Source organism: Oncorhynchus clarkii, chromosome 28 (genome assembly GCF_045791955.1).
Source record: "Oncorhynchus clarkii lewisi isolate Uvic-CL-2024 chromosome 28, UVic_Ocla_1.0, whole genome shotgun sequence".
Lineage (NCBI taxonomy): Eukaryota > Metazoa > Chordata > Actinopteri > Salmoniformes > Salmonidae > Oncorhynchus > Oncorhynchus clarkii.
In genome coordinates this window covers 26,629,739-26,918,096 of record NC_092174.1, presented here as the reverse complement: position 1 = coordinate 26,918,096, position 288,358 = coordinate 26,629,739, and the positions used below count along the sequence as shown (strand labels likewise).

Genomic DNA, 288,358 nt, shown 5'->3' with positions numbered 1-288,358 from the left:
AACAGGATAACGATCTTAAACACACCATCAAGACACCGCAGGAGTGGCTTCGGGACAAGTCTCTAAATGTCCTTGAGTAGCCCAGCTAGAGCCCGGACTTGAAAACGATCGAACATCTTTGGAGAGATCTGAAAATAGCTGTACAGTGACACTCCCCATCCAACCTGACAGAGCTTGAGAGGATCTACAGAGAAGAATGGGAGAAACTCCCCAAATGCAGGTGTGCCAAGCTCGTAGCGTCATACCCAAGAATACTCAAGGCTGTAATCGCTGCCAAAGGTGCTTCAACAAAGTATAAAGTAAAGGTTCTGAATACTGATTCCACTTTGTTATTATTATAAGGGGGAAAAAACGTTATACATTTTAGAATAAGGCTGTAACGTAACAAAAATGTTGAAAAAGTCAAGGAGGTTGAATACTTTCCGAATGCACCGTATGCACACACAAACGCAGCACATACACGCACACACACAAACTAGCTCTGACACCCTTCAATGCACTGCTCTGCTGTTCCTGCGGTGTCCACCTAATGTAAGCCTAGTCATGGCTGAGCAGGTCTATATAATATTGGCGAAGTTGTGACCATGAGGGCAGTCAGTCGAGTCAATACATGTGCGTCCCAAATACACCATATTTCCTAAGGGGCCTGGTCAAAAGTATGGAGTAGGGTGCCATTTGGGACGCAAAAATAGTGTTGTCAAAGTGGAGTATGAGTTAGAGCGAGAGACTGGGAGTGATTAGAAGTCTTTGTTGTCTGGCCTGTAACACACTCCCCCATGCATACAGTCAGTAAATGGGTCACCACCTCCACTTTTAGCACAGTCAAGTGTAACACAACAGCAGGCCCACAATCCATCAGATACCATCCCAGTACCTTCTGTCCCTCCTTCCTACCCTGCTATGTGTTGGAGCTGTTGATCCTTGTTGTTCTGTTGGCAGGTCGGAAAAGTAATAATGAAACATTATGGGTTTTTTTCTTTCGTAATGACTGTAATATTACATTGCATCTCTGTAATGGTAAAAATGTAATCTAGGCCGACATTTGTTGCACGGTTATTGGTTGTATATGATTAGTAAAATCCTTTGATCTGCACACTGCTTTACATCTATATAACCTCTAGGGTAATGTATAATTCTAATACTATAGCTCCTGCAGAGTAGGGTAAATGGCATCCAGTAATCATAAAAAGGTATTTACATGACGCTGGGTGGCAAAGACGGCCCAAAATCAAACAGTGCATGGCATTGTGCAGCGATCCCAAAATTGAACTTTCTATTTCTGCGCCGCTACCTTTGTTCTTTCTCCGAAAGGGGACCTCCCTTCCCTCTTCATCCCCTCCTCCTCTCCTCCCTAATTAAACAACAAGTGAATGGAGGGAGGGAGAAGGGGAGCAGGGAGGAGGAAAAGTTCTATGGAACTGGGGCCACCACTTACCAATCCAGACTTGAAGAGCTCCTCCCAGAAACAGCCTTGTGCAAACATGTGAAATTGTTTGGCGGAGCTGGATTTATTATTACTGTACGTGTGACAGCCCTAATCAGTGTCTGTAACGGGCGCTTGAGCAGGTCAGAACACACAAGACAATGGCGGCGATTATGCCCTGCCCTGGTTGAGACTCATCAGTGGGGATTGGGTTTGTGTTTAGGGTCAGAAGGTAGGAGGTTCCAGAATAGTGGTGGTAGTTGAGGAATTCCCGGTCAGTATCCAGTGTATTCTGAGAAATTACAGTATTTCCTAGAATTGATTGAACCCAATATATTATGAATGAACAATATGCATGGAAATTCAACGAGAGGTCTCTCTCTCCCCAGTGTATTCTGTATTCTGTAATTATGATGTATGCTATTCTGTACAAGAGACTACTGGATGGATCTTATGAAAGGTGCACGCGTTGAACCCTGTGATGGTAACTTATGGACAATGTGCTCAATACATACAATGAGTGGGAATTTTTCTCTCTCTCTTTCTTTCTTTCTTTCTTTCTCTCTCTCTCTCTCTCTCTCTCTCTCTCTGTCTCTTTCTCTTTCTGTCTCTCTGTTAATTAAATGAAAATGAGGATGCTATTATTACTTGTCTGAAATATTGCAATCGCACAATCTGTTCTCGTAAAACATCTACCTCCTCAGAGAATTCCCTTCTATTATTTTAGTATTGTCTGCTTCTCTGGACTTTGGATTCCCCAAATTCCTTTTTCTCTGTGGCCCACTCAGACTAAATAAGACACCTACACTCCCTTCCTCCCCTCCCCGGGAATTCTTCACTTTCACCACCTGTCCAAGGACAGTAGGGGGTTTCTCTCCCTTTCCACCTTCCCCCTCTCCTCCACTCTCCTCACCCTGCAATTTGTACCTCAGTCTCACCACCGGGCCAGTCAAAGACAGACCTGTCCAGACCTGCACCGCCCAGAGAGAGCAGAGGAACACAACCTGATTTCTCCAAGTGTTAAATTACACGTTCCTCTGTTGTCTTTAGGGTTGATCAACCAATCAGTCAATAAACTGCCTTGTGACATCATCAACATTTGCACGATTTGCAGCGATAGTCTTGATGATCCAGGATCAACAGTGCAATAGACAATCCAGGACTGACACAGCACACAAGACGATCCAGGATCGACACAGCACACAAGACGATCCAGGATCGACACAGTGCAGTGAGTGCACAAGACAATCCAGGAAGGACAGAGTCATATGACAATCCAGGACAGATCCTCTTCTAATCAATAATTATTTTAACACTGCTTTTGTGCAAGTGTGTGTGTCTGTGCGTTCTATTTTTGTGATCCAATCTCTCTTACCCTTTCTCCGAAGTGTTTCCTGTGCAGGTTAGCTGACATACCCCCTAGACGCGATGTCCGTGCCCCCCGTGGAAATCTATTTAGTATAATACAAAGAATCCCCATCAGTATCCGTCTGTTTAAGAAAGAGATATCAGTTTTTTTTGCATGGGCTGCGTTTCAATCCACTGCATCAGCCAATGGCGGCCTTCCGCATCTTTGGTGGAAGGTAGCCGAGCTATAGCAGTGTTTGTCAGACCATGAGATATTCAGAAAATCGGTCTTCTCGGTACCACTGATCTGCCAACTTCTGTTTGTAGTGCCCGAACAGTTTGGGCTAAACTCTAATATGACCCCTCTATGGATGCACACACATGCCTCACAAGACTTGTACCAGTTAAAACATTGTATATATGGAAGTAGTTTAGTGCCTAAAGAAATTTGTAAAATATGTGTACATTTTTTAAATAGTTTTCTGATCTTTATTATTTCTCTCATATATAGGACAGACACTTCAAGACAGACTATCTTTAGATTTATATCTGTTTTTCCATGTATGAATCTGTTCAATGTGTTTGTTTCTATGGGCTAATAGCAGTAAGGCCAAATTCAATGTTACATCAAATCATTTTTTATATATATATTTGATAGCTAAAGGGGTCCTAAAATTCCAAATCTAATAGCTAATGGTACATGGTATGACCATCTTAAAACAATCCCATATGTTAACTTAGTAGAACTCCCCTCCCCCCAGTTTAGACGCTTAAGAATTTGTGTGTTACTAGCACCCTCTTCTGGTTTCCTGGTGGAACAACAGACATACATTTAGACATACTGCCAAACTCAACAAATCTCTCTCATTCTGTGGTACCTGAATTGAAAGTCAGATCTCTCTCTCTCTCTACTTTTTGAGAATAAATAAATGTACCAATGACATTACTTTTCCCTTTTGTTTATTTACATCTAACATTGAAAATGTAATTTCTAATATACAAATTAACTGTTCATGTCACTTGCTGCAGGATCAATATGACACTTCATTATTATTCCAAATGTGAGATAGTAAAGGTATTATGAGGTACAGACTGTAGATGATACACTACATGACCAAAAGTATGTGGACACCTGCTCGTCGAACGCCTCATTCCAAAATCACGGGCATTAATATAGAGTTGGTCCCTCCTTTGCTGCTACAACAGCCTCCACTCTTCTGGGAAGTCTTTCCACTAGAAGTTGGAACATTGCTGCGGAGACTTGCTTCCATTCAGTCACAAGAGCATTAGTGAGGTCGGGCGCTGGTGTTGGGCGATTAGGTCTGGATCGCAGTTCTTCCACAGCAATCTCGACAAACCATTTCTTTATGGACCTCGCTTTGTGCACGGGGGCATTGTCATGCTGAAACAGGAAAGGGACTTCCCCAAATTGTTGCCACAAAGGTGGAAGCACAGAGGCTTGTGTGCGAGTTCTCGGCTATGGAAACCCATTTCATGAAGCTCAGTTCTTGTGCTGACGAACAGTTCTTGTGCTGACGTTGCTTCCAGAGCCAGTTTGGAACTCGGTAGTAAGTGTTGCAACCGAGGACAAACGATTTTTACACACTACATGCCTCAGCACCTGTTCTGTGAGCTTGTGTGGCCTACCACTTCACGTCTGAGCTGTTGTTGCTCCTAGAAGTTTTCACTTCACTATAACAGCATTTACAGTTGACTGGGGTAGCTCTAGCAGGGCAGAAATTTGAGGAACTAACTTGTTGGAAAGGTGGCATCCTATGACGGTGCCACGTTGAATGTCACTGAGCTCTTCAGTAAGGCCATTCTACCGCCAATGTTTGTCTATGGAGATTGCATTACTGTGTGCTCGATTTTATACACCTGTCAGCAACGGGTGTGGCTGAAATAGCCGAATCCACTAATTTGAAGGGGTGTCCACATACTTTTGTATATAAAGTGTATAACTAGCACATCATGAGAAAAATATGAAACAATACAATGAAAATGTACATAAACAATGACTGTATAATATTTCAACGAAGCCGTATTGGATTAGATGGTCCCTGTCCAGATTATTTGACATAAAGAAATAAGTGATCAGGAAAGTCAATTTAGACAAAAATGTGTTTTAAAAGTTGCGCTTGATTGAGCTCACACGGTGCATTGAGTGGGCAATGTTAATACAATTGCACTTTTCCATTTAGCTCAATAATCACCTATTGTCCCAACACACAAAAAAATATGAATTCCAAATGAAATATATAATACAATTTTCCTCTAATGTATGTGTGTGTGTATATATATATATAAAAGGGCCTTCCCCTGTAGCGTTAAGATTTCCCTATATATATACACACACATACATTATATATATATATTAACAATGAGACATTCCAATATATAGTTAGAGGCAATAATATACCACCAAAAATACAATTGAAAACAATTATTTGAGACTAGCCAGAGGAAAAACAAACAGTGATGTATCAATGTTTAAACATTCTTCCAGACAAAGTTTTACTGAATTAAGCAATAAAGGAGTTTGAAGTACAAGTAATGAACTAATTAGATAAACTAATCATATAATATATTAGGGTTTACATATAAAAGAATGGTCTGTGGTTTAATTCATCCTAACACTCCCCATCCAGATCATAGCATTTGTGTGTATTTTAGTTTTGATAGTGGTTAAACTCACATACATTTCCATTTGTGTGTATTTTAGTTTTGATAGTGGTTAAACTCACATACATTTCCATTTGTGTGTATTTTAGTTTTGATAGTGGTTAAACTCACATACATTTCCATTTGTGTGTATTTTAGTTTTGATAGTGGTTAAACTCACATACATTTCCATTTGTGTGTATTTTAGTTTTGATAGTGGTTAAACTCACATACATTTCCATTTGTGTGTATTTTAGTTTTGATAGTGGTTAAACTCACATACATTTCCATTTGTGTGTATTTTAGTTTTGATAGTGGTTAAACTCACATACATTTCCATTTGTGTGTATTTTAGTTTTGATAGTGGTTAAACTCACATACATTTCCATTTGTGTGTATTTTAGTTTTGATAGCGGTTAAACTCACATACATTTCCATTTGTGTGTATTTTAGTTTTGATAGCGGTTAAACTCACATACATTTCCATTTGTGTGTATTTTAGTTTTGATAGCGGTTAAACTCACATACATTTCCATTTGTGTGTATTTTAGTTTTGATAGCGGTTAAACTCACATACATTTCCATTTGTGTGTATTTTAGTTTTGATAGCGGTTAAACTCACATACATTTCCATTTGTGTGTATTTTAGTTTTGATAGTGGTTAAACTCACATACATTTCCATTTGTGTGTATTTTAGTTTTGATAGTGGTTAAACTCACATACATTTCCATTTGTGTGTATTTTAGTTTTGATAGTGGTTAAACTCACATACATTTCCATTTGTGTGTATTTTAGTTTTGATAGTGGTTAAACTCACATACATTTCCATTTGTGTGTATTTTAGTTTTGATAGTGGTTAAACTCACATACATTTCCATTTGTGTGTATTTTAGTTTTGATAGCGGTTAAACTCACATACATTTCCATTTGTGTGTATTTTAGTTTTGATAGCGGTTAAACTCACATACATTTCCATTTGTGTGTATTTTAGTTTTGATAGCGGTTAAACTCACATACATTTCCAGAGCAACATCAAAGTTCAAGGGAAATTATTGGGATGGTAAAACATGAGTGTAGGGATGTTTGAAGTCAATAGATTACTTTTAAAATAGTATTTGTTGCATTTACAAAAACAAAAAAAATTCATTAAGTATTTTTCATTACCCTTTTTAATAGCTTGAGTAATGCTTTATTTATATTGTTTCTTTCATTTTGGTTAAATATTAGACATGACAAACCCTTACATGCCAGGCTTCTAGGGTCCCCTTGAGTATAGTATCACACCATACAGAGCATGTTGAGAATAGGAATATGTAACTAACTTTAGTATAGTATCACACCATACAGAGCATGTTGAGAATAGAAATATGTAACTAACTTTAGTATAGTATCACACCATACAGAGCATGTTAAGAATAGGAATATGTAACTAACTTGTAAAGAGCTGGGATACATAAAACTGTAAACCCATTCAAGAGAGAAATGCAAACACCTGTATTAGTTCTATAACAATAAATGAAATACACGTTATAATATGCCTGTTGTATTCTATGTTTCCCTGCATACACACCCCTAATGCTCATCATAACGAGAGTCTATTAGAAGATGAAGTCAAAGGAAGTTTTGAGTTTTCATTCGACTCAAGAAATATTTGATTGAGTCTCCTGTCCTGCTGATGGTCCACAGGTCCCTCTGTGCTGTGACTCAGAGTTTACTTGGATAGGAGGTGGAGTTGTAACTTACAAGTCTTTGCATGCTCGTTATCAAGAGAAATCTATCCCATGTCCAGTTATCCATTGTTCGTTGTATCCCATTCTTAGGTGGTGGAAACATAGAAATAGAGATTCACAGAACTCATTCTAGTTCTGTGGGTGGAACTCTTTTCCGCTGCCTTCCAGTCCAACGTATTAAGTCCTTGGTCATGACCCTCAGGTTGTGGGTTGTACAATACAGTTTCCAGTTTTAGAAACAGCCCCATTAGCCAATCAGCTAGCAGCGTGGCAGGTCTACTTGGTCTTCTGGGAGCCAATCATCACCTTGGAGACAAAGTTGACAATGGCGCTGGCGGGCTGCTCGGGGTCGTGCTCGGCAAACAGGTGGCACACATTGTCCTGCCCACTGCCCGTCTTCCTCGCCACAAAGCCAAAGATCTTTGCTGAAGTGCAGCCATCTTTTTTCCACCTAAGAATGGTTGGGGGAAAGAACACAAGAAGAACATACTGTCAGCAAGTTATCATACAAACAGTATAAGGTGATGATATTAGCCCCACCGTACTCTTATTTCAAATTATGTTTATTCTGGCATCTTTACTCACTTCCGATCTTGAGGGTCCAATGCACAGAAGATGACAGTGTTCACTGCATAATGCCTTCTGAAGAACAACCTGGAAAGAAGAGGGGGAGGAGGGAAAAAGAGAAATGCATATTATTACTGTATATATATATATACTGTATATACTGTATGTATGTATCATTTTATATTAGCTTTAAACGCATTCCTAATGTGACCATACATATTATATGTGTGTTTATGTCTGTCTTTCTGTCTGTGTATTCTCCATAACTCACTTCCTCTGGTTGTCGGTGAGGGTGATGCCCTGTGAGGAGACTTTGAAGTGGACCACGGTGGAGGTGGGCAGAGGGTCTGAACCCAGAGGGTCTGAGCCCAGCGTCACACTGGTGGCCTTCTGCACAGCCTGGTACCCCGTCAGAGACTCCATCTCCACCGAGCCCAGGAACCACACGTTACATGCTGCAGAGAAACACACACGTTACTCACTGATGAAACACACACTATCTACACAATCACTAAGGAACTGAGGTTGTTGTTGTTGCCCAATACTTCATTATGAGCCTTTAATATAATCCCCATTGATTCATCTAATAGTCACGCACCTGTATAAACATGTGCATAACGATGATTTGTGGTTAGTAAAGGATTTAAGCCCTACCTGCTCCTTGTTTGAGCAGCTCAGCAGCAGAGTTGGTAATAGATTGTGTAGTAGTATTCTCCACCATGTCTTCAAGAGGATCTATGGACATTGGGGGGAAACAAATATATACTATACAATGTAATGAAGAAAGTGATGAAGGAGGGATAAAGGAGGCATTGATATATCACTGAATTAATCTCTCTACTGGCCCTGCCACTGATGACGTGGGTTTATAGCTACCATGTAGAGGCAATTCATCTAAGTTGACAAGAGTTGCATGCACAGGCTAATAAATCACATCATTTACGGTACCAGTCAAAAGTTTGGACACACCTACTCATTCAAGGGTTTTTCTGTATTTTTACTGTGTTCTACATTGTAGAATAGTGAAGACATCAAAACTATGAAATAACACATATGGAATCATGTAGTAACCAAAAAAGTGTTAAACAAATCAAAATATATTTTATTTTTGAGATTCTTCAAAGTAGCCACTCTTTGCCTTGATGACAGGTTTGCACACTCTTGGCATTCTCTCACACAGCTTCATGAGGTAGTCATCTGGAATGGGGCGGCAGGTAGCCTAGTGGTTAGAGCTTTGGGCCAGTAACCGAAAGGTTGCTAGATTGAATCCCTGACCTGACAAGGTAAAAAAAAAAACTGACGTTCTGCTCCTGAACAAGGATTCGATCTAATAAGAATTTGTTCTTAACTCCTTCAAGAGTTTTGGAAAAGCATTCCAGATGAAGCTGGTTGAGAGAATGCCAAGAGTGTGCAAAGCTGTCTTCAAGGCAAACTTGAAGAATCTCAAATATAAAATTATTTTGATTTGTTTAACACTTTTTTGGTTACTACATAATTCCATTTGTGTTATTTCATAGTTTTGATGTCTTCACTATTATTCTACAATGTAGAAAATAGTAAACAATATAGAAAAACTCTTGAATGAGTAGGTGTGTCCAAACCTTTGACTGGTACTGTATATATATATATATATATATATATATATATATATATATCATTCTAAACTGCACTGCAATTTATAGCCCTGTCACATTTAGTTGCACAGAGAAAAGAGAGAGTAGTGTTCATTTAACTAGCTTTTCCACAGGACACAATATGTTTTGTCAAATACAACACTCTCTACTGTGTGAATGTAAAATCTGTTCTGATAATGATACTAAGAAGTAGCTTCCCACCTCTGTCAGGTATGATGAGTTTGCAGGGTAGGGCCAGTGGAGTGATTGAGTGCTGGCACACCAACGCTGTTAAACTTCCTGGAAAACAAAAACAATAGAAACATACTATAAACATCATAGCGATTTAGAGTTGTGATGAGCTTTCAACACAAGGTCTGAAGGGCAGTTGTGTTGATTATCCAGTAGAGGGAACTCTGAAACATTTCAAATTATTTCGCTGGTTACACAGAGTAACCAGCAGAGGTCCCCACTGTTTTACCACTGTCCTCAATCGTGTATGTAAAGTGTGCTAGAGAAGAGACACTCACCAAAGTAGGGCTCATTGGGACAGCCCTTCAACCGAACTCCTTTCTGTGTACACTCAATCAGGAAGTGACGGACCAGCTCATTGGACAGATCTCCTCCTATCAGAGAGAGAGAGAGAGAGAGAGAGAGAGAGAGAGAGAGAGAACGTTATGATACATAGTAATTTAATAAATGCTCATAACATGCGTATAACCCGTATCAATGCATTATACCTGTTGGCTGTAATCAGGGTTAGGGTTTGTGTTACCGTTGTCTAAGTTCTATTACCCCTGTTAACTCCTATTCCTGAATTCTAAGAGTTACATAACTCTTATCCAATCACTGCTGAGATAAGTGTTATTATGATTTAACAACAGTGTGTCCGAGGGGCATGAGGATCTGAGGAAAGTCCTCCAGTACAAAGGGACCTGAGAAAATCCTTCATCTGGAACCGGCACGGGATTCAATCTCTTAAGGAGTCACAAAGTAAAGCTGAAGGTGTGGAGAGGGACTGCGTCATAATGTTACTATAGGTGCTAGCCTGCTGCAAGCTTAGGGGGAGAGCGACACCAGAACAAAAGGAGAAAGGACTCAGGGCTCAGTGGGTTGTGCTCTGGGCTGGGCATAGGGGCACCAGTGTCGTTCAGTGTGCTGTGTTTTAGGGACCACCCGCTGTAGATGTCTGACTGCAAACACTTTCCCTCGATTCTACATGTAAAATTGATGCACACTCAATTTGGAAATTATGGCCGGCACTCTGTTCACAGGTGCTAAGTACTCTCGGCCAGCAAACGCTATTGGTGTGTCTGAGGCCTTACAGGATTACTACGGTTGAGTCTGTTTCAGCGGTAACATGGACTCTTTACAACGTGATTAAACGTTGTTGCTCCTTGCTGAAACAAGCAAGGTGTTGTAGCAAACAAGTCTTTGGTTGCCTAGGAAACGCCCCCCTCCCTGCAGCAGCAGGATTCCAGGAGAGGAGCTTTAAAAAAAGATATATATATAAAAATGTAACACTTTTTTTTCCTTCTATTCAAACAATTATAACGGTGACCGTGGTCATTTGGCTGACCAATATGACCAATAACAATCATCCAAAATTCCATGAACGTCACAGCCCTAGTTAGGGTAGAAGTTCGGGGTAAAAAAAAATCAAGCTTAGTGTTCTGTAGGCCTATTCCTAGAAATATGTCTGAATATGACTTGAGATTATCATAATGATTTCTCTTTTCTTTAGAAGTCCTTTTCAATTGAAATATAACCATATTCACATACCGCCCCAACAGATCCACAGATGACGCAATCTCAATCACACTCCACACCGCCCTTTACCACCCGGACAAAAGGAACACCTATGTGAGAATGCTGTTCATTGACTACAGCTCAGCGTTCAACACCATAGCACTCACAAATCTCATCACTAATCTAAGGATCCTGGGACTGAACACCTCCCTCTGCAACTTGATCCTAGACTTCCTGACGGGCTGCCCCCAGGTGGTAAGGGTAGGCAACAACACATCTGCCACGCTGATCCTCAACACAGGGGCCCCTCAGGGGTGTGTGCTTTAGTACCCTCCTGTACTCCCTGTTCACCCACGACTGCATGACCAAGCAGGACTCCAACACCATCATTAAGTTTGCTGACTACACAACAGTGGCCTGATCACCGACAGTGATGAGACAGCCTATAGGGAGGAGGTCAGAGACCTGGCAGTGTGGTGCCAGGACAACAACCTCTCCCTCAATGCTGATCGTGGACTATAGGAAAAGGAGGGCCGGACAGGCCCCCATTAACATTGAAGGGGCTGAAGTGGAGTGGGTAGAGAGTTTCAAGTTCCTTGGTGTCCACATCACCAAAGAAGTATCATGGTATGGCAACTGGGGCCAAGTTTCCTGCAATTCAGGACCTATATACATACCTTTTGCACTACTTGTGAGTGAATTGCCTTTATTTTGGTACAGATACTAATTAGTTGAATTGCAATTAATTAGTGCCTTCAGAAAGTATTCATAGCCCTCGAATTACTCCACATTTTGTTATGTTACAGCCTGAATTCAAAGTGGATGAAGTCTCTAAGAGCATTCCACACCAGAATTGTGCAACATGTGCACATTATTTTCAAAATTCTCCAAGCTCTGTCAAATTGGCTGCTGATCATTGCTAGACAACCATTTTCAAGTCTGTAACTCTGTAACTCGGCCACTCAGGAGCCTTTACTGTCTTATTGGTGTCTTATTGCTGAGCAGCTCGAGTGTAGATTTGGCCCTGCTGAAAGGTGAATTAATCTCCCGGTGTCTGTTGGAAAGCAGCTTTTCCTCAACGGTTTTGCCTGTGCTTAGCACCGTTCTGTTTATTTTTTATCTTGGAAAAACTCCCCAGTCCTTAACGATTACAAGCATACCCATAACATGATGCAGCTACCACTATGCTTTAAAATATGGAGAGTGGTACTCAGTAATGTGATGTACTGGATTTTTCGCAAACATAAAATGTTGTATTCAGCACAAAAAAAAGTATTACTTTAGTGCCTTGTTGCAAACAGGATGCACGTTTTGTAATATTTTTTATTCTGTACAGACTTCCTTGTTTTCACCACTGGTGGAAAAAGTACTCAATTGTCATACTTAAGTGAAAGTAAAGGTACCTTAATATAAAATGTGAAAGTCACCCAGTAAAATATTACTTGAGTAAGAGTCTAACAGTATTTGGTTTTAAATATACTCAAGTATCAAAAGTAAAAGTATAAACCATTTCAAATTCCTTAAATGAAGCAAACCAGATTGCACAATTTATTTTTATTTTTACCTAAGTACTTTACACCACTGGTGTAGTAACTGTGGAGTAACTACAATACTGTTGCTCCATCCTCAGTTTTCTCCTATCACAGCCATTAAACTCTGTAACTTTTTAAAAGTCACCATTGGCCTCATGGTGAAATCCCTGAGCAGTTTCCTTCCTCTCCGGCAACTGAGTTAGGAAGGATGCCTGTATCTTTGTAGTGACTGGGTGTAGTGTATTGATACACCATGCAAAGTGTAATTAATAACGTCACCATGCTCAAAGGGATATTCAATGTCTGTTACCAATAAGTGCCCTTCTTTGCGAGGCATTGGAAAACCTCCCTGGTCTTTGTGGTTAAATTTGTGTTTGAAATTCACTGCTCAACTGAGGGACCTTACAGATAATTGCATGTGTGGGGTACAGAGATGAGATAGTGTTTAACATGAGTTTTAAATGACTATCATTGCACACAGAGTCCATGCAACTTAATAATATGTGACTTGTTAAGCAAGTCTTTATCCTGAACTGATTTAGGTTTTACATAACACAGGGGTTAAATACTTATTGACTCAAGATATTTTAGCTTTCCATTTTTAATTATTTTGTAAAAAAAAAAATATATATATACATATATACATTATTCTACTTTGACATTATGGGGTATTGTGTGTAGCCCAGTGACCAAAAACAATCTCAAGGTAATCCATTTTAAATTCAGGCTGTAATGCAACAAAATGTGGAAAAAATAAAGGGGTGTGAATACTTTCTGAAGGCTCTGTATATGTACTGTTCAAGAGACTGAACAAAGGATATGAAAGTATGTGAATGTACATTTTTCTACCAAGCATTGTTATGAACCAGATAATTTACCCTTTTTTCTTTTGGAAAAAATATGTTTATTACAGTCTATTAATAAGATAACTGATCCTGAAACCAGGCAACTTTATCTTGTCTCATAATTTATCCTGTTCTACAGGAAACATATTAAATGTTTGTTTTTTTATTACTACAGGAAATTTGCTTTAAAACTGCAATATTTTCTCAGCCTCATGGTAAAATGTGTAAATAGCCTGAGATTAGCTATAAAACTGCAAATTCGTCTTTCTCCCCCATGGCAAAAAAACTAAAGGATCAACTACAAAAAAAAAACATTGTCCAAGGAGGTTGCCCCCCCAGACAACAAATTGTTTGTGCGCGGCTTGCATGCAAGGCACACGTGATCTACCGGTGCACTGAACTTTTGTGTCGATCTGGTAAACAATTGGATCCTGACTAGCCTCCCAGTCCCTGTCTCGGAAAAACATCCCCACAGCATGATGCTGCTACCCCCATGCTTCACAGATAGGGACGGTGCCAGGTTTCCTCCAGACATGATGCTTGGCATTCAGGCCGAGGAGTTCAATCTTGGTTTCACCAGACCAGAGAATCTTGTTTCTCATGGTCCAAAAGTCTTTAGGTGCTCTTTTGGCAAACTCCAAGTGGGCTGTCATGTGCCTTTTACTGAGGAGTGGCTTCCATCTGGCCACTCTACCATAAAGACCTGATTGATGGAGTGCTGCAGAGATGGTTGTCCTTCTGGAAGGTTCTCCCATCTCCATAGACAAACTCTGGAGCTCTGTCAGAGTGACCATCGGGTTCTTAGTCACCTCCCTGACCAAGGCCCTTCTCCCACGATTGTTCAGTTTGGCCGGGTGACCAGCTCTTGGAAGAGTCTTGTTGCAACCAAACTTCTCATGTATGAATGATGGAAGCCACTGTGTTCTTTTGGACCTTCAATGCTGCAGAAATTGTTTGGTATCCTTCCGCAGATCTGTGCCTCGACACAATCCTGTCTCGGCACTCTACAGACAATTCCTTTGACCTCACGGCTTGGTTTTTGCTGACATGCATTGTCAACTGTTGGACCTTATATAGACAGGTGTGTGCCTTTATATAGACAAGTTGTAGAAACATCGCAAGGATGAGCAATGGAATCAGGATGCACCTGAGCTCAATTTCGAGGCTCATAGCAAAGGGTCTGAATAAGGTATTTATGTTTTTTTATTTTAAATACATTTGCAAAAATGTCAAAAAACCTGTTTTCGTTTTATCAATATGGGGTATTGTGTGTAGATTGATGAGGGAAAAGGTAATTTAATTAATTTTAGAATAACTTTGTAACGTAACAAAATGTGGAAAAGGTGAAGGGGTCTGAGTACTTTCCGAATGCACTGTACATTGCCCATCCCCCACTGAAATGGACTCCAACATGGCTAGTTGCTGTTCAGCATGTGGACTTGTTTTAGTAGAAGACGCACACGAGCAAGAAAGGGATGGCCTTACTGCTGCTGGAAATTACTTGCAAGTAGCAACATTGGATATTTGCACTGATTACTGGTGTTATTGGTATAGCTAGAATGTGTAGTTATTTCTATAATGTTAGTAACATTTCATAAAACACTATTGTAGCCTGTGTATATTAGCCTAAAGAAAAGGATTAGGATTAGGAAGTTTGTAAACATGCATATAAACACACTTTTATTCAAATACACACATACAAGAACACGGACATATCTTATGAGTTAATTTTCTTGGTTGTTGGTGCATTGGGGGAGGGCGGTTCTTGGGGGTGGGGAATGGAATAAAAAAAAATATATTTTTTCTTGTTTTTTTCTTAGGGGGGTGACTGTGGGAGGGGTCTTGTATGGTTGAGGGACAGCTATGGGGAACTGTAGGAGGATCCTGGAGGGTTTGCGTCCCCGTTTTTTTTTTTTTTTGTCCTTGTGGGAGATCTGTCGTCGTGCCCTTGAGCAGGGCATTGACCCTAGATGCTTCTGTGTATCGCACTGAATGGGAGTCTGTTGGATGACTGGTGTGGTGTAGTTGTTGCAAGCAAATTGTTTGTTTTGGATATTCAATTAAAAAAAGACAAAAAAGAAAAGAAAAACATTTAAGAAAAGGATGAAGCGGGGACATAAGGCTCATTATGTGAACAAAACGTTCAGATTGAAGTATATTATAGAACACTATGTGTCTGACATGTCTAATATGAAATCCTCTCATTTCTTTTTGTCACAGAAAATGTACAACTTTATCACTGGAGAAACTTGAATCAGAGACGGTAATCTACCAAGAGACTCAACGAGCGATTACATTACTTCCTGTAATTTGCGTGTGCGCAATGAAGATTCTTGCAGAAGTCAATGGAAAAGTGTCATGTTCTAAGCTACAGGAAGAAGCCTAATTGCGTTTTGAGTCAAAGTTGGGTATCTTGTTTTTCTAATTGGCCAAGCTCGGGGATTCTTCTGTTGACCTCTTTCCATTCCATGTCCAGTCTCATAAGCGATATAAACAAAATAGTGAATAACTTAAGAACACGTTTTGTGTGTCTTTTATTGAAAACATGTGGTTATGGTAATGTTCGGTGTTAGGGTTGGTTAATGCTACAACACATTCATGAACATTACCCTGCACATATTGTGTAGACCTGTAGATATATTTGACTTCAGGAATGATGTTGAACCCTTGCTCGGATAAAACCTTTCTTGAATTAAACAATTGATCAGTCACTGTCACCCATACTCACCTATAGGTAAGCCTACTCTTGTCTGGCTGACTTTGAGAAAATGTAAACACAACACTATTTAGGATATCTAGTTTATTCAAATGGTATACTGACTCACTTTTTAAAGAAATCCTGAATATGCTGCAAAGCAATTGTGGTCTTACAGGGACCCTGTTTATAGCGTATGTGGCCTATCCAGGGCTTTAAAACAAATCTAGACATAACTACTAGACATTTACACAATTGTATTTATCTAAACTTTCATACTACACGAAGATAAATAGAGTACAATTTAAAAACTAATCCAATCTGTTAGTTGGACTTAATGCACCTGTTACTGAAATGGTAACCCTGGCAGTTATTTTGATTGCAGATTGTGTGAATAAAAGTTCACATTTTTGGATATCCCCAGTCAGGCTGGATTCCAATAGGAATTAGACATCACTTTGCAAGCCAGAATAATGTGATTTGATGCTGGTTTTGCGGGTGACCAGCATATGCTGGTATGCTGGTGACCAGCTTATGTGTCCAAAACACAGCAAAGGCTGGTCACCAGCAAAAAAACAGAAAATGCTAGTCACCAGCAGACACAGCAAAGTCTGGTTACCAGCAAAAACACAGTGAAGACTGGTCACCCGCCAAAACACAACAAAATCTGGTAACCATTGAAAACACAATGAAGGCTGGTCACCAGCCTAAGCTGGTTTATGCTGTCTTTTTTCAGCGGCCATATGTCAAGTAAAGTAAGGCAACAAGTATCTCTGGAGAAAGTCCTGAAATCTGTGCAAGTTTATAAAGACAATATGTATATTGTTTGTCTTGAAACACTAGCTGCCACATCTAAGACTAGTTGGCAAAGAGAAGGGCTGCTTGGCTCTATCATGATACTGCCCAGAAGAGAGACCCAGAGCTAGGAGTTGTAGAGAGAGGGGCAGAGATGTGACTATCATGTTCCTTCCATGGAAGTAAGGTCATAGGGGTGTAATAGTAGAGGGCTTTTATGGTGATTGTTATTGTTAGATTCCCAGGATGCTGCCTCTCAGTTGGCTCATTCCATGATACCCCTGTTCTACTGAAAGGTTCTGGAACTAGGGTGGAACCTGCCTGTAGGCACAGATCTAGGATCAGCTTATTCTCCAACAATTCTAATGATGACCATGGGTGAACACAAAACGGACTTAGGTCAGCATATATGTGCTTTGTCAATCATCATCCTACTCCCATTTCCTACATCAAACAGGCACCGCTTTGAGTCGAACCAAAGTTCCGCCCATTTATATATTTCAGCCAATGCCTACCTCTCTTGGTCTGCTGCAGGACTGAGGGAGGGGGTGTGGCCACCTTCATGGCCAGCCCATAGGCACCTCTGAAGGAGTGGCTGTCGCGTACAATGAAACACCCAGGCTCTTTGTCCTTCAGGACTGAGATAGCTGAGAGGAGGAGAGGAGGAGAAGAGGAGTATAGAGTAAAGGAGTAAAGGAGGAGAGGAGGAAGATATTTTAACAATGGTGTCATGGAGGAGTTTGCAAATTGGAGCCTCTGCTAAAACTGGACAAAATCACTTTCAACATGCTGAAGAGCTTCATGGAAATTCAGCAGACAAAATACAGTTGGTAGACAAGACAAGTATTTCCTCATGTTTTTACCTTGGTCCCTGGAGATATCAGGCTTGTACCAGAATTTTGATGTGTCTTGCACAAATTTTACAGTCACCTGCTTGATGGCCAGGACATCTGGAAATACAGTATCACAAACAGACCAGAGGTTAGCCAATGCACAAAGACCTCAGGAATTCAAACACTAAGTTTAAAAGACATCCATATGTGGCAAATCCAAATTGACAGAGAACACTCACAGGGCAGTACCTAAAGGATACAGTACTGATTACCTTCTTTAAAGTATTGCACCAACCCAAGCCATTGGCTAATATAAGTGATTGGCTATTGACTGTGCTAGCTAGAGGGTTACCTGGCAGAGGCGAGGTAGTGCCCGGCATCTGTGCAGAGGCTGAGAGGTCAGGCAGGACATTGGGGAAGGGGATACTGAGGGAGCTCCCGCTGTGTGGGCTGGAGAACCCGCTGGGGGCTGGGGAGGCCGTGCCCAGGGAGTGCTCCCCGTCTGACGCCCTCCTCTTCTCGGGCAGCAGCGGAGGCAAGGCCCCCTGGGCCTGGAGCTGCTGGTGCTGCTGGGTCCGGATGGTGCCCTGCTGGTCCATGGAACCAGACATCAACATGCCCTTCTCCATGCATACGTTCCCCAGAAGAGGAGAGGCAGAGACTGGGCAGTCGGCGGTGCCGTAGCTCCCCAGGCCTGAGTCGTCCTGCTCATCAAAGCTGTGTGCGGGGCTGTGGGTGAGGGCATAGCGGGCCATGTGGCTCCGTTGGCTTCCCCGGGGGGAGCTGTGGGCGTTGGGGGCTGGGTGGGGGTGCATGGGAGGGGAGTGGTGTCCGTAGTCCAGGGACATGGAGTGGGGAGGGGGGTGCCTGGGGGTGGGGCAGGTGCTGAGGGATGCGTGGCGACTCAGGAGGGCTCTGTCCTCTGGCCAGGGCTGACCCATGGAGGGGCTGGAGAAACGAGGAAGAACACCAAAATTAGAAGATAATCAAAAACACAACTATAATCAAACTGTATGACCATAACGTATTTTCAGAACATGTAGCCTATAACCATAATTATACTGAACAAAAATATAAACACAACATGCCACAATTTCAATGATTTTACTGAGTTACAGTTCATATAAGGAAATCAATCAATTTAAATAAATAAATTAGGCCCTAATTTAGTCATTTCACATGACTGGGCAGGGGAGGCCATAGGCCCACCCATTTGGTAGCCAGGCCCAGCCAATCAGAATGAGTTTTTCCCTACAAAAGGGCTTTATCACAGACAGAAGTACTCCTCAGTTTCATCAGCTGCCCTGGTGGCTGGTCTCAGAATATCCCGCAGGAGAAGAAGCCAAATGTGTAGGTCCTGGGCTGGCATGGTTACACATGGTCTGCAGTTGTGAGGCCGGTTGGATGTACTGCCAAATTCTCTAAAATGACGTTGGAGGTGGCTTATGGTAGAGAAATGAACATCAAATTATCTGGCAACAGCTCTGGTGGATGTTCCTGCGAACAGCATGCCAATTGCACACTCCCTCAAAACTTGAGACGTGGCATTGTGTTATGTGACAGAACTGCACATTTTAGAGTGGCCTTTTATTGTCCCCGGCACAAGAAGCACCTGTGTAATGATCATGCTGTTTAATCAGCTTCTTAATATGCCACACCTGTCAGATGGATCGATTATCTTGGCAAAAGGGAAATGCTGACTAACAGGGATGTAAACAAATTTGTGTCCAAAATTTTAGAGAAATATGCTTTTTGTGCATGTGGGAAATTTCTTGGATCTTTATTTCAGCTCATGAAAGATGGGACCAATGCTTTACATGTTGCATTTATATTTTTCTTTAGTATATATACAAATCTGTGATTGGGTCCATAACCATCTACTACAGTATATTGCAAGAAATTATCTTTGAATAAACATGAGCTAGGCTTCCAATAATTATGTGAAAGGCTTGTTTGTGATTGGCTATACCTGTCTGTCCGTTGGAGCGTCCCACTTGTGAAGGCAGAGCGAGAGGAGCCGAAGGACCTATGGCTGCTGGAGGAGGAGTCTGGTAGGCCCTCATCTGTGGACTGGGGAAGGTGACCAATCATCTCTAAGTAACCATGAGGCTCTGTGGGGGTGTGAGAGGGCATACATGACAAATGACACATATTGGATAAATACATTCAAGGACTAGGGCTAGAATGCACTAAACATATTTCACATACGCTGAATACAACCATGAAATTCTTACTTACAAGCCCTTAACCAACAATGCAGAAGAAAGAAGAAAATGGAAAAATAACAAATAGTCTGGGTAGCCATTTGATTAGCTCTTCTTAAGGAGTTTTATGGCTTGGGGTAGAAACTGATAAGAATCCTTTTAGGCCTAGACTTGGCGCTCCGGTACCGCTTGCCGTGCAGTAGCAGAGAGAACAGTCTATGACAAGGGTGGTTGGGGTCTTTGGAGATTTTTAGGGCCGTCCTGACACTGCCGGGTATAGAGGTCCTGGATGGCAGGAAGCTTGGCCCCAGTGATGTACTGGGCCGTACACACTACCCTCTGTAGTGCCTTGCGGTCGGAGGCCGAGTAGTTGCTATACCAGGTGGTGATGCAACCATTCAGGATGCTCTTGATTGTTCAGCTGTAGACATTTTTGAGGATCTGAGGACTGAGGACCCATAACAAATCTGTTCAGTCTCCTGAGGGGGAATAGGCATGGTAGTGCCCTCTTCACAACTGTTTTGGTGTGTTTGGATCATGGTAGTTCGTTTGTGATGTGGACACCAAGGAACTGGAAGCTCTCAACCTGCTCCACTATAGCCCTGTCGATGAGAATGGAGGCGTGCTCGGCCCTCCTTTTTCTGTAGTCCACAATCATCTCCTTTGTCTTGATCACGTTGAGGGAGAGGTTGTTATTCTGGCACCACACGGCCAGGTCTCTGATCTCCATCTTATAGGATGTCTCATCATTGTCGATGATCAGGCCTACCACTGTTGTGTCGTCTGCAAACTTAATGATAGTGCTGGAGTCGTGTTTGGCCTTGCAGTGAACAGGGAGGGTGTGTGAACAGGGAGTACATTAGGGGTGAACAGGGGAGTACAGTAGGGGACTGAGCACGCACCCCTGAGGGGCCCCCGTGTTGAGGATCAATGTGGAAGATGTGTTGTTACCTACCCTTAGCACCTGGGGGCGGCCTGTCAGGAAGTCCAGGATCCAGTTGTAGAGGGAGGTGTGTAGTCCCAGGGTCCTTAGCTTAATGATGAGCTTTAAAGGCACTATGGTGTGAACGCTGAGCTGTAGTCAATGAATAGCATTCTCATGTAGTTGTTCCTTTTGTCCAGGTGGGAAAGGGCAGTGTGGCGTGCCATAGAGATTGCGTCACCTGTGGATCTGTTGGGGCGGTATGCAAATTGCGGTGGGTCTAGGGTTTCTGTGATAATGGTGTTGATGTAAGCCATGACCAGCCTTTCAAAGCACTTCATGGTTACAGAAGTAGAAGTCATTTAGCTCATCTGGTAGGCTTGTGTCACTGGGAAGCCCGTGGCTGTGCTTCTCTTTGTAGTCTGTAATAGTTTGCCAGTCCTGCCACATCCGACAAGCTTTGGAGCCAGTGTAGTAGGATTCAATCTTAGTCCTGTATTGACGCTTTGCCTGATGGTTCGTCGGAGGGCATAGCGGGATTTCTTATAAGCATCTGGGTTAGAGTCCTTCTCCTTGAAAGTGACAGCTCTAGCCTTTAGCTCAGTGCGGATGTTGCCTGTAATCCATGGCTTCTGGTTGGTGTATGTACGTACGGTCACTGTGGGGACAACGTCATTGATGCACTTATTGATGAAGCCAGTGACTGATGTGGTGTAGTCCTCAACATATTCCAGTATGTGATAGCAAAACAGTCCTGTAGCTTAGCATCTGCTACACCTGACCACTTCCCTATTGAGCGAGTCACTGGTACTTCCTGCTTTAGTTTTTGCTTGTAAGCAGGAATCAGGAGGATAGAGTGATGGTCAGATTTGCCAAATGGAGGGCGAGGGAGAGCTTTGTACGTGTCTCTGTGTGTGGAGTAAAGGTGGCCTAGAGTTGGAGATTTTTAGGGCCGTCCTCTGACACTGCCTTATTTAACATTAGCCTTTTCTTATTTGCTTGTTTCAGACCGTCTATTGACCAACACTCCAAAAGAAATACAGATTAAATTTCTCCAAAACATCTGGATATCACATGAACAAAAACTGGGCAAAAATGCCTAAACTCTTAATCATTACCTTAATAATTTCAGTCAAATAAAAGCGCTCTCACCCCAGGTGCAGTATAATAGAATATATCCAATACCAAACAGAGCAGTCAGCAGTGGTGTTAGTTAAATAATTCTCCAATCAGTCAGTCAGTAAGTCAGTCTGCTTCTAGCTCAACAGTACAGCAGCCATTCATCGATCTGTTCAGTACGGAGCAGATTACTCTCCCTGGCAGGCCTTACTGCTGCCTGGCAGGCAGTGGCACTGAGTCAACAAATCAGACTAATTCATTCAAGCAGAAATTAAAAGTCCCCAGACATAATTGAGTAAAGCTTTTATTTAATCAATCATAGCTCTGGAAACCCTGACAGGTGTCTAGCCATAGAAATTTGACTGGTAAACTCATTGGTACACTCGCAATGGCTTCCTGGTATTGTGATGCAGTAATTAACATGGTAATGTACAATGTTCATTCAAAAGATGTTAACTGATGTGGCTAATGCAATGGAATGCATTTTTTGTAATGTCAGTTGAGTTGAATCAACAAATCACAGCACATATTGATGGCTACACTTCCTTCTTTAACTTCCTGCTTTTACTCTCTTCTTTGCTCTTATGGGTTCACCTGCAATGGCTGCCATTCCAGCCATTATGCCGTCATTGACATCAATTGGAACACCCGTTCTATTCATTCTATTTCTACCTTCAGAGTTTGTACTGTTAGGTGACATAAACTGGGACATGCTTAACACCCCGGCCGTCCTACAATCTAAACTAGATGTCCTCAATCTCACACAAATTATCAAGGTACCAGGTACAACCCTAAATCCGTAACCATGGGCACTCTCTTAGATATCATCCTGACCAACTTGCCCTCTAAATACACCTCTGCTGTCTTCAACCAGGATCTCAGCGATTTTTGCCTCATTGCCTGCGTCCGTAATGGCTACTCGGTCAAACGACCACCCCTCATCACTGTCAAACACTCCCTAAAACACTTAAACAAGCAGGCCTTTCTAATCGATTGGCCCGGGTATCCTGGAAGGATATTGACCTCATCCCATCAGTAGAGGATGCCTGGTTGCTCTTTAAAAGTGCTTTCCTCACCATGGTGCTTTCCAAGTGCTTACTCACCTTAAATAAGCATGCCCCATTCAAAAAATGTAGAACTAAGAACAGATATAGCCCTTGGTTCACCGCAGACTTGACTGCACTTGACCAGCACAAAAACATCCTGTGGCGTTCTGCATTAGCATCGAATAGCCCCCGTGATATGCAACTTTTCAGGGAAGTCAGGAACCAATATACTCAGTCAGTTAGGAAAGCTACGGCTAGCTTTTTCAAACAGACATTTGCATCCTGTAGCACTAACTCCAAAGGGTTCTGGGACACTGTAAAGTCCATGGAGAATATGAGCACCTCCTCCCAGCAGCCCACTGCACTGAGGATAAGAAACACAGTCACCACCGATACATCTACGATAATCGATCATTTCAATAAGCATTTATCTACGACTGGCCATGCTTTCCACCTGGTTACCCCTACCCCGGCCAACATCTCAGCACCCCTTGCAGCAACTTGCACCCCCCCCCCCCCCCCCCCCCCCCCCCCCCCCCGCTTCCCCTTCACCCAAATCCAGACAGCTGATGTTCTGAAAGAGCTGCAAAATCTGGATCCCAACAATTCAGCTGGGCTAGACATTCTGTTGCAACCCCTATTACTAGCCTATTCAACCTCTCTTTCATATCATCTGAGATCCCCAAAGATTGGAAAGCTGCCGCGGTCATCCCCCTACTCAAAGGGGGAGACACTCTAGACCCAAACTGTTATAGACCTAAATCCATCCTGCCCTGATTTTTTAAATCTTCGAAAGCCAAGTTAACAAACAGGTCACCGACCATCTTGAATCCCACCGTACCTTCTCCGCAATCTGGTTTCCGAGCTGGTCATTGGTGCACCTCAGCCACGCTCAAGGTCCGAAACTATATCATAACCGCCATCGATAAAAGACAGTACCGTGCAGCCGTCTTCATCCACCTGGCGAAGGCTTTCGACTCTGTCAATCATCGCATTCTTATCGGCAGACTCAATAGACTTGGCTTCTCAAATGACTGACTCACCTGGTTCACCAACTACTTCTCAGATAAAGTTCAGTGTGTGCTAGTAAAACTAAGTGCATGCTCTTCAACCGATTGCTGCCTGCACCCTCCCGCCCGACTAGCATCACTACTCAGGACGGTTCTGACGTAGAATATGTGGACAACTACAAATACCTAGGTGACTGGTTAAACTGTAAACTCTCCTTCCAGACTCACATTAAGCATCTCCAATCCAAAATTAAATCTAGAATCAGCTTCCTATATAGCAAAAAAGTGTCCTTCACTCATGCTGCCAAACATACCCTCGTAAAACTGACTATCCTACCGATCCTTGACTTTGGCAATATCATTCACAAAATAGCCTCCAACACTCTATTCAGCAAACTGGATGCAGACTATCACAGTGCCATCCGTTTTGTCACCAAAGCCCCATATACCACCCACCACTGCGACCTGTATGCTCTCGTTGGCTGGCCCTCACTACATATTTGTTGCCAACCCCACTGGCTCCAGGACATCTATAGGTCTTTGCTAGGTAAAGCCCCGCCTTATCTCAGTTCACTGGTCACCATAGCAAAACCCACCCGTAGCACGCGCTCCAGCAGGTATTTAACTGGTCATCCCCAAAGCCAACACTTCCTTTGGCCTACTTTCCTTCCAGTTCTCTGCTGCCAATGATTGGAACGAATTGCAAAAATCTCTGAAGCTGGATTCATATCTCCCTCTCTAACTTTAAGCATTAGCTGTCAGAGCATCTTACCCATCACTGAACCTGTACACAGCTAATCTGTAAATAGCACACCCAACTACTTCATCCCCCTATTGTTACTTACCTCTTGGTCTTTGCACCTCTTGCACATCTTCATCTGCACATCTATCACTCCAGTGTTAATGCTAATTTGTAATTATTTCGCCTTACCTCCCTACTCTTCTATATTTGCACACACTGTACATAGATTTTTCTAATGTGTACATTTGTTTATGTGTAACTCTGTGTTGTAGTTTTTGTCGCACTGCTTTGCTTTATCTTTGCCAGGTCGCAGTTGTAAATGAGAATTTTTTCTCAACTGGCCTACCTGGTTAAATAAAGGTGAATTAAAAATGTAATACAAATGTGCCTGCCCCCAGAACCTGAATCCACATGTTTCCAGTCCACAGATTCCATGCAGCTCAGTGATTGACTGATGTTTCCATGGGTTCCCAGTTACCTCTATGGGAATGTGGAGGACAAGGCAGACAACGAAACGAGAGAGAGGGGTACTGGTTTCTTTTTGTCCCTCGACCCTTCTTTTGACACAGAGGTACTTTCACTGGGGAAAGAAAATAGTTTTTGAGCCCCCCGATTCCTCAACCCTGCATAACCATGGTTACATGGCATGTCTGAATGCGGTGATTCTATACACGGTGCGTGCTTGGGCAAAGTGGGCACAGTGGGGCCACAGATCAGTCTGGGGGTGCTGTCACTCTCACAACCCCTCTGACACAGATCACCATGACAACAGGCTGGTGGGGGTCAAAGAGGGACAAAGAGATGAACATGAAGGTCACCTCTATGAGTCTCACTTTGTGTGTGTGAGTGTAACCTCTGATATCATCACTGTCATGCCTCACCAATGACCCACAGCCACAACAGGATGACAAAACTCTGCCAACTACTCAACTGGATTTGGAACAAAAACCCTCTTTATGACTTGTTTCGGAGGGAGGGAACCACAGAAGGGACCTATGCCATGTCTGATTATGTCTCTATACTCTAAAAGAATGGTTTAAGATGTATGCCAGTAGATGATAAACCAAGACATCCCAATCTCTGAGAACAACCACATTTATAACTGGGCGTGTTCCACCACTGAGAAAAATCTAAGACCACAACAAGGCTATGCACAAACAACATGTTTTACTGTTTTAGTCATTCAAGGCTTCGCCACTATGTGCTATAAAAAAAACGGTTTCTTTTCAGTACTGAAACCACACAGACGTTCTCCAAACCGACCATGGGAGGAAAGAGACTTGTATGGAACCCCCAGGGAAAGGAGGCAGTCCATGAGAAGGCTTTGTTTAGTGCACTGCCTCCAACCACCACAAAATCCCCAACTACAGGCAGGGATCATACATTCGTTATGGAAAAGTGACCAGCAATGGTGCAATACCACAGGAAAAACAAAGACAACCAGATATAAACACATAAACATAATGTACACCTAAAGGGCTATGGTCGATTACATTCCGAGAGAAGTTCTCATGATAGTTAAAAGCAGTGATGAACAATGAACACACGTAAACCACTTACTTGAATTCAAACCCTCATCACTGGGATCTGTCTCCTAGAGCTATTTCTCTCACTCACTCTCTTTCTCTGACACCCACTTTCTGTCTTTAATAGAGTGAGAGATGAAGTAAAGAGGGAGAGGAGGATGAGAGAGAATGAGTGGAATAGACTCCTTCACTTCTAATGTCTCCACTTCCCTACACAGACCACAAATCCATTGTTCCACTGTCCTATCGTGTGACTCCTCCAATCAAATGGCTTTGTCAAAGGTCAAGTGCCACATGATACATTCCCCTCAATGGCCTGACATTTCAATATATCCATTCACTTTATGTGGAGACTAGTGGTATTTCTACGGATTGTTCTGTAAAAAAGTATATTTTGAGTACTGCTGTAATCAAATCAAATTGTATTAGTCACATGCGCCGAATACAACAGGTGTACGTACACCTTACTGTGAAATGCTTAGTTACAGGCCCTTAACCAAAAATGCAGTTAAAGAAATAGAGTTAAGAAAATATTTACTAAATAAACTAAAGTAAATAAAAATAAAAGTAATACAATAAATACCAATAACGAGGCTATATACATGGGGTACTGGTACCAAGTCAATGTGTGGGGGTACAGGCCAGTCGAGGTAATTTGTACATGGAGGTAGGGGTAAAGTGAGAATACGTAGACAACAAACAGCGAGCAGCAGCGGAGGGGGTGGGGGGGTGGCCATTTGATGAATTGTTCAGCAGTCTTATGGCTTGGAGGTGGAAGCTGTTAAGGAGCCTTTTTGTCCTAGACTTGGAGCTCCGATATCGCTTGCCGTGCAGTAGCAGAGAGAACAGTTTATGACTGGGGTCTTTGCCAATTTTTTGGGCCCTCTGACACCGTCTAGTATATAGGTCCTGGATGGCAGGAAGAGTGGCCCCAGTGATGTACTGGGCCGTACGCATTACCCTCTGTAGCGCCTACTTATGAAAGCAGCGGTTCTAGCCTTTAGTTCGGTGAAGATGTTGCTTGTAATCCTTGGCTTCCGGTTGGCAAATGTATGTATAGTCAGTGTGGGGATGATGTCGTTGATGCACTTATTGATGAAGCCAGTGACTGAGGTGGTATACTCCCCAATGCCATTGCATGAACCCCGGAACATATTCCAGTCTGTGCTAGCAAAACAGTCCTGTAGCGTATTGAGTGAGTAACTTTCATACTTTCATACTTTAGTTTCTGCTTGTAAGCAGAAATTATGGTCAGAATAAAGGCAGAATTATGTGTGTGAAGTGAAGGTGGTCTAAAGGTGAGTTTTTTTCTCCTCTGGTTACATATGTGAACTGCTGGCAGAAATGAGGTAAAACGGATTTAAGATGGCCTGCTTTAAAGTCCCCGGGCCGCTAGGAGCGCCGCTTCTGGATGAGCATTTTCTTGTTTGTTTATGGCCTTATACACCTCATTGAGTGCGGTCTTAGTGCCAGCATCGGTTTGGGGTGGTAAAAAGACAACTACAAATAATATAGATGATAACTCTCTTGGTAGATAGCATGGTTTACAGGTTATCATTAAGTACTCTACCTCAGGCGAGCAATACCTCGAGACTTCTTTAATATTGGACATCGCGCACCAGCTGTTATTGACAAATAGACACACACCGCCGCCCCTCGTCTTACCAGACCATTGAATTATGGAATATATTTAAACATTTATCTCACTTCACTTGAATGAAGAATTAATTCATGAGAATGTTAGTGCTGCGATACACACAACAATGACCTACCTTGCTCCATCCTGTAAACTCCAAAGGATTGCATGCTGGGAGATGGAGATTGCCTCAGGTGAGGGAATTCCGGCATGTTTTTCACTGTGGAAAGATAGAAGAAGAGATTAGGTTTAGAATGCAGTCATTCAGCAATGATCACAAGCACGATCATATGCAATCACACACACACCTTTGAAAAGAGGCCCAAGACAATGAAGGAGGCTCTTACCATAAGGTGTAGGGGGAGAGATGGGGAAGGCAGGAGTAGGAGGAGTCATGTCACTACCAGCCTCCACTCCGCTGTCCATCTCTGGACCTTGAGCTCTGTAGTCCACACTGTCACTCCTAAATAGCATGCCATGCTGAAACACACACACAGCAAAAACATGCGTGAACATCACAACATTTTACATAGCAAAAATGGTACACAGCAAAACACAGCACTTAATTGTGCACATCATGACAAGCAAGGCCATTTAAAATATTACATGACATTACATTTCATAACACTTTTCACAAAGTGAAAGGGAACACATTAAGTGTGTTCCCTCAGACCACTACTCAACTATCACATATTTACAATACAACATCTATGTGTACATGTGGGTAGAGTGCGTGTCTTATCATGTGTATGTGAGTCTGTGCCTGTGTGTGTGTCTCTTCACAGTCCCCGCTGTTCCATAAGGTGTATTTTTATCAGTTTTTAAAATCGGATTCTACTGCTTGCGTTCCATATAGCCATAGCTCTATGTAGAACTATATTCTGTATGGTCTGTTCTAAACTACAAGGTAATGACAGACATTGGGAGTCAGCGAGTCAGGGTTTCAGTATGTTCAGGTACCTGTGTGTGAGGTACGCAGGGTGAGTAGGTCTGTGTGCTCCTGTAGTCTTCCTGCACACCCCAACCTGAGCCACAGAACCCTGGGTGATCTGTGACATCACTGACCTGCCGACTCAGACTCTGCATGGCGTCCACTCTGACATCACCAATGGATGATGGGACGGCTGCTCAGACACACAAAGAAACAGAACGGAGGGTGAGAACTAGCCATTGATGCTGAACTACCCAGAGAGCACTACCACCTCAAGTCTATAGGAAATACATGCTTCTGAAGAATGTCAACCCTTTAAGCGATGTTAGTGACATGCAATGTGTGAAGCAATATCATACTAAAGACTTCTGGCTCTAACTTCTTGATTACACTCTCTAGGAGTTGTTATACCTCTCCAATACCTTCAACTGGCATCATATTGAGTATAGTTTAGTACTAGTGTCTGTGTCATTGTGAGTGGACAGCTGAGGACCGAGGGGAGATGTGAGGTGGGGGGCAGACTTGTGACGGCCTGGGGTGACCCTCCACTCAGCACCGGGGTGCTAATTTAAGGCCTCCCAGAAAGCCCTGTCATCCTATAGCCATGAGGAATGTTAATGTGGAGATGTACAGTTGTGGCCAAAAGTTTTGAGAATGACACAAATATTAATTTCCACAAAGTTTGCTGCTTAAGTGTCTTTAGATATTTTTGTCAGATGTTACTATGGAATACTGAAGTATATTTACAAGCATGTCATAAGTGTCAAAGGCTTTTATTGACAATTACATGAAGTTGATGCAAAGAGTCAATATTTGCAGTGTTGACCCTTCTTTTACAAGACATCTGCAATCCGCCCAGGCATGCTGTCAATTAACTTCTGGGCCACAGCCCATTCTTGCATAATCAATGCTTGGAGTTTGTCAGAATTTGTGGGTTTTTGTTTGTCCACCCGCCTCTTGAGGATTGACCACAAGTTCTCAATGGGATTAAGTTCTGGGGAATTTCCTGGCCATGGACCCAAAATATCGATGTTTTGTTCCCCGAGCCACTTAGTTATCGCTTTTGCCTTATGGCAAGGTGCTCCATCATGCTGGAAAAGGCATTGTTCATCACCAAACTGTTCCTGAATGGTTGGGAGACGTTGCTCTTGGAGGGTGTGTTGGTACCATTCTTTATTAATGGCTGTGTTCTTAGGCAAAATTGTGAGTGAGCCCACTCCCTTGGCTGAGAAGCAACTCCACACATGAATGGTCTCAGGATGCTTCACCTTGTCATCTCCGGACACGCTTTTTTCCGGATGGCTCAAACAATCGGAAAGGGGATTAATCAGAGAAAATTACTTTCCCCAGTCCTCAACAGTCCAATCCCTGTACCCTTTGCAGAATATCAGTCTGTCCCTGATGTTTTTCCTGGAGAGAAGTGGCTTCTTTTCTGCCGTTCTTGAAACCAGGCCATCCTCCAAAAGTCGTCGCCTCACTGTGTGTGCAGATGCACTCATACCTGCCTGCTGCCATTCCTGAGCAAGCTCTGTACTGCTGGTTCCCCGATCCCGCAGCTGAATCAACTTTAGGAGACAGTCCTGACGCTTGCTGGACTTTCTTGGGTGCCCTGAAGCCTTCTTCACAACAATTGAACCGCTCTCCTTGAAGTTCTTGATGATTCGATTAATGGTTGTTTTATGTGCAATCTTACTGGCAGCAATATCCTTGCCTGTGAAGCCCTTTTTGTACAAAGCAATGATGACGGCACGTGTTTCCTTGCAGGTAACCATGGTTGACAGAGGAAGAACAACGATTCCAAGCAACCACCCTCCCTTTGAAGCTTTCAGTCTGTTATTCGAACTCAATCAGCATGACAGAGTGATCTCCAGCCTTGTCCTCGTCAACACTCACACCTGTGTTAACGAGAGAATCACTGACATGATGTCAGCTGGTCCTTTTTTGGCAGGGCTGAAATGCATTGCAAATGTTTTGGGGGGATTCAGTTCATTTGCATGGCAAAGAGAGACTTATGCAATTATTTGCAATTCATCTGATCACTCTTCATAACATTCTGGAGTATATGCAAATTGCCATCATTCAAGCTGAGGCAGCAGACTTTGTGAAAATTAATATTTGTGTCATTCTCAAAACTTTTGGCCACGACTGTACTAATGCACAGGATGATTACACACACACGCACACGCACACACACACACACACATTCTCTGAGGGCACAGCCGGAGGAGGTGTGTGTGTTGGTGTGTGCGTGTGCGTGTAGGTTGTTGTGACTGTCATTGTGTGTTATTTTGGACTTCATTTGCATATTTTTCTTAGTCAGCATTTTTGTTTTTAAATGTGTGTCTGTTTTTCTAAACCAGTATATTTCAGTCAGGCTCGGCATGCCTGTGCCTTAGTACCTTTACATTTAGCACATGTTCTTATCCAGAGCGACTTACAATTTGTGCATGCATCTCAAGATAGCTAGGTGGGACAACCACATACAGTCGTAGTAAGTAGATTTTCCATCAGCAAAGTCAGTACTAGTAGGTTATTTAAGATACTCTTTGAAGAGGTAGGGCTTCAGGCATTTTCAGAAGATGGGCAGAACCTCCACTGTCCTGACGTTAGGAGAAAGCTTGTTCCACCATTAGGGTGCCAGGACAGAGAAGATATTTGACTAGGCTGTGCAGGAGCTGAACCCCTGTAGGGGTGGGAGGGCCAAGAGTCCAGAAGTGGCAAAACGGAGTGTTCAGGTTGGGGTGCTGGGTTTGAGCATAGCCTAACGGTAGGAAGGGACAGTTTCCCTTGCAGCTCCGTAGGCAAGCACCAGGGTCTTGAAGTGGATACGAGCTTCGACTGGAAGTTTGTCTCTGTTTGTCTCTGCTGTGGGTGGGTGGGTTTGTGGGGACACACACTGGTAGCGTTTGCTGGCCGAGAGCGGTCTAAGGTACACCTCTGACCAGAGTGCCGTCTGAAATTTGCAAATTGATTCTGGCAAATATGTCGTCAAATCAACATTTGGTGCAGAGTGTATGGTCCCTAAGGAGGCATCATGGGGACTTGAGCTCATTGAGAGGGATCTGAATGAATGGCGATCTCATTACCATGTGAGAGACTAACACTGCTAATAACACTCTCACTACCACCTCTCTAACGCCCTATCTTAGGTGGGATGTCTTCATTGCCCTTTGGCTTGTAAACGCGGTCATTTTTGGGGTGTTGCTATCTTTTTCTGTTTTTGGGAGACGTCACTTTGTAGAGACATAACATACGTTCCAAGGATGATATCATGATTTGGGTTAGGGTTATGTTATCCACTCAGTAAATGTTGTTGTATTATTTCTCTATTTTCTTTCTTTCTGCATTGTTGGGAAGGGCCCGTAAGTAAAAAAGGTGATTTGCTGCTGCTACTCTTTATTTTACTCTTATTATTATTATTATCTATCCTGCTGCCTAGTCAGATTACCCTGCCTTCATGTACGTACAGTGCCTTGCAAAAGTATTCATCCCCCTTGGTCGTTTTTCCTACAACCTGTCATTTGAATGGATTTTTATTTGGATTTCGTGTAATGACAAACACAAAATAGTCCAAATTGCTGTAGTTTCCAAAAATTCTTTAAAACAGCAAACAAAAAAGTGGTGCATTTATATGTATTCATCCCCTTTGCTATGAAGCCCCTAAATAAGATCTGGTGCAACCAATTACCTTCAGAAGTCACATAATTAGTTGAATAAAGTCCACCTGTGTGCAATCTAAGTGTTACATGATCTGTCACATGATCTCAGTATATATACACCTGTTCTGAAAGGCCCCAGAGTCTGCAACACCACTAAGCAAGCGGCACCAGCAAGCAAGTCACACCATAAAGACCAAGATGCTCTCCAAACAGGTCAGATACAAAGTTGTGGAGAAGTAAAGATCAGGGATGGGTTATAAAAAATATCTGAAACTTTGAACATCCCACAAAGCACCATTAAATCCATAATTAAAAAATGGAAAGAATATGGCACCACAACAAACCTGCCAAGAGAGGGCCGCCCACCAAAACTCACAGACCAGTCAAGGAGGTTATTAATCAGAGAGGATAAAAAGAGACCAAAGATAACCCTGAAGGAGCTGTAAAGCTCCACAGTGGAGATTGGAGTATCTGTCCATAGGACCACTTTAAGTCATATACTCCGCAGAGCTGGGCTTTACGGAAAAATAAGCAAACACATTTGGTGTTTGCCAAAAGGCATGTGGGAGACTCCCCAAACATATGGAAGAAGGTGCTCTGGTTATAAGAAACTAAAAGTGAGATTTTTGGCCGTCAAGGAAAATGCTATGTCTGGCACAAACACAACACCTCTTATCACCCTGAGAACACCATCCCCAAAGTGAAGCATGGTGGTGGCAGCATTATGCTGTGGGGATGTTTTTCATCGGCAGGGACTGGGTAACTGGTCAGAATTTAAGGATGGTGCTAAATACAGGAAAATTCTTGAGGGAAACCTGTTTCAGTCTTCCAGAGATTTGAGACTGGGACGGAGGTTCACCTTCCAGCGGGACAATGACCCTAAGCATACTGCTAAAGCAACACTCGGGTGGTTTAAGGGGAAACATTTAAATGTATTGGAATGGTCTAGTCAAAGCACAGACCTCAATCCAATTGAGAATCTGTGGTATGACTTAAAGATTTCTGTGCACGAGCGGAACCCATCCATCTTGAAGGAGCTGGAGCAGTTTTGACTTGAAGAATGGGCAAAAATCCCAGTGGCTAGATGTGCCAAGCTTATTGAGTCATACCTCAAGACACTTGCAGCTGTAATTACTGCAGAAGGTGGCTCTACAAAGTATTGACTTTGGGGGGGGGGGGGGGTGAATGGTTATGCACGCTCCAGTTATCAGTTTTTTTTAAATATATTATTTCTCGTTTTTCACAATAAAAAATATTTTGCATCTTCAAAGTGGTAGGCATGTTGTGTAAATCAAATGATTCCAGGTTGTAAGGCAACAAAATAGGCAAAATGCCATGGGGGATGAAAACTTTCGCAAATAACTACCTCAAATACCTCATACCTCTGCACATTGATCTGGAATGTATTGCTACATTCTTGTGTATTTAATTCCTCTTGTGTAACTGTTGTTCTTTTCTTATTATTTTTTTACCCTGCATCGTTGGTAAGGGCTTGTCAGCAAGCATTTCACGGTTAAGTCTAATCCCATTGTATTTGGAGCATGTGACAAATCCATTTTGATTTGATTTGAAGTACGACAGTACTTAGCCTATTTCAACAAAGAAAAGGAGTCAAATCACAACTCTATTCATGTATTTATAATTGGGCTTAAGTTGTACTGTGTCGTAGCTGTGTCGTAGAGTGAGTTTGCTTGTAATGTTCAGAAAGTTTTATGTGGAGTGTTTATGAGTGTGCCAGTGTTTGTGTATGTCTTCTATACAGCTGCTCTACACATGTTATCTATAGCTACAGCAGGCATATCGGTCTGTCAAGATACAATTTGTGATTTTGCCCAAAGATGTAAAACATTAGCATAACAGAGGTACCTTTCCAAGTCGTGTGTACTCATACAGTAAAAATCTCAAATTTGGACCCATCTACTTATTCTAGGGTTTTTCTTTATTTTTGCTATTTTCTACATTGTAGAATAGTGAAGACATCAAAACTGTGAAATAACACATATGGAATAATGTAGTGACCAAAAAAGTAACAACAAATCCAAATATATTTTGTATTTAAAATTCTTCAAAGAAGTCACCCTTTGCCTTGATGACGGCTTTGCACACTATTGGCATTCTTGGTATTTGGGGCTCCCGAGTGGCGCAGAGGTCTAAGGCACTGCATCTCAGTCCTAGAGGTGTCACTAAATACCAGGCTGTATCACAACCAGCCGTGATTGGAAGTCCCATAGGGCGGCGCACAATTGGCCCAGCGTCGTCAGAGTTTGGCCACTGTAGGCCGTCATTGTAAATAAGAATTTGTTCTTAACTGACTTGCCTAGTTAAATAAAAATAAAACATTTATCTCAACAAGCTTCATGAGGTTGTTGGAATGCATTTCAATTAACAGCTGTGCCTTGTTAAAAGTTTGTGGAATTTCTTTCCTTCTTCATGTGTTTGCGCCAATCAGTTGTGTTGTGACAAGGTAGGGGTGGTATACAGAAGATAGCCCTATTTGGTAAAAGACCAAGTCCATATTATGGCAAGAACAGCTCAAATAAGCAAAGAGAAACCACAGTAAATCATTACTTTAAGACATGAAGGTCAGTCAATTTGGAAAATTTGAAGAACTTTGAACATTTCTTCAAGTGCAGTCACAAAAACGATCAAGCGTTATGATGAAACTGGCTCTCATGAGGACCGCCACAGGAAAGAAAGACCCAGAGTTAACTCTGCTGCAGAGGATAAGTTCATTAGAGTTACCAACCTCAGAAATTGCAGCCCAAATAAATGCTTCACGGAGTTCAAGTAACAGACACGTGAATCAGGCCTTCATAGTCGAATTGCTGCAAAGAAACCACTACTCAGTCCAAATTTGCGATTTTTGGTTCCAACTGCCATGTCTTTGTGAGATGCAGAGTAGATGAACGGATGATCTCCGCATGTGTGGGTCCCACCGTGAAGCATGGAGGAGTAGGTGTGATGGTGCTTTGCTGGTGACACTGTCAGTGATTTATTCACAATTCAAGGCACACTTAACCAGTATGGCTACCACAGCATTCTGCATCCCATCTGGTTTGCGCTTAGTGGGACTATCATTTGTTTTCAATAGGACAATGACCCAACACACCTCCAGGCTGTGTAAGGGCTATTTGACCAAGAAGGAGAGTGATTGAGTGCTGCATCAGATGACCTGGCCTCCACAATCATCCAACCTCAACCCAATTGAGATGGTCTGGGATGAGTTGGACCGCAGAGTGAAGGAAAAGCAGCCAACAAGTGCTCAGCATATGTGGGAATTCCTTCAAGACTATTGGAAAAGCATTCCAGGTGTAGTTGGTTGAGAGAATGCTAGGAGTGTGCAAAGCTGTCATCAAGGCAAAGCGTGGCTACTTTGAAGAATCTTAAATATAAAATATATTTGGATTTGTTTAACACTTTTTTAGTTACTACATTATTATTTATGTGTTTATGTGTCTACTCTAAACCAACTCAATATACAGATATAGGATCATAATTTCATCCAGTTTGCTACAGCAGGAAAATCCTAATTCAGCAACAGGAAATGTGAATTATTATGTGGATTATAATTAATTGACATTTCTGTAGGGGTTGATACATTTTTCATTAGGGCAAATCAAGTCTGAAATTTCAAAGCGGAAATCACAAAGTTTAGAATCCTTTTTAAAGCTCAAATACACTACGTTTGCATTTCCTGCTGTGCGGAACAATTCTCAGCAACAAGAGTGATCAAATTAAGGTGCTACATCTGTATATGGCCTTTTTGTAAATAAGCCAAACACAGCGTGTTTCTGTACTGTGCTGTGTGTCAGTCTGGATGTTCCACTGTATGTACCGGATATGCACAGACAGGTACAAGTCTCTGAAATCGGATGGAAAATGCGATGCCTCCAGGCAGGCACACTTGTTCCTCTCTTGGAAATTCCAGAGCCCTGCGCTAACCTCTTTATGTGCCCCCTGGCTGCTCCAGGTACATACCTTAATGTCATTCACACTCTACTGACAGCCAGACCGCACTCACTTACTCCAGGTAGAAACAAAATGGTGGACCACAGTTCCAGAGCCAATGAACTGCACTGCATGCTTGTACTTGAGTCATCAACATTCACAAGTTCAACAACTGAGAAAACACGGCCAAGTTTGGTGAAATGAAAACATACAAAATATTTGTGGTTTTAGTAAGTGCGTAAGATTAAATCTGTACATTTGAATAGTTCTGCAAGATACTGTAGATATCCCTAATAGAGGGAAACAAACAAAAGTGAGATAGTGAAATTAGCTGGTTTCAGATTACAGACCAAAATACCGTGAATGAAAGATTAGTGGAATCTGTGTGGGTAGCTGGACAGGTAGGATGACTGACAGTGAAGGTGAACAGGTGGTCACGTGTCAGGTGACAGAGGAATGGATGAGACTGAGGCAGGAATTCCTTTAACCATAAAGTGGCATATTTACTGAGTAGTCTGTGGTTGATTCATGGAAGCACAGAACTTCTGGATCAGATGGAGTTAAGGAAGAGAAAGCAGCGAGATCAGGCGATGGCAATTTCCTCCTTTTATGGAGTTGAGATCTGTCGGACATTTCCACCTGATCTAATTAAAGCGCCCCTGGCCCAGCTGAGTGAATGGCAATGAATTAAAGGAGTATTCCACCAACTCCATGGGCCTTTTCTACAGTGAACGTCTAAGGTCCAAAGCTGGTGGGAGACGTAGGCTACTTTTCAGTCACTGATAAGCACTGAACACTCCTAGGATTCTTTGGCACAGTGTTTCAGAATCAACGTTTATGTCCATGAACAAGGGCATAATAGACCAATATAATATCCAGACTTCCAGAGGGAAATATTTGGCATCTGAACTAAAGATAAGGCAAGGTTTTTTTTTTGTGGAAAACTATTGCAATGTTCAAAACATAGAATATTCCTCCACTTCTTTTTAAATTATTTTAGATGGATAACAAGGGGACCTGCTGACACCGACAGCTGGAATATTCCCTTTAACATGAAGACAAGAAAAATCAAGCTGGTGTTTCTACTGATAAAAGCAGCTTCAGTGAGCAAATGACAAGTAGGGCCTGAGAACGTGTGAGGAACGTATAGTGTCCCACATGCATGAATGTTCTAGAGATGTGTGAGCCTAGATCTACAGACCTGATGACAGCCCTCTCTCTCCCTCTGATTCCTGAGTGAGATAGCTGTACACAGACAAGCCTCGACAATGCCCTCTGACTCAAAAACAAGCTGAAAACATCTGAAAAGCTGTCAGGAACCCTGCTATTTACACTGGCAAACAGCCCTCCAGGTGGGAGAGAGAGCAAAAGTGTGTTTTGGTAAAGTTAACACTATGTTTTAAGAGAAGTGAGGATTTCATGTTGAAGTTCTCCCAGAACAGATGTTTTACCAAATCTGACTGTCTCATTGATTTCCTACCCCCACCATTGTTTATGAAGCTTTGCTATTTGCAGAGGTTGCGTTACATTTCCACCACCACCGCTATCATTACCACCAGTACTATTATTGAATCACCATTATCGTTTATTTCGTTGTGTCTCAAATCACACTCTATATGGCAATATTTTTCGTCAATTGGACGACGCTTTGCGGAGATTTGCAACACCAACAAACATGGAAGAGAGTGAATGTGACACAGAGCACGGAGACACGGAGCTCGTACCTAAAAGAGGGGCAACTTCGGACGCATGGACGTGGTTTGGGTATAAAATTCTGACACGAACCAGGAAACCGTTCACTGCAAAATATGCCGCAGACCAGTGCCGACAACAAGCTCAAACACCACTAACATATTTTACCACCTACACAAGAATAATGTGAAACAGTACAGAGAGAGTCTACGGATGAGACCCACAAAAAGTACAGTCAAGTGCTCAAAACAAACCCACGACTCAGACGTTGCAAGAGGCTTTTCCTGCGGCACACCATATGGCAAAGAATCAGGAAGATGGAAGGAGATAACAGCTGCCGTTACAACTTACATCTGAAAAGACAAGGCCCTAATTTACACGGTCGTGAAACAGGGTTTCACTCGACCCAAGTTACCAAATTCAAATTGATATGTGACACATATTAATGCCACAATAACATGCAAAACAGGCAAGGCCCCCAAAAATATATATATATATATTTTAGGCCTATATTTATTTTGTTTGCAACTATATTTGAAGTGTTTTCTATTTAACTTTTTAGATTTTATACATTCATATTTTATATTTTGAAACATGCTTATTTAATCAATTGAATTTACAGAAAATGTGCTATATCGTAATATGTATCGTTATCGAGATATGAAATGACCTTTATCGGGATATGAGATTTTGGCCATATCGCCCATCCCTAACCACCACCATTCATATCACCACACCACCACCACCACACCCAGAGCTTGCTGTCTGTCTTACCTGACTGCTGTGTGCTTTGCAGTGGGGCTGTACTGTTATCCATGAGTCTGTGACTGACTCCATTGGGGCAGCCTGTTGAGGTGGCGGTGGTGGTGGTGGTGGCAGAGCCATTCACGTGCATCCCTGTACCTCCGTTCCTCTTGACCGAGCTGGAGTGTGTGGGGACCGGCATGAACGTGGGGTCCAGGTCCATAATCAACTGGTTGAGCTGGTCGATGGAGTTATCAATGTCCACGGTCAAAGAGTTGAACTCCTCGTCTCGCTTGTTCTTGTTGACGACCGCAGGAGACTGCTCAGTGTGATTTTGTGGCAGGGCCATCACCGTTCTCTGGACAGCAGTGTCCATCCTCAGCACGGAGCTTTGTTGTGGCACTGTAGAGGCTGGTGGTTTGGGTGGGCTTCCCTCCTGCTGCTTGTTGTCCCCTGGGTACCTCTCCCTTTCCTCACCCTCCTCGGCCTGCAGGTAGGCATATTGATGGGCTGCTACCATCTGCTGCTGGCGCACCCAGGTGTGTGTGGAGTAGCTGCCCTGCAGGTAGACCTGCTGCTTGGGCATGGGAACAGTGCTGGCTGGGGTGGAGGCAGAGATCGAAGCACTCCTTTGGCCCAGACAGCCCCTCCGGGCCTCAGCATAGGCCCTCTCATACTCCTCCATGGCTGCAGGGGCTGGGTGGTGGTGCTGGGGCTGGTGGTGAGGCTGGTGCTGGAGCTCCTCTCCCCCGGGGCTGCCAAAGCCATCCGACAGCAGGGAATTCTGGCTGCTCTTGTGGCAGGACGATGACAGGGTTCCCAGGCTGTCCACACTGTGCAGGTCGTGACCCGACAGGAGGACCAGGTCATCCAGGATGTCCGTTTCCCTCTCCCTGGGGGGCCGCGGGTCTCCGACGACATGCACCTGGACTTGGACCAGTCTCTGGAAGGCCACCCCTCCTGGCCCTCCACCTCCGCACTCAGACATCTCCTCAAGCTCTCGGGAGGGTTCCTCCAGGCCGAACCCACTCAGCAGGCGCTTCAGCTGAGCCTTTTCCTGGCGGCTGGGACCCTGCTGGGACCTGGTGCTGGTGGTGATGGGAACTGGGGGTCGGTCGGTCCAGAGGGAGGTGCTGGACAGGCCTGAGTCACTGCTGGCTGAGAGGGCGTGGTCGCTGTGGTCGGGGCTGCTGGTGATCGATGTGGCTCGGTGGGCTCCACGGCCCAGGGTCATGCTGGTGGATCCTCCCCCATTAGCGCTCCTCTTGGACAGGGCTGCTTTGTCCTGGGCCAGGCCCTGAGAGCGAGGCACTGGAACGACAAGAGATGGAGCGTCTTCAAACGGTCAGCTGGTATGGAGACACACACAGACATGACCACACATGGACACACACACATACAGGTGGATGACCACAAAGACGCTCACATGACCAAAAAGACGATCACGTTCTCACATACACAAATAAGTTATTACATTCACAATCACATGGAATGAACAACAAGTACAGCTCGCTGATAAAAACAAACAGGGATACACAAACTCACACCCTTTGACACACAAACATTCAAATGAACACACACATTAACTCAAAAGTATGCCACATTTCCAGAGCTGGTGGACAATGATTAGGCTACAGGTTGTAAGAACAACAAAGCAAGGGAATTATCAGCACTTCAACTGCACAGGACAAGAGTGTTCTCCTAGACAACAGTGCAGCACAGAATAGTTTCCCCTCAATCTCAAACCAAAACAACACAAACTAATCACAAAATCTAACCATTCTGATTAAATAAAACCACAAAAGTATCACCAACCAACAATGATTTAGGCTAGAGTTGATCCCACTCCAAGAACTCCCAAGTTCTAACCATCAGCCACATTATTTTGCGAATGAAAAAAAACACCTATAACTCTCATTCGTACATTGTGCTGTACGGTGTTCCTCATGTTCAGGTTATATAACTAACTGGTGATGAAAGCCAAGAAGCCACCCATCTGTCTCTCTGTGTGCTGATATAGCAGAGACAAAGTGGTGTTTAGTCCCCAGTCAGTCAGTCACAGTGTTTGATCTCTGCATTCCTCACTGTGGGGTGATTTACCAACCCGTCCCCACTACCCTTTGACCCTCCAACATATGTCTAAACAGCCCAGTTAAACCCTGGGCAGAAAAATACAACCACAGTCAGAGATCAAAGCAGCACAGTCAAATCCATCGCTCTTGCTCATTCCTCGAATAGATTACTGAAGAGAAAATGAAAGAGTTCTAGCTAGCTAACAAGACAAGCAACCGGTGCTTACAGAATGCAGCTCAATGCATTAGACATATTCCATGTGCAAGCGAAGGCTGTGTTGAAGTCGTGGGTAAAAGCACCATTCCACAATCAGTGTCACTCTCCTCTAGCTCAACAAAGGAGAGTTAGCAACATGACCCTGGTGCCTCTGTCTCAATCTGGTGGGTTAAGTACTTTCCTTTCAGTCAAGCCAATAGGGCTGTTGTAGGATCTGAATACCAGACACGCATGATAAAAGAGATACCCTCCTCCTCTACCCTGCCTTATGCTGGTTTACCCCTACACACATACACATACACACACACACAGACACACACACACACACAAACACACGCACACACACACACACACACACACACACAAACACACGCACACACACACACACACACACGCACACGCACACACACAAGCACACACATAGGGTTCTCTTGAACTCACATCCGGCTCTCTACAGCAAGTCTCAGGCCTCCTCAGCAGGCTACATTCCAGGTCAGAACAGAACTCCTAGGAGAATTCCAACAGATCCCTCTACAACATTACAACGCAAAGGTAGTAACAATTCTGAAGACAGATGTCTCCCTCCTCTCTCTCGCTCTCTCCCTCTGGTGCCTCAGTATGTTACCCTCCCACTTCCCCCCCCCCCCCCCCCTCTTCCTCTTCCCTCAAGGCCCCCCTTCTTCTTCAAAATAGAATGCAGACACAGCTCTTACCTTCTCCTTCACCGGCTGCAGGTAAATAAGTGCACGCAGTAGACAACTACCATCTCCCGCATAATAAAATTGAGAAATAGAGGAAAGATATGGAGAGCAGGAGGTGATAAATAAGGACTGTGAAGTTTAGCAAACAGATAGTAGGCTCCCACACACACATACTGGTCCTGCTAGCAGCGAGAAGGAAGGTGAGAGTATTTGCACTCCACACAGGGGGGACCTTGAGGAATGTAAACAAGTGGGGAGGGGCCATGGGGTGAGGGAGGGGCCATGGGGTGGGGGCGGGTTCGGTGCTGAGCTGTAACCCGAACTCGAGCCTGGCTGCATCAGGGGACTACCCTGCCGGGAGGGAGGACGAGGGTATGAGAGAGCGAGAGAGAGACCAAATTAGAGACCCATATTTCCCTCAGATTACACAGATTCACAAAGATTTTGAAAATAAACTCAATTTTGATAAACTCCCATATCTACTGGGTGAAATACAACTGTGTGCCATCACAGCAGCAAGATTTGTAACTTGTTGCCACAAGAAAAGGGCAACCAGTGAAGAACCAACACCATTGTAAATACAACCCATATTTACGTTTATTTATTTTCCCTTTTGTACTTTACTATTTGCACATCGTTACAACATTGTATATAGACATAATATGACATTTGAAATGTCTTTATTCTTTTGGAACTTCTGTGAGTGTAATGTTTACTGTAAATTGTTATTATTTATTTCACTTTTGTTTATTATCTATTTCCTCTTGCTTTGGCAATGTTAACATATGTTTCCCAGGCCAATAAAGCCCTTGAATTGAATTGAGTTGAATTGAGAAAGAGAGAGAGAGAAGCAGAGAGGATCTGAGGATTGAAAACAACATTTCTTCTCCTCTCCTCCTTCCCGCTTTCTTTCACACTGTAGAGAGAGACTTCATTAGAGCAAGCCTGCCTTCTAGTTGGGCCCTCTGCTGGTTTTTTGAAACCTGCCCAGATAGCCAGGTTGTTTTTCTCTCGCTCTGGTGTATTATGAAATTACATGTCTGCCATCCGTGCTGCGTACAACACAGCGTGGAAACAGATGTGCCCTCGCCTCAATTATGGGGTTCAACAATTGTTTCTACTGTTTTTGTCTATCGTAAAACACACACTGTCATGGCTGAGGTTCATGGGTGGTTAATCAAGTATGGTCCCATCTGGTGGTCTTCATCTTTGACCCATTTCATCTATCCTAGACCTTCAAGTTTCAAGTTTTTATTCTCACTTGCACTAGTACAGTGAAATGCCTTTATTTCTTGCTAAAAAGAGCACCCGGCTAACTAGCTAGCGATTTCGCATTGGTTACACCTACCTACCTTTTGACCTCCTCCTTTTCCGCAGCAACCAGTGATCCAAGTCAACAGCATCGATGTAACAGTATAGCTTCCATCCCTCTCATCGCCCCTACCTGGGCTCGAACCAGGGACCCTTTGCTCACATCAACAACTGCCTCCCACGAAGCATCGTTACCCATCGCTCCACAAAAGCCGCAGCCTTTGCTGAGCAATGGGAACCACTACTTCAAGGCCTCAGGGCAAGTGAAGTCACCGTTTGAAACGCTATTAGCGCGCACCCCGCTAACTAGCTAGCCATTTCACATCGGTTACACGTGCGTGGTGCTTGTTACGTGTGTGTGAGCAAATTATGTGTGCGTGTGTGTAAACGGGTGGGGTGGGGAGGAATGGAGGCATTGATCAAACAACTTTTGGATAGAAATTGTACATTTTCTTAGGTTATTATGGTGTTATAAAACACTTCACACTCAACAAGCATTAGGGCAAATGGGAATGTAGCTGCAAAACTGTTGCTCTGAAGCCAACTATTCTTAACCCCCAGAGGGACTGTTGTTGCTACACCTTTGAAATTACCCTACTCTTACTCTGCTCCATTCACATGACTGTTATTACCATCTGCCATCCCTCCTCCACCTCTCCTACTGTATGACAGGCCTGTGAGTCATGAAGCTTAATGACCATCATCATCCTCATTTCTATCCCTCCTGGCCAGGCCCTGGCCTAGCTGTCGTTAAAGGGAAGGTTGCACAATATATTTCCACAAAATGAACAACGCAGATGGATTCAATTCCATCTAAACAGTCTTTAAGCAACAGTGTATAAGAAAAATATGTTATGCACTTCTATTTTTGAATTACATTTGAATTACATTGACAGTCAATACCAACAGTCAATTGCGGCTTTGATGTCAAGAAGGGAACGGCCTGATGGTAGCGGGAGTGCACTACAACCACTGTTTACCGGCATGCATGTTTGTCCGAAATGTGAGAAGTTTGACCGCTTTGTGAGGAGGGGAACCCCTGGTGCTTCGGTCATTTTGATGGCTACCAACAGTGGAAGAGTGGATTCACCATGAAGTTGAGGCTAAAAACCGGTTCTGAGCTCACAGTCAATGTAGGCTTCAAGTCCACTGACACCACCGGTGCTACTGCAGCATAACGGCTGGTGACTTCAATGATTGATGTGAATCAGGTAAGTACAGTTGAAGTCGGAAGTTTACATACACTTAGGTTGGAGTCATTAACCAGTTGCATCTCTAGGGGCGCTATTTCATTTTTGGATAAAAAACGTTCCCGTTTTAAGCGCGATATTTTGTCACGAAAAGATGCTCGACTATGCATACTACAGTTTTGAAAGAAAACACTCTGAAGTTTCAGAATCTGCAAAGATTTTGTCTGTAAGTGCCCCAGAACTCATTCTACAGGCGAAACCAAGATGATACGTCAAAGAGGAAATGAGCAGAATTTCTGAAGCTCTGTTTTCTAATGTCTCCTTATATGGCTGTGAATGCGACAGGAATAAGCTTAGACCTTCTGCCGTTTCCCCAAGATGTCGGCAGCATTGTGACGTATTTGTAGGCATATCATTGGAAGATTGACCATAAGAGACTACATTTTCCAAGTGTCCGCCTGGTGTCCTGCGTCGAAACTGGTGCGCAAAGCCATGTGCAAGTATTTTTCCATTTGATTGAGAGGAGAAACCATGCTTCCACGAACGATATATCATCGAAGAGATATGTGAAAAACACCTTGAGGATTGATTCTAAACAACGTTTGCCATGTTTTCAGTCGATATTATGGAGTTAATTTGGAAACAAGTTCGCGTTTTGAGGACTGAATTTTCGGGTTTTTTTGGTAGCCAAATGTGATGCACAAAACGGAGCTATTTCTAATACACAAAGAATCTTTTTGGAAAAACTGAGCATCTGCTATCTAACTGAGAGTCTCCTCATTGAAAACATCAGAAGTTCTTCAAAGGTAAATTATTTTATTTGAAGGCTTTTATGTTTTTGTTGAAATGTTGCGTGCTGGATGCTAACGCTAATGCTAACGCTAAATGCTACGCTAGCTAGCTACTTTTACACAAATGATTGTTTTCCTATGGTTGAGAAGCATATTTTGAAAATCTGAGATGACAGTGTTGTTTACAAAAGGCTAAGCTTGAGAGATGGCATATTTATTTCATTTCATTTGCGATTTTCATGAATAGTTAACGTTGCGTTATGGTAATGAGCTTGAGTCTGTATTCACGATCCCGGATCCGGGATGGGGAGATCAGAAAGGTTAAAACTCGTTTTTCAACCACTCCACAAATTTCTTGTTAACTAACTATAGTTTTGGCAAGTCGGTTAGGACATCTACTTTGTGCATGACACAAGTTATTTTTCCAACAATTGTTTACAGGCAGATTATTTCACTAATAATTCACTGTATTACAATTCCAGTGGGTCAGAAGTTTACATACACTAAGTTGACTGTGCTTTTAAACTGCTTGGAAAATTTCAGAAAATGATGTCATGTCTTTAGAAGCCTCTGAGAGGCTAATTGACATCATTTGAGTCAATTGGAGGTGTACCTGTGGATGTATTTCAAGGCCTACCTTCGAACTCAGTGCCTGTTTGCTTGACATCATGGGAAAATCAAAAGAAATCAGTCAAGACCTCATAAAAAAAATTATAAACCTCCACAAGTCTGTTTCATCCTTGGGAGCAATTTCCAAACGCCTGAAGGTACCACGTTCATCTGTACAAACAATAGTACACAAGTAGGGACCACGCAGTCATCATACCGCTCAGGAAGGAGAAGCATTCTGTCTCGTAGAGATGAATGTACTTTGGTGCGAAAAGTGCAAATCAATCCCAGAACAACAGCAAAGGACCTTACGGGTACAAAAGTATCTATATCCATAGTAAAATGAGTTCTATATCGACATAACCTGAAAGTCCGCTCAGCAAGGAAGAAGTCACTGCTCCAAAACCGCCATAAAAAAAGCCAGATTATGGTTTGCAACTGCACATGGGGACAAAGATCATACTTTTTGGAGAAAAGTAGAACTGTTTGGCCATAATGACCATTGTTATGTGGATATATTATGTTATATATTATGGATACATTATGTGGATATATTGAAGCAAAATCTCAAGACATTACTCAGGATGTTAAGGAGTGGCCATCACAAAGCCCTGACCTCAAGCCTATAGTAAATGTGTGGGCAGAACTGAAAAAGCGTGCACGAGCAAGGAGGCCTACAAACCTGACTCAGTTACACCAGCTCTGTCAGGAGGAATGGGCCAAAATCCACCCAACTTATTGTGGGAAGCTTGTGGAAGGCTACCTGAAACGTTTGACCCAAGTTAAACAATTTAAAGGCAATGCTACCAAATACTAATTGAGTGTATGTAAACTTCTGACCCACTGGGAATGTGATTAAATAGATAAAAGCTGAAATAAATAATTCTCTATACTATTATTCTGACATTTCACATTCTTAAAATAAAGTGGTTATCCTAACTGGATTTCTACTAGGATTAAATGTCAGAAATTGTGAAAAACTGAGTTCAAATATATTTGACTAAGGTGTATGTAAACTTCCGACCTCAACTATAGGTACTAAAGTGCCCAAAGAGTTTTGTCGTTATATTGCTAGTAGATTATGAAAAACCAAGACTATATACAATGCATTCGGAAAGCATTCAGACCCCTTACCTTTTTCCAGATTTCGTTACGTTACAGCATTTTGTTACATTACAGCCTTATGGACATGATTTGGAAAGGCACACACCTGTCTGTATAAGGTCTCACAGTTGACAGTGCATGTCAGAGCAAAAACCAAGCCATGAGGTTGAAGGAACTCAGAGACAGGATTGTGGGCACAGATATGGGGAAGGGTACCAAAAAAAGGGGAAGGGTACCAAGAAAACAGTGGACTCCATCATTTTTAAATGGAAGAAGTTTGGAACCACGACGACTCTTCCTAGAGCTAGCCACCCGGCCAAACTGAGCAATCGGGGGAGAAGGGCCTTGGTCAGGGTGACCAAGAACCCTGACCAAGAACCCAATGGTCACTCTGACAGAGCTCCAGAGTTCCTCTGTGGAGATGGGAGAACCTTCCAGATGGACAACCCTCTCTGCAGCACTCCACCATGATTGGTGGAGTGCTGCAGAGAGGGTTGTCCATCTGGAAGGTTCTCCCATCTCCACAGAGGAACTCTGGAGCTCTTTATGGTAGAGTGGCCAGACGGAAGCTACTCTACAGTAAAAGGCACATGACAGCCTGCTTGGAGTTTGGCAAAAGGCACCTAAAGGAATCTCAGACCATGAGAAACAAGATTCTCTGGCTGAAAGATTGAACGCTTTGGCCTGAATGCCAAGCGTCACGTCTGGAGGGCACCTGGCGCCATCTTTACGGTGAAGCATGGTGGTGGCAGCATCACGCTGTGGGGATTTTTTTCGGAGGCAGAGACTGCAAGATTAGTCAGGATCGATGGAAAGATGAACGGAGCAAAGTACAGAGATCCTTGATGAAAACCTGCTCCAGAGCATTCAGGACCTCAGACTGGGGTGAAGGTTCATCTTCCAACAGGACAATGACCCTAAACACACAGCCAATACAACGCAGGAGTGGCTTCGGGACAAGTCTCTGAATCCCCTTGAGTGGCCCAGCCAGAGCCCGGACTTGAACCCGATCAAACATCTCTGGATAGACCTGAAAACAGCTGTCCAGCAATGCTCCCCCCATCCAACCTGACAGAGCTTGAGAGGATCTGCAGAGAATAATGGGAAAACAACAATAGTAGGACTCTGCATGATGTGGGTCTTTACCGTCTTATGTGGACAGTTTCGCCCTGCTAGTGCTCCTCTTTATGTCACATTTCTGAAATATTTTCTTACATAACTTCAGTCAAATTCTGATAAAATATAAATTTCTCCCAAATTGCAAATGTAAAGTGATATGTCGTATTGGGACATTTAGTTGGAAGGATGAAGCAAATCAGAATGTTTAATGGCAAATTAATTCTGCAATCTTCCCTTTAAGGCCCAGTTTGAGGCCCAGCCAGACAGCCCTCAGCTAAAACATTCCTCATTAATCCAGCTGGCTTGTTAAATGGCTCTACTCTGACTCACTGACTCACTGACTCACTCACCGGGAGCTAGAGGCAGAAACAGAGTTGAGAGAGATGGGAGCCCTCAGTAGTGGAGAAGTCTACTGTGGTCTAGGCATTATCTGTGAATAGGCTCAAAGGCGGTTGTTGACACACCTGGTAATGATTACAGGGACATCCCCTGATTCATGTACACGGGAAGTGAGTTTCTAAAAAACAAAACAAACACTGGCTGGATTTGTTTCTGTTGATGGAGAGGACATTTACCCAGGAAAGAGTAGTTCAGTTTCCAGTAAGTTGTGTGAGGTAAAGTATTGTGTAAAAGAAAATCCTGGAAAGAAAATCCTGGTAAAGAAATCTAATTGATTGATACAATAACAACAGCTATATCAATAAGGATTTGTTTCTAAAGGACCTATTCTTATATCCCTCTTAAAGATCATTCCACCATGGTATACTAGAAGATCAACCCAAATTTCAAATAGATTAGATTTAAAAAGCCATTGAAGTAAATGATGTTGCCTTTCCACATACATAACACTGAGGTGGTAAGCAGTCTTTAAAATGGCAAGAGTACTTCCTCCTTCCCTTAACCCACTGATTGTCAGCTAGTCAGAGGGACACTGGGAGCTGCCAATGGACTGGTAAGTAGCTGCTGAATTCCTGTAGAGCTCCCAGTCTTTCCTCTCCAATCTAGAGTTTACATGAGAAAACAAGGCCGTAAATATTCCACAGGAATGCCTCAAAGCAACACTTTTATTTTTTGTTTAGGCTGTTGTTGTATGCCTTTAATTAATATTTTAATTAAAAAAATGTGCTCTTTCATTACGCGCCCAGAGACTCTTGATCTAACACTTCAAACATAAAAGTTGTGTAGTTGAGTTAAAAAAAGCAATATAACAAATTGTCTTTATCATTAAATGGCTTCTATGGGTGTTATATATAAATGCTTATTGTATAACGGGCCTGGGTGGATTCATGGTTTAATGCCACCATATCGCTCTATTCTGGGAGGTTGTTGTGAATTCCGCGGTTGAGAAGAGAGATCTGGCAGAGCAGCAACCACCACAGCAAGGAGGGGACGCCCTGACTGTGTGTGTGTGTGTGTGTGTGTGTGTGTGTGTGTGTGTGTGTGTGTGTGTGTGTGTGTGTGTGTGTGTGTGTGTGTGAGAGAGAGCACACCCGCGCCTGCGTGAGTGGGTTGGTTGAAGCATGCCTATTAATTTGATACAACAACAACAACAGAATTCTCTGGGGAACTACCCGTTCTCTCTATGACCCCTGGCTTGCTGTATGCCCTATGGTAGCAGCACTATTCTGTCGCTAGCAAATAACAACCCAAAAGACCTACTGAAACATCTCACTAGAATTTTCCTAACCCTAAACCAAGCTGAGATTGACATTGCCATTCTTAGCAGTATGAGAATCTCTGTGCCTTCGGTTCATCAAAAGGATATGCTATCCTTCATATCCTCTGTTCGCCATAGTAAATAAAGAATATTTCCATACAACTTGCCCTGGTGCAAATCTTTCTTATGAGCAATGGGTCCCACTGCCACATAAACCAGGCCAGTGACGACTGACTGTGTGTGTGTTAATGTAATCACGCTGTGGTCCCTATATGATACAGTACAGAATGAGGTGGGCCAACCAGAGCATAGGACTATGAATCTGTCAAGCTCTGCAGTACTGTTTACAGGGTTGCTGAGAGATCTGTTTCACTGGAAAAAATATTGCAGTTATCACCTCCCACTGGGCACGGACTGGTTGAATCAACATTGATGGCATGTAATTTCAAATAAATTATGTTGAACCAATGTGGAATAGATGCTGAATTGACATCTGTGCCCAGTGGGTTGGCTCTCTAAGGAATGATCCATTTGTTAATTTATAAAAAATAAGCACTGACTGAACCAGATGCGTTTTGATTGGTTTTACCTGGGTGTACCTGTGTTGGTAAAACTGGAGCTTGGTTAAGGAGTTGTTCCTGACAGGGACAGCCTACATGTGGCCCAGATATTTTACTGGTCAGAAAAAACACCCTAGTAATGGCACAGTGGACAATGTAAGCAGATAAATTCCTCATAAAACTCATAAAACTGACATGCTATACTACTGACCCAGATATGGCTTGGTAACTGGATGAACTTGTTTGTTAATTATGGTGGATCATATGATAGTAAGTTAGAGTGATTGTAAGCTTTATCTTCCACACTGTAATGAGGAGAAATAAGTCAGAGTGACTGCTGTTACCTTCCCCGTCATTGATGTTCTGGTAGGAGTCCCACCGTGTCAGAGGGTCGGCTGTGTTGTAGTCCACACTGACGTCTGCCCCGTTCTGCCAGCGCTCTGCACCTAGACCAATCAAAACCAAGGATTCACTCTGAGATGCTCTTATATGGTTCTTATATGGTCCAATCAACCGCAAGGGATCAGTGGGGCAATCTTCTAGGTTTAAACTTTTGAGGAACACTGTTGGAAATAAGCCTTTTGTGTTTCTTTCCTAGAAGTGATTTGTGGCCGGAGTGTTTTCATCTTCCAACTGAGAGGTGAAGGAATGTTACTTTTTACTAGTTGTGTAGACCACACATGCTCGGACACATGCATGAGCTCACACACGCACGCACGCACGCACGCACGCACGCACACACACACACACACACACACACACACACACACACACACACACACACACACACACACACACACACACACACACACACACACACACACACACACACACACACACACACACACACTCCCTACACACCCTCCTGTGGGGCTGGGAGGCAGGGCATGCCATGCTCTTTTACCTATCTGTCAGTACACACTTCACACTACATTTCCCCTCTACAGAATTCCACATCCTCATCTCGGCAGGGGGAAGAGGGGGAAGGAGGGGGGATCGAGGGGGAAGCTAGGTGGTGAAAGCACCATGTGTCTGGAGGTTTTCAAACCCTCCTGCTTTTCTAACTGGGTTAAGGAGTTAGAAAAATACCTGGGATCTTCTCCGGGCCCTCGGAGAACACCAGCTCTACTTTCCCGTAATCAGGAAATCTAGGTTCTGCAGAGTCAACACAAAGGAATGCCGTGAGTGTGGCTGCGTTGTAACGCAACGGAAAGATGAATGATGCTGCATATGTGTTTTTTATAAAGGAAAATGAAGTCCAGCAAAGACATTCTCTAGGCCTTTCCAGGTGTGTGTGTGTGTGTGTGTGTGTGTGTGTGTGTGTGTGTGTGTGTGTGTGTGTGTGTGTGTGTGTGTGTGTGTGTGTGTGTACCTTTATTGGCAGTCTCCATGTCCTCCTTCTCGAACATCAGGTTGTAGCCCTGCACTGCTCCCGTGTGGAACTGGAGCCGAAAGATCACCTCACGCTCCGAAGTGACATCACTCTTATGGTAACATTTCACCTGCAGAGACAGGGGGAGACAGGGTGTAACAGCAGTTTGTGTGGCTATTCATGTGACCTTTATCAAGTCAGTTGTTGGCATCTGCTATGTTTCTTACCATTTTAAATGTCTTCTGTTAATGTTATCTATCATGACTTCCCTATTTCTTTTTGTATGGTATACCCAATACATTCCAATACATATGTTATGTGATGCTATGAGAAGTTGGTCTTACCATTATGTCTCCCTTTAGCAGCTGAGCAGGTTCCAGACTGATGCATATCCTGTCTCTGTGTCCAGGCCCAATGTGACTGGGTAATAGAGACAAACAACCAATCAGAGAGAACATTCTATGACCAATCACTGACACTCACGGAAAGTGAATTAGAACAACAACCAATAATGCTTCAAAGAAAATGGTATACTTATTGTGAAACTAAATTGTAAAATGTGTGCTTACTAAACCCCTGAGGAGTAGGGGGTTTAAATGTGTGCTTACTAAACCACTGAGGAGTAGGGGGTTTAAATGTGGGCTTACTAGACCCCTGGGGAGTAAGGGGTTTAAATGTGTGCTTACTAAACCCCTGAGGAGTAGGGGATTTAAATGTGTGCTTACTAGACCCCGGAGGAGTAGGGGGTTTAAATGTGTGCTTACTAAACCCCTGAGGAGTAGGGGGTTTAAATGTGTGCTTACTAGATCCCGGAGGAGTAGGGGGTTTAAATGTGTGCTTACTAAACCCCTGAGGAGTAGGGGGTTTAAATGTGTGCTTACTAAACCCCTGAGGAGTAGGGGGTTTAAATGTGTGCTTACTAAACCCCTGAGGAGTAGGGGGTTTAAATGTGTGCTTACTAGACCCCTGGGGAGTAGGGGGTTTAAATGCGTGCTTACTAGACCCCTGAGGAGTAGGGGGTTTAAATGTGTGCTTACTAAACCCTGAGGAGTAGGGGGTTTAAATGTGTGCTTACTAGACCCCGGAGGAGTAGGGGCTTTAAATGTGTACTTACTAGACCTCTGAGGAGTAGGGGGTTTAAATGTGCTTACTAAACCCCTGAGGAGTAGGGGGTTTAAATGTGTGCTTACTAGACCCCGGAGGAGTAGGGGGTTTAAATGTGTGCTTACTAGACCCCTGAGGAGTAGGGGGTTTAAATGTGTGCTTACTAAACCCCTGAGGAGTAGGGGGTTTAAATGTGTGCTTACTAGACCCCGGAGGAGTAGGGGGTTTAAATGTGTGCTTACTAGACCCCTGAGGAGTATGGGGTTTAAATGTGTGCTTACTAAACCCCTGAGGAGTAGGGGGTTTAAATGTGTGCTTACTAAACCCCTGGGGAGTAGGGGGTTTAAATGTGTGCTTACTAAACCCCTGAGGAGTAGTGAGTTTAAATGTGTGCTTACTAAACCCCTGGGGAGTAGTGGGTTTAAATGTGTGCTTACTAGACCCCTGATGAGTAGGGGGTTTAAATGTGTGCTTACTAACCCCTGAGGAGTAGGGGGTTTAAATGTGTGCTTACTAAACCCCGGAGGAGTAGGGGGTTTAAATGTGTGCTTACTAAACCCCGGAGGAGTAGGGGGTTTAAATGTGTGCTTACTAAACCCCTGAGGAGTAGGGGGTTTAAATGTGTGCTTACTAGACCCCGGAGGAGTAGACAGCTTGCATTCCCTGGTACACTTTCAGATATGGGCGACACACTTGAAAAAAGAGAAAGAAAAGAGTGGAATTCAGCAGAAAGAACGGGGACCAAATGAACAAGTGTTATGATTAGGTTACCTTTTGAAATGGCATTGTATCAATGTACTGCATCATGAATTCATTAATGTTATGTTATACTGTATCATGTATTAATTCATGTTGGTATCAAGTGCCAGTTAGTCATAATTGCTTAGATGTATTGCTAATTAAATGGCATAAATCCTTTCCCTCAAGCTTCTTGTGGGCTGTTACAGAGAACGCACAGGAAATCTGACCTGACAATTTGCGACTTGACAAATTGTGTCAGTCTCTAAGATGCTACTAGGCATATCTCTATGTAAGCGTCACATGCGACATTGGCAGCCTCTCAAGCAACCTATAGGCATGTCACATGCAACATGTTCTGTATGTTTCCACTGTGGTCAACTGCTGTTCTAACAGAGGTTTGTACCAGTAGTTCCATCCAGTGCTTCATTTGTAAATTGAGCCGAGAGGGGGCTGACCTGGGTTGCTATTATAAATTAATATTTATGAACAAGTGAAATTAATATTTAATACATAAATTAATATTTATAATAAAGCATTGCATGCATATCATGGCTTTTGCGTGCTGGCATAGAGCAGTAGTGTAGAGGCGCTTGCAGAAAAGGGTGTGGGAGAAATATAGCCTTTTACATCATTTTACATAGTTTAAGATGACTGGAGACTTCAGCATAATCTTTTTAAATACCTCACAAATTGAGAATCTGAGATCAATAAAAACAACCTGGTCTTGAATCCATCAATAGCCCAGGCCTGTATGTGTGGAAACACACATATTGTACAATATGGGGAGAAAATTATAGTGTAAAACAGCTTTCCAGTTTCACTGACTCACCCAATGATGCGCAGCGTTACAAGCATTTCACTACACTCGCAATAACATCTGCTAACCATGTGTATGTGACCAGTAACATTTGATTTGATTTGGGCCGACCAACCAAGGCCGACCAACCAGTGCTCCCGCACATTGGCTAACCAGGCTATCTATCTTGTTGTGTCCCGCCCACCACCCACCACCCTCCAACCCCTCTTTTCCGCTGCTGCTACTCTCTGGTCATCATATATGCATAGTAAATTTAACCATATCTACATGTACATACAACCTCGGTCAGCCTGACTAACCGTGGTCTGTATGTAGCCTTGATACTTTTATAGCCTCGCTACTGTATGTAGCCTGTCTTTTTACTGTAGTTTTATTTCTTCACTTATCTATTGTTCACCTAATACCTTTTTTGCACTATTGGTTGGAGCCTGTAAGTCAGCATTTCACTGTAAGGTCTACACCTGTTGTATTCGGTGCACGTGACAAATAAACTTTGATTTGATTTGATTTTAGCTCACTCACCGCCGATGGCCGATGCGCTCATGCCAAAAGCCTATGTCTCTCTTGTTTTACTTTGTAAAACAATGCTGTTCGCTCAATAGGCCTATTTAAAAGTTGATCACATATCTGGTAGCCTACAGACAATACTCTTCTCTTTTCAGCAGAATCCATTTGCTTTCAAACCTGTGTTTTACCGCAATGTTTGGCTATTTGAAATATTGCAAAAAGCCTGTTTTGGCTGCGTGCTGTTCACTGACAGATTTGCTGCACGTTCCAGACTGTAGGCATGCCTTGTGATTGGGCTACACACAATCTGCAGCTAGGCTAAAAAAAAGCTGAAACGTTTTTGATCTGTGGCTAAATTATTGGTCTAATCCTGGTGTGGTATTCAGAATGATTTCATTTCTTTCTGAACAGACAGCAGTAATTCTATAACTTTGGCAAATGTATTTCAATTTATCAGGGGTGCTGCGTTACCTCCCGCACCCTTCCTCCAGCTACACTCAGAAAAAGGGTTCCAAAAGGGTTCTGCAGCCTTCCCCATAGGATAACCCTTTTGGTTCCAGGTAGAACTATTTTGGGTTCCATGTAGAACCCTCTGTGGAAAGGGTTCTACCTGGAACCAAAAGGATTATACTTGGAACAAAAAGGGGTTCTCCTATGGGGACAGCCGAAGAACCCTTTTTGGTACTATATAGCATATTTTTAGCTAAGAGTGTATGATTCTAAAGGAAATAAACAAAGTGCAACGCTGGAGAGATGAGAATTGCAGGCGCGTGTCTATCAGAGCAGAGAGAGGGAGAGATCACAGAAAGTGAATGTCATTCTAGTTCTGTGAGAGATACAGGTGTGCTTCTCTCTCACCACAGCAATGGTCTATACAGATTACAATGTTGCGCAAACCATAAACCCGGTTCGGCCCAACACCAATCAATTCTTAGAATATCAGGTACGTTTTCACATTACGTGTTACGTTTTTTAGGTGGCAGGAGAATTACAGAGAAGGCTAATTGAAATAACTCTGATTGATTTTATTATAATTTTTCACATTGCAAACAGTGACAATTTTTTTTCATGCCAAGAGAGGAACTGACCCTGGCAAATGGGTTTCGGAACAAAAAGGTCAAAATTTGAGAGGTGCCAGATCCTGTTCCGTCAGTATCCGGCTCAAATTAGGTCACTGGTTCCATCTCAGGGAAGTCTTTGTTGTTGATTTGAAATGTGTAAAAAAAAAAACATTTGTTTATGTAAAAAAAAAATGGGCGTGGATTCCCTTACTACAGACCATAAAGAAGTTATTCTGTGGTGCGTATTTACATATGTGCATGTGCACGTATACATGTGTGCTTCAGTCCGTGTGAAAGGAGAGGTTCATTTAGCATGCAAGATCTCTGAGAATCCCACTTCTATCTAGATAGCCTCATAGGGATTTTATTGGTAGTTATTTGTCAGACTTTTAGCTTCTGCAGATGTAGGATTTTAATTTGAGCCAGTTTGCCACAGCAGGAAAATAATCCTGCAGCAACAGGAAATGTTAATTATTATGTGGATTATAATGAATGGACATTTTTGTAGGGGTTAATACATTTTTTGAAAGGGAAAATCATGTCTATAATGTCAAAGTAAAAACAACAAACTTCAGAAGCCGTTTTAAAACTCAGATATACTACATGTTTCGAATGTCCTGGTTTTTTATTTATTTTTTTTTTATTTTTTTTTTTACCTTTATTTAACCAGGCAAGTCAGTTAAGAACAAATTCTTATTTTCAATGACGGCCTAGGAACAGTGGGTTGTTCAGGGGCAGAACGACAGATTTGTACCTTGTCGGCTCGGGGGTTTGAACTTGCAACCTTCCGGTTACTAGTCCAACGCTCTAACCACTAGGCTACCCTGCCGCCCCGAATGTCCTGCTTTGTAGGAACGTTTTCTACAACATAGTGATCAAATTAAGATCCTACATCTGTATTGACTGAGTGGAATATTTGCATTTGTATCTCCTAGTTGGCCAATAGGTGAACAAAAGAGTGTTTTCAGTTACCTCCTGCAGGGTTGAAGTTGGGTATCCCATGAAGAATGATGCAATGCAGGAACAGTGGAGAAGCATTCATTTTCATCGACCCACTCAGGAGACTGTTCAGGATCCAAACATACCTGGCATGAAAGAATAGAAGAGATATAGTAATCCACACAATAGCTAGCTAGATGATCCTCACTAACTAAACCCCTTTGCATATAGGTTACAGTGGACAACAACAGATCACTTACAACCCTGACATCAATGGATAAGTCCATCCATGACAATTGCAACCCAGTTACTGAAGTACACATGGGAAAAGGACCGCTCTGAGATGCATTGAGCCTGTGTGTTTGTGATGGGAATATTCTTTATGAGGCGCCCACAGCATGACTGAGTCACAGGGAATCAGTGTGATGCAGCAGGATTAGATTGCACCAGGTCACCACAGGATCCCATTCTGTTTCAATTACACACAATGGAGCGACTATCACAGGCCCTTTTCAATGGTAATGGACAAATAAGACAAAGACATGCAATAGGTTTTCTATTGGTCTTGGTGGGACTGGGACCTGAACTTGCCCTAACATGGGCAGAAAGGGGTGTGTATAGACCTGTGTGTGTGTGTGTGTGTGTGTGTGTGTGTGTGTGTGTGTGTGTGTGTGTGTGTGTGTGTGTGTGTGTGTGTGTGTGTGTGTGTGTGTGTGTGTGTGCGTGTGCGTGTGTGTGTGTAAAGGGATAGGGAGGAATGGAGGCATATGAAGGAGGGTGTGGGGAAACACCTTTACCTCACCATCCATATCACACAATGAGCATTTCCTCAGTACTAGAGAGTAGATGAATATTGTGCCTGAGAAGAGGCCATACCTTTTCTGAGAAGGTGTCATCAATGCTGAGACCTTGTCATCATAGTACTTCCTCATTGCAAAGCGGTCCAAGGCCTGATCAGCACTATGTGAGACAGACACAGACATGGTTTAGGCTTAAACACTGACTTACCCTCCTCCTGTTTAGGCTTAAACACTGACTTACTCTACTGTTTAGGCTTAAGCACTGACAGGGTAAACACTCCTGACAATGATGGTAAGTAAGCTTTAGTTAAGACCTTTAGTTTTAAAAAAGGGAACAGTGAACTAAACTGAACTGAGCGTAAGTCGTCAGCCTATACCAGAGACCCTCCTGGCTGACAGAGTGGAGGTACTCACACTGTAAACAAATATTGGCACTTATTCAATACATATTCTGTTTCTCTCTGACACGCACTCATGTACACGAACACACACATGTGCACACACACAAATGTGAGCATGCACACACTGACAGCGATGAAGAGAGAAAGTAACCAGACAGGAAGACAATCCAGAGTAAACAAAAAGGAGAGGAGGAGAGGAGAGGAGAAAGAGGTCAGAGTGTGTACCCAGTTACTGCTGTACCAACCGGCGCTGGAGGCTTTTCACTAGAGGTCTCTCTCTCTGTCTTTTTTTCTCTTCCTCATCTGTCTCTCCATCTCTCTCCCTCTCCCACCATATATCTCCCTCTAAATCTCCCTGCCTCTCTCTGCCTCTCTCTCCCTCTCCCACCATATATCTCCCTCTAAATCTCCCTGCCTTTCTCTGCCTCTCTCTCCCTCTCCCACCATATATCTCCCTCTAAATCTCCCTGCCTCTCTCTGCCTCTCTCTCCCTCTCCCACCATATATCTCCCTCTAAATCCCCCTGCCTTTCTCTGCCTCTCTCTCCCTCTCCCACCATATATCTCCCTCTAAATCTCCCTGCCTTTCTCTGCCTCTCTCTCCCTCTCCCACCATATATCTCCCTCTAAATCTCCCTGCCTCTCTCTGCCTCTCTCTCCCTCTCCCACCATATATCTCCCTCTAAATCTCCCTGTCTTTCTCTGCCTCTCTCTCCCTCTCCCTCACTTTCTTTCCTTCCCTCACCGTCCTCACTCTTTTTCTGTTCTGCTCTCTCTCTCCCCTTCCCTCTTTATCAGTCTCTCTCTCCCCTCTCCAGCCAGGCCTGGGCCAATGTGTACCCATTTCACAAGGGGGCTGTTTGCACAAAGGATCTCCATAAGACACACACATACACACACAAACACACACAGCACTTCCCTTCACCTTATGAACCACTTTCTCGCTAAATGTTTGCAGACGGTTCTTGACTTTAGGGATTAGCTGAGTTGCAGCTGCTCTGGATATCCTTTCAGAGTGTAAATGACTTTCATCTTTGTTTGTGTAACTTTATCCACTTAGAGGAACTGCATGTGCTTGAGGGGAAATTATTTTCTACTCAAGTGCCTTACTGAAACTCATATTTAATTGCTAAATTAATTTCCAGGTCCATTCAGAGAAAATTACATTGACCTTTGTGATAAACGTCCGTTTCTGTCATAAGCTGACTGTCATGACTGTCTAGTATTGTCCATGTTGATTTAGAGTGTGTAATTCTGTAAGCGTGACTCATGACTTGTGGCTTGCCTTTGATCCCACAACCATAAGTATTGATTGTTTGACTCACGTTCTGAATGACTGTGGAATTCAGTGAAAGGGCTGAGTGGACCAGTAGTGGTCAGACAGTGAAATATATTATCTTTGTTTCTAGGCCTATATTTATCTGAGACATTTGGTTGGAGTTGACAAGGAGTTTGGACCCAAACATTCAATCAGTGCTACTCACTCTCTCCTGAGGTCAGATATTTTGGTTAGAGTGAAGTCATATTTCACAATGCTAAACCTCAGTAAATGAAAATATTGATAAAAAGCTACATGAGATGCCATTTTTTGCAGCAGTTACCTGGCAGATATGTCAGTGAAAATCACAAACGATGAGATGACCACTCCAATTCTGCTTTTCCCACCCTGAAATACAAGACAAGAGACAAGATGTCAATTTAATTCATATTTGTGTGCCAATACTTAGGCATAATCATTTGCAACAGTAACAGGTAGTGTTATTAGATTATAAATAAACAATACATATTTTTTTTAACTCCCCAGAACCATTACCATGACCCCACTCGCCAACCGGCAGTACCTTCTGCTGAATTCTCCCTGTGTTGGAATGGTGTGGGCATACCCCAACTATAGAATGGTGTGGGCATACCCCAACTATAGAATGGTGTGGGCATACCCCAACTATAGAATGGTGTGGGCATACCCCAACTATAGAATGGTGTGGGAATACCCCAACTATAGAATGGTGTGGGCATACCCCAACTATAGAATGGTGTGGGCAAACCCCAACTATAGAATGGTGTGGGCATACCCAAACTATAGAATGGAGTGGGCATACCCCAACTATAGAATGGTGTGGGCATACCCCAACTATAGAATGGTGTGGGCATACCCCAACTATAGAATGGTGTGGGCATACCCCAACTATAGAATGGTGTGGGAATACCCCAACTATAGAATGGTGTGGGCATACCCCAACTATAGAATGGTGTGGGCATACCCCAACTATAGAATGGTGTGGGCATACCCAAACTATAGAATGGAGTGGGCATACCCCAACTATAGAATGGTGTGGGCATACCCCAACTATAGAATGGTGTGGGCATACCCCAACTATAGAATGATGTGGGCATACCCCAACTATAGAATGGAGTGGGCATACCCCAACTATAGAATGGTGTGGGCATACCCCAACTATAGAATGGTGTGGGCATACCCCAACTATAGAATGGTGTGGGCATACCCCAACTATAGAATGGTGTGGGCATACCCCAACTATAGAATGGTGTGGGCATACCCCAACTATAGAATGGAGTGGGCATACCCCAACTATAGAATGGAGTGGGCATACCCCAACTATAGAATGGTGTGGGCATACCCCAACTATAGAATGGTGTGGGCATACCCCAACTATAGAATGGTGTGGGCATACCCCAACTATAGAATGGTGTGGGCATACCCCAACTATAGAATGATGTGGGCATACCCCAACTATAGAATGGAGTGGGCATACCCCAACTATAGAATGGTGTGGGCATACCCCAACTATAGAATGGTGTGGGCATACCCCAACTATAGAATGGTGTGGGCATACCCCAACTATAGAATGGTGTGGGCATACCCCAACTATAGAATGGAGTGGGCATACCCCAACTATAGAATGGTGTGGGCATACCCCAACTATAGAATGATGTGGGCATACCCCAACTATAGAATGGTGTGGGCATACCCCAACTATAGAATGGTGTGGGCGTATACCGGTCATTAAAAATATTAATGCGAGTTCACAGCTGATTGTACATGCTTGCTATTTCCTCAGCAGCAGGAGGAAATAGCAAAACATTTGGAAATGGTCTGTTTGATCAGTGTTTTTGCTTTGACCACAAATAGTATTAGACAAGTCAACAACATTATTTGGGTATGAGTTAACAGAATTTTTAAAAAGTTAGATTTTTTACTGGACAGTGACTTTATATGATAAGGTGAGACAAGTGATCTTTGGCCAGAAGAAAATAACTGAGAGATGATGAGAGGGTGATGACAGAGTGATGAGGATGCTGCTCACCCTGCAGTGTATGACCACCACGTGCAGAGGGTCAGCATTGAGCCAGCCTTCCATGGCCTTACAAATTGTACAGATCTTATCCAGAGGAGGGGCATGCAGGTCAGGCCAGCCCGTGTCCAGAGTCTGCAAACACAAGGTAAGTCACACACACTCTGTTATAGATAGTTCTAATCAATAAAACCTCTATACAACCTAAACAATCTATTTAGCACGCACTGAGTCTCTAGAAATCCTAGAGACAGCCTTTCTAAATCCTAGGGTTATCTCGTTAGACAGTTGTTCAAACATATACGGTTGAGATCCATGTTGCCACTTATATCCATTGATTTAGCTATAGCAAATACAGCCGAGTCATTCTGCAGCTTGTTGATACCTGTATCTCTTCAGCACCTCGTGTCTTGCCCTATGTTTTGTTTATGTTGCACATTTGGAAAAAGACAGTATGGTTGCTTTACCTTAGGGTTCATTTTAGAGAGATCATGTCTCTTCTCCGACAGGTTGATAATCTAGAAAGAAAAAAGATATGTATGCATGAATACATACATTTATGTTGCAATTTTATTATATGCCTTTTATAACTATCTTATTAAAAAGTAACTGTTTCAACCGTTTTCACTTCCTCTTTCCTATATGAACTAAAGAAAGCTTCACAGCACTCCACACTAAATGGTTGAGCTGAGGTTAAAGTAGGCTCTTGTCCTGTCAACATCACTTCTCTAGAAACCACAAAATGTGCCAATGAGACAATGACATAGGGTGAATAACAGTCACACTTTAAACCAAATAAACAAAGCAAACTTTAGATAAACTTTAATGATCTCACTCTGATAGAAATCTGATGTCTGCCACAAGATGTCAGATAAGACAGAAAGGACTAGGTATCTCAATAGTCTATGCACTACAAGTGAGATGAAGAATGGTGTGAGACACATGCACGAGAGTAATGTTAACTGACCAGGTAGTTATCTGCGTGCTTGGACTTGAGCATCCGTGTGACATCCTTCAGGTTGTGGAGGTAGATCTCTTCTGAGCATGTCCGAGGGAAGGACACGGCAATGATGCGCTCAGTCACGTAGGTCAGGTCAAGTTCGTATCCCTCATCCATTCTTACATCTGGGTCTTCTTCCTGTTGGGAGGGAGGGAAGGAGAGAGAGAGAGAGAGAGAGAGAGAGAGAGAGAGATGCCTCAGGGCCTGCAACACACTTTCCTCTGCCCATTGACAGGATGCATGTTTTCACTCTAGTCAATGTTTGATGAGCAAAGTCCTTGGTGTCAGCCATTGTGCTCTGCCACCCCACTGATACCTTTACAATAGGAACACAGGCCTACTGTAGATTGTATGACAAAGGAGGACGTATGTTTACATTTAACTGTCTGTCTGCACAGGTGCCACACTGACTGCCATTATGCCTCATGATAGGTTACTGCAGATGATGATGAAACACTATTTCCACTTCTATGTTCACTTTAGTTGTATTCCTAATTTCCATTTACTCCATGGAAAAAGTAACTGCTTTTGAATATGAAAACAAGGAAATAGTCACCAACTGATCATTCTCAAGTTCGCACAGTAAAAACAAGACAGACAGCAACAATGAAACAACAAAAAAACATGAAAACTCCGTTGTCTTCCAGTTTAAACCAGTCGTGTGCTGTGTAGTCCTGAAATATGGCTTGTTCCTGTGACCTCATGGTCATGAACTTCCTGTGTAGCTGCTGGGGAGAGAGAAAGAGAGCGGGAGAGAGAGGCTTCCCCCACTCATCCACACATCTCTTATCTATCCATCTGTGATCTGTGTCAGGGCCTGTGACCCAGCCTAGTGCTCTGTCTTTCCTGTCAGCTGGGAAATAGGGAAGTGATTCTTTAAACAACAGGCAGGCAGTTAACTGGCGCCCCTACGAAGATAAGTAACAACGAGAATCAAAGTAAGGAATCAAACAGAAAGACATTTCATAAATTCACAACACACTCAGATCAGTATTGATTTCACGTTAGTTACCACAGAGGGATAGCTTTGGCATGGCTGAGTAGAGCTAGAATTACGAAACAACAAAACTCTCAATATCTACGTGTCAGTCTATTGCATGCCTGACCTCTATCTAATCTAGACCAACAGGATGACCACAAATAGTCAGCTTGGAATGTATTTCTGCTCCCACCCTAACACCACACACTCCCAACGACAAAGGGATTGAATCGAAATGTCGTGTTTCAGTCCGGTCACCTGATTGTTTGTTGTGATTAACAGTGAAAAGGTCTGAATGTGCCAGTTACAGTTTTTTACAATCACTTTGGCACTGTTATCGGAACCTTGATGTCATTTTTCAAAACTCTAGACACAAACGCACAACCAATGATCAAAATGCACATTTTTCAAAGCTTTAACACTCTTTCTAATTGCTTGGATACAATACACATAAAGCTAAGATCACTTGTTCATTGAACTTAAATCACCTGCTCAAAATGACACAACTTAACATCAAAGTATTATCATTTCAAAATGCATTTCATTATAATGATCTAACTATCAATTGATACAACTGCTCAAAATGATAAGGTACTGTTGCGTTACTCTTAATGCATAGTTTTACGGAAACTGACAAATGATATTCCATGTTTAGATCATGAAGGTTTCAGGATAACGAGATCCATTGACACCAATTACCGTGGAACATGAACCAATTGTACTACATTATCTATGGATGTAATATTTCATCATCATTCTTTATCAGACACTGTTTCTATGGTCAAGTGTACCACTTTTCCAGACCATATTTTCATATTTGACATTACTGTACACTCACCGGCCACTTTATTAGGTACACCTATCTAGTACTTTTGCCTCCACAACAGCCTGAATTATTCACGGTATTGTACGTTAAGAGATGCCCTTCTGCACACCACTGTTTTAAACAGCTGTTATTTGAGCGTTTGTGGCCTTTCTGTTAGCTTGAATGAGTCTGGACATTTTCTTCTGACCTCATTCATGAACAAGGTGGTTTTGCCCAAAGAACTGCCGCTCACTGAATGTGTTTTGTTTATCGCACCGTTCTCTCTAAACTCTAGAGACTGTAGTGCATAAAAATCCCAGGAAGGCAGCTGTTTCTGATATGCTGGAATCACCATGTGTGGCATCAACAATCATACCTCGGTCAAAGTTGCTTAGATTAAGCATCTTGCGCGTTCTAATGTTTGGTTGAACAACATCTAGAGCTCTCTACTCTATATACTCTATATATTGAGTTGCAGGCAGCCACATGATTCGCTGTTTGAATGTAACCGTCTTTGATGAGCTAAATCAGGTCTGTAGAGCTGATAGCATGACCTATGTCATTGTGTGGGATAATGTCAGGTTCCACCATGCTCAAATGGTGCAAGCATGGTTTCAGGCCCATCTACAATTTACCACCCTGTGCTTACCCCCATACTCTTCTTTCCTTAACCCGATTTAATAATTTTTCTCCACATGGAGGTGGAAGGTGCTGTATATGATAGGCGCCCTCACGAACAAGCCACCCTTCTCCAGGCCATGGATGAAGCATGCAATGACATCAAGGCAGACCAGTGTCAGGCCTGGATTCGCCCTGCCGAAGATTCTTCCCAAAATGTTTGGCTAATGAAAACATCCATTGTGATGTGGAAGAGAACCTGTGTCCAAATCCACAAGACAGGGTTGATGGAAATATAGAAGTAGTAATCAATCTTTTGTTTTGCTTTTTACAGTAAGCCAGGTGAGGAACACTGCAGTGATGTTTTACAGTAAGCCAGGTGAGGAACACTGCAGTGATGTTTTACAGTAAACCAGGTGAGGAACACTGCAGTGATGTTTTAAAGTAAGCCAGGTGAGGAACACTGCAGTGATGTTTTAAAGTAAGCCAGGTGAGGAACACTGCAGTGATGTTTTACAGTAAGCCAGGTGAGGAACACTGCAGTGATGTTTTACAGTAAGCCAGGTGAGGAACACTGCAGTGATGTTTTACAGTAAACCAGGTGAGGAACACTGCAGTGATGTTTTACAGTAAGCCAGGTGAAGAACACTGCAGTGATGTTTTACAGTAAACCAGGTGAGGAACACTGCAGTGATGTTTTACAGTAAACCAGGTGAGGAACACTGCAGTGATGTTTTACAGTAAGCCAGGTGAAGAACACTGCAGTGATGTTTTACAGTAAACCAGGTGAGGAACACTGCAGTGATGTTTTACAGTAAACCAGTTGAGGAACACTGCAGTGATGTTTTACAGTAAGCCAGGTGAAGAACACTGCAGTGATGTTTTACAGTAAACCAGGTGAGGAACACTGCAGTGATGTTTTACAGTAAGCCAGGTGAAGAACACTGCAGTGATGTTTTACAGTAAGCCAGGTGAGGAACACTGCAGTGATGTTTTACAGTAAACCAGGTGAGGAACACTGCAGTGATGTTTTACAGTAAGCCAGGTGAGGAACACTGCAGTGATGTTTTACAGTAAGCCAGGTGAAGAACACTGCAGTGATGTTTTACAGTAAACCAGGTGAGGAACACTGCAGTGATGCTTTACAGTAAGCCAGGTGAAGAACACTGCAGTGATGTTTTACAGTAAGCCAGGTGAGGAACACTGCAGTGATGTTTTACAGTAAACCAGGTGAGGAACACTGCAGTGATGTTTTACAGTAAGCCAGGTGAGGAACACTGCAGTGATGTTTTACAGTAAGCCAGGTGAAGAACACTGCAGTGATGTTTTACAGTAAACCAGGTGAGGAACACTGCAGTGATGTTTTACAGTAAACCAGGTGAAGAACACTGCAGTGATGTTTTACAGTAAGCCAGGTGAAGAACACTGCAGTGATGTTTTACAGTAAGCCAGGTAAGAACACTGCAGTGATGTTTTACAGTAAACCAGGTGAGGAACACTGCAGTGATGTTTTACAGTAAGCCAGGTGAGGAACACTGCAGTGATGTTTTACAGTAAGCCAGGTGAAGAACACTGCAGTGATGTTTTACAGTAAGCCAGGTGAGGAACACTGCAGTTGACCTTTAACTGTTTTTTTTTTTTTTTTTTTGTGATTTTATTGTATTTCATCAATAAATGTAATATTTTGTTCAATGATTCCACTGTGTCTGTAGTATTCTCTCTACTAGTTATTTTACAGTGATGTATTTACGTGTAGTAGCATAATGAAACATGTATCACATATTTTGTACTACAATATTGAATGATTGTATGAACAACTACACAGTGAAACTATTGGTATCTTGTGTGTGGGTGATCTAAATGAATGTTCCTATGGTATTTCATGATAAATTAGTTATTTTAACCAATGATTCTGCAAGTGCAAGGTTTCTTTAACGATGTGAATGCACAATGCAATGTTTTTAACATTGGACAGCCTGTGTTACAAGTGATGGCCGTTTTGAGTTTTGTGTCTAGAGTTTTGAAAAAGGACCACAAGGTTCTGAAAGTCTGAAGTGACTGCAGGCTAAAGGCAAACACTTTGAAGGACTCTGGAGAAAGGGGCCAGGACCATAAAACCAGGGGGCCGTGGACTACTGCACCCAGGGGCTTAAACCCCTCGGAGAAGAATGAAAAGGGACCGTGTGTGTGTGTGTGTGTGTGTGTGTGTGTGTGTGTGTGTGTGTGTGTGTGTGTGTGTGTGTGTGTGTGTGTGTGTGTGTGTATGTAGGGGGTGTCACAAGGGTCTGCAGTTAGTGTAATAGCAGGGTATGTCCATTTTCTCCGGTAGCTGCAGGAAACACTGTCTATCAGAAATGTATGAAGGGTTGTGCTTTCAGTGGAGGAGGGGACTAGGTGAAAGGGAGATTGGACTGGACTGTGTTTAAGAAAGTGTCAGAGCATAGTTTCAGAGAGAGGAGATGGGTAACCTCCAGTACTTTACCTTCAATCCCCAAGCCATGAGATTGCTAAATAGAGAACAAAATGGCTACATGGACTACCTGAGTTGACCCTTGTATTTTTACATTTCTTTGCACTGTCTCTATGCACACTCAAAGGACTCTACACACTCACGCACACTGACACTCCAACACACAAACACACACACGCAAATGCACCCAAACACACACTTAATTTGCTCACACAAATAACATTTATACTGACTCTACACACACGCACACACATTCACACACAAACATAATATACACTGATGCTACTCTGTACGCTATATATCTTGATGCCTAGTCAACTTACCCCTATACATACAGTACTGTATCTACCTCTATCACTCCAGTATCCCTGCACATTGTAAATATGCTATTGGAACTGACCCTGTATATGTGTTTTTGTTCTACCTTATGTTACTTTTAGAACTACATTGATATTGATGACTTTATTTGGGGTATGGAAAGACATTTCCCTGTACTTAATAAAGTTATTCAAAACTCTGAGGTTAAAGCCTATTTGAGTTGAAAGTCTGTTTGAGGTTAAAGTCTGTGTTTGATAGTCGGCCCTTGATAAGGTATTTGATAGAATCAATGTGGGCAAAGTCTTCCTCATCCCACGAAGCTCTATGGAGGGTAGGCCTACATTATATTGACGTTTAATTATTTTATAAAGACTATCCTACTTTTTTTTATTATTATATACATCAAAACATATTTCAGAGTATACCTGATGACAAATCTACATTTCGATGTGAGCACAGACATTTTAAACAAGTTAGGGAAATCCACTCATCTATTTCATGTAATCCTAAAACTCCATCATTTTATACTCAATCACATATCAATATAAATCATCCAGACATACTCTACACTGCGGTAATTCCTTTCAACTAAACCTCTCTCTCCCATAGTCCCATTCTGTCTCTCACCAGTCACGTCAGGAAAACAGCAGTGACTTGCCCCAACATGCACTACAGATCATTGCTCTTTAATTTACAAGGAGTGCTTTTGTTCCTGGTTCAGGGCATGGCGCTCGGCCACAAGGGCACCACACAACAAACATCCCAGGCAGCCGAGCTAAGGATCGGAAAGCACAGCCCACCCATGGCACAATGACTGGGAGTAGACAGTAGAGTAATGGCGGATGAGAAGGCGTAGGCCTAAGCTAAGCAGAGTGGTGTTTGAAAAGTAGGTTGCCAGCAGCAGGCTTCATAGAGAACAAGCTGAAACAGGTATACTAGTGTAGGTAAGGATTTTAGGGGATTTAGGTGTGTCTACTTTGGAACCCCTGGCTGACACAGCCCCTGGAGGTATGGGTAAATGCTGGCTGGGCTGTGGTGCGTGGGCGCTGTCAGCGAGGCTTAGATGTATATACAGTGCCTTGCGAAAGTATTCGGCCCCCTTGAACTTTGCGACCTTTTGCCACATTTCAGGCTTCAAACATAAAGATATAAAACTGTATTTTTTTGTGAAGAATCAACAACAAGTGGGACACAATCATGAAGTGGAACGACATTTATTGGATATTTCAAACTTTTTTAACAAATCAAAAACTGAAAAATTGGGCGTGCAAAATTATTTAGCCCCTTTACTTTCAGTGCAGCAAACTCTCTCCAGAAGTTCAGTGAGGATCTCTGAAAGATCCAATGTTGACCTAAATGACTAATGATGATAAATACAATCCACCTGTGTGTAATCAAGTCTCCGTATAAATGCACCTGCACTGTGATAGTCTCAGAGGTCCGTTAAAAGCGCAGAGAGCATTATGAAGAACAAGGAACACACCAGGCAGGTCCGAGATACTGTTGTGAAGAAGTTTAAAGCCGGATTTGGATACAAAAAGATTTCCCAAGCTTTAAACATCCCAAGGAGCACTGTGCAATGTGTTTCAATAATATTGAAATGGAAGGAGTATCAGACCACTGCAAATCTACCAAGACCTGGCCGTCCCTCTAAACTTTCAGCTCATACAAGGAGAAGACTGATCAGAGATGCAGCCAAGAGGCCCATGATCACTCTGGATGAACTGCAGAGATCTACAGCTGAGGTGGGAGACTCTGTCCATAGGACAACAATCAGTCGTATATTGCACAAATCTGGCCTTTATGGAAGAGTGGCAAGAAGAAAGCCATTTCTTAAAGATATCCATAAAAAGTGTCGTTTAAAGTTTGCCACAAGCCACCTGGGAGACACACCAAACATGTGGAAGAAGGTGCTCTGGTCAGATGAAACCAAAATTTAACTTTTTGGCAACAATGCAAAATGTTATGTTTGGCGTAAAAGCAACACAGCTGAACACACCATCCCCACTGTCAAACATGGTGGTGGCAGCATCATGGTTTGGGCCTGCTTTTCTTCAGCAGGGACAGGGAAGATGGTTAAAATTGATGGGAAGATGGATGGAGCCAAATACAGGACCATTCTGAAAGAAAACCTGATGGAGTCTGCAAAAGACCTGAGACTGGGACGGAGATTTGTCTTCCAACAAGACAATGATCCAAAACATAAAGCAAAATCTACAATGGAATGGTTCAAAAATAAACATATCCAGGTGTTAGAATGGCCAAGTCAAAGTCCAGACCTGAATCCAATCGAGAATCTGTGGAAAGAACTGAAAACTGCTGTTCACAAATGCTCTCCATCCAACCTCACTGAGCTCGAGCTGTTTTGCAAGGAGGAATGGGAAAAAAATTCAGTCTCTCGATGTGCAAAACTGATAGAGACATACCCCAAGCGACTTACAGCTGTAATCGCAGCAAAAGTTGGCGCTACAAAGTATTAACTTAAGGGGGCTGAATAATTTTGCACGCCCAATTTTTCAGTTTTTGATTTGTTAAAAAAGTTTGAAATATCCAATAAATGTCGTTCTACTTCATGATTGTATCCCACTTGTTGTTGATTCTTCACAAAAAAATACAGTTTTATATCTTTATGTTTGAAGCCTGAAATGTGGCAAAAGGTCGCAAAGTTCAAGGAGGCCGAATACTTTCGCAAGGCACTGTAGATCACTCGGCACTGTGAGGCCTGGGACTGCGTCTCAATAGTCTCCAATGGTTTCCTTTCTTTCAGTCATCATGAAGGAGAGGTCTGAGGCGAAGAGAGGTACCACCTCAGATTATTGAAACCCAGCCCTGATCAGTCCTGGAAACTACACCTCTCACCTGGCTGTAGTTGACACTGCATGGAATATTCCATCTTAAATTGCAGGGAAATTGAACCTTTATTTAATTAGGCAAGTCAGTTAAGAACAAATTCTTATTCACAGTGACAGCCTACGCAGAGGAAACACTGAGCGCTGTTGATATGCTGAGGATAAAATCCACCAACTAGTAATCAATGTTGGTCAGCCTCAGAGGATGGAAACGTGGCCCAATCATGTGAACAGTGAAATCATGGTTGTTTTCATTTTTTAGCACATGTCGGTGACAACGGTTGACAAAAACTCAGCATTCTGGCCTGTCACAAATAATAAAGTCATCCAATTGGGATCATAGGATTGGACGAAGGCAACAAAGTCCAATTAAGACATCCAAGTTTTGTTTGTATGTTGTTAGTCCGGTTGCTACACGTCTTCAGAATCCTCAGTTACGTTTTCCACGAAAGGCACATTCGGGTGATCATGATGGAGTGGAGACTGTGTGTATGTGTGACTGTGAGAGTGATTTGTTAAAAAACACCATATATATGGATGGATATTGAAATGAAGCATTAGATGTGGATGAAACTCAAGAGAAGTGAAACAAGCATAAACTATGGCTGTTAAAAGAATGGAAAAACCGAGAGAGGGAGTCCTTGGTGTAGAGGGAAAAGGAGCAGCACATGAAACAGCTTAAGGTGAGGGAAGCAGTGTAATCCTTTAAAGACAGTGTCTAAAGCCACACGGAGGGGATAAAACTCACTCTGCAGCCATACAGTCCACAGTGCTTACTACCACAGCTGGCCATCTTTAGAAGTCCTAATCATTGTTTTATTGGTAAATATCATTCATATGTCCTGACTTACCAAGCAGGTACTATTTCACCAGCAGTGTCTGGCCAGAAACCAGATCAATAACTACAATAATAGCCATGTCTTACTAAATTAGGCATATTTCAATGGACCAGTAGATCAGTCAATAAATACGGGAGGTATTGAACAGGGAAAGAATGTAGTGAACAAAGTCCATGATTTAAAGATCAATGGGATAGTAGTTGGCAACAAATAGGCACCGTCTACTCAATCATTTGACTGCTCAGGAGTAGCCAATATTCCTTATTGGATGTAGGTTCACCACACTATTACTTTCTTAGGATATATTGCCAACATGTGATGGCCAACAATCACCCCTTGGCTGGCTCGTGGTAAGTTCCATTCCATGACTCAAAACATCAAATTTAGAAGTGTTCCTATTGGCTGGCCTTGGTTCATGACTGACAGTTTGTGGCAGTGCAGTCCATTATTGGGTTAGTTGAGAATTCACCATGGTCACATTAAAGCAAAATATGTTCCAGTGGTGAAAAGGAGAGCAGACGGATCTCCACCAACTTAACACTCCAGAAAAGAAACCTCCCAGTTCTCTCTGAACCAAACATTGTCAATAAAGTAGAGTCAGCCTCTCCACCAGGACCTAAAGTTAATATGGTATTAACAAGTCGAATGTGCCATACTTCCATTTATGAATAGTGGAATGAAGGATGAAAGCTAAGTAAACAACATTTGATATTTCTGCATGGGAGGATATGGCTCAGTACAGCCCAGCATGGGAGGACTTGGCTGTGCTGTGGACCAATGTAAAAACCAGCCACACATAGCCTACTGTCTCTCTGGGAGTCAGTGTGCTTGGTTCGGCAGCCAGGGAAACATTCATCTTCGACCCTCAGCCACACCAAACATGTTTTTTTAACGTTTCAGGAAGTCCGGCTGCTTATGGGGAGAGTTGTAAAGGTGGAATGTTTTTTAATAGGCCCTTGTCATATGTAATTTGCAACCCGTCATTTCACCTTTTAGTACTAGTAGGATCTCCGCTGGCTTTGGGTCACAGAGGTAAGGCAAGCATATGAGTTCAATGGAGCATTGGAATTCTTATATTGTTTCCAATGTTGTCTTTGTGTCTTTCTTGTCCAACTCTATTTTCTAGGGAGTGTACACACACAATATGGAAGGTTGGAATAGCTGAGCCTGCGCTTTAGTTTTGGTTCAACTCTTCACCTCAACACTGCATGTTCTTTGCTTGTGGTGCGGTATATCGCTTCTCAGTGCTACTGCTAGTTTGCATAGACTGTGGGCTCCTGAAGGTATTTAGCATTCAAATCTGGACACCATCTAATAACCCACCCTAATTCCCATCAGTCAGTCGGACAGAGCACCATGCATGCTCTTATACCTGGCATGAATGGAAGCAGCAGCAGCAGCACACTTTAAACAGTCAGGGAGGATAACATCTCCCACAACAACATAATAGGCTGGATGGATGAAGTGGCTTTGGGGAGAAGAGGCCATAGTTTGTTCTGCCTGTTTCCTGTCTCGCTCGATGCATTTACGCTGTGGCTTTGAGGCCCATTCAACACCGAAGGGCCGAAATAAACAAAACGGTGGAATCTGTAGGGGGGAAAGCAGCAGGAGGGGGAACTGGAGAAAAGGGGATATTTTTAATGCTGTTTATTTAGCAATTCTGGAACTCAAACATATAGTTGTGTCTCATTTTCACAGGATGTTTTGAAGGGAAATGAAAGTGAGCTGCTTCCCTGCCTCTGGCTGAATCTGTGTGCAGCAGCAGCACCCACCAGCCTCCTAAAGCACCACCTAATTACCACCTTCATTCCCAAGGTCATAGAGGAATGCGTTCCAAAATGGATTACCCTCCCGTTTTCTCTCTCTCTCTCATTGCTCTCCCTCTCTTCACTCTGGCTAATGGCTTACATATGTGTGCTGTGCGGCTAGCTGCTCCTTTCTGTGACACTATACTGCCCCAGCAGCCCTCAGCCCTACAGTCAGTCCCTGCCCTGTGAAGAACCGAATGCCTTTTTCTACTTAGCTTACTGTACACACACACTAGCCTTCTTCCAAACCACATTATCAGGGTCCTATTCATCCATCTCTCAGCTAGCTCTTTGTAATCTCTCTTTTATCAAAGGAGAGAGAGAGACAGAGAAGAGAATTGAACTCCCATGTTTTCTGTGTTCTTTCTACACTTGTCTCACAGTTCCTATAGATAGTTAAACATTATCTGTATGTGTGTGTTCTTATGTGTGTGTTCATGGTGCAGTAGAGCTTTTCTTCTGTTTGTTTTAAAGATAGATAGCTACAGGAAGGAGAGAAATGGAGATATCTAGACAGGTAAGGAGGAGGGTGTAGCCAATGTGAGGTAAGAGGGACTCTTGTACATGTCATCAACAATGGCTGCCTAAAAAGTGCAGCCCTGAGGCCTGGAATACCACGCAGCAGCTGTGGCTTGAAGAATATGTATATCTCTCTTTCTCTTTCCATCTTGTCTTCCTCCCAGCAGACCAGCCATTCAACAAATGTAGTAAAAAATGAAATGAAAAAAGAAATGCTGCAGACTCATTGAGGACTATGCTGGCTCTGAAAGGTCTCCAGCACAGCAAATCCCCAACTATCATGGAGTACCAAACCAATACAAAAGAAAGCTTAACCAGTAGGACATTCACAGTGGCGCGATTCTCTCACTGTGTGAAAAGCTGCAGCCAAAGCTTGATGAAGAGATCATGGTTTTTTAATTAACAACACTCACTGTATCATTCAAAGAAATCACACCCACACTGCACGTTGAGTTTGAATGACCCCCTTCTCTCTCTTCAGAATTCCGCATGGTCCCCCCCCCCCCTCGCTGACACACACACACACACACACACACACACACACACACACACACACACACACACACTCACAAGCAGGGCACAGAGCCAAAGTAAATAAAGACTAAGCAATGCCCCCATTTTATATTTTGAATGAATTCCACTGAATGAAATGTGCTTGAACCACAGGATAAAGAGAGAAGCATTGATAACATCACCAGACTGCATGAAACTACTCAAGAACTGATTTGAAGTACTAGCACAACACAAAAACCATCTCCCCTGCAAGTAAAACACTACAAACTACATAAAACTCCAAACCTTACCGTTTCAAAACTGAAAGTAGGAACTTTTATTCTCCTTCTTCCTTTGAAATCCCTTGTCAGTCAGACACTGCTGAAAAAGAGGAGGGTGATAATGTCCAGGCAAAGAAGAGAAGAGAAGATGAGGTTTAGTTTAGGTCCCGTCACACAGGCTTAGAGGAGGCTGACTGGCTCATTCTCCTGTGCTGGAATGCGGTTGCAGGGTGATCAGAGGCACTTCTGTGAGCTCACTTTGTCCGGCTTTGCCGCCCCCACTGCTGCTCCCTCCCAGGCTGTTGCAGCTGAATCCTACTACTGGCTGTTGGCTTCTGTTGGCCTTGTTAAAATGGAAGCCCTACTCTGTTCCTGAACTGCTGCACTGCTCTGCTCCACTCAACCCCCAACACACTTCCTTCAGTCAGTGAAGGCTGCTAGGTGCTGCCGCAGACACAAGTCCTGGCATGGGATAGTCCTCCCACTGTGGCTGGGCTGGGGCTGCCTCCCTCGCTGATCCCTCCCTCTTCCACTCTCCCTCCCTCCTCCCTTTCCACCCACACCACCTCTCTCTCACTCACACACATTCTCATACTGCCTCCATGTCTGCTTCAGTTTTTGCCAGAGCTGGCCAGTGGATGGATGGACACACACACACGCACACGCACATGCACACACACACACACACACACAAACACAAAAACAAACACACAAACACACGCACACACACACACACACACACCCACACACACACACACACACACACACACACGCACACACACACACACACACACACGCACGCACACACACACACACACACACACACAGAGAGAGTTTACAGGGGGATGGGTGGGGGTGATGGAACAGGGGGGCACATTATACTGAACATTTGATCAGCTGGTTAAACAAAAATCATTGAAATCTATTCCGCTTAATTGAGCCATTTGTTGAAGTGTCTGGAGCCCTCAAGGAAATGCACAACATGACCAAAAGTGGACACCTTCTTGTCAAACATCTCATTCCAAAATCATGGGCATTAAAATGGAGTTGGTCCCCCCTTTGCTGCTACAACAGCCTCCACTCTTCTGGGATTTGCTTCCATTCAGCCACAAGAGCATTAGTTCGGTCCACTGATGCTGGGCGAATAGTGTTGAGGTCAGGGCTCTGTGCAGGCCAGTCAAGTTCTTCCACACCAATCTCAACAAACCATTTCTGTATGGACCTCGCGTCGTGGAGGCACTGTCATGCTGAAACAGGAAAGGGCCTTCCCCAAACTGTTGCCACAAAGTTGGAAGTGCAGAATCGTCTAGAATGTATGTATGCTGTAGTGTTAAGATTTCCCTTTCCTGGAACTAAGGGGACTAGGCCGAACCATGAAAAACAGTCATAGACCATTATTCCTCCTCCACCAAACTTTACAGTTGGCACCATGCATTGGGACAGGTAGTGTTCTCCTAGCATCCGCCAAACCCAGATTCGTCTGTCGGACTGCCAGATGGAGAAGCGTGATTCACCACTCCAGAGAACGTGTTTCTACTGCTTCTGCTTTGAGCTTTACACTACTCCAGCCGACGTCATTGCGCATGGTGATCTTAGGCTTGTGTGTGGCTGCTTGGCCAAGGAAATCCATTTCATGAAGTTCCCAACAAACAGTTCTTGTGCTGACGTTGCTTCCAGAGGCTGTTTATAACTCAGTAGTGAGTGTTGCAACCGAGGACAGACAATATTTACACGCGACACGCTTCAGCATCGGCGGTCCCGTTGTGTGAGCTTGTGTGGTGTACCACTTCGCGGCTGAGCCGTTGTTGCTCCTAAACATTTCCACTTCACAATAACAGCACTTACCGGGGCAGCTCTAGTAGGGTAGAAATTTGACAAACTGACTTGTTGGAAAGGTGGCATCCTATGACAAGTGCCACGTTGAAAGTCTCTGAGTTCTTCAGTAAGGCCATTCTACTGCCAATGTCAGTCTATGGAGATTGCATGGCTGTGTGCTCGATTTTATACACCTGTCAGAAACATGTGTGGCTGAAATAGCAGAATCCCCTAATTTGAAGGGTTGTCCACATACTTTTGTATATATAGTGTAGCTCTTACAAGGGTGACCTTCACGCTCATTATAATGTACAGTATATACACCATATACAGCTGGTAAAAATGAATAAAGATGGGACCACCATCAAAATATATAATTGACTATTGATTGTCATCTGTCAATAGATGTATAGTAAGTATCAGATGAGAGGTATTCCCTATGCAGCAATATTTGTTTGTGTTTGGTTTATTGTGTTTGTTTTATATGTATTTCCATCTATAGATCAGTCTAAAATACACCCATATGATCATTATAATGTTTATCCATCGGAACTGTTTATTTTTCTATGAATATTTGGCATATTATCTAGAATGAAGCAAGTCAAGACGACACATGAAGAACGGAAGTGGGTTACAGCAATACCAACCACTGGGACCACATTAAATGCAAGTAAGACAACAGACAACATTTAAGTACATAGACCTACAGTAACTATTGGCAACAAGAGCTATACCAACCCCCAGGACGTGTGACATGTTGACGTGGAAGAGAGTGCATAACCCGAAACTTACAATGAATACATTGTAATGACAGATCATCTCTATAGAGTAGGTTGCAGTCGCCACAGGGTTTCAGAAGAACACATTTTGAACACTATTGAAATTCACTTAACTGTACCTCCTGTTGTGTAGCAGTGTTACAATGACCCGTGGCATGTTGGAGATGATTCAGTTCTTTGGTAGCTGACCTGAGGACAGTGGAATCTGGCTTACATAACAGCACTTTGTGAGTGGCGAACCTTGGTTACTGAAGGAGTGACCAGCTAATGATTGACTCTGTCCAAAATAAAGCCTGCCATTGTTCTAAAAAAACAGTCCTCATATCACCAGCCTACACACACACGGACATTTCTGGGTTGTTGTCATCTAAAACAGCTTCCTGTTAGTATATCATCTTATGAAAGGATTGTGTACATTTTCATTATATGGCTTATTTGCAGTTGTCAGTTAAGATTGTGTGGTAAATTTCCACAGCAAAAAAATATTTAGAACAGTGTATGAGTGGTATGGGACTTGTTCTTCAATAACCCCATTGAGTTTGTGAGAGCGCAAGCCAACTCCCTGGGCAAACCGTCAATGATTAGCCGTTAGCACCATCTATGGGTGAACCCACTATTGGTGCATTTCCACAGAGGATTTGCCTGTGTTGGCTCCTGGGACTCACTGGGCCTGGGCCTCGGTGGACCTGCTCTGACTTGGGGCCAAGGCAAGGCCTCCTGGTGCTTTTCAGGCAGCATTTACATGACAATGGATAACAGTGTACATGGGTTTACACCTTCGACAGTGAACACCTCACAAAGCAACTGTTTTGATTATGCAAAGGTTGTTGATTCTGTTCTTCACTGTCAGTCCTACCTATGGAAACACAGGTAGGACCGGATAACATAAGAGTGTATACACTAGTGGAACACTGGTGTTACAGTTGAAAAGCAGCATTGCATTATCATCATAGTATGAGGGAATATTCTCCCTATTATTATGCTTCCTAAATCTCTATAGACTAATGACGGACCTATGAAGAACTCTACAGGACACTGACAAATGACTGTTGGGAATTCTAAACTTTTATTTTTCAATAATTTGGAATACAACATTATTTAATTCATAATGGTTTATTACTTGATTTATAATTCAGCACACTGTGTTGTAAAATATATGCCATTATCAAGAAGAGTGGGGGTTAGTTTTTGGTCAAAAAGACTAAAATCACCAGCCATTCAGCTAAAAATGTGTTTAATTTACAAAATATTTTCACAAGTATTCCCACAAATAATGTTTTTAAAAAGTGATTGTGTATCAATGTTATTTTCAAATATAATCTATTTTGGGGCTTAGTTGTGGTCAATTTGCAGTGTACAAATGATTCTTACTATTTTCCAAGGCAAGGCCATTCACTCCGACAAAAATGGTCCTGTGGCTTAATCTAGTTGCCTACCCCTGTTGTAGATGCTGTGAGCCAAGGATCTTTGAAACAGTAATTGATTCCCTCCCATTCAAATTAAACAACAACCATGTGTCTACATAAAAACAAAGCTAAGTACAATTTAAAAGCCGTTTTTTTTGTTGGTAAAATGTTATATATTTCAACATTAAATTCCTTTTTACCCAAGTTTAAACAAATCTAAACATTGACATAGATCCAGAATGAATCCTAACAAAACATTCTAACATATTTCTCAATATACCCAGCCTTTATGCCCACAACCAGATTTAGTTGACAGCACAAAACACCAACTAAACACAATTAATGAAAAATATACCACATCACAAATGCTAACCCCACCTAACCCACTTTCCATCTTCCATAACCATAATAAATGTGCCACATCACATAGGCAGTCTACTCCAATCTACTCCACACCCTCTTTTCTCTTTAAGTGTGTTTAATAATAGAACTGTCAGTTGGAGCTAAAGGTGGTGGAGGAAGAAGTTGTGAAGGAGCTGTAACTGGAGGAGTAATCCACACTGCCCCTGCGAGAGCCACTCCTAGACCCTGTACGAGAGCCAGTCCTGGAGCCCGAACGGGAGCCTGGGTTGGACACGTTGTAGGGGCTACTAATGCCCTTGGAGGATATGGAGGAGGCCTGGAGCATCTTCATGCCTTTGCCTTCCTCCACCATGCAGCTATCCATGGCCTCCTTGTAGGAGATCTTCAGCTTGGTTTTGGGGCAGGTCAGGTTCTTGGCGTGGCTCCGCGTGTCCTGGAGCTTCTGGGCTCCACGACCGTCCAGCCAGCCTCGTCGGATTGCCTCCTCGATAGAGGTCTTCTGGCCCGTACCGGGCTCCAGCAGACCTCCTGTCAGGTATTGGAACTCCAGGAATCTCTGTCCGGCCTCATAAGGCAGCCATTTCTCCTTCATGGCCTCGGCCGCAGACATCTTCCTCTTGGTCTTCATGTCCTCAAAGCCCATAAAGGCCTTCTGGGCTGGCTTCAGCTTGGTGGCCATGTCATTGTCAATGATGCTTTGGTGAACAGCATCTTGTAGGTTGAGCCTCTGACCATTTGTGGGGTTGATGATGCCTCCAGTACACGCTTGGGCCTCCAGCAACCTCTGAGCTGTAATGGCGTCCACTAAGCCTCTCCGTAGAGCCTCCGGAATGGTGATCTTTTCCATCGTCTCAGTGTCAAAGATGGCCGCAACAGGGCTCCCTTCGTCAAACTCCTCTGGCGGGGAGAAGATGATGGAGATGTTATTGAAGCGCTTGCGGACGGTGGGGGAAGAGGGGCGGGCCTGGGGGGGGCTGCTGCAGGTGGCCACATCCTCCATGTTTCTGGCGGTCATTGTCAACTCGCTGAGGTTGCTATTGCTGGTGATGAGGTCAGCGAACTGAGGGAGAGTCAGGGTTCCTGATCGGTACTGCTCCAGAGAGGTCTGGTCAATGATGCCACGGTCCAGGGAGTCCTGGATGTCATACTGGGTGCCTGTCTTCCTGTCCACCACCACCAGACGGGCTGAACCATCAGAAGCTGTGATTGTGATCTCCTCCCATTCACACTCCTGCTCTGAAAGACTTAGGAAGGTGTCATAGTCAATGAGCTCCTTATGGTAGGCTTCCCTCACGGTCATCTCTATTCCAGTGTCAGGGTCCACGATCACTACCCTCCTCTTACGGAGGATGGTATTCTGGCTGCTCTGCTGAACCGTCTGCTGGGGCTTGGTCTTGTCTCTCAGGGGTAGGAGAACCAGGCCAGTCTTGGGGTCTGTGATGCACCTCTCCTTCAGCTGCAGGTAGGTCAGGTTCTCTTGGGTGTTGGGGTCAAAGAAGCCCTTGGTGTCATCTCCTTCATAGGTCAGGATCTCATTCATCTCCTCGTCGAAGTAGCCCCTCTTGTAGGCGATGTCTACATCGATACGGTGGCTCTCCTTAGGGTCGATGATGCCACCGCTGGCTATCTGAGCCTCAAGCAGCCTGATCCCATGGCCCTTCTCAATCAGATCCTTCTCGATGGCTTGGAAGAGGGAGATGGTCTTGCCAGTGTGTGGGTCTTTGTATCCAGTGACGGCCCTCTCTGCAGACATCAGCTTGTCCTTGAACTCTTTGCCCACAAGGCCTCTCTTCCAGGCCTCATCCACAGTCAGGCAGACATTGTTGACAGGGTCGATCATGAAGCCAGAGGCAGCCTGGGCTTCCAGAAGCTCCAGGGTGGTTCCTTGTCTGAGCAGACCATCCTTCATGGCCTGGTAGAAGGTCATTGCCCGGTTGTTGGCTTCATCATAGATCCCTGCTATACAGTTAGAACCATGCAGGTAGTTCTTGAGCTTGTCCTCGATGTCCTTGCTGCTGAGCTTGCCCTGGTTCAGCTTTTGTACATCTGTCTCAGTCAGCAAGTTGGATTTGATCAGCTCTGTGACGGACACCTCTCCCCTGAGGCCCTGCACGGTCATGGGCTTTTCCGGGGCTGAGAGGAGCAGCATGCCAGAGGCGGGCTCAATCCTACACTTCAACATTAGGTCACTGTAGCTGATCTTCTTCTCAGTGACTGGATCCAGATAGCAGGCTGGCTTCTTGTTCAGAGCCCTGTAGAGGTCTTCATCAATCAGATTGCGGTCAAGGGCAAGGTCTTTGGGCAGGAACACACTCAGAACTGGGTCTAGGATTCCTCCAACAGACTCCTGGGCCTGTAGCAACCGGAGGGCTGTCTCCTTGTCCAGACGTTTCAGCTTCAGAGCCTGTCCAATGGACAGCAGCTTGCCGGTGTATGGATCTTTGAAGCCTGCACTGGCTGCTTCAGCTGTCATGAGGGTGTCTCTATCGTCTGTGTCCACCACTCCTCTGGAGGAGGCAGCATCAACAGACATCTTCTCGTTAAACTTGGGGTCCATGATGTGGCCGGTGGCAGCTTGGGCCTCCAGTAGCATTAGGGCACTCTCTTTGCTCAGAAGGTTCTTGGTCTTGGCTTCAGTGATGGACATCCTTCCCTGGGGTCCTCTGACCATGCCTGCAATGACGCCTGTTCCCTTGAGGCTAAGCTGGATGTCGACGGCCACATCCTCCACGGTCCTCTTTCCCTTCAGCAGCTGCTCCAAGGTGGCCTTGCTGATAATGCCACAGTCACACAACTGGTGGGCGGTGACCTTACGGCGAACCCCATCGAAAACCAGTTTAGACGGGTCCACGGTGACCACCTTCTCGTCTGTCTGGGTCTGGATGCTCATGGAGTCAGGTCTCTGCTGACGCCTCTGCAACTCCTTCTCCAGGGCGTCTCTCTTCAGGGCCAGGTCTGACACCTCCCTCTCTGAACTCTGCAGCCTGCCCTTATACCTCTCCTCCACGGTCCTCAGCTCCACTATCATACGCTCCAACTCGCTCTTCAGCGAGAGTCTCTCCCTCTCCATTTTGCCCTTGTCCGAGTCGCTCTGCCTCATCTGGTTCTCCTTCAGTTCGTACTGGCTCTTCCAGTAGGTGAAGTCCTTTTGCATCTTATCTCGTTCTTCTTGGAGACGCTGTTTGTTGCGCAGCTCAGTCTCCAGGGAAACCTTGATGCGATTCAGTTCCTCTTTATAGTGACCCTGGTGGGACCTGTCCTGTTCCAGCTGCTTCAACTTGATCAGAAGGGCGTCCCTATCCGACAGGATTTCAGTGTAGTTGGTCTGAGACTTCTGCACAATCATGGAGGTCTGGATGGGAAACAGAGAACAAGACATATTGGTGACCAGTGTTTAAACAATTTAAACAAAAAAAAAGATGGGCATGCCATTGGTAGTCAATCCATCAGTCCCTGATAAAAGAATAAGCACACAACACAGGATATCTAAGGAAATATACTGAGTGTACAACACATTCCTAATATTGAGTTGCACCCCCTTTTGCCCTGAGAACAGCCTCAATTAGTCGGGGCATGGACTACAAGGTGTCGAAAGCTTTCCAAAGGTGATGCTGTCTCATGTTGACTCCCACGCTTCCCACAGTTGTGTCAAGTTGGATGGATGTCCTTTGGGAGGTGGAACATTCTTGATGCACACGGGAAACTGTTGAGAGTGAAAAACCTAGCAGCGTTGCAGTGAAAAACCCAGCAGCGTTGCAGTTCTTGACACACTCAAACCGATACGCCTTGCACCTACTACCATACCCCGTTCAAAGCTCAATTGTCTCAAGGCTTAAATATCCTGCATTAACATGTCTCCTCCCCTTGATCTACACTGATTGAAGTGGATTTAACAAGTGACACCAATTAGGGATAATTGCTTTCACCTGGATTCACCCGGTCAATTTATGTCATGGAAAGACCAGGTGTGTATAAAAATGTGTGAATTTCTAGCTAACATTTACAAATGTGGGAATAATGATTAATACATTGTGAGCATAGTGTTTGTAAATGCCTTATACATAGTTTAAAAATGCCCCATAAATGGTTAGCCAAAACCTTAGTGGATCAGAATCAGAATCATAGAAAACACTGAATCATCACATTCAGTGGGGTCCAAAATTAGTCGATCCCTTGATAAAGATGAGCAAAAAAGACTATAAAACAAATAATACCAATACTGAGTCATAGTGTGCGAAATATTTTTTGGGGAAATGCTATATTTTTGAGATAAAGAGATTTGTATTTACACAAAAAAATGGTTCCCCTGTTTCCAATACTCCAGCACCCTCCCCTTGTGAGGTTAACAACACTGAGACTTTTTCTAAAATATTTTATGAGATTGAAGAATACATTGGGAGGCATCTTAGACCATTCCTCCATACAGAATATTTCCAGATCCTTAATATCCTTCATCTCTGCTTATGGACTGCCCTTTTCAAATCAAACCTCAGGTTTTCAATGGGATCATGTCCGGAAACTTAGATGTTCTGTTCAATTAACCATTTCTTTACATTAGGGATGAGATATTTTCTGCATATGCATTGTTCTTTCAAAGGTCAAACGCACCGCTGGTGTGCATGGCCAAAGATCCCTATTTTCGTGCCATATGACCATTGCTCCATGTGTAACAACTGTGTTGTTGTATGTGTCGAACTGCTTTGCTTTATCTTGGCCAGGTCGCAATTGTAAATGAGAAGTTGTTCTCAACTTGCCTAACTGGCTAAATAAAGGTGAAATAAAAATAAAATAAAAAAATAGCGCCGGTTCAAATCCAAGTGCAAATGGCGTTTAGCAAACTCCAGGTGGTGCTTGGGTCAGATAACATGAAAATAGCACTTGTTAAGGTCAACGGCATTTTAGCAAAAAACATGGTTGCCTCTGCAAGGAGGCTGAAACTAGACCACAAGTGAATCTTCCAGCAAGACAATAACCCCAATCACACATCAAAATCCACAAACAAAATGTTAATTGACAACAAAATCAACAAGTATATCAAGGATCTGAAGGTATTCTGTATTGCCGAATGGTCTAAGATCCATCCCAATGTGTTCTCCAATGCTCAGTGGGGCTATCCTCGCAAGGGTAGGGAGCTGGATTATTGAAAACATGTGATCCAATCATTTTTACCCCTATCTTTTGAGAATTTTTTATAACTTCTTGATAAATAAAATATATTTCTATGAGCAATTGTATTAGTATAAAAGATATACACTACCGCTCAGAAGATTCTACGGTGTATCTACAGTGTAGATATTGTTAATGTTGTAAATGACTATTGTAGCTGGAAATGGCATATTTTTTTATGGAATATCTACATATGTGTACAGAGGCCCATTATCAGCAACCATCACTTCTGTGTTCCAATAGCACGTTGTGTTAGCTAAACCAAGTTTATCATTTTAAAAGGCTAATTGATTATTAGAAAACACCTTTGCAATTATGTTAGCACAGCTGAAAACAGTCATACTGATTAAAGAAGCAATAAAACTGTCCTTCTTTAGACTAGTTCAGTATCTGGAGCATTAACTGTAGACTAGTTCAGTATCTGGAGCGGGTGATGTAGGAGGTAAACCCAGGCCCTGCATGTCCCCAGGCACCCTCATTTGTTGACTTCTGTGATCGAAAAAGCATTGGTTTCATGCATGTCAACATCAGAAGCCTCCTCCCTAAGTTTGTTTTACTCACTGCTTATGACACTCTGCCAACCTTGATGTCCTTGTCGTGTCTAAATCCTGGCTTAGGAAGGCCACCAAAAATTCTGAGATTTCCATACCCAACTATAACATTTCCCGTCAAGCTAGAACTGCCAAAGGGGGCGGAGTTGCAGTCTACTGCAGAGATATCCTGCAAAGTAATGTCATACTTTCCAGGTCCATACCCAAACAGTTCGAACTACTAATTTTTTAAAATGACGCTCTCCAGAAATAAGTCTCTCACTGTTGCCGCCTGCTACCGACCCCCCTCAGCTCCCAGCTGTGCCCTGGACACCATTTGTGAATTGATCGCCCCCCATCTAGCTTCAGAGATTGTTCTGTTAGGTGACCTAAACTGGGATATGCTTAACACCCAGGCAGTCCTACAATCTAAGCTAGATGCCCTCAATCTCACACAAATCATCAAGGAACCCACCAGGTAAAACCCTAAATCTGTAAACAAGGGCACCCTCATAGACGTTATCCTGACCAACTGGCCCTCCAAATACACCTCCGCTGTCTTCAATCAGGATCTCAGCGATCACTGCCTCATTGCCTGTATCCGCTACAGGTCTGCAGTCAAACGACCACCCCTCATCACTGTCAAACGCTCCCTAAAACACTTCTGTGAGCAGGCCTTTCTAATTGACCTGGCCCAGGTATCCTGGAAGGATATTGACCTCATCCCGTCAGTTGAGGATGCCTGGTCATTCTTTAAAAGTAACTTCCTCACCATCTTAGATAAACATGCTCCGTTCAAAAAATTCAGAACTAAGAACAGATATACCCTTGGTTCACTCCAGACCTGACTGCCCTCGACCAGCACAAAAACATCCTGTGGCGGACTGCAATAGCATTGAATAGTCCCTGCGATATACAACTCTTCAGGGAAGTCAGGAACCAATACACACAGTCAGTCAGGAAAGCAAAGGCCAGCTTTTTCAACTACAAAAAGTTCTGGAACACTGTAAAGTCCATGGAGAACAAGAGCACCTCCTCCCAGCTGCCCACTGCACTGAGGCTAGGTAACACGGTCACCACTGATAAATCCATGATAATCGAAAACTTCAAGAAGCATTTCTCAACGGCTGGCCATACCTTCTTCCTGGCTACTCCAACCTCGGCCAACAGCTCCCCCCCCCCGCAGCTACTCGCCCAAGCCTCCCCAGCTTCTCCTTTACCCAAATCTAGGTAGCAGATGTTCTGAAAGAGCTGCAAAACCTGGACCCGTACAAATCAGCTGGTCTTGACAATCTGGACCCTCTATTTCTGAAACTATCCGTCGCCATTTTTGCAACCCCTATTACCAGCCTGTTCAACCTCTCTTTCATATCGTCTGAGATCCCCAAGGATTGGAAAGCTGCCGCAGTCATCCCCCTCTTCAAAGGGGGAGACACCCTGGACCAAAACTGTTACAGACCTATATCCATCCTGCCCTGTCTATCTAAGGTCTTCGAAAGCCTAGTCAACAAACAGATCACTGACCATCTCGAATCCCACCTTACCTTCTCCGCTGTGCAATCTGGTTTCCGAGCCGGTCACGGGTGCACCTCAGCCACGCTCAAGGTACTAAACGATATCATAACCGCCATCGATAAAAGACAGTACTGTGCAGCCGTCTTCATCGACCTGGCCAAGGCTTTCGACTCTGTCAATCACCATATTCTTATCGGCAGACTCAGTAGCCTCGGTTTTTCTAATGACTGCCTTGCCTGGTTCACCAACTACTTTGCAGACAGAGTTCAGTGTGACAAATCGGAGGGCAGGTTGTCCGGTCCTCTGGCAGTCTCTATGGGGGTGCCACAGGGTTCAATTCTCGGGCCAACTCTTTTCTCAATATATATCAACGATGTTGCTCTTGCTGCGGGCGATTCCCTCTACGCAGACATTCTGTATACTTCTGGCCCTTCCTTGGACACTGTGCTATCTAACCTCCAAACGAGCTTCAATGCCATACAACACTCCCTCCGAGGCCTCCAACTGCTCTTTAACGCTAGTAATACCAAATGCATGCTTTTCAACCGTTCACTGCCTGCACCTGCACGCCCGACTAGCATCACCACCCTGGATGGTTCCGACCTAGAATATGTGGAGATCTAGAAGTACCTAGGTGTCTGGCTAGACTGTAAACTCTCCTTCCAGACTCATATCAAACATCTCCAATCTAAAATCAAATCTAGAGTCGGCTTTCTATTCCGCAACAAAGCCTCCTTCACTCACGCCGCCAAACTTACCCTAGTAAAATTAACTATCCTACCGATCCTCGACTTCGGCGATGTCATCTACAAAATAGCTTCCAATACTCAACTCAGCAAACTGGATGCAGTTTATCACAATGCCATCCGTTTTGTTACTAAAGCACCTTATACCACCCACCACTGCGACCTGTATGCTCTAGTCGGCTGGTCCTCGCTACATATTCGTCGCCAGACCCACTGGCTCCAGGTCATCTACAAGTCCATGCTAGGTAAAGCTCCGCCTTATCTCAGTTCACTGGTCACGATGGCAACACCCACCCGTAGCACACGCTCCAGCAGGTGTATCTCACTGATCATCCCTAAAGCCAACACCTCATTTGGCCGCCTTTCCTTCCAGTTCTCTGCTGCCTGTGACTAGAACGAATTGCAAAAATCGCTGAAGTTGGAGACTTTTATCTCCCTCACCAACTTTAAACATCTGCTATCTGAGCAGCTAACCGATCGCTGCAGCTGTACATAGTCCATTGGTAAATAGCCCACCCAATTTACCTACCTCAACCCCATACTGTTTTTATTTATTTACTTTTCTGCTCTTTTGTACACCAGTATCTCTACCTGCACATGACCATCTGATCATTTATCACTCCAGTGTTAATCTGCTAAATTGGAATTATTCGCCTACCTCCTCATGCCTTTTGCACACAATATAGACTCTTTTCTTTTTTTTCTGTTATTGACTTGTTTGTTTACTCCATGTGTAACTCTGTGTTGTTGTCTGTTCACACTGCTATGCTTTATCTTGGCCAGGTCGCAGTTGTAAATGAGAACTTGTTCTCAACTTGCCTACCTGGTTAAATAAAGGTGAAATAAAATAAAATTAACTTTTGTGGGTTTGATTAGAGGCTCAAAATGACCAGAAACAAAGACCTTTCTTCTGAAACTAGTCAGTCTATTCTTGTTCTGAGAAAAGAAGGCCAGAAATTGCCATGAAACGGAATATTTCGTACAACGCTGTGTACTACTCCCTTCACAGGACAGCACAAACTGTCTGTAACCAGAATAGAAAGAGGAGTTTTATTTATTTTATTTTATTTCACCAGGTTAACAAGGTTGAGTTGAGGACAAGTTCTCATTTACAACTGCGCCCTGGCCAAAGTGGGAGTGGGAGTGCGAGGCCCTGGTGCACAACTGAGCAAGAGGACAATTATATTAGAGTGTCTCACAAGTCCTCAACTGGCAGCTTCATTAAATAGTACCCGCAAAACACCAGTCTCAACGTCAACAGTGAAGAGGCGACACCAAGATACTGGCCTTCTAGGCAGAGTTGCAAAGAAAAAAAACATATCTCAGACTGGCCAATAAAAATAAAAAATTAAGATGGGCAGAAGAACATAGACACTGGACAGGGGGAGATTGGAGAAAAAGTGCTACGGACAGACAAATCTATGTTTGAGGATTTCGGATCACAAAGAAGAACATTCGTGAGACTGAAAAAAATGAAAAGATGCTGGAGGAGTGCTTGACGCCATCTGTCAAGCATAGTGGAGGCAATGTGATTGTCTGGGGGTGCTTTGGTGGTGGTAAAGTGGGAGATGTGTAAAGGGTAAAAGGTATCTTGAGGAAGGAAGGCTATCACTCCATTTTGCAACGCCATGCCATACACTGTGGACGGCACTTAATTGGAGCCAAATTCAGCCTACAACATGACATTGGCCCAAAGCACACCTCCAAACTATGCAAGAACTATATAGGGAAGAAGCAGTCAGTGGGTATTCTGTCTATAATGGAGTGGAAAGCACAGTCACCGGATCTCAACCCCATTGAGCTGTTGTGGGAACAGCTTGACTGTATGGTACATAAGAAGTGCTCATCAAGCCAATCCAACTTGTGAGAGGTGCCACACCCTGATCTGTTTCACATGTCCTTGTGGTTGTCTCCACCCCACTCCAGGTGTCGCCCATCTTCCCCATTACCCCCTGTGTATTTATACCTATGTTCTCTGTTTGTCTGTTGCAAGTTCGTCTTTTTTGTCAAGTCAACCAGTGTTTTTGTTCTCAGCTCCTGCTTTTCCCAGTCTCTCCTTTTTTCTCACCCTCCTAGTTTTGACCTTTGCCTGTCCTGACTCTGAGCCCGCCTGCCTGACCACTCTGCCTGCCCCTGAGCCTGCCTGCCTGCCGACCTGTACCCTTGCCCTGGCTCTGGATTGTTGACCTCAAGCTACATCCCTGCGCCTTCTTCTCCCACCACCTCAACGCCACGGAAAATAACTACAATTTGGGGAATTGTGAGCTTCTCACGGAGAAGATGGTGTTGGAGGAATGGAGGCACTGTCTGGAAGGGGTGGAACACCCATTCATCGTGTGGACCGACCATAAGAACCTGGAGTATCTCCGCACCCACCGCCAAGCACCTCAACTCCAGGCAAGCCAGATGGGCCCTGCTGTTCAAATGGTTCAACTTCTCCTTCTCGTACCAGCCTGGATCCAAGAATGTCTTGCCGGATGCACTGTCACGCCGCTATAGCCCCACGGGTACCACCCCGGAGGCCGAGGCAATCCTTCCCACCTCGTGCCTGGCGATGGCACTCAACTGGGGTATAGGGAAAAAGGTCGGGGAGGCGCATGCCGTCGACACTGCGGTCCTGGAGGGGACTCGTTGTGCCAGGCTTGCCTGCCACCCAGGCTCCCGTCAGTCCCTGGCCTCTGCGTGTTTGTCTCCGCCTGCACGGTCTGTGCTCAGAATAAGACTCCTCGGCAAGCTCCGACTGGTCTTCTGAAGCCACTGCCTGTCCCTCACTGACACTGGTCCCACATATCCCAGGATTTCGTCACAGGTCTCCACCCGTCTAAGGGCAACACTGCAATCCTGACTGTGGTTGACCGGTTTTCCAAGGCCGCTTACTTCATTCCTCTCCCCAAACTACCTTTGTCCAAGGAGATGGCCCGGCTCATGGTGCAGCACGTCTTCCAGATCCATGGACTACCCGTGGACACGGTCTCTGACCGGGGGCCTCAGTTCTCGTCCCAGTTCTGGAAGGTGTTCTGCGCCTTCATTGGGTCGTCGGCCAGCCTGTCCTCTGGGTTCCACCACTCCTCCATTGGCCAGTAGGAGTGAGCCAACCAGGATCTTGAGACTACTCTGTGCTGCCTGGTCTCCGCCAACTACACCTCCTGGAGCCAGCAGCTGGTGTGGGTCGAGTACGCCCGCAACACCCTTCCCTGCTCTGCCACGGCAGCCGTCCTTAAGACCACCTTCAGGTATCGATGACAGGCGGATTGCCATCGGACCCCGAGTCGCCGGTATTGTCTCAGACAGAAGGTATGGCTATCCACCCGGGATCTGCCCCTCCGGGTGGAATCCCGCAAATTCTCCCCCCGGTTTATCGGCCAATTTCCCATTTCCAAAATTATTAGCCCCTCTGCTGTCTTCTGTTTCCCCGTACCCTTCGTATACAATACCACCTTTCATGTGTCCAGAGTCAAACCTATGTCTCACAGCCCTGAAGGTTTGACCTCTGGGCAGGAAGTTCCAGTACCTGGTTGACTGGGAGGGTTATGGCCCGGAGGAGAGGTGCTGGTCCCCACCAGGGTCCTCATTGTGGATTTTCAACGCTGACACCCTGGTCAACCAGGTATGCGCCTAGGGAAGGATGCCAGATGTTGCCCCTAGACGGGGGTGTACTGTCACACACTGACCTGTTTCACCTGTTCTTGTGATTGTCTCCACCCCCCTCCAGGTGTCACCCATCTTCCCCATTATCCCCTGTGTATTTATACCTGTGTTCACTGTTTGTCCGTTGCTAGCTCCTGCTTTTCCCAGTCTCTCTTTTTTCTCGCCCTCCTGGTTTTAACCCTTGCCTGTCCTGACCACTCTGCCAGACCCTGACTGCCAACCTGTGCCTTTGCCCCACCTCTGGATTGTTGACCTCTGCCTACCCTGACCCTGCCTGCCGTCCGGTACTGACCCCTGCCTGCCTTGACCTGTCTATTGCCTGCCCCTGTTGGACTATTAAACCATTGTCAATTCGACGTGTCTGCATCTGGGTCTTACCTTGATTCCTGATTGGATGTGCTTCAGGAAGCATGGGGTGAAATCTCTTCAGATTCCCTCAACAAATTTACAACTAGAATGCCAAAAGTCTGCAAGGCTGCAAATTACTTGACGAAAGCAAATTTTGAAGAACACAATTATTATTTCAATTAAAAATCATTATGTATTACCATGTCAACATCTTGACTATATTTCCTATTCATTTTGCAACTAATTTCATGTATGTTTTCATTGAAAATAAGGACATTTCTAAGTGACCCCAAACTTTTGAACGGTAGTGTATAACTTTTTTTGACCATTCACTATAGCTCAGTATTTGTATGATTTTTTTTCATTCATCCTTATTAAGGGATCCAATAATTTTGGACCCCACTGTAAATTATTTGAACTTAATCCTCCCAGTGTCACTTGTTTGAATTATTTGGAATTTGCCCCTCAGATCAATCAAAATACCTCTATGGATTGCTTTTGGATTTTGTCCAAATCCGACTTTAGCTTTTCCCTCTCCTTGGTCAGGTCCTTGATGAGGGCTTGGAGTTCCAGTGTCATCTTGCTACTGCTCTGCAGCTGGACATGCAGGGATGAGATCTGGGCTTGGCTCTCTCCATCAACACTAGCTCTGTTAAGTTTTAGTTGCTCTTTCTCCTGCTTCACTCCTCTCAGTTCCTCCTCCAGCCTCAGCCTCTCCTTGGTCAGATTCTGAGTAAGGCTCTGAAGTTTCTCAATCTCTGTGGTGGCATCATTGAGCAGCCGGCTCTTCTCCTCTATGGTTTTGTAGAGGCTCTCGTTGCGGAGATTGACTTCACGGACTTTCCCCTGCTCTTGGAAGAGCTGCTGTTGGAGAGCCTTTAACTCTGCAGATGCCAGTGCCAGGTGCTCCGTGGTGGCCTTGTGCTCCCGCAGGCTCTTATCCAGAGCCTCCTGGAGAGCCCTGAGCTCCTGTTCGTACTTCCTCCCTGAGGTGGACACCTCTTCCTGCCTGGCCCTGAAGGTGTTGAGGGTGGTGGTGTGTTCTCTGCAGCTCTGGGTCATCTTCTCCAGCTCAGACTCAATCCTCTTCCTGCGGGTGAACTCATCCTGGGTTGTTTGCTTTTGCTTCTCCATCTCCGCTTCCAGACCGTCCACCATAGCCATCAGGTCCCGGATGCGGCTCTGCAGCCTGGTGGCAGTTGTCTCAGCCTTGGTCCTCTCGTTGGTCTGCTTTTCCAGCTCCACTCGGACCAGGTGGATCTCCTGCTCTGAGATCTTGAGCTTGTTGATGACCTCCCGAGAGGTGGCATTACTGGTCTGCAGCTCAGTGTACGACTGCCTGAGCTTGGTGAGCTCAATCTCCAGGGCGCTTCTCTTCTTGCCCTCCTCCTCCAGGTTGTGTGTCAGAAGAATGATCTGCCTGCTCTTCTCCTTGCTGCTCCTGGTGGCCTCGGCCAGCGCCTCCTTCTGCCTCAGCTCCTCCTCTCCTCTCTGGGTGGCCACAGTCTGGAGCTGTATCTCCAGCTCTCTCCTCCTCCTCGACTCCTCCGTCCCTGTAGACCTCTGCTGATGGGCCTCATCTTCTGCCTTCCTCCTCATCGCCTCAGTCTGAGTCACAGACAGTCTCAACCTCCTCAACTCCTCTTCAAGATCCCTTTTATCTGATTCTAGTCCCTCACACTGTAGTTTGAGCTCGGCCGTGTCCTCCTGTTTCTGCTGAGAAGCCTTGAGGATGGTGGTCTTGGTGACGTGGATCTCCGACTCAAAGGTTTGCTTAAGGTTGCTCATCTCCTGGTTGCACTGGGTTCTTACCTTAGAGATTTCCTGCTCCGCCCCACGCCTCCTCGTGGCCTCCTCCTCCAGCTGCATCCTCAGCCTCTCCAGCTCGCGCTCCTTGTCCTTCACTGCCTTCTCCAAGTCGATCTTGGACCAGTTGAGCTCGTCCAGCTCCTTCTGGCGCCGGCGCACGGCCACCTCGTACTCTTCCTGCTGGCTTGTATAGCGCTCTTCAGCCAGCCTCTTCTTCCTCTTTTCCTCGTCCAGCTGGTAGGTGAGACGGGCCAACTTGTCGTTGAGCTCAGTCAGCTGGCTGCTGGTGTTGTCCAGGTTCTCCCTGGCCACGCTGACCTGCACAGCTGTGGTCCTCTTCACCTCCTCCATGGAGATGAGTTGTTCTTTAGACTGTGAGAGCTCCAGCTTGTACCGGGACAGGGCGTCCTCTAAGGAACGGTTCTTCTGGCTGTGGCCCCCGATGTCCTCCTTTAGACGACGAAGCTCCTCCTCCAGCATCTCAATCTTGGTGTTCCTAATCTGAGGAGGGAAAAAGTGTCGCAATGAGATAGTAGTTGACCAGAAAAAACGATTTAGGATCAGATTACCCTAATCCAATCGTAACCAGGGAAAGTCATATCACTAGAAATGTATAATGTACAGTCTTATTAGGAGGGAACACATATATTACATATCGCAAACCGATTATTCTTATGATTGTGCCTTCACACCCTTACCTTCAGTTCCTCCATGTTCTTGAGCATCTCCCCCAGGAACTTGTAATAGTCACTGGAGCGGGTCAGGAGCTCAATGTAGCGAGACTGGAGGTCAGCACCCTAGTGGAGTTAGTTATAGAGTTTATAAATAAACAAGCAGCCACAAAAAACAGCCACTACAACAGAGTTAATTGGAAACCTTATTTGCCAAAATGTAGGATACTTTTTTAAATAGAGACAAATAGAAAATCTATCCAAAAAACAAGGATTACCACATTTGGAGTAACATAATGGTAATGAATGGCCTTATGCTACCTCAGGCGTCATGATCCCATTTACCCACATTAGCAGGGTAAAGACCAGTCACTGTATTGATAAAACATCTAGGATCTGCCCCCCTGTCCATATAACCGTATTCATTATGCTCTAAAAAGATAAACTGATCCTACTCTGAGACGCTTTATGAATACAGCCCTGATGTATTTTTAACACTGTCTACTGCTGTTGGACAGGCTGCTCCATTACCTCCTGTCTGACCACAGTGGCAGGGGACTGGAGCATGGTTCTCTTGATAGGGATGTTCAACAGGGTCTCCAGTCCTGCACTGTAGGAGGCCAGCTGCAGCTCATAGTCCTGGAATGAAGTAGCACCACGTGTGAACACAGGCACTTAGCATTTATATTGTACATGGTACAGTATGGAAGGGTTTAAGGTGCTGATGTGGTATTCAAACTGGTAAGATACTTTCAGTGACAACCACATTGAAGGTGTCGAATGACAGGCTGTGAAAGAATGGCATTCACCTTAATGGAGGCAGCGCAGGTGTCCGCATCCTTCTGTACATCCTCCACCTTTTCCTTCTTCCCTTTGATCTCACTGTGCAGCACCTGTCCATCACACATACTGGGCTTGTCACGAGTGCATTAGAAACTATCAATCATACCTGAAACAACCAGTCAGTGTCTGTACTGTACAGAATTGCACAACAACAATATATATTTTGGGGATGCTGTGCAGTGGCCTACCTTCTGTTGGTTGAGGTGCTCCATGACAGCCTGGATGTTGCTAAACTTGGCTGTCTGCAGGGTGTCCTGGCGCTGTCTAGCGTTGTCTATCCACTGGTCAACCACTCCGCTGCTCTGCTGGAAATGTCTCAGCTGTTTCTCCTGCTTCTCCAGGTCCCACACTCTGATGAGAGAGGATGTAATTATGCCCCCAGCTTCTGGAATAGCCTGACAGAAGACCTGAGGAGGGCCGAAACTATGGACATATTTAAGAGATCTTAAAACACACCTTTTAAGATTTTATTTTCCTTACGGTGCTTTTTAGTCATTCAATTTTTATTGTTATTCTTTTGTTTTTATCCTCTTAAGTGTGCTGTGTAGTAAATTTAAACAATTTTATTTTCATAGTTTTTTATTTGTTTTTTCCTGTGAAGCACATTGCATTGCATTCCATGTCTGAAATGTGCTGTATAAATAAAGCTGGATTTGATTTAGTGGAAATAATGAGGGAGAAGAGGAACAGTTAGTCCCATGGTCAATAGAGTTGCTGAATACTAGCAAGAAGGATCCACTACATGGGCATAGAGGCGACATCAGAACTGAATACGTATCATGGCCTGGGTACTGAAGAGTTTGTGAGAGTGTATGTGAGAAGTGGATGTTTAGAGATCTAAGGGTCCTCGCCTGCTGTCGATCTGGGTCTGGATGCGTCTCCAGCGGTCAGACATCTGGGTCACCAGCTCAGCGTACTTGGACAGGTCCACATCACACTTGTGTAAGGAAGCTGAGATTTGACTGTTCACGTGGACTGCATTGGCCAGGTCACTCTCCATGGCCGTCAGAAGGTCTCTCTTATGTTCCAGGTCAGACTTCATTTGCTGTAGTGGAAAGAAAACAGGCAATGCTCAAGACACACTATTGGACACTGATACGAATCTTGCTGAAACATACTCCCTCCCTCTCCCTCTCATACTCCCTCTCGCAGTATATACATATATTATTTGGCAATATTACACAGCTCACAATCAGAATTAATTGACAGATAGATGAACTAACTGACAGATATGAATTGACAGCAGTGGTGATTGATGGTGTGTCTGACCTTGAGTGTAGCTCTGTAGCGCTCCAACTCGTTGAGATCCAGGGAGGTGGTCTCCTTCTCAGTAAGACGGGCCTCGTGGACCTTGATGACATCCTCAGCCTGGATGAGGCTCTGGAGCAAGTTCTGCAGATATGACAGTCTACCCAGGGAACACATACACACAGAGACCACGTTACAAAACCACTTCAATAAACAAGACCTTTCAACAGTGAAAAAACAAACAACACCACAACAAACTACAACAATTTCACACAGGTGAAACATACCCTCAATAAACATTTGCTAAACAGTTTGTTTTCTCATCTACTTCTTAACATAGGAAGAAGACTAGGAGGTAGGAGCTCCTGTGAGAGCCGTACCTCTGGAGGTAGGCAGAGGACAGCCCCTGCAGATCTCCCAGTTTCTGGTTGAGGAGATCCAGCTCTTTCCTGAGGAACTTGGCCTGCTCCGAGTCTGCTGCCGTCCCCTCCAGCTGCTTCACCACCCTCTCCCTCAGTCTCAGGTACTCATCACGCACACCGTCCAGGTCATTGTGTATGCCCTGAGATACAGGAACAAGGGTTAGTCCATCATGTAGAAGAGTTTGCATTTAAGATGATTGACATTATTCAATGAGAAAGACACTGTGGCCATCTATTGGCTATCTTTGAACACTTTAAATTAATCCAATATTCAAATTGGATAGGATTGACCACACAGGTTCCCTTACATTGCGTTCACCTATCCAGTCATGCTATCTCATAAATTACATCAAAGACAGGAGGAAGAAATGCAAAGGTGTATGTTTCTCACAGGCCCATTTCATCTATTGAATGAATGATGAGATGCAGTTGCATACCTCCAGCTTCAGGAGGTGCTGTGAGCACTCCTGCACACTATTCTCCCCCAGGGAAACATGGAGGTGGTGGCTGAGGCCTGATTCAGCCAGCTCCAGCCTGCATCTGAGGGCTTGGAGGTCACTGAGCAGGGTCAGGCTCATGTTAGAGCCCTGGGTGGAGATGCTGGTCTCCTTCAATGAGGTATTGGTGATCTTGGTAGTGTTAGCTTTGATGGACGGCTCAGGCTGGACCACCACCACGTTGGATTGATCTGTGAAATGAAATGGAACCAATTTGAATTTAGTGGACTGGCATCGAATTGAGTAGCCATACATATTCCTATTATAACTGACATCCAACATAATCTAATTGATTTCTTGGCAAACATCTGTAGCAATTGGGTCACAGTATCCACTGGTTATTATTCAATTCATTCCATTAACCTTCCTGACTAATTCAGTAATGTAGATAGGGAAGGCGTTAAGCCATCTAAGAAGCTCCACTGGGTAGACTAGGCACCCTTGGACTCACTGTATGTAGGCAGCCCTATGACCAGTGTGTCGTAGTGGCTCTGGGCTCCAGAATACTGGCCCTCCATCTTCTTCTTCTCATCCTCTCCAAACATCTCAGAGCCGTGGCTGTTGCGGAGGAACTCCTGGTAGTGAGTCTCCAGACTCTTAATGATGTTACGGTACTCCTCAGGACGCATCTGGGACAGCTAGGAGAGAGAGTGATGGAGAGGAAGGAAGAGTGAGATTTACAACTACTGTGGGCTAAGAGGGCTCATTAAACATCTACTTACTTCTTGTTGTGGATGAAAAATAATGAGATGTTAGAGTTAAATAATGTCTAAATAAGACCAACACTTGAGATGTCTAATACACAAACACAACGTTAAATATCTCCAAATGGTTGTGTTGTATTGCCACCTAAAACCTTTGTTCCTTGTTCATATTGTGAGAGTAGCACTATTGATTGGTGTGACATATTGTCAGCAGTGTAAGTCATAGTCTTGTTTAAGGCCTTACCATGGTGAGGGTGAGGGAGTTGATATGGTTGATGTCTTTGACACAGTACTGCCAGGAGATGAGGCTCTTGATGTTGATGTAGAGCTGATTCCAGATGCCCATGATAGCCTCATAGTACTGTTCATTCCTGCAATACACAACATAGGATCAGTTACTAATCTGTTTGTGTCATAACAGTGTAAAGTCAGTTGATATATTCTGACACCAGCATTTATTAAATTATTTGTAAGTACTGTAATGTCATTTTTATGGCACTGTTATTTAGTCCATTTAAATGGCAATAATGTCATAGTGCCAAGCAGTGTGGTTGTCGAGGGGGTCTTACTTGTTGGCCAGGCCGATGCTTAGGGGGTTGGGCGGGGGGATGAGGAGACACACAGATGGGATCAGCATGTCCAGACCTCCAGGACCCGTCACGTGCCACTTACTGCGCTGGGAGTTGTCCTTCAGGATACCCTCGTCCCCCTTTAAGATCCCTTTCTGTAGGACACACAGAACACATGCAAAACAGTGTAAACTCACTACTGTTGCGGATCTTCTCTATGCAAATGTTGTATGTGTGTGTTAGGGGTGGTAGTATTGTAAGAATTTGTATAAGGGACATCAGTTCATGGGTTAACACTTCTTTAAAATGTGTGTGTACGTATGTGTGGGTGCTGACCTGGTCCTGTTTGAAGTCACACAGGGCCTGTACTATAACAGCTGTGCTGCTCTTCTCTTCAGGGTTACGTGGTCTCAGCCTCACGATGCTCTTGGACTTATTCACCAGGTGCTTCACCTGCCTCTTATTTTCCATGACCCTCTCCTTCTCTCTCTGCATGGGGAAGCAAACACACAGGTCATGTAACGGTCACGTCCTATACCTTTCCCTGAAGAATATGGTACCACTATTTTAAATAACTTTAAGCATCCTATATAGTTGTTATATACCCTATGACATTTGCATTATCTTGTTCACATTTCCATTTCTAAATCATGCCATGCAAACAGGTGAGAGAACGAGTTATCCTCAATAATGAGTAGCAAGGAGGTCAAAGAGGGATATCTGCAAAAATGCTTGCTACTCATATCAAATATTTGTTGAAAATATGATAGTTGTGGGAGAGATCCCATCTGGAAACATTCTTATGTGTCATTCAGTGTTAGGTACCTCGAGGTTCTTCAGGAGCTCAGTGAGGTTCTCCAGAGGTGTTCCTTTATCACAGGTAAACTTCTTACGGATGATCTCATGGTCCTTTTGCAGCTTGCTGTAGGTCTCATTGGCCTCCTTGAAGAACTGCAGTAGAGAGGGAAGGTTAATATAACATGGGATACAGATACTGTGATCTGTGATCTGTGTGTGTGTGCGTGTATCTATGCACACTTTTGTGTTTATGCAAGTATGTCTACGTGTGTATTCACCTGGCTGTAGGCAGCGTTCTCCTTCAGGTGGACATGAATACACTTGGTGATCTGGAGCAGCCAGCTCCACTGGGTTTGCAGAGTGTCCATATAGGCCTGTGAAACAAACAACCCTATTAGTTAGTAGCAACTTCATGAATATTGTAGAACAAAATCATGTTACCACTTCACTGCTTAAAGGGGAGCTAAGCATACAAATATACAAATCCAGTAACTTTCCCAAAATGTCCCAAACGTTACTGGAATTCTGAAAATCTAGCTAAAGTGACTCTCACCTCTATCTTGTCTGAAGCTGGGTGATTGTTCTTCAGGAGACCATCCACTTTCTGCTTCAGTTTGTTCAGCTCCTTCTCTTTCTCCTCCAGGGCACTCATCAGTTTCTGGGAGAGAAAGATAGACTGTCTGTGAGTAAACCTACAAAAGGACTACTACAGTATAGTTATACGTCCCAGATGGCCCCTATTCTTTATACAGTGCACTAAAAGCTAAAAGGAGTGCACTAAATAGGGTATAGGGTGCCATTTGTGTCGCAGCCTAGGAGGCATATCTCCTCATGGTTACCAGACCTTGATATTCTGCTACTTCATGTTCATTCGTAAGTAGCAGAGTGAAAACAAGACTTTGGAAGTGCGATAACACGAGACTACAGTAGTAAGTGCACTGAATAGATACATTTCATGTCAGTATTGTAAGGCCTTACGGAGTAGCTCTCCTGTTTCTTGGGGATGTAGACGTCGATGTTCTTGTCTCCCCAGTTGAACACCAGCTCCTCCTCCTCTCTCTCGTTGACCCACATGATGGCCCTGGAGATCTCCTCGATGATGTTCTGCAGCTCTCTCAGCTGGCCCGTACGAGCAAATGACATTTTCTGACAGAGGAGAAGATGAACAAAGATGAGCCCAATGAGGCAAGTGAAAACAACTATGAAGAAAGAATGATCAAATAACTTTATTTTGTTAAATAGTTTGTTGTTAATACGGACTCATACCTGCAGACTGTCCCATTCTTGCTGCAGGGAATGGAGGCCACCCTTGTCATCCTTTTGGGCCTGAGTTAAGACACACAGACGATTAGTAGGAACAGAGGTTTTTCATGGCTATATTACCTGACCATGGAGCACCTGTTATAGTCAACTCTATAGTACGCACCAGTTCATCCCTGGCGTGATCCACCTCATGGCTCCTCTGTATAGAGCTGTGTAACTTGTTCTGGCTGAGGATCTGCTGCTCGATGGTGGCTGCGTCGTCACCCCACGGAGACGTCTCGATCAGACGCTGCAGACAGACAGACAGATATACAGGCGATAGAGCTTACTCTATTTTCTCAACAACACTGAGTCAAAGCATTAGTATTACTGAATAACAACCTCTCTGCTTCAGGATTCATTAAAATAAGTACAATTTGGTGTCATGTAGTTAGCAATTCTATTGAGTATTTTCTGGTGAACACCAGTTCATACCAGCTGTCGGACAAAGTGATAAAGTGCTAGCGAAACCAATTATCTGTTTGTGTGGAAGGCTGAACAAATGTGTCCTTCCTAAGTCTATTCTCTAGATGGCAGTAAATAACCGTTAACTGATCAGTGTGTCTGTCATCAGCAGGAAACTATTCCAACTATTCCCCCTGTAGAGTTCACTCCAATCCACTCAGCTTTGATAAGAAAAAGGGTTGAGTTCTGCTCAGTAGCAACTGGCTGGGGGTGCGTGGGTGGCCAACCACCTCCACCCTGGCCAACCACCTCCACCCCAGCCACCTCCACCCCATGACTTTTTTAATTGTGGACAGCCTGAGGGAGATATGGTGGAGGGAGATATGTGTGGGGAGAGAGGCTATGTAACAACTCATTTCCAGTAGGGTCACTAGAGAGGCAGGGAGGGAGAGGGAAGGGGGGAGGGAGAGAGAGATGGGGTATGGGGAGAGAGAGTCAGGAAAGGTTTCACTCTTGCCAATACCTTTATTGACTCAATGTGATAGATAAGGAGACAAAGTTCTGTACACAACATGCAGTGACAAAGCCAGAAAGACACAGAGGGAGTTGAAAAAATCTGAGCAATGAGGAACAAAGGAAGAGCTTAGGTGAGATAATGATAGGGAAGGGGTGAGAGAGAGATGAAGGGATAGGGAGAGAGGGAGAGGCAGGGAGTGGTGTGTGTGAGTGAGTGAATTTGTTGGAAGCAAGGCGTGCAGGGTGTGTTCTCGTATGCATGTAAGTGATCAGTCATGTCCCATATTGGAATGAGTCAGTGGTGAGTGTCAGATTTTACACTCCTCTCCTTCTTTTCCCCATGTTCCTGTCTCTCTTGGTAAGTCTCTGTTCCTGTCTCTCTCTCTCTTTCTGAGCGTCCATGTTTTGGCATTGTGGTGGTTTTGTGTTTCAGCAGGTCAGACTCTGCGATATGATGGGTGTCATGCTTCAACCTCCCTTCACACACACACACACACACACACACACACACACACACACACAAACACTCTCTCACACACAATGTCCTACTGCTCTATACCGGTTTAGAGCTTGGAGATGGGGATGGTATATTGTCTAGGCGGTGAGTTCCAGAACAATGAAGCCATCTGTTACACCCTATACAATCAACCTTTATGGGGAATCGCTAAATAAATTATGCAGGTTTTATAATACCTTCTGTTGGCCTATCCAGGACATGGCATCAGCGTAGGACCTCCCTCTCTCCTCCCAGCCAATGCTTCCTCTGTTCTGCCTCTGGGTTGTCCCACTGATGGAGGAGATGATCCCACTCTGCATGCTCTGGAGCTGCTGTACGCTGTAGGGAGGGAGAGACAGGAAGTGTCAGGCATGAAAGATAAGAGGAGATTTGTCCCATCTGTTTTGAAGCACAAATGTAAATGCAAACAAACATGCAAATGCATTTATCAAACACACACAAACACACACTCTCTCTTTCTCTCACACGTACACAAACACAGATGCACTCTTTCCGTCCCTCTCTAACTCTCTCTCACACAGACAGCTGTCCTTGCCTCCTGATGATGATGTCGTTGGGTTGTCTCATTTGCTGCAGCTCTATGGCACATTCATTCAGTTGGTCTATAGTCTCAGAGGACATAGTCATCAGCTTGTCCACCTCCACCGCTGGGCCACGCTGGGGGAGGACAATCATATGGTCAGTACAATAATACACACATACACAACCCAGTACTGTCAACATACCCACACTATCCAAAAGACTGCCCAGTAAGCTGCTACAGATCTGCTACCTTATTTGACCAGTTTCTCACAGCAGGAAAATAATCCTGCAGCAACAGGAAATGTGAATAATTATGTGAATTATAATGAATTGACATTTTTGTAGGGGCTGAGTGATCAAATGAAGATAGCAGACCTGTAAAAATGTCCCCTTCATGGGCAAAAAAGGCAAAAATAGGTATTTTCTATTGAGTAATTCTAGATGAGTGAGATATTATCAGCACAGCTGAAGACCACAGCTGCTACCAATGCTGCATCAACACAGATAAACCTGTTTCTGTTTACATCCCAGACATCCATGAAAAAAAATATGGCTTCATATTTGTAAGTGAAAAGATATGTCATTATGCTGAAGCTAAAACTATTTAAATTCTGCTCTTCCACAACCAAACATGGTCTTGTGTCAGTGTAAATGCAGTCATGCATCCTTAAGTGTGATTTCATCCATAACTATGCTTTGACCTATGCAGAGTACTTACTGCCTGGAGAATCTGCTGTACTCTCTGCAGGTACTCCCGACACTGGCCTTGCAGGTTGGATGCTCTATTTTGGATGCTCTGCACACTAAACATGACAAAACAAAGAACACACCATCAAAGTTTGTATAATTGCATTATATTGCAAAACACAGCATCCATTATAATAACTTTCGTAATCTGCATCATACTAATATGAACAATATTAACAAGGTAGTTGATGATCATTCGATGACATCACTTCTTGAGCAATAGCTGGGTGAGGATCGAGTTACGGTGTGTGTGTGGTGTGTTGAACATTTCGAACACGTTTCAGCTCTTGAACACAGCCCGATGGATCTTAATATATTGGCTCTGACCCAGAATATGTGTTGAGTAATGTCTGTGATTGTATTCTGGATAATGTAACCCAGGCTATTGAAACTCTATAGAATAATGGAATTGACCACTATTGTGTGACTGTAGTTTTATCATCCAAACTTAATGTGAAACAGCACTTTATAAGGGTATAATGCTATGGATATATCATACTTTTGATTCCTCAAATCAAAGACCATTGATTTCAATGTATTAAATGTGTAATCATATTAATCATAATTAATATTTTTTTTAAATAAACAGTGGATTTTTTGGGGTATTTAATGATCTAATGATATAATGAAAATATATGCAGATAAAATAGACTGTTATTATGTATTTGACAAAACAGAGTTTCATTCATTTTCATTGTACATATGTATAATGTGAATGGTCTATTCAACACTTATCTAAAACAGTCCAGGTTGATATTTACACTAGAGTCTGGCACTATAAGGTTCTATCTGAAAAAATATGATTCTCAGATAATTGGCTTTATAGTTCCAAACCCTATTGTTTGAATGGTGTAAGTCATTTTTTTTTTAAATCTTGTATACTTTTGAATTTAACATCATGAAATGGGGGTATTTATACATTTTGACAAAAATGCAGATAAAACTTTATAATCTAAAACTCTCGTGTAGGTCTATTGGTCCAATGACATTTTTTGCCACAGTAACGGAATTCTGCTGAGACTGGGTTCAAAGTATACCAAACCATACAACTCTATGCACAATGACTACTTTTAATGATTTACACTGAACATTTTACAAAAACACATTTACACGAAGAACTGTGCAGATACAAAGTTTGGTAAGAGAATTACGGTAAAGTGTCCCTCGGTTGTATTCTGTTACCAAACTTTGTGTCTGCACAGTTCTTTCTGTAAATGTGTTTTTGTAAAATGTTCAGTGAACATTGTTAAAAGTAGTCCTTATTTATGGTGGTTGGTTATGGTTAGTTAAACTTTGAATTCAATGGTTTTTGTTTGGTATACATTTTACGTGAAAAATCTGCAAATCTCGGCATCATTTTGTTACCATGGAATTTCCCCTGTGCTTTATTTAGGCTAACTGTAATTATACATGTAAGGTACACATTACATACCTTGCTCCCCTTCCACCTCCGTAGCCCCCTCCACCTCCACCTCCGTAGCCCCCTCCACCTCCACCTCCGTAGCCCCCTCCACCTCCCCCTCCCCCTACGTAGCCCCCTCCACCATCCCCTCCGTATGACCCACCAACACCCCCTCCGTAGGCTCCTCCACCTCCCCCCAAGGAAGATTTTGAGTAAGTTTGTGAATAGGTGTATCCATCTCCATATTCCTGTTGATAGCCGTTTCCACCGACGAAGACCTGGCTGCCGTCATTCCTGGGAATGGTAAAACTGCCGCTCGTCAGGTCTGGTCGAGAATTAGTCCTCCGAATCATGGTCGGAAGTCTACTTTGAGAGCCGTACATACTAATTTCCAGTCCTGTTTATGATTTGCAATTCTGTTAAAAAAGGTAAATGGTATTGAAAGAAATGTAGTCCTAAACGTCAATGGAGCTCGTCCCTGCGCGCACAGTCGACGACGTCTCCCGTTGCGCCGATATCGTACTACTGAGAACACGGAAGAGTGTTGTTTTTGGACGGAGACCTGTCTCAAAAGAAAAAAACGCCCTTGTTACTTTTCGTCAGTGGACTACATTTCTGGGTGGAGTTAACTTTCTCCTGCTGGGAATAGGACGGAGAGCTGTGCAAAGAATGAACTAATTTGTCACGCTCTTCACAAGATTATTGGGAAGGTCGGGTAACGATAATAACGGTCCTAAACCTTCCATACCTCAAGAATCTTGCGAAGAGCGTTATTGTCTTCACTCGACCTTCCCGACCTCAACAATCTTGTGAAGTTCTTTAATTCTTTAATTGTTTTGGTCTCTCCTTTTTCAAACGGATTGCTGAAATTGATATTAAGGGATTAAAGGCTACTGTGAAATTGTTGGGACAATATTCTCCTCTGTTTGCAACATTAGAAAACAAAATACGATAATACGGGAAGTAATGTTTTTATTAGTTTAATCAATTCGATTTAGACATAGTGTGCAGCAGATGTCTGAGCAACAGGCTAATAAAGGGAAAGGAGAATAGAGAAATGGAGGAGGTACACACCCAGTCTGAGTCAGAGGTTAAACTCTGCTCCAGTATGGGAGACTTGAACACAAAGGTGTGTGCATGAGTGAGAGTGAGAGAGTGAAAGGGAGAGTGTCTGAGAAAGAGATAGTATAGTGGCCTTTGATCCTTTGAGCAGACAATAAATGAGCAATAGGCTATATCTGAACATAGTTTCAACATTAACTCAAAGACAGAAACTCCACACACGTGAATAGATTGTTCTATGCTGGAACAAGTGAAGTTGACCTGAAGTGAGTTACAATACCATCCATAGCCGTGTGATGTAGGGGTGCTGAGTAATCCAAATACAAAATAAACATTTATTGCTGCTGTATGAGCAGCCATTATACCGTCAACATTACGACAATCACATTCTCAATGCTATCGACCACTCCATCTATAACTTATAAATAGTGGCCAGACATTAACCTTATTTTGTGTGTGTGGGTGTGTGTGTGTGTTGACCAATCTCTATCTCTGTTATCTCCACACCCTTCTAGTAATTACTATAGTAAAGTTTAAGCCATTCATATCAGCATCTCATCAATAAATTACAATACTTTCAAGATGAAGAAACATCAGTCAATGCACCGACATGTTTAATTGTATTTTGTATAATATAATACATCATATCATAGAATGTGATCCTATTTTTTGCATCATGAGCTATATCTTTGATATGTAGGGAACAGCAGAATCCACTATTAGGATCTCTTATAGAACATTACAATATTTATGGTTTTCTCTCCTCAAGCACCAGTGATTAGAGGTCGACCTATTAATCGGAATGGCGGATTAATTGGGGTCGATTTCAAGTTATCATAACAATCAGTAATCGGCATTTTTGGATACCGATTGTGGCCGATTACATTACACTCCACGAGGAACCTGTGTGGCAGGCTACCTGTTACGTGAGTGCAGCAAGAAGCCAAGGTAAGTTGCTAGCTTGCATTAAACTTATCTTATAAAAATCAATCAATCTTAACATAATCACTAGTTAACTACACATGGTTGATGATATTACTAGTTTATCTAGCTTGTCCTGCGTTGCATATAATCAATGCGGTGCCTGTTAATTTCTCATCAAATCACAGCCTACTTCGCCAAACGGGTAATGATTTAACAAGCGCATTCGCGAAAAAAGCACTGTCGTTGCACCAATGTGTACCTAACCATAAACATCAATGCCTTTCTTTAAAATCAATACACAAGTATATATTTTTAAACATGCATAGTTGCATTTAGTTAATTTTACCTGCTAACATGAATTTATTTTAACTAGGGAAATTGTGCCACACTGGCAATACTAAAGTGCCTATAACAACATCCAATAGTCAAAGGTATATGAAATACAAATGGTATAGAGCGAAATAGTCCTATAATCCCTATAATATCTACAACCTCAAACTTCTTACCTGGGGATATTGAAGACTCATGTTAAAAGGAACCACCAGCATTCATATATTCTCATGTTCTGAGCAAGGAACTTAAACGTTAGCTTTTTTACATGGCACATATTGCACTTTTACTTTCCTCTCCAACACTTTGTTTTTGCATTATTTAAACCAAATTCAACATGTTTCATTATTTATTTGAGACTAAATTGATTTTATTGATGTATTACATTAAGCTAAAATAAAAGTGTTCATTCAGTATTGTTGTAATTGTCATTATTACAAATAAATAAATAAATTGGCCGATTAATCGGTATCAGGTTTTTTTGGGTCCTCCAATAATCGGTATCGGTATTGGCGTTGAAAAATCATAATCGGTCGACCTCTACCAGTGATGTGCATATAAAGTACATGTATACCTCTCATAGGTGTTACTGGAACACATGCAAAAATGCACATTCTCTGGTATGGATTTGGGGGGGGGGGGGTGTAGACACCCCTCCATACCAGGACAGTAACGTTTCTATTTGGCAATGTACAGTATTTCACCCAGCACTGTATGCACAAACAGAACCAGGCCATTGTTCTTGTCTTGAAGGGGCCAAACACACAGACACACCCAAGAGACACATCCTGTTTGCTTGGTTTTTTCAGCAGCAATGGAATGATCATGTTTGCTTTTCTCCTTTCTTTCTCTCCTTAGATGTGTAACAATCCCTACTGCACCAACAACAAACCCCAAAACGAGACTGAACATGCCGGTTACACAAACATCATGTGTATAGTGTAAATTAACTGTTCTGAACACAGGGCAGAGAACCACCTATCTATCATCACCTAACAGAGACTGCAGCTGAGGCAGGATGAGACTTGTGTCACTCTGACTAACTCCCTCCAACAGACTGGGGTTGGCGTCATCAGATAGTTAACAGAAATATGACAATGGGTTACAATTATCATGTCCATGCCTCATTTTTGTATGTGTTGTTAATGTCTAATTCTATAGTATGGAAAGTTGGAAAGTGTGAGTGTAGAGGGATTCTGTTGCATTGTCAGAGTTTATGAATCTCTTGCAGACTCTCTCAGTGGTGACTAAACAGTACAGTTGGTGTGACACAGGGTTGGGCCTTCATGTCTGCTCCCTCCCTCACCCACCTCTCTCGTTGTCATCAAGGGGGGTGTGTTTATTTGAATACCCTGTGTTAACCTCTAACCCTCTCTCAATCTCCTCTTACCTCTTGTAGTCCAGTGCATAGGTGAAATAATCATCAAACTTGGTACACTAATACTAGATAACTTAAGGAACATTCTAAAGTCTGGGAAGCCTGCCAGTCAACCGGGGTGACTACTTTAATACAAAGGCTGACATTTGAATTTCCTGTTAGAAGAAAATAGTTTAAAATCATTCCAAACAATATCAAATTACTTTGTGATGCTATCTACCCACTAAATAAACCCCACAGATAACAATTAGGGGGAGGGGTTAGGTTAAGTAGTTTAGTATGATTTTGAATGGAAATACATTTTAGGTCCTCCACAAGGATAGTAAAACATATGCTGTGTGTGTGTGTGTGTGTGTGTGTGTGTGTGTGTGTGTGCGCGCGTGTGTGTGTGAGAGAGAGAGAGTGAGAGAACATTCTACACAGCAGTAAAGTTAGAATTGACAGCACTGTGTGAGCCTGAGGCAAATCTACAGTGCTTTCCAGCCGATCATTAATCACCAACCTAGTTGGTGAGTGTTTCCAGTTTCTAACACACACACAAGTCAACTCATGCCCCTATGGGGCGGCTCCCTGCCACACCTGAAATTGTTGCCACAGTGACAAACAAGCAGGTTTGAATGAGACAGCTGGTTTTGCTATGTGAAGGCAGGTCAGGTTTCTATTGGCAGACACCCATGTGACTGGCTACATTGACAGGACCAGGTTTTGTGGGAAAAGTTTGGTAATGCAGCATATTAGGGATATTGCACAATATGAACAGTTTTGCTGAAACATTTGCTCTTTGAATAATTGTATTTTTGTGGAACAGGCTATTTTGTCATAAAAACTATGCCCAGAGTCAAGTAAGGAAATTACCTTGAAAATGCATGTGCTACATTACAGGTACATTTTTAGATCTATGTCTTTGATCTTTGTGTGAGTAGGATCCACATAATAATTCCCATCCCACGGTTGACAGTAGTGTTGTTGGTTAGGTCTGCCAGTGGAGGTCAGTCGTGTATCAGTTAACACGATACTGCAAGATACAACATTGTCTGTAGACCTTCAGTAAGTGGCTATGTCCTAGGAGCTAGGAGAGAGCTGGAGTTGTGGCAGACTGGTACTAAATGGAGCCTAGTGTTGTTTATTTCGTTTGAATCCCAAACAAAGAAATAAGTAACTGGGTTATGTGTAATTTGCAAGCCCTTAACCAACAATGCAGGTTTAAGAAAAAATGGGTGTTAAGTAAAAAAAGATTTAAAGAGCAGCAGTAAAATAACAATAGCGAGGCTATATACAGGGGGTACCTGTACAGAGTCAATGTGCGGGGGCACCGCCGGTTGGTTGAGGTAATTGAGGTAATGTGTACATGTAGGTAGAGTTAAAGTGACTAAGTGTAGCACTGTGATGTTGTTCCCCTAGATTATGCACAAAATTGCACACAAGGACCAATTAAAATAGGCCAGGTCAAGAGGGGATGTTAATAATTTGCTAATAATAATAATATTTCAGTGTTTAAAAAAAAAAACAATTATTACAGCTGCATAGATAATGTTATTTTTTTGGTGTACAACACTTTTTTCATATCAAAATTGTACATACACGTGATTGTAAAAGTTTTGTATATTTTGGTTTGGCCCATCGCCGGTTATCTGTATTTCCGTACCCCCTTATTGTTCTCTTTTGCCTGACCTTCGGCTAGCAAGTTGCGGGAGAGCTGTGACTGCGCCAAGGGCTAAAGTATTGTGTGTTGTCTCTTCGTGTGCATGGCAAATAAAAAATAATCCAACCAGCAGACCTACAGTTGTGGCAGTGTCCTAATTAAAAGTACACAACGCAGAACGAACCACGCTACAAACTGGTGCCACGACCTGCGGACTGGTCAGCTCAAGCCGACCACCGGAGCTGTGCATGGGGAGGAGGTGCGCGATTTGCGCATGCACACGTGTTGATGGTTTGCTATAAGTGAATATATATTGTAAATAGTGAAGATGAATGTAGCATATTCACTAGATACTGGTATTTGTGTTTATTTGCATGTTTTGAAGGAATTTGTTCATTGCATTTTTTTTTGTATTTGAATGCAGTAAATTACATTGTATTTTAGTGCTCTATTGAGTGGAGAAAGACTCTCAAGTCCATAAAATGAGTTATGCTGGGGATTTTAGTGTGACTAGAGGGAGGGGTGTCTTTGCATTTACACCATTTGTACAGTCAGCTCCTGGGAGTAGTGTGTTTGCTGGTCCTGAGTTTACAAGCACTGGGAGGGGTAGGCTGTTTACTCCACCTGACCAGGGTATCCCATTCCTGTCTTTTGATGTACCATCATCCCCAGTCCTCAGTAATAATGGGACACCTCCGAGTCAGTTTAGTGACCTTATTAAGCAGATTGGTTCAGAGATAGGAGAATCTATCAAAGCGGGTTTACTGCAGCCAGGTGCTTCAAGTCTTTCTCCTCACCAAGCCCATTCCCCTCACCAACCCCAGCAGTTTCCCATGCCTGAGCAATGTGGGTCAACTTTTATTGATGCGTCCAAGCTGAATCTGGTTGTGAAGTCAGATGTTAGTGCTCCACCTTTCTTTAGGGGTGATGGCTCAGATAAGTACTCTGTCCTGGAGTGGGAGGAGCTAATGGGAGTCTACCTAGAGAAGAGGGGTTACACTGGGTCTGAGAATGTTGGGGAGATGATGGGGAGGGCACGGGATCTGACCAAAGTCTGGATGTGTAACAACCGGGTTGTCACAAGGCAGTGTTCAGTGTTCTCAAGCAACACTTTGGGGATACTATCTGCTCAGGTATGCCATTAGCTGATTTCTACTCAATCAAACCATACGCTAATGAGGGTCCACTAGATTTCTGGATTAGGCTTAACAAAGCTGCAGATGCAGCTGAACAGTACCTTGTAAGCGAGGGTAGAATCTTGCCCAATCAGTGCTCAGAGTTGGCAGTCATGTTTGTATGCAACTGTCCTGATATAGAGTTGGCCCAAGTGTTCAAATGCAACCCCCTTCATGACTGGACAGCCAGTGAGGTGCAGGATTCTTTGGATGAACTGTTAAGGGAGCATAAAGCATGTAGAACACAACTTTCACAGCAGGTGGCTGCTGTCTTTGACTACACCCAGGAGGAAGTGGATCCTGTGAGCAGACCCAATGTGTCATCTTTTTCTCTATGTGGCCGTGAACCAGAACAGGCCCCATCTGTATCTGATGGTGGGACATTAGAGAAAGTTTTGACTTTGTTAGAGAAGGCTCTTATCAGCAATACTCAGTCTGTGAACAGAGGGCCCCGTAAACAGTTCCCCAAACGTCAGCGTGAGTGCGCTGTCTGTGAAAGCACTAATCACTGGACTAAAGCTCACTGTCAGATGCACCAGCTGTGTTTCTAACCAGAAACCGTGGATTGATGGCAGCATTCGCGTGAAACTGAAAGCGCGAACCACTGCTTTTAATCAGGGCAAGGTGACTGGTAACATGACCGAATACAAACAGTGCAGCTATTTCCTCCGCAAGGCTATCAAACAAGCTAAGCGTCAGTATAGAGACAAAGTAGAATCTCAATTCAACGGCTCAGACACAAGAGGTATGTGGCAGGGTCTACAGCCAATCACGGACTACAAGAAGAAAACCAGCCCAGTCACGGACCAGGATGTCTTGCTCCCAGGCAGACTAAATAACTTTTTTGCCCGCTTTGAGGACAATACAGTGCCACTGACACGGCCTGCAATGAAAACATGCGGACTCTCCTTCACTGCAGCCGAGGTGAGTAAAACATTTAAACGTGTTAACCCTCGCAAGGCTGCAGGCCCAGACGGCATCCCCAGCCGCGCCCTCAGAGCATGCGCAGACCAGCTGGCCGGTGTGTTTACGGACATATTCAATCAATCCCTATACCAGTCTGCTGTTCCCACATGCTTCAAGAGGGCCACCATTGTTCCTGTTCCCAAGAAAGCTAAGGTAACTGAGCTAAACGACTACCGCCACGTAGCACTCACTTCCGTCATCATGAAGTGCTTTGAGAGACTAGTCAAGGACCATATCACCTCCACCCTACCTGACACCCTAGACCCACTCCAATTTGCTTACAGCCCAAATAGGTCCACAGACGATGCAATCTCAACCACACTGCACACTGCCCTAACCCATCTGGACAAGAGGAATACCTATGTGAGAATGCTGTTCATCGACTACAGCTCGGCATTCAACACCATAGTACCCTCCAAGCTCGTCATCAAGCTCGAGACCCTGGGTCTCCACCCCGCCCTGTGCAACTAGGTACTGGACTTCCTGACGGGCCGCCCCCAGGTGGTGAGGGTAGGCAACAACATCTCCACCCCGCTGATCCTCAACACTGGGGCCCCACAAGGGTGCGTTCTGAGCCCTCTCCTGTACTCCCTGTTCACCCACGACTGCGTGGCCACGCACGCCTCCAACTCAATCATCAAGTTTGCGGACGACACAACAGTGGTAGGCTTGATTACCAACAACGACGAGACGGCCTACAGGGAGGAGGTGAGGGCCCTCGGAGTGTGGTGTCAGGAAAATAACCTCACACTCAACGTCAACAAAACTAAGGAGATGATTGTGGACTTCAGGAAACAGCAGAGGGAACACCCCCCTATCCACATCGATGGAACAGTAGTGGAGAGGGTAGTAAGTTTTAAGTTCCTCGGCATACACATCACAGACAAACTGAATTGGTCCACTCACAAAGACAGCATCGTGAAGAAGGCGCAGCAGCGCCTCTTCAACCTCAGGAGGCTGAAGAAATTTGGCTTGTCACCAAAAGCACTCACAAACTTCTACAGATGCACAATCGAGAGCATCCTGGCGGGCTGTATCACCGCCTGGTACGGCAACTGCTCCGCCCACAACCGTAAGGCTCTCCAGAGGGTAGTGAGGTCTGCACAACGCATCACCGGGGGCAAACTACCTGCCCTCCAGGACACCTACACCACCCAATGTTACAGGAAGGCCATAAAGATCATCAAGGACAACAACCACCCGAGCCACTGCCTGTTCACCCCGCTATCATCCAGAAGGCGAGGTCAGTCAGGTGCATCAAAGCTGGGACCGAGAGACTGAAAAACAGCTTCTATCTCAAGGCCATCAGACTGTTAAACAGCCACCACTAACATTGAGTGGCTGCTGCCAACACACTGACTCAACTCCAGCCACTTTAATAATGGGAATTGATGGGAAATGATGTAAAATATATCACTAGCCACTTTAAACAATGCTACCTAATATAATGTTTACATACCCTACATTATTCATCTCATATGTATACGTATATACTGTACTCTATATCATCTACTGCATCCTTATGTAATACATGTATCACTAGCCACTTTAACTATGCCACTTTGTTTACATACTCATCTCATATGTATATACTGTACTCAATACCATCTACTGTATCTTGCCTATGCTGCTCTGTACCATCACTCATCCATATATCTTTATGTACATATTCTTTATCCCCTTACACTGTGTATAAGACAGTAGTTTTGGAATTGTTAGTTAGATTACTTGTTGGTTATTATTGCATTGTCGGAACTAGAAGCACAAGCATTTCGCTACACTCGCATTAACATCTGCTACATGTGTATGTGACAAATAAAATTAGATTTGATTTTATTTGATTTGAAGTGCTTCTCTCCAGGCCACATGAGCTTTGACTGTAGTGAGACTGGGCAGCGACAGAGCCCTGATTGTGGACAGACTGGCAAGTCTCAGGAAAACTAGAAAGCCTCCATTCTGAGGAGGGCAATGTGAGGCAGTCTAATTGTTCCTCCACTGATGATGATACCCAATCTGTTTATTCTTATTTTTGTGAGTCAGTACCCAAGAACAACACAGTAATTTTTCAGAACACAATGAGAAATACTCAGAATGACAGTTTTACACCACAGTGCTAGTACAGGATAAAGTTGAGCTGAAGGGGATGAAGGGGATGTTCGATAGTGGGTCCATGGCTACTACTCTGCACGCAGATATTGTACTTCGATTGAGGGAGGCAGGAATGGTAGAGGGGAACTTTCTAGCTTCTTCAGACATCATCCTGGTGGGTTGTGGTGGGACGCAAACAAGCCCAGTGGGCATGTGTGACTTAAAAATACAGCTTTATGGTTTCAGTTATGTAGTCCCAGTGCTTATTGTAGATGGGCAGGTTGATGAACTCATTGTGGGCACTAACATGTTGAAGTCTCTGATTAGGCAGTTCAAATCAAATGACAGCTACTGGCAGGTTGTGGATACGCCAGGTCCTTCTGGCCAGTGTGATGACAGCTACTTGCGGGTGGTGGGTACGCCAGGTCCTTCTGGCCAGTGTGATGACAGCTACTGGCGGGTGGTGGGTACGCCAGGTCCTTCTGGCCAGTGTGATGACAGGTACTGGCGGGTGGTGGGTACGCCAGGTCCTTCTGGCCAGTGTGATGACAGCTACTGGCGGGTGGTGGGTACGCCAGGTCCTTCTGGCCAGTGTCATGACAGCTACTGGCGGGTGGTGGGTACCCCAGGTCCTTCTGGCCAGTGTGATGACAGCTACTGGTGGGTGGTGGGTACGCCAGGTCCTTCTGGCCAGTGAGATGACAGCCAGTTCCTGCGTCTCCTATCAAATCTGGGGAGATGGAGAGGAGACTCCATCCCAGATAAAGTGGGCACCATTAAGTTGAAGAGAGCAGTAACGCTCCAACCCATGAGTGAGCATCTGGTGTGGGGACGCCTACCCCCAAAGACAAAACTCTCTGTGGGTAGTACTGTTGTTGTCTAGCCCAGCACGTCTCGTTGTGTGAATTGACACATATTAGTAGGGAGAGTAGTTACGCCTCTGTGGGGGGATGGATGGCTCGCTGTGAAGATTGTAAATCCAACAACTTCGCCAGTTACCCTGAGACTAAATGCTAAAGTGGCGGAAGTGTTCCCTTGCATTGCATTGGAGGATTTTGATGTCAAACAGCAAGCAGCTTACCAGAACGTGGCAAAAGTACAATGTGACTGCCCACATGGCAGCCTGACAGCTAAGAGTTTAGTTGGTGGCAGTGTAGTTAATGGCAACAGTACACTGAGCAATCTTGGACTTCAAGGCCTGTCTGTTGAGGAGTGTCTAGTTTCACAGTTCTGGAAAGACAAACCTGTCAGTTTAATTGATAAGTATGATACAGTGTTCTCTAGACATAGCCTGGATTGTGACTAGGCAAAAGAGTTCTGCCATCGCATACGGCTGACTGATGACCGCCCATTTCGATTACCTTATAGTAGGCTTTCTCCAGCTCATTACCAAAAACTCAGGGAAACACTGGATGATATGGAGGAAAAGGAAATTGTCAGAAAATCCAGCAGTGAGTACGCCTCACCATTGGTGCTTGTATGGAAAAAGAATGGGGACTTGCATCTATGTACTGACTTTAGGTGGTTAAATGGCCGCACAGTAAAGGATGCTCATCCCCTGCCTCATCAGGCAGATGTACTTGCAGAGCTGGGAGGTAATGCCTTCTTCCGCACAATGGACTTGATATCAGGGTGCCAGCAAAGTCTCCTTTGCTATTTTCATGATCTGATGGTTTTTGCTAAGATGGAGGAAGAGAGTCTGCAGAGACTTGAGATGGTTTTTCAGCAGTAGCAGGAGCACAATCTTAAACTGTCTCCGTCTAAGTGCAAGTTTTTGAGGAGGTCTGTTTTGGGCCACATCATTTCTCAGGAGGTTTTAGCCACAGACCCTGCTAAGGTTCAAACCATTTTAAATGTGACTGAGAGTGAGATGATGGAAGCTGATGGTGTCACTCCGTCTCCTAGACAAATCTGTTCTTTCCTTGGTATGGTAGTATACTATCAACACTACATTGAGAATTGTTCCATGGTTCCTAGGCCATTGTTTCAGCTGACTACAGGTCAGAAGAAGCCTAGGAGAGGCAAGGGCAGAAAGAGGCCTGGTCCCTATCGCAGGCTCACTGCTGCGGACTGGACTGCCAAGGGCAGAAAGAGGCTTGGTCCCCCTCGCAGGCTCACTGCTGCAGACTGGACTGCCAAATGTCAACTCGCTTTTGAAGCTTTGAAAGCAGCACTAGTTGACCAGGCACTGCTGGCTCATCCAGATTTTTCTCAGCCATTTTTACTTTCTGTTGATGCATCTACTAGTGGTTTGGGAGCTGTACTATCCCAAGTGCAAGATGGGAAGGCCATAGCCAGGCCAATAGCTTTTGCTGGTAAATCTCTTAATCATGCACAATCCGAGTATCCTGCTCACCGGCTGGAATTTCTAGCCATGAAATGGGCCATTCATGATAAATTCAGCAATTGGCTGCGAGGGCATAAGTTTACTGTGTGGACCGACAACAATCCACTCAAATATATTCTTACAAAGCCGAGACTTGATGCATGCGAGCAGAGATGTGTTGCAAAGCTGGCACCCTTTGATTTTGATATCCAGTACAAATTAGGGCCCAAGAATGTCGCTGCTGATGCTTTGAGCAGAGAGCCATTTGTCCGCTCCAAAGTTCTGCACCGACTGACTAGAAATCCATATGATGTCCTGCTGGAGGAAGCCAAAGGTCTTCGAGTGGATGATGTACAAGACATGTTCCCGCCTCTCCTGTGAGCAGCCCAAGGCTGGCTGTAGAACGTCTATGGGTTGGTTTCCTGTGAAGAGGTGTCTGCTGTCCTCCATGCCCACCGCCGATGGGATGATGGTGTCACAGTGAGGGCCATTTCACATGTGCAGCATCTTGAGAAGTTGATGTCCATGGGTCAGAGCCCTTTACCTGTCCTTACACACAAGGTGCTGTATGATAACCAGTCACTGGATCCTATCATCAGCAGAGTCATGTTCTTTGTAGATAGAGGCTGGCGCCCATCTAGGAGAGAGCGAATCCTTGAAGCTAAAGAAACAGTTTATACTCTAAGACAGTGGGGAAAACTCACCACGCGGTTAGGGATTCTGTATCGTGTCTCAAAACACCCAGTGAGAAAGAAGAACATATTCCACTATGTCATACCTGTGTCTTTGAGAGGCCTTGTGCTGAAGGGAGTTCATGATGATGCTCGTCATCAGGGTCAGCAGCGCACATTGTGGCTTACGAGACAGCGGTTTTACTGGGAATCTATGGAAAAAGATGTCAAGGAATACGTGGCCCACTGTAAGAGATGTGTGTTGAGTAAAGCACCTGAGCCTGAAGCAAGAGCTCCACTGGCCTCCATTGTGACTACAGCACCTTTAGAACTTGTGTGTATTGATTTCTGGACTGCAGAAGATTAAAACAACAAGTCTTGATGTGTTAGTAGTGACTGATCACTTTACTAAGCTGGCCTGTGCGTATCCATGTCCAAGCCAGTCTGCTAAGACTGTTGCTTGTGTTCTCTGGAATAATTTCTTCTGCATTTATGGGTTCGCTGATTGTATCCATTCTGACAGGGGTGCTAACTTTGAGAGTTCCCTTATTGCAGAATTACTTCAGTTATCTGGTGTTGAAAAGTCCCACACCACATCTTATCATCCCATGGGTAATGGTCAAGCAGAACGTCTGAATCACACACTGGGTCGGATGATTAGAGCTCTGCTAGCTAGGTCCGAGGCTAAATGGCCTCAGATGTTGAACACATTGACATTCTCCTATAACTGCACTGTTCACGAGACTACTGGGTTTCCGCCCTTCTTCTTGATGTTTGGACGCACCCCTAGGTTGCCGGTAGATGTTATGTTTGAAAGTGTGCTGTTGGATGGGGACACAGTAGATGTGGATAAGTATGTCCAGTCTCTGGGTGGGGATCTGAGAGAGGCACTGGCCCAGCAGCATGCCAGTAAGCAACAAAAGAGACAAGACCATCTACAACAGACGGTCTAAGGGTCACTCGGTGCAGAAGGGAGACAGAGTTCTACTTGCTAACAAGGGGGAGAGGGGCAAGAAGAAACTGGCTGATCGCTGGGAGAGTGTGGTGTACATAGTTGTTGCAAAGAACAGCTCACTGAGCACATATCGTATCCAACAAACTACCACTGGACTCATCAAAACTGTGCATAGGAACCTGATTATGTCAGTCAACTTTCTGCCTTTGCCTTTCTGGGAGGAACCTGAGGGTCACGGATCGAGTGGTGACGTGATCTCTGAGATGTCTGCAGAGTCCAGCCAAATGGATGGGAGTGATGCCAGGACTGTCCACTGGGTAGCAGGACTTCCTGAGTCTTCTGGGAGGATACTCCAAGAGGATAGTGAAGTCCCAGCTGATGGAAGTGAGGTGGAACAACCGTATGAAGTCCGCTTTAAGTGAGGTGTACTCAGCAGAAGTGGACCAGAGAGATATCCCCGAAGCCTACAAGAGTTCTGATTGCGAAACTCCATTCCGTTTGGATGATGCTGTGACAGATAATGTTACCTTGGTTGAAGATGCTTCGTCAGTGTGGTCTGTGACAATCTACCAGAAATCTGATCAGTCGTCTGACATTACTAGTGTTGAGTCTGTAACTGAAAATGGGCTGGCTCCGGATATGCGGATCTGTAGTACTCCCCATCCTGAGGTTAGACCTCTGAGCACGGTTAGTGCTGTCTGTGATGTTCCTGCTAGGTTTTTGGGTGAGGGTGTTCGGACTAGACTAGGTAGATTTATTAAGCCAGTGAATAGGCTAATCCAAACTATGTCTACACAGGAAATGAAACAGTTCTTGGTTTCTCAGTGACAGTAGGATATTGCCTACCTTTTCTTTTTTTGTATATATGTAGTAATCTAAGCGTGTCTTAGAATGATTTGTGGGTTTGTCTAATATATTTGACAATTCATGTAACTTTGTGTGTAGTCACACTACCCTATGTAGTATCTGAGCTGTTGCCATAAAAGGCAGTGAAGCAACCAGTCGAGAGCAATGCTCTTGGTGGTGCAGCTTCATAAATGTATGTACTGAAAAATAATGTGGAATCAAAATAATCATGGAAAAGCATCACATTTTGGGGACAGTTCCACCACCAACAAAACCTCTACCGGTCAATAGTAGGCCAACGAATTACCGTTCAAACTTTTTGTGTAAACTAGAAAATGGCAATGCTGTAGTGACACACAGTAACCATCAGAGAGTGCCACTAAATCGAAAGAAAGTAGAAGGGAGGTGAAATTGGGGAAACATTTAAGGGCGACTGCACTTCATGATTTGGCCTGGTGTTAGATTTGCCCTTACCGCAGTCTTTGGAAAGTAGAGTCGAACATTAAACTCTTTGCTACAAACTAATGACTATGCAAATTAGATCAATTTTTTTGTTACTTTGTGTATTAACCCTCCTGCTGTGTTCCGGTCGAATTGGACCGTTTTACAAGTTCTCTCTGAAAAATGTACTTCATTTGATCTGATTGTCATAAGGTTCCATGACTTTCTCCTAATAGGTGTACAAGGTCAAAAATGACTGGTCATTAGAAATGAATGGGGGAGACCACAACTAGTGTATAAAATTGAGTTCAGGCACATGCCCCTTCATCAGTCGGACACACTTTCTCTCCCAGACTCCCACGTGCATGTGTGTTTGAGCACACACACACACACCTCACTCCCCTTCTTGGTTTCCATGGCAACCCCCACGGGAACCTTTCCCCCACGGGAACCACACCTGTTGGCATTCTCACAACATTGTTTCAATAATATATAGAACTTTTCTCGCAGCTCTGGTATATAAAAGCTTTTTTGAGGCCTTGCTCACAATTCATTCTGTGGCAGCACAATGACCAAACAATATACTGTATGTGAGGCTCTTGATCATATCTTTGATCATGACACTGGTGAGAAGGAGAATCTCCTTGTTAAACTTTGACACAAAGTAGTCTGTGATAAATAGAACAATATGTTACATCTGAGTATTTGTTATAGTCAAAATAATCCATACATTATGCTTTCTTTTTTTTTTACACAAAAACAGGTTGTATGAGCTCAGGTCAATGAGGCCATAAATAGCAAATAGAAGTTCAAAACTTGTAATGTTCACAAGATCTTAATTTGATTTTAAAAAATTAACACAACATTAGGTGATAATATGTGTTATTATGGATTTATAATCAGCTATAATGGGGTGGTCATTTTGGACTGGGAACACAGAATGAATTAACATGAAACGAACACAACAGGAGGGTAAACATTGGAATGTCGTATCTACATAAACCAAATCACATAACTTTAAATATACTTGCTTCTCACAGAGAAAACTTAACTAAATATACTAAATATACAAACAATGTGTATTCAATGTCTTAACAGATACAAAATATATATAATACAACTTGAAATCAGCATGCTAATGAAGAAAAGAGCAAAGACTGAATATTTCCCAAATAAATTGTTTATTTAATATCTTTTGTAGATTCAACATTTACAAGAGATAAATGTGAACGCTATGGGGATGTTTACCTTATGTTTAACTACAACTACAGAATTTAGAGCCAAGTGATAACTGGTCAATGAGCTTTGAACCAATGGATGTTTAAAAGAGAATGAACAAAATTGAAATCATTAAAACGACAAAAGCTCAGAACTATTGCCTTTTTGAGTGGACTTTGGAGATGGCAGCCGTGTGGAAGTCCTTCATCCAAAGCTTCTTAAATGCACACACTGAAACATTAAGAAAACACAAAACCAAAACATTAGGATACTGAAAACAAGTGGGTTTGGATTTGTAAAAACGGTGTCAGCTGTTGCAAAGTTACCTTGGTGTTGCTATGTTTCAAACTGAAACTGACATTCTCGACATTTACAACAAGGAAACAATGTTTCTGCCTTGTATAAATACTTTATAAACAAACAATGTAGCTTGCATAAACTGGAACCAAGGTATACTAAATCTACCTTTAAATGTGTGGTCAACTGTTTCTAGAGATCCACAGTTTACAAGATTTTTCTCCAGCCAAGCCTCAACAGATTATTAAAACAAATTAACTATGATCTTCAATTTAGATTGGGGACTTCATAATTAAGAGAAAGTTCTACTAGTTGTTTCTTCTTCCTGACTCAGGTGTATAAAGCTTGGGTGAACAAAAAGCTACATAATATTGAGTTATGCCGAATATGGAAATTCCTATTATTTCTCTAAATTAATTATTGTTAACTTACATCTCAAAGCCATTCATGCATGAAGCCTTGACCTGGTGCACATTTCTCTGTCCTCAGTTTGATTGAAGGCCTCAATCTGTCTTTATGCCTTGTAACTGATTGCTTCTAGAAAGAGAACACATTATCAAGATGAGCGAGCTACTAGTTCAAAGCAATGATATATCTAATTGTTACATGGTGAATGTATAGGCTACATTTATGAAAATAAAGCATGCATTTGCTTACCTTATCAAGCTTGAAGACAATACATTCATTTATCACTCAAAAAAGTGTTATGAGTGAGTGCACCGCAAACATCTTTCCAGGGTGTTGATGCATCCTCTTCCCAATGCAGCCTCTTCCAAATGCAGCCTCTTCCAAATGCAGCCTCTTCCAACACCACAGGGTATCCATCTGCAAAAAGTAAAGTTTTGCTTTGATGTCAAGTCAGCTCATATTGTTTTTTATTTTTTATTTGTTCCACCTTTATTTAACCAGGTAGGCCAGTTGAGAACAAGTTCTCATTTACAACTGCGACCTGGCCAAGATAAAGCAAAGCAGTGTGACACAAACACAGAGTTACACATGGGATAAACAAACGTACAGTCAATAATACAATAGAAACATCTATATACAGTGTGTGCAAATGTAGAAAGATTAGGGAGGTAAGGCAATAAATAGGCCATTGAGGTGAAATAAATATAATTTAGCATTAACACTGGAGTGATAGATGTGCAGAAGATGAATGTGCAAGTAGAGATACTGGACTGCAAAGGAGCAAAAAAATAAATAACAATATGGGGATGAGGTAGTTGGGTGGGCTAATTACAGATGGGCTGTGTACAGGTGCAATGATCGGAAAACTGCTTTGACAGCTGATGCTTAAATTTAGTGAGGGAGATATGACTCCAGCTTCAGTGAATTTTGCAATTTGTTCCATTGGCAGCAGAGAACTGGAAGGAAAGGTGGCCAAAAGATGAGTTGGCTTTGGGGATGACCAGTAAAATATACCTGCTGGAGGGTGGGTGCTGCTATGGTGACCAGTGAGCTGAGATAAGGCGGGGCTTTACCTAGCAAAGACTTATAGATAACCTGGAGCCAGTGGGCCTGGTGACGAAAATGAAGCGAGGGCCAGCCAACGAGAGCATAGGTTGCAGTGGTGGGTAGTATATGGGGCTTTGGTGACAAAACGGATGGCACTGTCATAGACTGCATCCAATTTGCTGAGTAGAGTGTTGGAGGCTATTTTGTAAATCACATCGCCGGAGTCAAGGATCGATAGGATAGTCAGTTTTACGAGGGTATGTTAGCAGCATGAGTGAAGGATGCTTTGTTGCGAAATAGGAAGCCAATTCTAGATTTAATTTTGGATTGGAGATGTTTAATGTGAGTCTGGAAGGAAAATTTACAGACTAACCAGATACCTAAGTATTTGTAGTTGTCCACATATTCTAAGTCAGGACCGTCCAGACTAGTGATGCTAAACAGGTGGGCGGGTGCAAGCAGCGATCGGTTGAAGAGCATGCGTTTAGTTTTACTTGCATTTAAGAGCAGTTGGAGGCCACGGAAGGAATGTTGTATGGCATTGAAGCTAGTCTGGAGGTTTGTTAAAACCTCTAGTGACTCCCCATCCCGCATGAGGGAGCGTAATCATTGACTGACACTAATTAGCATAACGCAACGGACATAAATATTCCTAGAAAATATTCCTATTCATGAAAATCACAAGTGAAATATATTGAGACACAGCTTAGCCTTTTGTTAATCACCCTGTCATCTCAGATTTTCAAAATATGCTTTACAGCCAAAGCTAGACAAGCATTTGTGTAAGTTTATCGATAGCCTAGCATAGCATTTTGTCCAGCTAGCAGCAGGTAACTTGGTCACGGAAATCAGAAAAGCAATCAAATTAAATCGTTTACCTTTGATGAGCTTTGGATGTTTTCACTCACGAGACTCCCAGTTAGATAGCCAATGTTCTTTTTTTCCAAAAATATTATTTTTGTAGGCGAAATAGCTCCGTTTGTTCTTCACGTTTGGCTGAGAAATCGCCCGGAAATTGCAGTCACGAAAACGCCGAAAAATATTCCAAATTAGCTCCATAATATCGACAGAAACATGGCAAACGTTGTTTATAATCAATCCTCAAGGTGTTTTCCAAATATCTATTCGATAGTATATCCACCGGGACAATTAGTTTTTCAGTAGGACCGATTGGAATAATGGCTACCTCTGTATTTTACGCGAGAATCACTCTGGGAGCATCAGGTGACCACTTGCGCAATGTAGCCACTTACGGGTATTCTTCAACATAAATGCGTAAAACTACGTCACAATGCTGTAGACACCTTGGGGAATACGGAGAAAGAGTAATCTGGTTGATAGCCCATTCACTGCTCAATAGAGACGCATTAGAACGCAGCGCTTTCAAAACATGAGGCACTTCCGGATTGGATTTTTCTCAGGCTTTCGCCTGCAACATCAGTTCTGTTATACTCACAGACAATATTTGTACAGTTTTGGAAACTTTAGAGTGTTTTCTATCCTAAGCTGTCAATTATATGCATATTCTAGCATCTTGTCCTGACAAAATATCCTGTTTACTACGGGAACGTTATTTTTCCAAAAATGAAAATACTGCCCCCTAGTCACAAAAGGTTATTAACACAGTGTCCAAAGAAGGGCCAGAAGTATACAGAATGGTGTCGTCTGCGTAGAGGTGGATCAGAGAATCACCAGCAGCAAGAGCAACATCATTGATGTATACAGAGAAAAGAGTCGGCCCGAGAATTGAACCCTGTGGCACCCCCATAGAGACTGCCAGAGGTCCGGACGACAGGCCCTCCGATTTGACACACTGAACTCTATCTGAGAAGTAATTGGTGAACCAGGCGAGGCAGTCATTTGAGAAACCAAGGCTGTTGAGTCTGACGATAAGAATGTAGTGATTGACAGAGTTGAAAGCCTTGGCCAGGTCGATGAATACGTCTGCACAGTATCGTCTTTTATCGATGGAGGTTATGATATCGTTCAGGACCTTGAGCGTAGCTGAGGTGCACCGAGGACCAGTTCAGAATCCAGATTGCATAGCAGAGAAGGTACGGCAGGATTCGAAATGGTTGGTGATCTGTTTGTTAACTTGGCTTTCGAAGACTTTAGAAAGGCAGGGTAGGATAGATATAGGTCTGTAACAGTTTGGATCTAGAGTGCCTCCCCCTTTGAAGAGCTTTCCAATCTTTAGGGATCTCAGACGATACAAAGAGAGGTTGAACAGGCTAGTAATAGGGGTTGCAACAATTGCGGCGGATAATTTTAGAAAGAGAGGGTCCAGATTCTCTAGCCCAGCTGATTTGTTGGAGTCCAGATTTTGCAGCCCTTTCAGATCATCAGCTATCTGGATTTGGGTGAAGGAGAAGTGCGGGAGGCTTGGGCAAGCTTCTGTGGGGGGTGCAGAGCTGTTGACTGGGGTAGGGGTAGCCAGGTGGAAAGCATGAACATCCGTAGAAAAATGCTTATTGAAATACTCAATTATTGTAGATTTATTGGTGGTGACAGTGGAAGTGCAGTGGGCAGCTGTGAGGAGGTGCTCTTATTCTCCATGAACTTTACAGTGTCCCATAACTTTTTGGAGTTTGTGCTACAGAATGCAAATTTATTTTTGAAAAAGCTAGCCTTAGTTTTCCTAACTGGCCGTGTATATTGGTTCCTACCTTCTCTGAAAAGTTGCATATCGCGGGGGCTATTCGATGCTAATGCAGTACACCACAGGATGTTTTTGTGCTGGTCAAGGGAGGTCAAGTTTGGAGTGAACCAAGGGCTATATCTGTTCCTAGTTCAAAATTTCTGAATGTTACCTTAGATGTTGCCCTAATTAACATGCTACTGAACAGTGACACTAGCATATTTATGTATATTATTGGTATCAAAATACAGCAATGTATTCACCTAAAAATAAGTGTTTAGGCAAATCATTAGTTCGTTAACTAGCTAGCTAAGCACTAGCCAGCTAGCTAAGCACTAGTTACTAGCTAGATAGCCAGTGGTGCTGACATTGAAACTGATAAAGTGTCACTATATCCTATTAAACATGACATTGCTAACCAGGCAGCTAACCATTTTTTTTGTTTATTAGGAAGTTAAATTAATAAGTTAGACACTCACTTGACAACTTCGGTGGGTAACTTAGCTAGCTAGATAAATTGGTTTCAATTTTCCAACTGATTTTTCTTCTCCCCCTGACTGCTCATCAATGGTTACTGGTCTTGGAACACATGTGTTCTCCAGAAACACATGAAATAGAATTTTGAGAGAGTTGTTTGGCAGAAAAAAAACTCTGGCAAACTGTTTGTCACTAGTGGCAATAAATATTATTGTTGCAAAAGGTTTGCCACAGATTCACCACTAGTGGCAAACATATGCAAACTTCTGGCAACATTTTGTGGTACACTATTTAGTTTGCAGTAAATTGCGGGAAGTCTGCCGCGACAAATTATTTTCTGTAAGGGTGGTTTATTAAGGAATGCAAGCAGCCATGACTGAATTAAAATGTGAGTTGGTTTTGGGGTGTGGTTTGATCTGGGTGTCTCGTGTGTAGGTTTGCAGGTAGGAAGAGTTAACCAAATGAATGCGCCAATTAGCTTCAGCCTGCTGGTGTGAGCGTGACCGTGGCAAGTTGGTTTTGGACAGCCTATCTCTGGGGCTAGTTAGGGACTGCCAATAAATTACACAATGTAAATGAGACAATATTTTTATGTTACACATCTTTTAAGTTCCTCATTAAATGCTTTCAATATTTGTATAAGGATTTCTACAATTTATAGTTGGTTTGATATTTTTAAGTCATTGACATTTGGAGCTATGGGAATATTTACATATTGTTCCATGTACATTGTGTATTTTACAGATGGTCCCTAACTAGCCCCATAGGGATATCCAAAGTCAACCCAAATGTACCACAGGCATTAAGATAAGGTCACATGCAGCTGCACTCCAAATGGATGATTACTTGTGTGCTGCCAGCTGTGGGCAGGACTGAAATAAACCCATCCGTCATTTACAATACCGTTCAAAAGTTTGGGGTTACTTAGAAATCTTTTTTTTTTTTTTTTGGTCCATTAAAATAACATCAAATTGATCAGAAATACAGTGTAGACATTGTTAATATTGTAAATGACTATTGTAGCTGGAAACAGTTTATTTTGTTATGGAATATCTACATAGGCGTACAGTGGCCCATTATCAGCAACCATCACTCCTGTGTTCCAATGGCATGTTGTGTTAGCTAATCTAAGTTTATAATTTTAAAAGGCTAATTGATCATTAGAAAACCCTTTTGTAATTATGTTAGCACAGCTGAAAACTATGGTGCTGATTAAAGAAGCAATAAAACTGGCCTTCTTTAGACTAGTTGAGTATCTGGAGCATCAGTATTTGTGGGTTCGATTACAGGCTCAAAATGGCCAGAAACAAAGACCTTTTTCTGAAACTCATCAAATCAAATTTATTTGTCACATACACACACATTAACATCTGCTAACCATGTGTAACGAAATGCTTGTGCTTATAGTTCCGACAATGCAGTAATAACCAACGAGTAATCTAACCTAATAATTTCAAAACTACTACCTTATACACACAAGTGTAAAGGGATAAAGAATATGTACATAAAGATATATGAATGAGTGATGGTACAGAATGGCATAGGCAAGATGCAGTAGATGGTATCGAGTACAGTATATACAAATGAGATGAGTAATGTAGGGTATGTAAACAAAGTGGAATAGTTTAAAGTGGATAGTGATACATGTATTACATAAAGATGCAGTAGATGATATAGGGTACAGTATATACATATGAGATGAGTAATGTAGGGTATGTAAACATTATATTAAGTAGCATTGTTTAAAGTGGCTAGTGATATATTTTCCATCAATTTCCATCAATTCCCATTATTAAAGTGGCTGGAGTTGAGTCAGTGTGTTGGCAGCAGCCACTCAATGTTAGTGGTGGCTGTTTAACAGTCTGATGGCCTTGAGATAGAAGCTGTTTTTCAGTCTCTCGGTCCCTGCTTTGATGCACTTGTACTGACCTCGCCTTCTGGATGATAGCGAGGTGAACAGGCAGTGGCTCGGGTGTTTGTTGTCCTTCCTGTGACATCGGGTGGTGTAGGTGTCCTGGAGGGCAGGTAGTTTGCCCCCGGTGATGCGTTGTGCAGTCCTCACTACCCTCTGGAAAGCCTTACGGTTGTGGGCGGAGCAGTTGCCGTACCAGGCGGTGATACAGCCTGACAGGATGCTCTCGATTGTGCATCTGTAGAAGTTTGTGAGTGCTTTTGGTGACAAGCCGAATTTCTTCAGCCTCCTGAGGTTGAAGAGGCGCTGTTGCGCCTTCTTCATGACGCTGTCTGTGTGGGTGGACCAGTTTAGTTTGTCCGTGACGTGTACGCCGAGGAACTTAAAATTACTACCCTCTCCACTACTGTCCCATCGATGTGGATAGGGGGCTGCTCCCTCTGCTGTTTCCTGAAGTCCACAATCATCTCCTTTGTTTTGTTGACGTTGAGTGTGAGGTTATTTTCCTGACACCACACTCCGAGGGCCCTCACCTCCTCCCTGTAAGCCGTCTCGTCGTTGTTGGTAATCAAGCCTTCCACTGTAGTGTTGTCCGTAAACTTGATGATTGAGTTGGAGGCGTGCATGGCCACGCAGTCATGGGTGAACAGGGAGTACAGGAGAGGGCTCAGAACGCACCCCTGTGGGGCCCCAGTGTTGAGGATCAGCGGGGTGGAGATGTTGTTACCTACCCTCACCACCTGGGGGCGGCCCGTCAGGAAGTCCAGTACCCAGTTGCACAGGGCGGGGTTGAGACCCAGGGTCTCGAGCTTGATGTCGAGTTTGGAGGGTACTATGGTGTTAAATGCTGAGCTGTAGTCGATGAACAGCATTCTCACATATGTATTCCTCTTGTCCAGATGGGTTAGGGCAGTGTGCAGTGTGGTTGAGATTGCATCGTCTGTGGACCTATTTGGGCGGTAAGCAAATTGGAGTGGGTCTAGGGTGTCAGGTAGGGTGGAGGTGATATGGTCCTTGACTAGTCTCTCAAAGCACTTCATGATGACGGAAGTGAGTGCTACGGGGCGGTACTCGTTTAGCTCAGTTACCTTAGCTTTCTTGGGAACAAGGACAATGGTGGCCCTCTTGAAGCATGTGGGAACAGCAGACTGGGATAAGGATTGATTGAATATGTCCATAAACACACCAAACAGCTAGTCTGCGCATGCTCTGAGGACGCGGCTGGGGATGCCGTCTGGGCTTGCAGCCTTGTGAGGGTTAACATGTTTAAATGTTTTCCTCACGTTGGCTGCAGTGAAGGAGAGTCCACAGGTTTTGGTAGCGGGCCGTGTCAGTGGCACTGTATTTTCCTCAAAGCGGGCAAAAAAAGTTATTTTGTCTGCCTGGGAGCAAGACATCCTGGTCCGTGACGGGGCTGGTTTTCTTATTGTAATCTGTGATTGACTGTAGACCCTGCCACATACCTCTTGTGTCTGAGCCGTTGAATTGTGACTCTACTTTGTCTCTATACTGACGCTTAGCTTGTTTGATTGCCTTGCGGAGGGAATAGCTACACTGTTTGTATTCGGTCATGTTTCCGGTCACCTTTCCCTGGTTAAAAGCAGTGGTTCGCGCTTTCAGTTTCACGCGAATGCTGCCATCAATCCACGGTTTCTGGTTTGGGAATGTTTTAATCGTTGCTATGGGAACGACATCATCAATGCACTTTCTCATGAACTCGCTCACCAAATCAGCGTATTCGTCAATGTTGTTGTTGGACGCAATGCAGAACATATCCCAATCCACGTGATCGAAGCAGTCTTGAAGAGTGGAATCAAATTGGTCGGACCAGCGTTGAACAGACCTGAGCGCGGGAGCTTCTTGTTTTAGTTTCTGTCTGTAGGCAGGAAGCAACAAAATGGAGTCGTGGTCAGCTTTTTCAAAAGGAGGGTGGGGGAGGGCCTTATATGCGTCGCGGAAGTTAGAATAGCAATGATCCAAGGTTTTACCAGCCCTGGTTGCGCAATCGATATGCTGATACAATTTAGGGAGTCTTGTTTTCAGATTAGCCTTGTTAAAATCCCCAGCTACAACAAATGCAGCCTCAGGATATGTGGTTTCCAGTTTGCAAAGAGTGAAATAAAGTTTGTTCAGGGCCATCGATGTGTCTGCTTGGGGGGGAATATATACGGCTGTGATTATAATCAAAGAGAATTCCCTTGGTAGATAATGCGGACGACATTTGATTGTGAGGAATTCTAAGTCAGGTGAACATAAGGACTTGAGTTCCTGTATGTTGTTGTGGTCACACCACGTCTCGTTAATCATAAGGCATACGCCCCTGCCCCTCTTCTTACCAGAAAGATGTTTGTTTCTGTCGGCGCGATGCGTGAAGAAACCAGCTGGCTGCACCGATTCCGTTAGCATCTCTCGAGTGAGCCATGTTTCTGTGAAGCAAAGAACGTTACAGTCTCTGATGTCCCTCTGGAATGCTACCCTTGTCCGGATTTCATCAACCTTGTGGTCAAGAGACTGGACATTGGCGAGTAGTATGCTAGGGAGTGGTGCGCGATTTGCCCGTCTCCGGAGCCTGACCAGAAGACCGCTACGTTTCCCTCTTTTACGACGTCTATTCTTGTTCTGTCTATTCTTGTTCTGAGAAATGAAGGCTATTCCATGCGAGAAATTGACCCAAAAAACTGAAGGTCTCGTACAACGCTGTGTACTACTCCCTTCACAAAACAGCGCAAACTGGCTTTAACCAGAATAGAAAAGGGAGTGGGAGGCCCCGGTGCACAACTGAGCAAGAGGACAAGTACCTTAGAGTGTCTAGTTTGAGAAACAGACGCCTTACCTGGCAGCTTCATTAAATAGTACCTGCAAATCACCAGTCTCAACGTCAACAGTGAAGAGGCAACTTTGGGATGATGGCCTTCTAGGCCTTCTAACTTGGATTAGCTAACACATTGTGCCATTGGAACACAGGAGTGATGGTTGCTGATAATGTGCCTCTGCACACCTATGTACATATACCATTAAAAAATATGCTGTTTCCAGCTACAATAGTCATTTACAACATTAACAATGTCTACACTGTATTTCTGATCAATTTGATGTTATTTTAAATGGACCAAAAATGAGCCTTTCTTTCAAAAACAAGGACATTTCTAAGTGACCCCAAACTTTTGAACGGTAGTGTAAGTCTCACAAAACTCTGTTTTGGAGCAGACTGACTTTATTACCAAAATTATTCTATTTACACTTTGTAGTCAATTTTGACAGTAGAATAAATGTTTCTGACTTAAATCGATGCCATATAGGGTGTTTTCTAAATGGGAAGTTGATTTTTAGAGGCAGTTGCTCTTTAAATCAAATCATGTACTTCATATTGATTTTGTTTTGTTGATTTTGAATAAGTTCTTGATTTTCCTCATGGTCTAAAGTTTTTTTATTCGACCACACAAGACATTGCAGCTTAGAGTTACAGTTAATCATTACTGAAATAACAATGTAGTAAAGCTCTAAAAATAATATGTTGACTGACTATACTGCACAGATGACATTAATATATCTCTCTCTCTGTAGATCTCTCTGTGTATAATAGTAAATTATAAACTGGGTGGTTTGAGCCCTGAATGCTGATTGGCTGACAGCCGTGGTATATTTATTTTAACTGCTATTTTATGTTTGTAACCAGTTTTTAATAGAAATAAGGCACCTCAGGGGTTTGTGATGTATGACCAATATACCTCTGCTAAGGGCTGTGTCCAGCCACTCCGCGTTGCGTTGTGCAGAAGAACAGCCCTTAGCCGTGGTATATTGGCCATATACCACACCCCCTTGGTCCTTATTGCTTAAATAACCCATTGCATGTGTGTTTGTGTGTGTGTGTGTGACAGTGGGCCCACCCCCTTATTAAAAATCTCAACTCAACTCAAGTGCATCCTCTCTTCCTTTCCCTCCACTCTGACAGACCTCCTATTGTCATAAATATAAGGTCAGGCCTATGGGCCTAGTAAACGTCTCCTAGGCTACACACATTACAATGGAGATCTTTGTCGCTATATGGAGCCAAAACCGTGTTATGCAACCTGTCGGGGTAAGCACTGCTGCGAGTGAGCCACAGACATGGGCGGAGGGTTGCTCAAAGTTCCGCCTCTAGTTTACCAGACGGTTAAATGTTTTTATCTTTCTTCCTATTCTGTAGTTACAGAATCTGTCCGTGTCACTTCACCGCTGTGAAAATTCCTCAACATGTCTGATTTACATTTAACTTTCGATATATCGGATGACGTGGTCAGGAAGAAGGAATAGGCTATGTGTTTACAGACCATCAGATGACTGTATTTCACTATTTGTACAGGTGTGTTACCTGTAGCGCCCTCGAGGAATGGGCAGTGTTTAACGTCCTCCCTCGATATTCCACTTCTTCCGGCACAATTATATGCTAATGAGGAGTAGCCTATCCAGCAGAAGGGAATATTGGTGATTAAAAACATCCCTGACAATTTCTCATGTTGTCGCGCTTGTTTATTCTAAGTTTGGAAATGTGCCAGCCTACATTTAAAGCTGCTTGCTGTCACTCAAGTAGCCTAGTGCTCTCAGTTCAGTGGCAATAGTCCATGGAGTCCACCTAAACAGGAGCACAGGGAGTCCAGATCCTAAAGAAGCGACTCTTATTTCAATTTCAGTGGTTGCTTGCGCACGGCTTTCACCACTAGAGCGGGGGCATTGACGCATTTTGGAGTCGACGGGTAACACTGCCAACCCGGCTGCGCTACAGACGCATCCATGAGCGAAACCGCGATGGCCGTGGTGCAGCTCGAGACGGAGGACCATCAACCGGAGAACGGCTTCGTGTCCCCCGAAACAGAGTCGCCGGGATTGCTCACACGCATCGACGATTGTGTCTTGCCTTTTCTTGGGGGATTTGGGAAGTATCAGAGACAGCTAATCGTGCTGACGTGGATTCCGGCGTTATTTATTGGATTCAGCCAGTACTCTGATGAATTCCTTCTTGCCCAACCGAACAATACATGTGTTCCTCCAACTGCAAATACGACTAATTTTACTATAATTCCTTCCTCTTTATTTCATGGTCCAAATAATAGTTTCCCACGAACAGCGGCGTACGTTTATTACAATGGCACCCACAATAATACAGCCAGGCATCTGCAACATTGTATGTGCAAGGAGTGGACGTTTGAGCTGCATACGGGACTAATGCAGAATGTGGTTACTAAGGTAAGTTTTGTTGCCTGACATTGAGCAATAAGGGCTGACTTTACATTGTTTATTTTATGTCATTAAGGCCTATACATGTCTTCCTCCCTCGATTCAGATGAGGTGCATTGGATCAATTGCATTATAATATCAGCATATTGTTGCGGGTTACCCACAGCCATAGTAAAGTATGTTAGCAGACGAGGGCTAACACTATCACATTGTTTCATTGTGGGAATATTGCAGTCTCTCAAAAATAATAGGCTGGCACCTCTGCTTAACCGTCACACCTTTATGAGTCTAAAAGCATGTGACTGGTTCATGCATTGCTGCCTCCAATAGCCTGCTAGCGCATGCAGCCCAGGAATGTATTTTTCCACAATTGGCTATCCCTGTATAATAACACGAGCTGCTCCACTGAGTGCTTTAATAACCAATTCATGGGGCTATGAATACTCATGGACAATAACTACGAGTATGTCGGCTGGAGAGACTGTTCTGTAGCCTATAGCTCACCTAGATGCCGACAGTTCCTAAGCCCGTGATGTTATGCCATCACTCATAGGAGCAGCTGACGAGTTGCTTGCTACCTATCATGGAGAGATGTCCCTCTCCCTATGACCACGGCAGAATGTGCCGGTGGTCAGAATGTGCCATTGGTAATAATGGCCCAGACCTAAGCGATAATCGAGTTTTGATCTAGAGCAAAGGGCATGTAGTAAGTGCTCTCCCTCGCACACCTTGCGCCACCCGAGAATAATGACTTCCCTATTTTGATTATCTCACCTGCTCTAAAATAAATCCAACGATTGTATTTCTTCCTTATCTGAACTTGTTTTATATCTGAACAGTAGCCTATAAACTCTTCTACTGTGCCCAGTTTCTACTCTGTGTCAGACATTTAGTTTTAGTTACTTGGAGAGAATACTAATATTTCCAATGCTCTTGTCCTGTTGATGTTATAGTTCAGTTCCTCAGCCTCAGGTGTTTATCGATCCACACAGGCCTCCTAGGCCCATATAGCTACACTAAGCCTAGATATACTTTCTGAACCCAAATAGTGAAAGGACATGATTTCCCCATTTACACTTTCAAAATGGACCTTGAGGCCTACTATTTCTAGCCTGACGACTCACACAAAATTCTTCCTCTGCTCTGTCTTACGCAACATACTTTATTCTAGACTGCCATCATTGAAATCGATTGTTAGTGACCAGTTGTGTTGTACAAAATAAAGTCATCAGCAATTTGATCATCTCTAACCAATTAGAGTATCAAAGCCAATGACACATTTTCTAACCGCAGCTTTACCCACGTGTTCCAATGAGCCAAGGGCTCCGGTCTAGAACCACGGTTTTGACTGCTACAGATTTGCTTTGGTACTGCAGTTTAACTGACCATTTCCGTAGACGCCACATAGAGAACTCCGATTTGAAAATCCTGAAAAAGACACTCTAGTCATCACCTTCGTGCACAAAACATCCATTGAATTATTCAAATAATTGTAGCTCAGGGAGATTTTTTCCCATCACTCACAGCCGACAGTATTAAAATGTTATATTCATCCACTGTCTGCCATGTTTTTGGATAACGTGATGACATCCACTGCGCATGGGATGTTGGTCCGTATAAACCCGATGCCACCCGCATATAGACCGTACATGAGTCGGCGTGAGTAGATTACCTTGAAAATAACGGGCGGACATCTTGGATGCGGTCTCCAGTTCTTATACCTTAGTGGTGTGTTCTGGCTCTGGCCCAACCCATCGGTTTCTGGACCAATCAGACAGCCCCGGATGTGTTTGCAGTCGGTGAAGGGTCTGGGAGGTATTCGGATCCAGACTCATTGCGGAGAAGAAACTAACGTCCGTGGGTGTGGCATAGCGTTTGGCCAGAGCAAGAGGTCTGGGAAGAAAGGCAAAACTATTTCACAATAGGGTGTCTTTTCTGTAAGAAAGATAATGAGAAATGATTTGGCATTCTTCTCATGGACCCCTAGAGGTATAAGAGTACATCCATTGCAGGGATGTCAGTCATGTCCTTAGGGGCTATTTCTGTGATGCTTGGAGGGTCACACAGCAAGAAAACGACTACCCCATAGTGGACACCCCCTGGTTGTTTGTTGGTCTTGTACGTTACACTCTGTCCTATTGATTCCTTTATAATCTGTAGTACGTTCTACAAAAACAAACTACACATCCTGATTTATATTTTTATCAAAAAGGTTAAATACTGAACTTTGAAGGGGCAGTGCAGTGATAAAAGATATAAAATATAAATATATATATATATATATATTTCCACACTATGTTGAATCTCTGAAATTGTGAAATTTATTATAATGCTCTTTTAGTGTAAGAGCTTTTTGACATAAACACCTGGAATTTCAGTCTGTTCAGGTGGGAGGGAGTTTTTGGCCCAATGTCAATGACTGGTCATCTTTTATTTGCATATGTATCCTCCTACTTTACTCTAGAATATAGTCTAGACAATCCTGTCCGCCAATCAGGTCTGTGTATGTAAATATATTTACATTTGTATTAACACGCCTACACGATCAGACTGAGCATTTCAATGGCAAACGGAGGCTCAGGGAAATGAATGCTTTAAGTATTTAGAGTTATTTTCATGGAATGAATACACAGTGATTTATTAGACATACAGTGCTTTAAAGATGAAATAAAACATACTTTATCTGGGCGTTAAGGTCACACATATTACTACATTGTAAATACTGCTCAATAGGCCTGTGGTCACCAACCGGTCGATCACCTAGGAATGATCTTCAAGGCATTCGTAGTCGATCACCAAACATTTCTGTAGATAAGCAAACTATAAAGGCTTGCGCTTCGTGTTGCGCTGTTGGCAGTAGGTGCACTTGATTCAGAAGCCCAGCGTATGCAAAGTGTTTCCATTTTGAACCATTTAATTTGTCTGAAAAGACAAACTGCACCTACCCGGCTGACTGGAAGATCTGTGGCTAAATTCAGTGTGCCTACTGAGCTGGCCAATCGGATAGCTCAATCACCGTGCCTACAGTTTCCACAACCCCACAGCAAAGTTTAATACTAACCTACGTGAGATTTAATAACTTTTGAAACCTTGACCAGAGAGAGACTGTCAAAGAATACAGCAAAGAGCTGCTGTTTTTATGAGTGAGTTCACGTCTACGTTTTTATTCAGCACAATCAACAATGTTTTTATTCAACACTATTACAAAACATAAAATGTGCTTCTCCCTACTTCCACTGGCGCTGCAATGAATGAGTAGCTAAGTATCGATAGCCCTGCGCTTTTATTATAATTTGCAGCTCATCGTGTCTATTTTAATGTCAAGGAGTATTTAACTTTCTCCGGTCATAGAAATAACATGAATTTGTGCATGAGACAGGTGTGGTGCGACTCAAGTTTTACAATCAGATGGATGACGGTGTCCCCTCTCTCTGGTCAGTCTCTCCGGAGGAAAGGAAGGAGAAATTAGGGACTGGGAGAGGCGGACCCTCTATTGCTCTCTCCCTCTCTCCCCTGAGACTAATGCTATGTTCAAAACAACTGGGTACTCGAAAATCTCAGACTTCAGTGCATTCAAGACAACTGGGAACTCGGAAAAAAACAGGGTCCAACTGGCAAAGATCGTTTTGAAAGGTCTTACAACTCAGAATTCCATGTCGGAAACGGGTATCTTTCTTGAGCTCTGGATTTCCGATCAGAAGATCACCGGCGTCATGATTTGACCTAGTTTTTCCCGAGTTCCCAGTTGTCTTGAAAGCACCCTGACCATCAGATGCAAGTACCATCAGTCCAGTAAAACAAAAAAATCTAGTCATTTGCAAATGAATTCAATTTATGCTCAGCGATGCCTTGCAAGTGGTACACCAACGGATCTATTTGGTTATCAAAGCTTGAGTTTTGAATTACAATATGGTCTGAGAAGAACAACATTGGCATGCCAGGCATATAGCCAATATGTTGTAATGATTTATTAGTCCTACTGCACAAACCACATTTTTATTAGGTTAATGTTCCGACTTTATTAAGTCTTGTTTAAAAAAATATTAAAAATATTTCATCTTGCTTCTTCTCTGCAAAAGTGATCTTGACTCAGAAAAAGTTGGTGACCACTGCTATAGGCTATGTCCTGTGACCCTGTCATTTGTGTTTCAGGTGAGTCAAAGGGGTGTGTATTTACACCTGACTAAAGTTATCTTTTTTCTTCTTCAAGGAAATCTTGATGTTTATGTTTATGTGTATCCTAACCCATCCATCTCCATGGGGGGCAGCAAGGAAGTGTTAGCTTTTTTTGTTGAATACATGTTCATTTATCAAACATTACTTAAAATACACCAGTTTACCCACAGACATGTCATCTAGTCTGCTCAAAGGCATAAGAGGACCAGCTTGATAAAGAGCCTGGTTTTGAAGCCTCTCTCAGTATTGCACAAAGGGGTTCTAAGTACCACCCCAAGGCTTTAGGCCATTGTGATACGACTAGGAGCAGCCATGCGCCCCTCCCTCTCCCCACAGCCTCGGACATCTGTTTATCACAGATAATATCCCCTGCTAAACGAGCAGCAGATAAAAATGCGGCAGCCCTGCATGCACAGTGTTCCATTCCACCACGAGTCAAGGGACACGTTAGCCACGCTTTCATTTTACTGTACTGTCTGGAGGGAGGCTAATATAGAATGTCTGTATGCTCAGAGGACAGCAGGCTGACTGCATAGCTTTATGGTACACACAGAAAGCAGGGGTGGGCAACTCCAGTCCTCGGGGGCCTGATCGATGACACTTTTTCTCCATCCCTAGCAAACACAGCTGATTAATCAAAATTCATTGTGAACTGAAGATCATGATTAGTTGATTATTGGAGTCAGGTGTGTTAGCCGGGGCTGGGGAAAAACTGTGACACCAATCTGGCCCTCGAGGACTGGAATTGCCCACCCCTGCACTAAAGCATGTAAGCGTTCATATTTATGTTTCTATGCATAACATCCATCTTGGATATTAAAATGCACATTTAGTCGCCGCCAATGGCAGCTCATACAATCACAATTTGATTGGTAGAGTTGGTATCAACTCAAGGGTTGCAGAGTAAATGATGACGTTACAAGTAACGGATTACAAAAGAAAGGTAACTCTAATCCTTTACGTTACCAGAAAAAATACTGTAATCAGATTTCAGATACTTAACTAAAAACAAGTTTACTTCTATTATTATTTTTACATTCAAAAAGGATGTTTGCGAAAACATTTCCTTGACACCTTTCTGTTTTTTCAGTGACATTCAAATCAGCATTGAAAAAAAGGCGCTCATTTACAGTAAGTTTGTTCGGCCGAGCGAGTCTTACCACAAGTCAAAGACCACTATGATGGCACACCAAGAGCAGGAATAGGCTTTTGTAGTCTACAGTCCAAGCTATGTCTTCCAATGGTGTGACATCTGTCAGCATCCAAAGATTGTCCAATTTGAATAAACGCTTGGCGGTAAGGACAACAGCAGTGGTGTAGCCTACAGGCGGGGCGATATGAATATCACTTATTACATAGCACATTGATGTGAATTACACTGCTGCTCTCTCATTTAGCACCTTATGGATTATGGTTCTTGTGGATGGCTGTTCACAAATGTATAAGTGTACTTAACTCAGTAATGGTTGAATTGAAGAAGATTAAGCTGCCTTTCAATAATTAGTTTTGTGACCAGTAGACAACCAATGAAAAATGCTCTCTTGCAACAGTTGCATAGTGCGGATCCCAGCCGGTGGAATAAAAGTTTGAGAGAGTTCTTCCCTTCCTTCGTATTGTGATCCATACGGTCAAAAACAAGTTTAATTTAAGAAGACCACGGGTGGAGATTATTACTCAATCTAATTGGTGATGATTTCCAAAGAAATTCCATAGGCCTAACAGACTCATGCTCAAACTCGCACACTTGATTACCTTAAACAGCTGCAAATTATCGAGATATCAAAGTGTCACCAACAAAAACATAAACAATAGGCCTACAGTGGCAAGAAAAAGTATGTGAACTCTTTGGAATTACCTGGATTTCTGCATAAATTGGTCATCAAATTTGATCTGATCTTCATCTAAGTCACAGCAATAGACAAGCATAGTGTGCTTAAACTAATAACATAGAAATTATTCAATTTTTCTATATTGAATACATTTTTAAACATTCACAGTGTAGGTTGGGAAAGTATGTGAACCCCTAGGCTAATGACTTCTCCAAAAGCTAATTGTAGTCAGGAGTCAGCTAACCTGGAGTCCAACCAATGCGTTGAGATTGGAGATGTTGGTTAGAGCTACCTTGCCCTATAAAAAACACTCACAAAATTTGAGTTTGCTATTTACAAGAAGCATTGCCTGATGTGAACCAATGTGAATAGATTTTCACATGCAAATAGGACTTTTTGGGTTGTGATTAAAGCATGCGAGCCCATGACAGCCCAATCAGTCCTCCAAGACAATAAAATCAAAAACAAAACTACACTCCGTGGTAGTTAGCTAATAAGTCCATAGTTTTTGGGTTATGGTCAGATAAAACAATTGAGCTAATCTATATTTCCAAGTCCTATTCTTGAAGTTCTGGTCCAATGCTCTAACCACTAGGCTACCTGCCATCCCAGTAGAAAGCAATGGGTTAGAAGAAGCCAACATAACCAACCCATGTAGTAAAATCCAACATCCATTTATGGGCAGATATGTAAACTCTGGCTTATCCTGCATTAGATGTCGTTCAATTAGTAATATACATTTTTGTCTTCTTCCAATGCTTCTTAAATGAAAGTAGGCAGATTACTTTACTGAGTTTGGGTAATCCAAAAATGATGCTACTGATTACAATTTTGGACAGGTAACTAATGGATTACTTTTAGAAATCAACCTTCCCAACCCTGTGAAACTCAAAACTATTTTATATAGCCTACCATTTTGCCTCTTCGCTATGTAATTAATTACAAAGCTATTACTAAGTTATCATCTATTACCGTATTAATTACAGCTTTACTACACAGGTAGAAGAGCAGCTGAAGGTAAAGTGTTACCACAATATTAACAATATCGAACAAAATGGCATATTACACACACACACCCAACAAGGTCGTCCCCAGAAGGAATTGATTCTCAGGTAAATGGACGAATTCAATCCCACTAAAGGACCTCGCTATAAACCCCCTCCCTTGACTCCTGGGGCCTCATTTATCCATCATTCGTAGTCACAAACCTGTGTAAACCATGCGTCGGATCATTTCCATGCAAAGTATGAGACTCATTTTGAACGTTTGAACGTTTGCTTGAGAGTGTGCGTAAGTTTACACACAGACTTGACCAAGTGTGCACACAGTGCCATGTGCTAGAACAGGGGAACTGCTTGTCAAGCGTAGAATGGGGAAATATATGTTTCAAATGTGTGAAATTGCGAGAGTAATAATACTTGTTTTGATTTAGTTGGATTTCCATTGTGAATTCATGCAACATATTGACAGGCTATATATAATTTGACCCCATCAGTGCATTTGTTACGATAATAATCCATATAAAGTACAATAATTTGTTAAATCAGAGGCACTTGTGAAAGTGAAACCATTGTTGAAATACTATTAAAGTCAGAGATTGGGTTTATAGCATGCTATTCTCATGCTTAAGTTCAAGTTCAGAATACACAGAGAGAAGTACATACAAAAGGAATCATGTTCCATTTACACATAACTAACTAACTCAGGTCGGAATCAGCCCCTAAAAGCATTGGATATATCTCCTTGAATAGTTATATCATAGACATAATACAACTTAGTGATAATACAATCAGAGCTTTGGCTCTATCTCCTTGAAATACTAGCATAGTGACACAATGGATTTCTTTGGTAGCGTCTCCTTGAATAGTCATGGCATGGTAACAGTGCAGCTCTGTCCCCCCTCAGAGCGATGTTCAGAGAAGGCTTTGATAACGCTGGGCTCAGCGGAGTAGGGGATGGGGGCTGATGAGGAATCCAGAGTGGCTGGTGTGGATGTGGATTCTAATTGATACCTGGGGCTTCTTGGGGACTGAGCTGAATAAAATAATAAAACAAGCCTGAATCATTACAGAGAGACACAGATGGGCCGGATGGGTGGAGTATCCCACTCTCCCTGCTTAATGCTTCATCCTTCTCTGCTCATATACTCTCCATTACATTCAAATGGCAGCAGCATCACACAGCCTGGAGTAGAGACAATAAACTACCATCGCACTCTAGACTACACTGACTGAAATCCCCAGTGTGTTCAAGGAAAGTTGTGATTGTGTAATTGTCCAAGTTCACTGGAGAGCTAGTGGTTAGAGAAGGATCAGCTCTTCTTAAAATATAGCTGGAGATTTCCAGTCCTGTATCTAGATGGGACTGCTATTGGTGCCAGGCAGCTCCCATTTCAAGTGACTGTGGAGAAATATTATGCTATCAACAGGATATAACAATGTAATTCCTCTTTACGTTAGAAAGGCATTTTGCTACACCTGCAATAACATCTGCTAAATATGTGTACGTGACCAATACGATTTGATTTCAAAAGTAAGAATATACTCCTCCTCAAGCTGGCACCCCTGTGTCAACAGATGTTACATTGTATTACGAAAGTCTGTACGCTTTAACTGTACAAAAAGATAACTGTGTGTCATAAGTACGGAGAGATAAGGTTTGCACCCAATTCCACTGTAGTGCTAGCAGGACTGGACAATGCCCCCCAACGCCCTGAGAGTGAATACAGGAACGCCTAGTCCTTAAACATTCACTGTCTGTTTGTCCAGCTGTCCTCTCCTGTCCTGTCTTATCTACATACCCAGCATCAGTGTGGGACAGCATGAGACAAACACAGCTGTTAGGAGGGGTTAACCCTCTGCCCAAGTCAGTTGTGTGTAGACACACACACACACACACACACACACACGTCAGCTGTGAGGAAAGAGAGGTCTGCCTGTGGGACTGAAAGACAAAGCCTCATACAGTCATTGTATGTATTTGCTGAAGGGAGTTAGTTTCTCGTAGTGGTATTTTGAGCAGAGCCGCAGTAAACCTGGAACTGAACGTGTGACCCAGAGCAACCTGTGTCCCTGGTCGCAGTTGTTTTAAGATCAAGTGATGGAATGCAAGACTGGAAGGGAAGTAGCTGATCACGCCCTTTCTCTCCTTTCCTCTCTCTGCATAATCACAAACAGTGAGATTGATCAAATTCATTTAATTATATGGTTCATCTACATTGCCATGACAGAATATGCTGGAGCACTATATGTGTGTGTGTGTGTGTGTGTGTGAGAGAGAGAGAAGTGGTGAGTTAGAAAGCGATGAGAATCATGCAGAAACCGCCTCTCGTTTGACCTACTATCCACCTAATACTATTTGTTTCGTCTATCTTTCTCTTTTCACACAAAAGAAGGTTACTCACTCTCAATCTAAGCTACTATCTTAGTGTACACACACCCAAACTGAAGAATATATTTTTTATTCTTGTTGTTTTCAAGTCTGTGTCTGTGTGGACACTTTCAGGATACAATAACAAAGTGTTGGGTATTGCCAGGCTCCCTGCAGACCTCAAAGACAACACTGCAGATGTATCTGATCAGCTAGTCTGTATCTCTCTCACACAGAAACTGGGCTGACAGGCACCGGAACCAACTGTCACTGATGGTGCGCCGTCTCGGACACACACACACACACACACACCTCTCTTTATAGGGAGATTGTGGCATGGTGTTTGACTGTTGTCCTTGCCCTGTCACTGCATGATCATTTGAGGAATAATGCTATGTTTCCTCAGACTGTTAATTGTGCCCCTGAAAGAAAAGATGCCATTATCTCCATAAAATGTTAACAGTAGAGATAGACTTCAATAGGCTACATTATGTTTTTGACCTGAGGTGGTTTTTGAATAGATGTCACCATTGTCTGCTCAGCATGTAAATTGTATGTATTTTTATTATTATTTTTACAAATTAATTTAACTAGGCAAGTCAGTTAAAAACAAATTTTTATTTACAATGACAGCCTACCCCGGCCAAACCCAGACGACGCTGGGCCAATTGTGCACCGCCCTATGGGACTCCCAATCACGGCCGGATGTGATACAGCATGGAATTGAACCAGGGACTGTAGTGACGCCTCTTGCACTGAGATGCAGTGCCTTAGACTCTTTATTGAACATGTCTGCAATTAGTCCAACCTTTAATGTGTAACTTGAGAATTGATTCTGGAATGATAGTTATCTAGGAAATGAATATGAAATACAATTTACACAACAGCTCTGGAATATGACATTGCTTACGTAGGTGATTTCTCAATGAGTCGCACTTTTCTAAATTATGTCACTGATTGAACAGTTTGGATTTATATTATCACATTTTCTATAACAACTGTAACGGTGATGGAATGTGGCCCAGAGCTCTCTCTCCCTTTTGCCCTCAGAACAGCCTCAATTCATCAGGGCATGGACTACATGGTGTTGAAATCCTTTCACAGGGATGATGGCCCATGTTGACTCCAATGCTTTCCACAGTTGTGTCAAGTTGGCTGGATGTCCATTGGAAATTGGACCATTCTTGATACACACAGGAAACTGTTGTGTGGAAAAACCCAGCAGAGTTGCAGTTCTTGACACACTCAAACCGGTCTGCCTATCACCCACTACCATACCCCATTCAAAGGCACTTAAATATTTTATCTTGCCCATTCACCCTCTGAATGGAACACAAACACAATCCATGTCTCAGTTGTCTCAAGAGCATTCTCCTCCCCTTCATCTACACTTGTTGAAGTGGATTTAAGAAGTTACATCAATAAGGGATCATAGCTTTCCCTGACACTCTCTCTCTCTCTCTCTATCTATAGATTCAGTTCAGGAGTTTTCTGTGTGTTTCTTGCTAATGCACTCAAACAATAAAATACCCGAAGGGGCAGACTTCAAAGGCTTTAGCTTGTATTGTTTAAATATGGACAAGTAAATTAAGGATGTGTCCTTCTCCTGCTGGATGTGTGCTTCTCTCTCTCTCACCTCCTACTCTCCTCTATTCCCTGATCCCAGAGATGAGAGAATTATTCTAAACTTATACTGTAAATTAGAAAAAGACTCATAACCAAGGTGATATAGTCTGTTGCTAGGCAGTAACTATGCAGCAGTCTCACTCCACTCTCCCTGTCTCCCTCCCCTCACACTCCCTGCCAAGCATTTAATGTGTCTCTGTCTCTCTATTTACTCATTATATTTCCCTATTCCCTTTCTTCTTCTTTATCTCTCTCCATTCACTGTCAAGCGTTTTGTTTCCTTCTCTATCTCACCCACCTTCTCCCTCTTTCTACTCATTCTCTCATAACCTCCCTCCCCCTTTTTTAAATTGATTTAATTTTATTTAACCTTTATTTAAATAGACGTATCAGTTAAGAACTAATTCTTTTTTACAATGACGGATACCAAAAGGCAAAAGCCCTCCTGCGGGGACGGGGCCTGGGATAAATTTTTTTTTAAAGTAATACCATAAAAATATAGGACAAAACACACATCACAACAAGAGAGACAACACTTCATAAAGAGAGACCTAAGACAACATCATAACAAGGCAGCAACACATGACAACACAGTATGGTAGCAACACAACATGACAACAACATGGTAGCAACACAACATGGTACAAACATTATTGGGCACAGACAACAGCACAAAGGTCAATAAGGTAGAGACAACAATACATCACACAAAACAGCCACTCCTGTCAGTAAGAGTGTCCATGATTGAGTCTTTGAATGAGGAGATTGAGATTAAACTGTCCAGTTTGAGTGGTTGTTGCAGCTCGTTCCAGTCGCTAGCTGCAGTGAACTGAAAAGACGAGCGACCCAGTGCTTTGCTTTGGGGACCATTAACAGAATGTGACTGCCAGAACGGGTGTTGTATGTGGAGAATGAGGGATGCAGTAGGTATCTCAGATAGGGGGGAGTGAGGCCTAAGAGGGTTTTATAAATAAGCATCAACCAGTGGGTCTTGCGACGGGTATACAGAGATGACCAGTTTACAGAGGAGTATAGAGTGCAGTGATGTGTTCTATAAGGATCATTGGTGGCAAATCTGATGGCCGAATGGTAAAGGAACATGTAGCCGCTCGAGAGCACCCTTTACTGCCGATCTATAAATTATTTCTCCGTAATCTAGCATGGGTAGGAGGGTCATCTGAATCAGGGTTAGCTGGGGTGAAAGAGGAGCGATTACAATAGAGGAAACTAGGTTAGTCTAGGTTTAACTTTAGCCTGCAGCTTTGATATGTGCTGAGAGAAGGACAGCCGTCTAGCCATAATCCCAAGTATTTGTATGAGGTGACAACTTCAAGCTCTAAACCCTCAGAGGTAGTAATAACACCTGTGGGAAGAGGGGCATTCTTCTTACCAAACCACATGACTTTTGTTTTGGAGGTGCTCAGACCAAGGATAATGATAGATAAAGCTATATGGACACTACGAAAGCTTTGTTGTAGAGCATTTAACACAATATCCGGGGAGGAGCCAGCTGAGTATAAGACAGTATCTCTAGTTAGATATGTACTGTACATGCAGCTGTGGCCGTTGGTGTTAAATGACACGGTAGACACCGCAGCAGGGTGCCTGCAGGGGGGCTCCTGCCCCCCCCCCCCTTCCTCTGTCCCCTCCCTGGGGTAGTACTGTCACTTGGGTCAGTGTTCGGGGCCTGATGCCCTCCCTTGCTGTCACACACAGACCCAGAGCACCAATAGGCCTTTTGTACTCCCCTCCTGCCTGTCAAACTAAAGGATTAATAAGGCATTGCCTACTGTCTAACATAGAGCCTTCAATTCAGCTATCCCTAATGAACACTACAATAGTGAGTGAGTGAGGGCACTAAAGGAAGCATATGGGACAGAATGTTCTGTAGAGTAGATAGCTGAACTTCTGTGGTGACATGACCGTGGATCAGGTTTACTAACATATTTTGTCCCTTGACCTCAGTCGTGGTTAGGATTTTTACCTTGGTTAACATTAAAACATTCTGTTCCCCTAACTAAGATGTGGTCAGGCATCTTGCACAGTCAGCTCTCTCTTTGGTGCTTATTAATGGTTGAGGTTCCTTTCAACTGTGCGGTCACCAGCTGCTTTGAACCACGTTCATCTGTCACGCTTAGTCAGTCACCCTGGCCGCGTGGTCTGGTTGATCCCCCACTCTGCACGGTCGTGACTTCTCCATATCCCATGGTCTTATACATAGTCCCAGCTCTGACACACATCACACTTTCAACACGCAAGTTTGACACGGCCAAAGACAGAGCAGACGGCCTTAACTTTGAAACACTACCTCATGGTTTATGTGGTATTGCGCAACATTGGGGAACTTGTTTGCCTCCCATCTTGGTCTTGTCCCCTAGTGACATCGATACTGAAAGTATGCATGTGTGTGTCATGTGATCACTGCCTCGTGACAGTGAATAATCGTGGAGCTGGAGCTTTTTACCCTGAACAGATCGCTAAACCAGAGGTTATAAGAGGTCATAAACTCTGATAGCCTAAAGACATATTGTGAGTGGGGAACTTCAGTTTCAAATGAGAATGAAATACAGAGTGCAAACTCAGTCCACCTGTCCCCAAATGAAGAACATTGTTTTATTTATTCTATGGCTGTTCCCGACTAAAATAAATCTTGCTAACCCGAAAGTCGTCTGTTCTTTCACCCAATCGAGGGGTCAAATTTGTTAAAAGTCTATTTTTCCATATACAGTTGAAGTCAAAAGTTTACATACACCTTAGCCAAATACATTTAAACTCAGTTTTTCACAATTCCTGACATTTAATCCTAGTAAAAATTCACTGTCTTGGGTCAGTTAGGATAACCACTTTATTTTAAGAATGTGAAATGTCAGAACAATAGTAGAGATAATGATTTATTTCAGCTTTATTTATTTCATCATATTCCCAGTGGGTCAAAAGTTTACATACACTCAATTAGTATTTGGTTACATTGTATTTAAATTGCTTAACTTGGATCAAACGTTTTGGGTAGCCTTCCACATTCTTCCCACAATAAGTTGGGTGAATGTTGGCCCATTTCTCCTGACAGAGCTCGTGTAACTGAGTCAGGTTAGTAGGCCTCCTTGCTCGCGCACACTTTTTCAGTTCTGCCCACACATTTACTATAGGATTGAGGTCAGGGCTTTGTGATGGCCACTCCAATACCTTGACTTTGTTGTCCTTATGCAATTTTGCCACAACTTTGGAAGTATGCTTGGGGTCATTCTCCATTTGGAAGACCCATTTGTGACCAAGCTTTAACCTCATGATGCCATCTATTTTGTGAAGTGCATCAGACCCTCCTGCAGCAAAGCACACCCACAACATGATGCTGTTACCCCCGTGCTTCACGGTTGGGATGGTGTTCTTCGGCTTTCAAGCCTTCCCCTTTTTCCACCAAACATAACGATGGTCATTATGGCCAAACAGTTCTATTTTTGTTTAATCAGACCAGAGGACATTTCTCCAAAAAGTACGATCTTTGTCCCCATGTGCAGTTGCAAACCGTAGTCTGGCTTTTTTATGGCGGTTTTGGAGCAGTGACTTCTTCCTTGCTGAATGGCCTTTCAGGTTATGTCGATATAGAACTGTTTTACTGTGGATATAGATACTTTTGTACTTGTTTCCTCTAACATCTTCACAAGGTCCTTTGCTGTTGTTCTGGGATTGATTTGCACTTCTCACACCAAAGTACGTTAATCTCTAGGAGACAGAACATGTCTCCTTCCTGAGCAGTATGAAGGCTGCGTGGTCCCATGGTGTTTATTCTTGCGTACTATTGTTTGTACAGATGAACGTGGTACCTTCAGGCATTTGGAAATTGCTCCCAAGGATGAACCAGACTTGTGGAGATCAACATTTTCTTTTCTGAGGTCTAGACTGATTTCTTTTGATTTTCCCATGATGTCAAGCAAAGAGGCACTTAATTTGAAGGTAGGCCTTGAAATACATCCACAGGTACACCTCCAATTGACTCAACTTATGTCAATTAGCCTATCAGAAGCTTCTAAAGCATGACATAATTTTCTGGAATTTTCCACACTGTTTAAAAGCACAGTCAACTTAGTGTATGTAAACTTCTGACCCACTGGAATTCGGATACAGTGAATTTAGTGAAATAATCTGTGTGTAAACAATTGTTGGAAAAATTACTTGTGTCATGCACAAAGTAGATGTCCTAACCGACTTGCCAAAACAATAGTTTGTTATCAAGAAATTTGTGGAGTGGTTGAAAAACAAGTTAATGACTCCAACCTAAGTGTATGGTAACTTCTGACTTCAACTGTATAGACACACCCTATGTGTTTTAATAAAATAAACTTTATGCTTTGAGCTTGTCTGATGCTTTAAAACTACTTAGGGATAGGTTTCCTGCTAGCGGGACACCTGTCGACAACATCCGGTGAAATTGGAGGGCACGCAATTAAAATAAATAATCGTAATATTAAACATATCTTGAACATATCTTGTGTCATTTAAAAGCTTAAATTATTGTTGATCTAACTGCATTGTCCGATTTATAATAGGCTTTACAGCGAAAACATACCATTCGATTGTCTGAGGATGGCGCCCCACATCAACATATTTTTCAACCAGCACAGGCTTCACAAAATCACAAATAGCGATGAAATAAATCACTTACTTTTGAAAATCTTCCTCTGATCGCAATCTCAAGGATCCCAGCTACAACATGAATGGTCGTTTTGTTAGATAAAATCTGAAACGGTTTTCTTCCTGGGAAGGAAAGGAGGACCAAAATGCAGCGTGGTTATTTATAAACATCTTTAATGAAAGATGAAAACTTTGAACACTATACAAAATAAGAAAACGTGGAAAAACCGAAACTGTCCTAACTGGTGCAAAACACAGACAGGGACAACCACCCACAAGATACCTAAAGAATATGGCTGCCTAAATATGGTTCCTGCCTCTGATTGAGAACCACTCCAGGCAACCATAGACTTACCTAGAACACTACACTGAACACAACCCCATAAATCTAATAAACCCCTAGACAAAACAAGACACATAAATCACCCATGTCACACCCTGGCCTAACCAACATAATAAAGAAAACACAGAATACTAAGGCCAGGGCGTGACAAAATCCTTCTTTATATCCCAAAAAGTCTGTTTAGTTGGAACCATCGATTTCAGTAATCCACTCGTTCAACTTGCAGACAAAGGAGTCCAAACAGCTACTGCAAAACTTCGTCCAAACAAGTCAAACAACGTTTCTCTTTAATCTTCAGGTACCCTAAAATGTAAATAAACTATAATAACCCCTGAAAGTAGTATGTTCAATATAAAAAGCTAAATTAGTAAGCACGCGTCCTCTCCCTCTTGCACCGAGAGACTGATATTGTTCCGGTGCTCTCTTCACCAAAACGTCAAATTCTTGCTAATAATAAAAAAACAAGCCTAAAACCTTGAATAAAGACTGCAATTCCTATGGCTTTCACTAGATATCAACAATCTTGTAGACGGAATTACATAGGACCCATAGCTTTCCATTATAACAGCCATGGACCTAAAACAAAATAAAATTCTGGTTGTTTTTTCTTCTGATTTTTGCCTACCATATCAATTCTGTTATAGTCTCTGAAAATTGTTTTAACAGTTTTAGAATTTTTTTTAAAAAGTATATCCAATGCGACCAATTATAAGCATATCCTGGCTTCTGGGCCTGAGTAACAGGCTTTACTTTGGGCACATCAGTCAGGCAGAAATTCAGGAAACTTGACCCTATCCTATGTGTTTTAATAAAATAAACTATATGCATTGAGCTTGTCTGATGCTTTAAGCTTACGTTTTGATGCTTCAATGGCACCAGAGATCTAGATAACCAGAAGATTTAATCCTCAACCTGTCCCAACCATCCTCCTGCCGCTACTGGCTTTTGCAGATTCTGCCATTAATCTCCTGAAGTTGCCGGTAATAGGCTACATGAGGAGTCGGCAATCTTTCTCATGTGGAATGCCAATTTATCTTACCATTTCTACCGATCTGCGTGCCAGTTATGGTTTTCATAGGCAAATTTCCTTGAAACAATTTAATTTAATATATAATAACATCTTCATATCTGAAAATCATTGTCATGTGGTTAATACTATCCAAATCTAAATGAAAATGATACAAACCTAAAAAGTAAATTCTATTGCCATTGCCAACAATGTAAAAATAGCCTACATAAAGGCAACAAATAAAAAATTGCAGCCTGCAGGTAGAAAATATCCTGATATCCTGATAGGAGCTCACCAGAGCTGAGTACCGGCACCTCAAATGTTCTACTGCTTGAGCTCCTGTTCCTCTCATAGAATATTAGCTCAAATGTATTGTAGAGCTCCTGCACCTAAATATGAACAGTAACAGCACCCAAAATGAGTACCAGAACCTATTCCAGTCCAAGTCAAGCACAGATAAGAAGTAATCAGGTAGGCCTATTTTATGACGTTTCCACTGGATTAGAGCGTGACATTTTTCCCTTTCACGCTGAGTGGTTAGCGAAAGGGAGAAAGCTAGAAAGATTTTTCAAATACATTGAGGAACTATTGTAATTGTCAATGGATGTAAAAACAGACTTTGTTTCCTTGCTGTTTGAGGTGAAGAAAACATTACTCTGAGAAGATCCACAGGTCATAGTTGGTGATGCATAAAGCCAATAAGAAATACTATCAAATCTCCCTACTTCTATTCGTGCGCAACCTTACTCAACATTGACAGAATCGCTCCAAACAAAACACAATGACTAAATTGACAAAACTCATAAATGGAATGAAAATAAACAAAACATTGTTTCTCACAAGTGTAGAATAGGCTGTGCACTCCGCAAACAATTTGTCCACTCTGACAATGAAAACGGGAAGACTGGAATAATAATATTGAATGCATTATCATAAATTACTGTAGACATTGTAGATTAGAAATGCTAGGAAATAACAGTAAATCTACTACTGGTGATATATGTATTGTGGAATTGACAGACACTGACAATCAAACGCAAACAATTCACACAATGAAGTTCTTAAACTATTAGCGGGAGAGAGTGCATTCTGGAGAGAGAAGTGCATTGTGCATCTAGGCGCATTGTCAATCCGGCTTCTGCCTTGGCCAGGTGATACGACCTCAGCAGAAGTCAGGGCATTCATACTTCTTGTGCTTCGCAGAGCTGTTGTCAAGGAAGTGAGTTTGTATTTTCTACCGTCAACCAATCATGTCATTGTGGTGCTGGAGCCCTCCACGTTGTTACAACATTTGGGAGGCGCATGTCAATACGGTACAGAGCTCGATTTAGCCTCTGCATGGCTGTGCAGGCTCAAGCATGAATTGGCTTTTAGTCTAGGCCTAGATTAGTTCACTGAGATGGGCACAAATATATATATATTTTTTATATATATATATATATATATATATATATATATATATATATATATATATGTATATATATATTACTGCTCAACTAAGACAATCTCGGTCAACCAACAGCCTAACGACCAAACAATCGACCAGTTCTGAGCCATTGCATTCACGTTTACCAGAAATCAAAAAGCAATGCAAAGTAATGGATGTGCTGTTTGGTACTTTCCAAAGCTCTGTCTTTGGGTATGTATTGGCTAATCTCAGAATTTGGAACCAAATCTTGTGTGTGCTTGTCTGTCTCTGTTGGCTAACCAGAGCTCTACTCTGGGTGTCACATCGATAGACAGACACCCCATGTGTCACACACCTGTCACCATCACGCCCCACCCTTACACACCCTCTCCTTGACTCTTATATCCCTCAGACAGCTGGGAGCACAGAGGAGGCTCCATTCCAGACCAGAGTACCAGGAACCCAGTAACCCCAACAGCCTGCCTCTCAGTACTGTTTACTCACAGCTGCATTGGACTGAAAGTGTGGGGTGATAGTGGAGTGGATAAGTCAAACAGATTTGGGGTGACATTATCATCCTTGACTAAAGTGGGCTTATTCTGTATGTATTGTACACATACTTTACATGTAGACTTGAATCAGTAAAAAATGTATTTATTAGACATACTCTACATATATCTACTTCAGTTCCCCCTAAGGTTTTTTCCCAGCAGCGGTGGCAGAGTTAGCAGGGGATGAATGGGTTCTAGCTTTGTTTATCAATGTTTGATTGATTTGTCCAAAGTGGGGTCATTCTGTTCACACATGTATGCACCTACAATTGTATTCATCCACAAATAATACAAAAAGATGAGCATGGATGTATTTCTAATGCAAATCAGCTGTAGTGGCACAGCATACTTTGCGTTCTTGGAAGCCTACTACTGATGGGGCAGAGGACTACACTAAAAGTTGAAGTGGGGGTTTACATCATTATAGACAACACACGGAGGGCAATCTAGACATTGGAAAGGGAAACTCAACATAATAGGCTACAGTACATTTACATGGTTGAACACTTTTAATGGAGGCTTTAAATCTATGGTTAGTCTCTCTTTATGTTTTAAGGCGTTGTTAGCAAAGTGGGATGTCGGTTAGGGAAACTGGATTGAGATCAGGGGTGTGCTGCCTGGTTCAAATCCAATAGGAAGTTAGCTAGAATGCTCTTGTAGCTCTGAGTTAATGTTCCCATACAATCTGAAAAATAATGTATATGCTTCATGTCGTTATTAGATCTATTGAGTAACACTCTGGCTGAGATTAGTCTGAATACAAAATGGCTGATGTGAATGGGTTGTTTCTCCGTATGCCATAGTTCCGCTGCCCTCTATGTGTTTGTTACTTTGTGTGAGAGACTTTCAGAGGATTTGGGATAAAGCAGAAGACACGTTTCCGTTTGACATTTGTGTTCATTAGACAATCCAGTAACCTTCCTCTGTTCTTCTTCGTCTTCTACAGTGGAGCCTGGTGTGTGACTCGGCGTGGAAGGTCCACATCGCTAAGTTCTCTCTGCTGGTGGGATCCATATTCGGATACCTGGTCTTTGGGGTCCTGGCAGACTGGTGAGTACAATTATTCACTATTACATAATAAGTTGTTACATGATATCTTTGCTACATAATAAAGTTATTACATAATATGGTTTCATAGACATTTCATTCAGGGGTTTTCAGTGTGTTTCTTGTTAATGCTTTAGCTTGTATTGTTTAAATATGGACAAGTAATTAAGGATCTTTCCTACTGTATTTGTGCTTCATCCTCTCTCTCTCTCTCTCTCTCTCTCTCTCTCTCTCTCTCTCTCTCTCTCTCCTTCTCTCCCTCCTTCTCTCCCTCCATCCTCAGGTTTGGTCGCCACCCGGTCCTAATAATCTCGGTCCTGTTCATGCTGGTGTTCGGTCTGACCGTGGCCTTCTCGGTCAACGTTCCCATGTTCAGCACCCTGCGCTTCTTCGAGGGCTTCTGCTTGGCAGGCATCGCCCTCTCCCTCTACATCCTCAGTAAGTCCTCAGTAAGTCCTGCAGACCTACTACACCATGCTATTCTGAATGCCTTCGCTATACTGTACAGTCCATTGATTTATCTGTTAGGTGAGAATTTCTATTAACGCTTTAGTAATGGATGTGCTGCTGTGTGGGCAGTAGTTGGTTCCCATAGCCTTGTCCTTGTGGAGTGTGTTATAGTTAGTAGACCCCCATGTCTTGAGTTAGGACTCACATTCTATATATTGTCAGATGGTGTTGCTGTATGCCTAAAAGTAAGGAAATCCCCTAGTCATGAGGTGTACATTGCATTTGGAAAGTATTCAGACCCCTTGACTTTTTCCACATTTTGTTATGTTACAGCCTTATTCTAAAAACAATTAAATAATTGTTTTCCCTCATCAATCTACACACAGTACCCCATTATGACAAAACAAAAACAGGTTTTTAGACATTTTTGGAAATTTATAAAAAATAGAAAACTGAAATATCACATTTACGTAAGTGTTCAGACCCTTTACTCAGCACTTTGTTGAAGAACCTTTGGCAGCGATTACAGCCTCGAGTCGTCCTGGGTATGACGCTACAAACTTGGCACACTTGTATTTGGGGACTTTTCCCCATTCTTCTCTGCAGATCCTCTCAAGATCTGTCAGGTTGGATGGGGAGTGTCGCTGCACAGCTATTTACAGGTCTCTCCAGAGATGTTTGATCGTGTTCAGGCTCTGTCTGGGCCACTCAAAGATATTCATAGATTTGTACCGTGGCCACTGCTTATGGTTGTTATCCTTTTGGAAGGTGAACCTTTGCCCCAGTATGAAGTCCTGAGCGCTCTGAAGTAGGTTTTCATCAAGGATCTCTCTGTACTTTGCTCCGTTCATCCTTCCCTCGATCCCAGTCCCATGCTTCACCATAGAGATGGTGCCAGGTTTTCTCCAGACGTGTGGCTTGGCATTCAGGCCAAGGAGTTCAATCTTGGTTTCATCAGACCAGAGAATCTTGTTTCTCATGGTCTGAGAGTCTAGGTGCCTTTTGGCAAACTCCAAGTGGGCTTTCATGTGCCTTTTACTGAGGAGTGGCTTCCGTCTGGCCACTCTACAAAAGCCTGATTGGTGGAGTGTGCAGAGATGGTTGTCCTGGAATGTTCTCCCATCTCCACAGAGGAACTCTGGAGCTCTGTCAATGATACCATCGGGTTCTTAGTCATTCTTTTTTCTATATGTTTTTTTAAAATTTCACCGTTATTTAACCAGGTAGGCCAGTTGAGAACAAGTTCTCATTTACAACTATGGCCTGGCCAAGATAAAGCAAAGCAGTGTGACACAAACAACAACACAGAGTTAAACAAATGTACAGTCAATAACACAATAGGAAAAGTCTATATACAGTGTGTGCAAATGGTGTAAGGAGGTAAGGCAATAAATTGTCCATAGTAGTGAAGTAATTACAATTTAGCAAATTAACACTAGAGTGATAGATGTGCAGAAGATGATGTGCAAGTAGAAATACTGGAAAGACTAGTGTGCAAAAGAGCTAAAAAGTAAATAAAACAATATGGGGATGAGGTAGGTAGTTGGATGGGCTATTTACAGATGGGCTGTGTACAGCTGAAGCAATCAGCTGCACAGATAGCTTATGCTTAAAGTTAGTGAGGGAGATACAGTGCCTTGTGAAAGTATTCGGCCCCCTTGAACTTTGCGACCTTTTGCCACATTTCAGGCTTCAAACATAAAGATATAAAACTGTATTTTTTTGTGAAGAATCAACAACAAGTGGGACACAATCATGAAGTGGAACGACATTTATTGGATATTTCAAACTTTTTTAACAAATCAAAAACTGAAAAATTGGGCGTGCAAAATTATTCAGCCCCCTTAAGTTAATACTTTGTAGCGCCACCTTTTGCTGCGATTACAGCTGTAAGTCGCTTGGGGTATGTCTCTATCAGTTTTGCACATCGAGAGACTGAATTTTTTTCCCATTCCTCCTTGCAAAACAGCTCGAGCTCAGTGAGGTTGGATGGAGAGCATTTGTGAACAGCAGTTTTCAGTTCTTTCCACAGATTCTCGATTGGATTCAGGTCTGGACTTTGACTTGGCCATTCTAACACCTGGATATGTTTATTTTTGAACCATTCCATTGTAGATTTTTCTTTATGTTTTGGATCATTGTCTTGTTGGAAGACAAATCTGCGTCCCAGTCTCAGGTCTTTTGCAGACTCCATCAGGTTTTCTTCCAGAATGGTCCTGTATTTGGCTCCATCCATCTTCCCATCAATTTTAACCATCTTCCCTGTCCCTGCTGAAGAAAAGCAGGCCCAAACCATGATGCTGCCACCACCATGTTTGACAGTGGGGATGGTGTGTTCAGGGTGATGAGCTGTGTTGCTTTTACGCCAAACATAACGTTTTGCATTGTTGCCAAAAAGTTCAATTTTGGTTTCATCTGACCAGAGCACCTTCTTCCACATGTTTGGTGTGTCTCCCAGGTGGCTTGTGGCAAACTTTAAACAACACTTTTTATGGATATCTTTAAGAAATGGCTTTCTTCTTGCCACTCTTCCATAAAGGCCAGATTTGTGCAATATACGACTGATTGTTGTCCTATGGACAGAGTCTCCCACCTCAGCTGTAGATCTCTGCAGTTCATCCAGAGTGATCATGGGCCTCTTGGCTGCATCTCTGATCAGTCTTCTCCTTGTATGAGCTAAAAGTTTAGAGGGGACGGCCAGGTCTTGGTAGATTTGCAGCGGTCTGATACTCCTTCCATTTCAATATTATCGCTTGCACAGTGCTCCTTGGGATGTTTAAAGCTTGGGAAATCTTTTTGTATCCAAATCCGGCTTTAAACTTCTTCACAACAGTATCTCGGACCTGCCTGGTGTGTTCCTTGTTCTTCATGATGCTCTCTGCGCTTTTAACGGACCTCTGAGACTATCACAGTGCAGGTGCATTTATACGGAGACTTGATTACACACAGGTGGATTGTATTTATCATCATTAGTCATTTAGGTCAACATTGGATCATTCAGAGATCCTCACTGAACTTCTGGAGAGAGTTTGCTGCACTGAAAGTAAAGGGGCTGAATAATTTTGCACGCCCAATTTTTCAGTTTTTGATTTGTTAAAAGAGTTTGAAATATCCAATAAATGTCGTTCCACTTCATGATTGTGTCCCACTTGTTGTTGATTCTTCACAAAAAAATACAGTTTTATATCTTTATGTTTGAAGCCTGAAATGTGGCAAAAGGTCGCAAAGTTCAAGGGGGCCGAATACTTTCGCAAGGCACTGTATATAAGTCTCCAACTTCAGCGATTTTTGCAATTCGTTCCAGTCATTGGCAGCAGAGAACTGTACGGAAAGGCGGCCAAAGGAGGTGTTGGCTTTGGGGATGACCAGTGAAATATACCTGCTGGAGCACGTGCTACGGGTGGGTGTTGTTATGGTGACCAGTGAGCTGATATAAGACAGAGCTTTACCTAGCAGAGACTTATAGATGACCTGGAGCCAGTGGGTCTGGCAACGAATATGTAGCGAGGGCCAGCCGACGAGAGCATACAGGTCGCAGTGGTGGGTAGTATATGGGGCTTTGGTGGAAAAACGGGTGGCACTGTGATAGACTGCATCCAGTTTGCTGAGTAGAGTGTTGGAGGCTATTTTGAATTCGAGGATCGGTAGGATAGTCAGTTTTACGAGGGTATGTTTGGCAGCGTGAGTGAAGGAGGCTTTGTTGCGAAATAGGAAGCTGATTCTAGATTTGATTTCGGATTGGAGATGTTTCATTTGAGTCTGGAAGGAGAGTTTACAGTCTAGCCAGACACCTAGGTATTTGTAGTTGTCCACATATTCTAAGTTAGAACCGTCCAGAGTAGTGATGCTAGTCTTGCGGGCGGGTGCGGGCAGCGATCGGTTGAAGAGCATGCATTTAATTTGACTAGATTTTCAGAGCAGTTGGAGGCCACGGAAGGAGTGTTGTATGGCATTGAAGCTTGTTTGGAGGTTTGTTAACACAGTGTCCAAAGAAGGGCAAAATGTATACAGAATGGTGTCATCTGCGTAGAGGTGGATCAAGGAATCACCCGTAGCAAGAGGGACATCGTTGATATATACAGAGAAAAGAGTCGGCCCGAGAATTGAACCCTCTGGTACCCCCACAGAGACTGCCAGAGGTTCGGAAAACAGGCCCTCCTATTTGACACACTGAACTCTATCTGAGAAGTAGTTGGTGAACTAGGCGAAGCAGTCATTTGAGAAACCAAGGCAGTTGAGTCTGTCGTTATCTCCCTTCTCCCCCGATTTCTCAGTTTGGCAGGGCGGCCAGCTCTAGGAAGAATCTTGGTGGTTCCGAACTTCTTCCATTTAAGAATGATGGAGGCCACTGTGTTCTTTGGGACCTTCAATGCTGCAGACATTTTTTGGTACCCTTCCCCAGATCTGTGCCTCGACACAATCCTGTCTTGGATCTCTACGGACAATTCCTTTGACCTCATGGCTTGATTTTTTCTCTGACATGCACTGTCAACTGTGGGACCTAATATAGACAGGTGTGTCTTCCTAAATCATGTCCAATCTATACAATTTACCACAGGTGGACTCCAATCAAGTTGTAGAAACATCTCAAGGATGATCAATGGATACAGGATGCCCCTGAGCACAATTTCGAGTCTCATAACAAAGGGTGTAAATACTTATGTAAATAAAGTATTTCCGGTTTTTATTTTTAGAAATGTGCAAACATTTCTAAAACTCTGTTTTCGCTTTTTCATTATTGGGTATTGTGTGTAGATCGATGAGGATTTGTATTTATTTAATCAATTTTAGAATACGGCTGTAACGTATCAAAATATGGAAAAGGCCATGAGGTCTGAATACCTTCCGAATGCACTGTAAGTATGTTGTGAGGGCCGGAGTGTGTTTTACCAACAGATACTGTTAGTTCAAGTTGCCTATGAAGTGTTAAAACAGGCCTCTGCATCACTAGAGATGACTGCAAGCGTTTCAGAATGAGCTGCGGAGACCTACTGGAGCCTCATAGAGAGATATACCTGTAGTGCATTGCTTTTCCTATGCGTTTCATGTAGATGCTGTTACAGCAGTTTCCATAGGTCCAAGCTAGCTGTGTTTTCACGTATCCCTGTTTCCACCAGCCCAGGCCTCTGCATTGTGATAGAGATTGTGATAGAGATGACTACAACTATTTGTACTTGTCTGGAAACCTAACTTGTGTCCGAAATGGCACACTATTCCCTAGATAGTGCACTACTTTTGACCAGGGTTCTACCTTTAACCAGTGCTCTGTGTCAAAAGCACATAGGGAATAGGGTGCCATTTCAGCTGCAGCCCTAGCCTTTCCAATGTGGGTCATGTTCATGCAAGGTCAGCAGAGGGTTAGAGGCTGTTGAATATGTACTAAACACAGAGGGAGGTTGGAGAATGTCAAAGGCCACTGTGTTGGCGTAGCAGCAATACTGTACCCGCAACCTGTCTGGTCTACCTCATGGATTGCTGGCAGAGCTGTGTCAGGCTCACACTTTCGATGGGGTCAGTTAAAATAGGTTTGTTTTGGTCCGAGTTTGTTTTGTTGTAGTTCTAGGAAAAACGACATGGCATTGCTGGTAGGCAGAGAGTGGAAAGTTATGAAGAGCGTGTGTAACTGTGACGTCAAATTCACTTGAGTCTTTCAGTGTAATGTAGCCTCTGATAGCATACAATTTCTATTTTAGAGGGCGTAACCCCCTTATGAGGAGGTATCAACTGACAGAGAAGTGCTGACTTTCCACATTAGGGTTATTCTTTGGAAGGCCCTCTGAAGCACAATCAACCTCACTCGGCCAAATAACAGTTTTTCCTGGGTTTGTCCTCTTACTGCTAATCAATAGACTGACAGATACTGAGAGGGAAACGGAGGAGGGAGGACATTGATAACCTGTCTGCTCCACTCTACTCCTTGGCCTTGCCGACTACAGCACTTCAGTGGTACTGTGTGTACTGTACACTCCATAACAGTCACAGAGAGATGAATCCTCATTGCCGTTGACTAGTGACTACCTTTTCTCTCCACAGTAAAGGTTTGATGAGCGATAATCTACTTTAGACAGCCGTTCCAGTCGGTCCTGCCACTCGTTACCGTTGAAATAGATTTACCCAACTAGCGAAGCGGGGGGAAGGGAGGGAGGTGGGGTGGGGGAGGGGAAATTAATAGCATCCTGATAACTAGCCTTGCGGTTGATGCCCAGTACAGTCCCGCTGTACAAAAGATCCCTAAAAGCCTCTTTGCCTGCAGTAATTGTCTGTCGCAGAGGAAGGGGGGGGGACAGAGGGCGGCAGAGGAGCCCTCCATGTCCTTGTCATTCTAACTTAATCCATACTGTCTACCTTGAAAAGCCTTGCAGCTCGCCCAAAATAGAGCACTGGGATTGGTCGGTACTGAGTGGAGCAGAGTGGAGGGGCCGGATGAATGCGGAGACTAGAGGGGTTCCTGGCTGTTCAGAGGTTGTGGAGAAAAATAATAGTTGTTGTATAATGGGGCAGACGTTTTTAAAGCAATGATGAGGTGTCAGACTGATGAGTCTTGACTGTGATTGGGGTGTTAAGAATGCAGAGTGATTGACGTGTACAGTACATGCTTCCCATCTAATTTCTGTCTCCTTAGCTTTTTTCTTTTTTTTACTGAGTTGAAGTTCTTTTAAGGAAATTAAATAAATTCATTAAGCCCTATTATGAAAAGATTTGGCATGGGTCCTCAGATCCTCAAAAAGTTCTACAGCTGCACCACCGAGAGACTGGTTGCATCACTGCCTGGTATGGCAACTGCTCGGCCTCCGACCGCAAGGCACTAGAGAGGGTAGTGCGTACGGCCCAGTACATCACTGGGGGCAAGCTTCCTGCCATCCAGGACCTCATATATACCAGGCAGTGTCAGAGGAAGGCCCTAAAAATTGTCAAAGACTCCATCCATCCTAGTCATAGACTGTTCTCTCTGCTACTTCAAGGCAAGCGATAATGAAGCGCCAAGTCTAGGTCAAATTGGCTTCTAAACATATAATAAAATGGCTACTCAAATTAGGCTGTTGATTGAGATATCTTTGGCGTTGTGTTGTGTGACAAAACTGCACATTTAAGAGTGACCTTTTATTGTCTCCTGCACAAAGTGCACCTGTGTAATGATCATGCTGTTGTAACATGAACTGTACAAAAACAATAAACGTAATGTGAAAACCGAAACAGCCTAAACTGGTGCAAACTAACACAGAGGACACTAAGGACAATCACCCACGAAACACTCAAAGAATATGGCTGCCTAAATATGGTTCCCAATCAGAGACAACGATAAACACCTGCCTCTGATTGAGAACCACTTCAGACAGCCATAGACTTAACTAGAACACCCCACTAAGCTACAATCCCAATACCAACACACCACATACAAAAACCCATGCCACACCCTGGCCTGACCAAATAAATGAAGATAAACACAAAATACTTTAACCAGGGCGTGACAGCTGTTTAATTATCTTGGCAAAGGAAAAAATACCCACTAACAGGGATGTAAGCAATTTGATAGAAATAAGCTTTTTGTGTGTCTGGAAAATGTATTTCAGCTCATGAAACATGGGACCAACACTTTACATGTGGCATTTCTATTTTTGTTCAGTGTACATACTGTGTACTAATCATACACTACATAATATTTAGTTTGAAAAATAGGAAAATGTATGCACTCACTACTTACTGTAAGTAGCTCTGCTAAATGACTAAAAATATAAATGTAAAACGTTGAACGTACTGTTTAGTAAAATTGATTGCAGTAAGCAACAAAATATTAACATGCATGGTTTACCCATACTGAGAATGTGTCATCTAATGTGCAATTGCGTTGTTTCCGCCATTCGTTCATTTTTGTACACTGCGTGACCTCATCTGGTTAACAGCTGTCTTCCTCAATAGTGTGCAGGGAATTCTACTTGATCAACAGCCAATTTTCAAAATTTCACAAACCATGAAATGTTCTATTTTTGCATACCCAAAATGGTTACTATTTAGAACACAAGTATGGGCATTCAGACATGGCCCCTGTGTTTAACCTCCACCTCTGTGTGTCTGTTTGATAATTGCTTTGGTTGTTTACATACCTTTTGCAGAGTCATCTCACTGTTTGCTGACTTGATACTGTGTGTGTATGGACACAATAAAATTGAGGCCCAGTCTTTCTTTCTCTGTCTGTCTGTCTGTCTGTCTGTCTGTCTGTCTGTCTGGGTTTCTGCCTTGCCAATTTTTTTCCCTATCCACCCTTCTCTTTCTCTCTGTCTAGTCTCCACATCTCTGCCCTTCTCTTTCTCTCTGTCTCGTCTCCACATCTCCGCCCTTCACTTTCGCTCTGTCTAGTCTCCACATCTCCGCCCTTCTCTTTCTCTCTGTCTAGTCTCCACATCTCCGCCCTTCTCTTTCTTTCTCTCTGTCTCGTCTCCACATCTCCACCCTTCTCTTTCTCTCTGTCTCGTCTCCACATCTCCACCCTTCACTTTCGCTCTGTCTAGTCTCCACATCTCCGCCCTTCTCTTTCTCTCTGTCTAGTCTCCACATCTCCACCCTTCTCTTTCTCTCTGTCTCGTCTCCACATCTCCGCCCTTCTCTTTCTCTCTGTCTAGTCTCCACATCTCCACCCTCTGTCTTTCTCTCTCCTGTTTTTTAAATACTGTAGAATGTATGTACCCTTTAAGGTGTGCCACTAAATCACTCAGGCAACTCTCCTCCGGCAACAATGATAAAAGACTATTTACGTACCCATTACATTTCATTCTCCATCAGTGTTGTTGAGCAACACCCCCCCCCCCCCCCCCACCCCCCTGACAGGCAGAGCAAGGAGATGGGGATTTTCCATCAAGATGATGTGCTAATTGGTCGGGACTACATTATCTGACCACTTGTTAAAACTATCATACATTCATTGTTATCATTTTTTTATTTGTTAAAATCAATAGTGTAACTATCAAACCCATGGTGGGCCTAGTATATTTGCTTTAAAGATTTATCTAGATAATGCCTTGAGCTCGCCATTCATGTTTTAGTTTTCAAATTCCTACCAGTACAGTTTGCAATAATCGCACAATGTAATGAGTGTAATTTTTTTCTCTCTACGGAGTTAGCTAGCTAGCCAAGTCATTGAAGTTGTGTGAGTCTCTATTGTAAGCTATATTGTGGTCCGTATTGTTGGGGTGGTAGTAGTGATATGCTTATGGTCACATGCTGTGTCACCGCCTTTCCTTCCAGTTCTCTGCTGCCAATGACTGGAAAGAATTGCAAAAATCTCTGAAGATGGAGTCTTATATCTCCCTCAACAACTTTAAGCATCAGCTGTCTGAGCAGCTTACCGATCACTGTACCTGTACACAGCCAATCTGTAAATAGCACACCCGACTACCTCATCAGCCAGAGTGTCTATGTATGCGGATGACTCAACACTATACATGTCAGCTACTACAGCAACTGAAATGACTGCAACACTTAACAAAGAGATGCAGTTAGTTTCAGAACGGGTGGCAAGGAATAAATGAATCCCAAATGTTTCAAAAACTATATTTTTTATTTGGGACAAATCATTCACTAAATCCTAAACCTCAACTAAAACTTGTAATAAATCATGTGGAAATTGAGCAAGTTGAGGTGACTAAACTGCTTGGAGTTATTGGCTTGGAGATGCAATTGTCTCAGAACAGGGCATCACCTCTGGCCCTCGGATGTACACAGTGAGCAAACATGAATAATATGCATGTCAATCTCTCCTGGCTCAAAGTAGAGGAGAGATTGACTTCAGCACTACTTGTATTTGTGAGAGGTATTGACATGTTGAAAGTCTGTTTAAACGACTAGCACACAGCTCAGACACCCATGCATACCCCACAAGACATGTCACTAGAGTTCTCTTCACAGTTCCCAAGTCCAGAACAGACTATGGGAGGCGCACAGTACCACATAGAACCATGACTACATGGAACTTTATTCCACATCAGGTAAATTATGCATTATGGAACAGGGGGGACTGTGAAGCAACACAAACATAGGCACAGACACATGCATACACACACATGATAACATACGCACTATACACACGTACACATGGATTTTGTGCTGTAGATCTGTGGTAGTGGAGTATGGGCCCGAAGGCACACACTGTGTGTTGTGAATTCTGTAATGAATGTATTGTAATGTTTTTAGATTGTATAACTGACCTAATTTTGCCAGACCCCAGGAAGAGTAGCTGCTGCCTTGGCAGGAATTAATAGGGATCCATAATAATAAATACAAATACAAACCTTGGCCCCAGTCTGAGGTCCTGAGAGCTCTAGAGCAGGTTTTCATCAAGGATCTCTCTGTACTTTGCTCTGTTCATCTTTCCCTCGATCCTGACTAGTCTCCCAGTCCCTGCAGCTGTTGAAAACCATCCCCACAGTATGATGCTGCCACCACCATGCTTCACCATAGGGATGGTGTCGGGTTTCCTCCAGACGTCACGCTTGACATTCAGACCAAAGATTTCCATCTTGGTTTCATCAGACCAGAGAATCTTGTTTCTCATGGTCTGAGAGTCTTTAGGTGCCTTTTGGCAAACTCAAAGCGGGCTGTCATGTGCCTTTTACTGAGGAGTGGCTTCCGTCTGGCCACTCTATAAAAGCGTGATTGGTGGAGTGCTGCAGAGATGGTTGTCCTTCTAGAAGGTTCTCCCATCTCCACAGAGGAACTCCAGAGCTCTGTCAAAGTGACCATCTCCCTGACCAAGGCCATTCTTCCCTGATTGCTCAGTTTGGCAGAGGGGCCAGATGTAGGAAGAGTCTTGGTGGTTCCAAACTCCAATATTATGTGATTAAATGCAACAGGCCCTGTATGCCTCAAAAGTAATATAGTCAAGGTAGTATGACAATCATTAAGAGATACAAATAGCCAATTCTGGCGACCAATCTTCTTGCATTAATTTATTGAGGCAAGCAGATCAGAGATGTATATAACTAGAAATAGACCTACTAAATGATGAACGTATAGTCAAATAACTATTCTGTAAAATGAGGAATGCATTTACTCAATTCAACTAATATCATTTTTAAGTCACAAAATAATTAACGCTCAAACAATTAGTGTACATGAAATACATGATACATTACATACTACTCAGAGTAAATGTCTGTCACCAATAGGCTATGACTTAAAGTGGTTATGTACACGCGTCTTCAGATCAGAATGATCTCCAAGAGAAAAAACTGTGCCTGTCTGATACACACAGGAGCTTGGTAGCAAGTTCTCAAAGTATGAACAAATTCACTGTCCTTTTAACCAAATTCAAGGAGAAACTCACATCCAACCTGAATGAACATTTTTTTGCACTTTGCTAGTAAAAACAAAAGACAGGAAAACACACCCAGATTCTAATCTAATCAGCAAGTCACCAGTCGCGAGTATCACCTTTTGTCATTCTTTCACTGCAGTAGCAATACGTGAAAATCATTATAGAAATCTGTTGCAGCTCAAGTCGACTTCAAAATCCACAATGCACTCTACAGGCTGGCTGGCTGGCTGGCTGGCTGGCTGGCTGGCTGGCTGGCTACCTGCAAGCAAATGTAGCTACACACAATAATAACAAACTCAATATCAGCATGTGAAGCAGCTAGTCAACTGTAAAATCACCTAAACAAACTGCACTATCAATTTAAGAGTCTACGATCTCACCACACTCAACCTGCAGATCGATGTGCCTTGCAGAGTGGAGTCTGCCATTTGCAACGGCCATGCAACAGCACCATGCAACGGCCATGCAACGGCCATGCAACGGCACCATGCAACGGCCATGCAACGGCACCATGCAACGGCCATGCAACAGCACCATGCAACGGCACCATGCAATGCACCATGGACTGAAAAGGCAGAAAATTCTGAGAAATGTGGTGGAACCTCTCGAAGTAGGAATATCGCAAAAATATGATCAATGGTTAATTTGAGAGAAGACGACCTCCCGCTATGGCTGGGCGATATGGCCAAAATCTCATATCCCGATATAGGTCATTTCATATCCCGATAACGATACATATCACGATATAGCACATTTTCTGTAAATTCAATTTATAAATAGTTTATATAAAATGACCACATGTAAAAGCCTATTTCTTATTACAGTTTGAATTATACTCAACAAATAAAAAGATACTTACTCATATTCGATTATTTATTTTATTTAGAACCTGTGCAAATGTTCAGTTAAGCATGTAACAAAATATAAAATATGAATGTATAAAATCTAAAAAGGTAAATAGAAAAAACTTCAACTATAGTTACAAACAAAATAAATATAGGCCTAATATAAAAAAAAAATTGGGGGGGGGGCCTTGTCTGTTTTGCATGTTATTTTGGCATTAATACGTGTCACATATCAATTTGCATTTGGTACCTTGGGTTGAGTGTTAGGACCAACTCACAAAACCCCCGTTTCACGACCGTGTAAATTAGGGCCTTGTCTTTTCAGATGTAAGTTGTAACGGCAGCTGTTATCTCCTTCCATCTTCCTGATTCTTTGCCATACGGTGTGCCGCAGGAAAAGCCTCTTGCAACGTCTGAGTCGTGGGTTTGTTTTGAGCACTTGACTGTACTTTTTGTGGGTCTCATCCGTAGACTCTCTCTGTACTTTTTCACATGATTCTTGCGTAGGTGGTAAAAGAGGTTAGTGGTGTTTGAGCCTGTTGTCAGGACCGGCTTGTGGCATATTTTGCAGTGAACGGTTTCCTGGTTCGTGTCAGAATTTTCATACCCAAATCACGTCCATGCGAACGAAGTTGCCCCTCTTTTAGGTACAAGCTTCGTGTCTCCGTGCTCTGTGTCTCTCTTCCATGTTTGTTTTTGTTGCAAATTTCCATTCACACGGCACGGCACGTGTGGAAGAACGCAAAGTTTCGTCCAATTGACAAAAAATATTGCCGTAAAGAGTGTGATTTGCGACGCAACGAAATAAATGATAGAGCACAATATGAAATGATAGAAAAACGTCTATCTTCACACGATATATATCGTCATATCGCCCCGCGCCCTACCTCGCGCGTAATGACATTGGTCAGTATTGAAATCGGACATGTATGATAGATGTTTTCACGATCTAAACGTCTTATTCCTATTAACTCCCACTGTAGTGAGGGCTTTATAACAATGCTACGTCAAACTGGCTGAATTTCTGCCGGTTTGGCAAGAGCTCATGTATCACATGAAAACATGAAATGACCTCGAAATGACCTCGACCTAGACTAGTTACATTATATATACAAAAGTATGTGAATAGCGCTTCAAATTAGTGGATTTGGCTATTTCAGCCACACCTGTTGTTGACAGGTGTATAAAATTGAGCACACAGCCATGCAATCTCCATATACAAACATTGGCAGTAGAATGGCCTTACTGAAGAGCTCAGTGACTCTGGAGCAGTGGAAACATGTTCTGTGGAGTGATGAATCACGCTTCACCATTTGGCAGTCCAACGGACGAATCTGGGTTTGGCGAATGCCAGGAGAACACTACCTGCCTCATAGTGCTAACTGTAAAGTTTTGTGGAGGAGGAATAATGGTCTGGGGCTGTTTTTATGGTTCAGGCTAGGCCCCTTAGTTCCAGTGAAGAGAAATTGGGGAAGGCACTTTCCTGTTTCAGCATGACAATATCCCCATGCACAAAGTGAGGTCCACACAGAAATGTTTTTTTGAGGTCAGGTCAGTGTGGAAGAACTTCTCTGGCCTGCACAGATCCCTGATCTCAACCCCATCGAACACCTTTGGGATGAATTGGAATGCCAACTGTGAGCCAGGCCTAATCGCCCAACATCAGTGCCCAACCTCACTAATGCTCGTGGCCGCATAGAAGCAAGTCCCCTGTCACACCCTGACCATAGTTTGCTTTGTATGTTTCTATGTTTTGGCTGGTCAGGGTGTGATCTGAGTGGGCATTCTATGTTGGATGTCTTGTTTGTCTATTTCTATGTCTGGCCTGATATGGTTCTCAATCAGAGGCAGGTGTTAGTCATTGTCTCTGATTGGGAACCATATTTAGGTAGCCTGGGTTTCACTGTGTGTTTGTGGGTGATTGTTCCTGTCTCTGTGTTTTGCACCAGACAGGGCTGTTTTTGGTTTTCCACATGTATTGTTTTGTAGTGTTCGTGTTTATCTTTTTTTATTAAACATGAATCAATATAATCACGCTGCGTTTTGGTCCGCCTCTACTTCACCCCAAGAGAACCGTTACATCCCCACAGAAATGTTACAACATCTAGTGGAATTTCTTCCCAGAAGAGTGGAGGTCATTATAGCAGCAAAGGGGGGACCAACTCCATATTAATGCCCATGATTTTGGAATGAGTTGTTTGACGAGCAGGTGTCCACATACTTATGGTCATGTAGTGTAGTAGTAGGCCTATGTACAGTATGTAAGTTGAAGTGAATGCAGACTAAGGTGTAACCACACAGAATAATCAATGCAGCCTTGTGAGTGTTGAGCTGCGTCAAGACTGAAACACATTAGTCTGACTGGAATGAATCAACTGATCACATACAGGTAGTATGTCTCATTTACTGTCAGCGATTCACAGTGATCAAGATACAACCCTGCTACTTTATCCCTTAAACAGATAAAGAAACCTGGTAAAAACCACCAAGACTAGATTAGTGGTAGGCATGTGACTGACAACAAAATCATGTTGTCAAATCTGGATAATCATACCCACACAGACCTGCGACTCCTAGTACACAGGGATGGGGCACTCCTAATTAACGGTCGGATGACATCATCAGCTCGACTAGCTCATCCCTCAACAAAGGCCCTGGGGCAAGGCAATACACACAAACACACATACACACACACACACATAAGGCAGGCAGGGGCAAGACTTGGGAACACTGCAGCCAGAGTGACATCAAGTAGCTTCTATTGAGACACTGTTCAACATTGTAGGATCACAAGAGCTCCCAACACAGTAAATGAAGCAACAAGCAGAGGCCTACTAACAGGGTTGATGTGATATGATTTCTGTGTTTGCTTGTCTTCTATGACTGTGTTGTCCAGGTTGTAGATATACAATATACTGAGATCTCTCCAATACACTATACTTCTGTCATTAGACTAATGAATCAGAGCATGGTTGTCAACATTTACGATTCATTAAGTTAAAGGAATAAATTGTAGGCTACTAAAATGATCTGATGATCTAGCTAAAATGATCCAATTAAGACCGTCAGATGGAACGTAATGTATATAGTTAAGTAGTTGAATTCAATCGTATCACGGGCTGGAAGAGAAGTAATGATCTCTATAAGTGGAGCAAAACATGATCTAACAATAACATATGCAGAGAGAACTAAATCTAGCTAACTAGGCCTACCCTACCCCAGAGCACAATAACCCTGGCAAACACTGATCACAGACCACAATGACCTCTCTCACACACACACACACACACACACACACATACATCTAGCATGAGTCAGACCCAGCCGTGTGGGGAGCAAAACACTCCCTGGAAACAAGCTGATGAAAAACACAGCTCTGCATTTACATGCTAAGCTACAGACGTTAGCGTTAACGTGACCCTGGCTAAGCACTGGACCAATTCCTGATGCTGCAGCACTAAAAACACTAACATACTGCAGTGACAGAACCCTGAGGTAAAAAAATAAAAGAATGGTGTATCAGATGACCCTTCAGGCGTATGCTTTGCTTATCTGCTATGTAAATAGATAGATAGATAGATAGATAGATAGATGGATAGGTTGGATGTGGCAGTCTTAAAATGACCTACTGCTGTAGAGTGGAGAGCACATCATGGGCATTGCAGGTAAATGCACAGCAAACCTTAACACAGATTGATAACATTAAATCATTAGGATACTAATGAGTCATTACATAGACAGATTGTGAGCTGTGATGCTTATATAATATTCCCTCTGTAATCCCTCTCTCCCATCTGTCCCCTCGGTTTTTCTTTCCCTCTCACTCTCTCTCCCCGTCTCTCTCTCTACCCATGTCTCTCTCGCTCCCCATGTCTCTCTCTCTCTCCCCATGTTTCTCTCTCACTTTGTCTCTCTCGCTCCCCATGTCTCTCTCTCGTTCCCCATGTCTCTCTCTCTCCCCATGTTTCTCTCTCCCTTTGTCTCTCTCGCTCCCCATGTCTCTCTCTCTCTCCCTTTGTCTCTCTCGCTCCCCATGTCTCTCTCTCTCCCTTTCTCTCTCTCTCTCCATGTCTCTCTCTCCCCATGTTTCTCTCTCCCTTTGTCTCTCTCTCCCTTTGTCTCTCTCTCTCCCCATGTTTCTCTCTCTCCCCATGTCTCTCTCTCTCCCCATGTCTCTCCGCCCGTCTCTTACTTTCCTAGTCTCTTTCTCTCCCTGTCTCGCTCTCTGTCTCGCTCTCTCCCTCTATCCCCCCTGTCCCCCTCTACCCGTCTATCTCTCTCCATCTCTCTGTCCCCGTCCCTCTCTCTCTCTCCCCATACCCCTCTCTCACTGTACTCATCTCTCTCCCCCATCTCCCTCTCTCCCTGTATCTCTCTCTATCCCCCCCGACTCTCTCACTCTCTCTGCCCCCAGTCTCTCTCTCCCCGTATCTCTCCCCCAGTCTCTCTCCTCTCTCACTATCCCTCACCAGTCCTGTCTCCCCTATTTCCCTGTCCCCACACTATCCCTGCCTCTGTACCCTCTCTTGCTTTCACTCTCTCACATGTCCCAGTCTGTCTGGATGGCAGTAGCATCAGGAGCAGTATTAGGTGTCGCCTCACATCAGCCCTGTCTGCCCCTGTAGTATGCCTGAACCCGACAAGCCAGTTTAGCGGAACAAACAGACGTTTACAAAAACCTCTCCCCTTACCGCCCGCAATACAACTCATCAAAGGCTGGCTGGCTGATTCTGGTGATATAGTTAAGGGTAGGAGAGGGACGGGAGGTGGGGGGCATGTTCTGTCTTTTTACTAACCATATCCTCAGTGTTTCCCCTACATATCAGTATTCCCATTGGCGGTGTGGTACAGTAGGGCCCCCCAAGCAGCATCCAGGGTTAGGGTTGCAAAATTCTGGTAACCTTCACAAAATTCCCAGGTTGTTCAGAAATCCCGGTTGGAAGATTCCCAGACACAGAAGGGAATAAGTAACAAATCCGTAATCCTCCAAACAGGATTTCTGGAAAACCTGGGAATTGTGGTAAAGTTAAAGTCATTTTGCAAGCCTATCCAGGGCCCAAACATACCATGTGAAATACTTTCAGGCCGGGAATAACAGGTGGAAGCTAAATGTAAGGGCCAACCCTACTAATGTAATGGTAGGGGAATCACTGTCATACACACTCCAGAGCGTTTTGAGTCACTGTGTCTCTGTGTGTGACTAGAGGAGAACATGAGCCACACAAAGAGTTTGTCAACGTCAATCAGCTCTATGGTACAGCACTGCGTCCTGTGTCTAGGTAGAATGAAACCAGACGCGGTAGCTTACATGGTGGTTTACATGGGGAAATGTCACTTTGTTGACAGTGAACACCGCAGAGTTTTACCTGGATTACGGTCTCTCTCTTTAGACCGACGTGTGTGTGACCAACTTACAAAGTAAATCAGTCCACTGGGACTGTGGTGACTTACTCACTGCCACACTTTGGGAAAAGGAGGAAGGGAAGAATGCCATTTATGTGTAAAATCACAGATTGCAAGGCAAGGTGATGTTACTACAATAACATATCTTTAATATACAGTCTCTCCCTTGCTCCACTGTTTCTTCACAGGTTTCCTTCCAATTCGAGTCTCTTAACAGCAGTGCTGATATGAGAGTTTAGATGCCTGGCCTGTGAGGCTACCACAATTCCTTCCATTTTCCCTTGAATGCTTGTGTTTTTGTGAACAGACTCTTTTTGTAAAGTCAAAAGATGCCTATACTATACATAGCAGTAGTATAGCTATAGTGATGTAGGGTTTGAATTACAATAAGACCAGCCTTATTAGCACCAGCATTAGTGGAGTTTTGACAATATACAGGGACTGGGAGACTAGTCAGGATCGAGGGAAAGATGAACAGAGCAAAGTACAGAGAGATCCTTGATGAAAACCTGCTCTAGAGCTCTCAGAACCTCAGACTGGGGCCAAGGTTTGTATTTGTATTTATTATTATGGATCCCTATTAATTCCTGCCAAGGCAGCAGCTACTCTTCCTGGGGTCTGGCAAAATTAGGTCAGTTATACAATCTAAAAACATTACAATACATTCATTACAGAATTCACAACACACAGTGTGTGCCTTCGGGCCCATACTCCACTACCACAGATCTACAGCACAAAATCCATGTGTACGTGTGTATAGTGCGTATGTTATCATGTGTGTGTATGCATGTGTCTGTGCCTATGTTTGTGTTGCTTCACAGTCCCCCCTGTTCCATAATGCATAATTTACCTGATGTGGAATAAAGTTCCATGTAGTCATGGTTCTATGTGGTACTGTGCGCCTCCCATAGTCTGTTCTGGACTTGGGAACTGTGAAGAGAACTCTAGTGACATGTCTTGTGGGGTATGCATGGGTGTCTGAGCTGTGTGCTAGTCGTTTAAACAGACTTTCAACATGTCAATACCTCTCACAAATACAAGTAGTGCTGAAGTCAATCTCTCCTCTACTTTGAGCCAGGAGAGATTGACATGCATATTATTCATGTTTGCTCACTGTGTACATCCGAGGGCCAGACGTGCTGCCCTGTTCTGAGACAATTGCAACTCCAAGCCAATTACTCCAAGCAGTTTAGTCACCTCAACTTGCTCAATTTCCACATGATTTATCACACGTTTTAGTTGAGGTTTAGGGTTTAGTGAATGATTTGTCCCAAATAAAAAATATAGTTTTTGAAACATTTGGGATTAATTTATTCCTTGCCACCCGTTCTGAAACTAACTGCATCTCTTTGTTAAGTGTTGCAGTCATTTCAGTTGCTGTAGTAGCTGACATGTATAGTGTTGAGTCATCCGCATACATAGACACTCTGGCTGATGAGGTAGTCGGGTGTGCTATTTACAGATTGGCTGTGTACAGGTACAGTGATCGGTAAGCTGCTCAGACAGCTGATGCTTAAAGTTAGTGAGGGAGATATAAGACTCCATCTTCAGAGATTTTTGCAATTCGTTCCAGTCATTGGCAGCAGAGAACTGGAAGGAAAGGCAGCATATCACTACTACCACCCCAACAATACGGACCAAAGGAGGTGTTGGCTTTAGGGATGACCGGTGAAATGTACCTGCTGGAGCGCGTGCTATGGGTGGGTGTTGCTATGGTGACCAGTGAAATATACCTGCTGGAGCGCGTGCTATGGGTGGGTGTTGCTATGGTGACCAGTGAAATATGCCTGCTGGAGCGCGTGCTATGGGTGGGTGTTGCTATGGTGACCAGTGAAATATACTTGCTGGAGCGCGTGCTATGGGTGGGTGTTGCTATGGTGACCAGTGAAATGTACCTGCTGGAGCGTGCGCTATGGGTGGGTGTTGCTATGATGACCAGTGAAATATACCTGCTGGAGCGCGTGCTATGGGTGGGTGTTGCTATGGTGACCAGTGAAATATACCCGCTGGAGCGCGTGCTATGGGTGGGTGTTGCAATGGTGACCAGTGAGCTGAGATAAGGCGAGGCTTTACCTAGCAAAGACTTACCTGGAGCCAGTGGGTTTTGCGACTGATATATAGTGAGGGTCAGCCAATGAGAGCATACAGGTTGCAGTGGTGGGTATTATATGGGGCTTTGGTGATAAAACAGATGGCACTGTGATAGACATCATCCAGTTTGCTGAGTAGAGTGTTGGAGGCTATTTTGTAAATGACATCGCCGAAGTCGAGGATCGGTAGGATACTCAGTTTTACGAGAGTATGTTTGGCGACATGAGTGAAGGATGCTTTGTTGCGAAATAGGAAGTCGATTTTAGATTTTATTTAATCTTTCATAATTTGGTCAGATATGCTTGGATGTGTAGTGTCAGCGTTTGTTGCTGGCATGTCATGCCTAAGTTTGCTAATCTTGCCAATGAAAAAATAATTAAAGTAGTTGGCAATATCAGTCGGTTTTTAATGAATGAGCCATCTGATTCAACGAATGATGGAGTTGAGTTTGCCTTTTTACTGTCATTCTTTATGTCATTTATCTTTGTTTCATAGTGTAGTTTCTTCTTCTTTTTATTCAGTTTAGGCACATGATTTCTTAATTTGCAGTACATTTGCCAATCGGTTGTGCAGCCAGACTTATTTGCCATTCCTTTTGCCTCATCCCTCTCAACCATACAATTTCATAAATGTGTCAAGTGCAATGTCCGTGTGCTCCTCATTACAGACCACGGACCAACAAATATTCTTTACATCAACAACATAGGAATCACTACAGAACGTATTGTATGACCTCTTATACACTATATTAGGCCCAGCCTTTGTAACTGTGGTTTTCCTAGCTATGGCTACTATATTGTGATCACTACAGTACATCTGATGGATCTGGATACTGCTCTCAAGCACAGTTTTGTATCGTTAGTAAAGATGGGATCAATTCATGTTGATGATTTCATTCCTGTGCTGTTTGTAACCCCCCGGGTAGGTTGACTGATATCCTGAACAAGGTTGCAGGCACTTGTTACAGTTTGTAGCTTTTTCTTGAGTGGGGAGCTTGATGAAAGCCAGTCAATATTTCAATCACCCAGAAAATATATGTCTCTCTTGATATCACATACATTATCAAGCATTCCAACAGCGACCCTAAGCGCACAGCCAAGACAACCCAGGAGTGATTTCGGGACAAGTCTCTAAAGGTCCTTGAGAGCCCAGCCAGAGCCCGGACTTGAACCCGAAGTAACATCTCTGGAGAGACCTGATAATAGCTGAGCAGCAACGCTCCCCATCCAACCTGACAGAGCTTGAGAAGATCTGCAGAGAAGAATGAGAGAAACTCCCTAAATACTAGTGTGCCAAGCTTATAGCGTCACACCCAATAAGATTAAACAAAGTGCTGAGTAAAGGGTCTGAATACTTATGTAAATGTTATATAAATGTTATGTAAATGTTATATTTCGATTTTTTTACTTAATAATACATTTGAAAACATTTCTGAAAACCTGTTTTTGCGTTGTCATTATGGGGTATTGTGTATAGATTGATGAGAAAAACAACAACTATTTAATCTATTTTACAGTAAGGTTGTAAAATAACAAAATGTGGAAATAGTCAAGGGGTTTGAATACTTTCAGAATGCACTGTATATTGCGATTCTCACGATTCTGTATCTATTGCGTTTTAATACTGTGATTTTATTGCGTTTTGATGATCCAAACATATTGCTCACTATATGTCTGCTGCAGGGAAAATAGAGAGCATGAAAACATTTGTTTTGATCAGTCAGAGAAATAAAGTCGATACTTAGAGTCAAATATTAATATAATATCGACCAAAGATAATATTGCGATATGTAACTGAATCTATTTTCCCCCATCACATGTACATCATCGACACTGATATACATTTAGCACAGAGACATTGATATACATTTAGCACAGAGACATTGATATACATTTAGCACAGAGACATTGATATACATTTAGCACAGAGACATTGATATACATTTAGCACAGAGACATTGATATACATTTAGCACAGAGACATTGATATACATTTAGCACAGAGACATTGATATACATTTAGCACAGAGACATTGATATACATTTAGCACAGAGACATTGATATACATTTAGCACAGAGACATTGATATACATTTAGCACAGAGACATTGATATACATTTAGCACAGAGACATTGATATACATTTAGCACAGAGACATTGCTATACATTCAGCACAGTGACATTGATATACATTCAGCACAGAGACATTGATACACATTTAGCACAGAGACATTGATACACATTTAGCACAGAGACATTGATATACATTCAGCACAGAGACATTGATATACATTTAGCACAGAGACATTGATACACATTTAGCATAGAGACATTGATACACATTTAGCACAGACACATGGGGATATACATTTAGCACAGAGACGTTGCTATACATTTAGCACAGACACATGGATATACATTTATCACAGAGACATTGCCAGACATTTAGCATTGCACATAGAAACGGCAGAGATACTGTATGAACTGAAAAACAGGAAAACACTAATCAACTCTAAAGACTACATAGCTGTAATAGGTCATATCCATAGCCTCTCTTCCGTGTGAGCCAGTGGGCAGCCTGTTTTCCCTGCTCTATCCTGGTCTGTTTCCCCTCTGGTGGTGGGGGAGTAAAGCTGGTTCATTCAGACAGGATTTGGCCCAGTTCTGTTTCCCTTCCTGCTGCAATACGTAGGACTGAACTGAGTCCATGCTTCACCAGTCTTGGATCCTTGTAGCTTCAATATCAGTTTATCTTTCTCTCTGTCTACCTGTCTACGTTTTAATTGATTGTCAATAGGTCTTTATCTGGATGGATGGATCACTCAGGCCTGTTCACATTAGCAGACACTGTCCATCTCTCTGCTATAGAGAAGAGCTTTTCATTTCCCCTCATCCAGTACGGATATGGCTTCCTGAGGACACCAGCCACAGCCTGCTGCACTGTGCTCAGTCACCCTCAGGACCTAGGATCAGTTAGAGACCTATAATGAAGGCATGTTGGACCCAGGCTTTACTGAACATGGATCACCTAGTCAAATCAAATCACATTTATTTATAAAGCCCCTTTTACATCAGCCGATGTCGCAAAGTGCTATACAGAAACCCAGCCTAAAACCCCAAACAGCAAGCAATGCAGATGTAGAAGCACTACAGTCAAATGGCTGCTGAGATCAGCCCTATTTCTCAGAGAGACAGAGAATGATGTCTAGGTGGAAGAAATGGAGGAGTTTCTCCAATGAGAGGAGAGGAGGGAATCTATGACTGGGTGGGTGATTCACAGAATCCCTGCTCTCCCAGAATCCTGTCCTCCCCCACTCCCTCACTTTCTGTGTCTAGATACATGAGATAAGATGCACACTCAGTGCTTCCTCTGAGCAGGGTAAAGTTCACTTTTGTGCTGAGTGTACATTCCCCGGCTGCTAGGCAAACTTCCCTTTCCTTCCTCCCCTATATCCCTCCATCCCTATCTCTCACCCCTAGCCCCCATCCTTTCTTGGGGGTCTATATACCTCCATCCCTATCTCTCACCCCTAGCCCCCATCCTCTCCTGGGGGTTTATATCCCTCCCTATCAGAAGTCCCAGTGCGGTGGATGGATGGGGACCTTTTTTCCATAGATTGATACTGTAGTAGGCCAATTTTGCAGACACTGCGTTATTCAAATAACTCACGCTTTCACAACATGATATAACAACACCCTTTGGATAAGTGTCATTTACCCACTGTCCAAAGCAACAGAGCAGGACCGCATAGCATCAGACTGCATTGCGCCTCTTTTTCCTTCTCATGGTGTAGGGAGTCAACGGTAGACCTAATCCGTCAACTGTTTGGACCAGGTTGACGACTGTGGTTTTGTTGGTGCTATTTTGTCATTATTTGTGTTTGTGTTACACTGACTGGATGCATTTTATGTCTGTCTGGGGTCTCATCTGGGACTAGTAGAGCAGATACATCCTTTTTGCGTTGATAGTAATGTCTGTTTTTACTACAGAGACACAAGCAAACTTACATGTGCGTGCACACTCACACACACTCACACACACTCACACACACTCACACACACACTCACACACACTCACACACAGTCACACACAGTCATCAGGCAAAGTTCTAAGTTGCAAATATTGTCATGCCATTTTGGAAGTAGATGAACGTAGTATTACTGTGTTACCTAAACATCCCTCTATTCCTCAGAGGCCTTGGACCCATAGCCTATTGATCCTTACACTTTAAGATAAGGTATTGATCAATGAGTGTGGCCTCACTTAAAGTCCACAAAGAATGAGATAGGCCTACTACACACACACATGCACTCAGGCGTGCACACACAAACACACACACACACATACACACAGTCTTACTCAACTAACCTTGTGGGGACAAAAAAATCCTATTTTCCCTAATCCCTAACTTTAACCATTACGCTAACTCTAACCCCAAAACCTAACCTTAACCCTAACCCTTCTTTGTTGACTTCTGGTCCCCAGAGGCATAGATAAACATGTCCACACAGTCACTCTTCAGTCTCAACCTTTCTGGATATTGAGCACATGGTTGCACACACATTATTCCATTTGTACAATCTCTTTAAGAAAAAAACAGGAAGCAGTATTCTGAGTCTTATTATCTACAATCTTTTTAAGAATGATCATTATAGCTGTACAGTGTAATATGTCTACCACCACATCTTTACTGTATTTAGAAGGAGCGGGCCCTGGAGCTGTTTACTGGCTGGGAACACACAAACCCAGTGGCCGGGAGCAGGGGGGGAGGCAGGGGGTGACGACATGGCATGGGGCCATGAGGAGATCATGCGACTGCCGGGGAAAGGTCAGTGTGGTGTGTTACCCACTGGTCACAGGGAAATAACATCACTGTGGGCTCTAGTGGTCAGATACTGTAATGTTCTCAGAACAATGGAACCTCTTTGACTCACTGGACATTATGTTCTTGAAGTTGCATGTTCCATTCCAGAATCCACACTGTGTTGGACTACTTTTGGCAGATTATGGTTTTGATGGTTAGGCTACTCCTTGGTACCAATGCTGTCCCCCACCATGGCTTTAGATAAGTCTTGTCAGTTGTCATCATAACTTTGTGTTAACAAAGTCTTGTTTTAGTGCATTTGGTCACTCCTGTTTGGTCACTCCTTTTTGGTCACCCGTGGGTCACCTCAGTATCACCCCTGTGCCATTGTGGCCTTCTGTGAGTGCTTTGTGTGTGACATCACCTGAGCGCTGGGATTTGTGTCAGCAGGCAGGGCAGGACCTGGGCTGATGGTTGGAGGTTGGGGCCGGTGCAGGGCAGTATGGGACTGCTGATCAGGAGGGATGTGGAGGATTAGGGTCAGCTGGAGTAAGGAGCTCATAGTACTTCTGTAGAATGTTTTGTAAGTACATCCATATGTTCGATTCACACACTCACAAAACCACATAACACCAACCCATGCTATTCCCAGTGACCCATGACTTTACTCACAAAACTCCCACAGAGAATCAGGATGAGGTTACTCCAAACCCAACACTCCCTCTCCTCTCTCCCCTCCCACCTTGACCCCCTCTCCTCTCTCCCCTCCTAACCCTCTCCCCCCTCCTCTCTACTCTCCACACATCTCCCCTCTCCTCTTCCCCTCTACTCCTCCTCTTCAGTCTTAGCTCTGTCGTTCCAGCTGCGTTACTGTCACAGTGTCATGGTGAGGTTACACCAAACCCAACACTCCTTCTCCTCTCTTCCCTCTCTCTCACCATTCTCCGCTCTCCTCCTCCTCCTCAGTCTTAGCTCTGTCGTTCCAGCTGCCTTACTGTCCCGTGAACACAGAGCATTATTCATACTAGCTATGAGGGGGGGAAGATGCTAATTGAAATTCCTGCCTTTTCCTCGGGGGTGGAGTTGCAGCCTGCTGACAGTGTATTATGCCGGGCCTGTCACCTCGAAAGACCCAGTTGGAACTGAGAAAAATAAAAAACACAAGTAAAAATAAAAATATGAGGAGATATAAAGTGATGAGTGGAAGACAAAAGACTGAGAAAGACAAGGGAAGGAAAGGGAACAGTTGTTGCAGTACAGTACCACTCACCAGCTTCATAAGATTGATATAGCCTATTTTATTCGATGCTATGCTGCCGCAGTGTCTAGCTTGCTAAGGGGCTGAGTTCTGTGTGTTTCTGCCGGCTAGCGTGGTGGTGGCATGCATGCTAATGTCTGTATAAATGAATCAAAGACTTTCTGAAAGTGACTGGGAAGAAATTTGTAGAAGGAGACCCTCATTACTTCACTGCAATAGATTTGGTTCAGTCGGATCAGGACAGGGACTGTGTTGTGTCCTAGCCATGGAAGAGTCAGTGCTCTTCAGCTAAAATAGACTAATAGACCCATATTCTCTGCTTGAGAATGCAGGTTTATGCAGTAGCATCAGTCATAAATTTAGAATCAGTTCTAGACAAGGTAATTCTGCCCCTGAACAGGCAGTTAACCCACTGTTCCTAGGCCGTCATTGAAAATAAGAATTTGTTCTTAACTGACTTGCCTAGTTAAATAAAGATTACATTTTTTTTTTTAAATGGGACAATAATGTTCACATTACTGGAGTGGCATCGGTATCAGGATAGCTCGTCTCCTTCCCAGGGATGGAGCTATGTAGTGGAACTGTAGTGTCGACCCCTCTCCCTTCTGTCCACTCTCTCTGTCAAGTCGTGTATGTGTGGGAGTGTCATTGTTGACCTTGTGTTCCCTCTGCACCCTCTCTATCATAGATGGAACTGTGTCTGTGGTCAGAGTGTGTGTGTCTATTTGTATTGTAGGTCCATGTAAGCTAACCTCTCTCTCCTCTCTCTCTACCAGGGATTGAGCTGTGCCTACCAGCCTGGCGTTTCTCCATGACCATGGTTGCCAGCTTCGTGGTGCTGGGCGGGCAGCTCCTGATGCCAGGGATGGCATACGTCTGTCGAGACTGGCAGGTTCTGCAGGCTGTCATCATCTGCCCGCTTCTCCTCATGCTGGCTTATATCTGGTGAGGACAACAGCTACTTTACTCCCCATCTCTGGCAAAGTGCAAAACTGTTCTAGGACCAGGCTATACTTCAACACCTGCTACAATTTAGCAGCTCAGTGTTGATATATTTAGCTATTTATTATATGCGTACAGGTGATCCCATTTAGATAGAAAATACTGATTTAATTCACTTGATTAGGTGCTACTCCCAATTATCTTACACTACAGTTCATGATTGGTTTCTGCTTTATGTTAATGTAGGTTCTATTTATCCAATGCTCATATTATGTATTTTCTTCTTCTTCTTTGTTTCACCTTTATTTAACCAGGTAGGCAAGTTGAGAACACGTTCTCATTTACAACACCGACCTGGCCAAGATAAAGTAAAGCAGTTCGACACATACAACGACACAGAGTTACACATGGAGTAAAACAAACATACAGTCAATAATACAGTAGAAAAATAAGTATATATATAATGTGAGCAAATGAGGTGAGATAAGGGAGGTAAAGGCAAAAAAGGCCATGGTGGCAAAGTAAATACAATATAGCAAGTAAAACACTGTATGTATGAAATGAGTATGGGGCCAGCGGGACATGGGAGCACACGGAAGTGAAGTATTATCTGTGTAGTTCCCCAGACACTGGAGGTTAATCAGATATGTATAGAATCAGAGGGAAGCTTCTTGGGTTTTTCCAGCTGTGTTTCCCTCTTATGTAGGTATACCTAATCTCCTATCATTTTTATAGCTTAAGAGCCTTCAAAGGACCTCTACTGTACATGTTAATACAGCTGGTCTTTTTAAAGCCTGGGTAATAAATAATAATGAATGAACCATCATTTACCCTGTATTCACACTGTATACCTGACTGCTGGGAAAGCTGCCAACAGATCAAGGGGAAGAAATGTATGGGTTTTACTTCATCCTTGAGAATCACAGCTCTTGTCATTTTCATTCCCTTCAAATTGCACACGTTAACAAAGGACTTGATATCCACAAGTTATGAAAGCATTTTAAAGGCAGATTCAATCCGAGTTTCAATCCGCTAGAAAGAAATCATGGATATACACATACACACACATATGCACATGGCCACACACACTTTTCAGACTCAGGGATTCCCACAGAGCCTGAGGAGGATAATTATGTATTGAGATTCCTATCAGCCTCTCGTTAAATCCCAGTGAAAAAAATAGGTACTAATTTCATTTTGATTCAGCGGTTCATATTTTATTGAGGAGAGAGTGTTCTGTCTTGTCTCCATGCAGGATCTTTCCCGAGTCTCTGCGGTGGCTGCTGGCCACTCAACAGTACGGCCGCTCCAAGTGGATCATGGGACACATCATCAAGAAGAACCAGGTCAACCCCGAGCTGGACACTGACCACATCCTTACAGGTAGAGATCACTATTGTAATTATTACTGTAATTAACACTATCTAATTAGCCCAAGTGTTTTGTCTTTGGTTCATTTCTTTCCTCTGCTATGGGTTTAATGTTGTTATTTAGAAGTGAAATGTTTGTTGATCCCTGAAGTGAAAGGTTCTTCTTAGACAATATCTCTAGCAAGGACAGTTAGGAGTCTCTAGTTCCTTTTCATTATTTTCACTATCTATTAACTTTGAATACTTTGAACAAAACTCTGGCTGTGTTTACACAGGCAGCCCAATTCAGATCTATTTTTTCACTAATTGGTCATTTAACCAATCAGATCAGCTCTGAAAAAGATATTGTGTGAAAACATCTGATGTGATTGGTCAAAGACAAATTAGTGGAAAAAAATATCACAATTGGCCAGCCTGTGTAAACGCAGCCATAAGCATACAGTATAATAATGCCAATGTTAGATTCTCTCTGAGACAGAAAGGTCTGGTCAGGCTCAGTAGAGTGTAGGTCCCTGTTTTTCAGTCAACAGTCTATATGGATTATCTTGACTGACGAGGGAGATCCCCTTCCTTCCTCTCTGCCTGGTTACTATAGTAACAGCCCTCTCTCCTGGGGGTGGAGGTATATCTTCAGCAGGGTAGTAAACCTACACCGTGACATCATGGACCCGACCCTCCAGACCCTAATTCATTTTATTACCTGTGTTGGGGAGTAGTGAACTAGAAGTAGTTCAACTAGTAATGTAACTACATTTTGCAGTAGCTTGGTGGAACAAAATCTAATCCTGTAGTGTTTTCAGTAGTTACTTACTTTTTTTGCCATGTAGCTAGTGTAACTACATACTACATTTTGGCAAAAAAAATAATCAGTTCTGCCTAATTCTCACTTCAAACATTGTTTAAGTGTTTAATAGGATACATATACATTCAGTTAACATCTGACTCCAGAGTGATCTGTTCTTGCAATTTGTATTCTATGACATTTCAGATTTAGATAGGATAATTTATCACAAAGTAGTTTGGATGTTGTGGACCACTTTTTCTCAGTAACTTTAGTTAAGTAAACTATATTTTTCTTCCAGTGTGAAGTATTGGTAGCTTGGTAAACTATATTTTTCTTCCAGTGTGAAGTATTGGTAGCTTGGTAAACTATATTTTTCTTCCAGTGTGAAGTATTGGTAGCTTGGTAAACTATATTTTTCTTCCAGTGTGAAGTATTGGTAGCTTGGCAAACTATATTTTTCTTCCAGTGTGAAGTATTGGTAGATCGATAAACTATATTTTCAGAGTAGTTTCCCTAACACGGTTTATTAGGGCCTTTAGAGGGAGCGGGGCAGAATGAGAAAGGGAGAGGCATCGCTCATAGACAACAGATGGGACCAGGTCAATCCCTTTGACCTCTACCTTAGTGTCTGGATAATGGATAAGTATAGCCAGGCCAGATTCCTGCAGTTTGGACAAGAGATGACTGGATGCTTCTCATGAAATCAGTTTTAAAATGTCTGTAGCAAATTGAGTTACAAAAGCATGATGCATCATTCTGAGGACTAAGATGTCTAGTTTTTGGGAACGTGTCTTATTTTAAATACATTTTACATTTCCGCTTGAATTTTCTACATTTTCACTGTAAATTACCAAAATGTGTCCAGATACAATTATCGGGTCATAAAAAAATGAGAGAAAAAAGTTTGTCCATAAATCATAAGAATGGTATACTAATTAAAGTTTACATTAAACTATAATATATATTACGTACATACAGTGTCTGTGGACATCTCATTACCGTGACACTTTTTCAAGTTCCTGTAAAAGCTAAAAAAAGCTTCAGTTTTTAAATAAAGTTTTATTCACCAATGATGCATCATCTAGAGGATAAGTCCTTAGATGAGCACAAGTCAAGTTAATGTATTTGCTTATATGCCTTCAGAATGAGGTTCTTATTCTCAAACACCCCCTTTACCGCACTTGGCATTCTCATTACCAAAACTGCTAAAGAGCTCAAATTGGGAAAAGTCTGATTTAATTTGATAATAGTTCTATACTTTCCCTACCACTCCACGAGATACTGAAGGCCCCTCGCCCGACGCATCGAATCCAGTATGGTGCGAACGGTGTCCAGAGGGGGCGGAGGAACCTCCCGCACCAGACTCCTGGAGCGGGCCAGCCATCACCGGCCTGAGGAGAGACACATGGAACAAGGGGTTAATACGGTAATCGGGGTGAAGCTGTAAACTATAACAAACCTCGTTCACTCTCCTCTGGACTTTAAATGGCCCCACAAACCGCGGACCCAGCTTCCGGCAGGGCAGGCGGATGGGCAGGTTTCAGGTCGAGAGCCAGTGCGAACACCGGGGCCTCACTGTGGGGACGGTCTGCGTTCTTTTTTTGGCGCAGCACAGCCCGCTGAAGGTGAACACGAGCAACTTCCCGTGTCTCCTCCGCGTGCCTGAACCAGTCATCCACCGCAGAAGCCTCGGTCTGACTCTGATGCCAAGGCGCCAGAACCGGCTGGTACCACAGTACACACTGGAAGGGAGAGAGGTTAGAGGAGGAGTGGCGAAGCGAGTTCTGTGCCATCTCTGCCCACTCCCCTGGCTAGTCCTGGCAATAAGACCGCAGAAACCTGCCCACATCCTGGTTTACTCTCTCCACCTGTCCATTACTCTCGGGGTGAAACCCTGAAGTAAGGCTGATCGAGACCCCCATACGTTCCATGAACGCCTTCCAGACCCTAGACGTGAACTGGGGACCTCGATCAGACACTATATCCTCTGCAGTGCGTAAACAAGGCCTCCGCAGTCTGTAGGGCCGTAGGGAGACTGGGCAGAGGGAGGAGACGACAGAACTTAGAGAACCGATCCACAACGACCGGGATTGCGGTGTTACCCTGTGAGGGGGGAGATCGGTAAGAAAACCCACCTACAGGTGCGACCAAGGCTGCTGTGGAATGGGTAAGGGGTGTAGCTTCCCTCTGGGCAGGTGACTAGGAGCCTTACGCTGGGCGCACACCAAGCAGGAGGAAACATAAACCATCACGTCCTTAGCTAAGGTAGGCCACCAGTACCTCCCGCTCAAACAGCGCACTGTCTGACCGATCCCAGGATGACCAGAGGAGGGTGACGTGTGGGCCCAATAGATCAACCGGTCACTGACAGCAGACGGGACGCAGAGACACCCAGCAGGACACTGGACGGGAGTGGGCTCTGCACGTAACGCCTGCTCAATGTCTGCATCCAGCTCCCACACTACCGGCGCCACCAGGCAGGAGGCTGGGAGTATGGGAGTGGGATCCATGGGCCGATCCTCTGTGTCATACAGCCTGGACAATGCGTCTGCCTTCACTTTCTGTGAGCCTGGTCTGTAGGAAAGGGTGAACACAAAACGGGTGAAAAACATGGTCCACCTTTCCTGGCGAGGGTTCAGTCTCCTCGCTGCCCGGATGTACTCCAGATTGCGGTGGTCAGTCCAGATGAGAAAAGGGTGTTTAACCCCCTCAAGCCAATGTCTCCACGCCCTCAGAGCCCTTACGACAGCCAACGGCTGAGCTTCTTCGAGAAGAAGGCAAAGGGGCGGAGCTTCGGTGGCGTACCCGAGCACTGAGAGAGCACAGCTCCTATCCCAGCCTCGGACGCATCCACCTCCACTATGAACGCCAAAGAGGGATCCGGATGGGCCAGCACGGGAGTCGAGGTAAACAGAGCCCTCAGGTGACTAAAAGCCCTGTCCGCCGCAGCTGACCACGTAATGGGAGCTGCTACCTGACCAAAACCCCGGATAAACCTCCGATAGTAATTGGCAAACCCAAGAAACCGCTGCACCTCCTTTACCGTGGTGGGAGTCGGCCAAATGCGGTCACTCTTCATCTCCACCCCTGAGTTGGAAATGCGGTACCCTAGGAAGGAGACGGACTGCTGGAAAACAGGCACTTCTCAGCCTTGACGTACAGGTCATGTTCCAACAATCGTCCAAGCACCCTGCGCACCAGGGACACATGCTCGGCAGTATATCAGAATGTCATCAATATACACCTCTACACCCTGCCCGTGCACGTCCCTGGAAATCTCGTCTACAAAGGCTTGGAAGACTAATGGAGCATTCATCAACCCGTACGGCATGACGAGGTACTCATTATGCCCTGAGGTGGTACGGAATGCCATCTTCCACTCGTTTCCCTCCCGGATACGCACCAGGTTGTAAGCGCTCCTGAGATCTAGTTTGGTGAATAAGCTGTGGCGATGAGAGGTAGCGGGTAACTATACCTCACCATGATCTGATTTAGACCTCAATAGTCAATACACGGGTGCAGACCTCCATCCTTCTTCTTCACAAAAATGAAACTCGAGGAGGCGGGTGATGTGGAGGACCGAATGTACCCCTGACGCAGGGATTCGGAGACATGTGTTTCCATAGCCACTGTCTCCGCTTGTGACAGAGGATACACGTTACTCCTGGGAAGTGCGGAGTCTACCAGGAGATTTATCACACAATCCCCCTGTCGATGGGGCGGTAATTGAGTCGGCGAGAGCCAAATCGGCATATTCAGGGGGAATGCGCACGGTGGTGACGTCGTCTGGACTTTCCACCGTGGTAACACCAACAGAAACCCCTAAACACCTCCCTGTGCGCTCTCACGACCACCCCGTGAGAGCCCTCCGTTGCCAAGAAAACAGTGGGGTCATGACAAGCTAACCAGGGTAGGCCTAGCACCACGGGAAACGCAGGAGAGTCTATGAGGAAGAGACTAATTCTCTCCTTGTGACCCCCCCCCCGGCGTCACCATACCCAGAGGAGCGGTGGCCTCCCTAATCAACCCTGACCCTCCCTAATCAACCCTGAAGGGCACAGCCACGGAAAGAATGGGGATTCCTAAACTATGGGCGAACGATCTATCAATAAAATTCCCAGCCGCGCCTGAATTGACGAGCGCCTTATGCTGGGAATGCGGGGTAAACTCAGGAAAAGTGACATACACAAACATATGTACAACAGAGGGCTCTGGGTGAGAATGGTGCCGGCTCACCTGGGGTGACGCCAGAGCGCCCCGCCTGCTGCCCCGATACCCAGAGGAACCAACCCGGCACCAACCGTGCCCTCAGATGGTGCATGGAACCCCCTCCGGTCTCCCTGCACACCGCCCCTCCCAGCTCCATTGGTATCGGAGAGGGGGTGTGGGGGGGTGGAACCAACAGACCCCGATCTGAACGTCCGCGGGTAGCCAGCAGGTTGTCCAGCCGGATGGACAGGTCCACCAGCTGGTCGAATGTGAGGGTGGTTTCTCTGCAGGCCAACTCCCGATTGACGTCCTCGCGCAGACTGCAGCGATAATGGTCAATCAGGGCCCTGTCGTTCCATCCCGCGCCGGCAGCCAGGGTCCGAAACTCCAGGGCGAACTCCTCGGTGCTCCTCGTCCCCTGCCTCAGATGGAAGAGGCGTTCAAACTGTTACAACGCCGCATCTCCCTCTCTCCACACGGCGTTGGCCCACTCCAGGGCTTTCCCGGTGAGGCACGAGACGAGGACGGACACCCTCTCACGGCCCGAAGGAGCCGGGTGGACGGTTGCCAGGTATAAGTCTAGCTGCAACAGGAACCCCTGGCAGTTCGCAGCTGTCCCATCATATTCATGGGGAAGGGAGAGACTAATCCCACTGGGACCAGGAGAACGGGGGGCGAATTTTGGAGACCCCGGTTGTGCTGATGGAGGTGCTGGTAGAACTCCTTGTTTCTCCCAGCGGTCCATTGTCTGGACAACGTGGTCCATGGCAGTGCCAAGATGGTGGAGCATTGCTGCGTGCTCCCGGATGCACTCCTCCACTCCGATACCCAGGGTACCTGCTCCTGCTGACTCCATAAGTTGGTCCGGAATTCTGTAAGGGGTGCGTGCTGGCGACAGAGAAGTCAGGCGCAGGAGAGCAAAAACTGTGTTTACAACGGAGCAGCTTAATAACAAAAAAACACCGGAAATCAGAACAAACAATCAATGGGTACAAAACCTGTGGCACACCAGAATAAATGTACACATGCACTTACAATAAACAATTTCCGTCGCCCGAACGTCGCCCGAACAAGGAGAGGAACCAACTTCGGGAGAAGTCGTGACAATTTGTTTATTACATTTTTGTACTTTGACGATACTTTTGAAAAAATGTTGGTCAAATGTATGATAAAAAAACAATAATAAATACAAAATAGATAAGTACAGATCCTAATATCAGTGATTCAAGAGAACATTTTGTGAAAAATGACACTTGAGAATTGTTTGTTTCTTTGGACAGTTTCGTGAGAATGACTTAACTATGTTAACTAAATGTGTATAGTATAACCTCTGTCAATAACATTGTTGGGTCATTCTCACGAAACTGTCCGAAGAAACAAACAATTCTCAAGTGTCTAATAATACTGAATTTGTTGTAATGTTTGAGTCTCTCAGATAACATAAGAACAAGGCATAAGCCATGGCAAAATATGTATAATTTAAGGAAATTAGCTTCAAAACTGAAATGTCTCTCAGCCCCATGGCAGAATGTGTAGAATTGCAGAAAACTAACTATAAAACTGTAAAATGTTCTCTCTGTCCCATGTAATAAAAATAAAGAAACACCAACATAAAGTGTCTTAATTAGGTCGTTGGGCCACCACGAGCCATCAGAACAGCTTCAATGCGCCTTGTCATAGATTCTACAAGTGTCTGGAACCTATTGGAGGGATCTTTAGAAATTCCATCATTTGGTGTTTTGATGGTGGTGGGAAACGCTGTCTCATTCAGTGAGCACTCGTGCCTAGTGGATGGCGGCATTGTCGACCTGGAAGAGACCACTCCCATCGGGATAGAAATGATTCACCATAGGTTGAAGGTGATCACTCAGAATGGCTGTGTATTTATTGCCGTTTCCCTTGCCCTCTAAGAGTTGTGTGGATCTAAACCATGCCAGGAAAAGGCACCCGACACCATAGCAGAGCCGCCAGAAACCTAATTTACTCAAGTGTTTCCTTTATTTTGGCAGTGGACTGTAGCTGTGCCCTTTTACCTAGGTCTTCTTGTCAGGTATGATATGGCAGAGGAAAATCATAACCATTTACAAATTATTCTGTTACTGTGCTACTCAGAGTAACAGTGCGAATACATCGTAAAACAGAGTTGCTTAATGTGAAATCAACAATTTTCTTAGCCTCCAGAGATCCTTTAGAGCAGTGTGTGCTGATGAGAGAGTGTGTCTGTCAGCCGGGTCGTCCCATTCGTCCTCTCCTCTCCTGCACACACAGCTCTCTGTCCTCCTGTTGTCATCTGCATCTATGGGTGTAGCTAGCTTGAGCGTTCTTTGTCTCTGTAGTGGTAGAGCTATGCTCGTGTCATCTTTCCATGGTGCACCTGGCTCTCTTAGCTGTAAACACTTCACAATAAAACCAGAAGCAGCCTCCGGGTGTTTGTCAAATCAAATTAAAGTTTATTCGTCACTTACCCAGTTTACTGCTGGTATAAACGGTGCAGCGAAATGCTTACTTGCGAGCTACCTCGACAATGCAGTACAAATATGATGTATTGGGCCGTCCGCACCACCCTCTGTAGATGACCTGCGGTTGAGGGCAGTGCAGTTGTGTGTGTGTGTGTGTGTGTGTGTGTGTGTGTGTGTGTTATGTAGCCTTGTAACATAACTAGCCCCTGAAAAGGGCCTCTCGTTTAAGAGCCAATCATAGATGAGGGATTATGGCTATGCTGCTAGGCCAGAGGATGACTTCAAAGCTCCATTATTTTATAGAGCGATAAACTTGGAATGTGCACGTGCATATGTGTGTGTACATGCAGAAAGTGGAGGTTTGTTTCCATAGCAACCCATTATATTTCAAAACATCCGTGCTCCATGTCGTGATCCGTGCTTCGCTGGGGCGTTGTCCTCTTTCATTTATCCATTCATTCACTCGTCTTCTTTTCCCCTAGTCACCCACTCCTTCCCCCGTCATACCTGTCTCCTAACAGGAAGAGATAAGTCACATGATGAAATGTGTTGGTATGAATCACATAGTGTGCAGCTGAAATTGTCCTTCCCTCACCTACCCCCATCATGTGGAATTAGATGAAGCCCTGTGGTTGACTGTACAACCTGGTATAAAGCCCTTTGTGACTTATTTTCATTGTTTCAGAGCTGCAGAACGCTCTTCACAAGAAACCCAAAAAGACATGTATCGTAAAGATGGTGGGGACAAGGAACCTGTGGAAAAACATTGTGGTCCTCTGTGTGAACTCGTAAGTATGTTCTTTGTGTGTCTGGCGGTGTGTGTCTGTGTGTGCGTGTGCATGTGTCCATGATGCAGCTGCCAGTAAGACGCCTCTGGGTGTTAAATGCGGTGGCCGGTGTTCCGTGATGATGGAACTATGGACCTGTCTGCTCGATGCAGCATCGACCAGCAGTGGCCCTCTGTGCTGTTGGCAGGCCTGTCCGTCCGTCCGTCCATCCGTCTCGCTGTCTCTGTCTGTCTGTGCTGTTAGCAGGAATGTCTGTTTGTCCATCCAGCCATTCATCTGTCTATCTATCTGCCTTCAGAATAAAGATTCACCACTTCCCTCACTCACCTATCATTATAGACAGGCTATTAGCTATTTCAGTGCCCTGACCAGTCTGTTGGTCTGCCTGTATGTCCATCTGTCTGTCTGTGCTGATAGCAGGTCTGTCTCTCTCTGTCCGTTCGTCCGTCTGTTTGTCTGTCCATCTGTCTGTATGTCTGCCATATGGCCTAAAGAATAAAGCTTCACCTTCTCACTCACCTATCCCAGTCATTTATAGACACGCAGACAGACACAGCCCTGGCTATTTCAGTGCACGGTGCCCCTGAATCTAGTCTGACCATGAATTTTGCATGAGCTGTGTTCTTATGAGAGAACTGGAGATGAGCAGGAGAGGGTGTATGTGCGTGCTTTTGGCTTTGTTTCAGAGGAGACGAGAGGAGAGATTCAGTTTCCTCTTCTTTCTTCACCCTCACTCTGTCTCGACTCATATCGTTTTTCTTTACCCTCTCTTCCCATGTCCCTCTCTATATTTCTGTCCTCTCTGTACACTTTCGTCTCCTCACTCCTTTTTCCCTCTCTTGCACCTTTCTCTCTTATCTTCATTCTCTCTCTCCTCATTCTCTCCCCTCCCTCTCTCTTCCTCTATCCAGACTGACTGGCTATGGCATCCACCACTGCTTTGCCCGCAGTATGATGGACCACCACGAGACCCACGAGTCCACCATGTTCCACAACTTCTACGCTGACTACTACACCATGGCGGGCATCGCCGTGGCTTCATGCATGGCACTGTGCCCGGCGGTGGGCCTAATGGGGAGGAGGGGAGGCCTGCTCATGTTCATGATCATCACTGCGCTGGCATCATTGCTGCAGCTTGGCCTGCTCAACTGTGGGTAGCCTACAGTGTTATACACATACTGTATAGTACACACGCTGTCACAAACTTGCTTGCACACACACACACACACACACACACACTCACACACACAAATATACAAACACACAGGCATGCACATGCACACACACACACACACAAACACACACACACTCACACATACACTGCAAGCACTCACACACAAATTATCATACAGTCTGTGCATTCTAGCTGCTCACCTTAACATCTACGGCACAAAGCCATACCTTGACCTCTACGGCACAAAGCCATACCTTGACCTCTACGGCACAAAGCCATACCTTGACCTCTATGGCACAAAGCCATACCATGACCTCTACGGCACAAAGCCATACCTTGACCTCTACGGCACAAAGCCATACCTTGACCTCTACGGCACAAAGCCATACCTTCACCTCTACGGCACAAAGCCATACTTAGACCTCTACGGCACAAAGCCATACCTTGACCTCTACGGCACAGTTTCATTCTATCTCGTCCCTACAACACTCACGTTGTGAGAGTAGCACAAGCTATCTGATCTTAGATTACATGTGGCATAGCATGTCATGTCTCCCTGCTAAAATGTCTCACTGTCACTAGCCAGCTGGTATATGTGGATCGTATCTAGTTGTATCTAGTTTTATTATGAATGTGAATAGGTAGAGGTGAAACAGCCTTTTTAGTTAGCTATAGTTGTTTTGGAGTGGGGTTTAAATGTAGGTCAATGTGATGTGGTGTTACTGTGTGACAAGGTATTTATAGTATAGAGTATTTATTCTTTTTTTAAAGAGTCACTTATACGTTGCGTGAACAAATGTTTAACCTACAACTACAGGTACACATCAAACACATACACACACACGCACGCGCACACAGGACACATCTTGTGTTGTTATTGATCTGGTGTAACTAGTGTGTTCTGTGACTGGAAAATTAACTTGTAGTACTGCATGGCTGTGTCTTCTTTTTGTGTCGACTATGCTCTGTGTGATGTGTTAGATGATCATGTGATTACATATTAACCTGTGTATGTTTCCCTCTCTCTCCCTTGGCTCCTGTAGTGCTGGGGAAATACAGTGTCCATCTGAATATAGGTACAGTACAACCATCGGTTTGTCTCCTATTCATTCTAGTGGGAACTCAGCCAATGTTTCCCTTGTTGCTGTTGCTCTGCCCTAGAATCTGAACTAATCAATACCCCATCATTCTGGCTCATTACTGTTTATCATGTTTACCGAATTATATTCAGCTTACTGGACATACTTTAACTGCTTGATAAAGAACCAAGAAGGTCCTGGGCAGATGGGAGAATTCTGCAGTAAATTGATAACCAATTTACCATCCTAAATGTGGTTCAAGCTGTTAGAAACACATTATGATAGAAGCAGATGTCCTCAGCATGATTTGCTTGATATGATTAGACAAAGATTGGAGGAACTGACATCTGTATAAGATTGAAGAACACTAAGAAAATGTCAGCATTATAATCCAACAGTACTAAAATCAGGGCTTTAAATGTCACAATGAGTTTGTTGCACAATGCTGGTGCTTCCAGGCAAAGGTTGATTTTTCACCTCAACCTAAATACTGTGACTTTTCCTCGCTCTCCCTTCCTCCCAATCACTCCCACTCTCTTTCCCACCCACTCTCTAAAAACACAAACTCATTGCAGAGTTCAGTCAGGTCGCGATAGCCCAAACCGTGACGTGCGATTTCTGTTTGACAACTACGACGAGTGACAGTTCAGAGGCACCATGTGACTGGCTCAGTACGTCTGTAGGCATCAGTGAATAAATAAATATCTCAAGGACTAGCTAGCTGCGTTCTGTTTACTGCATAAATACACATTCAGATCCAGCTTGCTTGTCCTTCACAGTGAAACGCCACAACAGACACATGAAACCAGCAGTTGTACAACCTTAGAGGCTAGTACACATTATACCTGGTATGAAATACATTATGCCGTATCACCATCATTCATCTGAGCTGCGTTTCATCTTGCTTGGTCTTCCTGTATTCAAATAAGAGTAACTTCTTCTTAATGATATTTTTCATTAGAGGGGGAATTACCAGTCTTCCTGTCTGTGTTCTACTCCCTGATCCTCCTTTGTCTCATTGACCCTAACTAACCTCTAGCCCTCTTCTTCCCCTGTGTATTTATCTCTCTTATGGTCTTTCCATGCTCTCTATCCCTAATCTTCCACCTGGAAGCAAACTGGGCCTGGCCTGTTGTCAGACAGCCAGAGGATTAGAGATTAGAGAGGAGCAGCAAACTGACCAGCCTCGGATGATCCTCTTTGGGGAACTTAAACATCTTAAATTTAGACACCAAACCGATCCGAGACCAGCCAGAGATGATCCTCTTTGGGCACCTGAAACATGTTTAATTTAGACACCAAACGGACTTGAGACAAGCCTCGATGATGCAATTTAAACATGCCTCATATACTGTATACACGTCATGGGAATGATGTAACCATCTACATATGTTATTTATAAACCTATAGTTTTATGTCAAGATGGCAGGAAATGTGTTGTTGAAGTATTAGGATCATCCTTCAACAACACCCTGCTCTTAGGAGAAAGCATAGGTACTTTTCTAGCTCAGTGCAATGAGCATTCTTTTAAGAGAGTCATTCATCTATCAGGGTTAGATATAGAATTTTCCTTTGAGCTTATCTCACCTTTCTACATTAGAATGTATTCTCTCTGTATATTGGCTGGATAATGGTTATGTTTGTTTGCTTTCTAAACAGAGTGCTCATATACACTAATCTCACTTTAATAATTTAGGCTGAATCATTTTAATAATTTAGGCTGAATCGTGTTTAATGGCTGACTCGTGTTTTGTCTTCTTTCTGTGCAGAGAGCTCGGATACACTTAATAAGAACTTCTCCATCGCCTTTTCCATCATCGGCATGTTCTCCTCCCACGCTGTCAGCAACCTGAGCATATTCTTCTGCGCTGAGATCACCCCCACCGTCATCAGGTGAGCCCACCCACACACTGGGACCGGACCACTGGAGCGTACCACTGAGGGGGGTTGAGCGATAGGATTCAGAGGGACTGTGAGGATATGTTCAGGCCAGGGTTAAAGAGAAACCTTGTTTTAGGCCTCATGGGAATTGAAAACAGGGTTTCATTTTATTCCCCTTTTATTCAGAGATGGCTTGAGTAAAATGTCTGGTTCAGTTTATAACATTTTACAGAACATTCACTCTGTCAATCAATGTAAATATACTGTCTACAAATCTGGAATTGAAGAAAGATTGAAGAAGAAAATACCTTGTCTTTTATGATGCTCATTATCCAAATATAACATAGTCTTTGGATTGCAATAGAGAGGTTAATGACTTAAGGTTGCTCTGACCTGCTAGGATATCACCAGGATATTACAACCCTGCTGTTAGCACAGCACTCCCACCATATTGTGTGATCTTGGACCTCTACTTACATGCCCCCATCTATAACATAGTAAGGGTGTAGTTCTATATCCACATATTGTTTGAATTAGCCTTTCCCTCTCTGTACAAACTACGACACAGCTTTGGATCTCATGTTGTGTTGTATTATGTAAGGTATGGTGCACTGTACTGCCTCGAGTGACTGCGGAGCACCACCTGGTGGCCAGTCACAGACCAGAAAGGAGAGAAATGATGGTCCTGCATTGGCAGGATTCTCTTACAAATCAAACCAAATTTTATTTGTCACATGCACCGATTACAACGGGTGTAGTCTATACCGTGAAATGCTTGGTTACGAGCCCTTCCCAACAATGCAGAGTGAAAAACTAAACAAATACAAGTAATAGTAACACATGAATGAAGCTATATCCAGGGAGTATCGGTACCAGATCAATGTGCAGGGATATGAGGTAATTGAGGTAGATATTTACATGAATGCAGTGTAAAGTGACTAGTAATTGTAATAATAAGAATAAAATAAAGAACAGAGTAGCAGCAGAAAGTATTCACACCCTGTGAGTTGTTCCACATTTTGTTGTGTAACAGCCTTAATTCAAAATTGATTAAATTGAGAATTTGTGTCACTGGCCTACGCAAAATAATACCCCATAATGTCAAAGTGGAATAATGTTTTTAGACATTTTTACAAATAAATTACAAATGAAAAGCTGAAATGTCTTGAGTCAATAAATGTTCAACCCGTTTGTTATGGCAAGCCTACATAAGAGTGAAAATGTGCTTAAAACTTCTTAAGGCTAGGGGGCGGTATTTTGACATCCGGATGGAAAGCGTGCCCAAAGTAAACTGCCTGCTACTCAGGCCCAGAAGCTAGGATTGGCATATTATTAGTAGATTTGGATAGAAAGCACTCTGAAGTTTCTAAAACTGTTTGAATAATGTCTGTGGGTATAACAGAACTGTTTTGGCAGGCGAAACTCTTTGTTTTCGCCCGGTATTGAACACAGTTTATCCCGTCTTAAATTTGATTGATTATTTACGTTTTAGGATACCTAAGGTTGGATTAGGAAAGTTGTTTGAAATGTTTGGACCAAGTTTACAGGTAACTTATTAGATACTTCGTAGGCATGTTGGGCGAGTTGAAACCGGTGTATTTCTGAATGGACATTTTGGGGATATCTTCAAGATCTTCAAAGGTGAGGCATGAATTATATCGTTATTTCTGATTATTGTGTCGCACCTGGCTGGTTGAAATAGGATTTTCATGTGTTTGTATGCGGGGTGCTGTCCTCAGATAATCACATGGTCTGCTTTTGCCGTAAAGCCTTTTTGAAATCTGACACTGTGGCTGGATTAACAAGAAGTTAAGCTGTATTTTGATTTTTAACACTTGTATGTTTAATGAATTCTTATTATGAGCATTTCTGTTTTTGAATTTGGTGCTGCAATTTCACTGGATGTTGTCAAATCAATCCCGTTAACCTCTCTGATCTACCCATCCCGGATCCGGTATCGTGAATACAGACTCAAGCTCATTACCATTACGCAACGTTAACTATTCATGAAAATCGCAAATGAAATGAAATAAATATGCCATCTCTCAAGCTTAGCCTTTTGTTAACAACACTGTCATCTCAGATTTTCAAAATATGCTTCTCAACCATAGGAAAACAATCATTTGTGTAACAGTAGCTAGCTAGCATAGCATTAGCATTATCGTTAGCATTTAGCAGGCAACACTTTCACAAAAAACAGAAAAGCATTCAAATAAAATCATTTACCTTTGAAGAACTTCAGATGTTTTCAATGAGGAGACTCTGTTGGATAGCAAATGTTCAGTTTTTCCTGAAAGATTATTTGTTTAGGAGAAATCGCTCCGTTTGGTGCGTCACGTTTGGCTACCAAAAAAACTTGTATCCAGGAGTGTATTTATCCCGGCAAGCTCATTAGCATAACGCAACGTTAACTATTCATGAAAATCGCAAATGAAATGAAATAAATATGCTAGCTCTCAAGCTTAGCCTTTTGTTAACAACACTGTCATCTCAGATTTTCAAAATATGCTTCTCAACCATAGGAACACAATCATTTGTGTAACAGTAGCTAGCTAGCGTAGCATTTAGCGTTAGCATTATCGTTAGCATTTAGCAGGCAACACTTTCACAAAAAACAGAAAAGCATTCAAATAATCATTTACCTTTGAAGAACTTCAGATGTTTTCAATGAAGAGACTCTGTTAGATAGCAAATGTTCAGTTTTTCCTGAAAGATTATTTGTTTAGGAGAAATCGCTCCGTTTGGTGCGTCACGTTTGGCTACCAAAAAAAAACGAAAATCCAGTCATCAATTACGCCGAACTTTTTTCAAAATTAACTCCATAATATCGACTGAAACATGGCAAACGTTGTTTAGAACCAATCCTCAAGGTGTTTTTCACATATCTCTTCGATGATATATCCTTCGTGGAAGTGTGTGTTTCGTTCTGAATCCCAGGACAAAATGACCGCAACTGGAGATTACGCACGAATTTAGATAAAGGCCACCGGGCGGACCCCTGGAAAATGTAGTCTCTTATGGCCAATCTTCCAATGATATGCCTACAAATACGTCACAATGCTGCAGACATCTTGAAGAAACCACAGAAAGCACATGGTCGTTCCTGCTGCATTCACAGCCATATAAGGAGACATTTGAAAACAGAGCTTCAGAGATTCTGCTCATTTCCTGTTAGACGTTTCATCTTGGTTTCGCCTGTAGAATGAGTTCTGTGGCACTCACAGATAAAATCTTTGCAGTTTTGGAAACGTTAGACTGTGTTCTTTCCAAAGCTGTCAATTCTATGCATAGTCGAGCATCTTTTCGTGACAAAATATTGCGCTTAAAACGGGCACGTTTTTTTATCCAATAATGAAATAGCGCCCCTATAGGCTTAACAGGTTAATGGTATCCGAGCTGGAATGGGGGTGAAGGGATCCCTAAGAGGTTTTTAACAAGTCACATAATACGTTTCATGGACTCTGTGTGCAATTATAGTGTTTAACATGATTTTTGAATGACTACCTTGTATTTTTACCACACACATACAATTATCTGTAAGGTCTCTTAATCGAGCAGTGAATTTCAAACACAGATTCAACCACAAAGACCAGGGAGGTTTTCCAATGCCTCGCAAAGAAGGGTAGATGAGTAAAAACATCCGACATTGAATATCCCACATCGAAGATAGAGGAAGGAAACCGCTCAGGGATTTCACCATGAGGCCAATGGTGACTTTAAAAAAGTTTAACACTAGAACCGCCATAGGCCAATGGCCACTGAAGTTTGATTTTGTAAATAAATCAAATCTGCCCCAAAACATTGCTATGTCCTGCCCATTTCTTTAACTTTTCCTACATGTTTGTATTATATCAGAATTTTGAAAACACAAAAGTATTTAGAGCCCTTTTACTTGTTTTTTTTCCACACTTTTTCCTAACTTAACCCACCAAGACAATGTGCTGTAGGACGTTGGTACCCAGCCAGGCACTAATGCGTCTCTCTCTCTCCTCACGGAATGAATGACAAATGGATAAATGGGCAATACGTGTGTACCATACTTCACAATTGATTTGAAATTAGGCCTAACTGAATGATAAAGAGGGTGAAGAGGTTGATTTAATTTAGAAAGACACTAGTGTAATGATGAGTTTGTGTTATGCCGCTCGCCTTGATACCATTCTCTTTTAAGTTGTACTTTAAAAAAAAATAAGCTGTAAAGGAAAACTAAAACATGATACATGTTGCAGTAGGCCTTTCAAATAATGCAAAACATTTCATTGACTCTATACAGCAAGCAAATGATGCCATCCCCCACTGAATGAATGACCATTGGATGGATGGAATTACTTCACAATCAAATTTAAATTAGGCCTGACTGAATGATGAGGGTGAAGATGTTGATTTTATTTAGAACAACAATAGTGTAATGATGAGATTGTGTAATAAGAATTAGCCTATAGACAAGATTAAATTGACAAGTGACAATATTAGGCCTATCAATTGTCAAATTGTACAAGCAGAGAGGGGTGTAACTTGTAATTTACAAATGCATGGAAAGGTGCATCACTTTTTCAAATCCTCCTTCAGAATCACATGCAGGTAAAACATATTTATTTCTATATAATATCAGGAAGAGCAAATTCTGCAGTTTCTATTACACTTACCTTTGTCAAATAACTCTCATAATTCAAGAGGTGCAGCTCTATTTCCAAATGTTACTTTTTCCAAGAATATCCGTACTGTCAATGCATTCAGCACATGACCAGTGCAGCAGCAATGCTCTGTCTACTAAGTAAAAACTAGTAACCTAATCATCTTCAAATTAAAATATGAAATGTATCCTTTACAATTGTTCATGTACTGGTGCTTTTGTTTAGGAATACAGCAAATTATTTCACCTGTGCACCTGGCTGGTTATAGTATTATCTTTTTTGTTCTACTTTGTCAAAATAAGCTTTAACTGGACTTTATTAGTTACTGCTGTTTAACTGTATTACTAATTGAATCTACAGATAAAGTTGATCAAATGGATTAAACTGTAATATTTTTATTGTAAGGGAAATTAAAATAGGCTGGAGGTCTTGTGTTTTTTCTGGACTTTGAAGAATTATACAAACCATTTCTAGCTTTTCCACAAATATGTCTTAATGCAATTAATCCTTTACAATAGTTGATGTACTTTTTATCAAGGGTTGGTGCTTATGTTTTTGCACCTTGTGGGTTGATATGGATCTGATGCATATGCTAAAGAAGACGCCCATCAACGTTGTCTAGCGGGTTAATAGATGTGATAGGAGAAAACTGAGGAAGGATCAAAAACATTGTTGTTCAGGACTACCTGGCATGATTACTCCTTGCTGTCCCCAGTCCACCTGGCCGTGCTGCTGCTCCAGTTTCAACTGTTCTGCTTGCGGCTATGAAATCCTGACCTGCTCCACTCACTAGACCTGTTCATATTTAGGTAGGTTGTTTCCCCACCTGCATTTGTGGGATATTATTTTGTGCATGTGCACCACATAGTCACATTTCGTTGTTAGTCTATTGATTTATTGTTTTGTTTTTGCTAAATTTCACTTCATAATAAATATGAAATGTGGAACTCAACATCCGCTGCGCCTTGGTCCGTCTCTCCTCACGATCGTGACAGAATATCCCACCAACAAAGGACCAAGCAGCGTAAACATGAAGTAAGGAAGTTTTGGACTTGGGAGGATGCAAAACATTTCCTTGGCGGCAGACGGAAGGAAAAAATAGAGGACAGCGACAAACCCAGGATTCGCGCCCACAGAAAGCCCAAGGACAACCCCAAAAAAAATAATTGTGGCGGGAGGCACGAGGGATGGTCGGCAGATCTAGCGGTCGTGCAGCAGAGAGTGCCAGAGCCTGTGTGGGAGTCGATAGAGGTATTTAATGAGAGATACCGGAGAGAGGTTCTGGCAAGGAGTATGTTGCAGCGCAGGCGCGGTACCATCTGTGCCTGCTCCCTGCACTCGCAAGAGCCACTCTGAAGAGCCAGAGACTGTCAGGGTCAATGGGGAAGTTGGGAGAGAGATGAGAGAGATGACATCTGACCAGAGGATCCGGTTCGCAGTCTGGTGCAACTTGGGCCGGCTCCACACTTCTGGCCTCCAGAGCGCCTCCCCAGTCAGGTGCGTCCTCTGTCTCCTCCTCGCACTCGCCCTGAAGTATGTGTCCCCAGTCCGATACATCCTGTGCCTGCTCCCCGCACTCGCTCTGAGTTGCGTGTCACCTGTGCCGGCTCCACGCACCAGACTTCCAGTGCGCCTCCCCAGTCCGGTACGTCCTGTGCCTACTCCCCGCACTTGCCCTGAAGTGCGTGTCACCAGTCCGGTGCCACCTGTGCTGGCTCCACGCACCAGGCCTCCAGTGCCCCTTCCCAGTCCGGTACGTCCTGTATCTGCTCCACTCAATAGGCCTCCAGTGCCCCTTCCCAGTCCGGTACGTCCTGCATCTGCTCCACTCAATAGGCCTCCAGTGCGCATTCACAGTCCAGAGCTTCCGGCGACGGTTCATAGTCCAGAGCTTCTGGCGACGGTTCCCAGTCCAGAGCTTCTGGCGACGGTTCATAGTCCAGAGCTTCTGGCGACGGTTCATAGTCCAGAGCTTCCGGCGACGGTTCTCAGTCCAGAGCTTCCGGTGATGATTCCCAGTCCAGAGCTTCCGGCGATGATTCCCAGTCCAGAGCTTCCGCCGACGGTTCCCAGTCCAGAGCTTCCGGCGACGGTTCCCAGTCCAGAGCTTCCGCCGACGGTTCCCAGTCTAGAGCTTCCGGCGACGGTTCCCAGTCCAGAGCTTCCGCCGATGGTTCCCAGTCTAGAGCTTCCAGCGACGATTCCCAGTCCAGAGCTTCCAGCGATGGTTCACAGTCCGGAACCTCCTACGACGGTCCACAGTCCGGAACCTCCTGCGACGGTCCACAGTCCGGAACCTCCTGCGACGGTCCACAGTCCGGAACCTCCTACGACGGTCCACAGTCCAGAACCTCCTATGACGGTCCATAGTCCCAATCCAGGGCAGGAGCCTTCCTCTGCGCCGGTGCCCAGTCCAGGCATGGTGTCCATTCCCGCTCCATGGCAGGAGTCTTCCTCTGCACTGGTGCCCAGTCCAGACACGGTGCCCAGTCCAGGCATGGCGTCCATTCCAGCTCCATGGCAGGCGCTTCCCTCTGTGCTGGTGCCCAGGCCAGGCACGGCGTCCAGTCCCGCTCCAAGGCCGGAGCCTTCCTCTGCGCCGGTGCCCAGTCCAGGCACGGCGTTCAGCCCGGCGCCATGGCCGGATCCGGGGTCTGGGCGGGGGCTACAACCTGCACTGGAGCCGCCACTGACACTAATCACCCCCCCTACCCTCCCCATTTGGTGTCAGGTTTTGCATCCGGAGTCCGCACCTTTAGGGGGGGGTACTGTCACATCCTGACCATAGAGTGCCCTTAGTTCTCTATGGTGTAGTAGGTCAGGGCGTGACTAGGGGGTGATCTAGTATAGATATTTCTATGTGGGTGCTAATATGGTTCCCAATTAGAGGCAGCTGTTTATCGTTGCCTCTGATTGGGTATCATATTTAGTTAGGTTGTTTCCCCACCTGTATTTGTGGGATATTATTTTGTGTTTTGTGCATGTGCACCAAGTAGTCACATTTCGTTAGTCGTTAGTCTATTGATTTATTGTTTTGTTTTTGCTAAGTTTCACTTTATAATAAATATGTGGAACTCAACATCCACTGCGCCATGGTCTGTCTCTCCACAAGTACGTGACAGCACAGAAAAAAATCTGAGGAAAACCTGATTCAGTCTGCTTTCCAACAGACACTGGAAGACAAATTCACCTTTCCGCAGGACAATAACCTAAAACACGAGGCCAAATATACACTACAGTTGTTTACTAGGGCAACATTGAATGTTCCTGAGTGGCGTAGTTACAGTTTTGACTTAAATCAAATTGAAAATCTATGGCAAGACTTGAATCTGCCACTCTATCAATGATCAACAACTAATTTCACAGACTTAAAAATTTTTTTTTTTAAATAATAATAATAATGTGCGAATATTGTACTATCCAGGTGTGCATAGCTCTTAGGGACTTACCCAGAAAGACTCACAGCTGTATTCGCTGCCAAAGGTGATTGTAACATATTGACTCTGGGGGGTGAATTCTTATGTAAATTCGATTTTAGTATTTCATTTTCAAGACATTTGCGAAAATGTATAAAAACATGTTTTCACATTGTCATTATGGGATATTGTATGTAGATGTGTGAGACAAAAAAATACATTTGATCCATTTTGAATTCAGGCTGCAACAACAAAATGTAGAATAAGACATATAGGTATGAATACTTTCTGAAGGCACTGCATAATGAGTGCAAAAGTGTATGTGTGTGTGTGTGTGTGTGTGTGTGTGTGTGTGTGTGTGTGTGTGTGTGTGTGTGTGTGTGTGTGTGTGTGTGTGTGTGTGTGTGTGTGTGTGTTGTGTCAGTATGTGCGTTTGTGTGTGTTTGTGTTATACACTGTATGTGTGTTTGTATGTAATGTATGTGAACGTGTGTGGGTTTCGTGTCATTGTAGTGTGAGTTTGTATATAGTGTGTATGTATAGTCTTGTGAGTGTACATAGAGTGAGTGCAAGATAGGGTCAGCGTAGGTAGACCAGGTAACCATTTCAGTAATTATTGAATTAAATGCGGGAATAATGACATGCAAATCTGGGAAGCTTCGTGTTCACATTGCCCTAAAAAAGGGAACCGAAACCGTGTATTTCAAGCTAACCGAATTCAGACTACCTCTCTAGATGGTCTCATTTCGGTTCGCTTTGGGGGCTCTTTTGACAGGTCTCAGTTCCTTTTGGAGTGTTCACACTGCACAGAAAAATGAACTGAACTGCACTGAGTTCACAAAAATGGTCTGAAAGGTGCCAAGTGTGAAAACACCCATACTCACATCGACCATGTAGAGCGAGATCACACAGTCATCCGTAACAGGGGCTTTCAAGCAAGACTCAGTGTTGTATTTCTCGAAGTGAGCATAAAAGGCATTTAGCTCGTTTGATAGTTCTGCATCACTGGGCATCTCATGGCTGGATTTCCCTTCGTAATCTGTTATCGTCTGCAAAACCTGCCACATAAGACAAGCGTCGGAGTTGGTGTCCTTTTGCATGTTTGATATTGCGTCGGAGGTCGCAGCAGGCTTTGTTGTATGTGTCCATGTCCGTGTCCTGTTCCTTGTAAGGAGTAGCTCTAGCCTTTAGCCCAGCGCAGATATTGCCAATAATCAATGTTTTTGTTTTGGTTACGTTCGTATTGCTACTGTGGGGACGACGTTGTCTATGCTGCACTTAATGATGAAGCCTGTTACTGATGTGGTAAACTCCTCAATGGTATCGGATTAATCATGGTATTGCAGCACTCTCTGCGGTTGTGACCTTAAAATGGCTGATAGGATATGTCAATAACACAATAATCAGCAAGTGTGTCTTCGTAAGGAAATTAGTCTAGTAGGGGCTTGAATGTGCCATTGAATGTGAACATAGAGAACCTTGAAATTGAATAAATTCAGACAGTAACTAAGCAGATCGTTGCACTGGCAATAGCAGAGGTTGCAGGGCACACCCTTTCTAAAGAATGGATCAGATTTAAAGACAGTGGTGCGGTTTTGGAATCGGAAGTAGTCATGTGCTTCAGATATGGTGACTTCCTAGCTGACGTTCCATGTCTCACTTTGTAGGGGTGGTGGTCTGTATCGCCTCAAATCTATATTAGAGCTGCCTAGGAGAGTAGGGGGCAAGGGTGGGTGTGAGATTGGGTGTAGATGTGTAGATTTCAGAAGTGATGGCTGACATGACGTTCCTTGTCTCTCTCTCCGTAGGGGTGGTGGTTTGGGCCTGGTACTAGCCAGCGCTGGCTTCGGCATGCTGACCGCCCCCATCATGGAGCTGCACAATCAGAAGGGCTACTTCCTCCACCACATCATCTTCGCCTGCTGCACCCTCATCTGCATCATCTGCATTCTCCTCCTCCCCGAGACGCGCTACCAGCCCCTGCCCGAGACCCTGGCCGACGGGGAGTGTTACACCCGCCAACCCCTGATGCCCCCCAAGAAGCCTGGCGAACAGCGCCTCCTCCTGGCCCAGTCGGAGAGCAGCAGGGACTACACCCGGGTCCACGACACACCACTGCACGAGGCGGCCGCCACCACCGTCTTCACCATGGACTCCACGGCATCCTCCGCTGTTGACCTCACGGCACCGTCGTTTATAGTTATTTTGCCGCCCCCCACTACAGAGTTGACGTCATTCCAGCCTGAGCCTGATCCTGATACTGTGCCCCTGGTTAAGAAAGACCTCAATGGGAAATCCGTTACGCCCCCATCTGGTACTCCCATGGCGGCCCTAGATAAGGCAGACGTTGTACTGCCTAGTAAAGAGCACCTGTTATCTTCCACACCTAGAAATAGTGCCCTCACTCCCTCCAATTCCCTTCTGAAGTCCACTGAAGATTCTACTGATATACCCCTAATTGAGATTCTACTGATATACCCCTCAGCCCCCTCCCCTACTAAGGACGTTACCACTGCCACTGATACAGAAGACCTCCCTACCTCCATCTTGGTCAACCCCATTCCCCCTGTTATTGAAACCCATCCTATCTCTTCATTGGACTCAACCACTCCACCAGTACTTGATTCATCCTCTACCTCCACATTGGACTCTACCCCTCCCCCTGTCATAAAAAACACCTCTACATTGGACTCTACCATTCCCCCTGTCATAGAAACTCCTTGTACCTTGGGCTCTACCACTCACCCTGTAATTGTCCCTATCCCCCCTTCTCCAACACCCTCCCCTACTGTCATCAATGACATTGTTCCCCTTCCCCCCATGGTCGACTTTACCACTCCTAATGATTCTACTGACCCCATCACCACAGATTCTATCATTCCCATTATAATAGACTCTGTAGATGACAAACTCCCCCCTCCTCCTACCCATAATTCAGACTGTACCATTCCCCCTGTCACAGACTCTGTCCATACTCCAGAGTTGGACTCTTCATGTGTTAAGGATGTTGTTGTCTCTCCCTCTTCCCCTGTCGTAGCTCATTCCCCTGTTCATTACCCCACCCCCCTATCACCACCACTGCCACCCATTGACTCAGTTCATATCCCAACAACAGTGGACTCTTCCACTCCCCCTGTCATAGACACTGTTCACCCCCTCACTGTGGACTCTACCACTCTCCCCATCACAGACATTGTTCAACCCCTTACATTGGACTCTACAACTCTGCTTTTCATAGACTCACTTCTCCCCAACATAACAGACTCTGAGACCACAGAGGCGGCCCCTGCTTCCACAATAATGGACTGCACCATCTCCTCCCCAATAGACTCAGGTATCCTCCCCGTAATGGATTGTGCCATCTCAGAAAACAGCGCTGTCAACGGGGTGGTGTCTTCATGATCCAAGGCTCCACCTGTGGAACAAGGAGGTGGGCCCCTCCCTCATGGAGGAAGAAGCCCTAGACAACCATGTCACATGACGGGGGTCACTAACTGGTCTGTCAGGCCTCAGACATTTCAGCTGCTCTGTCGGGAGACTGCAAGTGACAAACAGGAGGGTAACAGCTTGAGCTTGGGCCAAGTTTTTTTGTGTCATACATCTTACTGGGAACAGCCAGAGAACAGGACAGGGTTGTGGTGACAGTGATGAGTGGTTAGGGACAGTTCGAAATTTACTGGGAGGGTAATGCGTTTTTTCCCCTAGGTTTACATTCACCCTATTTGCAGGTTTTACTATATGATTTATTCCATCATCTGCTTGCATGCACCTCCCCTATATCAATATGTTTTGGAGGTTCCATTATGCACTGCACTTCTCCACATACTAACTATACCACAAGCCAATATAGTCTACCAGTCTAACTGTCTATCCTGCCCTCTATCCACCTTTCATAGTGACAATAGTGGTAGGTGGATAGTTTGTCCAGATCTGCAATAACTAGCGATCATACCACACATAATATCATTCAAAGCTGCACCAATATAAGTGTAGAGACCAGGTGCATCATTGCGCATGAAAGAACAGTGAAGACATGAGATATGCAGCTCAAAAATCTCCCCTATACTGTAAATCTTGTTTTAGGGACTGTACAATTATTCTACCTAGACTAGCCTAGAACACATTATTGCTTTCAAGTCAGTACATTTTACTCTAGGCTGTGAACTGCAGTGAAAATGTCATTTGAATAATATTTCATTCCATTCATTCCATTTGGCTCAATTGTTGGTCTGCTCTAGAACAAGGGTCTCCAACAGGTCCAGTAGATCGCATCCCACCTATGAGTAGCTTGCAGCCCACCTATGAGTAGCTCGCAACCCACCTATGAGTACCTCTCAGCCCACCTATGAGTAGCTCGCAACCCACCTATGAGTAGCTCGCAGCCCACCTATGAGTAGCTCGCAGCTCACTTATGAGTAGCTCGCAACCCACCTATGAGTAGCTCGCAGCCCACCTATGAGTAGCTCGCAGCTCACCTATGAGTAGCTCGCAGCCCACCTATGAGTAGCTCGCAACCCACCTATGAGTAGCTCGCAGCCCACCTATGAGTAGCTCGCAGCCCACCTATGAGTAGCTCGCAACCCACCTATGAGTAGCTCGCCAAATAATTCTGAAAGTACATGCAATATTCACATGGCCCACTGCAAACGGTCATCAAACAAATCTCTCAAGTATCAGACACCGCAGCTTCCCAGCTACTATCTAATAAATGCAACGTTGGCATTATCCCACCCCTGGTTAGCCACTAAAGGCCTTAAAAGACAAACGTAAAACAATATCTGCCAATTAATTTTCCAGCAATATTGCCCTGGTCTGTCTGTGTGATGCACGCGTTTGTCTATCACTTCATGTGGAGCCAGTTGATGTGATAACTGTCTTGTGGGTTTCCCCAAAGCCTTCTCAATCAAATGTTGACTGCAAAGTCATGAGTAAGTATATCATTTGTGTCTAAACTGAACAAAAATATAAATGCAACATGCAACCATTTCAAAGATTTGACTGAGTTTACAGTTCATATAAGAAAATCAGTCAATTTAAACAAATTCATTAGGCCCTAATCTATGGATTTCACATGAATGGGAATACAGATACGCATCTGTTGGTCACAGATAAACAAAAAAATTATAATAATTAAAGTAGGGGCGTGTATCAGAGAACTAGTCATTATCTGGTGTGACCACCATTTACCTCCCACAGCGCGACATCTCCTTCACATAGAGTTGATCAGGCTGTTGATTGTGGCCTGTGGAATGTTGTCCCACTCCTCTTCAATGATTGTGCAAGGTTACTGGATATTGCCGGGAACTGTAACACGCTGTCGTACGCTTCGATCCAGAGAATCCCAAACATGCTCAGTGAGTGACATGTCTGGTGAGTAGCCAGGCCATGGAAGAACTGGGACAGGAACTTCCAGGAATTGTGCACAGATCCTTGCGACACGGGCCATGCATTATCATGCTGAAACATGAGGTGATGGTGGCGGATGAATGGCACCACAATGGGCCTCAGGATCTCGTCACGGTATCTCTGTGCATTCAAATTGCCATTGATAAAATGCAATTGTATTTGTTATCCGTAGCTTATGCCTGCCCATACCATAGCCCACCTCCACCATGGGGCACTCAGTTGTAAGGCCTCTTGGACGTACAGCCAAATTCTCTAAAATTATGTTGGAAGTGGCTTATGGTAGAGAAATTAACATTCAATTATCTGGTAACAGGTCTGGTGGAAATTCCTGCGGTCAGTATGCCAATTGCTCGTTCCCTCAAAACTTGAGACATCTGTGGCATTGTGTTGTGTGACAAAGCTGCACATTTTAGAGGGGCCTTTTATTATCCCCAGCACAAGGTGCACCTGTGTAATGATCTTGCTGTTTAATCAGCTCCTTGATATGCCACACCTGTCAGGTCGATAGATTATCTTTGCAAATGAGAAATGCTCAGTTACAGGAAAGTAAACACATTTGTGCATAACATTTTAGAGAAATAAGCTTTTTTTGTATGGAAAATGTCTGGGATCTTTCATTTCAGCTCATGAAACATGGAAACAACATTTTTTGCAACATTTTTTACCAGGTATATTCACAGAAAAAAATTATCTTGTACACTAAGGACCTGGCGATGAATTGCAGGGGAGAGGAGAAAAGGAAGAATGTGCCTATTTGAAAACTTGAAAAAATGTGTAACTCGAGACGCATTACATTTTTAAGCTTTTCATGCTAGAAAAGGTTGGAGACCCCTGGTCTAGAAATACACAGTAGCAGGCCATTCTGGCATTATTTTAAGTTCTGATACTGAGATGCGCTGTCTGTTACGGATCCTCATTCTCCTAAGTCGTGCTATAATAATGTGGCCACATATGCTCCCAACAGGCCCAGTTGTTCAGGAAAGTGTCATGCGTGCTCTGCCTCCGAGCAGCTATTCCTCGCGCACCTAGAACCTAACACTTCAATATAGCCTAAATATTTGTAATTTAACTTTTGGATTACCTTTTACGTGTGGCATAAACAACCAACCAGTCACAATATTTGAATTGGATTAAGCTACTTCAAAAGTCTCCTGTAGGCTACATGCGTACATTTGTCCAACATTTTATTCAGGCATTCAAACTGTCCAGATTGTGGTGTTGAAAACGCAAACCATGATGTTGAAGCAACCGAAGTCCGTATAATTTGCTTATTGGTTGTTGTCCATTGGCACAGAGACCTGTTGGTGGAAAATTTGTTGCATATATTTTATATAATTATAAACCGGGTGGTTGGAGCCCTGAATGCTGATTGGCTGAAAGTCGTGGTATATCAGACTGTATACCATGGGTATGACAAGAAAAAATATTTGTACTGTTCTAATTACGCTGGTAACCAGTTTATAATAGCAATAAGGCACCTCAGGGTTTGTGGTATATGGCCAATATATCGTGGCTAATGGCTGTATTGAGGCATTCCGCATTGCGTTGTGCATAAGAATAGCCCTTAGCCGTGGTATTTTGGCCATATACCACACCCCCTCGAGCATTATTGCTTAAATATGGCATCAACATTTTGAAAATCTGATTTCCACCTAGCTGATCATTGTCTGTAGCTTGCTCTGATTGTGGTGTAGGTCTAATGAAACAGGCCGGGAGCGTTAGCTCTGTCCATGGTGGTCGTCGAACTCTCAACCTTCTGGCCCGTAGCCCTACGTTGCATCGACTGTGCCACAAAAGCAGGATGAAGTGGAAAAGTCACATTTATAGACACAGGGTCACTATAGTTATTGTTATTTGTGGTCACAAACATTATTTAGAGTTAATTCTATGAGGGGGGACGGTGTGCAATTATTTTTTACAATACAAGGGGAGTGTTGTTTGAAAATATTTTTTACTTTGAGGATGGGGGGTGCCATTTTTTTAGTACACCTCAAAAATGTTGAACTGTCCCTTACTCAGCCACAGTCTGAAACTGTCAGTAATTATGAAGTCGTCAGCGTGTGACTTTGTTGTTGTTGGGGGAATCCTGAATGCTATTTTAGACTGAGAGACTACCAGCCAAAACTCCATTTAGAATCCTTTATCCCAAAGGTTAGTTGGGGATTCCATAAATACCACAAAAAAAAACATTTGACTGTACATTTGCCTCAACTGCAGACTTAGATGTATGTCCAATGTGTTTGATGATGTACATTTGCCTTATCATGTAGAAAAAAATACTTCAAGAATACAAAGCAGAATTTTGAATGTCAACACTGCCAGATTTCTCCTAATTGTTCTTGTTGTCGCTGAAATTAGTACTCAGAAACCAATTGGAATCTGTGTAGGGAAAAGAGCAATTTGCCAAACATGAAAAACCAAAAGTAAATTTTGCTGCCCGAATGAACTGCCAATCGAAGGGCAATAAAGACAAGTATTGGAGGTATTTTGATGTATTAGACAATGAGTTAAAATCACAAGTGAAACATCTCAAGACTCCAGTCCTTGTAATACAGGCATGTGTGTATGAAAGGTTAGAGAGAAGGAGAGAATGACTTGAACTGAAGAGGCATGCTCCAAAGTTAAAAAGACAATAGACTGTTTATGTCTGAAATGACAGTAGAAAAGGAGAGCTTTACCGGTGATGTGGTTTAAGTGAGTGGTCAGTTGGTCCTGTAGGGCTATGTTGTGATTATTGACGGTGTGGTCCTGAAAGTGAAACATTTTTTTTTTTTTTTTTTACTATTTCCCTGTTTCATGGGACTGAAGCGTCATCTTTTTATTTTTCCACTCTTTTCATAAATGAAATGAATTGTACTGTATGCAATGGATCTTGTAAACGTGATATTGTAGATAAAATTGCATACTTAATGTTGTTGTGCTACTGATGTTGAGCTTGATTGCAAAAATAAGAACAAAGATTTCCACTATAATCTCAAGGGGCGTGTCCTTAGTGTATACAGCTAGCCGGCACTGTCACCATTATTTGTGTGAATGTAAGTGGCACTTTATCCTTTGCTATGGGGACAGAGCATGTAAACAAAAATGTGAACTTTTCCACGAAACAAAGAAGTGATGTTAAAATGTTACCTAAAAAGGAACAAGAGCCATCGCTCTGAAATGGACACATGAATGACAAAAGTATTTTGTCAAATATATCTGTCATTGCCACCATCTTGTGTGTATTGTGTATGTGTCATTTGCATATTTGTTGTAGTAAAAATATTTTTTGTGTATTCCCTAGAAAAATATACTTGAAAATATTTTCATTTCACCAAAGTATGCAAAAATTATATTTTTGTGATATTGACTAAAATTCTGCTACATTTTGAAATGTAGGCTTACCCCTCTCTGTTTTTGTTGGATTTGTAATTCAAAATATTAACAATCATTAACATTAAGTACTTATTTCATTGTAATCAATACAGACATGATAGAGAAATGCTGTGATCTCTTGACTGTAAAAAACAACAAACATCTTTGATTATTTTTATTAAAATTGTGATGAGGAGCTTTCTTCTTCTTTTTAAAACCCAAATGGCTAGTGTCAACGTCATGCTTTACCAACATCTGTTATTGACTGACTGTTGACAATAGTACATACCCGACAAACAAAATGGTGGCTATCAGTTCACTAATAAGGCTACTACATCCAATTGTGCAGAGATCTGTGTCAATTGGCCACTGTTTACAAATACAACATCACTAATTTATTGTAAAGCTTCTTTTCAAATCTCATTGATTGATGTCAAATGCCATGGAGTCCACATTCTTATAAAGTGTGTTTATTACTATGTATTTAACCAGGAAAATACAATGGCTTTGGAGGTGTCCAAAGTGTTGTGTATGATGCAATAGCAGCCAAAATGATCACTCTACTGTACACTAATCATACAGTAGTCATCACAACACATACTGTCATGTATTTCTATGGATGTAAAAAATAACTATGATAATACTAAACGTGTAACAACATACTTTATGTTAATTCTCTGGTTATTTCCTGGTAAGTAAGCATGCTGTTAAAGAAGATATTATTTTCTTGTGAGATTAATTCCTAATACTACCCTGTTCACAAGACTGATGATGCAGAAAGGATATGTGAAACAAGTTAAACTTCAGTACACCCCTATATGGGCCTACTCACTTCTTAAATCTCCAATACACCCTAGGCCTCAAAGCACAATGTATCCTGCCAACTCAGAGTAGTTAACTCAGGAGTAAAGTCTCCCCTAGTTACAGATCTAGGACTAGCTTCCCCCTGATCCTAAACTTAACCATTGATTGGGAAGCTGCTAAACTGACCCAAGATCAGTGTCTAGGGGCAACTTCACCCCAGTCCGATTAGCTTGTTTGGCTAGCAGTGATGTGAGGAGGCTGCTGTTGTGAACAGTCTGTCTGAGCACTCTTATCACTTCAATAACAGACTCAACATGTTGTATATGTACAATACAATACACTTACTTTACTGTACATTCTGTCACTGTACTGTCTATTCACACTGGAACAACAAAATAGCTCAATCTTACAGATGTTAAAGAGGATATTGTCTGCAGCTGTACAGTAGTTCTCACCGCCCATTTCCTGAAATGCAACCTCACCATCTCATTGGTTCGCTGAGACACACATGCACTGACACACACAGGAACAAATGGTGTAACCTCACATGTAAAATTTGATTTTTAATTTGCATTCTGGTCATTTAGCAGATTCTCTTATCTTCAAATGTCACAATACAACACATTGCAACCTTACATTACAGTCTCAGATGTCATATGTAATAGCAAAGTCAGCACCAGGCGCTAGTGTATGGTAAGAGTTGGGTGATGGCTTGGAGAGTGGCTATAGTTAAACAGAAAAAGTAGATAGACCATAGAATACATTCAGGTAAAGATGATTTTCTCTAGGTTCATAGGTTGTTCATAGGTTGTGCCATCATACAGTGGTTTGGAAAGGGTTTTCAACTGAACAAATCAGGTTTTCAACTGATCAAATCTTCACTCATCCTACATGCAACCAAACATCTATATTGGTGAAATGAAAAAGAACCCTAATATGGCACAGAGTTTCTGTTGGTGCAAGATTTGAAAGAAAGAATGTAAAAATGACAGACTACTAGTCACATTTTTATTTGGGGATTTTGAATAATGCACTTGCATATAAGCCACGTGGCGTTGTAATAAACGTCACTATTTATTGATGAATGGTGTATTCCTGGGTCTTTGTTGAGTTAATCGTTCTTCAGACTATTTTCAAGACACCTCTTGATACGGAATCTTGAGGTGTTTGAGTTGTCCCTTGTTTTACCAGTTGATGTCCTCTCTATCCCAAGATCATGCCATGGGTATAAAGTGTGTTGATGCTATATGTTGAGGATCAGTTTTCAATATGTCACTTGCTTATTGAATTGAGGCTGTGCTAGACAGTCATTCCATAAATGTGGTTTAGTATTTTGTATTTTTATTGATCTTTAAATTATTAGACCATTCTACTCAACCAACTATTAACCCACTGATGCTGCCAATATATTTATCTGCTTGGAAAACTCTGATTTTAACCACTTCCTGTTGTATAATGTCATACAATACCTCAATACCCTGTAAACATGCTCCTAGGGGTAAACTCTTCCCCGCTCTACTAAACAAGTGATCAATAAAAACGAATATGTCTGTCTTGAGAATGGCATTGACAACATTGTGGATGATGTAGTTGCAGAGCTACATAACAATGCGCCATGTTTTAGACGAAAAGTGATGCAGCAGCATCCTCAACCAGTCCACTGGCCCACTGCATCAAACGTTGCCCGCTGATAGGCTGGTGCGCGAGATTGGGATGCAGCGCCGGTGTGGCGTCAGCATCAACATGATGACTCTCCCTGAGCTCACCGCTCGCCCCAGTAATGTAAAAACTGCTGAGAGGCTACACATGCAGGGGTAGCAAAGAGGTTGAGGACATCGGTGTTAGCTGAGACAAAAGGCTGCTGTCTGCTTGCACCCACAAGGCATCATCATGAGGGAGATTGTTCATATCCAGGCCGGGCAATGTGGAAACCAGATTGGTGCCAAAGTAGGTGGCATGTTTATATTTGTGTACTGACGCAGTGGTTGTTATAGAGCAATAACTATTTTGTTAGGTGTTTGAAATGTTGAGACCTGCATGCTTTTTTCGCCCATGTAACTTTATTTAAAATAGGCCTATGTCGCACTTCATTTTCCAAGACATCAAATTCCCAAATACCCATCCAGTATTTTGGTATAATATTTTTGGCCTAATGTGCTATGGAAATTAGTATTTATGTAGAAATATTACATGCTATTCGATTGATATGGGTGTGGTCCTATGGACTTGGGCTAGGAAGCAAAGTGTCTGCAGTGGTGTCGCGCATCTGGGCCGATGAGTCATGCTATCACCATGCGCAATAGGGATAGGGCTACGCACGAATACCGTTCGGTATTTTTCAATGCGTCTTGAACAGGTCATAGCCAGAGCACAGAAAATATTTTTCTCTTAGTTCAAACCTTTAAACATCAGTTGCAGTACCTACATCTCTGTCCCATTCACAGTTCTGGGAGGTCATAAGTGACGAACACGGCATCGACCCCACCGGAAGTTACCAAGGTGACAGTGACCTGCAGCTGGAGAGGATAAACGTGTACTACAATGAAGCATCGGGTATATATACATATATTTGTCTAGACTGTGCATGAAGTAATCTCTGCATGCATCTGAACATGTGTTTAAAGAAAATAATAAACCATAAGCACACTGTAATATCACTTGGCTTTCCTCCAAATTAAAACAAAAGTAAATCAATATTCCCTGGTGATAAAAACTGCAGACCTCATTGGATTTGCAAAGCCATGCTCTGTAGGGCTAATCCAAACTGAGTATGTGACATTGTAACCATAATATCTGTCTGGGTGCAGTGGGCCCTGTGGCAGGGCAGGGGAAATGAGGACAGCAGAAGGTACCTGCCAATCTCTCTCCCTCCCTCCCTCCCTCCATCCCTCTCTGGCAGGGCAGGGGAAATGAGGACAGCAGCAGGTACCTGCCAATCTCCCCCCCTCCCTCCCTCGTTATTTCTCTCCCTGTATCACATCTTTCTCTCTCTCTCCTGCATCATTTATCTCTCTCTTTCTCTCTCTCCCTCTATCTCACTATATTACATTCAATGGAATTTATTGGCATGGGAAACGTATGTTAACATTGCCAAAGCAATTGACAAAGATAATAAACAAAAGTGAAATAAACAATCAAACAGCAAACTCTATATCTGTCTCTACATCGGGGGTCATGTATACATCTGCAGTCTCTGTAAAACCGACCCAACCCTAATGTTTGTCTGCTGTCTGTGTGTTGGTCTGATATTTCTTAGCCAGGGATTTGAAGGTAATTGCCATGCAGCATCCCATCCTTTGTCTCCGGCTCTTTGCCATACTGAGCAGTCAGTCTTCTTTGCCAAACCAACCAGGCTGCAGAACCTAGGTCCTATGAGGCCAACATGTCCTGTGGTTAGCTCTGATCATATTCCCAGTGTGTGCAAATGCTAAGCAGTATTGATCCCTCTTATTTCACAGTTGTCAGGCATAAATTGAGCTTGCATGTGTGTGAGCAACTCTGCCATCCATTATTGTACATGCATTGTGCATTCATCAATAAAAAGTTTCCTAAAATAACAAGGCACTAATTCATAGAGAGATGTGTGTAGCAGCATGTTAACCCTCATACTACCAACATATTTTAGATACATGGATTACCAACTAGGGTCATTGTCCCCAAGAGTAATCTATTGGAAAAAGCAACCTTCATAGAAAATGTAAAATTAATTCTTATCAAAATATAATTAGACATGTAAATAATGTTATCTGAAATAAAATTAAAATAACTAAACAGACGGTTATATTTGCAAAATTACAGTTAATTTGCATATTCTGGAAAACAAAAATATAACATTTTCCCATAAATAATGTGCAGCTTTTTTCCAAACTACAAAGTACTAAAAAGCAGATTGACCATCATTTGATTGTAGTATCTTTTAGTTTTTAGACTTTTGGTACTAAATACTAATTTTGGCAAATTTATGTGGCAAAAAACGACTGCCATTTAAAGGGCAGTACAACAACATTTAAATATACTTAATTGTATTCACAAAAAGTTATTAATCTATTGATCCTGAGTGACAATGACCAAAAACATGGCTTAGTTTTCTTTATTTACTTAGCCCACAGCCAGAATTAGCATTGCTGCTAGTGAAACAATGGGAGTGGCAGGGCCTATTTTAATTGTTTTACCTTTATGGCAGGATGCTTACAAATCCTCAAAGTCACTTCAAACCAATGTTATAGCAACCCAAATACCACATAAAGTTGCACATACAGTACCAGTCAAAGTTTAGACACACTTACTCATTCAAGGGTTTTTCTTTATTTCGACTATTTTCTACATAGTCGAATAATAGTGAAGACATCAAAACTATGAAATAACACATATGGAATCATGTAGTAACCAAAAAAATGTTAAACAAATCTAAATATATTTTATATTTGAGATTCTTCAAAGTAGCCACCCTTTGCCTTGATGACAGCTTTGCACACTCTTGGCATTCTCTCAAAGAGCTTTATGAGGAATGATTTTCTAACAGTCTTGAAGGAGTTCCCACGTATGCTGAGAACTTGTTGTCTCATGCACGTCGTCCGTACGGTTATACATGCGGAGACAACTACCCACAAATACAAAAGGAAAAAAGGCTGCCTAAGTATGATTCCAAATCAGAGACAGCGATAGACAGCTGTCTCTGATTGAGAAACCCGGCCAAAACATAGAAACAGAAAACATAGAAATAAAGAAACTAGACTGCCCACCCTAGTTACACCCTGGCCTACCCAAAATAGAGAATAAAAGCCTCTCTATGGCCAGGGCGTGACATGTTGGCTGCTTTGCCTTCACTCTTCAGTCCAACTCATCCCAAACCATCTCAATTGGGTTGAGGTCAGGTGATTGTGAAGGCCAGGTCATCTGATGCAGCGTCTCACAAAGACACAGTGGTTGAAACCAAACAACTCAAATTCACATTCATCAGACCAAAGGACACATTTCCACCGGTCTTATGTCCATTGCTCGTGTTTCTTGCCACAAGCTATTTTTTTCTTCTTATTGGTGTCATTTAGTAGTGGTTTCTTTGCAGCAATTCGACCATGAAGGCCTGAGTCACGCAGTCTCCTCTGAACAGTTGATGTTGAGATGTGTCTGTTACTTGAAATCTGTGAAGCATTTATTTGGGCTGCAATCTGAGGTGCAGTTAACTCTAATGAACTTATCCTCTGCAGCAGAGGTAACTCTGGGTCTTCCTTTCCTGGGGCAGTCCGCATGAGAGCCAGTTTCATCATAGCGCTTGATGGTTTTTGTGACTGCACTTGAAGAAACTTCTTAAAATGTTCCAGATTGTCTTAAAGTAATGATGGACTGTAATTTCTCTTTGCTTATTTGAGCTGTTCTTGCCATACTATGGACTTGGTCTTTTACCAAATAGGGCTATCTTCTGTATACCAACCCTACCTTGTCACAACACAACTAATTGGCTCAAACACATGAAGAAGGAAATAAATTCCACAAATTGACTTTAAACAAGGCACACCTGTTAATTGAAAGCCATTGAAATCAACCTCATGAAGCTGGTTGAGAGAATGTCAAGAGTGTGCAAAGCTGTCATCAAGGCAAAGGGTTGCTACTTTGAAAAATCTGAAATATAAAATATATTTTGGTTTGTTTAACACTTTTTTGGTTACTACAGTTGAAGTCGGAAGTTTACATACACTTAGGTTGGAGTCATTAAAACTAGTTTTTCAACCACTCCACAATTTTTTTGTTAACAAACTCTAATTTTTGCAAGTCGATTAGGACATCTACTTTGTGCATGACACAAGTCATTTTTCCAACAATTGTTTACAGACAGATTATTTCACTTAGAATTCACTGTATCACAATTCCAGTGTGTCAGACGTTTACATAAACAGCTTGGAAAATCCCAGAAAATGATGTCATGGCTTTAGAAACTTCCGATAGGGTAATTGACATAATTTGAGTCAATTGAAGGTGTACCTTTGGATGTATTTCAAGGCCTACCTTCAAACTCTTTGCTTAACATCATGGGAAAATCAAAAGAAATCAGCCAAGACCTCCACAAGTCTGGTTCATCTTTGGGAGCAGATTACAAATGCCTGAAGTTACCTTGTTCAATCTGTACAAACAATAGTATGCAAGTTTAAACACTATGGGACTACGCAGTCGTCATACTACTCAGGAAGGAGAAGCGTTCTGTCTCCTAGAGATGAATGTACTTTGGTGCAAAAAGTGCAATTCAATCCCACAACTACAGCAAATGACCTTGTGAAGATGCTGGAGGAAACAGGTACAAAAGTATCTATATCCACAGTAAAATGAGTCCTGTATTGACATAACCTGAAAGGCCGCTCAGCAATGAAGAAAACAAAAACCGCCATAAAAAAGCCAGACTACGGTTTGCAACTGCACATGAGGACAAAGATCGTACTTTTTGGAGAAATGTCCTCTGGTCTGATGAAACAAAAATAGAACTGTTTGGCTATAATGACCATTGTTATGTTTGGAGGAAAAAGGGGGAGGATTGCAAGCTGAGAACACCATCCCAACCGTGAAGCACGGAGTGGCAGCATCATGGTGTGGGGGGGCTTTTGCTGCAGGAGGGACTGGTGCACTTCACAAAATAAATGGCATCATGAGGGAGGAAAATTATGTGGATATATTGAAGCAACATCTCAAGACATCAGTCAGGAAGTTAAAGCTTGGTCTTAAATAGGTCTTTCAAATGGACAATGACCCCAAGCATACTTCCAAAGTTGTGGGAAAATGGCTTAAGGACAACAAAGTCAAGGTATTGGAGTGGCCATCACAAAGCCCTGACCTCAATCCCATAGAAAATGTGTGGGCAGAACTGAAAAAGCATGTGCGAGCAAGGAGGCCTACCAACCTGACTCAGTTACACCAGCTCTGTCAGGAGGAATGGGCCAAAATTCACCCTACTTATTCTGGGAAGCTTGTGGAAGGCTACCCAAAACGTTTGACCCAAGTTAAACAATTTAAAGGCAATGCTACCAAATACTAATTGAGTGTATGTAAACTTTTGATCCACTGGGAATGTGATGAAAGAAATAAAAGCTGAAATAAATCATTCTCTCTACTGTTATTCTGACATTTCACATTCTTAAAATAAAGTGGTGAAGTGAAGACAGGGAATTTTTACTAGGATTTAAATGTCAGGAAATGTGAAAAACTGAGTTTAAATGTATTTGGCTAAGGTGTATGTAAACGTCCGACTTCAACTGTACATGATTCCATATGTGTTATTTCATAGTGTTGATGTCTTCACTATTATTCTACAATGTAGAAATTTTTAAAAATAAAGAAAAACCCTTGAATGGGTAGGTGTGTCCAAACGTTTGACTGGTACTCTATATATATAACATTTCCTGTAGAATAACTACTATTTGAAGAATATACACCACTACATTTAGAGGGTAGCTGGTTTCTGTATTATAGTTCTACCAACTATTCATACCACTGACAGACTTTTATGAGCTGTTTTGACTGCAACTAAGCATATATACTACCGTTCAAAAGTTTGGGGCCACTTAGAAATGTCCTTGTTTTTAATGAAAAGCACATTTTTTGTCCATTAAAATAACATCAAATTGATCGGAAATGCAGTGTAGACATTGCTAATGTTGTAAATTACTATTGTTGCTTGAAACGGCAGATTTTTAATGGAATATCTACATAGGCGTACAGAGGCCCATTATCAAGCAACCATCACACCTGTGTTCCAGTGGCACGTTGTGTTAGCTAATCCATTTTAAAAGGCTAATTGATCATTAGAAAACCCGTTTGCAATTATGTTAGCACAGCTGAAAACTGTCGTGCTAATTAAAGAAGCAGTAAAACTGGCCTTCTTTAGACTAGCTGAGTATCTGGACCATCAGCATTTGTGGGTTCGATTACAAGCTAAAAAACTCATCAGTCTATTCTTGTTCTGAGAAATGAAGGCTTTTCCATGCGAGAAATTGCCAAGAAACTGAAGATCTCGTACAACGCTGTGTACTACTCCCTTCACAGAACAGCGCAAACTTGCTCTAACCAGACTAGAAAGAGGAGTGGGAGGCCCCGGTGCACAACTGAGCAAGAGGAAATGTACATTAGAGTGTCTAGTTTGAGAAACAGACACCTCACAAGTCCTCAACTGGTAGCTTCATTAAATAGTACCCGCAAATCACCAGCCTCAACAGTCAACAGTGAAGACGTGACTCCGGGATGCTGGCCTTCTAGTGTACTTGTTCTCTTGCTCAGTTGTGCACTGGGGCCTCCCACTCCTCTTTCTATTCTGGTCTGGGAGATGTCATCTTGGGTCTGAATCAATTATGCACAGCACATTTTATTCACCCTCCCTACTTTGGAAATTCTCTGTGCTGCAAGGTGCTGCAGTCTGCAAATGAGGCTAAGTGAGAGAGTGAGACAGAGAGAGAGTGAGAGAGAGAAAGAGAATCAGAGGCAGTCTGTGCTTTGCTCTGTTTAATAAGCTGTGCGGCAGAGCATGATCAGGGGATGCCTAGTATTTGCCCTCTGTTTCCTTTGTAGATAAAGGCAAACCGTTTGTATAAACACACAGTCTCTATTTCCATAGTCCCAAATGCAAGTGGGGAGCAAGATATTTCCTCAGAACATTTTGGGTACATTTTCTCAGAATCAATGTTTACCGTGTAGGTTGTGCCCTCTGATGTGGCTTCACCATGCTATCTCACCCAGGGTAGTAAACGGTTTGGAGTAAACTGTTTCCGTTGTGCAACGAAATCTGACTAATGAATACACCCCTGATGTCCCTGCCTCTCCTCCCCCCACAGGTAACAAGTTTGTCCCCCGGGCAATCCTGGTGGATCTGGAGCCAGGCACCATGGATTCTGTACGCTCCGGGCCCTTCGGCCAGCTCTTCAGACCAGACAACTTTGTCTTTGGTGAGTAGTGGTTATCATCTAGCCGAATTCCATATCTTTTTGTGCTATCTTGCCTAGCCTGGTCCCAGATCTGTCTGTGCTGTCTTGCCCAATTGGTCATCATCATGTCCTCATCAGCTCTTCCATCTTTGATCCAAAGCATGTTATGTCTGTGACAGCATTCACTGTCATGTCCTTTGAAGCGAAGCTTAGTTTACCTTTCACATAAATGTACAGTGTGTTCTCTGTGCAACGTTTCTGCAGTTGTGTCAGGCAGAGACAGCCAGAATGGTGACTCAGCAGAATGCAGTCCAGCATGCTACTGCTGCAGTGCTCATCAGGATGGGGATATTGAGCTAAAAAAAATCCACCCCAGGACACCTTACCTATAATACTGAAAAAAAGTATAGTAGGCTTGCATTCACACCAGTACAGTTAGATTAAAACACTACTTTTATTAGATACAAATTATTCAATGTTGTTTCAATGGAATGGAATTTTCTCTTTCACTGGAAATGAATAAATAATGTACACAATGCATATGCCTGTTACTGGTGACTTGCTTTTCATTCTCCTAGATGTATGGCTAGATGTTTACTAGCACAAAGATGCTATGTCTCTAACCCAGGTTTTTCATGGGTCTTTCAGGTCAGAGTGGAGCTGGTAACAACTGGGCTAAAGGCCACTACACAGAGGGAGCAGAGCTGGTAGACTCTGTCCTGGATGTAGTCAGGAAGGAGTCTGAGAACTGTGACTGCCTCCAGGGCTTCCAGCTCACCCACTCCCTGGGAGGGGGCACCGGCTCTGGCATGGGCACCCTGCTCATCAGCAAGATCCGCGAGGAGTACCCTGACCGCATCATGAACACCTTCAGTGTCATGCCCTCACCCAAGGTGTCCGACACGGTGGTGGAGCCCTACAACGCCACCCTGTCAGTCCACCAGCTGGTGGAGAACACTGATGAGACCTTCAGCATCGACAACGAGGCTCTCTATGACATCTGCTTTCGTACCCTCAAACTCACCACACCCACCTACGGAGACCTCAACCACTTGGTGTCGGCCACCATGAGCGGGGTCACCACCTGCTTGCGCTTCCCCGGTCAGCTCAATGCCGACCTCCGCAAACTAGCCGTCAACATGGTGCCCTTCCCCCGCCTCCACTTCTTCATGCCCGGCTTTGCCCCTCTGACCAGCAGGGGGAGCCAGCAGTACCGTGCCCTCTCCGTGCCCGAACTGACCCAGCAGATGTTTGACGCCAAAAACATGATGGCCGCCTGCGACCCTCGCCACGGCCGCTACCTCACTGTTGCCGCCATCTTCCGCGGGCGCATGTCCATGAAGGAGGTGGACGAGCAGATGTTGAGCGTGCAGAACAAGAACAGCAGCTACTTCGTAGAGTGGATCCCCAACAACGTGAAGACGGCCGTCTGCGACATCCCGCCCCGTGGCCTTAAGATGTCCGCCACCTTCATCGGCAACAGCACGGCCATCCAGGAGCTGTTCAGGAGGATCTCTGAGCAGTTCACTGCCATGTTCCGCCGTAAGGCCTTCCTTCACTGGTACACCGGAGAGGGTATGGACGAGATGGAGTTCACTGAGGCTGAGAGCAACATGAATGATCTGGTGTCTGAGTACCAGCAGTACCAGGACGCCACTGCTGACGAAGTGGGCGAGTACGAGGAAGACGAGTTGGAGGATGCGGATCAGGATGTCCAGCAGCACCATGATGTCCGCCACTGAAGGATGCCAGGTAGAAGCAGCACAGCAGTCTGTATGTTATATCCACCAGTCACTTTAAATGATCAATAGGTATGGAAGGATAGAGGCGCAGAATGAGTTATTGTCGCGTCAAGATACTGTATATTGTAGCTGTTTAGCCTAAAGACTACTACTATTGCATTTCATTGTTCTTCAAATATGTCTCGAAGACCATAAGTGTAACATAACAATTATGTGAGTATTATAAATGTCATTGGTTTTCCAATTCATGCTGTGTCAATGTCAATAAAAACAACATCGTTACACTATCGAAACCGAGTTTTGTAACACTTACCTCAGAATGCATTTTCTGTCGCAAAATAAAATGGTCCTGTCCTATGACTATCACTCTCGTTAGCCTTCTTTTCATGGGAATGCTCATTGTATTCAGCAGATGAGATACAATGAACAATCCAGACTTTTCATGAGGTAATGAAGATAGATAGATACGATAAGATAAATATATGTTTTCTGGTTTTTATACAAGGTAAGCATGAAATGTGAGTCATCTTGACTATTGGTTTGTTTTCTCTGTCTGTCTGGGACAGGAGGCACTTTTTTTGATTGAAAGACCAAGATTATTTTTTATTCCTTTTCATCATGATCTGTCAGATAGTAAATCTGATTTAGGGCTGGCCAGACATGGTGACTATCCGATCATCGGGTTTAATGTGTGGGGACGTCCAATGGCAGAATATTTTGCTAATAATGCAAATCTTTGAAAATGTAAACCTAATAGGATCTTTACATATTGGTTCATCACCATATTACACACCTTTATTCCACCTGCTCAATTTGCTTGATATCGTTTACATAAAGGTCCTCTGGCAAGGCTCAAGAGTTTCCGCTTTGTTAGAGGTACAGAAAAATGTACTCAGACTATAAGTGCCGGAACCCCAGTGTTGATTATGCACATTACTACCTTTTGCCTCTTACCTTACCATCAGTCTCCTGTCTTTTACATCAGACCATAGGAGTAATACTGTATGCGTCACTTGTCTGTCATATTAGCTTAGAATAGAACATCTGAGATCAGGTCACCTATCTGGCACATTATGTGAGGTCTTGTCATGCCCTGACCATAGAAAGTCCTTATTTTCTATGGTAGAGTAGGTCAGGGTGTGACTAAGGGTTTAGTCTAGTTTATATTTTCTATGTGGGTTTCTAGTTTGTTTTTTCTATGTTGGTGTTTTGGTATGATTCCCAATTAGAGGCAGCTGGCTATCGTTTGGGGATCTCTTTGGGGATCATACTTAAGTAGCATTTTTTTACACCTGTGTGTTATGGGATATTGTTTTGAGTTAGTGCACGTAGCATTCGCTGTAGTCACGGTTCGTTATTAGTTTATTGTTTATTTGTTTTAGCCTTTACTAAGTTTCACTTTCTTTAATAAATTATGTGGAATTCAACATACGCTGCACCATGGTCCGTCTATACAAACGAACGTGACAGAATATTCCATCAACAAAGGAACAAGCAGCGTGCCCAGGAGGAGGAAGTATCCTGGACTTGGGAAGAGATTCTGGATGGGAAGGGATCCTGGATTTGGGATGAAATCCTGGCAGGACAGGATCGCCTACCATGGCAGGAGACGCAAGGAGAGAAGGGAGAACAGTGACGACGCCAGGGTTCGCGGCCACGACGCAAGCCCAAGAAGCAGCCTCAAAAAGTTTTGGGGGGGTGGTACACACTTGGTGTTCGGCGAAATTGAGGGGTGAGTCAGAGACCGTTGAGGAGTTATTGGATAAATTGGAGGAGAGTGAACGGAGGGGAGAGTTAGAGACCTTCGAGGAGTTGTTGGATAAATTGGAGGAGAGTGAAGCGAGAGAGCTGTTGGTTTGGCGTAGTATGCACGGCATTCGCCCTAAGGAGCGTGTTAGCCGTCCGATGCCACCTGAGTCAGCTCCCCGTACTGGTCCTGAGAAGTGTGTTAAAGTTCCGGTACAATTGATGCCGGCTATACGCACCAGGTCTCCAGTGCGCCTTCACAGCCCAGTACGTCCTGTGCCAGCTCCTCGCATTTACCGGGCGAGGTGTGTCATCGAACCGGTACCATTGATGCCAGCTATACGCACCAGCTCTCCAGTACGTCTCCACAGCCCGGTACGTCCTGTGCCTGCTCCTCGCACTCTCCCTCAAGTGCGCCTTCCCAGTCCGGTACGCCCTGTGCCTGCTCCTCGCACAATCCCTCAAGTGCGTCTTCCCAGTCGGGTACGACCTGTGCCTGCTCCTCGCACTCTCCCTGAAGTGCTTGTCACCAGTCTGGCGCCACCTGTCCCGGCTCCATGCCCTAGGCCTCAAGTGTCTTGTTTTTTTTCAATCAAAGCATATAAACATGTATCCTGCCTAGTGACGCACACTGTATAAATGCTACCATTCAGTTTCAGCTCCTAAAATCTCACTAGAAATTAGGTGTTTTTGGTGTAACAGTAACGTTATAATCCTAATATGCTGTGGCGGTATAGTCAGTTATGTTGTGTAAAATACTCATTCATCATTATGTGATCATGTGGGACAATGATTCAGCTTCAGAAATCATTTTCCAGATTTTTTTGTTGCCAGATCTGTGTATTCTCAAATTGAAAGCGCGCTCCAGCAGCACTACACTCCTGCCCATTGCAAACAGCAGCAGTTTAGACAGAAGCCCCCTCCCCCAACTTCTCATTACATTGTTCTGAATTAAGAGTCCAGCACCATATCACAGTAGCAATCCAGCTGGTTTTAACATCCTTATGGAATCAAATACTCCTTTAACATTTCTCTGGTACTTCATCTGTGATAATATTGTTCCTGACAGACATCAGTGATCAACTCTGAAAATCAATAGATTTCCCAATGAATTCTATAAGTGGGTGGTGGGAGGTGAGTCAGTGTGTCGTTTGAAAACTGGTTAACACTTGTAAAGTCCTCTTTGGTAGCGCCATCTTTATTTATTTTTTCGGTTGAGCAGTGATAACATCTGAACTACAGTATGTAAAGATGTCAAGGTGTGATAAGAGTGATACTATAAAACAGGATTTTCCACTCTCAATCTCCAGAAGAACCAATGAAACACTACAGGAGTGAGATTCTAAGAAAGACATTGCATGAAACCATAACACATGACTAACTGAATGTGTATGGTATATGTTCAAGTTTATTATTCTCTCAAAATCAGAAAACATTTCATCAAACCTTTAAGCTCACAATGAAGGACAGACATACTGCAGGCAGACGCCATATCTCATGACGCATACAGTATAATATATTAGACATGAAAGCTTGCAGCCAGGTCAACATCAATCTCAAACTTTAATGCAGGGGTGTCTAACATAACGGCAGCGGGTTCTTTGAGTAAAAAAACAACAATAAATATATATATATATAATTTGTGGGGGGATACGAACTATTGATAACACAGTATGTTTTCAATATACATTAAAATTACTAAAACCAAAACTGTGTAGAATTGATAATGGAAGGTCTAAACTATGAATTACATCAAGAATTGACAATCCCAGTAAAAAAAGCTTTATCAAAGATAGACACATTTTCTCACCTGAACAATTAATACAACACCCACCACAACATTTGAATGTTTAGAAAAATATTTCACTCCTTTCAAATACTGATTCGATTCCATGATTTCATTCTTTTTATTCAATTTCTTCTTCTGTAATCAAGTATCTTCAACTCAATCATTAATTCACAATGTATCAATGAATCATATTTAGGATTATATAACATCTGGTAATCATGATAATAAAAACTAAAAGTGTTATAAAAGAGTTGTTAAGAAACAATGGGTAGAATTCCTGTATTTCAGACCAGCAGAGAGCACCAGTCAGACCAGCAGAAAGCACCAGTACCTCTATCTCTCTATCTCTTTCTCTCTCCCTAGAAATCACCTTTAAACCCACAGTGTACAGTATGTTATCAAGCTGATGTGAAGTTGTTTTTCTACGCTATAGTACTGGTCTCAACGTATTTCTCAGTGACAGATATTTTCTTCTCTTGCACCACAGCTGTGTGGCTGCTGCTACAGGGTGCAGCTGTGGGTGTGGTGGTGACTTTGACAGCAGTAGCAGAGGCCTCGTTTGACCCTGCCGTGCCACACAGGGAGCTGGAGCTCAACGAGGAAGCACCACTCTGACCTCTCACTTCTACACTATGACATTTGACCTCTAACCCCTGGCCGCTCTGCAGCATGGTGACCTGGGCAGCACCTAAGCCTGCGCTGCACCCTGCTGCCGAGGCTGACCCAGACCCGCTCTCAACAACCAGCACTTTCCTGGACCCGGACAGGCTTCCCTGTGAGAAGTTTCCTCCTGGCGATAGATGGCCTTTTCCGATCATGGTCTGGTCTGCCCCCTGTAGAACCTGGCCTCCCCGTGTAATGGTTTGGCTCGGCTCTGTAATAATGTGACCTCCCCTCAAAATAGTGTGGCCCGCTCCCTGTAAGACCTGGCTTGCCCCCATAACAACATGACCTTGTCCTTCCCCACTACCACCTGCTCCTACCTGCCTCTCCAGTAAAATCATGCCCTGAGAACCATGGAGCCCTCCTACCTGCACCACCCCCTGACCCATCCCTACCCCCACCTGGCTTACCGCCTGCTGGGCACGGACATAACCACCTCCCCCTCTCTGCTCCACCAGCACCAACTGGGGCTGGGGCTCCACCATGTACATGGTGGGGGCAGCAGCGTAGTACATAGGGGGCTGCTGGATGAAGAGGGTCTTGTTGGGCATCACCTTGTTCTCCTGAACCTTGCGGATGGTGGCTGATCCTTGGGCCCGAGTAACCAGGTTCTCCTGTAGGGGTGTGGAGGAGGTGGAGGTGGTGGATGAGGTGTTCAGGGTATTGACATTGAGAGCTGTGTCTCTATTGACCTCTGTGTGGGTGGATGTGGTAGGCCTAGGTCTGGGGGATGACACAGACATGTTGACAGTCTCCGCCTCCATAGCTATTGACCCCTGGCAGATCTTGGCCAGGGTCTTGAACTTGGGCCCCAGGTCGTTGAGGAAGTCCAGGTCGTCATCGGCCCCCAGGAGGCTGCAGCAGCCAACAGAGCCTACCGGTGACCCCTGACCTTCGTAGTCGTAGATCAGTAGGTCATCTCTCTGTTGGTCGTTCTGCGCAGCATGATTGGCCTTCTGCAAAGGTCATGTGATAGGAACAGATACAGTATATTAACACATTTAATCAAAATGGCTAAAATAACGCTGCCCTCAACTCCTATGTTAAAGGAGTAATCCAAGAAATGTACTTTCACCGACTCTGTATAATCTCAATACTAATGCATACACACTTTTACTGGTTATCAAACGATCATGATCTAAAATACTCACTGCAGAGTAGTACTCCTCTAGGTCTCCCTCGGAGAGAGCGACCCCGTCATAAGCTCCAGCTCCATATCTGGAAAAGTGTTCATGTCCAGTCATGGTTCCTCCACCCACGCCGTAGCTCACCTTCACTCTGCCGCTGGGCTGGTGGGAGCCATGGGAATGGTTGTGCTCCCATGTGCTTATTGCGGACGGGGTGAAGCCGTCCCCGAACACTCCTCCTGCTGATCCTCCTGCAGCCCCTGCATCTCTTATTAATCCCATTCCCCCCCCGTTGTTTGCCAAGTCAACAACTTTGATGGAGCCATCTATCGCCACAGGAATTTGCAGGAGTGGAATTTCCTGTGAGGGGGAATGAGTGGGCCAAATTTCAACTTGGAAATGGAACATAATAAATGTACAGTACCAGTCAAAAGTTTGGACACACCTACTCATTCAAGGGTTTTTCTTTATTTTTACTATTTTCTACATTGTAGAATAATAGTGAAGACATCAAAACTATGAAATAACGCATATGGAATAATTTACTAACCCAAAAGTGTTAAACAAATAAAAACATATTTTATACTTGAGATTCTTCAAAGGAGCCACCCTTTGCCTTGATGACAGCTTTGCACACTCTTGGCATTCTCGCAACCAACTACACCTGGAATGCTTTTTCAACTGTCTTGAAGGCGTTCCTACATATGCTGAGCACTTGTTGGCTGCTTTTCCTTCACTCTGTGGTCCAACTCATCCCAAACCATCTCAATTGGGTTTCAGGTCGGGTGATTGTGGAGGCCAGGTCATCTGATGCAGCACTCCATCACTATCCTTCTTGGTCAAATAGCCCTTACGCAGCCTGGAGGTGTGTTGGGTCACTGGCCTGTTGAAAAATGATGCGTATCGCTGCAGAATGTTGTGGTAGCCATGCTGGTTAAGTGTGCCTTGAATTCTAAATAAATCACAGACAGTGTCACCCGCACCACACCCCCACACCATCACACCTCCTCCTCCATGCTTGCAATCTGAGGTGCAGTTAACTCTAATGAACTTATCCTCTGCAGCAGAGGTAACTCTGGGTCTTCCTTTCCTGTGGCCAGTTCCATCATAGCGCTTGATGTTTTTTGCGACTGCACTTGAAGGAACTTTCAAAGTTCTTAACATTTTCTGGATTTTCTCAAAGTAATGATGGACTGTCGTTTCTCATTGCTTATTTGAGCAGTTCTTGCCATAATATGGACTTGGTCTTTTACCAAATAGGGCTATCTTCTGTATACCAATCCTACCTTGTCACAACCCAAATGATTGGTTCAAACGCATTAAGAAGGAAATAAATTCCACAAGTTAACTTTTAACAAGGCACACCTGTTAATTGAAATGCATTCCATGTGACTACCTCATGAAGCTGGTTGAGAGAATGCCAAGAGTGTGCAAAGCTATCAAGGCAAAGGGTTGCTAAATTGAAGAAACTCAAATATAAAATATTATTGATTTATTTCACACTTTTTTTGATTGAATACCCGAAACATACAATACACTTGCAGTGAAGCCGCTCAACAACTACACCATACCGGTCATCCAACAGACTCCCATTCAGAGTGACACACAGAAGCATCCAGGGTCAATGCCCTCCTCAAGGGCACGTTGCCAGATCTCCCACCAAGCCAAAAATGTGAACCCGCACCTGCACAGCATCAGCCTCAGGCAAACCGGCATTAGTTGTAAAAACACTGCCCCTCAGTGTCATTCAAACATACTTTTAATTATGCTTTATTTAGACTTTTTTTCTTTGACCATTATTCTATCTCCTGCACAGCAACTCGACTCCCACTTGTCTCCAATTCCACATCCCAACCCTCAGCTTCATCAGCCCATCCCATCTATCTCTGCTGGCCACCCTCTTCGGGTTTCTACGCAACACATAACTTTCAACTATGCTGTTATGTTTAACGTTAATCTATATAATCGAATAGAATCCACATATTGTGGAGTTGAAGATAAATACCTTTACTAAGAGTATTAGTATATTTGTAATTGACTGACCCGGTCTCTCCAGATCTCCTAACAGTAATATTTCTAGGGTAAATTTTAGATCAATGCTATGCATTTTCAACCATTCCTGAACCTAAGACCAGAAACAGGCTACCTGAGATCAATACAAAAATAAATGGTCTATTGATTCTGTATCCTCACAACAAAATTTGCAGAGCTTCAATGATTGTATGCAAGAATTCTATATAATAATTTTAGCTGAAAAGCACAGTTTTGAATCTCAGACACCATGGAATCGGTACATCAAAAATCTCTTCCCAACTATTTTGCAATCTGTATGGCACTGGTGTCAACATCCTGGTCCTAAAATGAAACTGGTATACTTTCCTATTTATGCTATTTTTATTCCTCTGACAGTTTTGATCCTTTATATTGTGCAGACAGACCAATTTCCCACCTCCTCCTACTGCCACCTGCCACCTGCCATTTTTGGGGTAATGATGTAATCAATTGGTTGTACTCTTGGATTGAGCAGACCTTCCCGTACAATTCTGAACTTTATGAATGACATAACTCTACCATTCCAATGTACAATATCATTAAAATAACAAAATACCCATTTCAAACATCTTTCCCATAAATCCAGGTATTTTATCAACCAGCACATTTGAGTTCAGTCGTAATATTTGTTCTATCTTTTCATGCTTCAATGCTTGTTTGAAAAAGAGAGATACTTTGAAAAAAGTATATAAGTATAATAAAAGTATAATGAGACTTGGCAATCTGCACAAAGGCAAAAAAAGGCATTTTTTTAACAATGGGTGAGCTTTTCTTAGTAATCTACTTGAGAACCATTTAGGGTTCAAGTAAAACTTTGAATAAGTGAAGCTTTTAGAGAGAAGTTTAGTGCTTTTATATTTAATATTCTTAACCCACCCAATTCATATTCATTATATAGATAGGCACGTTTTTATTTTGTCTGGTTTAGCTTCCCCGATAAAGCAAAGTATTTTTTGCTCATATGATTTGAAAAACGAATCATCAGGAGTAGGCAGCGCCATAAGTAAGTGAGTAAACTGAGATATGACTAAGGAGTTAATCAGAGCATTTTTTCCATAAATAGACAGGTATTTACCTCTCCATGGTTGAAGGATCTTGTCTATTTTTACAAGGTTTCTATTGAAATTCATTGTGGAGAGCTTATTTACATATTTTGTGATATGAATACCAAGTATGTCTAGTTCACCATCAGCCCATTTTATAGGTAAACTGCAGGGTAATGTAAAAGTTGTATTTTTTAAAGCTCCAATAGGTAATATTGTACACTTATCATAATTAGGTTTTAGTACATAAAAGTTATCTAGATCTTCAATAAGACAATGCAGGGATCTAGCTTGCAGACTTAATATAAAACATCATCGGCATACATGGACACCTTTGTTTTTAAGCCTTGGATTTCTAATCCTCTAATGTTGTTATTGGATCTGATTTTTATAGCTAGCATTTCGATGGAATAGATATGGTGACAGTGGACACCCTTGTTAACTCCGCTTGACAATTCAAAACTCTCTGAGAAGTAGAAGATCCGATCGCATTCTGTCTCCTATTAAAACTTTTTAACCTTTGATGCAAGAGAGAAAGAAAGTAGTCAAGACGACCAGCTTGATTAAGTCTCCTCCATGCCAAACCCGGACAATGCTGGACCAATTGTGCGCCACCCTATGGGACTCCCAATCACGGCCGGATGAGTTGCAGCATGTACAGTTGAAGTCTGAAGTTTACATACACCTTAGCCAAATACATTTAACTTCTTATGGCTGCGGGGCAGTATTGAGTAGCTTGGATGAATAAGGTGCCCAGAGTAAACTGCCTGCTACTCAGGCCCAGAAGCTAGGATATGCATAGTATAGATAGTAGATTTGGATAGAAAACACTCTGAAGTTTTTAAAACTGTTTGAATGATGTCTGTGAGTATAACAGAACTCATATGGCAGGCAAAAACCTGAGAAAAAATCCAACCAGGAGGTGGGAAATCTGAGGTTTGTAGTTTTTCAACTCTTTGCCTATCCAAGATACAGTGTAAATTTGGTCCGACTGCACTTCCTAAGGCTTCCACTAGATGTCAACAGTCTTTAGAACCTTGTTTGAGGCTTCTACTGTAAAGTGGGGTGAATGAGAGCTGTTTCAACCAGAGGTCTGGTAGAAGGCCATGAGCTCAGTCAGGCGAACGCCCGTGAGAGGTAGCTGCGTTCCATTGCATTTCTAAAGAAAAAGGAATTCTCCGGTTGATAAAAACATCCTAAAGATTGATTCTATACATCGTTTGACATGTTTCTATGAACTGTAACATAACTTTTTGACTTTTCGTCTGGCCTGCGTGTCGTGAATATTGATTTGTGAACTAAACGTGCAAACAAAAAGGAGGTATTTGGACATAAATGATGGACAATTATTGTGGAACTGGGATTCCTGGGAGTGCATTCTGATGAAGATCATCAAAGGTAAGTGAGTATTTATAATGCTGTTTCTGACTTCTGTTGACTCCACAACATGGCGGGTATCTGTATGGCAGTAGATTTGGATAGAATACACTCTGAAGTTTTTAAAACTGTTTGAATGATGTCTGTGAGTATAACAGAACTTATATGGCAGGCAAAAACCTGAGAAAAAATCCAACCAGGAAAAAATCCATCCAATACTAATAATATGCATATCTTAGCTTCTGGGCCTGAGTAGCAGGCAGTTTACTCTGGGCACCTTTTTCATCCAAGCTACTCAATACTGCCCCCCAGCCATAAGAAGTTTAACAAGACATTTGTGGAGTGGTTGAAAAATGAATTTTAATGACTCCAACCTAAGTCTATGTAAACTTCTGACTTCAACTGTAAATCTCACTAGGTCGGGTTTTTTAGTCTCCGAATATCTACTATTTCTAATGTGTCCATCATATTTGTGATTTCCTTAAGGGCACTTGTTGTAACTCCCATCCCGTGAACGGGATCGTTGTCATCATCTGACACTAATTAGCATAACGCAACAGACATAAATATTACTAGAAAATATTCCTATGCATGAAAATCACAAGTGAAATATATTGAAACACAGCTTAGCCTTTTGTTAATCACACTGTCATCTCAGATTTTCAAAATATGCTTTACAGCCAAAGCAAGAAAAGCATTTGTGTAAGTTTATCGATAGCCTAGCATAGCATTATGTCCAGCTAGCAGCAGGTAACTTGGTCACGAAAATCATAAAAGCAATCAAATTAAATTGTTTACCTTTGATGAGCTTTGGATGTTTTCACTCACAAGACTCCCAGTTAGATAGCAAATGTTCCTTTTTTCCAAAAATATTATTTTTGTAGGCGAAATAGCTCCGTCTGTTCTTCACTTTTGGCTGAGAAATTGAGCGGAAATTGCGGTCACGACAATGCCGAAAAATATTCCAAATTAGCTACATAATATTGACAGAAACATGGCAAACATTGTTTATAATCAATCCTCAAGGTGTTTTTCAAATATCTATTCGATAATATATCCACTGCGACAATTGTTTTTTCTGTAGGAGCGAGAGGAAAAATGGCTACCTCTGTATTTTACGCAAGAATCAGTCTGAGAGCCATCAGGTGATCACTTGCGCAATATAGCCGCTTATGCTTATTCTTCAACATAAAGGCGTGAAACTACGTCACAATGCCGTAGACACCTTGGGGAATATGTAGAAAAAGTAATCTGGTTGATAGCCCATTCACTGCTCAATAGGGACGTATTGGAACGCAGAGCATTCAAAACATGAGTCACTTCCGGATTGGATTTTTCTCCGGCTTTCGCCTGCAATATCAGTTCTGTTATACTCACAGACAATATTTTTACAGTTTTGGAAACTTTAGAGTGTTTTCTATCCTAAGTTGTCAATTCTATGCATATTCTAGCATCTTGTCCTGACAAAATATCCCGTTTACTTTGGGAACGTTATTTTTCAAAAATGAAAATACTGCCCCCTAGTCACAACAGAGAGTGATTACCTTTACGGTCCATTGAGGTACTTAACACTGTGGTATAGTCTCCTACAATTATATTTTGATCATTTGTTGCCTGTAAGTTCAATATATTAGTATAAATGTTTTCGATGAGGTATGGATCATCCTGATTTGGACCATATAGAATAATGAGCCAAATCTCTTTTTCGTCCACATTCATATTAAAAAAGATCCACCTTCCTTGCGAATCATTCCTGACTATTTGCACATTCAGATCGAAGTTGTTGTTGATTAATATCATCACACCTTTTGAGTTCCTTTGTCCATGACATAATTTTTTTTCACCACCCCATTCCTTTTTCCACGCAACTTCATCTAAGAATGTAGAGTGAGTTTCCTGTAAACAGTATATGTTATATTCCTTTTCTTTTAGCCGCATAAAGACTGATCTTTTTTTAAATCTGCTAAACCATTACAATTATAACTGGCTATACTTATTTCACCCCTTACCTTAACTATATACTATTCTCAGTCTAAATTGACCATAATTAGTGCTTGTAAAGTTACTGCCATCAGAGGTATAATGACGGTCAAAATTAGAGCTTTCAAATGACTGATATTTAAAGTTCAAGAAATAGGTTCTAGCCATATTTGTTTTATTCCCTTGCCTGTTTGCTTGTGAGCCAATACCACAGATGTTAGAACATTGAGACAAGATATTATGTGTGTAGTAAATCTGAGTAGGATGATGTGTATATTGGATGTGATTTAGTGAGAGTGTGTACGATGTCTGTATAAGAGTAAGACTATAATATGTAATGTCCAGATAAATAATATGCCAATTTGCATGGTTGAGTGTCTATGTGTGTAACATGTAGTGCGTATAGCCTTAATATTCATGATGATAATTGTAATCCATATCGTATCACCGTCATAGTTGCATCATAGTTACCTTTAACATCATTGAAAAACACATCCCAGCATTTCCATAGCAATTTACATTTCACATGATCATGAAAGACACCTTGCATTACTCTAGAGACGGCTTCACTACAGTACAAATGTATTCCGTACAATATGTTATTATTCCCCAGTGTCCCTATTCTGATATCTTCCCCTTGTTTGTTGTAAACATATATAAACGTGTAGACAAATACATAAAAAAGATAGACAAACAATAAACATATTACATTTTAAAACAGTTCTCGACACTAGAAAAGAGAAAAGAGAGAAAAAGAGTGAGAGAAGAGAGCGAGAGCAGGTGTGTGTGTATGTATAAGTCTGTATGTGTAAGCGAGCATGTAATTTAGTACGTGTGTGTTCATATCCACTTCATATCCACTTCATTTTTACAGTTCCCATACTTTCTTTTTTTCGTAACCTGAAGTCCCTGTAGAATTTAGTACAGCCATGGTGTTATGAAGCTGTCTCAGAATAGCTGTCCATCTATAAAGAGTTTGTCCACAATGAGAAAGGCACACTTACCCTTCTCCCTTTGTTGCCTTTGTACCGTATACAGTCTCTTACGACGTTCGTTTATCTCCCTTGGTCACTGAGACCTTGGTCCCTTTAAGCTCCCTTCCTCTGCTTTTGATCAGCTCCTTTTGTTGGTAGTGTTCAAATTTTGCGATGATCGGTCGGGGACCCTTGGTCTTGTCGCTCCGAGCTCCAAGTCTGTGCACTCGGTGGAAAGCCACCTTGTTTACAGTCTCTATAGGAAGTTTCAAGGCGGATTGCATGAATTCTCTGATCGCGCCCTCTGGATTATTGGATGTGTCCTCAGGAATACCATAAAAAAAAGATTTTCACACATGCTACAACTTTGTATGTCTAGTAGCGACTCCTTCATCACCCTGTTTTCCCGGAGTAGACAATCCATGTTGGAATCGTGGATTTTTACCTTGGCTGTGAGTGCCTTGTTTTCTCCTTGGAGCGTGAGAATTTCACTATGGCTAAACTCCCCCTCAGCCCTGCTACATCCTCACACAACTTTTCCAGTGTTGCATGGATTCCAGCCAGAGCACTTGTTGGGTTAAAGTTATTTTGTGAGGTAGTCGGATCTTTCCATGATGGAGTATGTTGTTCCTCCATAGTGTAAAGCTTTTGGCACTTTACTGCAACCAGTTGATTTACGAAAAGATAACAATGAGTCTTTCCCACGATGACGACAGGTGTCTGTAGTACAGCCAGCTAGCACTCGCGGAATCCACTCAAAAAATGGAACACAAACTTGCAGTCCCAGTCGAAAAGGATAACCGCGTCGTGGAATCCTTAGCAACAAAACTTTAGTTCTGATTAAAATCGATTGAATGAAAATGTTTTAATATAAACAACAAACCGAGTGTAGACAGTACAATGTTCTGTTGCGCTCTCTGATTACGTATCTGATGACGTATCTGTATACCAACACAGCCAACTGATTGGCTGAAACGCATTAAGAAGGAAAGAAATTCCACAAATTAGCTTTTAACAAGGCACACCTGTTAATTTAAATGCATTCCAGGTGATTACCTCATGAAGCTGGTTGAGAGAATTCCAATAGTGTGCAAAGCTGTCATCAAAGCAAAGGGTTGCTACTTTGAAGAATCTCAAATATAAAATATATTTTGATTTGTTTAACACTTTTTTGGTTACTACATGATTCCATGTGTTATTTAATCGTTTTGATGTCTTAACTATTATTCTACAATGTAGAAATTAGTAAAAATAAGGAAAAACCCTTGAATGAGTAGGTGTGTCCAAACTTTTGACTGATACTGTATGTCCAAAGATCATTCTTATTTACAACCTCTACTACTGACACCAGTTTGATGTCATCCATTGGCTGTGCCATCAAGTATAAAATACCTTGTCTTCTCCTTGTCCCTCGGTGTGATATGGAATCAGGTGTTCTTTAGTGTCAAATGGCATGGCCTTAAAGTCACCTATGGACGCCACTCCTCCACACAGACAGAACAGCAGCAGGAGGGGCACCACTGTATACACACATTCCAAATTTCAACTAATGTTCACAAAACACAAAGCCCAAGACATGCTGTTAGGTGAGAGGTCTGAATGCCTTGGGACAAAGGGTTGTAGACATAACCCATCAATAGCTATGTTTACATGACCTTGTCCAGTGATTTGTTGTCAACATTTCGAAAGTTTGAATAGAAAATTGATGCGACAATTGCATGCTATTGTGTGTTTCCATTTAACTATCTTGAGTCAATAAAAACAGCTAAACGTAATGACGTAATGACGTACTCTTAGAAAAAAAAGGTGCTATCTAGAACCTCAAAGGGTTCTTCAGCTGTCATAGGATAACCCTTTGATGAACCCTTTTTGGTTCCAGGTAAAACCCTTTAGAGTTCCATGTAGAACCCTTTACAAAGATGGTTCTACAAGGAACCCAAAAGAGTTATACCTGGAACCAAAAAGGGTTCTACCTGGAACCAAAAGGGTTATCGTATGGGGACAGCTGAAGAACCTATTTTGAACCCTTTTTTGTAAGAGTGTAGAATAAAAAAAACTGGTGTTTCCATTTTCCATTTAGGCAAATTGCACATTAGGCCTAATAAATTGATGACAGTAGCTTATGCCCTCTATCTGTTTCATGTCTCAGATAGCCCGCGAAAGCCAGAATGAACAGAATACAATCACTGACAGAAATGTGCTATATTCAAACAACGATCCTGTGCATGGTCCGTGCCATGGTGAAACTTGCACTCCTGTAAATCTGAAATAATTGGATGGTGAAACTTTCTAGACAATCATAAAAGCAAGGCGAAGCAATTCATGCATTCTTGAAAGTCAGGACAATCCTTGTCCTGCAAAGAAAACATAATTTTCATAGTTGAAAAAAATGGCTGAAGCAAGAAGTATGCTTTCAGAAAGAAATGTGGAGTGGAGTTTTATAGAAGCGTGATGACATCACGTACCTTCAAAATGATTCAACAATCATAATTTACTCAAAAAACACTGTTTCCATCATCATTTGTCACAGTAAAGAAAGCAGGACAAAATAAAAATCCACCCCTGTAGAACAGATAAAAATGTTGTTTATCTTTAGAAAATGTCTCCTACATGTACAGTATATCTGCCATTTCCATTACACACGTCAACATATATTATTTTGTGACATTGCTTTTGTCGAATAAACCTGGGTCAATGTAAACCTGTCTAGTGACTTGTCTTGCCTAACTTACTAATCACTCAAAACATGTTGAAATAGGTTAGTCAGCAGCATTATGAAGCAGTCTCTCCTTCCTAGATCTTTATCAAGTAGGCAGTTTGAGGAAGCCAACAGAGGATGAAGTTAACAGAGGGCCTACTCACGCAGCAACAGCAGGAGGCCCAGAAGGAGCAGCAGGATGGCAGATGCTCCTAATGTGACGTCCTTACCCATCTCCCGGGCGAAGCAGACCTTATTGACCTGATCACAGGTGCACACATCCACGTTCAGAATCTGGATGTCAGCACAGGCCTTCCCCTGCTGGTCACTGATCTCCATAGCAACCTTGTAGTGACCTGGCCACATGTGGGCATGGTCTCGTAAAATGGCAGTGGTAGCTAAAATAAATATGAGAGAGACAAAACAAACATGAATTATACAAATCTAGACATCAAATCATTCAACCAATTCTATTCAAACACACCACAATATGTCATTTAAGTTCAGTTTAAGACTGCTCATTCTAAAACACCTTCTATCAGGCTCAACAAAATAAAAGCAAAACAGACCCTTGATTAAGCTTGCCATACTGTCTATCTGATTACTAAACCCCAAAGTCCCAGATAAGTTATGTTACCATTGAGGTGCTCCACTGTCCACTTCTGTTTGCTGTCCCCCTGAATCACTCTGAACTTGAAGGGAGCTCCGTTGGGGAAGGTGTCCCCATCCACAGCCTTGACATACACAGTGGTGTCCCCCAGACACATGGTCGTAGCCGTAGCTGTCAGTATGGGACAGTGGTCGTTAAAGTCCTCCACCTGGATAGCTATTGTCCCTGTGGCCGTTTTGGATGGCAGATCTGGACACCAAAAGAAAATACAGAATTACGTACAGACTTGACTTATTCTCTTTTAGCTCCAAGTGGAGCAAAGGTCCTAGAGTGCATCTTCAGTCGCCAATGTTCTGGACAGATTTCTTGACTTCTTGATATCTTACAGAATGGCATGAGGACAAATTGATTATAGTATGGGTACTTGCCAGTTGTGATGGCTATTATCTTGGCGTAGTATGTTCCATTGACCAGGTATTTGGACTCCCGATCAGGCACTTTGTTCAGCTTGATCTCTGCTGTCTTTTCATCGATGATCAGCCAGTTGTCTACATCAGATTTTTTGGCATACCTGAGTAAATGATAATGACAAGAGCACACAATTAGGATCAACTCAATGATCCCTTAGTAAGATGGAGATTAACATAACATAAAATCACATAACATAATATTCACTCCGATAAAACAATATGAAAACATCTGGGACCTCACCTAACATTGGTAGCAGTCAGTAGTGTGTCACTGTCGATGGCTGCGTAGGTAGTGATGACCTTGTTAATGGTGACTGTGGTGGAGTCCTCAGAGATGGTCACCACTTTAACCATTGGCTGGAATTTGGGGCCCTCTTTCTGGTTGATCACATTTATCTTGATGGGGTAGGTCTTACCACCGCCCGTCATACCCCCGCCTGCAACCCCTCCTCCTCCTATCCCTCCACTCATAGAAGAGGAGCCAAAGTAGTACACTGCTTTGTTGGAAACACTTATGGCAAGGTTGAGCACTTTCAGCTCCTCGTAGTCCAGTGCCTTTAGATTCAAACAGCAGGGATTCAAACAGCAGGGATTCAAACAGCAGGGATAAACAGTAGAATGAGTCAAGTGATACAAACAATGTTGGAATATTATGAGAATTGAGAAGACTAGTAGTTACAAGACACTGAGGCTGGAATTACATTTAAAAGAAAATGTTCGATATGCTTTTGATTAAATTCAAGCCTGAGTCAATCTTCAATCATAGCCCATACCTTGGTTATCATAATAATGCCTTCGTTGGTCTTGGAGTCGGTAGTGATGGTGAAGTAGCCGGCTTCGTTGCCTGTGATGATGGTGAACACAGCCAGCCAGTTCTCAGTGTACATCAGGTCCAGATCAGTGGCTTTGATCCTCATCACCTCCACATTGACCGTGTTCTCCAACACACTCCCCTCGTACTGAAAACACACATTCACACATCAAAAGTTCATACATCCCAGCAACATATTGCTGGGGATGATAAGCTTATATTGCTTTTGCCAGCAGCATACCACCCTGCATACCACTGCTGGCTTGCTCCTGAAGCTAAGCAGGGTTGGTAATGGTCAGTTCCTGGATGGGAGACCAGATGCTGCTGGAAGTGGTGTTGGAGGGCCAGTAGGAGGCACTATTTTCTCTGGTCTAAAAAAAATATCCCAATGCCCCAGGGCAGTGACTGGGGACACTTCCCTGTGTAGGGTGAGATGTTAAACGGGTGTCCTGACTCTGAGGTCATTAAAGATCCCATGGCACTTATTGTAAGAGTAGGGGTGTTAACCCTGGTGTCATGGCTAAATTCCCAATCTGGCCCTCAAACCATCACAGTCACCTAATAATCCCCAGTTTACAATTGGCTCATTCATCCCCTTCCTCTCCCCTGTAACTATTCCCCAGGTGGTTGTTGCAAATCAGAATGTGTTCTTACCTGGTAAAATACCAAATAAATAAAACAAATAATATTGCAGTGAATTTCGGGTGTCCAGCAACTGTCAAGCCAACACAACACAACACATTGCGCCAAGAGACCTGAACTTCTCAACGAGGCTGCTAGGTGTTGGGTTATGGTTGCTACAACATAATAAATATAAAAACACTATTATACTGATTGGGTTATTGTCGCTTCAATATAATAAATATAGAGAGGTTGAGATCTTACAGATTCTTTCTCCAGGGTGGGGATGTTGTCATTGATGTCCAGGATTTTAATCACCACCTGTCCTGTTCCTGAGTTTCCACCCATTGCTCCGTTCATGTCTGAGCCTTTTACAGTCAGGGTATAGGTGTCTTGGGTCTAGACAACCAAGAAATATAATAGAGCTTATAGTTAGTTACTTATTGTTGTAGATATCAACATTATTGGCTGTGAAAGTGTCAATGCATACAATGCATACAGTGCTGTGGTCACTTTTGTGAGCAGGCCTTTCTAATCGACCTGGCCCGGGTATCCTGAAATGATATTGACCTCATCCCGTTGATGATGCCTAGTCGATCTTTAAAAGTAACTTCCTCACCATCTTAAATAAGCATGCGACTTTCAAAAAATTTAGAACTAAACAGATATAGCCCTTGGTTCACTCCAGACCCAACGGCCATTGACCAGCACAAAAACATCCTGTGGCAGACTGCAATAGCATCGAATAGTCCACTCGATATGCAACTGTTCAGGGAAGTCAGGAACCAATCCACGCAGTTAGTCAGGAAAGCAAAGGCCAGCTTTTTCAAACAGAAATGTGCATCCTGTAGCTCTAACTCCAAAAAGTTTTGGGACACTGTCAAGTCCATGAAGAACAAGAGCACCTCATCCCAGCTGCCCACTGCACTGAGGCTAGGTAACACGGTCACCACCGATAAATCCATGATAATCGAAAATTTCAACAAGCATTTCTCAACGGCTGGCCATGCTTTCCTCCTGGCTACGAGCCTCCCCAGCTTCTCCTTCACCCAAATCCAGATAGCTAATGTTCTGAAAGAGCTGCAAAACCTGGACCCGTACAAATCAGTTGGGCTAGACAATCTGGACCCTCTCTTTCTAAAACTATCCGCTGCCATTGTTGCAACCCCTATTACCAGTCTGCTCAACCTCTCTTTCGTGTCGTCCGAGATCCCTAAAGATTGGAAAGCTGCCGCGGTCATCCCCCTCTTCAAAGGGGGTGACACTCCAGACCCAAATTGCTATAGACCTATATCCATCCTGCCCTGCCTCTCTAAAGTCTCCGAAAGCCTAGTTAATAAACAGATCAATGACCATTTAAAATCAATGACCATTTAAAAGTCTCCGCTGTGCAATCCGGTGTCCGAGCAGGTTACAGGTGCACCTCAGCCACGCTCAAGGTCCTAAACGATATCATAACCGCCATTGATAAAAGACAGTACTGTGCAGCCGTGTTCAAATACCTGGCCAAGGCTTTCGACTCTGTCAATCACTGTATTCTTATTGGCAAACTCAATAGCTTTGGTTTCTCAAATGACTGCCTCGTCTGGTTCACCAACTACTTTGCAGACAGAGTTCAGTGTGTTAAATCGGAGGGCCTGTTGACCGGACCTCTGGCAGTCTCTATGGGGGTAGCACAGGATTCACTCTTTTCTCTGTATATATCAATGATGTCGCTCTTGCTGCGGGTGATTCCCTGATCCACCTCTATGCAGACGACACCATTCTGTATACTTCTGGCCCTTCTTTGGACACTGTGTTAACTAACCACCAAACGAGCTTCAATGCCATACAACACTCCTTCCGTGGCATCCAAATGCTCTTAAACGCTAATAAAACCAAATGCATGCTTTTCAACCGTTCGCTTTCTGCACCCGCCCGCCTGACTAGCATCACTACCCTGGATGGTTCTGCCCTAGAATATGTGGACAACTAGAAATACCTAGGTGTCTGGCTAGACTGTAAACTCTCCTTCCAGACTCATATTAAACATCCCCAATACAAAATCAAATCTAGAATCCTTCACTCATGCCGCCAAACTTACCCTAGTAAAACTGACTATCCTACCGATCCTCGATTTCGGCGATGTCATCTACAAAATAGCTTCCAATACTCTACTCAGCAAACTGGATGCAGTCTATCACAGTGTCATCCGTTTTGTTACCAAAGCCCCTTATACCATCCATCACTGCGACCTGTATGCTCTAGTCGGCTGGCCCTCGCTACATATTCGTCGCCAGACCCACTGGCTCCAGGTCATCTATAAGTCCATGCTTTTAAAGCTCCGCCTTAGCTCACTGGTCATGATAACAACACCCGCAGCACGCACTCCAGCAGGTATATCTCACTGGTCATCCCCAAAGCCAACACCTCCTTTGGCCTCCTTTCCTGCCAGTTCTCTGCTGCCAATGACTGGAACGAATTGAAAAAATCACTGAAGCTGGAGACTTATGCCTCCCTCACTAACTTTAAACATCAGCTATCTGAGCAGCTAACCGATCGCTGCAGCTGTACATAGTCCATCTGTAAACAACCCACCCAATTTACCTACCTCATCCCATACTGTTTTTATTTACTTTCTGCTCTTTTGCACACCAGTATCTCAACTTGCACATCATCATCTGCTCATTTATCACTCCAGTGTTAATCTGCTAAATTGTAATTACTTCGCTATCATGGCCTATTTATTGCCTACCTCCTCACGCCATTTGCACACACTGTATATAGACTTTCTTTTTTCTATTGTGTTATTGAATGTACACTTGTTTATTCCATGTGAAACTCTGTGTTGTTGTTTGTGTCGCACTGCTTTGCCTTATCTTGGCCAGGTCGAATAAGAATAAATAAAAACATGCACAGTACACTGTATAATAGTATACCAAGGTATCTCTCTCACCTCTCTGTCCAGCGTAGTCTGGCGAACCATGATCTCTCCAGTCTGGTAGTTGATGGCGAACATGCTATCTGAAGAACTCTTCTGCACTATGCTATAGTAAATCTGAGAGTGTAGCGTGTTCACTTCATCTGCATCTGTGGCTAAAACTTTCATGACAACGGTTTCTGGAATTGACCAAGGGAAGAGTTACTTGTGCAGTACACCAGTACTACTACTGTACTGTACTATTACTATTACCACTACTACTATTACCACTACCACCACTACCACTACTACTACATATGTAGGATATTAATATGAGCCCGTTTGCTACAGCAGGAAAATAATCCTGCAGCAAAAGGAAATGTGAATTATTATGTGGATTATAATAATTGCACATTTTTTCATTAGGTCATTAGGTCAAATAGAGTCTGACATTTCAAAGTGGAAATTACAAACTTTAGAAGCCTATTTAAAACACAAATACACTAAACATTTGAATTTGCTGTGAAGGTAAAATTCTCAGCAACAAACGTGATCAAATTAAGATCCCACATCTGTACTACTACGACGCCGATGACTACTACTACTATTACTGTATCACTACTGTGACTATTTCACTGATAACACTGGTAAAACACTACTACTACAACAGCTACAGCTTGAACCATTACCACTACTCTGGCTACTAATTCTCATCAAGTTTGATAGAAACATTTAAAATAATTGGAACATGCCTGCAGCACTGGACTCATTAACAGATCCAGATTGGCCAAAAACGAACACTGGTTGGCAGTCATTCTGGTCCTCAACGGAAATACGCAGGTCAATGTCCTTCTCTGCTTTGCTTCCATTGTTGTATGTCGCTACTCCAAGTAACTAAAAGAGAGACCATGTTAGAACATCAGACATTCATTAATATCTTACATGTTGAGCACAAGCATTCCATTCCTTGGATTAGGTTTTACTGGGTAGCTTACATGGTAGGAAGGTATCTTCTCTCTGTCCAGAATTCCATTGATTCTGACCAGGCCTGTATTTGGGTTGACAGTGAATAGGCTCCTGGGGTTTTGGTCTGCACCGATCCCAGTCAGTGAGTAAGTCACCTTTGACGTGTACTGCTCATCAGAGCGAATCTGTCACAAACACACATACCAATCAGTCTTGAGAGTAAAATACTATTATTATTGTAATAGTGTTGATATAATAATAAGCATCGGTGAATAGCTAGGATAATACCACAAAAGCCTTTTTTTTTTTCACGGAACCTATTTTTGGAGTATAGCCGAAATGTCAAATGTACATCTGCAGATGTAGCTGAACACGTGCTTTCATATCAAGGTATACTGTAGGTATGAAACTATTGATAGATGAATGGCATGTTTGTGTTGTAGAAGAGAGATACAGGCAGAATGTGTTGTTGAAAGACTTGTTATTTTACGCTGCTACTCTCTGTTTATTATCTATGAATAGTGACTTTAATAACTCTACCTACATGTACATATTACCTCAATTACCTCGACCAACCGGTGCCCCCGCACATTAACTCTGTACAGGTACATAGGTATATAGCATCACTATTGTAATTTTACTGCTGCTCTTTAATTATTTGTTACTTTTATTTCTTATTGTTTACTTATCTATTTTATTTTATTTTTATGTTTACTTAGCAGGTATTTTTCTTAAAACAGCATTGTTGGTTAAGCATTTCACTACACCTTTTTATTTCGGCGCATGTGACAAATAACATTTCATTTTATTTTGATTTGTTTTGTTTTTAGACTAAACCATTGCTCAGTGACTGTAGGTATGACCGCACATTGGGTTGTATCTCTGAGCAGCTTGTTCCTAACACAGAAATCACAAACATAACGATTACACAGGTATTCCTTCACTTTAGAGTCCAACATCTAGCTGACACAGATATACTGTATGCAACCAACCTGATCAGTAGAAAGTAAGACAACATTCAGCAGTTCTTTGGTTCAAAGTACGGACATCGACAAACTTTCAAAGTGCTAATTTTGACTAAACGCTAAAGCCCTGTATCTTCATGGATCTTATTATGCATGATTCATTCTAGACAGACAACTGACTTATCCGATGTGTGGCCTAAAGAGCTATGCCATGCTCAGACTTTTTCATGTCTCATGGTTGTCAGAAACATCTGAATCACTCCATGAGTTAGAGTAAGACGTATAGGATCAGGTCATACCTTTGCGATGTACTCTTGGCTGGTGTAATCTACATTCTCCTTCAACCTCTTAGGAGGAATGATCCATTCTCTCTTCTGTCTTCTCAGCTTCAGCCCACCGCCTTCTGCTGCCACCACACATAAAAACTGCAGAAAATACAAAAGAAAAAACACAGCATTATAATATTGACTCACTACGAAGGCCTATGGGTTTTATGCTAACGTGATAATAACACTGTAATAACACTGCATTGCTCCTAAATAACTCACAACTGCAGACTACAAGTTGCTCAATAGTTTATACATTGAGTGTACTAAACATTAGTAACATATTCTTAATATTGAGTTGCACCCCCTTTTCAGCCTTAATTCGCCACAGCATGGACTCTACAAGTTGTTGAAAGCATTCCACTAGGATGCTGGCCCATATTGACTCCAATGCTTCCCACAGACAGTTGTGTCAAGTTGTCTGGATGTCCTTTGTGTGGTGGACCATTATTGATACACACGGGAAACTGTTGAGCGTGTAAAACTGCATTGCCGTTCTTGACACACTCAAACCAGAGTGCCTGGCACCTACTACCACACCCCGTTCAAAGGTACTTAAATATTTTGTCTTGCACATTCATCCTCTGAATGGCACACATACACTCAAAAAACCTTCTTTAACCTGTCTCCTCCCCTTCATCTACACCGATTGAAGTCGATTTAACAAGCGATATCAATAAGGGATCCTAGCTTTCACCTGGATTCATCTGGTCAGTCTATGTCATGGAAAGAGCAGGTATTCCTAATGTTTTGTGCACTCAGTGTAAGTTCTAGCGCAATAGTTAAAGCTATGTTTAAATATCATGTCATGATTGTTTCCTCAGTGTCTGTACCACTTTGTACAGATTAATGGATTTAGTGCCTTCAGTATTCACACATTGTTATGGCAAGACAAAATACATTCAGGAGTAAAAATAAGCTTAACAAGTCACATAATAAGTTGAATGGTTTCACTGATAGCAATGATAGTGTTTAACATGATTTTTGAATGACTAGCTCATCTCTGTACCCCACACATACAAGTATGTGTAAGGTCCCTCAATCGAGCAATGAATTTCAAACACAGATTCAACCACAAAGACCAGGGAGGTTTTCCAATGCCTTGCAAAAAAGCAGACGTTGAATATCCCTTTGAGTATGATGAAGCTATTAATGAACCTTTAGATGGTGTACCAATACGCCCAGTCACTTCAAAGATACAGGCATCCGTTCTAACTCAGTTGCCAGCCAGGAAGGAAACCACTCAGGGATTTCAATGAGGCCAATGGTGACTTTAAAACATTTAGAGTTTAACGGCTGTGATAGGAGAAAACTGAGGATGGATCAACAACACTGTAGTTACTCCACAATACTAACCTAAATGACAGGATGAAAAGAAGGTAGCCTGTACAGAAAAAAATATTCCAAAACATTCATCCTGTTTGCAATGAGGCACTAAGGTAAAACAAAACAAAATATGGCAAAACAATTAACTTTATGTCCTGAATACAAAACGTTATGTTTGGGGCTAATCCAACACAACACATCACTTAGTACCACTCTTCACTCTTCGTACCACTCTTTCAGGCATGCTGGTGGCTGCATCATGTTATGCGTATGCCATCGGCAAGGAGGGAGCTTTTTTAGGATAAAAATAAATGGAATAGAGCTAACCACAAGCAAAGTCCTATAGGAAAAACAAGTACAGTCGGCTTTCCAACAGACACTGGGAGACAAATTCACCTTTCAGCAGGACAATAACCAAAAACACAAGGCCAAATATACACTAGAGTTGCCAAAGGTGATTTTAACATGTATTGACTGAGGGTGTAAATACCTGTGTAAATGACAGTTCAATAAAATTGCAAAAATGTCTAAAAACATGTTTTCACTTTGTCATTATGCGTTATTGTGTGTTGATGGGTGAGATTTAATAAATAGATTTAATCCATTTTGAATTCAGGCTGTAACACAACAAAATTTGGAATTAGTATGAATACTTTCTGAAGGACTAACGTGTAGTTTCTTGCCAAGGCAAATTATAATTGCATGTTTATGCCAATTCATAATCAAAGACATATGACAGGCATACTTATAACTGAAAAGTATATAGCTTTAAGCTATTAATAGTTTTCGTTCACTGTAACGACAGGAAGCTGTATGTATTCAGTTTATGATAAAATCGTTATCGTCTGTATGCAGAAGACCCAATGAAAATGTTGAACAAATCAATTTCACAACATTTAAACTAAGAGAAAGTTGTGATATCAGTGTCGATTGTTGCTGTTGACAGATATCATATTCAGTGACATTCTCTAAAATCGGAGCGAAGTTTTTCACCAGCTGTTCTTTCACTGACATTGACCAGTTGTGTTCAGACTTTCTCTAGGCAAATGACCACTGGGCACCATTACGCAGCTAAACTGTTTTTGTTCTCAATCTCATGTTGTCCGTAGTCGGTGTTGCACGCGAAATATGAACGGGAGAGTAATAAAATAGCGACATATGAAGTAAATGTTCTCTTCAAATAAGTGAAGGTTACAATCCTAAAAAGAAAACAGTTTTTTCCCGACATTGTCATTGAGATGCTCACATCTAGGCTGCCTGAGAAGTGTCGCACCTAAAAAAAAACAGTGCCGTTATTGCTCGTGTAGCCTATACCTAATTACCAGCATTACCATGCTACAATATGAAAAATAAGACGTTTTACTCACCGTTAGTATGAACGGCAATAATAAAACAGTGGCTGTGGCTACACGGGCCATTGGAATGATTGTTGACTTAGGTAAAATGCTCCCCTGTTGAAGTGTAGCCTAATCCTTTAAATCTGCTGCTCAGTATTTTCTGTTGTAGCCTACATCAACTTCGGCCTTTTCGAAATTGTAAACTCTTTATTCTTTGATTATACAGACTGCAATAGGCGGCGTCTCTCAACTAGTTTCACAACAGCATCGCTCATAGGCAGATTACAGAAAGGGCGAGGCAAAAGATGAAGCTTGGTTCATCACACATAGATGGGATATTTGTGCACAGCTCACATACAGTAGATGGAGTATTTGTGCACAGCTCTGACCGGGAAAGCTATTATTATTGTGTGACAATATAGAATGGATATCACCTATGAAAACAAATTGGTTTATTTATCACAACTGGTCACCAATATATGTTGCCTTCCAAAATGGTCCAACAAGTGAACGTATTGCATTTAATCATTCAAACTCTCTAAAAGTTTTGGACTTGATCTTGAATCCAGTGCTCTCTCACTCATGTGTTAAACTTCACCTCAGGACTGTCACATTCCCAAACTGCTTTCAGCTGGGAAGGACAAGGACAACACTCATAGAATAAGGAAGGTGTGTTGGGTCATTGTCCTGTTGAAAAACAAATGATAGTCCCACTAAGCGCAAACCAGATGGGATGGCAAATCGACAGTGTCACCAGTGTCACCAGTGTCACCAGCAAAGCACCCCCACTCCATCACGCCTCCTCCTCAATGCTTCATGTTGAGAACCATACATGCAGAGATCATACACTCAGCTACTCTGCGTCTTACAAAGACATGGAGGTTGGCACCAAAAATCTCTCATTTGGACTCATCAGACCAAAGGACAGATTTCCACTGGTCTAAATTCCATTGCTCGTGTTTCTTGGCCCAAGCAAGTCTCTTATTATTATTGGTGTCCTTTAGTAGTGGTTTCTTCGCAACAATTCGACCACGAAGGCCTGATTCATGAAGTCTCTTCTGAACAGATGTTTGAGATGTGTCTGTTACTTGAACTCTGTGAAGCATTTATTTGGGCTGCAATCTGAGGTGCAGTTAACTCTAATGAACGTATCCTCTACAGCAGAGGTAACTCTGGGTCTTCCTTTCCTGTGGTGGTCCTCATGAGAGCCAGTTTCATCACAGCGCTTGATGGTTTTTGTGACTGCACTTGAAACTTTAAAAGTTCTTTACATTTCCTAGATTGACTGACCTTCATGTCCTAAAGTAATTATATGCTATCGTTTATCTTTTATTTATTTTTTCTTAGGGGGTGATCAGCTTTAATACTGCGGGTAGATTGCTTCCATCAATGTAATTGTCTGCATCATTTCCATTCCCCCATATATTTTTTGTTAAATATATATACATCTACAGTTGGAGTCGGATGTTTGCATACACTTAGGTTGGAATCATTAAAACACGTTTTTCAACCACTCCACAAATTTCTTGTTAACAAACTATAGTTTTGGCAAGTCAGTTAGGACATCTACTTTGTGCATGACACAATTCATTTTTCCAACAATTGTTTACAGACAGATTATTTCACTTATAATTCACTGTATCACAATTCCAGTGGGTCAGAAGTTTACATACAATAAGTTGACTGTGCCTTAAAGCAGCTTGGAAAATTCCAGAAAATTATGTCATGGCTTTAGAAGCTTCAGATAGACAAATTGACATAATTTGAGTCAATTGGAGGTGTACCTGTGGATGTATTTTAAGGCCTACCTTCAAAGTCAGTGCCTCTTTCCTTGACATAAAGGGAAAATCAAAAGAAATCAGCCAAGACCACAGAAAAAAAACTGTAGACCTCCACAAGTCTGGTTCATTGTTGGGAGCAATTTCCAAGCCCTGAAGGAAGAAGCCACTGCTCCAAAACCGCTTTAAAAAGTGCCAGACTACGGTTTGAAACTGCACAAGGGGACAAAGATCGTACTTTTTGGAGAAATGTCCTGGTCTGATGAAACAAAACTAGAACTGTTTGGTCATAATGACCATCGTTATGTTTGGAGGAAAAAGGGGGAAGCTTGCAAGCCGAAGAACACCATCCCAACCGTGAAGCACGGGGGTGGTAGCATCATGTTGTGGGGGTGCTTTGCTGCAGGAGGGTCTGGTGCACTTTACAAAATAGATGGCATCATGAGGGAGGAAGATTATGTGGATATTGACAGTCTGGTTTTAGACCCCATCATAGCACTGAGACGGCACTTGTGAAGGTGGTAAATTACATCTTAATGGCATCGGACCGAGGCTCTGCATCTGTCCTCGTGCTCCTAGACCTTAGTGCTGCTTTTGATACCATCGATCACCACATTCTTTTGGAGAGATTGGAAACCCAAATTGGTCTACACGGACAAGTTCTGGCCTGGTTTAGATCTTATCTGTCGGAAAGATATCAGTTTGTCTCTGTGAATGGTTTGTCCTCTGACAAATCAACTGTAAATTTCGGTGTTCCTCAAGGTTCCGTTTTAGGACCACTATTGTTTTCACTATATATTTTACCTCTTGGGGATGTTATTCGAAAACATAATGTTAACTTTCACTGCTATGCGGATGACACACAGCTGTACATTTCAATGAAACATGGTGAAGCCCCAAAATTTCCCTTGCTAGAAGCATGTGTTTCAGACATAAGGAAGTGGATGGCTGCAAACTTTCTACTTTTAAACTCGGACAAAACAGAGATGCTTGTTCTAGGTCCCAAGAAACAAAGAGATCTTCTGTTGAGTCTGACAATCAATCTTAATGGTTGTACAGTCGTCTCAAATAAAACTGTGAAGGACCTCTGCGTTACTCTGGACCCTGATCTCTCTTTTGAAGAACATATCAAGACCATTTCAAGGACAGCTTTTTTCCATCTACGTAACATTGCAAAAATCAGAAACTTTCTGTCCAAAAATGATGCAGAAAAATTAATCCATGCTTTTGTCACTTCTAGGTTAGACTACTGCAATGCTCTACTTTCCGGCTACCCGGATAAAGCACTAAATAAACTTCAGTTAGTGCTAAATACGGCTGATAGAATCCTGACTAGAACCAAAAAAATTGATCATATTACTCCAGTGCTAGCCTCTCTACACTGGCTTCCTGTCAAAGCAAAGGCTGATTTCAAGGTTTTACTGCTAACCTACAAAGCATTACATGGGCTTGCTCCTACCTATCTCTCTGATTTGGTCCTGCCGTACATACCTACACGTACGCTACGGTCACAAGACGCAGGCCTCCTAATTGTCTAAGCAAACAGCTGGAGGCAGGGCTTTCTCCTATATGGAGAAATGTCAGAGACGCAAACTCGGTCTCAACCTTTAAGTCTTTACTGAAGACTCATCTCTTCAGTGGGTCATATGATTGAGTGTAGTCTGGCCCAGGAGTGGGAAGGTGAACGGAAAGGCTCTGGAGCAACGAACCGCCCTTGCTGTCTCTACCTGGCCGGATCCCCTCTTTCCACTGGGATTCTCTGCCTCTAACCCTATTACAGGGGCTGAGTCACTGGCTTACTGGGGCTCTCTCATGCCGTCCCTGGAGGGGGTCACCTGAGTGGGTTGATTCACTGATGTGGTCATCCTGTCTGGGTTGGCGTCTCCCCCCCCCTTGGGTTGTGCTGTGGCGGAGGTCTTTGTGGGCTATACTCAGCCTTGTCTCAGGATGGTAAGTTGGTGGTTGAAGATATCCCTCTAGTGGTGTGGGGGCTGTGCTTTGGCAAAGTGGGTGGGGTTATATCCTTCCTGTTTGGCCCTGTCCGGGGGTGTCCTCGGATGGGGCCACAGTGTCTCCTGACCCCTCCTGTCTCAGCCTCCAGTATTTATGCTGCAGTAGTTTATGTGTCGGGGGGCTAGGGTCAGTTTGTTATATCTGGAGTACTTCTCCTGTCCTATTCGGTGTCCTGTGTGAATCTAAGTGTGCGTTCTCTAATTCTCTCCTTCTCTCTTTCTTTCTCTCTCTCGGAGGACCTGAGCCCTAGGACCATGCCCCAGGACTACCTGACATGATGACTCCTTGCTGTCCCCAGTCCACCTGACCGTGCTGCTGCTCCAGTTTCAACTGACCTGAGCCCTAGGACCATGCCCCAGGACTACCTGACATGATGACTCTTTGCTGTCCCCAGTCCACCTGACCGTGCTGCTGCTCCAGTTTCAACTGTTCTGCCTTATTATTATTCGACCATGCTGGTCATTTATGAACATTTGAACATCTTGGCCATGTTCTGTTATAATCTCCACCCGGCACAGCCAGAAGAGGACTGGCCACCCCACATAGCCTGGTTCCTCTCTAGGTTTCTTCCTAGGTTTTGGCCTTTCTAGGGAGTTTTTCCTAGCCACCGTGCTTCTACTCCTGCATTGCTTGCTGTTTGGGGTTTTAGGCTGGGTTTCTGTACAGCACTTTGAGATATCAGCTGATGTACGAAGGGCTATATAAATCAATTTGATTTGATTTTGATTTGATTTAATGAAAGCTCAAGATATCAGTCAGGAAGTTAAAGCTTGGTCACAAATGAGTCTTCCAAATGGACAATGACCCCAAGCATACTTCCAAAGTTGTGACAAAATGCCTTAAGGACAACAAAGTTAAGGTATTGGAGTGGCCATCACAAAGCCCTGACCTCAATCCTATAGAACATTTGTGGGCAGAACTGAAAAAGCGTGTGCAAGCAAGGAGGCCTACAAACCTGATTTAGTTACACCAGCTCTGTCAGGAGGAATGGGCCAAAATTCACCCAACTTATTGTGGGAAGCTTGTTGAAGGCTACCCTAAACGTTTGACCCAAGTTAAACAATTTAAAGGCAATGCAACCAAATACTAATAGAGTGTATGTAAACTTCTGACCCACTGGGAATGTGATGAAAGAAATATAAGCTGAAATAAATCATTCTCTCTACTGTTATTCTGACATTTCACATTCTTAAAATAAAGTGTTGATCCTAACTGACCTAAGACAGGGAATTTTTACTAGGATTAAATTTCAGGAATCGTGAACAACTGAGTTTAAATTTATTTGGCTAAGGTGTATGTAAACTTCCGACTTCAACTGTACATACATACATACATACACACACACACACACACACACACACACACACACACACACACACACACACACACACACACACACACACACACACACACACACACACACACACACACACACACACACACATATATATATATATATACTGTATATACCCTTCCTACCCTTCAGCTCCATTCAACCCCTACCATCTATCTCTTAACACCATCCATTTAGAATTTTTCTTTGCCATATATTTTCCATCTGTACTGTGATGCTTCACAAAAGTACTGAACCTTTCTATTCTCATAGTTTCTACTGATTGTAAATTAAAGATAAAAAATGTTGGTAAAAAAACATTATATTATTGATAGATTGACTATGACAGTACCAAAATAAATGACCTAATGACTCTGCCTTGAGTGTGACCTGGAGGAGGGGATGCATCTGGTTCTGCACTAGGGGAGGTGAATGTAAAGGGTATGAGAGAGACTGTTGAAGTAACATAATTACTAGAAGTTTGAACAGTCAGGATAAATAAAAAATACATGAACATTATAGTAAGATTATAATAAATGTCAAGACGACATCAGCGATTGCCCGGTGAGGCCATTAATCTTCCGCATAGGTCATCTATTTTATTGTCCAAAGATTGCACGTTTGCTAGCAGAATGGAAGGAAGTGGGGGTTTATTCGATCCCCTACGAAGTCTCAGAAGGCAGCCCGCCCTCTGGCCACTCTTCTCTGCGTCCTCTTCACGCAAGTCACTGAGATCTGGGCCTGTTCCCGAGAAAGCAGTCGGCCTCGTCAGACTCGTTAAAGGAAAAAAGGATTCTGCCAGTTCATGGTGAGAAATCGCAGTCCTGATGTCCAGAAGTTATTTTCGGTCATAAGAGAAGGTAGTGGCAACATTATGTACAAAATAAGTTTAAAAAATAAGTTACAAACAACGAGTACTTATGTAAATAACGTATTTCTGTTTTTATTCTTAATATATTTCTTAAAACCTTTTTTTGCTTTCTCATTATGGGGTATTGTGTGTAGACTGACACCCCATTTTTTAATAAAGCTGCAACGTCATAAAATGTGGAGAAAGTCAAGGTGTTGAATAGTTTCCAAATGCACTGTACATGGTAAAATCTCCATTGTGCGTGATACCTATCGATGAGTGTTCGAACTTTGTGCCAACTGCTTGAAGCTACTCGAATCTGGCTTATTGTGAGGTCAATAACTCTGATAAATACATCAGCAGACCGGGGCTCAGGGTTGGAATATCCATTGTAGTGTGCATTGCAGCCTAGTTTAATTTGCACCATCCCAGCAGCTATCTTATAACTTTTCTATGTGCTTCTCTGAGAATGCACTTCGAAACCTATAGCCTATATTCTATGGATCATTTGATTGAGACCACACTAAATAACGTAGAGGCGCAATTTCTATTGCGCGGCCAGCGGAGAATCAGAGATGTGGGGCGGCATTGGGCGCACATCGATATATAGCCTATTATGCAACTAATTCTGAAAGACTGAGAAATAAAGACATTGTATGACCCTCCCCTGGACTAGATTTAAAAATACTAAACCCTCCCCTTGACTGAAATTGAAAAAGCATGACACTCCCCCATTTCCTCCAGGTAACCATTTTGTACATTTTGTTCCATCTCTAATAATGAAAATATCAATAAATTATATACATATTAACACTGTAACAATGGTAAATGTCCATTTGGGTGAGGGCAGGGTAAATGGGTGGGGGAGGACAGGGGGAGCAGGTAGCTAACTAGTGGTGGCAATTGAGCAGCTTGAAGAAGCTCTCGGCCAGTCTTCCAGTTTTTGCCATGACGCTCCTGTACTGCCCGTGTCGGAAAAGGGGAGAACAGGCCATGGCTCAGGTGGCTGGAGTCCCTGATTGTCTTCTTGACGTTCCTGCAACATCTGGTGTTGTAGGTGTTCCGGAGGGCAGGCAGTGTGCACCAAATGGTGTGTTCTGCTGAGCGTACCTGGAGGCGAAAGAAACGCACACCTGTTTAGGCGAGGTTCTGGCCAATGGAGTAGAACACTTGAAAAAGAACAAGAGAGCCGCATACTCCAGGAGCTCAGATGCAAAAAATGTAATAACCTAATAATCAATGGCTGAGCATACCACCATCTGTAACACCTAGTGGTCATCAACGGTGGAGTTACCTTACCAGGCTGTGATGCAGACAGAATACTCTCGATGGTGCTCCTCTAGAACACTGTGAGGGCCCTCGTGATAGACCACATTTCTTCAGCATCCTGATGTTGAAGAGTCGCTGTCGTAACTTGTTCACTATGGCGTCCGTGTGGTTTGGCCATTTCAGATCCTCTGAGATATGTACTCCAAGTAACTTGAAGTTTTTGACCATCTTCACGTCGGCTCCATTGGTGAGGATGGAGGCGTTCCCAGGCTGGTTCCTCCTGAAGTCCACAATCAGCTCCTTTGTTTTGCTGATGTTGAGGGAGAGGTTGTTTACCTAGCACAATGCCGTCAGAGTGCCTACCTCCTCCCTGTAGGCTGTCGCATTGTTGTTGGTAATCAGGTCCACTACTGTCATGTTGCCAGCGAATTTGATGATGAAGTTGGAACTGTGTGAGGCCTCGCAGTCATGGGTATACAGGGAGTACAGGAGGGGACTGAGGACGCACCCTTGTGGGGCCCCAGTGTAGAAAATCAGTGTTTAGGAGGTACTGTTGCATACCTTCACCACCTGGGGGCGGCCCGTCTGGATGTCCAGGCCCCAGTTGAATAGGAAGGAGTTCAGACCCAGGGACGTGAGCTTTGTGGTGAGCTCAGAGGGCACAATGGTATTGAAGGCTGAGCTGTAGTCGATGAACAGTATCCTCACATACGCATTCCATTTGTCCAGATGGGTGAGGGCAGTGTGCAGTGCAATGGCGATTGTGACGTCAGTGGATCTGTCAGGGCGGTAGATGATTTGGAGAGGGTCGAGTGTGTCTGGGAGGGAGGAGGTGATATGGAACATTGAAAGGTAAATTGAAATGATGTGGCTTGATGTTGGAAGAAATATAAATCATAAATTTAGGTGATAACCACAACTAAATATTTGAAATATTCAGGGCAAATAAAACTAAGACTAAGAAAAAACTAAGAAAAAATATGATAAGGCCTATTGGGTCATGTTTGTAAAATTGACTGTGTAATTAAAGGAACAGTTTTATATGAATGAGAGAGTTAGGGAGGTAACATCAAAGCATCTCATCAAATGATTCTGGAAAGTCTCCAAAATTGTCCAGTATGAAGAATAACCCTACCTGAACCTTTTCACACTATGTTCATGCACATGTTCGTCTTCCAGATCTGGTTAAGGATGGTCGTTTTCTACTTAAAAGAACTCTCCCACAGGAAAATACTATCACAGGTAAAACATATTAATTTGGAATTTTGACTGAGCCTACATGTGTGTTGACAATAACTGACATCACTTATAACCCCTTTTGAATTTCAAAGTAAAATGATTCACCATCACCACAGGCCTGTGCAGTGCTAGAGGGTGGTATATTGATGCTGTGTTAACTCTTGCAGGTGTCAACTAGCATGTACAGTACCAGTCAAAAGTTTGGACACACCTACTCATTCAAGGGTGTTTCTTTATTTTTTACTATTTTCTACACTGTAGAATAATAGTGAAGACATCAAAACTATGAAATAACACATATGGAATCATGTAGTAACCAAAGAAGTGTTAAACAAATCAAAATATATTTTATATTTGAGATTCTTCAAAGTAGCACCCTTTGCCTCAATGACAACTTTGCACACTCTTGGCATTCTCCCAATCAGCTTCAGCTGGAATGCTTTTCCAACAGTCTTGAAGGAGTTCCTGTGATGTGGTGTGGTTGGACCCAGGTACAGAGAAGAGACCAGACAAGAAATCAATGCTTTAAGGATAAACTTAATACTTTACTAAGAAACGGTAGCCGCAGGATCACAGTAACACTTGAAAAAACAGCAAACACTAAATCTCGAAAACTCACTCAGGAAATGACCGCACACGGTAAACAATTAATTCAAGCTTCTGCAAAGGACAACAGAAAACACACCTCTTTGAACAGGGAAATCCTAATGAATAAATAGGACACACATGAGTGTCGTTAATGTCTCTAGGACGGTCTCTGCCACCCTCTGGTGACAGGTGGAACCATGATAGTACCCCCCCTTCTAGGAGCGGCTCCAGCCCGCAGAGCCTGGGCGACCACCACGGAGTTGGTTGAAGTCCCGAACAAGTCTCAGATCCAGGATGTCCTGGGCAGGGACCCGTGCCCCCTTCTCGGTGGACGTAGCCCTCCTAGTCCACCAGGTACTGCAGGTTGCAGTAACTTCAAGTTTTTGACCATCTCCTCGTCGGACCCATTGATAAGGATGGGGGCGTTCCCAGCCTGGTTCCTCCTGAAGCTCTTTGTTTTGCTGATGATGAGGGAGAGGTTGTTTACCTGGCACAACGCCGTCAGAGTGCCTACCTCCTCCCTGTAGGCTGTCGCGTTGTTGTTTTGCTGAGAGGGCACAATGGTATTGAAGGCTGAGCTGTAGTCGATGAACAGTATCCTCACACACGCATTTAATTTGTCCAGATGGGTGAGGGCAGTATGCAGTGCAATGGCGATTGTGACGTCAGTGGATCTGTCAGGGCGGTAGGCGATTTGGAGAGAGTCGAGTGTGTCTGCGAGGGAGGAGGTGATGTGGTTTTTGACTAGCCTCTCGAAACAGAGTCATAAAGTTCAGTTACTTTCCCTTTCTTGGGCACGGGGATGATAGTGGTGTCTGAGCTGGCAGCCTTGCAAGAGTTAACATGTTTGAATGACTCCGTGGAGACCATAAGGGCCTCTCCTCTCCAGCTTAGAGTTGTCGTTGTGCTCGAAGCATAAGAAAAAGGTGTTTAACTCATCCGGTAGGCCGTGTTGGTGTCCTCAATGTGGCTGGCTTTCTTTTTGTAATCTGTGATCATTAGGAGCCCCTTGCTTCTCCACTTTGTTCCTATACTTGTGTTTTGCCATCTTGATCGATCTGCGTAGGTCATATTTGTACTGTTTAACCATACTATTTTCCCCATAGCTTCTCCGAGAGCATTTGTATTAGTTCCATGGCTCTCCGACACCAATGGGTCCTAACAACGTTTCATGTTCAAAGTGCTTCTGTAGCCAGTTGGTTAGTTGTGGTGTCTGCCCTGCTGTGTATGATAAAGGAGGTACTGTGTGATGAGGGTATTCGGGCAGATTGTACGTAACCATTAACTAGCTAGTAGCTCTGTATAAGAGGATAAGAGTTGTACAACGTGGCTCGGCCTAAAATACACAATACAATCAGACACATCTTTTCAATTTAATTTGTACAATTTCTAAATGACTAAAATGATTGGGTTCTATTTTAAAAAATTATAATAATAGGAAGCAGGATGAGGTTTTCAGTTTGTGTGTGCGTGAGTGTGTGCGTGTGAGTGTGTGTGCGTGTGTGTGTGTGTGTGTGTGTGTGTGCGTGTGTGTGTGTGTGTGTGTGTGTGTGATCCCACCTGAGGCCAGGACACCAGGTGTGTCCAGTGATATGGTTCTCTCTCGCTCTCTAACTTAATAAACCCCCTGGACTGCCTCACCACACCTTGTGTGGCACAGAACAAGTTTTAGCAGCATTTCTCTCTGGATAGGGAAGAGCAGATAACATCACTATGGAAACGGCCATAAGTGAGACGTGTAATGACTGCATTAGCCAATCAGATAGCACTGGGGGGGGGTTGTGTTTTGTTTGTTGATGTGTCTAAGGACTAGAATTAACGTCTTTATGTGACAAAGTCAACTATGTAGTGATATTGCACATAACCTGGGGTTTTTGTCAAAATGAAAGTGTTATTGACTGTACAACAATCAATTGGCCTCAGACCAAATCCCAATACTGACAGTGCAGTAGTTTGTTAGCTCTCCTGTCAAAGACGTAATCATCATTATGAATAGTGTCTACGTTGACAATAACTGACATCACTATAACCCCTTATGAACTTTAAAGTAAAATGATTCACCATAGCTACAGGCCTGTGCAGTGCTAGAGGGTGGTGTATTGTGGTTGTGTTAAAACTCATGCAGGTGTCAACAAGCATGTATTGGACACACCTATGTACAGTAAGCTCTAAATTACTTTATCAGTAAATGGATGACTAGTGTGGGAGAAAGAAGAGATAGTGTTTGTGTAGCAACACAGAAATTCAACAACAGACTTAATTGTTCATCACTGGGGCCGAGCTCCCTGCCATCTAGGACCTCTATATCAGGCTTTCATTTATTGTACAACATTAAAGACTGAAATGAGTTGTAGAAAGGCCACAGACCAAAGTCCTTCGACTTAAAAATCCTGATACTGACAGTGCAGCAGTTTGTTAGCTCTTCTGTCTAAGACGTAATCATAATTATGAATAGTGTCTACGTTTTCTAGGCTTCTAATGCAACTTCTCTCACCCAGACAATGAATCATCCTCACACTTAATGGCAGTGCCCCTCCCTCTCACTCACTGGCTTCAACCCAGCTTGAGCTGGGAAGGGGAGATGGTGTTTGGGGGGGTGGGGTGAGGTGAGGGACAATGGTAGCTTAGGAAAGGAGTGTGGGAGGTGGGGGGGGCGGGGGTAGAAGGAGGGGGAGATGTGGGTGGCTGAGGGAGGCAACGGGTGAAGGGTGCAGTGTGTGTGTGAGAAAATATTATTTCTCTTGGATTTACAGAGCCACACCCTCATCTGTCAACAACAATTCTACTGAAGTTGCAAAGATCTGAGGTATTGTTTTGTGTTTACATTCAACTCAGAGCATCAACAGACGGTAGAAAGAATTCCCAACAGTTGATAAGATATACAGGTACATAAAAAGTATGTGGAAGTTTTGATGTTGGAAGAACACATAAATCATATATCTAGGCGATAACCACGACTAAATATTTGAAATATTCAGGGCAAATAAAACTAAGACTTGTAAATCATTAGCAGACAAAATATGAACCCAATTTGTGATTTGGCTATGCCCATAAATGTAACTGCTTTAAATGATAAGACCTGTTCTCCTATTGGGTCATGTTTGTAAAAATTGACTGTGTAATTAAAGGGACTGTTTTATGTGAATGAGAGAGTTAGGGAGGTAACATCAGAGCATCTAATCAAATTCTTCTGGAAAGTCTCCAAAAAAATCCCGTATGAAGGATAACCCTACCTTAACTTTCTCACGTTATGTTCTTCATGCACATGTTCATCTTCCAGATCTGGTTAAGGATGGGTGTTTTCTACATAAAAAGAACACTCCCACAGGAAATTACTATCACAGGTAAGATATATTAATATATATTGTGATATATTGTGTTAATAATAACTGACATCACTATAACCCCTTGTGAATTTCAAAGTAAAATGATTCACCATCACCACAGGCCTGTGCAGTGCTAGTGGGCGGTGTATTGATGCTGTGTTAACTCTTGCAGGTGTCAACTAGCATGTACAGTACCAGTCAAAAGTATAGACACACCTACTCATTCAAGAGTTTTTCTTAATTTATTAAAACTATTTTCTACACTGTAGAATAATAGTGAAGACATCAAAACTATGAAATAACACATATGGAATCATGTAGTAACCAAAAAAGTGTTAAACAAATCAAACTATATTTTATATTTGAGATTCTTCAAAGTAGCCACCCTTTTCCTTGATGACAACTTTGCACACTCTTGGCATTCTCTCAGTCAGCTTCAGCTGGAATACTTTTCCAACAGTCTGAAAGGAGTTCCTGTGATGTGGTGTGGTTGGACCCAGGTACAGAGAAGAGACCAGACGAGGAATCAATGCTTTAAGGATAAACATAATACTTTACTAAGAAACGGTGGCCACAGGATCACAGTACACTTGAAAAAAAACAGTAAGCTCTAAATGACTTCATCAGTAAATAGTTGACTAGTGTGGGTGAAAGAAGAGATTGCTATTGTTAATCACTGAGGCCGAGCTCCCTGCCATCCAGGACCTCTATATAAGGCGGTATCAGAGGAAGGCCTGAAAAACTGCCAAAGACTCCAGCCACCCAAGTCATAGCATCGGCTCTTGGACAAACAGACTCTGAGAAAGCTTCTACCCCCAAGCCATAGGACTGCTAAATAGTCAATTCAGACGCGTTTCTTTTTATGCTCTTTACTTGTCAGTGTTCCAAACATAACATTATTTGTCTTTTTACCTAATCATGCAAACGCCATCCGATATAGTTCATAGCAAGCAGTGCTTTGGGTTAGTCAGATGTTATTAAATATAACAGAATAGATGAACTGGAATGACATTCCATCTCACAAGATGCTTGGCCAATAAGAACTAACTGAAAGCCACACCCCCAATAAGCCAACGATCTGACTGCATTGAAGCATAATGTCACTTTGCTTCTATGGCTATATGCACCATGCCAGTGCCTATTTTATTTGATCATTTAGCGAAAAAGACAGCTCATAATCCAGTTCCCTTATTACAGTCAACACACCTATATTTTGCTAAATTGTGTGTCAGCCTCATGGCAAAATGTGTATAATAGCATGAGATTCGCTACAAAACTGCACATTTTTCTCTTTGGCACATTTCTGCAGGCCCACCCATCAACAAATTTCTGGCTATGCCACTGAGCTAATTATTGGTTACCTGGACTATATACAGTACATGTATATATATCCACTGTGTATTTCCGTTTTCGGAATATTTAGATAAAGCTTGGAATAAAAGACTACCTATAATTAAATTGTACAAATATTTAGCTTCTATGTGGTAAATGGCACGTGTGTATATAGATTGTGTATAGGCTTGTCTCCCATACTAATCTTCTCTTCGTGACAGACAGGGTTCAAATGCCTTCGGTTTCTTTCTTTCTGTATTTATTTATCTGTATATGTTATGTTATGTTATATTATGTACATATGTATACCGTCTGTACGTTTGTTTGTATGTATATATATTTTTTTCTGCTCTAGGGATATAATTATTGTTTGGATAACCTTAATTACTATTATGTATTGATTTTTACCTTATATTTTCTCGCCCTTTATGCAATGTGCAATGCAGAGAAAACCGGAAGAAAAATGACCTTATAGTGAATTATTGTAATGTTTGTTAATGTGTCAATTAATCCCATAAGTGATGGGTTGCCAATTGGCAATTTGACGCAATCTTTTAAAATTAATTATATATACACACACACACACACACACACACACACACACACACACACACACACACACACACACACACACACATTCTACACTGACACTGTAACGGCATTCATTAGAAGAAGGTGAAGACCAAGGTGCAGCGTGATACGTGTTCACATTATTTATTCTGACTGAACACAGAATACAAAATAACGAAAACAATAGCCGAAACAGTTCTGACAGGTGCAACAAACACTAAACAGAAAATAACCACCCACAACTAACAGTGGGAAAACAGGCTACCTAAGTATGGTTCTCAATCAGAGACAACGAAAGACAGCTGTCCCTGATTGAGAACCATACCAGGCCAAACACATAGAAATACACAACCTAGACATACAAACATAGAATGTCCACCCACATCACACCCTGACCAAACAAAAAATAGAAACATACAAAGCAATCTACGGTCAGGGCGTGACAGACACTCTCACACAAACCCCCACACATTCACATACACTACCTACACATACCGACAACACAAACACACATACACTCATCATATGCTGCTGCTATTCTGTTCTTTATTTTACTCTTGTTATTATCTATCCTGATGCCTAGTCACTTTACCCTGCCTTCATGTACATATCTACCTCAAATACCTCGTATCCCTGCACATTGATCTGGTACTGGTATGCCCTGTATATAGCTCCACATTGATCTGGTACTGGTACTCCCTGTATATAGCTCCACATTGATCTGGTACTGGTACTCCCTGTATATAGCTCCACATTGATCTGGTACTGGTACTCCCTGTATATAGCTCCACATTGATTTGGTACTGGTACTCCCTGTATACAGCTCCACATTGATCTGGTACTGGTACTCCCTGTATATAGCTCCACATTGATCTGGTACTGGTACTCCCTGTATAGCTCCATTCTTATGTACTGTATTCCTCTTGTGTTACTATTTTTATTAAAAATTTTTAACCACATCGTTGGGAAGGGCTCATAAGCAAGCATTTCACGGTTAAGTGTACACCAGTTGTGTTCGACGCATGTGACAAATACAATTTGATTTGATTTGTGAGGATGAGGTTGATTTGTTTTTGTCTTTACTGATATTAACGTCTGCACACAGTGAATAATCCTTTATGCTTTGCACAAACAGCATTGCTGGACTAGCCCCTATAAAAGTGCATCACTTTCACTTGGAGACTGACAGAAGAGAGAGAGTGGAGATTACATTGTTTAGGGGCATTTGCAGTGTGTGTGTATCTGGTTTGCATTATGGTGTTATATTCTCCCAGAAGGCCTCTCATTATGTCTACACCCATGTCCCAGACCCACAGAGAAAACAAATATTTCACTGCAAGTGTGCTTGTTGTCTGTTCTTCTCCTGTTCTGATTCTTTGTGTGGATTCTGAATGCAGTCTAATATTAAACAAACCAAGAACAGCAATGCTCAATGGAGTGTGATACTCTAATGTTGGCCCATCGCTGGGAAATTCAAACATCTAATATCTGCTCTAAAATGTTAGTGAAAATGTAATAGAGGCATTTAGGTTTACCATAATCTCTCTCGCTCTCTGAACTCACTTCTGACTCAGAATGCTCCAGTCTTATCAGCAGTTTATAGTGATAGCATGAGCTCAACTGTCTGAACACAGAACCCAGCCTCCCCCACTTCAGGCCCTATCCAAACCACATTCCTGTGGGGTTAGGGAGGAGGCCATAATGCTCTCTTAATCACCATGCTTGAATAAACTGCATGCAGAAAGAGGGGCAGAGAAAGTTGATGTACTTTCTGGTACATGATCAGGAAAGGTTTTAAATGGGCCTAACAGAATATTTGAAAGGCCTTGCCGGTCCGTCCGAGTGCACTCAAATGTTCTACTATTCATAATAATGACACAGAATACAGTGCATTCGGAAAGTATTCAGACTCCTTGACTTTTTCCACATTTTGTTACGTTACAGACTTATTCTATATTGATCAAATATTTTTTCCCCCACCCTTTCAATCTACACACAATACCCCATAGCGACAAACGCAAAAACTTTTTTAGAAAATGTTTCAAATTTATTCAAAAGAATGCTTCACCATAAGGATGGTGCCAGGTTTCCTCCAGATGTGAGGAACTGTGTGTGTGTCACGTATACTCCCTCTCCGGCCTCTAGGTCATCAGGATGCTGATTATCCTGCACACCTGTCACCATCGTCAAGCGCACGAGCTCCTCATGACACTCACCTGGACTTCATCACCTCCTTGATTATCTTCCCGATATATGTCACTCCCCTTGGATCTTTCCTCAGGTGTTATTGACTCTGTTTTCATGTCAGTGTGTTGCTTGTTTGTTGTTTTGTTTATTTATTTATTAATTAAAACACTCACTCCCTGTACTTGCTTCCCGACTCTCAGCGCACTCATTACACGGTGCCTTTCCAAATCATGTCCAATCAATTGAATTTACCACAGGTGGACTCCAAGTTGCAGAAGAATCTCAAGGATGATCAATGGAAACAGGATGCACCTGAGCTCAGTTTCGAGTCTCATAGCAAAGGGTCTGAATAATTACGTAAATAAAACATTTCTGTTTTATATTTTTAAATGTGTAAAAAAAATCTAAAAACCTGTTTTCGCTATGTCATTATTGGGTATTGTGTGTAGATTGCTGAGAATTCTTTTATTTAATACATTTTAGAACAATGTGGATGAAGTCCAAGGGCCTGAATATTTTCTGAAGGCACTGTATTCCCTGAACACGGATCAAGTTTATTTATCGTGGCTTTCAGCAGTTCAATTCATCATCATTGAGAGTATGCAATGATAGAAAGAGAGAGTTTACTCTTGGAATACATGATGTTCCTATCTTAATTCCCCTGGAACAAAATGGAGTTATAAAATACTTTGCATGATAACTGCACTAAGGATTAAATTAACATGACAAAATAGCTGTATCTGTCTACTTGCTTTAATTTTTTTAGATATAGAAAAAACAGAAACAATTATTTCAATTTTAAATCCATTGCACGGAACAGTTGATAGTTGAGAAAAAAAAGCCAAGAGGACATTCCATTGTTTTCAGACAACAATCCATTACCGATACAATGCTTCCCCCTATTGGTAACATTTGTTCACTGTGATTTCTTTCGAAATAACCAATTTGCTTAGCGTGCATGGTTCACACCAAACCACAAGCTTTGAGCAGCTGATCACATGTTAAATCACACCTCTGTACTGTTATTTTCACAGACTGAAAGAGGGTGGAGTACTAGACGAGGAATGCGTCCCGTCGTCGAGGTAGCCAATTGAGTAATCGCGGGCGGGGTACTTTTTCATAAACGAAACCGTCATTCCGATACCTGCAATGGAAGATTTAAACGGACACAATTAGGTTACTGTTGATTGGTGTAAGGATATTCCACCCACTAATCCTCGCCCTTGACAGAAACACTTATACTTCTTGTTCCTGCGTGTGGTTTCGTCACTATAGTCTTGATGTTTCGAATGGTAGTAACAAAAATGGCACGGAACTTAAATGTCAATTTATGCATCTTTTTGGTAAGTACATATGAAATGAAAGTTTTTCTGTAATTTTGACATTTGATTTGGATTTGTCAAGTTCCTTTGAGTCTATGAATGTAATTGAATTGGCAAACGTAACATTTATTTTGTGCAGTTGTGTAATATTAGAATATTATCACTGTCAAGGTGCGGCTTGTTGATACATCTACCTATGCAGACTATGTTCTTGAAAATGTAAATGTCTCATTCTTTTGGTTCCAATAATAGACAATACAAATAATATTTGTAACACAACTATCGTATGATATGCACGTTGTTAGAATGAACAATATCACTCTCATGTGTTAACTCCAGATCATCTCATGTGTGGACTCCTGCTTCATCCCCGACTCCATACAAGCAGCAGTACCTCAGACAGTACCAGTTGGGCATGTTATTTCAAAAGGTAACTGAACATTCACAAATACTCCAGTCCTGTCAAACGTTGTATGTAATTGATACTGAATGAAACAATCAATATGGTCATACACTTTTTATAACCAGTTGACATCCTTAATCATCCTTAATCATAATCACGTTATCTTGCTTAGGATAATTCATGTTGTTTTTAGTAATTGTACAGTTCATAACATTTCTTTCTCTCTCATTGTTCAGTTGATGTCGACAACTGTGACACCAAGACCTTGCATTTGACCTCTTGTGACCCGGACTTCACAGTACAGGCAGATGGAACTATAGTAACAGTTCACATCACTATGGTACCAGCCAATGGCAGGACATTCTCAGTGCAGTTTCAGGACCCCAATGGTCAGAAGAAAAACATGGATGTTTACCTTGTCCAGAACTCTAGAAAAGTAAGGTGGATTCCACATTGGCTTAGAGTAAAATATGTTGAAGATGCTAGTCCTATACTTTTTAAATAAGTACTGTATTATGTTTGTAGTGTCGTGACTTTTTGCATGTTTCAGGTATTGAAAGATGGTCTACTAAAGCGCTCCAAAAGACGTTGGAGCCCTCTGCCCTTCAACATCATAGAAAACGACGTCCCTCCATTTCCAAAGGAAGTTGATCTGGTAATGTCCTTAAAATAAGTTACAACTTCCATTACTTTCAGCACATTCTGTCTATTTGAATATGGACAATAAACCGAAGCTTTGTCCATATTTCATGTAATGTAGTCCTAACACACTCCTACATGGGCAACAGCCAAATTATCCTCTACCTGTGCTTTCAATTCTCCTTACCCATGATCCACTTTATTTCTCACTCTTTCTCACTTGTGGCTAAGGCACATTCTGTACCTGTTTGCTCCACGCCCTCACCAGATGGTACACACCCATACACACCCAACCACACCCAACCACATACATGTATACACAGGATTAGTGGGCACAGTTAATCTATTAATATAATATCCCAATGGATGTTGTGTGAGTATTCACTTTTTTAGAAGAAAATAATTACAGGCCTTTTTAACAATGAAAAGGCTTTGTCTGAATTAAATCAAATGAGCCATGTGACATTGCTACACACAAGTGTATAACATGACATTTGACATTCTTCATTTAATAAAGCAACACACTTTTGAATGTAGTTTTTATAACAAAGACATACCGGTAGTCTACACACGTTTCACACATGTACCTTGCTGTTATTGTCTGGCAATTCAAGGGGCAGAGGCTCCATGTAGGCCTAGCCTAGCAGGTGAAGTGGGATATTTCTAATCAATGCAAAATGGAATTAAAAATGTCTGAATGAAGTCACCTTAATGAGAAGAAGTAGACTACAATGAGCAACCAACAGCTAGGCTGTTTAATCCGAATGGAGTTGTTGTAGACAAGAAACTGTGCAGAAGGGAGTTGTGCTTCGAATATAGCAGTTCTGAAACATCTTTAATTGAGCCTCGCATTCTACTTAATTGCCGGCCTCAACACGTTACGGAGATAGATTAAATTACTGTATAGGAAGCTCTGGGGACAGGTTGTCTGGATATTGGAAAGACAATACATTGGCAAATGCAAACAGATTATCACCATTAGCAGACAACGGTTCTTGAGGGCTTGAACAAAAAAAAATCTGTTTGTGATTTCGTTCATGCTGGTGAACCGGCGATTGAATTATGTGGTTGCAATGTCAAAATATATTATGACACCAGGGGAGTCTTTCAAGTTGGATTTATTTGTATTTAATTTCATTTGAATATTGCAGCCCATTTGTGTAGGCTATTAGTCAGACAAACCCACTAAATTCAACATTAAATAGTGGCTGAATTTATCCTCAAGTAGACTACTTTTTTCCTCATTGTTTGGCTATGTGATGTATATTTTTTTAGAGTTCTAAATAGCAGCTAAATACAGTATATAGCTATAGATAGTACACTGCATAATGAAACAATATAGTAAGCTAGTGTTCTGAGTGTGGACTGACTGCATGTAGGCCTATTATTTGGCATTAATAGACGCACAACTTTCTATCAAAGGAGAGAGCGTGAGGGCGGCTCATGTCATGCAGGTTCAGGTAGCCTATACAGGACAGTTGTATATTCTAAAAATCAATTGGTATTTGATTAGTATTGTAAGGGAATTCTGCCCTACGTTACACAAGAGACCACAGGAAACTTCTTTGATCAGAGGTTAGTTTGTTTAATAAGGATTACAAGCCGAATTGCAACCCGGAGTATAATTACAGTTAGAATCATAATGTATAGATATAATAAAAGCAGTTGTAATACAGGCACAGTGTTTGATGATTTTGATGTTAGAACAACTGAATAACCTGTGGCCATGCAAACACCGACTATCGCGTATCTATGCCCGACTGAGGTAGCAACCTTCATTGGGCCCATAGTGTCTAACGCAATTTGTTTCCATGGTATTGTATGTTTAATGTGTTGCCCTGCCTGCCTACCAATGTTACTTGCTTTTTGTTCCTGGCATGTAGTACATTGTTGACAAAGGTCAGTAACTTCCATTTTAACATAGGGAATACCTTCTTGTCTAAGCCTTTTCATAAAGATCCTAAGGCCTAAATGTCCCCAATCTATATGTAAAGCCTTAAGTTGATATTTTTCATGGTGAATTAGTACGACCCTTCGTACTTGGACTAATTCATCCACTTCCTGGTTGCCTAATTCGTTGAAGTTTCCCTGAGCTGTTTTACTGTCCTTGGTGTGAGCTTTTTGGTGAGTTACTAAAACTTCGGCCTTGTCCATTAACTCATGGATTTTACGCCATTCTCCATCATAGAGGAGAGTTTTATTTTTTGCTCCTCTGTAGTCGTTATTTTGCCATATAGTTTTTTCTGATGTCATACCAGTGAAACAATAATAGCTATCCGCGACTACCTCAATCCTTTTAAGGTTAGAAGTGGTGCAGTGTAGCAAAGCTTCTAACACTACCATTACCTCTGCCTTTTGTGCCGTTCCCTCCATTCGGCCTCTTTTTCTAATGAGGGTGTCTCCTGTTTCTATATTTTTTATAATAAAACCCCACTCAGTGGGACCTGATTTCTCACTGCCGTCTGTAAAAACCACTATGCCTCTGGGTTTTTCTATGTTTGTGGCCTTCCTCTTTTGTACCACGGGAGGAGACCCTTCTTCCGTTTCTTGGTTTGATACAAACTACATTTCACCATTTGTCCCAACTAGTTGTGGTTACTTCCCTCAACTAGTTGTGCCCACATTTTGTTAAGTTAATTGTCCTTTATTATTATGTCCTGGCCTTGGGCTAGGGCCATTATTTTATTCCAATATATTTCCAACAGCGCCATTTTGTATGGGGCCTTTAAGGGGTTTGTTAAAACACTTAATAGTCCTTTCAGATTCTTCATTAGAGGTTAGTAGGTTACCGTCTTTAAACTGCTGTATTTTTATTTCACCTAGCTTTTCTATTATTTGATTAATATTTTTCCCGTTTCTGTTCTGACCCTCTCTATTTAGTCTGGAACATTTACAGGTTTAAAATGGTTGATTATTTTCATATCTTTTTGTTTTCCTTCCCTGAGGGTACCCACTGGTTCTCCTGGATTATTAGTCATACTGCGGTCTGCCCCGGTATCTATAAGAAAAGTCTTGCCCACTATCGGTACTTTTAAGTTTCTTTCCAGGGTTCCCGTTAACCAGTTTGCACTTTTTCATTTCCTACCAGGGTTTGCCTCTTTTCCACGTTGCATAATCTTCTCTCCTTTGAGTTTTTTCCTCCTGTGTGAGGGCTCCAAAGGCCGCTACGTCCAGGGAGGCTGGTTTTTGGGGAGCCCCCGGTTTTAACACCTGATGGTCCTGCTGCCGTATTGTCACGTGGTTTGGGGTCTTTCTTTTGCCAGGTAGTTTTACCTCCATCCTTTTGGGGTGTTTAGGGTTTATGTTGGAAGGCCGGTTTACTCTGAGCCTGTGGCCCTGCTTGGGTTTGCTGCTGGGGTTGCTGCCTTGCCCTATCTCTTCTCCCTGGTTTAGTGGGTACCCCTGCGTCTCCTGAGGTGTCCGCTCTTTGCACTGCGGCTGTCTTTTTTCTTTGACTAGCCTTTTCTAGGTTAGCCTCTCTTTGCATTATTTGCATCTATGTAAAATCCCATTCCCCTACTCCTGTGTCGGTGCCTAACTGACCTAATAAATTTGGACATGGATCCTGGACGAGCCCCCACTCTTTCACTGGTGCTCTTAGACTGACAATCCTTCAATATAGTTACGTATGTCTATGTTTAACTTCCTCTTTTAACAACTGCTGCTTTAATGGCTGTGGTTTAAAACCGGCCTTTTTCGCTTCCACATCTGCTTCCTGTTGCCGCAGCTAATACTGTCAGTACCAGATATGGTTTCTGCTTCCACATTTTGACTGTCTCACTGTCTCCCTGTTTGCACTAATGAATTTTATAGAACTCAACATTTCTATGTAGTAATCTATAAGATAATTATATAGTTCAGCTTAATTTACCCGATACTCTCAATGATCCTGGATCACAACAGATGCCATATACCCTTGTCATCTTTCTACTATTGAAAGACAAACCTTCAAATGATTAGATAAAGCCAAAACCCTGCTAAACATAGCATATGTTTTCTGTACTAATGAAATCTCTCCTTCAGGAGTCCACTGTATTTCATCTAACAATAACCTGCGTTAATCTTAAATCAGTCTCATCAATAATTGTATATATGTTGCCTAGTATGGGATCCATAGTATGGGATCCCTCCAGTAATTTACCATCCCTAGGAACTGCAGCATATTTATTTTCATAATAAATGTAATGCTTATAAAATCACTACTTTTCTACCTTCATCCTTTTTCCTTCTTTACCTTGAGGTTTTGTATAAGATTTCCTATTTAGTTATAAACTCTATAGTACTTTTCTTATTTCCTCATTTACCCGGAGGAGTTTGTATAATATTTCCTATTTAGTTATAAACTCTATAGTACTTTTCTTATTTCCTCATTTACCTTTAGGTTTTGTATAAGATTTCCTATTTAGTTATAAACTCTATAGTACTTTTCTTATTTCCTCATCCTCAAGGATTTTCTTGGTAGGTTCTCTATCTGTATATATATGATATTATCGAGCCCCACGTTGGGCACCAAGTGTTCCGGTAGGGGATTTTGCTTTAGGACCGTTAAGGTATACAAGTGATACAAGTCGTCACGTGACTCTCAGGTGACTCACAGGCCCGCCGGGCTGGCCTGGTTATGTATCCTGCCCTTTTATTCGGAGATTAGCCGTTGTGGTGCCGTCAGGCGTGTTTCGGGATCTTAGATAATATCAATCAGACTTAGAGTATTTACATTTTATAGAGTAGACACTTCACCTCGCCATTGCTCTATAGGGTTCCCAAAGAGCAGACTCTTCACCTCGCCATTGCTCTATAGGGTTCCCAAAGAGCAGACTCTTCACCTCGCCATTGCTTTATAGGGTTCCCAAAGAGCAGACTCTTCACCTCGCCATTGCTCTATAGGGTTCCCAATCAGTAGATTCTTCACCTCGCCATTGCTCTATAGGGTTTCCAAAGAGCAGACTCTTCACCTCGCCATTGCTCTATAGGGTTCCCAAAGAGCAGACTCTTCAACTCGCCATTGCTCTTATAGGGTTCCCAATCAGTAGATTCTTCACCTCGCCATTGTTCTATAGGGTTCCCAAAGAGTAGACTCTTCAACCCGCCTTGCTCTTATAGGTTTCCCAAAGAGTAGACTCTTCAACTCGCCATTGTTCTTATAGGGTTCTCAATCAGTAGACTCTTCAACTCGCCATTGCTCTTATAGGGTTCTCAATCAGTAGACTCTTCAACTCGCCATTGCTCTTATAGGGTTCTCAATCAGTAGACTCTTCAACTCGCCATTGCTCTTATAGGGTGTGCTGATCCAGCGAAGGAGGTGTCCTCAGAGCCCCTTTTTTTGTGCTACCGCATCAAAAGCAAGTGAAGAAGATAATAAACAAAAGTGAAATAAACAATAAAAATGAACAGTAAACATTACACTCACAGAAGTTCCAAAATAATAAAGACATTTCAAATGTCAAATTATGTCTATATACAGTGTTGTAACAATGTGCAAATAGTTAAATTACAAAAGGGAAAATAAATAAACATAAATATGGGTTGTATTTTCAATGGTGTTTGCTCTTCACTGGTTGCCCTTTTCTTGTGGCAACAGGTCACATCTTGCTGCTGTGATGAGTCATTGTGGTATTTCACCCAGTAGATATGGGAGTTCATCAATATTGGGTTTGTTTTCAAATTCTGTGTGGATCTGTGTAATCTGAGGGAAATATGGGTCTCTAATATTGTCATACATTTGGCACGTGCAGCTCAGTTTCCACCTCATTTTGTGGGCAGTGTGCACATAGCCTGTCTTCTCTTGAGAGCCAGGTCTGCCTATGGAGGCCTTTCTCAAAAGCAAGGCTATGCTCACTGAGTCTGTACATAGTCAAAGCTTTCCTTTAGTTTGGGTCAGTCACAGTGGTCAAGTCTTCTGCCACTATGTACTCTCTGTTTAGGGCAAAGTAGCATTCTAGTTTGCTTAGTTTTTATGTTAATTCTTTCCAATGTGTCAAGTAATTATCTTTTTGTTTTCTCATTATTTGGTTGGGTGTGTTACTGTCCTGGGGCTCTGTGGGGTCTGTTTGTGTTTCTGAAAATAGCCCCAGGACCAGCTTGCTTAGGTGATGGATTATTTATGGAAGGTTTGGGAATCGCTTCCTTTTAGGTGGTTGTAGAATTTAACGTCTCTTTTCTGGATTTTGATAATTAGCGGGTATCGGCCTAATTCTGCTCTGAATGCATTATTTGGTGTTTTATGTTGTACACAGAGGATATTTTTGCAGAATTCTGCATGCAGAGTCTCAATTTGGTGTTTATCTCATTTTGTGAATTCTTGGTTGGTGAGCGGACCCTAGACCTCACAACCATAAAGGGCAATGTGTTCTAGAACTGATTCAAGTATTTTTAACCAGATCCTAATTGGTATGTCAAATTTTATGTTCATTTTGATGGCAAGGCCCTTCTTGCCTTGTCCCTCAGCTCATTCACAGCTTTGTTGAAGTTACCTGTGGCGCTGATGTTTAGACCAAGGTATGTATTTTTTTGTGTGCTCTAGGGCAACAGTGTCTAGATGGAATCAGACGCTCATGCCAAATTGAGTCAAAGGCTTTTTTTTAAATCAACAAAGCATGAGAAGACTTTGATTTCCCCAAAGTTCCTGTTGACGCATATCCCACAGTAGTTATTGAGGTCAAATTTGTCTCCACTTTTGTGGATTTTTTTGTGGATTGGGGTGATCAGTCTTTGGTTCCAAATATTGGGAAAGATGCCAGAGCTAAAAATGATGTTAAACCCAATTAGGCCGTCATTGTAAGTAAGAATTTGTTTTTAACTGACTTGCCTAGTTAAATAAAGGTTAAATACATTTAAAAAAAATGTTGTCTGAATATTTTATAATTTCATTGAGGATACCATCAACACCACAGGCCTTTTGGGTTGGAGGGTTTGTATTTTGTTCTTTAGTTCATTCAATGTAATTGGATAATTCAGTGGGTTCTGGTAGTCTTTGATAGTTGATTCTATGGTTTGTATTTGATCATGTATATGTTTTTGCTGTTTGTTCTGTGTTATAGGGACAAAATGATTGGAGATGTGGTTTACCCATACATCAGCGTTTTGGATAGATAACTCTTCGTGTTGTTGTTTGTTTAGTGTTTTCCTATTTTTCCAGAAGTGGTTAGAGTCTATGGATTCTTCAATTACATTGAGCTGATTTCTGACGTGCTCTTCCTTCATTTTCCGTACTGTATTTCTGTATTGTTTTAGTGATTCACCATAGTGAAAGCGTAGACTCAGGTTTTCTGTGTCTCTACATTTTGCAAAACAGAAATGGTCATACCCGCCTAGCAAGTAAAAGGTCTAAAGCATTATAATTGTTGACTAAGTGTTCCTAAGGCTGTGTCAAAAGACCGATTACTGGCAAAATATTAGAATTGGGCTGCCTGTGTAAACACTAGGGATGGGTTTTAGAAATATTTTCACTATTCAAATAATATCATGATTTTTGGAGAGGATATAGAAATACATGTGTGCTTTCTGTGAAACCTTTGAGAAAAGTTATTCTAAACAGCACTTGTTTGCTTCGCGATTCGGGAGAGCTGCAGCAGGGCGTGGGAAGGGCTGCGGTCAATGTGTGTGAGATGGGAGGTAGGAAGATCAGACCTATGCCCCTCCTGCCAAAAGGGCCTCGACATGGAAGTCACACATACGCCCAGGCTGTGATCAGAAAAACAGGCCCAACCCCCCCACTCTTACACTAGCCCAAGCCAGTGACATGTACCAGATGCTCAGCAGGCTCTGCTCACACTTACTGGTCTGAGGCCAAACCATACGACTAACAATAATGGCAAATGGTGTGATAAAGATTGCAAAAACCAAGGAAAGAAATTGAGAAACATATCCAACCAAAAACATATCATTACTGTACAATTTTCTAACCCGAATGATTATCCCACTGCTTGTTGAAGCTTGACCACAGATACTATTTGATTGTTTTCTGGTCTAGGTTGCATCTGATTCTTCTGCCGCATACAAGGTGTACTACACCCTCAGTGGGCCTGGTGTGACAGAGGACCCTGTGGGTGTGTTTAGTGTGGTAAAGGAAACTGGGATGCTGAAGGTCCACAGAGCTGTTGACCGCGAGGTTACCCCTCAGTTTATAGTGAGTAGTAGACAACAATTATTGCTTTATTGCTTTATTATTTAATAATTGATTAATTGATTATCTATGATGATAAAACATGACATCTTTTTTTTCAGTTTCAAGCCAGAGTGTTTGACAGATACACCAACCAGGAGACAGACTTACCATTACCCATCACAGTGAATGTAGAAGATGTAAATGACAATGCACCAACTTTCACTGGACAACTGCAGTTTACTGTGCTGGAACAAAGCAAAACAGGTGAGAAACATACAGCTGAAGTAAGAAATACCAGAGTGCCTTTAGCCTCTGTAATACAGTACATAGAAAAAGTGCCATATGTTTCACGAATTAGTACATTTACAGATACATTTGTCACACATCCAGACATTCATTTGAAACTGGAACTTGTGGATATGAACTAATAGCCTGTGTGTTGTGATGTGTTCCATTGCAGGTACCGTTGTGGGGAAGGTGAATGCCATAGACAAAGACGAGCCTGGTACAGACCACACTAAGATCAGGTACTCCCTCCTCTCTGGGACCAACCTGTTCTACATCAACCCAGAGACAGGAGTCATCAGCACCAAAACAGACACTCTTGACAGAGAGGTGAGAGTTAGTCTCCTCTTCGTACTTTCAAAATATCTCACTTAGTTTTCCAGGGTTCCACATTGGTGACCACTGCTATCATTGTTTGAATTATTCATGTTTTAATATACACTGAGTGCACAGAACATTAGGAACACTTGCTCTGTCCCTGACATAGACTGACCAGGTGAATCCAGGTGAAAGCTACAATCCCTTGTTGAAGTCACCTGTTACATCCACTTCAATCAGTGTAGATGAAGATGAGGAGACAGGTTAAAGAAGAATTGTTAAGCCTTGAGACAATTGAGACATGGATTGCGTGTATGTGCCATTCAGAGGGTGAATGAGCAAGACAAAATATTTCAGTGCCTTTGAACAGGGTATGGTAGTAGGTGCCAGGTTCACCCGTTTGAGTGTGTCAAGAACAGCAACAGGGTTGGATGTTTCAACAGTTTCCAGTGTGTATCAAGAATGTTCCACCACCCAAAGGACATCCAGTCGACTTGACACAAATGTGGGAAGCTTTGGAGTCAACATGGACCAGAATCCCTGTGGAACGCTTTCAATACCTTGTAGAGTCCATGCCCCAATGAATTGAGGCTGTTCTGAAGGCAAAATAGGTGCAACTCAATATTGGGAAGGTGTTCCTAATGTTTTGTGCACTCAGTGTATATTTGAACTAAATGTATATTTGGGGATTTTGTTTTTCAGGTGAACGACAAACATTTTGTGACAGTGGACATCAGAGACATGAATGGCGCTCTGAATGGTCTATCAAACACGGCTACAGCCACAATAGTTGTGGGAGATATCAACGACAACCCTCCCACTTTTAAAAAGACATCTGTAAGGAAAAAATAATAATCTTGAATATTATTTTTTTTACAGTAATGACAATTTTATATCGCAGTTTATTTGGCAGCAAAACAATAGTTATGGTGAAAATGTGCTATATTTTGTTTGCTATAGAGTATGGATATTCAATATACCTCAGTCAGATAATTGAACATGCTGCTTTCCTCTTGCAGTATAATGTGAGTGTTATGGAGAACCAAGAGAAAGGCCTCATCCTCAGAATCCCTATTGAAGACAAGGACTTAATTAACACACCAAACTGGAACTCTGAGTTCATCATCACCAAGGGGAACGAAAATGGGAACTTCAGGATGGAAAGAGACCCAAAAACAAATGAAGGACTAATTTACCTAACAAAGGTGAGTTGGTACTCACAATTAACCTATATTTTTGATCTGATCTTGACTTTCATAATTATTTTTAAAATAAGGCAAATTATCCCATAACATAAAGAGAGTCAAAATCTTGAAACAAAATACTTTTTTACTCTTATTTACGCTTGTACAATGACAATGTCATTGATGGCTGATAGTCCAATAATAATGCAATAAAATGACACTCCTTGTCTTCGCTGTGTCACCAGCCTCTAGACTACGAGAAGACCAAGAACCTAAAGCTGGATGTGATGGCCCGTAACCAGGCTGAGCTGAGTGGGACCAATGCCAAGTGGGTGTCCATCCCTGTGGATGTCACAGTGGGGGACGTGGACGAGGGACCAGAGTTCACTGCCCCCATCGTACGATTTACTGTCCAGGAGAATACTCCAAACGACACCCTGATCGGAACATACACTGCTGTAGACCCAGAGACCAAGAGCAGCGCTGGCATCAAGTAAGATCTTAGTTTACCTCAATGTCATACTTTATTAGCCTGGTTCCAGATCTGTTTGTGCTGTCTTGCCATATGACCATAGGAGATGGCATATTGTCTGACCATATTGATAATGGTCATAGTAATAATATGATGTTTCAATAGAAAATAGAGGTACTGTGAAATTGTTATTTTTTATTTTTTTTAATTTAACATTTATTTAACCAGGTAAGCTAGTTGAGAATAAGTTCTCATTTGCAACTGCGACCTGGCCAAGATAAAGCATAGCAGTTTGACACATACAACAACACAGAGTTACACATGGAATGAACAAGACATACAGTCAATAATACAGTAGAAAAAAAGAAAACAAAGTCTATATACAGTGAGTGCAAATAAGGTAAAATAAGGGAGTTAAGGCAATAAATAGGCCATGGTTGCGAAGTAATAACTATGGCAATTAAACACTGGAATGGTAGATGTGCAAAAGATGGATGTGCAAGTAGAGATACTGTGGTGCAAAAGGAGCAAAATAAATAAAGTATGGGAATGAGGTAGATAGATGGGCTGTATACAGATGGGCTATGAACAGGTGCAGTGATCCGTGAGCTGCTCTGACAGCTGGTTCTTAAAGCTAGTGAGGGAGATGGGAATCTCCAGCTTCAGTGATTTTTGCAGTTCGTTCCAGTCAGTGGCAGCAGAGAACTGGAAGGAAAGGCGACCAAAGGAGGAATTGGCTTTGGGGGTGACCAGTGAGATATACCTGCTGGAGCGCGTGCTACGAGTGGGTGCTGCTATGGTGACCAGCGAGCTGAGATAAGGTGGGGCTTTACCTAGCAGAGACTTGTAGATAACCTGTAGCCAGTGGGTTTGGCGACGAGTATGAAGCGAGGGCCAGCCAACGAGAGCGTATAGGTCACAGTGGTGAGTAGTGTATGGGGCTTTGGTGGCAAAACGGATGGCACTGTGATAGACTACATCCAGTTTGCTGAGTAGAGTGTTGGAGGATATTTTATAGATGACATCATCGAAGTCAAGGATCGATAGGATGGTCAGTTTTACGCGGGTATGTTTGGCAGCATGAGTGAAGGAAGCTTTGTTGCGAAATAGGAAGCCGATTCTAGATTTAATTTTTGATTGGAGATGCTTAATGTGAGTCTGGAAGGAGAGTTTACAGTCTAGCCAGACACCTAGGTATTTGTAGTTATCCACGTATTCTAAGTCAGAGCCGTCCAGAGTAGTGATGCTGGATGGGCGGGTGGGCCGGTGCGGGCAATGATCGGTTGGATAGCATGCATTTAGTTTTATTTGCGTTTAAGAGCAGTTGGAGGCCACGGAAGGAGAGTTGTATGGCATTGAAGCTCATCTGGAGATTAGTTAACACAGTGTCCAAAGAAGGGCCAGAAGTATACAAAATGGTGTCATCTGCGTAGAGGTGGATCAGAGAATCACCAGCAGCAAGAGCGACATCATTGATGTATACAGAGAAGAGAGTCGGCCCGAAAATTGAACCCTGTGACACCCCCATAGAGACTACCAGAGGTCCGGACAACAGGCCCTCCGATTTGACACACTGAGCTCTATCAGATATGGAAGTAGTTGGTGAACCAGGCGAGGCAATCATTTGAGAAACCAAGGCTGTTGAGTCTGCCAATAAGAATGTGGAGATTTACAGAATCAAAAGCCTTGGCCAGGTCGATGAATACAGCTGCACAGTAATGTCTCTTATCGATGGCGGTTATGATATCGTTAAGGACCTTGAGCGTGGCTGAGGTGCACCCATGACCAGCTCGGAAACCAGATTGCATAGCGGAGAAGGTACGATGTGATTCAAAATGGTCAGTAATCTGTTCGTTAACTTGGCTTTCGAAGACCTTAGAGATGCAGGGTAGGATAGATATAGGTGTGTAGCAGTTTGGGTCTAGAGTGTCTCCCCCTTTGAAGAGGAGGATGACCGTGGCAGCTTTCCAATCTTTGGGAATCTCAGACGATACGAAAGATAGGTTGAACAGGCTAGTAATAGGGGTTGCAACAATTTCGGCAAATCATTTTTAGAAAGAGAGGGTCCAGATTGTCTGGCCTGGCTGATTTGTAGGGGTCCATATTTTTCATCTCTTTCAAAATATCAGCTATCTGGATATGGGTGAAGGAGAAATGGTGGGGGCTTGGGCGGGTTGCTGTGGAGGGTGCCGGGCAGTTGACCGGGGTAGGGGTAGCCAGGTGGAAAGCATGGCCAGTCGTAGAGAAATGCTTATTGAAATTCTCAATTATAGTGGATTTGTCGGTTGTAACAGTGTTTCCTAGCCTCAGAGCAGTGGGTAGCTGGGAAGAGGTGCTCTTATTCTCCATGGACTTTACAGTATCCCAGAACTTTTTTGAGTTTGTACTGCAGGATGCAAATTTCTGTTTAAAAAATCTAGCCTTAGCTTTCCTAACTGCCTGTGTATATTGGTTCCTAACTTCCCTGAAAAGTTGCATATCACGGGGGCTATTCGATTCGAATGCAGAACACCACAGGATGGTTTTGTGCTGGTCAAGGGCAGACAGTTCTGGAGTGAACCAAGGGCTATATCTATTCCTGGTTCTACATTTTTTGAATGGGGCATGCCTATTTAAGATGGTGAGGAAGGCACTTTTAAAGAATAACCAGGCATCCTCTACTGCCGGGATGAGGTCAATGTCATTCCAGGATACCCCGGCCAGGTCGATTAGAAAGGCCTGCTCGCAGAAGTTTTTTAGGGAGCGTTTGACAGTGATGAGGGGTGGTCGTTTGCTCGCAGACCCATTACGGATGCAGGCAATGAGCCATTGATCGCTGAGATCTTGGTTGAAAACAGCAGAGGTGTATTTGGAGGGTGAGTTAGTTAGGATGATATCTATGAGGGTGCCCGTGTTTACGGATTTGGGGTTATATCTGGTAGGTTAATTGATAAGTTGTGTGAGATTGAGGGCATCAAGTTTAGATTGTAGTATGGCCTGTTAAGCATGTCCCAGTTTAGGTCACCTAGCAGCACGAGCTCAGAAGACAGATGGGGGGCAATCAAATCACATATGGTGTCGGGGGCACAGCTGGGGGCAGAGGGTGGTCCATAGCAAGCGGCAACGGTGAGAGACTTGTTTCTGAAAAGGTTAATTTTTAGAAGTAGAAGCTCAAATTGTTTGGGTACAGACCTGGATAGTAAGACAGAAGTCTGCAGGTTATATTTGCAGTAAATTGCAACACTTCCCCCTTTGGCAGTTCTATCTTGTCGGAAAATGTTATAGTTAGGAATGGAAATTTCAAGGTTTTTGGTGGTCTTCCTAAGCCAGGATTCAGAGACGGCTAGGACATCCGGATTGGTGGAGTGTGCTAGGGCAGTGAATAAAACAAACTTAGGGAGGAGGCTTCTAATGTTAACATGCATGAAAATATGGTATGCCATGTTTTTTTTCTCTCTCCAGCACTTGATGGCAGAATTGCACCATGATGCTCATGAATGCTTTAATACCGTCTTCTCTCGCTCTGTTCCCTCTCAGGTATTACAAGGTCTCAGACCCGGCTTCATGGATCAATGTCGACGAAAGCACTGGACAGCTGAAGATCGCCAACACAATCGACAGGGAGTCCCACTTCGTAGTGGATGGTGTTTACAACGTCACTATGAAAGCTGTGGATGCCAGTAAGTAGATGTTGTTACACATTGTCTCCTATGTGTATTTATTCCATTTCTGTGTAGTCAAATATGCATCACTATTTGCATGATCTTAACTCATCTATTGCTTTAAAAACTTTGGGCCTGGTAGCATAAAACATATTAAGTGTTTCCTTTAAGGATTTAACCTTACCTGAGGGAATTGTTTAAAGGCATTGCATAGAGCCCCTCAAATGTTTTCCTTTAGTAAGGGCATACTTAAGGGGTTTTACCCCAGAGTTTCTAAACCCAGAGGCGCACCATCACGAGACTTCCGGTCACTCTTCCAAAACAGACTAAACAGACCAGGCCGGAGATTGGGCTTTGAGATGTCAATGAGTGAAATGAAAAATTCTTCCTTAGTTGCTAATTTTCTCTATCTAAAGGCACAACCTAGATTCGAGCCAGTGTCTTAAGTAGTTGAACATGTTATTACTCCAACCTCATGAGTGGCAAACTGACACGCTTTCATTTGAGTCAAAAACAACTTTATATCGAAGGAATGCCTTTGCTGTGACTGCCTGCACATGCGCAGTTCGGTGCGAGACGACCGTTAGGCCCGACGAAGTGTTTCTGAGCATGCGGTTAAATAGCCAACGTCGCCATTACATCGCCTGCATGTGTGATCGGGGGATTTCTGGGTTTACAGTAGTTTGAAAGCATGTATGGCAGAATAAGTCTATGGTTACCATGGAGACGACCACTGGCTGAATGTCTCGTCAAAGAGATCACGTTTATTTTAAGAGATCGCAAAATAAAACAACATTCAAGGCAGGAGAAACAAATTGATTCAGAAGATAATAAAACATGTTTCTTGTAGATTTTTTCTCAACTTGTTTCTATTACTTTCTAGCATGTCAAGCTAACTTACAGAGTACGCAGCTGGCTACAGTGCCTTCAGATATTATTCATACCCCTTGACATATTCCACATTTTGTTGTGTTAGACTGATTTTAAAAATGTATTTTAAAAAAATGTGAAAAAAAGTGAAAACATGTTTTGGATATATATTTGCTAATTTATAGAAAATTACATCTCTAATTTACATAAGTATTCACACCCATGAGTCAGTACAGGTTAGAATCACCTTTGGCAGCGATTACAGCTGTGAGTCTTTCTGGGTAAGTCTTTAAGAGCTTTGCACACCTAGATTATACAATATTTGCACATTATTATTTTTTAAATTCAAGTTCTGTCAAATTGGTTGTTGGTCATTGCTAGACAGACATTTTCAAGTCTTGCCATAGATCTTCATGCTGATTTAAGTCAGGATGTAAGTGTGGAATATTTTTTATTCTGTACAGGCTGTCTTTTCACTCTGCAATTTAGGTTAGTATTGTGGAGTAAATACATTGTTGTTGATACATCCTAAGTTTTCTCCTATCACAGCCATTAAGTTATCACAGCCATTAATCTCCCCGTGTCCCCCCCCAAAAAAAAATTCTGGGGCTGCCTCTCGTGCACTCTTCCTCGAGCCAACTCCTCGTAGCATCGCCGCTCAGCTTTGGCTGCCTCCAGCTCCTCTTTAGGACGACGATACTCTCCCGGCTGTGCCCATGGTCCCTTGCCATCCAAGATTTCCTCCCATGTTCAGGAGTCCATTCCTCCACGCTGCTTGGTCCTTTGGTGGTGGGTAGTTCTGTAACGGTTGTCGTTGGTGGACCAAGGTGCAGCGTGGTACGTGTTCATGATATTTTAATTACACTGAACACTAGAACAAAAATAACTAAATGGAACAAACAAAAAACAGTCCTGTCTGGTACAGAGACGCAGACAGAAAACAACTACCCACAAACACAGGTGGGAACAGGCTACCAAAGTATGGTTCTCAATCAGAGACAACGAAAGACAGCTGCCTCTAATTGGGAACCATACCAGGCCAACACAGAAATACAAAACATAGAACAAAACATTGAATGCCCACCCCAACTCACACCCTGACCAAACCAAAATAGAGACATAAAAAAGGAACTAAGGTCAGGACGTGACAGGAGGCTTGGCTTGAAGCGCTGGGCATCTTGTTATGACATGCATTATCTGAATTAGGCCCACAGAATGGAACTTTGAATGTCTTTCATCTTCCGAGAGTTGGCTTTATGTTGGTCAAAGCGCGTGTGTGTGTAGAGCAGCACCAGAACCCTAACCCTAACCCTAACCCTTCAAATTAAAACACATCTTACCTTTTTGTAGGTAATAAATCCAATGTTAAACGTGATCACTATAGTATCCTCAACTAGCATTGAAAAAGTTAATCAGCGCCCGGAGAACAGTGGAGTTAACTGCCTTGCTCAGGGGCAAAACGACAGAGTTTTAGCTCAGGGATTTGATCCAGACACCTTTCGGTTACTGGCCCAAAACTCCTAACCACCTGCCTATTAACCGGTTTGACTAGATTGAATGATGCTTACTGTACATATCCATAGTTAATGAAGCACGTATGGGTCCTGATGGGCACCCTTTTCCCCTTAATTTAAGGGGAAAATAACTTAAGATGTGTTATGCAACCGGCCCCAGGGACCTAGTTATATCCTCCCAGCTAATAGCATGCTAATCCTGCATTTGCTTTCTCTCACTGCCTCTATCACTGTAACAAGTATTAACACTCTATATCAAGGAAGAGACTAAGCATCATAATTATAGCTAACAACACCACTGTGCCCTATTCCATTTCCTCAAGATCTCCTTTTACTGACATGTTGATATGGGAGTGCGTTTGCACAACTTGAATTACACCACAGAGGATGAGAGGTTGTCGTCGTCTTTACGCCTTGACTGATGTTACCTAATACATAACACATTCTGGTGTTAGCTTCAACCACCCCCTCCACTCTCGCCAATGTTCGATTTATGTTCACACACAACACAATAACTCTTTGTGTGTTGTTTAAGAGACAGGATGATGAGTATAATAGTCCATCTGTAACACCTGGAGTGATCACGTCATTGAGGTCCATGACATTGTGTTACTCGGTTCTATTCCAGATGTGCTGATGTGCTTTTTTTGGTCATATGCTATCTACTGGCCCTTATCTCTGTTTTGCATTTATAACGACTGGGAAAACATCAGTACTGTGTGCCATCTGTAACTGAACTTTCAAGTTTTCCCATTTATTGCTATGTGTGATAGTGAATAGATTGGAAATCTGACTCACTCAAGCTCTCACAATAAAAATCAGCGTTATCTTGTTTCTTACATATGTCTCCTTTCTCCTAGGTCGGAAGACAGGTACAGGGACGGTGATTATTCAAGTGGAAGACATGAACGACCACATCCCAGACATCCTCTCTAAAGACCTGGTGTTGTGTGAGAAGGATGGGGGAGAGATGGGCTCTGTGTTGGTGGTAGCAGAAGATAAGGACCAAGCTCCCTTCTCCGCCCCCTTCAGCTTCAAACTGGGAGAGAAGCATGATGACAAATGGGCTGTGAAGCCACTTAACAGTATGAAAATGATTCCTACCTCCTGACTCCATTGCATCTCTATATTAATTGATGTCTTGCAAATGTGATTGAAAAAGTGATGCAGTTATTTAATGGGAAGAAGTCCATAAATGTACAATTTATAAATTATAATGACTAGTCAGTGTCATACATTCTTGAATACAACTTTAAAGCCGAAATACTCTCTAGAGAAGCAACCTCAACAGAGCCACGTTGCACAGCACCTGTTAACTGACATTCTTTAGTGACATTTTTTCTTAGAGCCAGGAGTTTTAGTCCTTATAGTATAATCTCACCTGGAAATCTAGTACACAAACTCCTGTCCCTAACGACAGTGTATTTCCTCGTCAGGCACTGCAGTGATGTTGGCGCAAACTAAGGAGCTCCCCACCGGCCTATACACTGTCCCCCTGATGGTGGTGGACCTGCAGGGCTTTGGAAGTACCCAGACTGTGACGGTCCGGATCTGCCGCTGCAGGAACGGAGCGTGTCTGGCCCAACAGAACTCCACATCTTTGGGGGTGTGGGGCATCCTGGCCATGTTGCTCGGTCTGGCTTTGCTACTTCTACTCTGTGAGTCTCCACTGGGCTATTCATTCATTCATATTATTTATGTAGCTCTGACAGGTTGGTGTCAAAGCAAATAATAAGATAGGACAACATATAAAACTGATGAGAGATTAGAAATTGAATGGTGAAGTCTTAAATAGCTGACATCAGCTAGTATGGCTGTATTCCTTAACAAATGACTCGTGTGTCTTGTCCATCTGACAGCCTTGTTGTTGCAGTGCCACTCACACACTTTCTTGTTGGTTCTTTATCGCAGGTATCCTTTGTGCATTCGTGTGTGTGACGAAGAATGAGAAAATGGAGCTGGAGGATATGGGAGACAGTGGTGGTATCCTGCTGACGTCTAACATTGAGGCCCTAGGGGATGCAGTGGTAAGGCTGTGATATTGAAAGTATTACAAACACATTTCTCATGGTCATGAAATCAAAGCAGATTTCAGATCCTTGTTTGTATTCATATGTTTTTTATGTCTCCTCTTTAGGATTCAAATCTCATCATTGTTCCAAAGTCTGGGATTGACCGTTCAGTGAAGGGATCCGTGATTGACATGGGGTGGGCTGGAGCTAAGGACTTGGGTAAGATGGGAGGAGACCTGGGCACTCAACAGCAGTCCGGCAGCAGCGTCATTGTGACCGATATGCAGAACGGCTTCTCTGACCGATACAACGGCAGTCAATACGGTGGACAAAATGGAGGTGGACAATATGGTGTAGATCAATATGGTGGCGGACAATATGCCAGTGGCAATATGACTTTTGACAACACACGTTTCATGAAGATCAACTGGCAAACCAACAGGCTGTTTCTACAACAGGTAAAACAACTCAAACAATGTCAATGTGTTTACTTTAGTCTGAGTAAACAGACCGCCTTTTCTCTAAGGTTTAATATAGTTCTTACTATTGGTGAAAGCCTAGACAATTCCAATGTGTAATGTTGGCTTACTTATTGGCTAAACCCTTGGCTTCTGTGTCAGCTTTCATGTATCTCGTCTGGTTGGTGAAAGGTTTGTCTGTTCTCAGTGTAATATCCTGTGGAAGGAAGTAATATCACCTACTCTAATATCTTCCTCCCCCCTTCGGGCTAGTCCTTGTCTGCTCCCTATGGACTAATAACAACATGCATTCTCCTCTCTCCACCTCATATTTTACCCTGTCTGCTACCATGTCCCTCCTGTCTCGTATCATGTTTACCTGGTCTACCTTTTCTTTGCAGAAGTTGGCTTACCTAGGGACGGAAGAGGAGGGACGGTACGCCGATGACATCATCCACGCGTACGGCTTCGAGGGGGTGGGGTCTTCAGCTGGCTCGGTGGGCTGCTGCAGTGACCAAGTCAACCAGGAAGACCTGGACTTCCTGAACACACTGGGGCCAAAGTTCAAGGTGTTAGCTGAGGTCTGCACTAACAAATGAACCAGGAAGATCTATTGCAATATTGTTTTTACTATAGAAAGTGTTCTCTCATGTTTGTTTTTTGTTGATAATTATGAATTATCAGAGGGTTGGCATGCTATTATTATCAAGGGTGATACAAAACATTGAGTCAGTCATCACACTGAATTGCTCAAACTGTTTGTTGGTTAGAGCCTTTTTGCACTCGAAAGTACTATGTATTGTAAATAGTGTACATTTAGTGATTTAAGTGCCAAAGATAAGATTTTTTTTTTGTAAAATATGGTAAAAGTTTCAGTGTTGTAGAATCAAATGTTTGTTTATGAGATGCTGTAAAAACAGTACTTGAATGTTAGATAAGATGAGATTTTTCTAATTACCTATGAACTGAATGGGGTACAAACATTACTAAATAAAGTCTATATTTCTCTTTCAATGTTGGATAACCTGAATAATTACACCTTGCACTTATTGTCCTAGCTATATTTTGTACCATTGTACGTTCTGTACAAGTCAACACATGATAATGAAATAAGTAGAGTGAATATGACCATCTAAAGCAGACTGTATGCAATCCAATCATTTTTTCAAGACTGTTTGTGTGAGATTCTAAATGGCATTTCTCATCACTTTTTAGCCATCAAAGAGTAAAACTGCCTTGTCGATTAGGCTACATTGGGTCTTCCATGTTGAATTTGTCACACAATTCAATTGTCCGTCCAATTCATTTTATTCTTATGGTTGATTGGTGGCAGAAAAAGCCTTGTGTTTAGACTAGAATAGAATGTTCTGGGTACTTCTGTTTACAGTAGAAGGTGCTTCTGTTTAGAATATAAAGTTCTGGGTGCTTCCGTTGGGAATAGGAAGTTATTGGTGCTTCTGTTTAGAATAGAAGTTTAAAATATATTTTTTTTAGGATACATGTGAAATATTTAAAATTGGCCAAATATAACAGTACCAGTCAAAAGTTTGGACACCAACTCATTCAAGGTTTTTTTTTCTTTATTTTTTTTACTATTTTCTACATTGTAGAATAATAGTGAAGACATCAAAACTATAAATAACACATATGGAATCATGTAGTAACCATAAAAGTGTTAAACAAATTCTTCAAAGTAACCACCCTTTTGCCTTGACAGCTTTGCACACTCTTAGCATTCTCTCAACCAGCTTTATGAGGATTGCTTTTCCTACAGTCTTGATTGAGTTCCCACATATGCTGAGCACTTGTTGGCTGCTGTTCCTTCACTTCCTTCACTCTTCATCTCAATTGGTCTGAGGTCGGGTGATTGTGGAGGCCAGGTCAACTGATGCAGCACTCCATCACTCTCCTTTGCTAAATAGCCCTTACACAGCCTGGAGGTGTGTTTTGGGTCATTTTCCTGTTGAAAAACAAATGACAGTCCCACTAAGCGCAAACCAGATGGGATGCCGTATTGCTGCAGAATTCTGTGGTAGCCATGCTGGACAATGACCCAAAACAGTGCCTTGAATTCTAAATAAATTACTGACAGCGTCACCAGAAAAGCACCATCACACCTCCTCCATGCTTCACAGTGGGAATCTCACATGTGGAGATCACCCATTCAGCTACTCTGTGTCTCACAAAGACACATGTTACGGATACCATTATCCTGTGTGTGTGTGTATCCTGTGTGTGTTTCTTTTCTCTCCTTCTCCCCTCACAGGTTAAAATCATTACTCCCCAATCAGTCAACAATCAATCATCAATCTGAAGACACACCTCCTCCTGTTTCCTACCCTATCACAGTTCTTTCCCCATGGTTTAAAAACCCCATCATTTGTTTGCTCTAGAGCTCAATCTCTTTGTAAATGCCATGTTTGTAGATCTCTGTTCTTCATAGATTTCAGTAGCTCAATCTCTCTGTAAATGCCATGTATGTAGATTGCTCTGTTACTCTCTCTCTTTGTGTCTTAACCTCTCCTTTTGTTTGAGCACCTCCATAGCACTTTGTCATCACCTGTGAGTATTGTTTTTGGTTATGGTGTTTGTATTTGATTGCTGGTGGGAAAAGGGGAAACCAAGACAAGTCGCCCATGGGCATACACTACCCGTAGGTGAACTTTGTTAAATACACTAGTTAGAACTGGGCGGACCACCCACTGTATTTTTGGTTAGTTAGTTAGCTGTTAAAATAGGCTAGTCTAGCTTAGGGGTGTTTTGAATACTTGTTTCTTTCCTTGGGTCCAGCTCAGCCCCTTTTCCTGCTCCCCCCATTACCGTGTGTTTTCAAATAAACCTTGAGTTTGACGGTAGATTTCAGTTGTCCTGGTTATTACGTTCACACTTTTACTTTGTCACAATTATAATTTGCATGAGTTATGTTACGCGTCTCATTACCATCCCCCCCTAGACTGTCGGGCCAAAAGGGATTCGTAACACACAACAGTTGGAACCAAAAATCTCAAATTGGACTCATCAGACCAAAGGACAGATTTCCACTGCTCTAATGTCCATTGCTTGTGTTTCTTGCCCCAACAAGTCTCTTCTTATTATTAATGTCCTTTAGTAGTGGTTTCTTTACAGTAATTTGACCATGAAGGCCTGATTCACGTAGTCTCCTCTGAACAGTTCATGTTGAGATGTGTCTGTTACTTGAACTCTGTGAAGCATTTATTTGGACAGCAATCTGAGTTGCAGTTAACTCTAATGAACGTATCCTCTGCAGCAGAGGTAACTCTGGGTCTTTCTTTCCTGTGGCTGTCCTCATAAGAGCCAGTTTCATCACAGAGCTTGATGGTTTTTGCGACTGCACTTCAAGAAACTTTCAAAGTTCTTGAAATGTTCCAGATTGCCTGACCTTCATGTCTTAAAGTAATGACGGACTGTCGTTTCTCTTTGCTTTTTTGAGCTGTTCTTGCCATAATATGGACTTGGTATTTTACCAAATAGGGTTATCTTCTGTATACCACCACTACCTTGCCACAACACAACCGATTGGCTCAAACGCATTAAGAAGGAAAGAAATTCCACAAATGAACTTTTAACAAGGCACACCTGCTAATTGAAATGCATTCCAGGTGACTACCCCATGAAGCTTAAGGTGGTTACTTTTTAAGAATCTCAAATATAAAATATTTTTGGATTTGACATTTGTTTAACACATTTTTGGTTACTACATGACTACATTTCATAGTTTTGATGTTCTTATACAATGTTGGAAATAGTAAAAATAAAGAAACCCTTGAATCAGGTGTGTCAATTTTTGACTGGTACTGAATATATTTTTTTCTTAAATGCGTTTCAACATGTATTTAAAATGTACACTGGGTGTACAAAACATTAGGAACGTCTGCTATTTCTATGACATGCTGACCAGGTGATCCCTTTTTGATTTTTTTGTAGTGGATTTATTAAATCCACTTCAATCAGTGTAGACGAACAGGAGTAGACAGGTTAAAGAAGGATCTTTTACATTGAATGTGTATATGTTCCATTCAGAGGGTGAATGGGCAAGACAAAATATTTAAATACCTTTGAAATACCTACTGTAGTAGATGATAGGCAGACCGGTGTGAGTGTGTCAAGAACTGCAACACTGAATT

General features: G+C 42.9%; 6 protein-coding genes and 1 long non-coding RNA gene across 13 annotated transcripts; 3 read left to right on the top strand and 4 right to left on the bottom strand.

Moving 5' to 3' along the window:
- Positions 1-6,620: 6,620 nt before the first annotated feature.
- Positions 6,621-74,780, bottom strand: LOC139387090 (tensin-3-like). Its single transcript, XM_071133090.1, has 26 exons — positions 74,365-74,780; positions 62,324-62,494; positions 61,824-61,874; positions 61,369-61,491; positions 59,644-59,708; positions 57,719-57,802; positions 56,876-56,988; positions 53,409-53,469; positions 52,018-52,093; positions 51,674-51,803; positions 51,391-51,456; positions 50,646-50,747; positions 39,001-40,281; positions 28,957-29,120; positions 28,344-28,476; positions 28,133-28,216; positions 19,761-19,902; positions 18,144-18,739; positions 17,822-17,908; positions 17,474-17,605; positions 9,873-9,968; positions 9,565-9,642; positions 8,384-8,464; positions 8,001-8,184; positions 7,748-7,816; positions 6,621-7,613 (listed from the first exon to the last, which is right to left on the bottom strand). The coding sequence occupies exons 2-26, from the start codon at positions 62,471-62,473 to the stop codon at positions 7,439-7,441; spliced, it is 4,323 nt and encodes a 1,440-aa protein (XP_070989191.1). The 5' UTR covers positions 62,474-62,494; positions 74,365-74,780; the 3' UTR covers positions 6,621-7,438.
- Positions 74,781-77,971: 3,191 nt separating this feature from the next.
- On the bottom strand, positions 77,972-104,170 carry LOC139387089 (desmoplakin-A-like). 6 transcript variants are annotated; one of them, XM_071133089.1, is made up of 25 exons: positions 103,711-104,170; positions 103,653-103,656; positions 102,192-102,276; positions 101,487-101,608; positions 101,128-101,269; positions 99,638-99,763; positions 99,478-99,537; positions 99,190-99,357; positions 98,765-98,869; positions 98,490-98,585; positions 98,239-98,364; positions 97,750-97,902; positions 97,414-97,568; positions 97,089-97,215; positions 96,592-96,778; positions 96,081-96,331; positions 95,602-95,783; positions 95,243-95,381; positions 94,825-95,018; positions 94,162-94,324; positions 93,940-94,023; positions 93,662-93,769; positions 93,158-93,256; positions 91,134-92,960; positions 77,972-82,049 (listed from the first exon to the last, which is right to left on the bottom strand). In XM_071133089.1, exons 1-25 carry the CDS (start codon positions 104,003-104,005, stop codon positions 78,828-78,830), a joined length of 8,220 nt encoding a protein of 2,739 aa, XP_070989190.1. In that variant the 5' UTR covers positions 104,006-104,170; the 3' UTR covers positions 77,972-78,827. The 6 variants fall into 6 exon arrangements, with proteins under 6 accessions (XP_070989190.1, XP_070989185.1, XP_070989188.1 ...); XM_071133084.1 differs by lacking the exon at positions 103,653-103,656 and having other exon boundaries at positions 103,669-104,155; XM_071133087.1 differs by lacking the exon at positions 103,653-103,656 and having other exon boundaries at positions 92,463-92,960; positions 103,669-104,155.
- Positions 104,171-119,789: 15,619 nt separating this feature from the next.
- LOC139387449 (uncharacterized) lies at positions 119,790-120,749 on the bottom strand. The gene is made up of 3 exons (XR_011629169.1): positions 120,599-120,749; positions 120,374-120,478; positions 119,790-119,875 (listed from the first exon to the last, which is right to left on the bottom strand). It is a non-coding gene; the product is annotated as an uncharacterized lncRNA (long non-coding RNA).
- A 9,877-nt stretch (positions 120,750-130,626) lies between these two features.
- LOC139387448 (solute carrier family 22 member 23-like) lies at positions 130,627-206,573 on the top strand. Its single transcript, XM_071133631.1, has 10 exons — positions 130,627-131,646; positions 151,524-151,627; positions 151,908-152,062; positions 178,561-178,729; positions 179,982-180,109; positions 188,234-188,336; positions 189,248-189,486; positions 190,554-190,586; positions 192,359-192,482; positions 202,329-206,573. Exons 1-10 carry the CDS (start codon positions 131,194-131,196, stop codon positions 203,920-203,922), a joined length of 3,102 nt encoding a protein of 1,033 aa, XP_070989732.1. The 5' UTR covers positions 130,627-131,193; the 3' UTR covers positions 203,923-206,573.
- A 5,245-nt stretch (positions 206,574-211,818) lies between these two features.
- On the top strand, positions 211,819-221,086 carry LOC139387206 (tubulin beta-2A chain-like). 2 transcript variants are annotated; one of them, XM_071133280.1, is made up of 4 exons: positions 211,819-212,031; positions 212,529-212,637; positions 218,895-219,005; positions 219,633-221,086. In XM_071133280.1, the coding sequence occupies exons 1-4, from the start codon at positions 211,975-211,977 to the stop codon at positions 220,724-220,726; spliced, it is 1,371 nt and encodes a 456-aa protein (XP_070989381.1). In that variant the 5' UTR covers positions 211,819-211,974; the 3' UTR covers positions 220,727-221,086. The 2 variants fall into 2 exon arrangements, with proteins under 2 accessions (XP_070989381.1, XP_070989382.1); XM_071133281.1 differs by lacking the exons at positions 211,819-212,031; positions 212,529-212,637 and adding an exon at positions 212,898-213,009.
- A 3,301-nt stretch (positions 221,087-224,387) lies between these two features.
- On the bottom strand, positions 224,388-246,853 carry LOC139387032 (desmoglein-2-like protein). Its single transcript, XM_071133000.1, has 14 exons — positions 246,537-246,853; positions 243,817-243,942; positions 242,582-242,737; positions 242,339-242,480; positions 241,623-241,786; positions 238,952-239,086; positions 238,029-238,214; positions 237,497-237,810; positions 237,214-237,356; positions 236,813-237,034; positions 236,340-236,573; positions 234,870-234,997; positions 226,076-226,411; positions 224,388-225,880 (listed from the first exon to the last, which is right to left on the bottom strand). Exons 1-14 carry the CDS (start codon positions 246,585-246,587, stop codon positions 224,684-224,686), a joined length of 3,534 nt encoding a protein of 1,177 aa, XP_070989101.1. The 5' UTR covers positions 246,588-246,853; the 3' UTR covers positions 224,388-224,683.
- A 17,156-nt stretch (positions 246,854-264,009) lies between these two features.
- LOC139386951 (desmocollin 2-like protein) lies at positions 264,010-288,005 on the top strand. The gene is made up of 16 exons (XM_071132856.1): positions 264,010-264,334; positions 264,653-264,743; positions 264,953-265,152; positions 265,267-265,371; positions 273,325-273,480; positions 273,579-273,723; positions 273,920-274,074; positions 274,765-274,899; positions 275,082-275,267; positions 275,492-275,739; positions 279,235-279,377; positions 282,604-282,828; positions 283,180-283,401; positions 283,655-283,770; positions 283,881-284,213; positions 284,615-288,005. Exons 1-16 carry the CDS (start codon positions 264,272-264,274, stop codon positions 284,810-284,812), a joined length of 2,721 nt encoding a protein of 906 aa, XP_070988957.1. The 5' UTR covers positions 264,010-264,271; the 3' UTR covers positions 284,813-288,005.
- Positions 288,006-288,358: the final 353 nt, after the last annotated feature.

What these genes read in the sequence shown, in the direction of transcription:
- LOC139387089 (XM_071133089.1), bottom strand. Translation starts at nt 104,005, where the DNA reads ATGTACGGCTCTCAAAGTAGACTTCCGACCATGATTCGGAGGACTAAT. An exon ending in AGAAACAGGAGAGCTACTCC is followed by an intron (nt 98,870 to 99,189) that starts GTAAGGCCTTAC and finishes TTTCTCTCCCAG; the next exon opens with AAACTGATGAGTGCCCTGGA. An exon ending in GTGACTTCAAACAGGACCAG is followed by an intron (nt 97,569 to 97,749) that starts GTCAGCACCCAC and finishes TGTGTCCTACAG; the next exon opens with AAAGGGATCTTAAAGGGGGA.
- LOC139387448 (XM_071133631.1), top strand. Translation starts at nt 131,194, where the DNA reads ATGAGCGAAACCGCGATGGCCGTGGTGCAGCTCGAGACGGAGGACCAT. An exon ending in TTTGGGGTCCTGGCAGACTG is followed by an intron (nt 151,628 to 151,907) that starts GTGAGTACAATT and finishes CTCCATCCTCAG; the next exon opens with GTTTGGTCGCCACCCGGTCC. An exon ending in CACTGACCACATCCTTACAG is followed by an intron (nt 180,110 to 188,233) that starts GTAGAGATCACT and finishes TCATTGTTTCAG; the next exon opens with AGCTGCAGAACGCTCTTCAC.
- LOC139387032 (XM_071133000.1), bottom strand. Translation starts at nt 246,587, where the DNA reads ATGGCCCGTGTAGCCACAGCCACTGTTTTATTATTGCCGTTCATACTA. An exon ending in CCACCCTGGAGAAAGAATCT is followed by an intron (nt 238,215 to 238,951) that starts GTAAGATCTCAA and finishes GTGTGTTTTCAG; the next exon opens with TACGAGGGGAGTGTGTTGGA. An exon ending in TAGAGGAGTACTACTCTGCA is followed by an intron (nt 225,881 to 226,075) that starts GTGAGTATTTTA and finishes TGACCTTTGCAG; the next exon opens with AAGGCCAATCATGCTGCGCA.
- LOC139386951 (XM_071132856.1), top strand. Translation starts at nt 264,272, where the DNA reads ATGTTTCGAATGGTAGTAACAAAAATGGCACGGAACTTAAATGTCAAT. An exon ending in TTGTCCAGAACTCTAGAAAA is followed by an intron (nt 265,153 to 265,266) that starts GTAAGGTGGATT and finishes TGCATGTTTCAG; the next exon opens with GTATTGAAAGATGGTCTACT. An exon ending in CAGACACTCTTGACAGAGAG is followed by an intron (nt 274,075 to 274,764) that starts GTGAGAGTTAGT and finishes TTTGTTTTTCAG; the next exon opens with GTGAACGACAAACATTTTGT.
- LOC139387206 (XM_071133280.1), top strand. Translation starts at nt 211,975, where the DNA reads ATGAGGGAGATTGTTCATATCCAGGCCGGGCAATGTGGAAACCAGATT. An exon ending in GAAACCAGATTGGTGCCAAA is followed by an intron (nt 212,032 to 212,528) that starts GTAGGTGGCATG and finishes TCCCATTCACAG; the next exon opens with TTCTGGGAGGTCATAAGTGA. An exon ending in ACCAGACAACTTTGTCTTTG is followed by an intron (nt 219,006 to 219,632) that starts GTGAGTAGTGGT and finishes TGGGTCTTTCAG; the next exon opens with GTCAGAGTGGAGCTGGTAAC.
- LOC139387090 (XM_071133090.1), bottom strand. Translation starts at nt 62,473, where the DNA reads ATGGATGAGGGATACGAACTTGACCTGACCTACGTGACTGAGCGCATC. An exon ending in TGATATCTCCAGGGACCAAG is followed by an intron (nt 17,606 to 17,821) that starts GTAAAAACATGA and finishes TCCTCCTCTCAG; the next exon opens with CTATCTCAGTCCTGAAGGAC. An exon ending in GCTGCTCAAACAAGGAGCAG is followed by an intron (nt 8,185 to 8,383) that starts GTAGGGCTTAAA and finishes GTTTCTCTGCAG; the next exon opens with CATGTAACGTGTGGTTCCTG.